Here is a 288358-nt window from a genome sequence, read left to right as displayed (position 1 = left end):
TGAGCACCCACATAATAAAAGGGTGGATATGTAGTAGGACGGGCCCATAGGATCAAGGAAATTGGCTCAGACCAGTTGCCAAGGCATGCACATAACACTTCCTTATGAGCCAACCTGGAGTCTGCCTGAGGGCCTAGCAACAGGCAACAGGTGCTGCTAGAGATCTTGATTGTGCCCAGCCAATGAGGGATGACCATGCAATGCCACCAGACCGGAACACAGTTTTAGTGCTAGGAGGAGGGTATATAAGGCCTTCCCTGTTACTAAATAAACAAGTTTGTTGTTTGCCTTCAACTGACTCCCAGTGTCTGTTTTGTTGATGCCACGCCTTCTCATCCCCTTCCCCTGAGGGAGCCATTAGGATCCAACAACACTATGAGACTTCATTTTTCAATGACTCCAAAAGGTATAACCCATTCCTGGCACTAGGATTTTTATTTTTCATCTTGTGGTGTCTAGTACAAACATTGTAGGCCAGCTGTAAGGTAACTTCCCTTATTTTTATGTGTTGTGTGCATATATTTTAGGACCTTCTACAGTAGTAGTTTCCATATGATTTTTTTGGAATGTCTTTAGTGTTATCCTTCCCCATGCCCACTCCTCCATGCCTACCCTACCATCCTGCTCTCCAGTTTACCTTTCCTGATTCCTTTATACTCTGTGTTCTATCTTCTCTCCCTTGGAATCCACTCCTCTTCATAATTACCTGACCTCTATGGGTATCCAAATGGAACATATACATATGAAGATTTAAATATAACATCCACAAATAAGAGAAAATATGTGGCATTTGTCTATCTGGGTTTGGGTTACCTCACTTAGAATGATTGTTTCCATCCATTTACCTGAGATTTTCAAATTTTTATTTTTAAACAGATGAATAATATTCCATTATTTAAATGTACTACATCTATTGTTCATTCATCACTGGTGGACATCTAGATCAAATTTCCAATGAAATTCTTCACAGAAAGTAAAAGCTAATTTTAAATTTCATATGTAAACACAAAAGACCCAGCGTAGTTAAAAATGATCCTGAACAATAAAAGAATAGCTGGAAATGTCACCACTCAAGATTTCAAGTTATACTACAGTAATAAAATCATCATGGTAGTAGAATAAAAACTATAGCTGAAGTTTTCCTGTGTCCACCAGGGTCCTGCAGCCACTCAGACCCAAGTAAACACACAGAGACTTATATTACTTATAAACTGTATGACCATGGCAGGCTTCTTGCTATCTAGTTCTTATATTTTAAATTAACCCATTTCTATTAATCTATAAGTTGCCATGTGGCTTGTGGTTTACCGGTACTTTTACATCTTACTTCTTCTGTGTCTGGCTGGTGACTCCTGACTCAGTCCTCCTGTTCCCACAGTTTTCCTCTCTCTTTGTCCTGCCTATAATTCCTGCCTGACTACTGGCCAATCAGCACTTTATTTATTAACCAGTCAGAGCAACACATTCACAGCATACAGAGCGATATCCACAGCATTTCCCCTTTTCTTTTTTTTTAAAGGGAGGTTTTAACTTTTACATAGTAAAATTACATATAACAAAACAATTATCAAGCAAGAAAAAGCAGTCATTTAGTAGTTACTATTGCTGTGATGAAATACCATGACCAACGCAAATTGGGGAGGAAAGGGTTTATTCAGAGTATTCTTCTACATCACAGTTCATCATCAAAGGAAATCAGGTCAGGAACTCAAGCAGGGAAGAAACCTGGAGGTAACCACTGAAGCAGAGGCCATAGAGGAATGCTGCTTATTGGGTTGCTCTACCATGGCTTGCTCATCCTAGTTTCTTATAGAATCCAGGGCCACCAGCCCAGGGATGGCACCATGCACAATGGGCTGGGCCTGCCCTCATCAATCACTAATTAAGAAAATGCCCTATAGGCTTGCATACAGCCTGACTTTATGGAGGCATTTTCTCAATTGAACCTCCCTCCTTTCAGATAACTCTAGATTGTGTGTCATGTTGACATAAGACTAGCCAGAGTAGAGTTCTCAAAAGACAAAACAAAAATGCCCCAAAACCACATTTTTAAATGTTCAGCAACCCTTGCTTTCAGGGAAATGCAAATTAAAATGATTGAGATTTTACCTTATCCCAATCAAAATAGCTAAACTCCGACAAATGTGGATAAATACCAGCAATGATGTGGGGAAACACACATTGGGCTGGCTAGTTTTATGTTAACTTTACACAAGCCTTGGTTATTTTTGGAAGAGAGAACCTTAAACTGAGAAATGTCCCCATCAGATTAGCCTGTGGGCAAGGATATGGTGCATTTTCTTAGTGATTGATGGGGAAGAGCCCAGCTCAGAGTTGATGGTGCCAATGTGTGTTGGTGGCGGGGGGGGGGGGGGCAGCTTGACCACACAGCTGCCATGACAGGCTTAGAGGCCCAGACACAGCTTCTGGCAGGTAACACCTGGACCCAGGAAAGCCATAAGCTGACTTTACCCAATGAGGCCTGCATCTAAGAGGAAATACCTGACATTCCAAACATTTCCCATACCCCTAGACAAATGTCAGCCAACCAGGGTCCTGAACCCTGGAAATCCCCTCACTTCAACCTCTGCTATGATAAAAACTCTACCCTGCCTGGGCTCTGGGCTCTCTGCTCTCACTACTGCATCAGACAGACAGAGACCAAGCCCTGGAGCTTGAAGATAATAAAGACTCTTTGCTTTTATATATGGGATTTGGCCTATATGGTGGTCTTTTTGGGAGTCTCAATGATAGAGTGGGTGGCAGTCAGACCAAGTAGCTGGGTGCTAAGGTGGTCCATGAGCATTGTGGGGCTGGACACAATGGGTTTGAGGTCAGGCCCCTGAGCAGAGGGAGCCTCAGGGTGGAGACTGTGGTACAGTGCAGGCAGGGGCTGGTGGAGAAGTGTCCCTCCAGGGTCACAGCTGAGGAGTGGCCTACAAGTCTGGGGGTCCAGCCGGGGCATGGAGTCACTTTCAGTCTGCTGCTCTCCTATACTTGAGAATCGGGGGTTAATAACAATCTTTGGTCCCCATGCTGCATGCTGTCCCCTTCCTGTTCCATGAGGTGGGGCTCCCACGGCCTGCCCTGAGATCGCTGATGAAACCTCAGAGATGATTGGCTCCTAGGGTGGAGTGGAACATCACTGCCTATGGTTGCTAAGCTATGGCGGTTATGTTATAATGCTACAGCCTGGGCTGTCTTGATCACTCAGATACAATAGTTTCTTCATGTTGGTAGCGCTGATGCAAATTTAGAGTTATTCTTGTTATGGTATATGCATGTATTTCTGTTCTTGTTTAAAACATTGTAACTTTACAATATATTCTAGACTGCTGAGGGGAATCACACGAAAGCCTTTGGTAAGAGTTTCTGTTTTACAAAATAAGAAAAGGAAAGGAAAAGTGGAATTTGTCTAAAGTAAATGTCTGAGAAATCAAAGGAATGGACTGAGGGTATGTAGAAGGTTGTAGAAAGTCAGAGGGGATGTGAACTATGTTTGTTGTGGTTTCTTATACCTGCAAATACTGAATTTAAAAGTTAATTCTAGTTGGTTTTCATTTTAAAATTAGCTGATGATTCTGCAAACAGTTTATGTTAGAAATGGGGATGTAATGTGTGTGAGTGTGTGTGTGTGTGTGCACGTGTGTTTGTGTGCGTGTGTGTGTGTGCGCATGCGTGCGTGTGTGTGTGTGTGTGTGTGTATGTGTGTGTGAGAGAGCCTGTGTGTGTGTATGTGTGTGTGTGAGTGTGTGTGAGTGTGTGTGAGTGTGTGTGTGCATGTGTGTGCGTGTGTGTGAGTGTGTGTGTGTGTGCGCGCGCGCGTATGTGTGTGTGTGTGTGAGAGCCTGTGTGTATGTGTGTATGTGTGTGTGTGTGAGCCTTGTGTATGTGTGTATGTGTGTGTGTGAACCTGTGTGTGTGTGAGTGTGTGTATGTATGTGTGTATGTGTGTGTGTGAGTGTGTGAGTGTGTGTGTGAGCCTGTGTGTGTGTGTGTGAGTGTGCGTGTGTGAGTGTGTGTGTGTGAGCCTGTGTGTGTGTGTGTGAGCCTGTGTGTGTGTGCCTGTGTGTGTGTGAGAGTGTGTGTGTGAGAGAGTGTGTGTGTGTGAGTGTGTGTGCGAGTGTGTGTGTGTGTGTGTGTGAGAGAGAGCCTGTGTGTGTGTGTGTGTGCGTGTGTGTGTGTGTGTGTGTGAGTGTGAGAGCCTTGTGTGTGTGCCTGTGTGTGTGTGTGACAGAGAGAGAGCCTGTGTGTGTGTGTGCGTGTATGTGCGTGTGTGTGTGTGTGTGAGAGAGAGAGAGAGAGAAAGCCTGTGTGTGTGTGAGAGAGAGCCTGTGTGTGTGTGTGTGTGTGTGTGTGTGTGTGTGTGTGTGTGCATGTGAGTGTGTGTGTGTATGTGTGTGTATGCGTGTATGTGTGTGTGTGTGTTTGTGTATGGACATATGTATAACTTGGATTTAACTATATGTATGAATGTAAGTTATCTTTAACTGTATGTGTGTATATATAACTTGGACACAACTGTGCATATGTGTGCAAGTAATTATTGTTTAGAAAAACATGTTTTAAAAAGCAACCACATGGCGTTCCTCCATCTTGACTGGTGACCTCATCATGATGTATGCAGCCACAAGGCTGGTAGCCATCTTTTACTAAGGTTATAATGATCTATTGAGATTAACAAAAGTTAGAGATTTACACCTAAGTACTTGTATCTTTACCAAGTGCGCAACAGCAAGCTTCTAGAGAATTTAAATGGATGGCTACATATGTTTATAAATAAGGTATTTGATAATATTGAAGCTGCACCTCAATGCTTTTATACACAAGAATGTACCTTGCTCTGGCAGCTATACTTTGTAATTTAAGAGCCATCCAGGTGATAGTCACCAGAAGCACCAGCCACAAAGAAATGGAGCAGGCTGAGATCTAGAAGGCAGGCTATGTATATGCTGCCAAGGGTAGGACCAAAGAAATGATCCAAGTCTCTAAGTCAAAGAACCAAAAGGATTATGAATGAATACCAGATATTGAACTTTGGGATTGTTTGCTCTTTAGAGCATGGTTTTGCTTTATACAGATTGGGGTTATGCCATGTTTTCTCCCTCTTAAAATAAAAGAAGGTTCTATATTGTTAATATTTGGACTTAAAATAAAAGGCTAAAAATTAGGGTCACAGCCATAAGCACCAAATACTAACCAGAAACTGGGATGTCCATTTTTTGTGATGCAGCAAGATAATGACCTAAGCAATCTGGCAAAGGGCTTGGAGCAGCTTCTGACTCCATGAGTCTTGATCCTTTGGGGGTTGAAAAAAACTTTTTATAGGGGTAGCCTAGGACCACCTGTATGTTAGATGTTTGCACTGAGATTCATAACAATGGCAAAACTGCAGTTATGAAACAGCATTGAGAAAGTTGAGAATCAGTGAGGCTTAAGAATGTATGCCTATTCTTGTAAGCAAACCTGCCATTGGTCATCAGGCTCCTTATGTACCCAGTACCAACCCACAGGACTGGCTTACCCCAAAACAGACCTTGGAGAATAGTCAGACTTCTGCCAGAGCCTGCAGTTTCTTCAGCAATGCCTGGGGCAATCTAAAGGGCTTAGAAAACTGGCTCCTCAACAGTCATCAAGACATTCCTGGAAAACCAAGTTCCTCAAAGTGTAACAGCCATGGTAGCACCAGCTCTTTCTCTACTGAAGTTGAAAAGGTTGAAGATGTAGAGCTCCTTGATCAAGATGACCTGGACCTGTCTGATTGGTTGGTGACTCCCCAAGAACCCTGTGAACTGGAGAAGCCTGAAAATGGTAGCTGAGAAACCAGTGAGAAGTTTAAACTCTTATTCCAGGTGTTCACAGAGCCCTACAATGTGAATGATTGGCTTGTCAAGCCTGACTCCTGTACCAACTGTCAGGGTAACCAGCCCAGAGGTGTGGAGATTGAGAACCTGGGCAATCTGAAATGCCTTGGAGGTCAAAAAACCACTGTCAGTCCCCAGCGTAATCACCGAGGCTTGGCTTGTCCAGAACCATCAGGACCCATGTAAAATAGAGGAAGTATGCAAAGCCAACGAGCCCTGCACAAGCTTTGCAGAGTGTGTGTGATAACAACTGTGAGAAGGAAGCCGTGTATAAATGGCTTCTGAAGAAAGAAGGAAAGGATAAGAATGGAATGCCTGTGGAACCCAAATCTGAGCCTGAGAAACACAAAGAGTCCCTGAATCTGTGGCTCTGTCCTTCCAGAAATGAGCTAACAGAACAAGCTAAGGCACCCAAAGCAGTGGCTCCTGCTAGAATTGCTGATTCCTTCCAAGTCATAAGGAACAGTTCCCTGTCAGAGTGGCTTATTGGGCCCACATGCAAAGGAGGGGGCCCTAAGGAAGTGCCTAGTACTGAGGAGAGAGCTGGCAAAGAAATGCTTAAAGTCCCTATGGCCACTTCCTGGTGTCCCTTTAATATTGCTGACTGGGTGTTGCCAGGAAAGAAAGTGGGAACCCTCAGCCAGTTCTCCTCTGGAGAAGATAAGTGGCTACTTCGAAAGAAGGCCCAGGAAGTGTTTCTTAATTCACCCCTACAAGAAGAATGGAACTTTCGCCCAGATTGTTCTGGCCTCCCAGCAGTTTGTGATCTCTTTGCCTGTATGCAACTTAAAGTTGATAAAGACAAATGGCTGTATAGAACTCCTCTACAGATGTGAAGCAATGGACTACTAGAATTGAACAGCTTTCCTGCAGATTACCACACATCCTTGAGCTGAGTGACTGTGACTTGCCAAACCATTGTTTATTCCAGGCCTGACTAGTCGACTTAACGCCTTTCCTGCTTAGTTTTGAATTAGTAAACAGAAATCATCAAATTATGAGCTACTGTGTGAAAGAATGCCAAGTGATTCAGTTCCTTCTTAGAGAAGCACTAACTTAACTAACTCCCATACTAGAAACAGCATCTTGGTATACTGGCCTTTAGCAGCTTCCACATCAAACACTAGTTTTAAAAGTGAAATATTTCTATATCAAGTGTGTTAGTGTATTCTAAAACCAGTAAACTTTGCTGACTTTTGATTGTCTTTTAGCTGTTTCTCTTGCTATGGGCTTCTAGTGGTCTGAAATTTTTTTGTTCAGTTGATATAATAGAATATTTCACACAAAAATAATTAACCTTGCCAATACAGTATATTTTGCCCTACCGAATGTCTTATAATGCAATTTTTGATATTAATCATCAGATATTTAGCCTACATGTCATTCCTAACATTTTTCATTTGAAAGAAATTAAGTATCAAGTGAGCTCTTTGAAAAGGACTCTATTGCTTCAAGACTACTTTTAGGGCAGTCAGAGCACCTGAAGTCCTACAAACCTTGTCTTTAAAGAGCCCCAGGCCATCAAAAACAGAAAGGCAAGATGTGTTAGGGACGTAGTACCTGACCACTCATCACCCTAAGGATTTATTGGTGCATCCTGTGTAAATGGAAGCTGAGCTTGACACCTGGTGCTCTTAACTAGGGATAAAGTCAATGTCCTGTCACTTCAAGCACAGCATCCTGAACCTCCAAAAGTATGGTGCAGTGACATCTTGATTAACAACAGGCTGTGCCCAACACTTGTGCCTTGGAGTGTTTATTGAAACTTCCTTGAGTTATGCCTACATTTTAGAGAGTTTCTCTGTAGGAGAGTAACAGGATTTCTGTTTCACAATTCTCCAAGATAACTTAGCTGCTTTCTCCGCTTTGAACTATTAAGCCTCTGAACTGCCTATGCTATTGGAAGAACTTGTGGGAAAATTGTATGGTCCCATAGTGACATTATCATACAGCTTTACTAAAGTTCTGAATGACAGCTGAAAAGAGCCGCATATTTTCTTATGTCCCCCCAGATGCCACTGAGTATTATAAAGTTGGTGGGTAAAAACAATTTAAGGAGCCTTCCCAACATCTTAGGTTGCAGGCAACTTTGTAGTTTCTCTTTTGAGGTCTAACACACTGTATTTTACATTATTAAAATGTAATTTAAGTTAATCACTATGCTAATGATAAATAAAACATTCTTTTGCATTGGTTTTATATCTCCATTAAAAGCATAATGGCCACATCACAGTTGTTTGTGTTGTCTGTAAAGTTCAAAATGTTAATGTTTGGTTAAGGATGCAATGAATAATATGTACAATGAAAAAAAAAAAGAATGTATGCCTAGCCTCCTTGCCTTTGCTAAATTTGTTAAGCTTAAGCTATTTGGATAAACTGAATCATATATGTGTTTTATATTGATATTTTGTTTTGGTTTCTTTCCTGAACCCATATTTGATACTAGAAGAGCTTCAATTTAAAATCACTGTTTTTAAGGATACTTATTGTAGACTATTAGAGAACATAAGTAAATAGTCACTCGTAAATAATCAAGTTCTTTAATTGTAGTCATACTAAGTACTGATGTAATTAATTACATGGATAAGTTTTACTCAGTCCCTTGCATATGTTTTCAGGGTTGAGTTTAAAACAAGTAACTAGAAACAAAGTTTGTCTATTTAGATATACCTGGACAACTCTCATACTTCAGAGATTTGCAGAATATGGTATTTAAAATGTTGATTTAAAAGCTTATTATATCAGACAGACTTCCAGATCCTAGCAGTGACTCAAGGTATCCAAAGAAGATTACATATGGAGCACCAAAATGTCTCTGACTGGATTATGGCAATTCTGACCACAGGGCAAGATACTCCCAATGCAACACCTGCTGCCAGGACCTGGCCCAGACTGTGGACAAGCAACAAGACATCAAGGAATTGATTGCACCCCTTTTTGCTTAGACAAAGTAAGGCCAGTCTTCCTGAATGTGTTCCTCTTATACAGGAAAAACTCTGCCTTATTGGCCTGATGGCCAAATAAGATGATGCTTTTTCAATACTTGTGCCTCCAACACGATGGAGACATGGGTGTGGACTGGTCCCTGTCATTTATAGAATTGGAAGCTGATTGGTCTGCACTCAGATATAATTTATCCTTCTCAGATCTCTGATAATACCGGTGTTTAGGCTAGCTATAACTTTGTCAGCTTGGCAGCATCAGACGACCAGATCCTTCTGCAAGCCTATGGCCAGTTTGTTAGCTCATTTTTAAGAAAGTGTTCTAAGTTATAAAAGTTTATACAAGTCATAAAGCTTTAAATAGGAGTCTAAGAAAGGTCTGAGGATATGAAAGCTTATAAGCTTTGAGTATCTCAGAGAATGATTTAAGAATTGTAAAAATATAAATAGATGATTTAGATTATGAGAAATGTTTCAGGTTTCTCTCCCATTCTATGATATAACAGTTTAAAGCTTAACATTTAATAGAGTTCTGATAAGGTAGTGAAGCAATGACTGCTTATTATTCAGTCACAAGCTCAACATTTTAGATTTCTTTTATTTGTTCTCTAAATATATATAAATTTAAACCTAGAAATGCCTCTCATCAGGCCAAAATCTCTGTCTGATTTATGCCTGGCTCTCTGGAAGAAGGCAAATGCACATCCTTTTGTTGCTAGAGTTTTCCACCTTGCCCACAGTCAGGACAAATCTTTGTCACCCGCCAGTCCCACAGCCGCTCAGACCCAACCAAGTAAACACAGAGACTTATATTGCTTACAAACCGTATGGCCGTGGCAGGCTTCTTGCTAACTGTGCTTATAGCTTAAATTAGTCCATTTCCATAAATCTATACCTTGCCACGTGGCTGGTGACATACCGGCATCTTCACATGCTGCTGGTCATGGCGGCGGCTGCAGTGTCTCTTGCCTTCCTGTTCTTTTATTTCTCCTCTCTGTTAGTCCCGCCTATACATCCTGCCTAGCCACGACCAATCAGGTTTTATTTGTTGACCAATCAGAACAACTTGACATACAGACCATCCCCCAGCACAGCCAAGTGCAGACCATCTCAGACACCTGCACTCAGGCCCATGGTCCTAATCATCCTCTATGCGGACCTGCTGGGTAACGCCACAAAGAACCCAAGAAGGGCTCCCACAAGACATACAGAACATCCCACAGCACTTCCCCTTTTCTTTTTTTTTAAAAGGAAGGTTTTAACTTTTACACATCTTTAAAGCCAGCTTGGTATATTTGGGAATTTGGGCGTAGCTTCTCTTACTACTTCCTGCTGGAGGGGGGCGCAGTTTCTTATTAACTAAAATTTGTAGTTTTTGTTGGGACTCAAAGGTATGTGTCAACTCCTGCTGTTTTACAGATACTCATCACCTGCTTTGTCTATGATATGGATTTCAGTACATATTGGTAATATTAATGTATCTAAAACATTTATGTCCTTTTGTAAGATAGTTTGTGTAGGTCTCAGAGGATTAAAAGAGTTATAAAACTTGAATCCACTTCACAGAGGTCAGAAGGACCCCCACATAAGTACAGCTTATTCGTAAGGATAGTATTTTTTTTCTCTTTCCTGGTCTGAGGACTCCTGTTCTTCCCAATTACTAAGGATATGGGCCTAAGTGTTCTAAATAAGTTCATAAATTTTAACTTCTGTTCCTAGTTTAAGTTTGTCTCAACCAATTTCCACTTGGCTGGAAGATATCTCCAAGCTTCAGTTGCTGACTACACTGCTCCAGTTGACTTGCTAAAAGCTGACATGGACCAGCCCAGCCAATGTGATTGTTCCCTATATCTACAAGGTCAGATAGCCACATGCTTCTGACAGATGCCCCATTGCCTAGCCTTTGACTAGCCTTTCAGCCTTAGACTAGCCTTTTAGTATTTTGGGGGACCTGACAACAGTGTCCCAATGACAGCTCAAAGCAGTTCCAGAAGAGAATATTTCATCCTATGTTCCCCATCCAGAAAAGGCTGAAATGCTGAGTCAAAAAGAAACTTTCTGGCATGGAGGCAAGATGGCTAATTATAATCCCCACTGTCATACCAGGAAAATAGGCTCAGAATTGTCAATTGATAAATTTATTAACTGAAATGGTTCTGCAATAAGATGAGATGCTTGGTCTTCTTTGTCCAGAACCAAAGAGGTACTGTATAAGATCATAATCTGGCTGTACCCAAAGACCAGACCTACAGGGCCATACAGATGTTACTGCCCTAGAAAAATATGTTAGCTAATGCTTCTTAGGTCCCAATACGCTTAAACCTCTGGAGAGGTAGGACTCATGATTGAGTCCTATCATTGGTACTTGTGAAGGGGGAGAATGTGCAGGGCCCCAGAACAGCTTGACCACACAGCTGCCATGACAGGCTTAGAGGCCCAGACACAGCTTCTGGCAGGCAACACCCAGACCCAGGAAGAGCCATAAGCTGACTTTACCCAATGGGGCCTGCATCTAAGAGAAAATACCTGACATTCCAAACACTCCCCAAACACCTAGACAAATGTCAGCCAACCAGGGTCCTGAACCCTGGAAATCCCCTCACCCCAACCTCTGCTATAATAATAATAAAAAAAAAAACCCACCCTGCCTGGGCTCTGGGCTCACTGCTCTCACTACTGCATCAGACAGACAGAGAGACAAAGCCCTGTAGCTTGAAGATAATAAAGACTATTTGCTTTTACATATGGGATTTGGTCTCCATGGTGGTCTTTTGGGGGTCCCTGTGATCTGGGCATAACATCATCCCTGGGGTATAAGAAAGCAGGCTGATCAAACCACAAGGAACAAGCCAGTAAGCAGCATTCCTCCATGGCTTATTCGTCATTTCCTGCCTCTAGGTTTGTGACTGGAGTTCCTATCCTGACTTCCCTTGTTGATGGACTGTTATCTGGAAGTGAAGGTGAAATAAATTCTTTCTTCCCCAAGTTGCTTTTGGCCATGGTGTTTTGACACAGCAATAAAAAATAGTAACGATGACACTGATTTACTACTGGTCGGAGTGAAAACTGGTACAGCCACTGTGGAAATCAATGTGGAGATTCCTCAGAAAACCTAGAAATAGATCTACCACCTGATCCAGCTAGAGCACTGAGCACATAGCCAAAGGGCTGTATTATATAGGGATAAATACCTAGCCAAGTTTATTTCTGCTATGTTCACAATAGCTAGGAGATGCAATGTTTGTGTCAGACACCTTCACCAGAGACTAAATGGCTCTAACTCTGTGGTTTGTTCTCCCTTGGTCTGCTTGTCTGTCTTTGTGACTATGATTCTGTGATATCTGAGATCATATACTGTTATGTCCCCTCTTGTGCCCTTTTCCAGTTAAGACTGCTCTTAGCTCCCTTTATGCTTCCATATAAATTGAAAATTTCTCCTCCCTAGTGTCTTGAGGAACATTATAGGAATTTTTAATGGAATTTTTTTAAATCCATAAATAACTTTTCATATATACACATTTTTACTATATTAATTCTGCCAATCAATGAACTTGAGATGTCATTCTGTCCTCTACTGTGGGGATCTGAGAAAGTCTTGAATTAGTGTGGAAAGAGCAGATGAAATCCTGAGTGGTTGTACATTGTTGGCATGGACACAGCCATGTAGTGCACCAATGCTTCTGATCCATTGGGAATTGGCTAGGCCCCTCCTCCCCCCCCTGAGATGGGGCTCAGAGGGATGACAAAACCTTTCTCTGGTCATAATGTGAATGTTGGCAGTATATGCAAAAATGGGCAACCACAGCTTCCCCCTCCCAGATGTTTACAGCTTGAAACTACTCATCTACAGACACCTCCTACTGGTTTTCCAACTACCACTCCATTACAGTATACAGAGGCCACCTGACCCCAGCTTTTCTGTGTATGTGTGTCTGTGTGTCTGTGTGTCTGTCCTTTCTTTATTCCCTCACTATCTCTTCTCAGGTTTCCAGGACCAAGCCATACTGAACATGGCACTTGGTCTTTTTCTATTTCTCTCTTTAGTGGTCAAATTCATATGGTCTTAACTTCAAAAATACTTGTAGTCTTTAACAATTTTTAGTGCTGCTTAAAAGTCCAAAGAAAAGGAAGAAGAGGAGAAAATCATCTAAAATCAAAGTCTCATCTGAGACTCAGCACAATCTCTTAACTGTGAACATTTATGAAATCAGAATCAAGTGACACAATTCCAACATACAGGGTACAGATTTCCATTCCAAAGAGAAAGAATAGGGGTATAGCAAAGACTGATTGGACCAAAGTAAAACTAAAATCTAATTAGTCAAGCACCAAATCTTGCAGATGTTTGTGTGGCATCTAGACCTGATGATGACAGAATCACCTGGCCTCCAAAGGGCTTGGTAGCACAGGTGGAGGGGTGTGGCTATCCAAGCCCTTTGGAGGCTTCACTCACTATGCCTGCATATTTCCTCAGTGCCCATCCCATGGTACTGGGATCTCCAACATTCTGGAGTTGTCATTAAAACTTAGGCTTTATCTTTATGACTTCATGCAGTGGCCTCTTGGAACCTCCATGCATATGACTCTGGCCCTGACACATATTGCCTAACTTTACAGGCTCTGTGAAACCATGGCTTTCAATACCGTGTCTTTCATGACTACAAAATGAGTAGTATGTAGACATTACATTGCTGCCTGGTTCTGCTATCTGGTAGAGATAGAACTTGTCCCCCTTAGACTAAACTTATACTGGCATTTGTTTGTGGGCCATGGGGAAATACTTTCCTAGGTTATTTTTGAGCAAGGAGACCATCAGTGTCATTCCAATTTAGGATCTCTTCTTTAAATTAATTTGCATTTTCACAAAATGGAGTCTTAGGCAGCTTTCCTGTTGTCCAAATGCAGTGCTTAGGTTCTCTCTTCAGTTGTGCTAATATGTCTAATAATTATGGATGCAATTTCAGCATCCCTTTCTGTATATTCCCATCAGTGAAAGACCCCCAACCCATGCTTCTAACTCCATCCACTCTCACCAAAGTTTCTTTCCCCATCTCTAGCCAGAGAACACAGACTCTCCCCAAATCAGCTCCACCCATTCCAAGTACACACACCTGGTCCCTTCTCTGAGCAAACACCAGACTGGCACAGCCAACTACACCTACCCTGCTGATCTGAGGACCTATATCCTCTTCAGCAATAGGGAGCACTAGACCCATACCAGTAACTCTACCCACTCCTATGACTTGACTTAAGAAACACATGTTTACTTGCTCTTCTGTTTCCCTTTCCACATACACCTGTCAGAAAGCCCCAACCTGAACTGATATCCCATCTACCCATGCCCTAGTCTCCTTCCCTTATCCCTAGACAGGAAGACTAGATAGACTCCCTCTTGAACTGAACTTCACACAGCCTCACCTACTCTACCCATCCAAGCTTCACAAATCCAGTCCCTTCTCTGGTAAACACTAAACTCAAAACATGTACTCAGAAAACTACATCTACTTCCTAAACATGAGGACTGCCTCTTCCCAGAGAAGAGCACTACACCCACATTAAGAACTCCATCCACCCCCACAATTCATCTGAGGACCACGCATCCCACACCTGCCTTCTGACTGCTCTTCCTGGTCCTCTTAGGTAGGGAATCTCAGAACTACCCATACCCTTTTCTGAACACCCCACACACACCACCAGACTTCTAAAGATTGACTTGTGAGAATCTACTAACTCTACAAAGGTTCTGCTCCTAGACTTAGAAACATCACTTAGTTCAAACCAAACTGGGTTTACTTCTGAAATCCCATTCACACATCAACACTGAATTGAACCCTAGGCTATAAATTTGACCAAGCAATGAGCCAGTTGAAATAACAGGAAACAAAACTTCAAACACCCATTCAACAAAAGAGAGTAGAAAACTCTAGATACCAAACAAACAAACAAACAAACAAAAAACCACTACTCATGACCTTACTTCAAATGCCAGGTTGTACCATAAATACACAAACATGAATAATAAAAACCAAGTCTCCGTCAAGAATTTGTGCTCCCATAGTAATGTTCCCTAAGAGACTTATTTGATATTAAGACAATGATTTCAAAACAGCAATAACAAACATGAGGAAAGAGCTGAAAGAGATATGGGTAAGTGCTGAAATGAAAACAATCAATTGATAAAAAGTTAAAAAACAATTCAAGATATGAAAACAAAAATATAATAAATCTATAGAATTTTTAAAATACAGCCAAAAGGAAACAAAACTTTCAGGTATTCATACAAAAAATTCAGAGGAAAGCATCTCCAATAGATTGGACATAAGTAGAAGAAAGAATACTAGGTCTTTTTTTAAATTTAATTTAATTTTATTTTTCTTTATTAAGAAATTTTCTACTCACTCCTCATGCTACCCACAGACACCCACTCCTCCCTCCTCCCTCCTCCCACCCCCAGCTCTCTTTCCCAAGCCACCCTGCATCCCTACATCCCCCAAATCGAGGTCTCCCATGGGGAATCAGCAGAGCCCAGCTCACTGAGTCTAGGCAGGTCCAAGGCCCTTCCTACAGCACCAAGGCTGTGCAAGGTGTCACACCACAGGCACCAGATTCCAGAAGCCTTCCCATGCACCAGGGACAGATCCTGATCCCCCTGCCTGGGTGCTCCCCAAACAGTTCAAGACAAACAACCATCTTCCATGTCTGGGGGCCTAGTCCAGTCCCACGGGGGCTCCACAGCCACCAGTCTACAGTTCACCGGTTTCCACTAGTGAGGCCAGTCATCTCTGCACGTCCTCCCATCATGATCTCCACATCCCTCACCTGAACTATTTCTCCTCTCTCTCATCATTTGGATTCCCGGAGCTCAGCCTGGTGCCTGGCCATGGATCTCTGCATCTGCCTCCATCTGTTACTGGACAAAGGCTCTATGATGACAGCTAGATTATTTGCTAGGCTGGTCACCAGAGTAGACTGGTCCAGGCACCCTCTCGACCACTGCAGGAGACCAAGGTGGGGTCAACCTTGTGGATACCTGAGAGCCTCCCCAGCACCCTGCCTCTTCCTATTCCCATGATGTCCTCATCTATCATGGTATCTTCCTCCCTGCCCTCCCACTCTGTCTCTGTTCCAGCTTGACCCTCCCATTTCCCTATGTTCTCATTCCCACTCCTCGCCCTCTGACACACACCCCCCACATCCAGTCCACTCATGTAGATCTCATCCACTTCTCCTTCTCTGGGTCATCCATGTGTCCCTCCTAGGGTCTTTTCCTGTTAGCTAGCCTCTCTGGAGTTGTGGGTTGCAGTCTGGCCATTCCTTCCCTCACATTTAGTATCCACTTATGAGTGAGTACATACCATGTTTGTCATTCTGAGTCTGGGTTACCTCACTCAAGATGATATTTTCTAGATCCATCCATTTGCCTGCAAATTTCATGATATTGTTTTTTACTGCTGAATAGTACTCCATTGTGTATATGTGCCACATTTTCTTTATCTGTTCTTCAGTTGAGGGACATCTAGGTTGTTTCCAGGTTCTTGCTATTATGAATAATGCTGATATGAACATAGTTGAGCATGTGCCCTTGTGGTAAGATTGAGCATTCCTTGGGTATATGCCCAAGAGTGGTATAACTGGGTCTTGAGGAAGAATTATTCCCAACTTTCTGAGAAACTGCCATACTGATTTCCAGAGTGGCTGTACAAGTTTGCATTCCCATCAACAGTGGAACAGTGTTCCCCTTGCTCCACATCCTCTCCAACATAAGCTGTCTTCAGTGTTTTTTATCTTAGCCATTCTAACATGTATAAGATGGTATCTCAGAGTTGTTTTGATTTGCATTTCCCCGATGACCAAGGATGTTGAGCAGTTCCTTAAATGTCTTTCAGCCATTTGAGATTCTTCTGTTGAGAATTCTCTGTTTAGCTCTGTAGCCCATTTTTTAATTGGATTGTTCAGTATTTTGATGTCTAGCTTTTTGAGTTCTTTATATATTTTAGAGATCAGGCCTCTGTCAGATGTGAGGTTGGTGAAGATCTTTTCCCATTCTGTAGGCTGTCATTTGGTCTTATTGACTGTGTCCTTTGCTCTAAAAGAGCTTCTCAGTTTCAGGAGGTCCCATTTATTAATTGTCGCTCTCAGTGTCTGTGCTACTGGTGTTATATTCAGGAAGCGGTCTCCTGTGCCAATGCGTTCCAGACTACTTCCTACTTTCTCTTCTATCAAGTTCAGTGTAACTGGACATATGTTGAGGTCTTTGATCCACTTGGATTTGAGTTTTGTGCATGGCGACATATATGGATCTATTTGCAATCTTCTGCATGTTGACATCCAGTTATGCCAGCACCATTTGTTGAAGATGATTTCTTTTTTCCATGGTACAGTTTTGGCTTCTTTGTCAAAAATCATATGTTTATAGGTATGTGGTTTAATGTCAGGGTCTTCAGTTCAATTCCATTGGTCCACATGTTGGTTTTTATGCCAGTACCAAGCTTTTTTTTATTACTATAGCTCTATAGTAGAGCTTGAGGTTGGGGATCATAATACCTCCAGAGGTTGCTTTATTATACAGGATTCTTTTAGCTATCCTAGGCTTTTTGTTTTTCCATATGAAGTTGAGTATTGTTCTTTCCAAGTCTGTGAAAAATTGTGTTGGGATTTTGATGGGGATTGCATTGAATCTGTATATTGCTTTTGGTAAGATTGCCATTTTTACTATATTGATTCTACCTATCCATGAGCATGGGAGATCTTTGCATTTTCTGACATCTTCTTCAATTTCTTTCTTCAGAGACTTAAAGTTCTTATCATACAGGTCTTTCACTTGCTTAGTTAGAGTTACCTTAAGGTATTTTATATTATTTGTGGCTATTGTAAAGGGTGATGTTTCTCTGATTTCTTTCGCAGCCCCTTTTTCATTTGTATATAGGAGGGCTACTGATTTTTTTCAGTTAATTTTGTATCCTGCCACTTTACTGAAGGAGTTTATCAGCTGTAGGAGTTCCCTGGTAGAATTTTGGGGGTCACTTATGTATACTATCATATCATCTGCAGATAATGAAAGTTTGACTTCTTCCTTCCCAATTTGTATCCCCTTGATCTCCTTTTGTTGTTTTATTGCTCTGGCTAGAACTTCAAGTACTATATTGAATAAGTATGGGGAGAGTGGACAGCCCTGTCTTGTTCCTGATTTTAGTGTAATTGCTTTGAGTTTCTCTCAGTTTATTTTGATGTTGGTTGTTGGCTTGCTGTAAATTCCCTTTGTTATTTTTAGGTATGTTCCTTGTATTCCTGATCTCTCCAAGACCTTTATCATGAAGGGGTGTTGGACTTTGTCAAAGGCTTTTGCAGCATCTAATGAGATGATCATGTGGTTTTTTTCTTTCAGTTTGTTTATATGGTGTATTACATCGACTGATTTTCATATGTTGACTCATCCTTGTATCCCTGGGATGAAGCCTACTTGATCATGGTAGATAATTGTTTTGATGTGTTCCTGGATTCGGTTAGCCAGCATTGTATTGAGTATTTTTGCATCAATATTCTTGAGGGAGATTGGTCTGTAGTTCTCTTTCTTTGTTGCATCTTTGTGTGGTTTTGGTATCAGGGTAACTGTAGCCTCATAAAAAAATTGGTAATGTTCCTTCTGTTTCTATGATGTGGAACAATTTGAAGAGTATTGGTATTAGCTCTTCTTTGAAAATCTGGTAGAATTCTGTGCTGAAACATCTGGTCCTGGGCTTTTTTTTTGGAGACTTTTAATGACCATTTCTATTTCCTTAGGGGTTATTGGTCTATTTAAATACTTATCTGATCTTGATTTAACTTTGGTATGGAGTACCTATCCAGAAAATCATCCATTTCTTTCAGATTTTCCAGTTTTGTGGAGTAGAGGTTTTTGAAGTGTGACCTGATGATTCTCTGGATTTCCTCATTGTCTGTTGTTATGTCCCCCTTTTCATTTCTGGTTTTGTTAATTTGGATGCTCTGTCTCTGCTTTTTGGTTAATATTGGATAAGGGCTTGTCTATCTTTTTGATTTTCTCAAAGAACCAGCTCTTTGTTTCATTGATTCTTTGTATTGTTCTCTTTGTTTCTAATTTATTGATTTCAGCCCTCAATTTGATTATTTCCTGGCATCTGTTTCTCCTGGGTGAGTTTGCTTCTTGTTCTAGAGCTTTCAGGTGTGCTGTTAAGTCACTAGTGTGAGATTTCTCCAACTTCTTTATGTGGGCATTTAGTGCTATGAATTTCCCTCTTAGCACTGCTTTCATAGCATCCCATAAGTTTGGGTATGTAATATATTCATTTTCATTGATTTCTAGGAAGTCTTTAATTTCTTTCTTTATTTCTTTCTTAACCCATTGAGACAGAGCCTGCCAGCACCCAGCTGGACTAAGAGGCCACTTGACAGGCAGACATCCTGCAGACAGGTCAGACTACCACCATCTACCACATGGTAAGACTACAGCTACTCCCTGAGAGAAAGCCCACTAGCACCAGTTGGACTAAGAGCTGATCCCTGAGACAAAAAAGTCCATCAGCATCAACTAGACCAAGAGCTCCCACTGGATCAAGAGTATCAATCAGACCAAGAGAGGTTCCCTCAGACACAGACACCGCTTGCACGAAGTAGAGAGATGGGTAGACTCCTGCTCAAATATACAGCCAACAACATAAAAACCAATATGGCTCCATCGGAACCTACATCAGCAAGACCTGAACATCCCAACACAGAAGAAATGGAAGATATCTACCATAAAAATGACTTTAAGAAGATATTAGAGATCTTAAAAGAGGAAATGTAAAATTCCCTTAAAGAAAATGAGGAAAAGTCGAACAAAAAAATGGAAAGAAATCAATAAACCCCTTGAAAGCCAAGAGAAAGCAACTAAACAAATGAGGGAAACAGTTCAAGATTTCAAAACTGAAATGGAGTCAATAAAGAAGACACAAACTGAGGTAGTCTCAGAGGGTGGGTGGAATTTGAGGGAGGTGGGGCTTGGGTTACAGAGTCTGCCTGCCAACTGGCCTGAACCTGGAGCTGCAATGGGTAGTGGTGTAGGGGCGCAGGGTTGTGCCCCTGGGCCCAAAGCCTAGGGGCTGGGGTGTTCAGGTATGAGGATAAAGACTCACTTCTTAGTCCAGTCGGGTGCTGGCAGGCTCTGTCTCAGGGAACAGTTGCAGTCTCTGAATACCAGGTCTTAATGACAAGGTAGAGTAATTTGGATCAGTCAGTCAAAGAAAAATGTCAAATTCAAAACACCCTAAGAACAGAACATGAGGAACTCTGAGACACTATAAAAACAAAAGCAACAACAATAAAAACTATAAATAATAGATAGAGAAGATAGAGAAGAAACCCAGATCAAAGGTGCAGAAAATGTTTCAACAAAATCATAGAAGAAAACTTCCCTAATCTAACAAAAGAGATGACTATTGAGATAATGAGAGACATAAAACACGAATTAGATAAGACCAGAAAGGAAACTCCCTGTGCCATATAATAGTCAAAAGAATGACTGTACATAGGGTATTGAAAACAGCAAGAGAGAATGATCAGTTACATACAAAGGAAGCCCATCAGAATCACCGTCGAAGAGACTGCCCTAGTGCTCCACGAGTTATGAAAGACTACAAGTGCCAGTCCAGACTACTATACCCAGAAAAACTATCAGTCGTACTTGAAGAAGAAAGAAAAATGTCCACAGTTAAAACAGATTTGCAAAGTTTGTGACCCCTAAGGCCAAATAGAAAAACTCTGGAGTTAAATAATGTTCATGAACCAAATGGACCTAACAGATATTTATTTACAGAACATTCCACTCAAACACTAAAGAACATACATTTTTAGAAGTGCTTGGAATTTTCTCCAAAATAAACCACATATTAGGACACAAAGCAAACCTCAATAAATATTGGAAAATTGAAATAACATCATGCATTCTATATGACCACCATTCATTAAAGATAATCAACGACATAAGATAGACAGTATGTAAACATTAGAAAATAAAGAAAATTCTCTAGATCAACAAAATTGGGTGAAGAAAACAAGTCAAGAAGGAAATTTAAATTTTCTAGAATTGAATGAAAATGAAAATACAACATACAAAATTCTATGGAACAAAATTAAAGCAGTCATAACATGAAAGTTTATAGCACTATATGCCTATGTCAAGAAATCTGAGCAATCCCAGATTAGTAATGATTTATCTGAAGTCCAAGAAAAAGTGGAATAACTAACATCCAAAAAAAAAAAAAAAAAAAAAAAAAACAGGCAGGAAGAGATGTCTAAGACCAGAGCTGAAATTAATGAAACAGAAACATAAAAAGGAAATAAAGGAAGAAAGGAAGGAAGGAAGGAAGGAAGGAAGGAAGGAAGGAAGGAAGGAAGGAAGGAAGGGAAGGAAACAATAAAAAAATCCAACAAAATAAAGAGTTGGTACTTTGAAAATATTAAAATAATTGACAAACCTTTTGCCAAACTAACCAAAAGAAATTGAGAAACTATATACACTCATTAGAGATGCAAAGGAGGACATTACAACAGAGGAAATTCAGAAAAGTATAAAAGATACTTTAAAAATCTATATTTGACTCTGGCCAGGAAAGCAGGTGGGCTAACTGCAGATCTTCACCTCTCTTATCTCCTTCAAGTCCAATGCCTCAGTCACATCCCCAGCCTAGTAGCAGGCCGCCTGCTGCAGTCCCCTTCTTCTCTACCCCCATCTCCAGTGGCTCACACAGATCTTCCTGGGCCTTTAACTTCTTTCCCTCCACACATCCCTTTATCCCAGCCCCCAACTCCAGCAGAAATTCACTGGGAACTCACAAGACACTCCCACAAGGAAAAGGGGCAACCTAACTGTGCATCTCCACCTCTGCCTCTTCTCCTCCAAACCCAAACCCCATATCTCACCCCCAACTCTGTAGCCAGTCACCTGCTATGGCCGCTCCATTCTCTCAATCCCCTCTCCAGCTAATCATGCAGATCTTCTCCAACCTTCCTGCCCACTCGTTCTATTAGGCCAGCCACAAACTCCAGCTGACACTCTGAGAAACCACCAGCCAAGACTGCCTGAGCAGCAGGCAGGCCAGTGAAACAGGCAGGCCAACTTCAGATCTTTACTCCCACTCCGTTCCTCCAAATCCAATCGCCTAGGCTCACGCTCAGCTCGGTAGCAGACCACCTGTTGTATCCTCTCCTTCCTCTCTGCCCCCATTCCCAGAGAACTAAGCAGATCCTATTGGAACATCCTGCTTTCCTCCCTCCTGTGTATCCCCTAAGTGCTCCCCAGACCATTCCCATTCTTTATTGTCAGCTCCCAATATCTAGAAACACATTTTACCCAGAACTCCCAGGGGCCACATCTAATGGAATCCCAGAATTTGCTACCAGGCAGCATACAACCAATATGATCTCCAAATAACCAGGGAGGGCAACAGAAACAAAGGAACATAACACCCACCCAATAAAGACAAGACCAAATATCAGCACCTAGAATTACAATCTTCTCAAACCCAGATGCCTAGAAACCAATGTAAAAACACAATCAATAACAGCCAGGACAATGTCTCCACTAGAGCCCAAGAACCCTATGCCGTAATAAGGCCCGAGTATTGCAACATTCCTGAAGCACAAAACAAAGACCTTAAAACACCTTTTATGAATATGACAGAGGTCCTTAAAGAAGAAATTAATAAATCCCGTAAAAAAGTATGAAAACAAAAATGGGAGAAGAAAATGAATGAAAAGGCTCAGTGTTTGAAAATGGAGATAGAATCAATAAAGACAATCAAGACTGAGGGAAAATTGGAAATAAAAAAATTAAGAACTCAAACAGGAACCACAGAAACAAGCCTCACAATCAGAATATAAGAAATGGAAGAGAATCTCAGGTATTGAAAACAAGATAGAAGAAATAGATACCTTGGTCAAAGAAAAATGTTAAATCTAAAAACATGCTGGCACAAAACATCCAGGAAATCTGGATTCTATGAAAAGACTAAATCTAAAAATAATAAGAATAGAGACAAGAGAATCAGGTCAAAGGCACAGAAAATATTTTCAACAAAATCATAGAAGAAAATTTCTGTAACCTAAAGAATGAGATGCCTCTCAAGGTACAAGTAGCATACAAAACACCAAATCAACTGGACCAGAGAAGAAATTTCCTTCAGCACATCAAAATCAAAACATTAAACATGCAGAACAAAGAAAAAATGTTAAAAGCTGCAAGGGGAAAAGAACAAGTAACATAAAAAGGCAGATATATTAGAATAACAACTGACTTCTTATTAGACTCTAAAAGCCAGAAGGACCTCGACAGATATCCTACAAACTCTAAGAGAGTACCAATGCCATCCTATAGTAAATGCCCATTAAAACTTTCAATCACAGTAGATGGAGAAAATAATGCATTCCAAAATAAAAAAACAAATTTAAGCATTATCTATCTACACATCCAGCTCTACAAAAGTTGCTATCAGGAAAACTCAAATCTAAAAAGGTTTACCATACACAACAAAAAACAAGGAAGAAATAATACCTGACCAGGAAATCAAAAGAGGAAAACACACACACACACCACACACACACATATACAACACACACACACACACACACACACACACACACACACACACACACACCACACCACACATACACACCACACAATACCACACATACAAAATGACAGGAATCAACATTGTTCATTGTTTATTGTTCTGTCAACACCAATGATTTCCATTCCCAAAGAAAAAGACACAGACTAACAAAATGGCTATAAAAACAGGATCTATCTTTCTGCTCTATCCAAGAAACATACCTTAAAATTAAGGATAAACATTATTTCAGGGTGAAAGGATGGAAGAAGATATTCCAAGCAAATGTACCCATGAAGCAAGTTGCTGTAGACATTTTACTATCTGACAAAATAGAATTCAATCCAAAATCAATCACAAGAGATGGGGAGGAGGACACTATATACTCATCAAAGGAAAAATTCACCAACATGACATGGCATTCTTAAAATCTATACACCAAACACAAGAGAACCCAAGTTCATAAGAGAAACATATAGCTTAAATCACATATTGACTCTCACACAGTGATAGTAGGGAACTTCTGTACCACACTGTTGCTAGAGTTTTCCTGCCTTGCCCACAGTCAGGACAAATCTCTCACCCGCCAATCCCACAGCCGCTCAGACCCAACCAAGTAAACACAGAGACTTATATTGCATACAAACTGTATGGCTGTGGCAGGCTTCTTGCTAACTGTGCTTATAGCTTAAATTAATCCATTTCCATACATCTATACCTTGCCATGTGGCTGGTGGCCTACCGGCATCTTCACATGCTGCTGGTCATGGCGGCATCTGGCAGTCAGTCCTTCTGCCTTCCTGTCCTTTTATTTCTCCTCTCTGTTAGTCCCGCCTATCCTTCCTGCCTAGCCACAGCCGATCAGGTTTTATTTATTGATCAATCAGAACAACTTGACATACAGACCATCCCCCAGCACAGCCAAGTGCAGACCATCTCAGACACCTGCACTCAGGCCCATGGTCCTAATCATCCTCTATGCGGACCTGCTGGGTAACGCCACAAAGAACCCAAGAAGGGCTCCCACAGGACATACAGAACATCCCACAGCACCACACTGTCTTAGTTGGGGTTTATTTTATTGCTATGAAGAGATACCATGACCATGACAACTTATAAAGGAAAATATTTAGTTGGTTCTCACTCACAGTTTCAGAGTTTTAGTCTATTATGTCATAGCAGGAAATATGGTGGCACATAGGCAGGCATGGTGCTGGGAAAGGATCTGAGAGTTGTACAACTTGCTCCACAGGAAGCAAGAAGTGAACTGACTTGAGCTTCTGAGACTTCAAACCCCACCCCCATAGTGACGCACTTCCTCCATCAAGGCCACACCTCTTAATATTGTCCCTCCCTATGAGACAAGCATTCAAACACATAAGTCTCTGGGGGCCATTCCTATTCAAACCACCATATCCACTAATGCCAATACACAGGTCATCCAGACAAAAACTAAACAGAAATGCATGAGTTAACTGACATCATAAATTAAATGGAACTAACAGATATTTACAGAATTTCTCTTATGAACATAGATGCAAAAATTCTTAATAAAATACAATAAACTGAATTCAAGAACATATCAAAAAGATTATCTACCATGATCAGATGGACTTCATCCAAAAGATGCAGGGGGGGGGGTTCAACATACATGAATAAATAAATGTAATCTACCATAAACAAGCTGAAAAACAAAAAATACAAGATCATCTCATTAGATGCAGAAAAGGCCTTTGACAAAATCCAACATCTCTTCATGATAAAAGTCCTGTAGAGATTAGGGATGCAAGAGATATAATAATAAATCATCATAGTAAAGGCAGTTTACAGCAAAGCTATAACCAACATCAAGTTAAATGGAAAGAAACTAAAAACAATTCTGCTAAAATTAGGAGCATGACAAGGTTGTCTACTCTCTCCATACTTATTCAGTTCCTTACTTGAAGTCTTAAATAGAGCAATAAGGCAACTGAAAGAGATCAAGGGGTTACAAGTTAGAAAGGAAGAAGTCAAAATATCATTATTTTCAGATGGTATGATAGTATACATAAGTGACCCTACAAATTCCACCTGCAAACTCCTACAGCTGATACACACTTTGAGTGAAGTAGCTGGATACACAACTCACAAAAATCAGTAGCCCTCATATATACAAATAACAAATGGACTGAAAATGAAATCAGGGAACAACACCTTTCACAATAGCCTCACAGAATATAAAACTCCAATGAAGCAAGTGAAAGACTTGCATCATAAAAATTTCAAGTCTTTGAAGAAAGAAATTGAAGAAGATATCAGAAGATGGAAAAATCTCGCATGCTCATTGATCCGTAGGATTAACATAGTAAAAACAGCCATCCTACCAAAAGCAATCTACAGATTCAATGCAATCCCCATCAAAATTTCAACACAATTCTTCCCATATTATGAAAGTATAATTCTCAGCTTCATATGGAAACACAAAAGCCCAGATAGCTGAAACACTTCTGAATAATAAAAGAACACTGGAGGTATCACCATCCCTGATTTCAAGTTGTACTATAAAGATATACAAATAAAAACATGGTATTGATGCAAAAACAGACACATTTGCTGTGGGATGTTCTGTATGTCAAATTGCTCTGATTGGTCAATAAATAAAACACTGATTGGCCAGTGGCTAGGCAGGAAGTATAGGGGGGACTAACAGAGAGGAGAAAACAAAGAACAGGAAGGCAGAAGGAGTCACTGCCAGCCGCCACCAGGACAAGCAGCATGTGAAGATGCCGGTAAGCCACGAGCCACATGGTAAGGTATAGATTTATGGAAATGGATTAATTTAAGCTATAAGAACAGTTAGCAAGAAGCCTGCCACGGCCATACAGTTTGTAAGCAATATAAGTCTCTGTGTTTACTTGGTTGGGTCTGAGCGGCTGTGGGACTGGAGGGTGACAAAGATTTGTCCTGACTGTGGGCCAGGCAGGAAAACTCTAGCTATACACATTGATCAGTGGGACAGAATTAAAGACCCAGTCATAATCCACAGATGCATGACCAACTGATTTTTTGGTAAAGAAGCCAGAAATACACATTGAGAAATAAATACACCATCTTCAACAAATAATGCTGGCCAAACTGAATGGTTGCCTGTAAAAGAATCCAAATAGATCCATACATACCACTCTGCTCTAAACTCAGCTCTAATGGATCAAAGACTTCAACATGGAACCTGATAAAGATAAAGATAAAGGGGGGATACCTTTGAACTCCAGGACAGTGAAAGACTTTCTGAACAGAACACCATTAGCACAGGCACTAAGATCAACAGTTAATAAATGGGACCTCATGAAACTGAGGCAAAGGACACCATCATACAGACAAAACAGCAGCCTTACAGAAAGCAAAAACAAATCATTTTTACTAGCTACACATGCAAAAAAGGCTAATATATAAAGAACTAAAAAATACCTAGGTATCAGCCAGGCGGTGGTGGCACACACCTTTAATCCCAGCACTTGGGAGGCAGAGCCAGGCAGATGTCTGTGAGTTCGAGGCCAGCTTGGTTTACAGAGTGAGATCCAGGACAGGCACCAAAACTACAAGGAGAAACCCTGTCTCAAAAAAACAAAAATAAACAAACAAAAACAAAAACAAAAAAACTATCTATCTGAAGGGCATTTTCTTTATTAGTGATTGATGGAAGAGGACCTAGCACATTGTGGGTGGTGTTATCCCTAGTCTGATAGCCCTGGGTTATATAAGAAAGCGGGCTGAACAAGGCATGTGAAGCAAGGCAGTAAGCAACACTTCTCCATGGCCTCTGCAAAGAGCTTTTCTTCTAGGCTCCATCTGACCCCAGTACACTGCAGCTGCTGTTCTTGGTGGTTGTAGTAGTTTGAATGTAATTGCCCCATAAGCTCATAGAGAGTGGCACTATTAAAAGGTTTGGCTTGGTTGTAGTATGTATGGCCTTGTTGGAGGAAGTGTGTCACTGTGGAGGTAGGCTTTGAAGTCTCATATATGCTCAAGCCACACCCAGTGAGACAGTTCACTTCCTGTTGCCTACACAAGATGTGGAACTCTCAGCTACTTCTTCAGCACCATGTCTGCCTGCATACCACCATGTTCCACCATGATGATAATCGACTGAACCTCTGAATTGTAAGCTGCCACCTCAATTAAATGTTTTTCCTTCATAAGAGTTGCCATGTTCATGGATCTCTTCACAACAATAGAAACCCTACCTAAGATGGAAGATGGTACCCGGGACTTGTGTATTGTTGTGATAGGCCTGACTATGTTTTTGTTTCAAGGAATATGGACCTTAGGCCTGTGGATTAGAAAAGCAGTTGAATGCTTTAAGTGCTGCCTAATGGGCCATACTAGTAGGAGCATGGAAGACAGTGGTGCTGAATGTGATTTGATGAATTGTGGGGGGCTGGATCAAGAAGTTTCAGCAAAAAAAAAAAAAAAAAAAAAATGTCAGTATGTGATATTTTGTGAAAAATGTGGCTGCTTTTTGCCCTTGTCTGAAGAGTCTGCCTGAGGCTAAAGTGACTGTTGGATTAATTTCATGGCAGAGGAAATCTCAAAACAGCCTGGTTCAGACTCTGTCATAGTTATTAGTGTTAACTCCAATGAAGATTTATAATGAAAAAGAGCAAAGTGAGCACAGAAAAATACAAATGTAAACTTTGAGGAGAAAAAGAACACCAGGAAGTGGAATGGTGCTAAAGCCTGTGTTCAAAGAGATAAACAGATTAGAAATGTAATAAAGGGAGTGGTGACCTCAGGGAAAGATCTCATACAGCTAAGTTTCCAACTTGTGAAAAGGAATTAAAGAAAAGCTTAAAACAGGATATGGTGGTACATGCCTTTAATCCCAGCACTTGGAAGGCAGAGGCAGGCAGATCTCTGAGTTTGAGGCCAGCCTGGTCTACAATCCAGTTTCAGGACAGCTAAGCTCCAGCAGTGAAGCAGACCATTGAAAACAGAAAGCAGTGAAGACATAATTGAATGAGGGGGCCATGTTCCAGCCTCAGTAAGCAGAACTTGGCATCTTTGGCCACATGGTTCTGGAGTTAGGGAGGGAAGAAAGGGATTGTGTAATCTTCATTTGCATCCAAGAAAAGCCACTGAGGCCAGGCATGTGTCAGAGGTGTCCCTGAATAGAGGCTAGAGAGGCCATTTTATGAAGCCACGCAGTTGAAGCCTAGATTGCCTTGGAGAAACCAAGACATTGGAGATGCAGTCAACAAAGGTGAAAGGAGTTGGAAATCTGGAGAATGTTTTGACATCAGACATGGAGATGCAGAGTTTAGAGTTTTCCAGCTGGTTTTCAGTCTTGCTCTGGTCCAGTATTTCTTCACTATGCTCCCTTTCCTATGTTTTGGAATGATAATGTATATCCTATGCAGTGTGATCTGTTTTTTATTTTGATTTTACAGGGGATTACAGTTAAGAGATTGCATGAAACTTAGAAGAGACTGTCAACTTTGGATTTTAAAACATTGTTGATACTGTGATAGACTATGGGGACTTTTGAAGTTGAACTAAATGCATTTTGCATTCTGATGTTGTTACAAGCTTATGGAGGCCAGGAAGTGAAATGGGTAGTTTGAATGTAACTGGCCCCCATAATCTTATAGGGAGTGGCATTATGAGGAAGTATGACCTTGTTAGAGTAGATAGGGCCTTGTTCAAAGAAATGTGTCACTGTGGAGGAGGACTTTGAGGTCCCATATATGCTCAAGCCACACCCAGAAAAACAGTTAACTTCCTATGTTCTTCAGGTCAAGATGTAGAATTCTCAGCTTTCTCCAGCACCATGTCTGCCTGGGTGCTGCCATGTCCCACCATGATGATAGCGGACCTCTGAACTGTAAGCTACCCAATTAAATGTTTTCTTTATGAGTTGCTGTGGTCATGTTGTCTCTTCACAGCAATAGAAACCCTAACTAAGGCAATCTACTTTCATTATTCCTCAGGTAGATAGCCAGTTTGCCTGACTCCATTTGCTGAAGAAGCTATCTTTTCTACAATGCATGTTTCAAAAACAATGGCTTTCATTGTGTGGTCCTGTATCTGGTCCCTCTACTTTATTCTATTGACCAACATATCTATTTTTGTGCCAGGATCATGCTGTTATTATTACTATGACTCCATAGTGACACAAAATCAAGTATACAAATACTTCCAGCAGTATTCTTTTGGCTCAGAATTTCTTTAGCTATATGTTTTTTTTTCTTTTGTGCTTTTATGTGAATTTAAGATTCCCCTTTGTACAACATTTTTTAAAGCATGATAATGGAATTTTGAGTGCATTAAGTCTATAGACTGTCTTTTTTAGAAGATTTTTTTTTTAATTACAATATTAATTCCTCCATTTTCTGAGTATGGGAAGTCTTTCTACTTTCTAGGTTTTTTTTTTTCTTCAAATTCTTTCTTCATTGTTTTAAAGTGTCAATTGCCGGGTGTTGGTGGCACACACCTTTAATTCCAGCACTCGGAAGGCAGAGGCAGGCGGATCTTTGTGAGTTCGAGGCCAGCCTGGTGTACAGAGCCAGATCCAGGAAAGGTGCAAAGCTATACAGAGAAACCCTATCTCAAAAAAAAAAAAAAAAGTGTTCATTATAGCAGTCTTTTCATTTTCTTTGTTAGCTTATCATAAGGTTAATCTGTGTTTCTCACTGTTATATAGGGAGGCCATATTTTTGTATGTTTGTTTTTATTACCTCCACTTTGTTGGAAGTGTTTCTCAGTTCTAGTTTCGTGTGGAGTCTGAAGATTCTCTTATGTGTACAATCATATTATCTGCAACGAACCTACTTTGCTTTCTTTTTTATTTGCATTTTTTATATACCTTTCCTTGTTTTATTGCTCTTGTGATAGTTAAAGAACTTCCATTTTATGCTAGACATCCATCTTGGTACCCACTAGCCATTTCTCCGAGTCCATTCCCTGGAATATAAGTTCCCAGTACCCTGACTCAGTGACCCCCACCCAGAAATGTAGAGCTCTTCCTCTCTCACTAGCAAACAGACACACTGAAAAAACAAAACCAAAAACAACAAAATGAAACAAAACGGAGAAAAAGTGAAGATACAGCACAAGAAACATACACATACAGACAATATATAAGCAAAAGATCAGTAAGGTTTAAATATATATATATATATATATATATATATATATATATATATATATATATATATATAAACAGAGCATTATGAGACAAAACACCTCCCAGGGTGCCACTGCACAGGTCTTAAATGCCCCACTCGTCCCATTCCCCCTCCATGGGCCTCCTGGACTGGCCCCTCGGGTCACTCTGCACAGATGGCAGTGACACCTGTCTCCTGGTGGCCGGTCAGGCATTTGCCATTCTCATCACACAGGCCAAGCTGACTTGCTGAGTTCGTCTCTGGTCACTGTGTGGGTCCATCTATCTTCAGAAACAGACGCCACTGTCCAGCCACACTAAGCGGAAAAGCGATACCGAGCTGTGCGTCATCAAGCCACGCCCCCTGCCTAGTGGGAAAAGCGCCTCCGCTAACAGAGAAAGGAGCATGCGCAAAGCAAAAGACAAGTGGCGCCTACAGTCGGTAGCGGTGGGCCAGGAAAGCGCGTGCGCAGTGATGGCGTCAGCGCCCTTTCACTCCTAAATATATGCATTCTAGAGGGGAAGGAGTGTGTGTACGCCATAAAAGCAAACGCTGTTTAGGGATCCAGGGCAGAAGAGATAATTGCGTGCAATCATGAATACCCGTCATCCAACAGGCACTTACCAAGTACCCGGGATATGCCATGGTTCTGGGTGTTGCCGCCTAAGCGAGTGGTCTCTCAGGGGTCTGGTCTCCATACAGCGGACAGCTTTCCATCACACTGTCCCCAGGCCTAACACACTGCCCTGTGCACACTAGGAGCTCAGCACGAGTCAAACCATCAACTATGTAGATTCCTCCCGACCCCCGCCCTCCTCGCTGGAGCTGCCTGGCCAGGACCTGCGGGGACCCTGCATGGAAACGGGCGGCCAGTAGGAGGCGCTCTGGAACCTCTTGGCGGCCAGGGCCCAACGCTCCCCTTTCCTGCACGAATGGCGGCAGCCGGTTGTGGGGTTGGGCTCGGGACAGCCACGGGGCTGGAGGCGGCGACGCTGCAGAAGCTGGCGCTTCGGCGGAAGAAGGTGCTGGGAACTGAGGAGATGGAGCTGTACGAGCTTGCGCAGGCTGCTGGCGCCACCATCGACCCCGATGTGTTCAAGTGAGAAGGCGAGGGTCGTACTCCCTGCAGATTGGCCTGCTTCAGGGCCCCTCTGGTCCCATCCGCGACTCTGAAAACTCCCTCGTCTCTGTACTGCCCCGGCTCACGGAGCAGGTCCGCCCCGAGGCTTCCATGTTTCACTAAGCACCGCATTTGTTTCCCCAGGATCCTGGTGGACTTGCTGAATCTGAACGTGGCCCCCCTGGCCGTCTTCCAGATACTGAAGTCCATGTGTGCTGGGCAGCGGCTGGCGAGCGATCCCCAGGACTCGGTATCCATGTCTCTGTCCACATCAGAGACCCGAGGTTAGAGGTGGGCCCGAGGGTGGAGGGGGTGGGGGAGGGGCGGAGAACCACAGGCTTGGCTCGGAACGGCTCTGTCTGTGGGTCTCCGCCCAGGGTCTGCAGACCTATTCAACTTCCAGGGACCTTAGTTGGCTCCACCTTTTGGATTGTCCTGCTGGATCAAGGACTGGTCCTAGCAGGCTAGGGTCCTTCTGTCTGACACCTTCCCACCTCTTCATCATGCCTTCATTCCACAGGTACTGGAATAAACATGGCTTTGGTCTCCATGTACCTGACAATCACAGCCTCAGGGAAGTACTTGGAGAACATGGCAGATAGCTCCTTACCTACCCTTCCCAGGCCTGGTCTTGCTCCCCTTCATCTCAGGCCAGGCCTGCACACCTCCCATCTGGGGATTAGTTGGGTTACAGGACTGGAGCCATCTGCCTGCCTGCCTTGGAACATAGAGTAGAAGTCTGACAGGAAGATTATCCCAGGGCCCAAATGTGAAGGATGTGCTCTTGTGGTCATGACTGGGATGGTGTATAAGCAGATGGTGGTGACCAGAGTGTGTGACAGAGGGGGCTCAGGTCCTTGCACCTACCCATCTACCTGGTGCATCTGTTCTCTTTGGCTGCTGGAACGCTCTTAACAACAGGTATTGGCAGGTATGGTAAGGCAGGCACCCAGAATCAGGGTGTGTGAGCTCCCAGGGGCAACTGGGTTGCCCCTCTTCCATGTCCTCCCCATGTTGCCCACCTCTGTTCCTTTAGTTTGGGGGGCTGAGGAGAAGGATTGGCGATGGGCCACAGGATGAAATGAAGGATTTCTGGAGAGCACAGGAACCACAGAATTGTTAGCTCCGGAGGGCTTCATCCTAGAAGGTCCTGAGGGACGTGGTATCAATGGGAAGCTTAGGAATACTGGCTGATGGGGAGATGTGAACAGAGGCTTACGGCAGAGGTGGGGCTGGGCCTTAAATGTACTGTAGCTCCAGGCTACCAGGTGAGACACAGAGATCTCTGACTTGTGTGTTTCTTAGTATCCATACATGCAGACCTTTCAGTCACCCTATCAATAACCAAATACGGAATGGGGAAAGTAACAGGAGTGGTCAGAGTGATCAAGCTGGAATGTGATAACCTGTAATGACAAAGTTTGTGGCCATTGAGGTTTGCCATAGCTTTCCTGTAGGAACTAGATTGGTATTGCTCCAGGCCATGAGCTAGAGTGCTGTTCAGCTTCTAGAGTCTGTAAGATGCTGCAGGCACTGCAGGGCCATCTGAATCGATGGACCCTGGCTGTCTAAGTTGCCCTTAATGGGAAACGATACCACAGAAACTGGTCACAGTGATTCTTCAGCCTTGCCGAGGGAAGTAAGTTCAGTTTAGTGCTCACTATTTAGCTTTAGGGAAACTATACATTTGAAAAGCTGTCCCTCCAGAAAGTACAAGGTGAAATTTGGTGTGTAGAAGCCAGAAATCTCACATAAGCCGCACTGTCCAGTAAGTGCCTTGAGCCATAATGGGGCAGCTGCTGTCAAGGCTGGATATTGAAGAACAGTGTGAAAATTAACACAACAGCTTCTGTGGACATGTTGAGGTGATAATACAGTTGTCTCTTGATAGCTGTAGGGATTCATTCCAAGACCACCCCTCAGCCACAAACAGCAAAATCCACATGTGCTCAAGTGCCTTGTATAAAGTATGTACCCGTATGCATGCTTACGTCTTTCTTCCTTCCTTCCATCCTTTTATCTCTCTGTGCTGGCGAGGGAACCTAGGACTTCTGTACTATGCTCTGCCCTGAAACCCTGGCACATTAGTTTTCTACATACTAGACATGAATCATGCCACTGAGCTACATCCCAAGACCTGTCTGATACCTGTCTCATAAATACTGGTAGTACAGGCGCGCGCGCGAGCACACACACACACACACACACACACACACACACACACACACACACAGGACATGAAAGTAATGTCCTTCTCTATTTCTTCTAATTGGTTTTGGCTTGAAGTCTGTTTTGTCAGATATTAAAAACAGCTACACCTACTTGCTTCTTGGGTCCACTGGCTTGTAACACCTTTTCCATCCTGTTACTGTAAGGTGATTTCTGTCCTTGATAGTGAGGTGTGATTTGTGGGTACAGCAGAAAGACAGATCCTGTTTTCTAACTCAATCTGTTAGTCTCCATATACTTTATTGAGGAAATTGAGACCTATTCAATTATTAGTGAAAAGTGTTTACTACTTCCCATTTGTTGTATTGTGGGTCCCCCCCCCCCTTTTAGCTGCTCCAGGATTATTTATTCCTTCTACCTTCTTAGGTGTAGTTAACCTTGTCTTTAGGCTGGCAATTTTTTTTCTGGTGCCTTTTGTAGAGCTTGATTGAAATTGTTTGTTTTTAATGTGAAATGTTTTTCTTTCTGTCAATTATAGTTGGTAGTTTTGCTTGGTGTAGTAGTCTGGACTGACATCTGTGGTCTTACAGAGTTTATAGGTCCTTCTGGTTCCAGATTATCCACTGAAAAGTTGGATGTTAACCTGGTGGCACTGCCTTTACGTGGTTGGGTCCTTTTTCTCTTGTAGGTTTTAGTATACTTTCTTTGTTGTGTACTTTTAGTTTTGGGACTATAATGTGTTGTGGGGAATTTCTTTTCTGATCCTGTGTATTTGGTGTTCTGTATGTTTCTTGTTCCTCAATGGCAATCTCTTTCTTTAGATTGGAGAAATTTTTTTTCATGGTTTTGTTAAAAATATTTTATGTGAGCAGTGCACATGCCTTTAATCCCAGCACTGGGGAGGCAGAGGCAGGCCAATCTCTGTGAGTTCAAGGCCAGCCTGGGCTACAGAGCAAGTCCCAGGACTGCTAGGGCTGTTATAGAAAAACCCTATCTCAAAAAAAAAAAAACAAAACCAAAAAGTACATATTTTTTCTGTGATTTTGAACTGGATTTCTTCTTCCTTTATAGCTATTGTTTGTAGGTTTGGTCTTTCCATAGTGTCCTGGATTTTTTGAGTATTTTGAGCCTGACTGTGTTTTGATCTAACATTTTCTTTGACTGCGTTATCCACTGTCTTCTGCCTTGTCTTCAAGTCCTGAAATTCTCTTTTCCATGTCTTTAATCTGTTGAGGAGGCTTACCTCTGAGGTTTTTGCTTGATACCCTGAGTTTTTTGTTTCCAGTTTTATTTCAGTTTGCGTTTTCTTTAGGGATTCTGTTTCTTTGTTGAATTCTGCTTTTATGTCATGAATTGTTTTCATTATTTCATTCAACTGTGTTTTCATGTTTTTGTTTTGTTGTTTGTTTGATTGTTTTTTGATATTTGAGACAGTGTTTCTCTGTGTAGCCTTGCCTGTCCTGGATCTCACTTTGTAGACCAGGCTGGCCTAGAATTCACAGAGATCTGCCTGTCTCTGCATCCTGAGTGCTAGGATTAAAGGTATGCGCCACCACTGCCCAGATTTTCATGGTCTTTGTTAGAGCCTTTATTCATATCCTCTTTGGGTTTTTTGAATATATTCACAATTGCTGCATTTAAATGATTTAAATTCTTGTCTTATGTTGAGTTGCTTTTCCCAGGGCCTAACACAACAGGGCAGCTGGTTTCTGGAGGAGACGTATGTTCATGTTTGTGTTTTTGAAGTAGGACAAAGGCATCTGGAGTTACAATGTTTGAGGTGCTTCTCAGTGTAGATATCGGTCTTGTCTTTATTGGGTGAGTGTTCCATTCTTCGGTTGCTGTTGTCCAATCTAGGTCCTAGCCAGGTGTGACCTATGTGGGGTCTTGAGTCGCAGCTAAGTGTGATGACTATGTGTCATTGGTGGAGAGTGATTCTGGATCCCAGCCAAGCTGGTTGGTTAAGGGGTCCCTGGCAGAAAGCTGTTTTGCAGGTCAATGGGGAGTCACAAAGGAATGGAGATAGGCTGAAAGGAAAGGCTAAGAGGGTGGTGGGGAGGAAAGAGGGTGACCTGGTGTTCATCAAGAGGTGGAGTCTGTAGGGGATGGGTCAGGCTGGAAGGAGGAGCTCCTGTGGGCTAAGAGGAAGGCAGGAATGGAGGATAGGAAGGAAGTTGAAGGTCCCCTTCCGAAGTCTCAGCCTGGTGTGTCAGCTGGTGGAGTCACAGGACCAGAGGAGCCAGAAGAAAAGGCCTTCAGGGCTGGGGAGTCACAGGACCAGAGGAGCCAGAAGAAAAGGCCTTCAGGGCTGCCAGGAAGAGCTGAGGGCACTCTGGTCTGCATTATGGAGGTGGGCCAGGAGGAACTGTTCCCTTTTGAGAAAAGATTGACCTTGAACTCTTTATATAGCTGAGGACGACCTTGAACTTGTGACCTCTTGCCTCTGTCTTTTGTCTTTTTTGGTAAGATTACAGTCCTGTGCCACCAGCCTGGTTTATACATTGTTGGGAATCAAACCCGAAGCTTTGTACATGCTAGGTATACAACTAGTGAACTTTACCACCAGCTCCCCACCCCCCTTTTAAAATGTTTCTATCATGAGATGGTCTCACTGATTTACCCAGATTAGCCTTGAACTCACAGTGGCACAGGCCTTGGCCATGTGACCCTTCCCTTAGTCCCCCTATCCCAAAAGTAGCTAAGATTACACCCCTCTGCTACCAGGCCTAGTCACAGACTAGTCATGAATTCCTAGGTCCAAGCCCTCCTCCTACCTCAGCCTCTCAAAGAAATGACATTATAAACATGTACCCCTGTACCCTGCTTTTTACAAAAATATTTTAAGTCCAAAATCTTTTGAATCTATAGATGCAAACCCCATAGCTATAAAGGATATAGAGGGCCAATTAGACTGGATAATTTGAGCTAATTAAAATTATATTAGATTCATTTCTCATTTCCTTTCTTATCCTTCTCTTCTTCCTCTGTCATCTCTTCTTTCTTTTACTTTTCCTCCTCCTTTTCCTCTTCCTTCTCTTCTTTTTTTTTTTTTTTTTCTGGACAGGGTCTCACGTGGCCCAGGCTGACCTAGAACTATGTATCCCAGGTTGGCCTTCAATTCCTAATTCTCTGTCTCCCAAATGCTGGGATTACAGGTGAATGCTACCACTCCTGTCATATTTTCTGTCTAATGTGGCTTTTAGAAAAGTGAAAATTGGGCTTGGAGAGACCGTTCAGCAGTTAGGAATATGTACTCCTCTTGCAGAGAACCCAAGTTTACTTCCCAGCATCCACATCAAGCAGTGTACTCTACTTGTAAATCTACCTCAGGGGAATCTGATGTTTCTGGCATCTGCTAGTTACTATGCAGTGCTGTTTATCATGTAAGAAAAGTCACGAGGCACAACAAAACCCACTGTAAGAGTTTATTAGGAGAGGGGTAGGGGAAAAAAGAATGTGCTTAGACCTACTGAAAGACTTGTGCAGGAGTAAGGTGGAGGGTCCGTGGGATCCACCTTTTATGGACTCCCACACACATGCGCATATGGGCTTATGTAGCTAGGCCATACATGCGCATAGATTACGTGATCATGCTGTGCACAAACTATGTGACCATACAGTGCAGGGATTACATAGGACCTAAGGCTCCTGGAAATTACTAAGGGTCTTGCCAGCACATGTATGGTCATGAAATCCTATCAGCGTCTACAGGTACTGAACTCACATGTATATACCCACACATACGTGCTAAGGAAAGGCTGGGTGCACGTGAACACACAGGCATTCGTAGAGAGGAGTCACTAGCACACTTGAAAGAACACTTTCCTAAGAAGTGTGGGCTGAGTTAAGAGTACATATGTGTGTGGCCATCCTTGTGTACGTCTTTGTCCCTTGGTTAGTATATGCTCTGGAAGCATCAACGAGGCCCAGAGGGTAGCTGCTGGTGGCAGCAGAGACCTGCGGTTACCCTAGGTGCCCACACTCTGTGACTGCCAGACCCTGTCCACCATCCTTGAGAACAGCCCTTCAGGGGAAATGAACTGGCTCCCACCCGGTCAGCTTGCAGGCATGGGATGGGGGTGTCAGGGTGGCGGAGCCTTGATGTGTCTTTGCCTGCAGCACTCCTAAATCAAGCCTGTGCAGTTTTATCCTCCGAGCAGTTTAACCTCTCCTTGTACCCCTAATGTAAAGAACACTGACATGCCCTTGTAAAGTCACCCTCCTCCCCCCCCCCCAAAAAAAAGGAGTAAGGCCTATTTGGAGGATCCACAGGAAGGAGTAGGAGCAGCAGGGTTCTTTACAAGCTGGTGGCATTCACAGGGGACAGGAAGTCAGGGCTGCAGAGGCCACTCTAATGTAAATGACAAGGTGAGTCTCAACCACCATAGCCAACCTCTGGCTCCAGGGACTCCACCTTGGGGATGGATGACTGGCCATTGCATTTGGAGGTTTCCTGCTCTCAGGAGTTACAGTGTGCTGAAGAGTTGCCCTGGCTTTCAGGGATATGGGAAGAACTGATTTCTGGAGAGAACGAGCGAGGGCATTTTGCCAATTTGGTGCTGCTTTGGGACCTTGCCACCACCCTCCCACACTTCTCTATTCCTAATATCCCTGCCCCAAGGCATGCGGGTGGGCAGAACTGGCCCTTCCGCGGTAAGGTGCTGCTCGGCCCAATGTCACTTCACTGCACTGTGTTCTTTGGGTGAAGACAACGGCCCTCCTAACAAAAGCACATGACTGCTGGGTCCCAAAGGCCCGCTCTCAGACTTCTCTGGCTGGAAATCTGTGTCAGTCTGATTGTTTCCTGTGGTGGTATTGTGTTCCCCAAAATATTGTGTACTCTAATAAATTTATCTGGGGTCAGAGACAGAGCAGCCACTAAATACAAAGGCTAGAAAATGGTGGCACTCACACCTTTAATCCTAGCATTCCAGAGATAGAAATCCCTCTGGATCTCTGTGAGTTCAAGGCCACATTGGAAATAGCCAAGCATGGTGACACACACCTTTAATTCCAGAAAGCCAGCCTTTAATCCCAGGGAGTGGTGGTAGAAAGCAGAAAGATATATAAGGTGTGAGGACCAGAAACTAGAAGCGTTTGGCTGGTTAGGCATTTGGCTGGTTAAGCATGTGGCTGGTTAAGCATTCAGGCTTTTGAGCAGTAATTCAGCTGAGACCCATTCCGGATGAGGACTCAGAGGCCTCCAGTCTGAGGAGACAAAACCAGCAGAGGATCCGGCGAGGTGAGATAGCTGTGGCTTGTTCTGTCTCTCTGATCTACCAGCATGGACCCCAATAACTCGCCTCAGGTTTGATTTTATTAATAAGAACCTTTAAGATTCATGCTACAGTTTCCTTTCCCACGGTCACTCTTACAAAAGGCTTGGGTCCTTCTGGGGAGAGAGGGGAGGAAGACTAACAGTAAAACTCTCAGGTATTTTAGCAAAGTCCTTCCTCAGAGGGACATGGCCTTCCCTTCAGATTCAAAGAGTTCTTGGTCTGTAAACTGGCTCATTTGGAAATGGGTTTAGGGTCTGAGACTCTCCTATCTTTCATTTGTTATTTTTCTGCTTATACAAGTCAAACAAAATGCAGTAGGCTTTATATCTATTTCATTCCTGGAAACACCATGATTGATTAGCCAGTACCAAAGGTGCCTAGAAGTTGCCTATCAGAAAAATAACTGAATTGTGTGGCTTGAGCTATTTGTGGGGCCCCTGGCAGTGGGACCGGGAGTTACATCAGGCACGTGAACTGACCGTTGGAGCGGGTTCCCTGTGGTGGGTGCCTTGCTCAGCCTTGACTCAGGCGGAGGGGCTTGGTTCTGCCCCAACTTGGTATCCAGGCTGTGTTGACTCCCCAAGGGAGGCCTTACCCCCTCTGAGGAGTGGATCAGGGAGGGAAGTGGGGAGAGGTGGGAGAGGGGGAGGGAGGAGGAACTGTGATTGGTAGGTAAAATGAAAAAAAAAGTTTTTAAATAAATTTAAAAAAATAGCTGTCTATGCTGCCCCCTACAGGTCAGGCCATTATGAATGTTGCTTTGTCTGTGCTGCCCATTACGATACCTACGCTCACCTTGCCTCTGCTATCAGAATCTTATTGATTAATGTTAAAGTTATAGAGTCATATAGCGAGTGAGCAAGAGAGAGAGAGACGGAGCGAGAGACAGAGAGAGAGAGAGAGATCTGCAACATGCTTTCTTTTTCCTATTATCAATTAGGCTTCCTATCTTTACCTGAGACAAACCTTAAGGTACCTGTTTCCTTTCATTATCTCGGTATCACCTCAGCATCCAGGAGACACAGGTCATTGATTGCCAAGGGCATTTAACAGTAATAAACTGTTATATTGAAGTCTGTTTTTGCGAGTACAGACCCTTTTGAGCTTGGGGTGTGAATACCTCTGGAGTGTTACTGTTTCTTACCACCTGGGTGTATTTGATGGTCCTTGAGCCTCCCGCTCTATGACTGGTGGTCCTGTAACAGTCAGCTGAGTAGTCAATTGGAAATTTGAATATGTTGTTAGGGACAGGAAGGGAAACTGATGAAGCAGAATGTGGCCCATAGAGACAGCAGAATGCAGAGGGGGAATCAGGAAGAAAATCACATGGGATTGAGTATGGGTTGTGGGATGAAACCTCATTCTTCAGGAATTGGAGAAAGGCACTGAATAATTCCTATAGCTTTGGGGAGATGGGAGGGTTTTTATCATAGCTATTATAGGGCCTGAGTTAGATATGGATTCTCCTTTTGCTATAAGAAGCCCACACCCTTTCCAGATAGCAGCATGGGACAAGAGGATGTGAAAGCATATTTGGAGTCTGTGTAAACATTTAGGGATTGTCCCTGTGCCAATTGGAAGGCACAAGTGAGAGCTATCAGCTCAGCCTATTGGTTAGTGGTGTGTGTGGGTGATGCCTGTGCTTCTATTATCTCAGTATCTGACACTATGGCATAGCCCGCTTTATGGGTCCCCTCATGTAAAAAGGAGCTGCCATCTGTGTACCAGGTATAAGTGGCCTGAGGCAATGTGCCCTCCTGTATGTGTGAGGGGTGGGGCAGTAGTTCCTCTAGGGTTTCAGTATAGGAATGAGATGGGGAATAGTCAGCATTAGGTTGAGGGAGGAGACTTGAGATATTAAGGGGTGGACAAGTCTGGAAAGTAAGTGTGGCATCTTCCACTAGTGCCACTTGAAGAGAAAGAATTGGGAGAGGAGGTAAAGTTTGTAAGCCTTTATAAGTTAAGAGATGGGACAGGTTATGGTGAGAGAAGATAGTGGTGGGTGACCCAAAGGTTCGTTTCTTTGATTCATGAGTAAGGAGCTCAGCAGCCGCTAAAGCATGTATGCAGAGTGCCCATCCCTGGGTGGTGAGGTCTAGTTTTTTGACGGGTGTGCTACAGGTGCAAAGGAGGGTCCCAGCTGGTGCCCTAGAGCCCCAAAGGTGTATCCCTCTCTCTCTGTGTTAGGTCTGGGAGATGAAGTGCTGGGGCCTGAAGAGAGCCTGTTGGATCTTCTGGAAGGTTTAGTAATGGGTGAAGGAGGGGCTCGTGTAGGGAGCCAAGAGCTGTCTCATATACGGGGCAAGCAAGGAGAGAAAAAGACGGAACCTAAGACCGTAAGAAGCCAGCTATTCCCAGGAATGATAGAATCTCCTGTTTAGTAGAGGGGACTGCAAGAAATTGGATTAGATGCTTTCTATCTACAGTGATAGCCTTGTGGGTTGGGGTAATGGTTAGACCCAAATAGGTGATCTGAGGAGTGGACAGCTGGACCTTAGAAGGCGAGACTCTATAACCCCAGCTGGAGAAGAAATTTATGAGAGCAGAGGTGTTAGTTGGCTAACTTGTAATGACAAGCTACAGAGTGGAATGTCATCTACATAGTGTGTTAGTCAGGGAGGGACAGAGAGAGCAAGTCAGAGGCGAGGACCTGATCATATAGGTGTGGGCTGTCTCTGAATCCCTGTAGCAGGACAGTCCAGGTCAGCTGCATAGACAGGGGAGTGTCAGGGTCAGTCCAGGTGAAAGCGAAGATATTTTGAGACTGAGGACTGGGAGGAATAGAGAAGAAAGCGTCTTTGAGTTCTAGAACTGAGACATGGGAGGTTCCTGAAGGGACAGTGGAAAGAAGTCTATAAGGATGGGGACCTAAGGTTCTTGAGTGAGAGAGGGTACTGAGCTTGGTTGATGTGCTGGGTAGGGTCCTGTAAATGGATAATAATAAGGGAATAGTGCCAATCTACAGAAGGGTTGTGGGTGTCCTAGACTTGGGGGTCCACCTGAGATGTTAGTAAGGGAGATGACATGTCAAAGCTAGTGGGCTGGGTGGCTAGGAGGAGGAGAGGAGCTTCTGGCAAGTCTGGGGTCAGGCAAAAGGGGGAGCAAACAAAATGGAAGCTCCTACCTTGGCTAAAAATCTCTTCGCATTAGGGGCACAGGGCAGGTTGGCATGACCAAAAATGTGTGGGTAGGAGGGATACCCCTGAAAATACAATTAAGTGGTGGGGTCTGATGAGGTATGTAAGGCTGTCCCCCTACCCTGACAATAAGGAGATGAGAAGGAGAGGTGGGTCCCCCAAACTCCCTCAGGACCAAGTAAATGGCCCCGGTGTCCACGAGGAAGGAGATGGATTGCCCCAATACTGTAATGGCTCCCTGAGGCTCCCCGTGGGAGGTGACCGTTGTCGGGCTGGAGTCTGGGCACCTTCAATCATCATGGTCAAGCCTAGAAGGTCAGCTGGAGGGTGGTCTGTGTTTGATGTCCCTCTGACACCAGGTGCACAGGGGCAGTCAGCTGACCAATGTCACTCTTGGTGGCACTTTGGACATGGCCCGGGTGGCCCATGTGGGGCAGGGCAAGAATGAGCCCAATGGCCTTCTCAACCACATTTAAAACAAGGACCCGGGGGACCTCAGGCAGCCGGTTGGATGGCCTTGGGCAGCACTTGATATTCCTGTCTACGGGCTTTCTCATCTCTCCCGTGGCACACCTTAAAAGCCAGCACTGAGACTTCTGCCTGTGGGGTCAGGGACCCTCTCTCCAGACGCTTAAGTTTGGCCCTAATGTCGGGGAAGCTCTGCAAAAAAAAATGGGTCATGAGGAGCTGTCTGCCCTCTGGGCTCTCAGGATCTAGATTAGTGTACTGTAAGAGGGACTTTGTAAGTCGTTCTAGAAATTGAGATGGATTCTCTTGTCTGTCCTGAACTATGTCTTGAAGCTTTTCATAGTTTACTGGTTTGAGGGCAGCCTTACAAAGACCTGCTAGGAGGCAGGTCATAAACTGATCCCTACCTGGAGAGCCACCCGGGGTGTTATAATCCCATCGTAGGTCCCAATCAGGAACTGCTTGGGACATGCTGAGTTAGTCTGGAGACCTCATCTGCACATATCCCAGCCTGTTCCCAACTCGTCTGTGCTCCTCGGGAAGTTGGTTGTCAGTTAGGATCATGTATATATCATGAAAGGAGAGACTATAGGATTGGATGATATATTGGAATTCTTTAATAAAGAGGTAGAGTTGGACGTATAAGAACAGTTTCTTTTCTATCTGAGAGAGTTCTGCCAGTGAGAAAGGGACATGTACTTTAACTAGTCCATCCACCCCGCTACCTCTCGCAAAGGGAGGATGGCTGCTGGGTTGGTTTGACTGGGGTGGGGTTCCTTAGCAGATCAAGGGTGAGTGACAGGAGGAGCTGAAGGAATAGTCGCTGAAGGAGAGGAAGGAGCGGGAGGCTGGAAAGGCGGGGGTCCGTTAGCAGGGTCTGGAGTAGTAGTGAGAGGTTACTGTTGTTTGAGTTGCATGGCTAGGAGCACGTGGGCAGGAGAGAGGAGTCAAGGAGAGAGGGTTTGGAGCTGAGATAGAAAAAAGCCTGGATATAAGGCAACTCTTTCCATTTGCCCGTTCATTGACAGAAGTTAGATAACTCCCATAAAATATCGGGGTCCAAGGAGCCATTAGGTGGCCATTTTTTATTGTTATCTAAGGGATATTAAGGCCATTTTTTAGTGCAGAGGTGGATAAGCTTAGCAGTCTGTAAGTGTGGCATTAAGCTAAGAGGTTTTGGGATTTCTAAAAGGCATCCCAGAGGAGATGTGGGGCTTATAAGATTGGAGGCCTTGTTTCCCATGACTGCAGCAGAGAGAAAAATAAACTAAAATAAAAAAGTAAACGAGATCCAATAGCTGTAATATCTTGGGCGTCCCAGAGATCAAACGAGGATCAATTAATGGCACAAGTTGCTCAGTGTTCTATCAAGTAAAGAGCAAGGGCCAGGGCAGGAATCCAAAGGACAAGTGTCCAAGAGATGAGAAATGAGGCCTCAGAACGCAGTGGTGGGGAATGGCCAGTGGTGATAGTGATGGGAGCTGACCATAGCCAGTAAAGACCATGGATGGGGGTACTCCCATGCCCAAGGACACCAGAAGGATGCTGGATGACCAACGGTCATTCCCACAGGTCCAGGGAAGTGTTTTAGCTGACCGGTAAAGGGAAAACTCACTGAATGAAGTAGCCAGTGTTGTGTGAAGCAATTCCTCGGCCAGGCAAATGGAAAGTGGGCAGTTGTGGATGAACCAACCTTGGTTCAGGATCCCGGTGCAGGGCACCAGGAGGGCCTGTTTGGTTATGGCACCAATGTTATTTATTTGAAGGAGTTGTTTACTGGGCAAGAGAGAACATGAGGTACAACAGAACCTACTATAAGAGTTTTTATTAAGGAAGGGAAAGTATAGTCTTGAGTAGGCCTACCAGAGGGGAAACGTGGAGAGAGAAGGGGAGTGGGTGGAGTCTGCTTTTATAGGTCACCTCAAGCTTACGAATATGGGTTTACATAGCTATGCCATGCATGTGCATTGATGACGTGACCACGCTCTATGAAGATTATGTGACTGTGCTGCACAGATTATGTGACTACACTGTGTAAGGCCCTGGAGTGACTAAGCATTTTGCCTGACTCCTGACAGCACATGAATGGTCATGTGACTCCAGAAGGGGCTGGGAGTAATAACATCCATGTAATAAACTCAGCAGGACTGAGTTTTATGTTCCTTCCACCATTCTCCCCATCCTTAAGTCCATTCCCACACACAGTCCCCAGACTTCTGCTAGAATGAATCATCAAACTTTTAAGTTCTTTAGTAGTATAACCCATCTCTTCTTCACTGATTACACTTTCCATGGCCTCTCTAGGAGCCTTCTTAGCTTTAAATCTGGTTCTAAGTATAAGACGACTATTGGACCCAGGGGACATCAGTATTGTGCTGCCTGGCATCTCCGTCAGAGAAGATTGTCACTGCTGATTCCTTTAATTCCCTTAGATAAAGGTGGCAAAGGCTGGACTGCAGGGTCGGGGTGGGGATGAATCCTCTGCTAAAGGTAGGGAGATAAACCATTCAGATTCTGAGGGACCAAAGTCCTCAGCCTCAGTAGGATCCCCCACACCTGCATCCCAAGTTCCAAGTTCCCAGTCCCTACCAGTCAGTGTCCTTTAACTGCCAAAGCCCTCTGAGGCTGGGGCTTGAATTTCCTTTGTAACCCAGCCAACCTTATGAGGCTTCAGTCTGACTTTCTGCAGCTGGAGCTCTGTGGCTGCTGGAGAGAAGATTCTCTTCCAGGGCACACTTAGAAACCTTTAGACTTCGTCGGTTTATCTAGAGATGCTAGAGGCAACCAGCCAGCATCAATATTTTCCTGACTTTTCCACAAATTTGTCAAGAGTTTTATGTATAAAGTCACTACAACTTAGTGTCCAATTACACTAGTTCCTTATAGTAGGTGAACCAGGGCAATCAGATGCATTGACATTAATAAGTTGCTTAAATAGTTCACACCATGGATTTGTAATGTTCTCCATGGCACTGAGAGAGCCTTCAGTAACTGTAGCTATTGGTGAATTGGAAAACCTGTTTCAGATACTTGAAAAGTTCATCCTTAAAATTCTATTTCTCTAGATCCACTCCAGGTGCCACAGTCTTTATTAGTCAGGGTTCTTTAAAGGAACAAAACTGATTAAATGCAAATATATGTTAAAATAATTTATTACGTATAAAATATATTTAAAATTGATTTATTGAAGTGGCTTACAGGCTGAAGTCAGTGATACAGTTCAACAGAAAGTCCAAGAATCAAGTAGTTTGCTCAGTTTACCAGATTGGCCGTCTCGGCATTTCCAATGTGGTGCTGGAGTCCCCAAGGCTTCCTACAGCACTCCTGGTCTTCAGTCTGTGTTGGAATCCCCAAGAGGTAGATCCTGACACCAGCAGAGGAGTGCCTCGGCAGTGGGACAGATGTACCGGGGAAAATGAGAACACACAGGCAAAAGGCATGAGCGTCCTTCCTACTGTCCTTTCTTGTGGGCTGCCACCAGAAGGCGGGGCCCAGATTTAGTGTTGGTCTTCGCACATCAACTAATCCAGTTAAGAAAATTCCTTACTCATGTGCCAGCATCTTAGGTTTTAGTTCTTTCTAGATGTGTTCAAGTTGACAACCAAAATTACCAATCACAGATTTGCAGCTGAAACAGGTTAATACAGCAGATAGATAAGCACATTTCCCAAGAAACCAAATGGTGAGTCTGGCCCATCTGAATTATTGGGTTCTATGTCTTTTCAGGAAGAAACAGAGGTGGCCCCACTCTTGGCAGTGTGCCCATAGTGGCAGAACGTGGAAGCCGTGAAGGACCCATCCAGAGGATGCCACGCCAGCCCAGTGCTACTAGGTTGCCCAAAGTGGCAGGACCTGGGAAAAGTAACTCCCGGAGCAGCACATAGTCCAGAACAGAGGCTGCACTTGGCATCACAGTCCAGGCAGATGCTGCCCAGTCTGCACTTCCTTCATCCTCCTGAGAAGCTGAGCATCTCTCTCTGCCACTTCTGGACACTATTAAAGCACGGAGATTTAGAGTGAATTCTGTGTGCAGTTCTGATTTTTGCTACAGCCAGACTAACCAGGAGGCATACAGTGATTTTTGGTTTTTTGGATCTTATTTTGGGACTAAGAAAATATGTATATTGCTGGGTCTTTTTATAAACAGGCCAGCATGCTTTCCAGAATGTAAAAAGTTTCCTACACAACTGACCCATCACAGAGCTAGTAGCCAGTGTGATCACTCTGTGAGCCCAAGCCAGGTATGGATGGAATGTCACCATCAAGATCAGTAACATGACTTTACCACCAAATCCTCCCCTTTCACTTTTAGCCCAACTTTTGGGATTTTGAGGACATTCCCCACACAGATCTGTTTTAGATCCTCCATTTTAAGTTGATAAAGGTGCTCACTATATAACCCATGCTGGCCTGTGACTCAATATCCAATGGCCTCTGATTCCTGAGTTCTGGGACTGAACTCTATGTACATACACTCCAGTCACCACCATGCCTGACTGGACCCTTTATTGCTAGGCTGATGCAGACTGCAGGAATATATCATAAGAACTCAGCTGGTTATGGCAAAGTCACTATCTGGAGGGATCAGGGAATTCCTCCAGAGGAAGCCAAATTTCAAGGAGTTTTTGGTATTACTTGGCTTGTTATATACCAGCTGTCTTCTGTTATGAAAATCATGTGTGCCTTCATAGTTTTCCCAATTGACTTTTCCTTAGAAGGGCTAACAATGTGGACTGATCACTCTCTGGACATACACATTCCAGGTGTTTGGAGAACAGCCTCAGGAAAGACTTTCTCTGGAATCAGATTATCTCCCTTAGCCACTTTCAAGGACTAGGAGGAGACACCGCCCAGGGGGGCGCCCAACTTCCGAGGACTAACAATGATAGCAGCCCACATGCAAGTCTCCTGACTTAGGTAAATTCCACAAGGAGACACCGCCTAGGTGAGGTGGACGTTAAGTAAATAGCTTTATACAATTTGGCTCGGACCCTCCCTTGATATACCGGGACTTCCAGGGCACATAAAGGATGGAGAAAAGAAAAGAGTATGGAAGAACTAGATGGGTAAGAACTTGCCAGGAACAAACTGAGATGGGGAAGAACTAGATTGAAGGGCTAGAAGAAAGTACTAGAGGAACAAGATGGAAGATGAGGAAGAGTCAGATGGGGAAGTGCTAGCTGGGTGAGAACGAGATGAGAAGGACCTAGATGAGGCAGAGTTAAGACGAGAGAATTAAGATAGAACTTGGAGGGAGCAATAGATAAGTATAGAGAGAAATCAGGCAAGAAAGGAGCTAGGTACGAGAACAGAACTGAAGCTGTGTATAAAAGATGTTATGCCAAAGGAATTAAAGCAAGTGAACTATAGAGCTCAGTGTGCTGAGATTCTATTTCCTGAAAATAGTCCTCGCCCTTAGTAGTTCTCTCTCCTGAGCCCTTGGGATGTATAATATTAAGGCTGATCCTTTTAAGATATAAGACTAGCCTTTGTTACTTGAGTTAGAACGCCTCCTCAGTGTGGAAGTGATCAAACGTGCTCCAGTGCACCCATTCTCTGCCATGATTGTGATGTTGAGTACTCACGCAGCTTCCTGCACCTGGCCTGGTCTCCCTAAGACCATGGTTGGGAAGGGGCTAGTGGTTACCACTCACCTGCCTGAGAAGGGAAGAAAGCACTCCACAAAGCTTGATTCAAGTGCAGAAATAGTGGCTACTTTCCCTCAAGAAGACACACTGTAGATCCCCTCCCATGCCCCCTTCTGCCCACACTCTAGAGAAAGCATTATTTCCATCACCACCCCCACAGCCCTGCCATGACTGCTGTGGTTACCATGGCACAAGGAGGCGATCTACTCTGTTGAGAGTACGCACTGTTAGTTTGAGAATCAGGACATCAGAGGTGTCAGCAGCAGTACAGAGGGTCGAATGGAGCGGAGATTAGCAAACATTCTCAGAGGGTAAGGTACTAAAATCCCAAGCCTGGCAGCTGCTTTGTCACAACTAACACTGTCCTGAAGAAACACACACAACCTCTACATGGTTGGTGTGGTTGTGTCAAGACTAAACCTTATCTGTGTGACATTAGGCAGCTGGCTCAGTGTCCAGAGGAAGATAATCCCAGAGAAAAATTGCTAGGTAAGAATGTATTGCAAAACCAGCCAGGCATGGTGGCATAGACCTGTAATTCTGGCATGTGGGAAGTAGAGATAGGAGGTAGCCACAATTTCTAAGCCAGGGCTTCACAGTGAGACCCAGTCTTAAAAACAAACAAACACAAAGAAATATATAACAAAAACAGGCATAGAGAGTCGCACCTGCAATACTCAGAAGACAGAAGCAGTTTGGTGAGGAGTTCAAGGTCATCACCAATTACATAGAGCTCAAGAGCAGGCTGATCGACATGGAACCCTGTCCTTAAAAACCTAAAATGTGGGAAGATGGCCATGGCCACTAAGTCCTGTAATCCCAGCACTTAGCTGGGTGGTTCTCAACCTTCTTAATGCTGTGATCCTTTCATACAGCTGCTCATGTGATTCCTAACAATCAAATCACTTTATTGCTACTTCATAACTGTAAGCTTGCTACTGTTATGAATTGTAATGTTAATATCTGATATACCACCCTTGTGAAGGGGTCGTTTGACCATCGAAAGGGTTGGGACCCACTAGCTGAGAACCTCTGACTTAGGTTGATGCAAGAGGATTGTGAGGGCTCAGGGGCATTTGTGCTACAGAGCCAACAGCCTATCTAAAAAAAGAACCTATTTCAGTGAAATTACCAGAAACAATGAGTACTGAACCACAGAAGGCAGGCAGGCTAAAAAGTGAAGCACAGGGCCCACACGCCTAACACACAAAGAGGCAACAGGACTTGGTCATCAACTGTTGGCAAAGGCTGAGAAGTGACGGAAAAGTTTCTAATGTGCATTAAGTAAGAATCAATTTTGTATAGAATTCCCAGAGTGACACAAAAAAAGATGTAATTTTAAGCACAATAAAATTCATTATAGTTTATTTTGGATCAAATACCCTATATGACATTTAAATACAAGTTGATACCCATATACATATAGAATGAAATGGCATCTAGGTGAAAACTGCCATTAATATGTTAACATTCTCATTTAAAAATGTATATAAACAAGGCAGGAATGGTTGCTGTGAAGCTCAAATTAGCCTTGAATTCACAGTGGTGACACTCCTGAAGATTTCTATGCAGTAACTGTTGTTGGGTGAGGGAAAGGCATTTTCTTCCATGGTAAGATGCACATACTCCTGCAGACCTGAATTACACTCAGTGGGTCACATGGTATGAAAATAGAAGGGGGTCTAGTTGGGGAGAGGAGCAGGACTGCAGGAGAGGGAGAAGGATATGAGAAGATATGGGGTAAATATGATCTAAGTGTGTCATGTATAATGTATACAGAAAAATAAACTGCCACAAAAATGGTTAAGCGAGAGGGGAAGAGAAAAATAACTAGACATACAAAATTGACAAATGACAGGAATCAACACACACCTCTCAATAATAATAACTCTGAATATAAATAGTTCCAATTCCCCAATCAAAACAGACTAGTAGATTGGATCCTCTCCAAAAAAAATAAATGGTTGCCTTCAAGGACTGTATCTTGCCATGAAACATAGACACTACCTGTATTAGTCATGGTTCTCTAATAGAATGAGTGTGTGTGTGTGTGTGTGTGTGTGTGTGTGTGTGTGTGTGTGATTTATGATTTATTAGAGTGGCTTAACAGGTTTTAGTTTGACTGTTTCACAAAGGCTGTCTCCTGATGAAAAGTCCAGTAACCCAGTAGTTGTTCAGTCTACCAGGCTGGATGGCTCAGCTGGTCATCAGTATATGCTGGAATCCTGAAGTAGGCTCTAATGATAATGAAGGAATGGACTTGCCAGGAAGAGTGAGGGTAAGCCGGTTTGCAAGAACTCCGTTCTTCCATGTCCTTCATATAGGTTGTTACCAGAAGGTGTGGCCTGGATTTAGGGTGGTTCTTCCCACTTCAAATGATTCAAGAAAACCCACTCAAAGGTATACCCAACCACTTGGGTTTTTTCCTGATGTAGTTAATTCCCGATTAGGGTGAAAGAGCAAATGGACATAGGAAACAGGCAGTTGTGGCTGTTTTAATATCTGACAAAACATTTGAAAGAAAGGCTAGTTAAAAAAGACAGGAAACAATTCATAATGGTTAAGGGAATGTCCATCAACAGAACATTATGTTTCTACACATATTTCCTTCATACAAGTACACCCAATTTCATAAAACAAATACTACTAGATTAACCTTTGGAAAGACACAGATTAATCCCAATACAATAGTAGTGACTCACAAATGAACAGGACAAATAAACATAAATATCTGAATTGAAGTACATCATATACCAAATGGGCTTAACATATCTATGAAACATTCCATTTAAATACTGCAGAATATACAATGGAACTTTTTCTAAAGTTAATTACATATTAGGGCACAAAACGTGCCTTAGTAAGTAGAAGAATATTAGAAAAAGAGAATATTTTTAAAAAATCCTTGTCTAAGTCATGTTCACAATGCTGTGAAGATACACCATGACTAAGACAACTCCTCATAAAAGAAAGCACTTAACTGGGGGCTTGCTTATAGTTCAGAGTCCATTGTCATCACGACAGGGACCATGATGGTACACAGGCAGACATGGTGAGGAGAGGTAGCTGAGAGTTCTACATCCTGATGCAAAGGCAGCAGGAAGAGCAACTGGGCCTGGACGGGCTTTTGAAACCTCAAAGCCTGAGGCCTCTCAGGCCAGGAAAGCAGGTAGGCCAATGGCAGACCTTCAGCTTTCCCTCTGCTCCTGCTAATAAAATTTCCCAGGCTCCTCCCCAGCTGGTAGCAGACCTTCTGTTGTGCCCTCTCCTCGATCCCTGAATTCCCAGGGGAGTAACTAAGCAGATCCTGGTGGGACACCCAGCTTTCCACCCTCTCGGGAAGCCCCAGACCACTCCCATTCCTAAGTCTCAGTTTCCAGTACCCAGAAATACATTTTACCTGGTGTTGGAATTCTGCTACGCTCCAGCAGCATGATCGCACATGTGCAGTTCAGGAGTTTGACAAGGGGTCTTGCATCTTACACCATCAGTGTGTGCTGGTGATTACGTATGAGCAGCATGGTTATGCAATCTGTGCATGCATGGCGTAGCTCTGTAAGTCCACCTGTGCCTTAAAGAGCTGTGACTCAGACCCCACCCTCTCTCTGTTCTGTTCTCTCTTCCCCCCACCATCTTTCTCTCTCTCTTTGTACATGCTCCTTCCCCAGGCCTGGTTCTCTTGTTCCCCCATCCCTCTTCCTCCTAATAAAGCTCTGATACTGATATTGGTTTTTGTTGTGACTGTGACCTTCCAGCACTGGTAACCAGTGCTGCATGTCATTCTTACACCTGGAACTCGCAGTGGCCACACCTATCAAACCCCAGAAAACTTTCCTACTGGCAACACACAGCCACTACACTCCTAAGAACCAGAGAGGAAACGGAAACCAAGGAACAAAATACCCATTGAACAAAGACCAGCTATCAGCCCTAGAATTACAACTTTCCCAATCCTAGAATGTTAGCATTCAAGCATTTACACCGGCCTGCTCTCAGGGACCTAGCAGGACACAGCAGCAGCAGCAGCAGCCAAGATGTGACACTGTAGCTACCACAGCCATCAAGTAGAGTGCTCTCCCTATGCTCCTGCACTTGATCCCCTATGAAAGGCAAACCCTTCCCCCCCCCCCCCCTCTTTCCTTCTGCCCTCACTCAGAGGCTGCCTCTGCACATCCCCACAACAAACCTCCCACGTGAGCTCTGTTGTATGGTGTGACTTTGTGGCGCCCCTTGGTATGGTGGTATTTTATTTGTACTGAAATGTGATTTTTATTGTATGTTAATAAATAAAGTTGCTCAGGGGTCAGAGCTATTAGAGCCATAGCAAAAGCTGGGCATTGTTGGCGCACGCCTTTAATCCCAGCACTTGGTAGGCAGAGCTAGGTAGATCTCTGTGTGTTCAAGGATACAGCCAGCATTGGAGACACACACCTTTAATCTCAATACCATAGAAGACCTGGAGGACTGTACAACAGACAGTGAAGAGGCAGTCATGTGGTTGGTTTCACAACCAATGAGAAGGCAGAACAGAAAGTCTATATAAAGACAGACAAACAGGAAGTAGCTCTCTTTCGGAGAGGTCTCTTGGCTTAAGAGGCTAGCTGCAGCAGGCGGGTAAGGCTCTTAGTTCTGATCTCTTGGCTTTCTTCTTTGCATTGGTTCTGTGTTTCTTATTTAATAAGACAGTTGGTTACATCTACACCTTGGCTGGAACTCGACAAGGTTGCCTTCCACCTCTAAACTATTACACTGATGCTGAGACTTGGCAGATTCTCCTGGTAGCTCCCCCTGCCCACTAGCAGTCTGAAGCACACCAGGACCCTGTACCCAGTCTACCTATAACAGGCTCATTTTCCAACTAACTGATTGCTGGGCACTTCACCCAACACCAGCCATGATTATTAAGTTCCCTTTTTCCAGTCGGCCTAAATGTTTCCCTGAATCCATGGGAGTGACTATTGAACATCCGGTACCCCTCTGGTATTGTTGGAGGCAGAGGAACCCCAGCACACTCTTTAAGGCTGTGGTTGACCCTTTTTGCCAAGACTTATGTCTTTCCATTTCCCATGAGTGAGACTTAATCTGTTGAGTGTGGTTTCTCCCTCTTTGGCCTCATTTTCAAGCTCTAGTACCAGGTGACCGAGTCTCACTCGGCCTTTAGCCCTTGGCACCTCTTCAGTGTGTGATGACTGGCTGGACAGCTTGTGACCACTCAATCTGATCCTCCTTGATCTTCCTCTACCTCACTCATTCAGGGCGTGTTGTGAATCTATCACTCCACCATACCTCCAAGCTCGCCTCTGGGATGCCTTTTGGAAAACCTTAGACATCCAGCACTTGACTTAAGGGCTTAACTTACCCACCTTTACAGTCAAATCTGGCCCCAGTACCCCTTAAATAATCAGTCCAAGTGGCCACTTACGGGCATCCTAGATCCCAATATTATACAGAACCTTTGCAACTTCTGCCGGCAATTGCGTAGATGGAAGGAGGTTCCCTATGTCCAAGCTTTCGCATATCTTCACTCCAAGCCCTCCCTCTGTTCTTCCAGTTCCCCTACTCAGCTCCTGCTAGCCATGAAGCCTGCTAAGGTGCATGTGCCCTTTTCACTAAGTGAACTCTCTCAAATAGAAAAGACACTGGGGTCCTAAGTGTCAAACTCTGCTTCTTTCATTAAAGAATTCCAATGCTAGTTTCTGACACTGAAGCAGCAGCCTCTGCCGCCAAGGCAGTTACGTCATCACCTGTCGCCAGGTGCCTTTCCGCTGTCAGCTGTGGGACACGTGCACCCTTTAAAACTGCCCGCCCGGTACAGGTCTCTTTACCTCTCTTGTCTCTCATCTCTCTTGCCTTTTTCTCCTCTTCATCTCTAATTTCTTCTCTTGCCTCTTCTTTCCTCTTTCCCTTCTCTTCTTCCTCTCGTCTGTCCGCTTCTCTCAAGTCCCCACTGCCCCACGGCCTTTCATTCTCTCACTCTCCCCCTCTCCCCCTCCCCCGGTAAATCTCTTCCACTAACTCCATTGCCTTTGGCATGTTTGCTGAGTGGCATACCTTGGCAGGGCCCTCCGAAAGTTATCTCTTCACACTGGGACCCTTCCCTCCTGCTCCACTAGCAACAGATCTGCTCTCTTTCACCTGAAGCAAATCTGCTTTCTTGTTTGCCGGTGGCTTTGCCTTCCATTCAGTACCAACAAGTGGGTCTCTTGCAGGGCTACCTGCCTCTGACCATTCCCCTGGATGTAAGACATGTAAGATGTAAGAGATGTAAGATCTCTTTTTTTTTTTTTTTTTTTTTTTTTTTTTTTTGGTTTTTCGAGACAGGGTTTCTCTGTGTAGCTTTGCGCTTTTCCTGGAACTCACTTTGGAGACCAGGCTGGTCTCGAACTCACAGAGATCCGCCTGGCTCTGCCTCCCGAGTGCTGGGATTAAAGGCATGCGCCACCACCGCCCGGCTGAGATGTAAGATCTTAAGCCCAGTCCTCTCCTCACCTCCTGGCTTTTCTCAAAGTCCTGGTACCAGGCAACTGTGTCTCTCTAGGACTCAGAGCCTTTGACCCTGTTCTTGTAGGGCAATGTACGGACAGCTTGTGCCCAATCAATCTGATCCTCCCTGGATGCCGAGGATGCAGAACATTCAGGCTTTGGATCCTTTTCCTCTGCCTCATCCTTGGGAACTGTGTCATACACCCCCTAGCTCCCATTGGGATATCTTTTGGAGACCCAATAACCACTCCTTTCAAATCAAATCTGGCCTCAGTATACCTTGGACCAGGTGGTTGGAGAACAGAGAAAGAATTCTCCACTTTTCCTTTGCTCCAAGACCTGCTTGTTTCTGTCTGCTCTCCCTCTCTAAATGCCCCATCTATCTTTGCTGAAATGTGGGGTCAGTGATGGAGAGACTAGCTTCATCTTGCTCAGCACATACTGTTTCTCCCTTTCTTTTAATTTATTCAACTCCTGTTTAAGATGTGTGTGTGTGTGTGTGTGTGTGTGTGTGTGTGTGTGAGAGAGAGAGAGAGAGAGAGAGAGAGAGAGAGAGAGAGAGAGAGAGAGAGAGACTTGGATTTAAATTTGTATGTGTGAATGTAAGCTAGATTTTACTCTGCGAGTATGTATATGTAACTTGAATTCAATTCTGCATATATGTGCATCTAACTATGACATTTCTTAGTCCTAATAAACAATCTGTCCATTGTATCTCCTTTTAAACTAAGAAAGCAAAAATCTCAAATATTTTGGATTGATATGGACTTTTGTATGATGAGAGAAATATAAGGTTAGATTTGTTACAACATACTGTATCTGTGATTCAACTTTGATTTAGAATATACCCTATATGGTGATAAAAATTTAAGGTTATAAAGGCCTATTCAGATTAAAAAAGCTGATTTAGAGATTTACATCTAAGTACTTATGTCTTTGTCAAGTGTTCAATGCCAAGCTTCTAGAGAATTTAGATAAGTGGCAGCATATATTTGATAAATAAGATACTTGATAAATTAGATATATATTCTATAATGAAGTTTCTGATCCCCTGAGATGGTCCTTTTCCCAGGGTTGGGCATTTGGGCAGGGGCCCCCATGGCTTGTCAAGAGCAATGCTGGCCTTCATACTCTGCTCACAGGCCACATTCCAACTCACAAGATTCTCTTCTCCTGTTCCTGTAACACAAATTCCTAAATGGTCTTATAATAAAAACCTAGGGCCAGATATCGGGGTAAATGCTGAAGGATCAGAGAAACAAAGGAACAAGCCACAGCTCACCTCGCCAACTCCATGAATCCTCTAACTGAATGTCTCTGAGTTCTCACCCAAAAGGCTCCAGCTGAAAAAGCCTCTAGCTAAAAGGGACACTTGTGAAAAAAGAAAAAAGAAAAAAGAAAAGAAAGAAAGAAAAAAAACTTTAGTTTCTGTCTCCTCATGCCTTATATACCTTGTTCTCTGCCCAGCCATGGCTTTCTGGGATTAAAGGTGTGTGCCACCACTGCCTGGCTCTGTTTTCTCTCCTAGACTGAGTCAATTTCATGCAGTCAGGGGTGGCTTTGAACTCACAGAGATCCAGAATGATCTCTACCTCTGGAGTGCTAGGATTAAAGGTGTATGCCACCACTGCCTGGCCTCTATGTTTAATCTAGTAGCTTGTTCTATTCTCTGATCTTCAGGCAAATTTTTTAGGGTAGACAATATATCACCACATTTCCCCTTTTTTGTCTAAAATAATAAAAGAAGGTTATAACTGATATAAGAAAAACTATGTACAATACGTATATACAATATATACAGTCAAGAATTACATTAACAATGTCCAGTCCATTAATATTTGGCAGATTCAGAGAAAGTACTCTATTTTTTATCCTATTCTGGTAAATCCAAAGTGTTGTACCTAATTTACTTTCTATCCTAACTTGTATTACCAACTGAAAACTATCTTTTGATGTCTTTCAAACTTATACATTTTACACCTCTTTAGTGAATTTCTTTTCTGAATTTGTTAACAAGAAAAATTACAACTATAACTATTTAATAATCTTCAACTCCCTCAGAGACCCAAGAAGGAAATGATATTAACTGAGTAAGAAAGAAGTGCAAACAAGTGACTTCTAAAAAAAATGTGAGAAATGACAGAAACAGCTGACTGCCTGGACAGTCACCTAAGGTTTCTCTGCAATGTTGGGGCATCCATCTTCAGCCTACAGGCCTAGCATGTCTGAGACACTTTTCTGTGAAGCAGGGTTTTCTGAAGAGCCTTCCTACCTCATCTTGGCAAGGATCAGCAGTCCTTCCTTCTGTGTCCTCCTTGTCCACTTTGGAGAGCATACTGTCAGCAGTTGAGGCAAGGGTATTTTTCTTGCTCAGTGACTAACATTTGCTGTAAAGAAAGTAAAATCCCTAAGGAGTTTCTTCAATGCCCACTATCTTCTCTGAAGTAGATTGGTGCTGCCAGGAGCAGACATGTTTCATTGTCATAAAAAATAACCTATGTTATTAAAACATCTTAAATGCCATATTCTATAGATCTCTGATGTGTTTGAAGATGACCTATCATTAGTTCAATGTCTGCATTTACCACATCTTCTGCATAATCCAGAAGGGAGGGACATTCTGTTGCTATTATTCCTTGAAAAAACATTTTCTAGGAACACCCTGTTTACAGTCCCTTTTCAGATGACCTTGTTTACTGCAATTGAACCATATGACATTACTATTTTTCTCCAAACTTCTGGAAATCACCTCTCCTATCCAAGTATCATCATGGTCATGAGATTCAAAATTTATTGTATCTCAGATCCATTCCTCCAAGGATGCTATCTTACATCTAATAGACTAATTATCCTTTTGCCTTGTGCATTGACATTTTCAAAAGCCAGAGATTCAATTATTATTTGTCTAGCTTCTGAATTTGGTATCATTCTATTTACTGCTGAAGTCAGTCGTAAGAAATCAGTGAAGCTTTCTTTTGGACCCTGTATAACTTAAGTAAATGACTCAATTTTCTTTCCTATTTCTTCAATTCCCAAGCATTCAAGAATGCCATGTGGCATAAAGCAAGGGTGTGGTCATCATATAAAGATTGCTTTTGTATATCAGCATTATCACCTTCTCCAAGAAGTTGATCTTGGCAAATTTCAATGTATCTAGCCCTTTTCCATTGTTCAGTGATGGACCTCAGCTTTCCATCAGGTCCTCTATTGTAATTGGGGACCATCCTCTAAGACTGCTGTACCCAAATCTCTCCAGTCTTGAGGGATAATTCTATTACAAGTTGAGTATGAGTTTAACATCTGTTTCACAAATGGAGAATTCATATCCTATGAGACTATAGCTTCTTTGAATCTCCTCAAATTTAACATTTGCACAGGAATCCAGTCAGCTCTTACACAGCCTTGAGCATTTGGCAGTTCCTGTACGGTTACTGGATAGATTAAGGTTAGCTATGTGAAAGCCTTAGGCTGTTTCTCTGTAAATGTAAAATGCAATGCTGAGACAGGTTCACCTTTAAATTCTTCTGTCTGGGTCAGAATATCTCTATGATCTGTTTTAACAAGTTTTTCTAAGACTTTTATCTTGGCACTAATTTAAACAAAATTTTTAATAATAAAACCAAAACAATCAACCAAATAATATTTATAATTGACATTACATCTATCCCATCAACATTAATTATCCTCTCATTTAATTGTTTCATTTTCAGACAGTCAATTGTATTATTAAACAGAGACCAAATTCCCTCCACTGTAAAAATGTTTCCCAATTTTTTAAATGTGGGGAAACATTCTTTTTTAACTAATTTCTCCCTTTTTAGAAACCCCAATTGTCTCACCAAATCTACCAAGAATGACAATTCAGATTTTAGGCTGACTGCTTCTGAAAAGAACAGTAGAAGCCAGAGTTGGTTTCAAGGCAGCTACCTAGTGTGGTAGCAGCCCAAGATGTGGATCTAGGGATAGCCTACAACTTACCAGGAGAGAAGAAGCCAAAGAGACAGCCATCTGAACAAAAGAATGCAAGAAAGAGGCTAACTCATATGGTTTTTAGAAACCCCCCTCCAAAACCTGTGGAGTTTGCTGCAGAGAGGCTGCAACAAAATCTTAGCTAGTGTGTTAGGGACTCTGGCCCATGTGGGTTGGAGACTCTGGGTCCGAGCAGATCAGGCCTGAGCCAGGGCCTGCAAGGCCACGGGCAAGTGACTTTTTTTTGTGAGTTTGTGCCCCACAAGTTGGATGCCAGATGTTTTTCGTATCTTAGATGGTCTTGTAATAAAAAAAAACCCCAGTATCAGATATTGGGGTAAAAGCTGAAAGATCAGAGAAGCAGAGCAAGCCACAGCCACCACCCATACCTCACAAACTCCACAAATCCTCTGACTGAAATCCTCTGAGTCCTCACACAAAAGGGTCTCAGCTGAACTGCTTTATTTCCTGTTTGCTCATGCCTTATATACCTTTCTCTACCCTGCCATCACTTTCTGGGGTTAAAGGCATGTGTGCTTCCCAGTACTGGGATTGAAGGTGTGTGCCACCACTGCCTGGCTCTGTTTCCAGTATGGCTTTGAACTTAAGGGTGTGTGCCACCATTGTCTGGCCTCTATGTCTAATATAGTGGATGGCTCTGTCCTCTGATCCTCAGGCAAGCTTTATTAGCAGACACAATATTTCACCACACTGGTTAAAGTCTGGAAATTAGTTACTGGACTGAGATTCCTTTTGCCATGATCCAATGGAGTCTTTCTTTCATTTGTTTGAGAATTTATTCAAGTCAAACAAAGATGCAGTAGGTTTCTTATCTGTTTAACACTTAGAAACCACCATGGTTGATTAGGTAGTACCAAAGTTCTATCCAAGTCATGCAAATCATAAAGTTTACTTTCCCTGTGCTGACCATTATGGGTCAGGCCATTCTGGATATTGCTTTGTCTATGCTACCCATTATGATGACTACTTTATGATAACTAGTGATCTAGTCCTTAGTGATTCAGTGCTTTCTCTTGTTCCCTGCTACTTAGGGGCCCAATTAAAACAATCATATTTAATTTATCCAACTGAGGAGCAGCATTGCCAACCCCAAGGTCTGGGAAAGGAAAGGGGTGACAATAAAGCGTTTTAAATGTGTTGGTGCCCCACTCATCATTATGTATCTGTCTTAGTTAAGGTCACTATTGCTGCAATGAAACTCCATGACCAAAAAGTCAAGTTGAGGACAAAGGGGTTTATTTGGCTTACACTTCCATATCACTGTTTATCATCAAAGGAAGCCAGGAAAGAAGCTCAAATGGGGCAGGTACTGGAGGCAGGCGCTGAAGCAGAGGCCATGGAGAGCGCTGCTTACTGTCTTGCTCCCCATGGCTTGCTCAGCCTGCTTTCTTATAGAACCCAGGACCACCAGCCCAGGGATGGTACCACCCCAATGGGCTGGGCTCTCATTCATCAATCATTGATTTTTTTATCATAATTTTTTTATTTATTTTACAATACTATTCAGTTCTACATAATAGCCTCAGATTCCCTTGTTCTCTCCCTTCCTGCTCCCCTACCCTTCCCCCCAAGCCCACTCCCCATTCCAAATCCTCCACATCAAGGTCTCCCCTGAGGACTGGGATCTACCTGATAGACTCAGTTCAGGCAGGTCCAGTCCCCTCCTCTCAGATTGAGCCAAGCGTCCCTGCATAAGTCCCAGGTTTCAAACAGCCAACTCATGCAACGAGCCCAGGACCTGGTACCACTGCCTAGATGCCTCCCAAACAGATCAAGCCAATCAACTGTCTCACCTATTCAGAGGGCCAGATCCAGTTGGGGGACCCTCAGCCTTTGGTTCAGAGTTCATATATTTCCATTCATTTGGCTATTTGTCCCTGTGCTTTATCCAACCTTGGTTTCAACAATTCTCGCTCATAAAAACCCTCCTCTTTCTCACTAATTAGACTCCCAGCGCTCCACCAGGGGCCTAACCGTGGATGTCTGCATCCAGATTCCTCAGTCCTTGGATGGGGTTTATGGCACAACTATTAGGGTGTTTGGCCATCGCATCACCAGAGTAGGTCAGTCCCTGCTGTCTCTCGACCATTGCCAGCAGTCTTTTGTGGGGGTATCTTTGTGGATTTCTGTGGGCCTCTTTAGCTCTTTGTTTCTTCCTTTTCTCATGTGGTCTTCATTTACCATGGTCTCCTATTCCTTGTTCTCCCTCTCTTTTCTTGATCCAGCTAGGATCTCCCGCTCTCTTTCCCTCGCCCCTCGCCCTTCATTGCTCCCAGTCATGTCCAGGCTGTTCATGTAGATCTCATCCATTTCTCCGTGTCTTTCTTGGGGTCCCGTTTTCCAGGTAGCCTCACTAGTGATGTGAGTAGCAGTCCAGTCATCCTTGTTCCACATCTAGCATCTTCCTATGAGTGAGTACATACCATATTTGTCTTTCTGAGTCTGGGTTACCTCACTCAGGATGATTTTTTCTAGATCTATCCATTTGTCTTCAAACCTCATGATGTCATTGTTTTTCTCTGCTGAGTAGTATTCCATTGTGTATATGTGCCACAATTTATTTATCCATTCTTCAGTTGAAGGGAATCTAGGTTGTTTCCAGGTTTTGGCTATTACAAACAATGCTGATATGAACATAGCTGAGCAAGTGCTCTTGTGGTATGATTGAGCATTTCTTGGGTATATGCCCAGGAGTGGTATAGCTGGATCTTGGGGGAGACTGATTCCCAATTTTCTAAGAAAGCGCCATATTGATTTCCAAAGTGGTTGTACAAGTTTGCATTCCCACCAGCAGTGGAGGAGAGTTCCCCTAGTTCCACATCCTCTCCAGCATAAGGTGTCTTCAGTGTTTTTGATCTTAGCCATTCTGACAGGCATAAGGTGGTATCTCAGAGTTGTTTTGATTTGCATTTCCCTGATGATTAGGGATGTTGAGCAATTCCTTAAATGTCTTTCAGCCATTTGGGTTTCCTCTGTTGAGAATTCTCTGTTTAGTTCTATAGCCCGTTTCTCAACTGGACTGTTGGTCGTTTTGATGTCTAATTTCTTGAGTTCCTTATATATTCTGGATATCAGTCCTCTGTCACATATTGGGTTGGTGAAGATCTTTTCCCATTCTGTAGGCTGTCGCTTTGCCTTGTTGACCGTATCCTTTGCTCTACAAAAGCTTCTCAGTTTCAAGAGGTCCCATTGATTGATTGTTTCTCTCAGTGCCTGTGCTACTGGTGTTATATTTAGGAAGTGATCTCCTATGCCAATGCGTTCAAGACTATTTCCTACTTTCTCTTCTAGCAGGTTCAGGGTAGCTGGATTTATGTTGAGGTCCTTGATCCACTTGGACTTAAGTTTTGTGCACGGTGACAGATATGGATCTATTTGCAGCCTTCTACAAGTTGATATCCAGTTATGCCAGCACCATTTGTTGAAGATGCTTTCTTTTTTCCACTGTACACTTTTGGCTTCTTTGTCAAAAATTATATGTTCATAGGTGTGTGGGTTAATGTCAGGGTCTTCAATTCGATTCCATTGGTCCACATGTCGGTTTTTATGCCAATACCAAGCTGTTTTTATTACTGTAGCTCTATAGTAGAGCTTGAAGTCAGGGACTGGGATGCCTCCAGAGGTTTTTTTATTGTACAGGATTCTTTTGGCTATCCTGGGTTTTTTGTTTTTCCATATGAAGTTGAGTATTATTCTTTCCAGGTCTGTGAAGAATTGTGTTGGTATTTTGATGGGGACTGCATTGAATCTGTAGATTGCTTTAGGTAAAATTGCCATTTTTACTATGTTGGTCCTGCCTATCCATGAGCATGGGAGATCTTTCCATTTTCTGACATCTTCAATTTCTTTTTTCAGGGATTTAAAATTCTTGTCGTATATGTCCTTCACTTGCTTGGTTAGTGTTACCCCAAGGTATTTTATGTCATTTGTGGCTATTGTAAAGGGTGATGTATCTCTTTCTTGTTAGGATGTAATGTTCTGTAGATATCTATTAGGTCCAATTGGGTCATGACATCAGTTAAGTCCTTTATTTCTCTGTTAAGTTTTGATTTGAGAGATCTGTCCAGTGGTGAGAGTGGGGTGTTGAGATCTCCCACTATTCATGTGTGGGGTTTTATATGTGGTTTAAGCTTTAGTAATGTTTCTTTTACATATGTGGGTGCCCTTGTGTTTGGGGCATAAATGTTCAGAATTGAAACTTCATCTTGGTGGATCTTTCCTGTGATGAGGATGTAATGCCCTTCTTGATCTCTTTTGATTGATTTTAGTTTGAAGTCTATTTTGTTGGATATCTGGATGGCTACACCCGCTTGTTTCTTAAGACCATTTGATTGGAAAGTCTTTTCCCAGCCGTTTATTCTTAGGCAGTGTCTGTCTTTGAATTTGAGGTGTGTTTCTTGTATGCAGCAGAAAGATGGGTCCTGCTTTCATATCCATTCTGTAAGTCTATGTCTTTTTATAGGTGAATTAAGTCCGTTGATATTAAGGGATATTAATAACCAGTGATTCTTCATCCCTGTTATTTTTGGTGGTAGTGTGTGTGTACTTCTCTTCTTTGGGGTTTACTGTTGTGGCTTTATCTATTGCCTGTGTTTTCGAGTGTGTATCTGACTTCCCTCGGTTGGAATTTTCCTTCTAGTGCTTTCTGTAGGGCTGGGTTTGTGGATAGGTATTGTTTAAATCTGGCTTTGTCTTCGAATGTCTTGTTCCTTCCGTCTATGATGATTGAAAGTTTTGCTGGGTATATTAGTCTGGGCTGACATCCATGGTCTCTTAGTGTCTGCATTACATCTGTCCAGGTCCATCTGGCTTTCAAAGTCTCCATTGAGAAATCAGGTGTTATTCTGATGGGTTTACCTTTATAGGTCACTTGGCCTTTTTCCTTGGCTGCTCTTAATATTCTTTCTTTATTCTGTGCATTTAGTTGTTTAATTATTATGTGTCGAGGGGACTTTTTTGGGGGGTCTAGTCTGTTTGGTGTTCTATAGGCTTCTTGTATCTTCATAGGCATTTCCTTCTTTAAGTTGGGAAAGTTTTCTTCTATAATTTTGTTGAATATATTTTCTGTGCCTTTGAGTTGGTATTCTTCACCTTCTTCTATCCCTATAATTCGTAGGTTTGGTCTTTTCATGGTGTCCCAAATTTCTTGGACATTTTGGTTCATGACTTTGTTGGCTTTAGTGTTTCCTTCAACTGATAAACTATTTCTTCTACTGTATCTTCAATGCCAGAAATCCTCTCTTCCATTTCTTGCATTCTGTTGGTTATACTTGCATCTGAAGTTCCCGATCTTTTACTCAGGTTTTCTATTTCCAGCATTCCCTCTGTTTGTGTCTTCTTTATTTTTTCAATTTCCCTTTTCAGTTCTTGGACTGTTTCCTTTATTTGTTTCATTGCTTTTTCATGATTTTCTTTCAGTACTTTATTGTTTTCTTCCAGGACTTTATTGTTTTCTTCTAATTTGTTTGCCCTTTCCTCTAGTTGTTTACAGCGTTCTTCCAATTTTTTTGTCTTTTCCTCTACACAAGCCTCTACCTTCTTCATGGTGTTACTCATAAGGCTACTTTCTTCTGCTTCTTCCAATTTTTGATGTTCAGGTCTAGATGTTGGAGGCGGGCTAGGTTCTGGTGATGCTGTATTGTTCTTCATTTTGTTGTATGTACTTCTGCCTTGACGTCTGCCCATCTCCTTGTGATTCCTTCTTGGTCTTATCAGTGTACTTGTTTCAGAAAGAGCTGACAGATTCAGGAAGTCTCTCTCTCTTGTCCATATGGGAGTTCTCTTGTTCAAATGGGAACTCCGGGGCAGGATGGAATTTCTTATCTAGACTGGAAGTCTCTGGTCCAGAAGTGAAGTCAGGGGCAGGACCAATCATTGATTTTTAAAAAGTGCTCTACAAGCTTGACTACAACCTGATCTTATGGAAGCATTTTCTTAGTTGAGGTTCCTTCCTCTCAAATGACTTTAACTTGTGTCAAGTTGACATAAAACTGTCCATCACACCATCTTATAGGATTAGTGAAGGGCATGTCATGAGGGAATGTCTTTTGTATGCTGAGAATATGTGTTGCTCTGATTGGTTGATAAATATAGGCCATTTGGCCTATGGCAAGGTAGCTTAGAGGCAGGTGGGAAACACCAGTGAGATGCCCAAGGAGCAACATGTAATGGGATGCAGGTAAAGCCACAGAACATGTGGCAACACATAGATTAATAATTATGGGCTAATTTAAGATATAAGAGCTATCTAGCAAAAGGCTTGAGCCATGACCATGCAGTTATAATTAATATAAGCCTCTGTGTGTTTACTTTGGGGGCATGAGTGGGAGAGATTTGTCCCAGCCACTGGCAGGCAGGGACACAGAAAACCTTCCGACTATAGGCATGTCTTCTGGGCCATTGTGGAGGATAGGTTTTACACAGCATATCCACTCTACACTCTAGCATTGCAACTTCCCTGAGCCCCCAAATCCCTTCATCAACACCAAGACAAGGGATATTAGGAATCTCACAATCCGTTTGACAAATGTTTCAGCCAGTCATTCAAACAGTCTTTTGACATTTTTAAAAACTGTATGAGTTTTCATGTTAAACTTAAAATCTCTACACAGTGTGCCCATGCCAGTAGACTCATCTTGATCCAGCTTTATGTTCTTTCCACCATTATCCATACCCTTAAAATTTATTCCCACACATATTCCCCAGACTCCTATTTGAATGAATTATCAATCTCATTAAACTTTTTAGTAGTATAGTGCATCTCTTTTTACATTGAACTTTCCAGAGCCTGTTTAGCTTTTAGTCTGGTTATGGTCTGGAGGAAACTGTAGGTGGGCCCTGAGAGACATCAATATTGTTTTGCCTGGCATCTCCTTCAGATAAAATCACTGCTGAAGTAGCAGACAATGAAGGATTTATTTCCTCAGTTAAAGGTACAAAAGGCAATATTTCAGGGGGTGAGAGTGTGAATACATCTTCTGCTGAGGGTGGAGAGACTACTTCCTTGGGTGAGATTAAACCCTTGAGACTGAACCCTAAGTGTTCAATTTCTCAGCTTCAATAGGATCATCTCACAGATGCCCACTGCAATGATATTCTGTTTGTAATCTAAAAATAAAGCTTGCCTGAAGATCAGAGGACAGAGCCAGACACAGAGTAGCCATAGAAATCAGGCAGTAGTGGCACACCCCTTTAATCCTAGCACTTGGGAGGCAGAGGCTAAGAACCATCTGGATCTCTGTGAGTTCAAGGCCACCCTGGGATACATGAGATCAATCCAGTCTAAAAAGAAACAGAGCCAGGCAGTGATGTCACACATTTTTAATTCCAGCACTTGGGATCACTCACCTTTAATCCCAGCACTAGGAAGATTGAGACGGGAAATGATATGGCTGGGCATAGAAAGGAATATAAGGCGGGAGGATACAGGAATTCAGCCCTGCCTTTCCTTCCTTTTCAGCAGAGGACTCAGAGGCATTCAGTCTGAGGATTTGTATAGACAGGATATTCCCTTTTCAGCCTGAGGATTCAGGAGAAGTTTCTGTAGTGGCTTGTTGCTCTGTTTCTCTGATCTTTCAGCCTTTATCCAGATATCTGGCTCCAGGTTTTTATTATAAGACCAATTAGGGTTCATGCAACACTCCACTTAAATTATATCCCCCCACTGTAGATGTAACCAACCGTCTTATTAAACAAGAAACACAGAACCAATGTAAAAGAGAAAGCCAAGAGGTCAGAGCTCAGAGCTAAAATCTTACCCTTCCTCCTGCAGTGTTCCTACCTCTCCGAAAGAGACCTACTTCCTGTGTGTATGTCTTTACACAGTCTTTCTGTTCTGCCTTCTCATTGGTTGTAAACCCAAACACGTGACTGCCTCATCACTGCCTGTAAGTACCGCCCTCCAGGTCTTAAAGGCGTGTGTCTCCAATGCTGGCTGTATCCCTGAACACACAGAGATCTACCAAGTGCGCCACCACTGCCATGCTCTTGCTATGGCTCTAATAGCTCTGACTCCCAGGCAACTTTATTTATTAACATACAATTAAAATCACATTTCAGTACAAATAAAATACCACCATACCCCACTTTTTTTTTTTTTTTTACCATCAATGTCCTTACTTTACCCACCAACACCCTCTGAGGCTAGGACTTTAATTTTGGATATAATTCAGACAACCTTATAATGAGGGCTTTTGTATGATTTTCTGCAACTTGAGTTCTGAGACTGCTAGAGAAAAGATTCTATTCCAGGGCACTCTTAGAAACCTTTAGACTATTTATGCACATCTTGAGCTGGTCAAGTTTATTACTAAGTTCATTGTTGTTTTTCATTGTTTTCTGAGGTGGCAGAAGTTGGTTAATTTTATCACAGAGTTCATTCTTTTCCTTGGCCAACTTATCCAGAGATACTAGGAACAACCAACCAGCATCATCATTTTCCTTATTTTTCACAAACTGTCAAAAGTTTTTTATATAGAGTTACCAAATACGTTGCCTCTTACAATTGGTGAATCAGGATAATCAAATGTATTTGTCTCACTAAGTTTATAAAATAGTTCACACTGTGGCTTTCAGTACTCTCTGAGCTCCCAGGAGAGGCTTCAGTAACAGGAGAGTCTTTGGTAACTGTAGGTGTCAACACATTGGAAAACCTATTCAAGATCTTAAAATATTTTTATATTTTATTCATACTTATACTTTTGTTGCTCTAGAACCATTTCTGGTGCCAAAATCTGTATTAGTCATTGTTCTTACTGTAACAGAACTTATAGAATGAGTGTGTGTGTGTGTGTGTGTGTGTGTGTGTGTGTATGAGACTCACTAAAATAACTTATAGGCTGTGTCCCAGGCAGTTCAACAATGTTGTACACCAACAGAAGGTCCAATAATTCAGTAGCTATTCATGAGGCTGGATGTCTCAGCAGGTCTTCAGTATATGCCTAAGTCCTGAAGAAGTAGGTTCTAATGCCAGTAAAGGAATAAACTTTCCAGAGAGCAAGAACAAACTGGCAAAGAGAGAACAAGTTACCTTCTTTGGAGTCCTTTAAACAGGCTTCCAGCAAAATGTGTGGCCCAGATTAAAGGTGTATCTTCCCACCTCAAAGATCTGGATTGAAAGTGTGTCTTCTCACCTCAAGTGATTCAGTTAAGAAAAATATTCCTCAAAGGTGTGCCCAGGCATTTAGATTTTAGTTAACTCTAGATGTAGTCAAGTTGACAACAAAAAATAGCCATCACAGGACCCAAATCATTGTTGTTTGAATCCACAATGACAAAAAAATGTGAACCAATTATATTGACACATTCTAAAAATAAAAAAGGCTTGTGATCAAACTGTTTCTTTTACTAATAGTATGAAAAAGATTCCTTGACAAATTTTGAGGCTTTAATTCCTTTGCTACTTTTTTAATAAAAGAAAACATTTAAATTCAGCTTACAGCTTGAGAGAGAGAGAGAGAGAGAGAGAGAGAGAGAGAGAGAGAGAGAGAGAGAGAGAGACCATGATGGTGAAACAAAGCTAAGGTGCCGGAGAGCTTACATCTTGATCCATTAAGTAGGATGCAGAAAGAGAGAGATTGAATGAACGAATGAATGAATGAATGGCAGAGTCTTCTGAAACCTCAAAGCTTGCCCCATTGATACATCTTCTTCAAGAAAGCCTTACCTCCCAATCCTTCCCAAACAGTTCCTCCAAGGTAGGGAATAAGTATTCAAATATATGAGCCTATGGGCATCATTCTCTTCAAAATTATCATAAATTGGACTAAGCCCACAAAAGATTTTACTCTTGTTACTCTCTTTCTCTAGAACTACTCCCATTACTTTAGTGTTTATTAGTCAAGCTTATCCAGAGGAACAGAATCGAACAGTGAACATATATTACCAAGGGAATGTGTTAGATTGTCTTACATAACATGAGCTGGGTGGTCCAACAATGGCTGTCTGTACGCTGGAGAGGCTCACAATCTAGTCACTATTTTATCCACTAGAGGCTTGGAAAACTTCTTTGTGGTGATGCAAGCTCACAGCTCTCACTTGGAAGGGAACTAAGAGAGTATTCTGGATCTAAATATGACTTCTACATTTATAATATCTTTATATTTTTAAGATTTTTGAGGTGAGCTTATTTTGTGGTTATAAAATTGCTAATAGACAATACATCCATTCTAAATGTTTCAGGATTGGGTATTTTAGTGACATATTTGGAGTGTAAGCACATTAAGTAATTATCAATATTTTACTTTTATTTAGATATTTGCTTATATATTCTGGTGATTTGGTCAGGCTTTTAACTACTTAGAGAATGGGATGTTAACAAAATGAATGTTTATTTTAGTATATGCTCATTAAAGTCTTTAAAGACTAACTCACAACTATTTTAAAGTGGTTTTTGTACATGTAATTAATTAATGTATCTATAAATTACAAATGTGTACAGCTATGTTTCTGAACTTTGTGTATGTATTTTAAAAGTCTATAAAGATAAAAAGATAAATACATGCAAAGTGACCAGTATGTGCTGTTGTGGGAATTTGGCAGAATTCTAATCCAAAGATGAATTAAATGGAGCAATTTGGCCTAATGGGTGTGGTCCTCTCTGAAGATATGTGACCCCTTAGAAACTGTGGGGGAAGGGATACACCCTCTCTTGGGCTGGTTGGAGCAGGCAGCAAGTAGCAGAGAAGTGTGGCTTGCAGTTTGGTTCCCACCACCCTCAGGCAGTATGGTAGGACAGCAGCAGCTGAATCAGTGGTGGTGTCTCACTTCTGTTCTGTGTTGTGAGTGTACTTTATTGATTTCACACATCAATAAACCTGATTTGGCCCTAGAATTTTGTCCTGCTTTATCTGGTACCCTCAAAAAAAAATGACTTCAATGGACTGGAAACTATTAGTCACAGTGGTACTGGAACATGGTCCTCAGCTTCAATGGAGCAGCTGGTTGACAGAAGTTAAGACCGTTGAACAACAAGGTAAGGCTAGAGGTTTTGAGATTTCCTAAGATCAAATACTTGGTGAGGGCAGCTATGCTGATATAAATAGGCTACATATGATAAATATACCTGTCCCTATGCTGTACAGCAGCCTTAAATGCTTGGGACAAGATTCAATAATCCAGAAAGAGGACTGAGCCATATACTAAAGTTATAAAGGGTCCAAAAGAATCCTTCATTGAATTTTTGCAAAGATTGACTTCAGCTATAAACAGAATGGTACCATAGAAACGGAGTCTAGATGATTACTGATTCAGTCTTTGGCTTTTGAAAATTTACTATCCTAATTTACAATACAAAAGGATAATTGGGCCATTAAAGGTCAGATCAACACACATAGAAGATTGGCTCTAATACACAGTAAATATTTAGTCTTTTAACTATGATGATGCTTGGGTAGGAGAGGTAATTTCAAAGGCATAAGGAAAAAATCAAAATGTCAAATGTTTTCATTGTGGTAAACAAGGTCATCTCAGAAGAAATTTCAGGCAGGAAATTCCTAGAAACCATGTTCCTTCTAGGGGTAACTCAAACAGGAAGCCCCAACCTTCTGGATTAGGCAGAAGATGTGGCATAAGCTGACACTGGACCAATGAATGCAGATCAACAAGGGACAAGGGAGGCAACCCTATACCATTGGGAAACGCCTTGGAGGGCCTCACATAGGCTCCAATGTTGAGCATGGTTCAGTCATTCTCTGTCACCATTGGGGGAACTCCTCCCCAGAGCAATGAAAGGACCTAGTACTTATTGCAAAAAACCATACTGCTCTGGACAATACAATAGCTTTAGAAGATGAAACACAAGTTCTAGGAGAAACCATAAAATTGATATTTTAGCAGACTTCAATAAATGACCGAAGACCAAGGCTAGGGGTACAAATAAACGATGTGGTAATTGAAGGTCTTCTGAACACAGTGGCATGCAGCTGGGGTTTTCTCTCTGAGTCCCACCAAGCCCCAGCAGTCCGACAGCCCACTTATAATAAACACACAGACAGTGGCATGCAGCTGGAGTTCTCTCTCTGAGTCCCACCAAGCCCTGGCAGTCTGACAGCCCACTTATAATAAACACACAGACGCTTATATTGTTTAAACTGTTTGGCCTAATGGCTCAGGCTTCTAGCTATCTTGTTCTTACATCTTAAATTAACCCATTTCTATAAATCTATACCTTGCCACATGGCTCGTGGCTTACTGGCATCTTCACATGCTGCTTGTCATGCGGTGGCTGGCAGTGTCTCCCTCCACCTTCCTGTTGTCTCTATCATCCTCTCTGTTAGTCTAACCTATACATCCTGCCTGGCCACTGGCCAATCAGTGTTTTATTTATTGACCAATCAGAGCAATTTGACATACAGACCATCCCACAGCACTTCCCCTTTTCTTTTTTTTTAAAAAGAGGAAGGTTTTAACTTTTACACATCTCCAAAGCCAGCTTGGTATATTTGGGAATTTAGGCGTAGCTTCTCTTACTACTTCTTGCTGGAGGGGACACTGTATCTTATGGAGACACAAAGAAAATTTAAGGATTATGGAGTAGTCCATAAGGGTGTATCATCTGAGCCAGTTGCCTTGAAACAGTTCTGGATGTTGGATCATCTGGGCCTTGGTATCATCAGAGACCTTTCAGGGGGTCTTGGCTGGTCAAACCTGATGTATATTAATCTGGAACAAATCCATAGCCTCTGTTCTGTGGCACGTGATGGTCGGGCCACCTCTGCCGCTGTCTCCACTGCAGCTTGGGGACGGGTGTGCTGGTGGGAGAAGGTGCAGGAGCCACCAGTGGTTCCCAGGAGGCTCAAGGTAGATCACGGAAGGGAAGTGGTTACTGTGTTGGCTACTGGTCCTTGGCACTGCAGCTGTTCAGGCTCATGAAGGACATGATGATGACATAATTGATATTGAAGATGATCTTGATGATGTTATTGAAGAGGTAGAAGATTCAAAATCAAAATCAGATAGCAGCACTCCTTCATCTGCAAAGATCATCTACAAAGCTCCAGTTCCAACAGGGGAAGTTTATTTTGCCAACTCCTTTGACAGAGGATCTCTGTCAGAGTGGATTTTATCTAAAGCCAAAAAAGATGACACTGATGATGAAATTGCCAAATATGATGGAAAGTGGGAGGTAGATGAAATGAAGGACACAAAGCTTCCAGGTGATAAAAGACTTATACTGATGTCTCGGGCCAAGCATCTTGACATCTCTGTTAAACTGAACAAGCCTTTCACATTTGACACCAAGCCTCTAATTGTTCAGTATGAGGTAAATTTTCAGAATGGAATAGAATGTGGTGGAGCCTACGTGAAGCTGCTTTCCAAGACCTCAGAACTCAACTTGGATCAGTTCTACGACAAGACCCCATACACTATTATGTTTGGTCCAGATAAATGTGGAGAGCACTACAAACTGCACTTCATCTTTTGCCACAAAACCCCAAGACAGGTGTATATGAAGAAAAACACACTGAGGGAAGATCTGCACCTTTGGAAGATTGGATTAGAGACACGGTTAATGTTGAGGCTCGTGAGCATGATGATATGTGGGTAGGAGAAGCAATTTCAAAAGGTTTGAGGAATGTTAGATGTTTTGGATGTGGAAAGCAAGGACATTTGAAAAGGGACTGTAAACAGGTCATTCCTAGAAACAATGTTTCTTCAAGGAAAAATGGCAACAGAATGCCCCTTCTTTCTGGAGTATGCAGAAAGTGTGGTAAGGGAAAACACTGGACCAGCGAATGTAGATCAACAAGGGACAAGCAAGGTAATCCTTTGCCTTGGTCTTTGGGAAAATCCCAGAGGGGCCTCATGCAGTCCCCCACAGCAAATCCAGTTCAAACCTTTCCTGAAGTTGTAGAGGAAACCCCTACTCAGAGCAATTAAATAACCAAGTGCCTATTGGAATAAATCATGCTGGTCAAGATGATGAAACAGAGAGAATAGAAAATTCAGGAGAAAACATAAAGAAAAAATTTTGGCAAGCTTCTTTTTTTGTGGTTTTAATTATTATTTTATTATGGTGGTATTTTATTTGTACTGAAATGTGATTTTTAATTGTATGTTAATAAATAAAGTTGCCTGGGAGTCAGAGCTATTATCAAGCCATAGGAAAGCAGGGCGGTGGTGGCCTATGCTTATAATCCCAGCACTTGGTAGGCAGAGATAGGTAAGTCTCTGTGTGTTCAGGGATACAGCCAGCATTGGAGACACATGCCTTTAAGACCTGGAGGGCTGTACATACAGGCAGTGACGAGGCAGTCATGTGTTTGGGTTTACAACCAATGAGAAGGCAGAATAGAAAGACTATGTAAAGACATACACACAGGAAGTAGGTCTCTTTCGGAGAGGTAGGACCACCGCAGGAGGAAGGGTAAGGTTTTAGCTCTGAGCTCTGACCTCTTGGCTTTCTCTTTTACATTGGTTCTGTGTTTCTTATTTAATAAGACGGTAGGTTACATCTACATCTGGCGCCTAACGTGACAACAATCCATTAAAAACTGCTTGGCTTGGTGGCAGGCCCAGTTTCCCACAAGGGCAACCGGCTCCCTAGCCCGGGCCCAGGTCAACTTGGCCTCAGGCCGGACTAACCGTGAGCTACTTGCTTAAAGCTGGTGCTACAAACAACTCAGGCCTGCCCTGCCAAATAGGGCCCCTGCCTGTAAAGCCAATGCACATGGTCAGAGCTTAAGGAAGCCAAAGCCAAGCCTTGACTCGGCTCAAGAGGGAACACGTGGCTGGATTTAAGCTTTAGCTGGCTATGCTTTCTCTCTCTCTCTCTCTCTCTCTCCCTCTGGATTCACACCTCGGACACTAGGTGGCTGTTTTGAAATTCCCTTGGATTTCTACTGTTCTATGCAGATTTGGGAAGTCACAACATATCAGATATTTTAAAGGAAACTATTTAAAAGATAATTTTTTCCACATTAAAAAAAATGGGTTTTATGTGTACATTGGAAGAAAATTGGGTTTTGTTAGAAATTTTATGCAGTCTGACAATGGAACAACTATATGAGAAGATTAATATTGATCGAATTATGCAGTTTATTAGTATGCTTTTTTTTTTGGAGACAGGGTTTCTCTGCGTAGCTTTGTGCCTTTCCTGGAGCTCACTTGGTAGCCCAGGCTGGCCTCGAACTCACAGAGATCCGCCTGGCTCTGCCTCCCAAGTGCTGGGATTAAAGCCGTGTGCCACCACCACCCGGCATACTATGCTTATTTTACTATTTTACTATTTAAAAAGATAGTCAATTTAAGTGTCAGGATGACAACTTTAGAAAAACTTGTTAAACCTGTAAAAATTCAGACAGAAGAAATTAACAGTGAAGTTGTTTCAAGTTTGGATCATAAGGTTACAGAAAGAAAGCCTGTTTTCACAGTCACTCTTAATTTATCCTGTAACCGTACAGCAGTTGCCTAATCAAATGACTACACAAAATATTTGGGCTCCAATTGAAATGTTAGATTAACAAAGGTTTAAGGAGGCAATAGTATCTTATGGCATGCATTCCCCATATGTAAAGAAAATGTTAAACTCTTGGTCAACATATAATAGGATTGTCCCACAGGACTGGCGGGAGCTGGCACAAGCTATTCTAGAACCCAGCCAGAGTTTACAGTGGCTACCTTGGTTCAAGGATGAAGCTAAAAACATAGAAAAACAATGGAGGGATAAAGGAATACAAGTTTGTCAGGATCAGCTTATTGGAGAAGGCCAATATACTTCAGTACAAACACAATGTTTATATGATGTCTAAACCCTAATTTTATGTAGAACGGCAGCCTTGAATGCATGGGACAGAGTTGAGGAACCAGGAAAAAAAACCTGAGTCATTTACAAAGGTTATGCAAGGCCCAAAAGAATCTTTCACAGATTTTTTACAAAGACTGACTTCAGCAGTAAAGAGAATGGTCCCGGATTCAGAAGCTAGGAAGATAATAATTGAATCTTTGGCCTTTGAGAATGTGAATGCAGCATGCAAAAGAATAATCAGGCCGTTAAAGGCAAGATCTGCACCTTTGGAAGATTGGACTAGGAACACGGTTAATGTTGAGGCTCATGAGCATGATGATATGTGGGTAGGAGAAGCAATTTCAAAAGGTTTGAGGAATGTTAGATGTTTTGGATGTGGAAAGCAAGGACATTTGAAAAGGGACTGTAAACAGGTCATTCCTAGAAACAATGTTTCTTCAAGGAAAAATGGCAACAGAATGCCCCTTCTTTCTGGAGTATGCAGAAAGTGTGGTAAGGGAAAACACTGGACCAGCGAATGTAGATCAACAAGGGACAAGCAAGGTTATCCTTTGCCTTGGTCTTTGGGAAAATCCCAGAGGGGCCTCATGCAGTCCCCCACAGCAAATCCAGTTCAAACCTTTCCTGAAGTTGTAAAGGAAACCCCTACTCAGAGCAATTAAATAACCAAATGCCTATTGGAATAAATCATGCTGGTCAAGATGATGAAACAGAGAGAATAGAAAATTCAGGAGAAAACATAAAGAAAAATTTTTGGCAAACTTCTATTAATGAACAAAGACCAAAATTAACAATAAAAATAAATGATGATTTGTTGTCTGGTCTGGTAGACACAGGTGTGGACGTTACCATAATTGCACCAAAGTTTTGGCATCCAACTTGGTCTCTTCAGGAGGTTAACGTTCCACTGTTAGGAATTGGGACATTATCTCAGGCGAAACAGAGTGCAAAATGGCTTGAATGTATAGGTCCAGAAGGACAGAGAGGAAAATTAAAACTATATGTGGCTAACATAGCTATGAACCTGTGGGGTCAAGACTTGTTGCAACAATGGAATACTCAGATTAACATCCCTCCATTCTCAGAAACAAATCATAAACTAGCACATATTTCTGAGAGAAATGTTAGAAGATATTATTCTAATGAGTGGTCACCAGCCATCCATATTATACAAGAACAGGGCACAATAACTGATGATCTTCCAAAGACACCAACAGCTCTACCTTTAAAATGGTTAACAGATGAGCCTGTATGGGTTGAGCAATGGCCCTTAACAACAGAGAAACTCCAGGCTTTAGAAGAGCTGGTAGAAGAACAGCTAAATTCTCAGCATATTGAAGAATCAACCAGCCCTCGGAATTCTCCTGTATTTGTTATTAAAAAGAAATCTAGTAAATGGAGAATGGTAACAAACCTTAGAGCAATTAACAAAGTAATTCAGCCAATGGGCTCTCTACAATCTGGGATGCCTTTGCCTACTCTTGTACCAAAAGGATGGCCTCTCATAGTTATTGATTTAAAAGACTGTTTCTTTTCAATACCCTTACAAGAAAAAGACAAAGAAAGATTTGCTTTCACAGTGCTTACTTATAATAATTCTCAACCGGTTAAAAGATTTCAATAGAGGGTCCTCCCACAGGGAATGTTGAATAGGCCAACTCTGTGCCAATATTTTGTACAACAGCCATTGGAAGTGATACGTAAAAAATTCCTAAATCTATAATTTATCATTATATGGTTGATATTTTACTAGCTGACTCAAATGCAAATACTTTAGAAAGAATGTTGAAGAAGCAAAGAAAATTTTGCCTTGCTTGGGATTACAGATTGCTCCTGAAAAGATACAAAGAGGAGATTTATTAATTATTTAGGATATAAAATAGAGCTACAAAAAATTAGTCCCCAAAAGGTGCAAATTAGGAGAGATAGACTACAGACTCTTAATGACTTTCAAAGATTATTTGGAGATATTTGGGGTAAAAAGTGATGAACTGAATAATTTGTTCAAAACCTTAGAAGGTGACAAGGACTTAAATGGTCCAAGAGATTTATCACCTGAAGCTGAGAAAGAATTGGCCTTGGTAGAAAAGAATGTACATGAAGAGCACGTGGATCGTATTGATCCAAAGCTGGATTGCATTTTGGTTATTTTACCTTCTAGGCATTTTCCTACAGAAATATTAATGCAGAGGGAAGATATTATATTGAAATGGATATTTTTTACCAAATAAAAAATTGAAAACTTATGTGGAAAAAGTCTCTGACCTGACTTGGAAAGGAAAATTGAGACTTCGTCAATTAGCAGGAATAGACTCAGCTGAAATTGTCATACCTTTAACTAAGGAGGACATTGAAAAATTATGGACAGAAAGTGAACCTTGGCAAAGAGCTTGCAGTAATTTTTTTGGGAGAAATTAACAGCAAATATCCCAAAAGTGATAGAATTGATCTTATAAAGAAAGCTGATTGGATCTTGCCTTGAATTGTACGGCAAAAACCCATATCTGGAGTTTGTACATTTTATACAGATGCCAACAAACAAGGAAAGGCAGGTTACAAATCAGAAAATTTAAGTAAAGTGATTCAAAGTCCTTATAATTCAGTTTAAATATCAGAATTGTATGCTATTCTGTTGGTATTAATGGATTTTTCAGGACCTCTCAACATAGTAACTGACTCTCAGTATGCTGAAAGAGTAGTATTACATATTGAGACTGCAGAATTTATCCCTGATGGTTCAGAATTAACTTCACTATTTATTCAATTACAAGATACAATCAGGAAAAGGAGTCATCCTTTATATATAACTCACATTCAATCCCATAATGGTCTGCCAGGCCCTCTAGCACAAGGCAATGATGAGATTGATAAATTATTGATAGGAAATGTGCTGGAGGCCTCAGAGTTTCCTAAAAAACATCATGTCAATAGTAAAGGTTTAAAAAAGGATTTTTCCATATCCTGCCAACAAGCCAAAGAAATAGTAAAGAAATGTCCTACTTGTTCCTTCTATAATCAAACGCCATTATCAGCAGGATGTAACCCAAAGGGTACTCAGAGGAATGAAATCTGGCAGATGGACATGTTTTACTTTGCAGAATTTAAAAAATTGAAATATATACACCATACCATTGATACTTATTCAGGATTTCAACGGGCAACTGCTTTGAGTTCTGGAAAAGCTGATTCTGTAATCACTCATTTGCTAGAAGTTATGGCCATCATGGGTATACCTGCACAAATCAAAACTGACAATGTTCCATCATATGTCTCTGTTAAAATGAAACAGTTTTTTGCTTATTATAATATAAAGCATATTACAGGTATACCACATAATCCTACAGGTCAAGCAGTTATAGAAAGATCAAACAGAGCTCTAAAGGATATGCTAAATAAACAGAAAGGGGTAAAAAAAATAACCCAAAAAATAGACTGCATAATGCTCTATGAACTTTGAGTTTTCTGAATGCCAATGAGAAAGGAACAAAAGCTACAGAGAGACATTGGATAATAGAAAAAAACTACAAAATTAAATCAGCCTATATACTTTAAGGATGTACTGACCTCAGAATAGAAACCAGGGTATGTGTTATGTTGGGGACGAGGTTTTGCTTTTGTTTCTACAGGAGAAGATAAGCTGTGGGTACCATCAAAATTGATAAAGGTTCGATTTGAACAAGAGAAACCTCTTATTTAGAGGAGGTGATAGTTCATAAACCAGCATGAACATCCAATTTAAATTAACTTATACCAGTAACACATGACTTTTCATTTAAACAGATAATAACTTGCCAAAAAGGAATATCCCCAAAATTACTCTTGGGGAAAGGTTTTTGTTTTTGTCTTTTAGGAGAACGAAGATTAAAGAATCTGAAGAACACTGGACAAATGAGACAACTGAAGAAAAAGGGACAAATCATCTATCCCAGGAAATAGAGTGAAATGGAGTATGGGTATATATTATCTAAAAATTTTATGTCTTCCTAAATGTTTGTTTCTGCTTTTCTCTAAAGATTTAGCACTATTGATCTTCTAATAGTCCCAGTTCAATTAAAATTTAAAGCTGACTTTGGAGTTGGAGAATGGCTCTCTCCTTCTTTAAACTCAAGCATGTTGTTAAAAAAAAATGCAAACTCCCTGTATCATGCCAGAATAAAAGAGCCATCTTCTGCTATGGGACAGGACAAAAGCCAAATTAATTAAGAGACTATTCTATTACTAATCTCAACTCTTTGATTCTATTCTGATTCTTTAAACTTTTCTTAAAGTATGAATTTTATATCAAAATTTACAAGATTAATATATATTGATATATAGATATATATACATTTTAAAGTTTGTTAAGATATGAATGGTCATATAGAGTACTAACTAATTCTAGGGGGAAAAAAAGCTTCAATTAGCTGCATATATATGTCTTTGTGTTCGAGTCTCTTATCAGTTTTCTGCAGGAAATCACGGCCAGGCCTAACATCAACTGAAGTCTCTCCAGGAAGAATATGGGGCCCCACAACAACAACAATTCCATATGGACAATAATAATATCATTAAGCTGACAAACATCATCTACAGATCAGCTTTGAACTACAAGGCGCTCAGAGCAATTTTGAGATGACTAGCTGAGATGATCCAGTCTCAAAGACTACTTGAATAAGGACTTGAGATAAACCCTGAACTTTGGCATTATACACAGACTGGATAATGAAGGATATAGTTACCTTTCCTAGAATTTGACAATTAACCTAAAATTTCTCTTTCAGGATAAAGATAACTTCGACCATACCCAGCAATTTTAAGAATACGATGCCCACATTCCCAAAGAGGTGGTATGGGGCAGGTGGTTTTTGTTCTTTTTAATGGGTTTTGGGTCTGAGATAATTTTCATTGTTTAGGGGGTTTGGTACAAGTTTTTGTCAAGGATTAGGAAAAAGGCTAAGCAAAGGAGATTAGATTTAAGGTTCTTGCTTTAAAAAAAAGAAGAGAAAGAAAGAAAAGAAAAGACAATTACTAGTTTTAAATACTTTACATTGGATTGAATTGTTTTATATTGTATACAAATATGAAATTGATATTGTTAGAAAATGCTATATGTATATTTCTAATTGTACTTATACTGTTCATTTAACAATGTAATGCAATTTTCTGATCCTTGAATGTTGTTATTACCAACTATTAGGATATAAAGAAATGAAAGTTAGTAGTTAGACATTACAATAGAACTTGTAGTCATATTAGATATGTTTTAAAAATTGAGCAGATATATTTTAGATAGACAGATCATCTTCAAACCCTTCAGAGATTTACAGAATATGGTATTTAAAATGTTTTAATAACTTAGAAAATTTTTCTTTTTTGAGACATGTCGGCTCCTGGAAGTACCAATCTACTTCAGAGAAAATATGGGCATTGAAGAAACTGCATATGGAGTTAACTTTCATTGTGGCAAAGGTTAACCAGTGGACAAAAAAGTATCCTCGAATCAACAGGACAAAATGGACAGACAGAATACGAAACAAAGGACTACTGATTCTTGCCAAAACAAGTGTGGTTATGGCTTTATCAAGAGGCATCTTCTGAGGCCAGGTCAATATGGCCCCATCCCTGAAGTGGCCTTCGCAGTCTGGAAAAGGTACAGTGCCCTTTTCTTTGAAGGTAACTGAACAGGCAGTGGGCCAATGTCTTCTGATGTGCAATGGAACAGCAGCTGAAACAGTTGTTCTTGAAGAGTAACTAAGCTCATGCCTCTCAATAGTAGACTGGCATTTGATAGAGGGATGTGGACAAGAAGAGGATGCTGAGATGAAGCCATATATACACAGCCAAGAAGAATGGACAGCTGAATTAAAAAACTGTCAACAATTTCCAGAATTTAAAATCCTGAATCATGACATGACACTAGTGGAATTCAGGTGTTTCTGATACATGGACTGCTCTCACCCAACGTGAGGTTGAACTGTTGACCTTGTGTTCATTCTACTTCACAAATGAGTCTGTCATATAGCTAAGCCTATAGGCTGAAGATGATGTCCCAGCACTGCGGAGAAACCTCAGGTGACTGTCCAAGCAGCTGGCTGTTTCTGTCAACTCTCAAATTTTTTGGAAGTTGCTTGCATACACTTCCTGTTTTTATTTTTGTTAGCTAATATATTTCCTTCTTGGGTCTCTGAAGGAGTTGAAGTTTAGTTAGTTATAGTTGAAGATTAATTAGGGTAGAAAGTGAATTAGATACATTTTGGACTTATCAAAATAGGATAGATAATGAAATTATTTTCTCTGAATTTGTCAAATACAAATGGACTAGACATTGTTTAGGTATTTATTACTTGTATATATTGTATGTACTTATTGTACTTTGTATATAGTTTATCTTTGTTAGTTATAACCTTTTACTTTTTTCTTTTTATTAAAATAGAAAAGGGGAAATATGGTGGTATTTTATTTGTACTGAAATGTGATTTTAATTGTATGTTAATAAATAAAGTTGCCCCAGGGCTCAGAGCTATTATCAAGCCATAGGAAAGCAGGGCAGTGGTGGCCTATGCTTATAATCCCAGCACTTGGTAGGCAGAGATAGGTAAGTCTCTGTGTGTTCAGGGATACAGCCAGCATTGGAGACACACGTCTTTAAGACCTTGAGGGCTGTACATACAGGCAGTGACGAGGCAGTCATGTGTTTGGGTTTACAACCAATGAGAAGGCAGAACAGAAAGACTATATAAAGACAAACACACAGGAAGTAGGTCTCTTTCGGAGAGGTAGGACCACCGCAGGAGGAAGGGTAAGGTTTTAGCTCTGAGCTCTGACCTCTTGGCTTTCTCTTTTACATTGGTTCTGTTTCTTATTTAATAAGATGGTTGGTTACATCTACATTTTATTTTATTTTACAATATAATTTAATTCTACATATCAGGCACGGATTCCCTTGTTCTCCCCCCTCCCGCCCCCTCCTGCCCCTCCGCCCCCTCCCTGTCTCTCCAGCTCACACCCCATTCCCATCTCCACCAGGGCAAAGACTCCCCCGAGGATTGAGATCAACTTGGTAGACTCAGACCAGGCAGGTCCAGTCCCCTCCTCCCAGGCTGAGCCAAGCATCCCTGCATAAGCCCCAGGTTTCAAACAGCCAGCTCATGCACTGAGGACAGAATGTGGTCCCACTGCCTGGATGCCTCCCAAACTGATCAAGCCAATCAACTGTCTCACTTATTCAGAGGGCCTGATCCAGTTGGGAGCTGCTCAGCTATTGGTTCATAGTTCATGTGTTTCCATTAGTTTAGCTGTTTGTCCCTGTGCTTTATCCTACCTTGGTCTCAACAATTCTTGCTCATTCAAACCCTCCTCTTTCTCGCCAATTGGGCTCCCGGAGCTCCACCTGGTTCCTGGCCATGGATCTCTGCATCTGGTTCCCTCAGTCATTGTATGGGGTTTCTAGCACAACAATTAGAGTGTTTGACCAAAGTAGGTCAGTTCAGGCTGTCTCTCAACCATTGCCAGTAGTCTATTGTGGAGGTGTCTTTGTGGATTTCTGTGGACCTCTATAGCACTTTGCTTCTTCCTATTATCATGTGGTCTTCATTTACCATGGTCTCCTATTTCTTGTTCTCCCTCTCTGTTCTTGATCCAGCTGGGATCTCCCGCTCCCCCAAGCTCTCTTTCCTTCGGCCCTTGCCCTTCATTACCCCCACTCACATCCAGGCTGTTCATGTAGATCTCATCCATTTCTCTGTCATTGGGCAACCCTTGTGTCTTTCTTGGGGTTCTGTTTTCTAGGTAGACTCCCTGGTGATGTGAGTAGCAGTCCAGTCATCCTTGTTCCACATCTAGTATCCTCCTATGAGGGACTACATACCATGTTTGTCTTTTTGAGTCTGGGTTACCTCACTCAGGATGATTTTTTTCTAGATCCATCCATTTGCTTGCAAACCTCATGATGTCATTGTTTTTCTCTGCTGAGTAGTATTCCATTGTGTATATGTACCACATTTTATTTATCCATTCTCTAGTTGAAGGGTATCTAGGTTGTTTACAGGTTCTGGCTATTACAAACAATGCTGACATGAACATAGCTGAGCAAATGCCCTTGTGGTATGATTGAGCATTCCTTGGGTATATGCCCAAGAGTGGTATAGCTGGATCTTGAGGGAGATTGATTCCCAATTTCCTAAGAAAGTGCCATATTGATTTCCAAAGTGGTTGTACAAGCTTGCATTCCCACCAACAGTGGAGGAGTGTTCGCCTTGCTCCACATCCTCTCCAGCATAAGGTGTCGTCAGTGTTTTTGATCTTAGCCATTCTGACAGGCGTAAGGTGGTATCTCAGAGTTGTTTTGATTTGCATTTCCCTGATAATTAGGGATGTTGAGCAATTCCTTAAATGTCTTTCAGCCATTTGAGTTTCCTCTGTTGAGAATTCTCTGTTTAGTTCTATAGCCCATTTCTTAATTGGACTGTGGGGCATTTTGATGTCTAATTTCTTGAGTTCCTTATATATTCTGGATATCAGCCCTCTGTCAGATGTGGGATTGGTGAAGACCTTTTCCTATTCTGTAGGCTGTTGCTTTGCCTTGTTGACCGTATCCTTTGCTCTATAAAAGCTTCTCAGTTTCAAGAGGTCTCATTGATTGATTGTTTCTCTCAGTGTCTGAGCTACTGGTGTTATATATAGGAAGTGATCTCTGTGCCAGTGCATTCAAGACTACTTCCTACTTTCTCTTCTAGCAGGTTCAGAGTAGCTGGATTTATGTTGAGGTCTTTGAACCACTTGGACTTAAGTTTTGTGCACCGTGACAGATATGGATCTATTTGTAGCCTTCTACATGTTGATATCCAGTTATGCCAGCACCATTTGTTGAAGATGCTTTCTTTTTTCCATTGTACACTTTTGGCTTCTTTGTCCAAAATTATATGTTCATAGGTGTGTGGATTAATGTCATGGTCTTCAATTCGATTCCATTGGTCCACATGTTGGTTTCTATGCCAATACCAAGCTGTTTTTATTACTGTAGCTCTATAGTAGAGCTTGAAGTAAGGGATTGTGATGCCTCCAGAGGTTGTTTTATTGTACAGGAGTCTTTTGGCTCTCCTGGGTTTTTTGTTTTTCCATATGAAGTTGAGTATTATTCTTTCCAGGTCTGTGAAGAATTGTGTTGGTATTTTGATGGGAATTGCATTGAATCTGTAAATTTCATTTGGTAAGACTGCCATTTTTACTATGTGTTAATCCTGCCTATCCATGAGCATGGGAGATCTTTCCATTTTCTGATATCTTCTTTAATTTCTTTTTTTCAGGGACTTATAGTTCCCGTCATACAGGTCCTTCACTTGCTTGGTTAGTGTTACCCAAATGTACTTTATATCGTTTGTGGCTATTGTAAAGGGTGATGTATCTCTGATTTCTTTCTCAACCTTTTTGTCAATTGTATATAGGAGGGCTATTGATTTTTTTGAGTTGATCTTGTATCCTGCTATGTTGCTGAAGGTGTTTATAAGCTGTATCAGTTCCTTGGTTGAATCTTTGGGGTCACTCAAATATACTATCATGTCATCTGCAAATAGGGAAAGCTTGACTTCTTCCTTTCCAAATTGTATCCCCTTAATCTCCTTATGTTTTCTTATTGCTCTGGCTAAAACCTCAAGTACTATACAAGTACTATATGGAATAAGTATGGGGAGAGCAGACAGCCTTGCTTTGTTCCTGATTTTAGTGGAATCACTTTGAGTTTCTCTCCATATAATTTGATGTTGGCTGTAGGCTTGCTGTAAATTGCCTTTAGTATGTTTAGGTATGTTCCCTGTATTCCTGACCTCTCCAAGACCTGTCTCATGAATGGGTGTTGGATATTGTCAAATGCCTTTTCTGCATCTAGTGAGATGATCATGTGGTTTTTTTCTTTCAGTTTGTTTATATGATGTATTACATTGACAGACTTTCATATGTTGAACCACCCTTGCATCCCTGGGATGAAGCCTAGTTGATCATGGTGGATAATTGCTTTGATGTGTTCTTGGAGTCTGTTTACCAGTATTTTATTGAGCATTTTTGCCTCAGTCTTCATGAGGGAGATCAGTCTGTAGTTCTCTTTCTTTGTTGCATCCTTGTTTGGTTTAGGAATCAGGGTAATTATAGCCTCATAGAAGGAATTTGGTAATGTTCCTTCTGTTTCTATTGTGTGGAACAATTTAAAGAGTATTGGTATTAACTCTTCTTTGAAGATCTGGTAGAATTCTGCACTGAAACCATCTGGTCCTGGGCTTTTTTTGGTTGGGAGACTTTCAATGACTGTTTCTATTTCCTTAGGGGTTATTGAACTGTTTAAATAGTTTATATGGTCTTGATTTAACTTAGGTATGTGGAACCTACCCAGAAAATTATCCATTTCTTTTAGACTTTCAAGTTTTGTGGAGTAGAGGTTTTTGAAGTATGACCTGATGATTCTCTGGATTTCCTCAATGTCTGTTGTTATGTTCCCTGTTTTCATTTCTGATTTTGTTAATTTGGATGCTCTCTCTTTGTCTTTTGGTTAGTTTGAATAATGGCTTGTCTATCTTGTTGATTTTCTCAAAGAACCAACTCTTTGTTTCATTAATTTTTTGTATTGTTCTCTTTGTTTCTATTTTATTGATTTTAGCTCTCAAGTTGATAATTTCCTGGCATCTTTTCTTCCTGGGAGACATTGCTTCTTCTTATTCTAGAGCTTTCAGGTGTGCTGTAAGTGTGAGATTTCTCCAGCTTCTTTATGTGGACATTTAGTGCTATGAATTTCCCTCTTAGCACTGCTTTCATAGTGTCCCATACCTTTGGGTATGTGGTGTCTTCATTTTCGTTGATCTCTAGGAAGTCTTTAATTTCTTTCTTAGTTCCACCTTAACCTATTGGTGATTCAGTTGAGCATTATTCAGTTTCCATGAGATTGTAAATTTTCTGTAGTTTTTGTTGTTGTTGAAATCTAACTTTAAACCATGGTGGTTTAAAGGTTATTCCAATTGTTTTGTGTGTGTTGATATTTGCTTTGTGGCTAAGTATGTGGTCGATTTTAGAGAAGGTTCCATGGGGTGCTGAGAAGACGGTATGTTATTTTTTGTTAGGATGGAATGTTCTGTAGATATCGATTAAGTATATTTGAGTCATAACATCAGTTAAGTCCTTTATTTCTCTGTTAAGTTTCGATTTGGGAGATCTGTCCAGTGGTGAAAGTGGGGTGTTGAGACCTCCCACTATTAATATGTGGGGTTTTATATGTGGTTTAAGCTTTAGTAATGTTCCTTTTACATATGTGGGTGCCCTTGTGTTTGGGGCATAAATGTTCAGAATTGAAACTTCATCTTGGTGGATCTTTCCTGTGATGAGGATGTAATGTCCTTCTTGATCTGTTTTGATTGATTTTAGTTTGAAGTCTATTTTGTTGGATATCAGGATGGCTACCCCCGCTTGTTTCTTAAGACCGTTTGATTGGAAACTCTTTTCCCAGCCTTTTATTCTTAGGTAGTGCCTGTCTTTGAATTTGAGATGTGTTTCTTGTATGCAGCAGAAAGATGGTTCCTGCTTTCGTATCCTTCTGTAAGCCTAAGTCTTTTTATAGGTGAATTAAGTCCATTGATATTATGGGATATTAATGACCAGTGATTGTTCATTCCTGTTATTTTTTTGGTGGTAGTGTGTGTTTACTTCTCTTCTTTGGGGTTTACTGTTGTGGCTTTATCTATTGCCTGTGTTTTCTTCCAGGGTTTTATTGTTTTCTTCTGCTTTATTTGTCCTTTCCTCTAGTTTTTATAGCATTCTTCCCATTTTTTTGTTTGTCTTTTCCTCTATATAAGCCTCTACCTTCCTCATGAGACTGCAGAATTTATCCCTGATGGTTCAGAATTAACTTCACTATTTATTCAGTTACAAGATACAATCAGGAAAAGGAGTCATCCTTTATATATAACTCGCATTCAATCCCATAATGGTCTGCCAGGCCCTCTAGCACAAGGCAATGATGAGATTGATGAATTATTGATAGGAAATGTACTGGAGGTGTCAGAATTTCATAAAAAACATCATGTCAATAGTAAAGTTAAAAAAAGGATTTTTCCATAACCTGCCAACAAGCCAAAGAAATAGTAAAGAAATGTCCTACTTGTTCCTTCTACAATCAAATGCCATTACCAGCAGGATGTAACCCAAAGGGTACTCAGAGCAATTTGACATACAGACCATCCCACATCAGTGGCAGGTAATTCCACCAGAGTCATGATATCTAAATTGACCTCTTCAGGTGGTAGATCTTCAGTTATTAGAGATTGGAACCTTATCTCAATTAAAAACAAATTGCAAGATGGGTTGAATGCATAGGGTCAGAAGGGCAGAGAGGAAAATTGAAGCCACATGTAGCTAAAATAGCAATGAATTTATGGGGTCATGACTTGTTACAGAAATGGAATACCCAGATTAACATTCTTCCATTCTTAGAAACAAATCATAAAGCAACATATGTTTCTGGAAAAAGTATTAAAAGGTACTATAAATAACAGTCACCAACCATTCAGATTATACAAGAACAGGACACAACAGCTGTTGATCTTTCAGAAGTACCAACAGCCCTACCTTTAAAAAGACAAACCTGTCTGGGTAGAACAATGGCCTTTGACATGAGAATAATTACAGGCCTTAGAACAGCTGGTACAAGAGCAGCTAAATACTCGACATATTGAAGAATCAACTAGCTCTTGGAATTATCCTGTATTTTTTATTAAAAAGAAATTGAAAAAAGGAGAATTCTGATAGATTTGAGATCCATAATTAAAGTAATTCAGTCAATTCACTCTTTAAAGTGTGTAATTCCCTTGCCCTCTCTGTTACCTAAAGGATGGCCTCTTATAGTTATTGATTTAAAAGACTGTTTCTTCACTATACCTCTACAAGAAAAGAATAAAGAAAAATTTGCTTTTACAGTGCCTGCTTATAATTCTCAGCCTGTTAAAGATATCAATGGAAAGTTTTCCCACAAGGGATGCTAAACAGTCCCAGTCTGTGCCAATATTTTATATAAAAGCCATTGGAAATAATTCATGCACAGTTTTCTCAATCTATAATTTACCATTATATGGATGATATCTTTTTTAAATTTTTTAATTTTATTTTTTAAAGATGTATTTATTTATTATGTATACAGTATTCTGCCTGCATGTTTCCCTGCAGGCCAGAAGAGGGCACCAGATCTCATTACAAGAAGCTGTGAGCCACCATGTGGTTCCTGGGAATTGAACGCAGGACCTCTGGAAGAGCAGTTGGTGCTCTTAACCACTGAGCCATCTCTCCAGCCCTATGGATGATATCTTAATAGTTGATTAAATGTAGATACTTTAGAAAAATATTTGAAGAAATAAAGAAAGTTTTGCCTTGCTGGAGATTACAAATTGCTCCTGAAAAATACAAAGAGGAGATTCTATTAATTACTCAGGATATAAAATAGGTCTACAAAAAATTCAACCCCAAAAGGTAAAAATCAGGAGAGATAAATTACAGACTCTTTATGACTTTCAAAAATTGCTGGGAGACATTGCCCATCTACGTCCCACTATTGGAGTAACAACTCAAGAACTGAGTAATTTGTTTCAAACTTTAATATGTGATGAGGACTTAAATAGGTCCAGAGAATTATCAGCAGAAACTGAAAGAGAATTGGCTTTGGTGGAAAAGAAATTACAGGATGCACATGTGGATCATTTGGATCCAGATCTTGATTGCATACTGGCCATTTTATACCCCCACACAATCCCCTACAGGAATTTTAATGCAGAAAGAAGATATTAGCTTGGAATGGATATTTTTACCACACAGAATATAAAATTAAAGACATATCTTGAAAAGTTTTCTGAGTTGATTCTAAAAGAAAAATTAAGACTTCATCACTTGACAGAATGGACCCAGCAGAAATTGTAGTACCTTTTACTAATGCTGAAATTTCCTCTTTATGGGCAGAAAATGAACATTAGTAAATAGCTTGCAGTATTTTTTTGGAGAGATTAACAACAAATATCCCAAAATCAAGAGATGTTAATTCATAAAGAGAACCAATTGAGTCCTTTCTCACAATGTATGAAGAACACCAATAATTGGAGCGCCTAAATCAGGAAAGGCAAATTACAAATCAGGAAATTTAAGTAAAGTGGCTCAAAGTCCTTATGATTCTGTCCAAAAGTCAGAATTATATGGTACTCTCAGGGTACTAATGGATTTGATAGAATCTCTTAATATAGTTACTGACTCTCAATATGCAAAAAAGAATTCTTATACACATTGAAACCACTGAACTTATTCTTGATGAATCAGAATTCACTATTTATACAATTATAGGAAACAGGAATAGGAATCATCCCATATATATAACACATATCAGATCCCATACAGGTCTTCCAAGATTTCAAGCACAAGGTAATGATGAAATTGATCAGTTATTAGTAGGAAATATGCTGGAGGCCTCAGAATTTCATAAAAAATACATGTCAGTAGCAAGGGTTTAAAAAAGGATTTTTCCATCACTTGGCAACAAACTAAGGAAATTATAAGAAAATGTCCTACTTGGTCCTTGTTTAATCCACTACCTTCAAGAAATAACCCAATGAGTACACAAAGAAGTGGGATTTGGCAAATGGATGTGTTTCATTTTTCAGAGTTTAGAAAATTAAAATATGTACATCATACCATAGATATGTATTCAGTGTTTCAGTGGCCAACTGCTTCAAGTTATGAAAAGACCGATTCTGTAATTACACATCTATTAGAAGTCATGGCCTTCATGGGAATACCTGTACAAATTAAGACTGACAATGCTCCAGCATATGTCTCTAGTAAAATGAAACAGTTTTTTGTATGTTACATTATGATGCATATTACAGGTATACCACATAATCCAACAAGACAAGTGCTTATAGAAAGATCAAATTGTACTTTAAAAGAAATGTTAAATAAGCAGAAGAGGATAATAAAGACCCACAGAGATAGATTAATTAATGCTTTATTAACTCTACATTTTCTAAATGCTATTAAGAAAGGGACAACATCTGCAGAGAGACACTGTACAATAGAAAAAACTATTGAATTAATCAGCCTGCATACTTTAAAGATGTGTTGACCTCAGAATGGAAACTAGGATATCTGTTATATTAGGCAAGGGGTTTTGCTTTTGTTTCCACAAGAGAAGAAAAGCTATGGATACCATCAAAATTAATAAACATTTGATTCTAACAGGAGAGACCTCTAGATTAGGAGAAGTGATTGATAAACAATAAATGTGGCAATTTAAAATGTCAAAAGGAAAAACTCACCAAATTAGGTCTGGGCAGGGCTCTGGCGTTGTATTTACAGAATAAAAATATCCATCTTAAGGACATCAAGAACCTTTGGACAGATAGACATCTAAGGAAGAAGGTAGAACTACCTGATAAAATTAACAAGAAAAGAAACAATCTGGCATGATTATATAATTACTCCTACAGGGAAAAATCTCTTTACCTCTAGAAGTATTTGTTGTCCTGACTCAATTAACAACTAAAGCTGGCTTTGGAGTTGGAGTGTGGCTCTCTCCTTATCTAAATCCAACCTTGCTGTTAAAAACATTCAGTCTCTGCCTTATATTAGAAGAGCCACCTGGTTTGGGACAGAAGAAAACCAAAATCTAGGGACTATTGTTGTCACAAATCCCTTTCCCTCAAATTTAATGTGACTCTTTAAAACTTTTATTTAGGTAATTACTATCTTATAATTTAAACTTTTCATTTTGATATTAATGATGTTCAAATTTTTCACAGTGAACAATAAATTTTCCTAACAACGATCTCTAAAGTCTCCAAAAAGATGATAGGGCCACACAACAATTCTACCTGGATCACTATAATGCCATTAAGCCAATAAGCACCACACAAAGATTGGTTTTGGACTGCAAACTGTTCAGGACAATTCTAAGGTGGTTATCTGAGATAGTCCACCCTCATGCACCACTCTAGTCAGAACTTTAGATAAGCTTTACCCATTACTCAAAGACTGGTTACGAATATTACAGCTAGTTCTCATAAGACTTAACTATGTTTTCAGTCCTTACAGGGTCCCATAGAGACACTGTTGCTGCCTAGATAGCAGGAAGTCATTCTAAGAATATGATGCCCCTTTTCCTAGTAGGTGGAGTGAATGGTTTTTGTTTTTTGTTTTTCCCCAGAGTTATAGATAATTGTCATCTGTAGGGGATTGATAATAAGTTGTTAGGGTTGCAGGGAATAATAGAGAGTACACTCAGGGATCTCATTTGGAATAGAAAAAAGGGAGATAGGTGTGATACAATTAAAAGGTAGACTATCAGTTTTAAGTAATTTATATTGGTGTGGATTTTTGTATATTGATACAAATTCAAAGTTATTTTTATTATACTGTATAAATGTTTCTATTTCTGTCTAAAATATTTTTATATTGATACAAATTCAAACTTAATTTTGTTATACTGTATAAATATTCCTACTCCTATTTAATATATTTTTGTATATTGATACAAATGTAAAATTATTTTTGTTATACTGTATATGTGATTCTTGTAGATGGAAGTTTCTGTTCCACCAACAGCTCCCAAATACCCAGCAGCCATTACCCAAATTACCACATAGAAGCTTATATTAATTATAACTGTTTAGCCATTAGCTCAGGCTTATTACTGACTTGCTCTTATACTTAAATTAACCCATAATTCTTATCTATGTTTAGCCACGTGGCTTGGTACCTTTTTTCAGTTCAACATTCTTATCTTGCTTCCTCTGTGTCTGGCTTATGACTCCTGATTCTGCCTTTCCTTTTCCCAGCATTCTTAATTTGCTTGCCTCACCTGTACTTCCTGCCTGGCTACTGGCCAATTAGTGTTTTATTAAACAATTTGAATGACAAATCTTTACAGTGTACAAGAGCATTATCACACGGCAGATTCTATTCCTGTTTAGAATATTTTTTGTATATTGATGTAAATTAAGGTTATTTTTGTTATACATTTCTACCTCTGGTTAAGATATTTTTGTATATTGTCACAATTTCAAGGTTACTGTTCTTACACTGTATATCTGCTTTTATTTTTGCATAAGGTGTTACCTCTACAGCTTGTTTATTTTTATAATGTGAAGCTTTAGACCTTAAGCTATTTAGGTTAATAATAATTACAGGTTAATAGTCACCCATGTTTGTCAAACTTATAGTCATGTTAGTTAGATTTTTCTAGGCATGCAGAGATATGTCCCCAGATAGATGGATGATCTTCAAACACTTCAAAGACCTACAGAATATGGCATTTAAAATGTTTTAATAACTTAGAATTCTTTTGATGTGAAACATGTCTGTTCTTGGCAGTACCAATCTACTCCCAAGAGGATGATGGGCACTGAAGACACTCCATATGAAATTTGTTTGTTTGTTTGTTGTTGTTGTTTGGCAAAACTGTCCTATTGGGCAAGAAACTGCCTTTGCCTCAACTGCTGACAGTAAGCACACTGTCCAATCTAGACCAGTAGAACACAAAGAAAAGTGACTGTGAACTTTGCCAAGCCAGGGTACAGTCTTTAAATTTTTCCTGCTTCTGAAAATGTTCTGTCAGATATTCTAGGCCATTAGCCAAAGTAGGATGCCCCAACATTGCAGAGAAACACTGGGTGACTTTCCAGGCAGTCAGCTGTCTCTGTCATTTCTTACATTTTTGGAAGTCACTTGTTTGCACTTCCTGCTTACTCATGTAATATTTTCCTTTTCAGGTCTTTGATGAGATTGAAGAATAGATAGTCACAGTTACAGTCCTCTCAAATCTTAACCAAGGACATATTAGGTGTAAAACTTAGATTCTTCAGGAAAGGACAACTATTGGAGTAATCTGAAAGTCTAGAATGTATTGAAAATTGTTCTTGTATATAGTTTCAATTTTTGTTAAGATTATTACTTTTTCCTTCCTTCTGGGAAGTACATGTTAGTAGTTTTTATTATATACAGTTTTTATTAGGTTAGGATTAGAATCTTCCTTTTTATTTTAGACAAAAAAGGGGAAATGTGGGAATTCTGCAATTCAGTCCATTGACTAATTGAATGGAGTATTTTGGCCTTATGGGTATGGTCTTTCTCTGAAGATATGTGACCCCTAAAAAACTGTGGGGGAAGGGTCATGCCCTCTCTTGGGCTGATTAGAGTACACAGTCAGTGTCAATGAAGCATGGCTTGCAGTTTGGTTCCCATCACCCTCGGGTGGAATGGCAGGACAGCATCAGCTGAATCAGCAGTGGTGTCTCAGCTTTGTTTTGTGTCATGAGTATACCTCACATTTCACCTATTAATAAACCTGATTTGACCCCAGAATTCTGTCCTGCTTTAATGTGCTGTGTTTTATACAATGTGCATTGTATTTCGTCTATCAACAGATAAAAAGAACAGTAAATTCTTTTGAAACTTCTTCTATTTGTAATCAGTATGATTAAAATAAAACATCTACCTTTGGGTAATCCTGCTATTTTAAATTTTGTTTTATATCTATTGTACTTGAGTAAATATACATTTTCTTTAAAAAGTTTTTCCTTTGAGAAATTATAACGTCATTGCATTTCCTTGTTCCCTTTCTTCCCCACAAATGGTTCTGTTAATCCCACCAATGAGGGTAAAGACCATCACCCAAACTCACTGGTCAAATTAAGCAAGCTTTATTTTCTGTCAGATAGGGCTATTCCCTAAAGTAGAGTTTGATAATACAGCATTTGAATATAGGAAAGAGTGGGACTTATATAGTCCCCCTATAAAAACAAGACTAGGGGTTTTTCAAGGGTTGGGGGATTTTAGTTATGTAGGAACTTAGTTGAGCATTTTAAAACTATTTGGCAGAACATCTTATTTTATCAGGGTATGTTCAAAATGTGAGTCAAACTCCATAGGGTGGGAGCATGTCAAATTCATAAACAGGTTAAAACAAGGTCAACTTGAATCTTTCAGCAAACAGAAATGAACGTGTTCTGAACTTATAACAAAAGTTTCCATTCTTAAGATGGAGTCAGATTGGTCCATCACTCTCATTTACTTTGCTCTCATCTGAATTCATGGTCTCTTTTTTCATTAATTGTTATTTGCCTACATATATACATATTATTAATTATAAGCAGATCCATATGTATAGTGTCATGAGTGTGTTTGTTTTCAGGGATGAGCTTTTGGTTCCTCTTTTCTAGAGATGACTATTTCTCCCACTCTCAGGGTTTGTTACTTGTGTATAGTTTGTATAGGGTTGAGGCCTCTTGGGCTTCCCTCCAGCACTGCCACTTTGGATGTTTATTGTTGTCATCCTTGTTCAGCCCATATTTAGGCAGTCATGTTGATGGGACTTCAATGGCTGTAGTTTCTCACATTTCTAGGAGACATTCTCACAGCAAACACCCAGATTCTCAGGCTCTTACAATCTTTCTGCCCTATGTACCTTAATGTTTCCTGACCCTTGGGTGCAGGAGTATTTTATAGATGTATCCATTGAGACTGGGCTCCAAAACTCTGCATTTTGATTGGTTGTGGGTTCTGTAATGGCTTCTTGTAGGATGCAGGGAGACATGAACTAGGGAAACCTGTAATGTTAATCACACATGGCTGTTCCTTAAAGTAAGAAAATGCAAACCCTTTTTTCTGCCTGCTCAGAAGGCTGCAGCAGACATGCTGCTCAGCTTGGTGAACTTTGCACAATTTGTGTGACTGAAGACTTTCTGGCACCAGAACCTTCTCCTGACACATTCTCATAAACTTGTTTTTCTCAGTCAATCTACAAAACTTATCTTTCTGGAAGGTGTCACATATACTTTACAAAGAGTTTTGATGTAACACATCTGATCTGTATTTAGCTTGCTGTATTTCTTAAGAGATTTAGGTATGCCTTGGTGTGCTTGTGAGATTGAGTTAATCATCATAAGAATCATTTCACCAGATTGTGCTGTGTTTAAATACACCTACTATAAACATCTTGAGGTCAGACTTCTGGAACTGGAATCAACAGCAGTTTCTGAGTCCTGTTGTGTTGAACTGTTTTGTAGGCTCCCATAGAAGGTACATTTTAAGATTTAAAGCATCCTGGTGCCATAGTATCTTGTAAAGTGCCAACTGAGCCAATACTAAAAGATTTACGGTAGCTCAGTAATGTTGACCTGAGTCTGAACTAGAGGATTTATGATATACCAAGCATCTCCATGCCCAGAGACCTGGCACTCTCCAGTGGCAAGCTACTTAGATATATTGCATGTGAATTGTTGGGATGACTCTGTTTTTAATCATGTCTTTACCTATACTCATTTACTTAAGAAATGGAATGTAACTTCTTTGTGACTCCTGTATTGCCTGAAAGATCTTGTTGGGATATATAAGCATTGGAGAGAGAGAGAGAGAGAGAGAGAGAGAGAGAGAGAGAGAGAGAGAGAGAGAGAGAGAGACAGAGAGAGAGAGAGACAGAAAAGATAAAAGAAGAAAACCATCAGGAGAGTGTCTTCTTTCCCTAAATCCCTCAGATAGAAAAGTCTTAGTGTGCTGATGCTGTGGATTTCTTTTGAACCCTGTGTTGTCTTGGGGCTGGTTCTCATAGACAGCAACACATAACTATCTGGGAAGAGTGATTTTAATCATAAGACTCTTGGAGAGATGCTAATAAATTGATGATATCAGGAGTTACTGAGAACAGCATAGAGACAGGGAATGGAGCAGAACCAGAAACCCACAGTTCTTTCATTGCCAAACCCCAGAACTTAAGGGAGAAGGACATAAACACAAAGGAAAAACAGTGCCAACTATTTTTTTTTTATTTTACAACACCATTCAGTTCCACATAATAGCCACCGATTCCCCTGTTCTCCCCCTCTCGTCCCCTCTCCCTCCCCCCAGCCCACCCCCCGATTCCCACCTCCTCCAGATCAAGGTCTCCCCGAGGACCGGGATCGACCTGGTAGACTCAGTCCAGGCAGGTCCAGTCCCCCCCTCCCAGACCAAGCCAAGCGTCCCTGCATAAGTCCCAGGTTTCAAACAGCCAACTCATGCAACAAGCCCAGGACCCGGCACCAACGCACAGCTGCCTCCCAAACAGATCAAGCCAAATGACTGTCTCACCCATTCAGAGGGCCTGATCCAGTTGGGGGACCCTCAGCCTTTGGTTCATAGATCCTGTGCTTCCATTCATTTGGTTATTTGTCCCTGTGCTTTATCCAACCTTGGCTTCAACAATTCTCGCTCATATAAACCCTCCTCTTTCTCACTAATTAGACTCCCAGTGCTACACGAGGGGCCCAGCTGTGGATGACTGCATCCAGATTCCTCAGTCCTTGGATGGGGTTTATGGCACAACTATCAGGGTGTCTGGCCATCCCATCACCAGAGTAGGTCAGTTCCTGCCGTCTCTCGACCATTGCCAGCACTCTTTTGCGGGGGTATCTTTGTGGATCTCCATGGGCCTCCCTAGCTCTCTGCTTCCTCCCCTTCTCATGTGGTCTTCATTTACCATGGTCTCCTATTCCTTGTTCTCCCTCTCTTTTCTTGATCCAGCTAGGATCTCCCACTCTCTTTCCCTCGACCGTCGCCCTTCATTGTTCCCACTCATGACCAGGCTGTTCATGTAGATCTCATCCATTTCTCCGTGTCTTTCTTGGGGTCCCGTTTTCCAGGTAGCCTCACTGGTGATGTGAGTAGCAGTCCAGTCATCCTTGTTCCACATCTAGCATCTTCCTATGAGTGAGTACATACCATATTTGTCGTTCTGAGTCTGGGTTACCTCACTCAGGATGATTTTTTCTAGATCCATCCATTTGCCTGCAAACCGTATGATGTCATTGTTTTTCTCTGCTGAGTAGTATTCCATTGTGTATATGTGCCACAATTTATTTATCCATTCTTCAGTTGAAGGACATCTAGGTTTCTTCCAGGTTTTGGCTATTACAAACAATGCTGATATGAACATAGTTGAGCAAGTGCTCTTGTGGTATGATTGAGCATTTCTTGGGTATATGCCCAGGAGTGGTATAGCTGGATCTTGGGGGAGATTGATTCCCAATTTTCTAGGAAAGCGCCGTATTGATTTCCAAAGTGGTTGTACAAGTTTGCATTCCCACCAGCAGTGGAGGAGAGTTCCCCTAGTTCCACATCCTCTCCAGCATAAAGTGTCTTCAGTGTTTTTGATCTTAGCCACTCTGACAGGTGTAAGGTGGTATCTCAGAGTTGTTTTGATTTGCATTTCCCTGATGATTAGGGATGTTGAGCAATTCCTTAAATGTCTTTCAGCCATTTGGGTTTCCTCTGTTGAGAATTCTCTGTTTAGTTCTAAAGCCCATTTCTCAACTGGACTGTAGGTCGTTTTGATGTCTAATTTCTTGAGTTCCTTATATATTCTAGATATCAGTCCTCTGTCACATGTGGGGTTGGTGAAGATCTTTTCCCATTCTGTAGGGTGTAGCTTTGCCTTGTTGACCGTGTCCTTTGCTCTACAAAAGCTTCTCAGTTTCAAGAGGTCCCATTGATTGATTGTTTGTCTCAGTATCTGAGCTACTGGTGTTATATTTAGGAAGTGATCTCCTATGCCAATGCGTTCAAGACTACTTCCTACTTTCTCTTCTAGCAGGTTCAGAGTAGCTGGATTTATGTTGAGGTCTTTGATCCACTTGGACTTAAGTTTTGTGCACGGTGACAGATATGGATCTATTTGCAGCCTTCTACATGTTGATATCCAGTTATGCCAGCACCATTTGTTGAAGATGCTTTCTTTTTTCCACTGTACACTTTTGGCTTCTTTGTCAAAAATTATATATCCATAGGTGTGTGGGTTAATGTCAGGGTCTTCAATTCGATTCCATTGGTCCACATGTAGGTTTTTAGGCCAATACCAAGCTGTTTTTATTACTGTAGCTCTATAGTAGAGCTTGAAGTAAGGGATTGTGATGCCTCCAGAAGTTGTTTTATTGTACAGGTTTCTTTTAGTTATCCTGGGTTTTTTGTTTTTCCATATGAAGTTGAGTATTATTCTTTCCAGGTCTGTGAAGAATTGTGTTGGTATTTTGATGGGGATTGCATTGAATCTGTAATTTGCTTTTGGTAAGATTGCCATTTTTACTATGTTAACCCTGCCTATCCATGAGCATGGGAGATCTTTCCATTTTCTGACATCTTCTTCAATTTCTTTTTTCCAGGGACTTAAAGTTCTTGTCATATAGGTCCTTCACTTGCTTGGTTAGTGTTACCCCAAGGTATTTTATGTCATTTTTGGCTATTGTAAAGGGTGATGTATCTCTAATTGCCTTCTCAGCTTCTTTGTCCATTGTATATAGGAGGGCTACTGATTTTTTTGAGTTGATCTTGTATCCTGCTATGTTGCTGAAGGTGTTTATAAGCTTTATCAATTCCTGGGTGGAATCTTTGGGGTCACTCAAGTATACTATCATGTCATCTGCAAATAGGGAAAGCTTGACTTCTTCCTTTCCAATTTGTATCCCCTTAATCTCCTTATGTTGTCTTATTGTTCTGGCTAGAACTTCAAGTACTATATTGAATAAGTATGGGGAGAGTGGACAGCCTTGCCTCATTCCTGATTTTAGTGGAATTGCTTTGAGTTTCTCTCCATTTAATTTTATGTTGGCTGTTGGCTTGCTATATATTGCCTTTATTATGTTTAGGTATGTTCCCTGTATTCCTGATCGCTCCAAGAATTTTATCATGAAAGGGTGTTGGATTTTGTCAAATGCCTTTTCTGCATCTAGTGAGATGATCATGTGGTTTTTTCTTTGAGTTTGTTTATATGGTGTATTACATTGATGGACTTTCGTATGTTGAACCACCCTTGCATCCCTGGGATGAAGTCTACTTGATCATGGTGGATAATTGTTCTGATGTGTTCTTGGAGTCTGTTTGCCAGTATTTTATTGAGTATTTTTGCATCAATGTTCATGAGGGAGATCGGTCTGTAGTTCTCTTTCTTTGTTGCATCCTTGTTTGGTTTAGGAATCAGGGTAATTGTAGCCTCATAGAAGGAGTTTGGTAATGTTCCTTCTGTTTCTATTATGTGGAACAATTTAGAGAGTATTGGTATTAACTCTTCTTTGAAGATCTGGCAGAATTCTGCACTGAAACCATCTGGTCCTGGGCTTTTTTTGGTTAGGAGACTTTCAATGACTGTTTCTATTTCCTTAGGGGTTATTGGACTATTTAAATAGTTTATATGGTCTTGATTTAACTTAGGTATGTGGTACCTATCCAGAAAAATGTCCATTTCTTTTAGGTTTTCCAGTTTTGTGGAGTAGAGGTTTTTGAAATATGACCTTATAATTCTCTGGATTTCCTCAATGTCTGTTGTTATGTCCCCCTTTTCATTTCTGATTTTGTTGATTTGGATTCTCTCTGTGTGTCTTTTGGTTAGTTTGGATAATGGCTTGTCTATCTTGTTGATTTTCTCAAAGAACCAACTCTTTGTTTCATTAATTTTTTGTGTTATTCTCTTAGTTTCTAATTTATTAATTTCACCTCTCACTTTGATAATTTCCTGGCGTCTATTTTTCTGGGAGACTTTGCTTCTTCTTGTTCTAGAGCTTTCAGGTGTGTTGTTAAGTCACTAGTGTGGGATTTCTCCAACTTCTTTATGTGGGCATTTAGTGCTATGAATTTCCCTCTTAACACTGCTTTCATAGTGTCCCATAAGTTTGGGTATGTGGTGTCTTCATTTTCATTGATCTCTAGGAAGTCTTTAATTTCTTTCTTTATTTCTTCCTTAACCCATTGGTGATTCAGTTGAGCATTATTCAGTTTCCATGAGATTGTAGGTTTTCTGTAGTTTTTGTTGTTGTTGAAATCTAACTTTAAACCATGGTGGTCTGATAGAACACAGGAGGTTATTCTAATTGCTTTGCATCTATTGAGATTTGCTTTGTGGCCAAGTATGTGGTCGATTTTAGAGAAAGTTCCATGGGGTGCTGAGAAGAAGGTATATTCTTTCTTGTTAGGATGGAATGTTCTGTAGATATCTATTAGGTCCAATTGGGTCATGACATCAGTTAAGTCCTTTATTTCTCTGTTAAGTTTCAATTTGGGAGATCTGTCCAGTGGTGAAAGTGGGGTGTTGAGATCTCCCACTATTAATGTGTGGGGTTTTATATGTGGTTTAAGCTTTAGTAATGTTCCTTTTACATATGTGGGTGCCCTTGTGTTTGGGGCATAAATGTTCAGAATTGAAACTTCATCTTGGTGGATCTTTCCTGTGATGAGTATGTAATGTCCTTCTTGATCTGTTTTGATTGATTTTAGTTTGAAGTCTATTTTGTTGGATATCAGGATGGCTACACCCGCTTGTTTCTTAAGACCGTTTGATTGGAAAGTCTTTTCCCAGCCTTTTATTCTTAGGTAGTGTCTGTCTTTGAATTTGAGGTGTGTTTCTTGTGTGCAGCAGAAAGATGGGTCCTGCTTTCGTATCCATTCTCTAAGTCTATGTCTTTTTATAGGTTAATTAAATCCGTTGATATTAAGGGATATTAATGACCAGTGATTCTTCATCCCTGTTATTTTTGGTGGTAGTGTGTGTGTACTTCTCTTCTTTGGGGTTTACTGTTGTGGCTTTATATATTGCCTGTGTTTTCGAGTGTGTATCTGACTTCCCTCGGTTGGAATTTTCCTTCTAGTGCTTTCTGTAGGGCTGGGTTTGTGGATAGGTATTGTTTAAATCTGGCTTTGTCTTCGAATGTCTTGTTCCTTCTGTCTATGATGATTGAAAGTTTTGCTGGGTATATTAGTCTGGGCTGACATCCATGGTCTCTTAGTGTCTGCATTACATCTGTCCAGGTCCTTCTCACTTTCAAAGTCTCCATTGAGAAATCGGGTGTTATTCTGATGGGTTTACCTTTATAGGTCACTTTGCCTTTTTCCTTGGCTGCTCTTAATATTCTTTCTTTATTCTGTACATTTAGTTGTTTAATTATTATGTGGCGAGGGGACTTTTTTGGGGGGTCTAGTCTGTTTGGTGTTCTATAGGCTTCTTGTATCTTCATAGGCATTTCCTTCTTTAAGTTGGGAAAGTTTTCTTCTATAATTTTGTTGAATATATTTTCTGTGCCTTTGAGTTGGTATTCTTCACCTTCTTCTATCCCTATAATTCGTAGGTTTGGTCTTTTCATGGTGTCCCAAATTTCTTGGACATTTTGGTTCATGACTTTGTTGGCTTTAGTGTTTCCTTCAACTGATGAAACTATTTATTCTACTGTATCTTCAATGCCAGAAATCCTCTCTTCCATCTCTTGCATTCTGTTGGTTATACTTGCATCTGAAGTTCCCGATCTTTTACTCAGGTTTTCTATTTCCAGCATTCCCTCTGTTTGTGTCTTCTTTATTTTTTCAATTTCCCTTTTCAGTTCTTGGACTGTTTCCTTTGTTTGTTTCATTGCTTTTTCATGATTTTCTTTCAGTGCTTTATTGTTTTCTTCCAGTACTTTATTGTTTTCTTCCAGTACTTTATTGTTTTCTTCCAGGACTTTATTGTTTTCTTCCAGGACTTTATTGTTTTCTTCTAATTTGTTTGCCCTTTCCTCTAGTTGTTTACAGTGTTCTTCCAATTTTCTTGTCTTTTCTTCTACACAAGCCTCTACCTTCTTCATGATGTTACTCATAAGGCTACTTTCTTCTGCTTCTTCCAATTTTTGATGTTCAGGTCTAGATGTTGGAGGCGGGCTAGGTTCTGGTGATGCTGTATTGCTCTTCTTTTTGTTGTATGTACTTCTGCCTTGACATCTGCCCATCTCCTTGGGTTCCTTCTCTGTCTTATCAGTGTACTTGTTTCAGAAAGAGCTGACAGATTCAGGAAGTCTCTCTCTCTCTCTTGTCCAAAAGGGAGTTCTCTTGTCCAAATGGGAACTCCCGAGCAGGATGGAAGCTCTTATCTGGACCAGAAGTCTCTGGTCCAGAAGGGAAGTCAGGAGCAGGATGGGAGCTGGGGGCCGGTCTCTAAGTCTCAGGAGGTGGCTGGGGTCTCGGGCAGGTGGGCGTGGGGGTCGGGCGTGGAGATTACAGGGGCTGCTGGGGGGCTTGGAGAACGGGATCCCTCCCGGTGGGGCTAGAAGGGGACCTGTCCGGTGGCCAGAACCTGGGGCCTAGTTGGGCAGGTCTTCCCAGAGTGGCTGGTGCCCAGGGATGGGGTCTGGGTTGGGCCCGGATACTCACCTCTGGTCCAGAAGGGAAGTCAGGGGTAGGATGGGAGCTGGGGGCCAGTCTCTAAGTCTCAGGAAGTGGCTGGGGTCTCGGGCAGGTAGGCGTGGGGGCAGGGCACGGAGATTTCAGGGGCTGCTGGGGGGCTTGGAAAAGGTGATCCCTCCCAGTGGGGCTAGAAGGGAACCTGCCCGGTGGCCAGAACCTGGGGCCAAGTTGGGCAGGTCTTCCCGGAGTGGCTGGTGCCCAGGGATGTGGTCCGGGTTGGGTCCGGATACTCACCTCTGGTCCCGAAGGGAAGTCGGGGGCCCAGTGCCAACTATTAAGAGTAAGTTTTCAAGTTATGTTGCTTATAGAATAAAAGGAAAAACCTGGTATATCCCCATAGGAGATGGAGTAGTACAGAATGTAGAATGAATTGAGCCAGCTTTCGTTGGTGTATTGATTGCGAGAATCCAGACCCTACCAGATGTAAATATTAACCACCAGAGACAAAAATGTTTCTCACTCTGCATGATGCTGTAACTGCAAATGTTGCCAACTGGGCACACTGTTCTCCTTGTTGGCGTGCCTAGTTAGAAAAATTCCTTTGTGGCTTGCCACAGTGCTTATGCTTCTAACATTAAAGCCATAGCTCAAATAGGAAATGGTTACCAATGGAAAGTTGGGGGATCTTAGGGGAAAGAAGCAAAGGATCAAACTGGCAATTACTGTAACCATTTTTAGAAACTTAAGGAAGCAAAAGTGATTGTAAAACTGTTCAAGCAAACCACTAAAGTTGTATAAATAAAAACATACCAGGCTATCTGGGTCCATTTGTTTAAACAACAGGTGTTCACAGTCCCTTTGTGTCAACTTAACACATCCGTCCCAGGTCATTGAACCCACCTAGAGCCAGGCTTCCTGCAACTGTATTTCCTCTTCATTGGGATTTTCTTTAGTTGTGCAAAAGCTTTTTAGTTTTATGAAGTTTCAATTGTCCATTTTTGACTTTAATTCTTGAACAAATCGAGTCCATTCAGAAAGTCCTTTCCTATACCCACAGCATGCAGGGTTTGCCTCTGTTTTCTAGCAGTTTCAGTGTTTCAGCTCTAACTCTTTAATCCATTTGTATTTAGGGTGTGTGTGTGTGTGTGTGTGTGTGTGTGTGTGTGTGTGTGTGTGCGCGCGCACGAGATGATAAATAATGGGTCTAATTTATTCTTACACATGTGGACATCCAATTTCTCAGTGCCATTTGTTGAAGATTTTTTTCCTCCAGCTTATGATTTTGGCATCACTATCAAATGTTAATTGACTGAACTTACATGTGCTGAGTCTTGGGTCTGATTTTTTTTTTTTTTTTTTTTTTTTTGGTTTTTCGAGACAGGGTTTCTCTGTGTAGCTTTGCGCCTTTCCTGGAACTCACTTGGTAGCCCAGGCTGGCCTCGAACTCACAAAGATCCGCCTGCCTCTGCCTCCTGAGTGCTGGGATTAAAGGCGTGCGCCACCACCGCCCGGCCTGATTTTTGTTTATTGATCTACATTCGGTTGTTTGCCAGTACCATGTTGTTTTTATTACTATGTTTCTGCAATATATCTTAAGATATGGAATGGTAATCCCTCCAGCATTGTTTATTTTGCTCAGGATTGTTTTGGCTATCTGGGGTTTTTGTTGTTCTATATGAATTTTAAGATAGTATTTTTTTTTTAATTTGTGAAGCATGAGATGGAGATTTTGGTTGGGATTGATTGATTTGTAAATAGCTTTTTGTAATTTGATCATTTTCACAATATTAATTCTACCAGTCCATGAGATGTGAGGCCTTTCCATTGTCTCTTTCTTCAGAGGTCTAAAATTTTTATTGTAGAGGTCCTTGACTTCCTTGGCTAGGTTTATTCCTAGATGTTTAACTTCCTTTGAGGCTGTTGTGAATGAGAGTGTGATCTCTTTCTAGGTATGCTTGCTCAATAGAAAAGTTATTGACTTGTGGATGTGGATTGTGTATCCTGCAGTGTTACTGAATTTTATTTATCCCTTCTAGAAGTTTTCTGGAAGAATTTTGGGCATCTCTAATGTGTAGTGCCATGCCATCTGAAAACAGGGAGTTTAACTTGTTTGTTTGTTGTTTGTATCCTTTAATTTCCTTCTTTTTTCTTACTGCCCCCGCAAGTACTTTGAGCGTAATATTGAAAGGGAGTGAGGAGAGTGGATGTCCCTGTCTGGTTGCTCACTGCAGTGGGATTTCTTCAAGCTTTTCTCTTTTCAGAATGATATTGTTTGTCATACATAGCTTTTATTATGTTAAGGTACATTTCCTCCAGCCCTACATTTTCTAGGACTTTTATGATAAAAGCATGTTTTAATTTGGGACAGCCTTTCCTCACCTCTATTGATATGGCATGTAACTTTTGTCTTTAAGTCTATGTAATTGGCTCATTACATTAGTTGACTTTTGTATGTTGAACTATCCATGCATTTTAGGGGTAAAGCCAATTGGACCATGGTATATAATCTTTTCTATGTATGTCTGCATTCTGTTAACAAGTATTTTATTGAGTATTTTGACAGAAATATGGGCCTGCAGTTGTCTTTTCTGTTGTATCTTTACCTGGGTTAGATATTAGAGTGACAGTGGCTTCATAGAGTTTGAGAGTGCTCCTTCTGTTTCTAACTTTTCAAATGAATTAAGAAGGATTGGCTGTAGATTGTCTTTGAATGTCTGCTATAATTCTGCTGTGACTCCATCTGGCCCAGGACTTCTTTTTATCTACAAGCATTTTATTGTAAATTTAGTCTCCTTGTTTAGTATGGAAGGGGCTGTTGAGGTTGTTGACTTCCCCTTGTTTAATTTTGGTAGTTTGGCTGAATCTAGAAATTCACCCATTTCTTTCAGGCTTTTCTGTTTAATAAAGTACAGGTTTCTAAAATATTCCCTTATAATATTCTAATTTTTTTGTTGTCTGTTACAGTGTTTCCCAATTGATTTCTAATTTTTTTTTTGATTTTTCGATACAGGGTTTCTCTGTGTAGCTTTGCGCCTTTCCTGGGACTCACTTGGTAGCCCAGGCTGGCCTCGAACTCACAGAGATCCGCCTGCCTCTGACTCCCGAGTGCTGGGATTAAAGGCGTGCACCACTACCGCCCGGCAATTTCTAATTTTTTAAATTTGGGCCCTCACTTTCTTTCTTTTGGCTAGTTGGGCTAAGGGTCTTCTTTGTTTTCCCAAAGAACCAACTCTTAGATCCATTGATTTTTAAATATTGTTTCCTTTGTTGCTATGTCATTAGTTTCTACTCTGATTTTGATTATTTCTTGCCATAATCTGACTTTGGATTTGGTTTGCTCTTGTCTCTACCAAGCCATGCATTTGTGCTTGTTCTGTTTTTAATATAAGCTCTTAGAGCTATAAATGTCCCTCTTAGGGTTGCTTCCAATGTGTCCCTGAGGTTTGGCATTGTTAGTTTCAGGAAGATTTTGATTGATTGATAGTCTCCCAATCTGAGGGTTTCTTCTTCACTCAGTTGATTTTAGTTAGCTGTCAATTGTTAGTTTTAATTCCTGGCAAATAGAGTCCAGCAAAGAAAGTCTTTTCCTACACAAATACCCTGTAGGGTACTGCCTATGTTTTCTTCTAGAAGTTTTAGTATTTCAGGATTCAAATTGAGGACTTTGCTGCACTTGGATATAATTTTTGTGCAGGGTGGTAGATAGGGATCTGATTTATTTCTTCTGTATTTCCCACAGAATCACTGTGGAAGATACTCTCCAGTGTGTGGCTGTTTTGTTTATTTGTTTTGATTCTTTTTCCCTTTTGTTACATAGAAGGTGACTGTAGTTATAAGTACTCATGTTTGAGTCTTGTATTTTATTCTTGTGATCTGTGTAGGTTTGGGGGCCAGTAGTATATTTGTTTTTATTATTCTGGCTCTATAATATATCTTGAGGTCTGGAATGGTGAGTCCTCCAGTATTATTCTTTTTGATTCAACTTATTTTGGCTATATGGGGTATTTTCTGGTTCTGTGTGAATTTTAGGTGCTTTGTCTATTTCTGTGAGAATGTTGTGGGTATTAAAATTTATATTAATTGGTTTTGGTGGAATGGTCATTTTCACAATATTAACTTTACCAATCCATAAACTGTGGGGAACTGTGGGAGTCCAACTTTTACCTTTCCCACCTTTTCTAGGGTTCTTAGGAGGGGGATAGAAGGATAAGAAATATTAGATAGAAAGAGAGACCTAGTTGATCAGAAGAAAGACAGAAACACAGGATAGCTTCAGGAGGGTCTGAATTACTACCCAACAACCTTTTCTGCTCATTCAAAAATGCTTTTTGTAACAATGCCAAGGGGAACGGCAAAAGACTTCCCCTTGCAAGATCAAATCACATTGCACAGCCAAGTGTAGACCCTTCCAAATACCTGGTAACTACGCCTGTAGTCAAACCATCTCCTTATGCAGTCCTGCTGGGTAAAGCAAGCTCACATTCTCTGACCCTGAGTAATATGGACCTCCACAAATTCCCCCTTCTTAATAATATAAATCTCAAATGAGGGTAGAGAGCTTAACTCCATGCAGCTCTGAATCAGCTTTCCGCTAAGTACTTTCAAGTAGCTAGAATAATCATAGTAATATTCCTGTTCCCTACGGCTGCCATACCTCCTAGTAAAGGAGTAGAGGATGACCAAGATAAATGACCTTTTTGAATGGTTCTAAGATGTCCATAGCAGTCTTAGCTGCACCAAGCCCTTTTTTTAATCAATAAACTCCTGATGCAACCTCATCAAATAAATCAGTCAACTGCTGGAGCAACCACATCACACCTAAGAACTCCTTGGCATCACCATTAACATTAAAAGGTTAACATCATAATTCTAACATAAATATTACTATACACAATTATTATTCTTACAAACTTATATCCAAAAGCAAACTCTACATTTCATAAACTTTGGCAAACATCCAAAAGCAATCTCTTAATAGAACTATCAAAACATAGAACACATCAACACAAGTTAACATTAATTCACTCAAGGGACAAGAAAACATTTTTTAATTAAAGAGACTGAGGAGTACTAACTTCCTTTTTTCTTTATAATTTTCTAAGCTACATCTTGAGCCTGGTTAGAAAAATCCCAAATTTCTCTATTTCTACACAAAGTTTGTGAGTCACCACAGCCAACAAAACAAATATGCACACACAAAACAATTCCATTACCATTGAACCACTCCTGCCCATCTCATTTCTTAAGCCTGAAAAGTTCAAAAAGACAGTTCTGATACAAGTCTTAAAGTTCCTCTGAGTGCTCAAAATTAGGGCCTGGCTCATCAGCTGCCCTAAAGTCTTTGTATAGCTGTCAGTCATAATGACTCTGAAGCAAACAGCTCCAAATATGAGGAGTCCCATAACCAAAACTTTTTGCAGTTCCCCTGAATTCAATAATTCAGTTCAAACCAGAGTCTGAACTTTCACTTTCAGCTGCAGCTGCACTTTGCAATCCATAGTCTTCCCTTAGGCAATTTTGTTCAGGGAAAGATCTATTAGCTCCACATTTAGCATCTCAAAAGGTGGCTGGTGCAGAATCCTCTTCAAAAGAGACCTTCTTATAGCCAGCAAACAGAAACTTCATGGCACTGGCTGCTGACTTTCATGGTCCCAGTCATTGGATACCAAATAGCAGCAAAGCCTTTGTCCCAGTCTGGTTTTTCTTTATAGTCTGTTCCTGGGGCCAAGGGCACTCAACTGCCTCTCACCTCAGGGCCTCAAGGTTCCTCCTGCAACTATGAGCCCCTGCTTTCTAACAGCAATGCTGGCTCCAGGAGGAAACCCAGGCACAGCCAGTCACAGCCACTGCATCCCTGGCTCCATTATCTGCTCTGCTGGTTGTCTTTGTGTCCCCTGTGCACTACCTCATTTGCACAACCAAACACTGCCTTAGGGCCTCCAGTGTCTCTGGAACACACTCAGACTCAGTGCCTGTTCCGTGACCTGCCACAAGCCTGCTGCTGGGAGCTTGGGCTCTCCTGGGTTCCAGCATGCCTCTACCATTCATCCTGGAGCTCTGCTCTGCCTCACCTCAGCAGTTCCCTGGCTCCAGAGTGTCTCAGCTGCTCATCTGGCTGCTTCTGCTTGTGCTGCTGATGCCACTTCTCTGTCTGGGGCATCAGTCTCTACACAGCACTTCTACTGCTCACTGCTGCTTGCTGTCAGCCTCTCCCACAGCGTCTCTGCTGGGCTCTGGCTTCCAGGAACTCTGGCTTCAGGCAACAGACCTGCTCCGGCCATTGGTATCTGAAGTCTCTGCTTCACTCCAAGTGGGCGCAGATCACCTCTCCCACAGGTCTCAGCCACTGATACTCAGCTGCTGCTGCTTTCAGTGGGGGCTTCTGAAGCTGGCAGTCTCTGAAGTGGCTTTTTGTTCTTGGACTGCCTGGTTTGCAATGTCTGCTCAGTCCTGGATTCCACTTTCTGTGTCCCAGGTCCTGTCCATGCTCAGGGGATGGGAGAACTATGCTACCCTAAATTATTTTATATTAAACCTTCACCATATTCCTAGACCTAAAGTCCATTCTACCATAATATACCTAAGCCTACATTTCTCAAACTAAATTTATGGCTTACTTTAAGAGAGAGAGAGAGAGAGAGAGAGAGGGAGAGAGAGAGAGAGAGAGAGAGAGAGAGAGAGAGAGATACTTGTTGCAGCCTAACATTAACTACTTGCTGCAACTTAACTTGAACTACTCTGCTTTATATTTCAAATTTTACTCCTTAAGAATAGAATACCACCATCTCAACTTAATTCATTAATTCATGATTGGGCATGCCCTGCCCCTGCTTTCTGCAGTACCCCCAGCTCTTATCCTTTGTATGTAAGTCCCATGTTCTGGCACCATCTGTGGGAGGCCTTGAGAGTCCAGTTCCTACCTTTCCCACCTTTTCTAGGGTTCTTAGGAAGAGGAGAGAAGAATAAGAAATATTAGGTAGAGAGACCTAGTCAATGAAAAGAAATACAGAAACACAGAATAGCTTCAGGAGGGCCTGGATTACTATCCAAAGCCCTTTTCGGTTTATTTAAAAGGGCTTTTTGTAACAATGCCAAGGGGCAGAGCAAAAGACCTCCCCCTTGCAAGATCAAAGCACACTGCAAAGCCAAGTGTAGACCCTTCCAAACACCTGGTAACCATACCCAAGGTCAAATCATCTCCTTATGCAGCTCTGCTAGGTAAAGCAAGCTCAAATTCTCTGAAACTGAGTAATTTGGGCTTCCACAATAAACATTGGATGTCTTCCCCTTTTTAGTGTCTTTCTCAATCTCTTTATATATTTGAAGTTATCATTATGGAAGTCTTTCACATCATTTGTTAGGTCTATTCCAAAGTATTTCATTGTCTTTGATGCTATTCTAAATAAGAGTGTGTCTATGATTTCTTCCTCAGTATTTATTGGTGGTGTATAGAAAACCTATTTATTTTTGCAAGTTGATATTTTATGCTGCTATTTTGTTGAAATTGTTGATTTTCTCTATTTTTTTCTGGTGGAATTTTTGTTGTCTCTTATTTATAATATCATATCATCTGCAAATTGGGATAATTTGACTTATTTGACTCCTATCTGTATGCTTCTAATGTCCTTTTTTGTTTGTTTGTTTTGTTGTTTTTTTCTTGTGGGTTTTTTTTTTTTTGTTTTTTGGGGTTTTTTTTTGTTTTGTTTTGTTTTGTCTTGTTGCTACACTATATTTAAAATGAGTGAAACTAGTATGTGTCTCTGTGTCAGGAAGTCAACTGACAATCCTACCCAGCTCTGAATCCTATGAATGACAACAATGAACAACATGGCTAAATATTCATAAAACGCAATTAGTGACACTCACATGTTGGTGGCAACCAACTGTCTAATTAAACGTGAGGACCACTCAGCAGGAGGCAAATTGTGCTTGGAACTAGATAACTAGCCATGTTTCCAGAGCAAGCGAGGTCATAGATCTTAGAAAAGAATCTACTAGTGTCATTTTGGTAGACCAGCACAATTCTAAATCTTATCCTTAGACCCCTAGATAAGTGTATCCATCACCCCTCATCAAAGAAGCTTCTGTTTACAGCAAATGGAGACCATCACAGAGAACCATAACTCCACACAATGTAGACATCAATGGATTGCAGAAATTCCAGTCCCAATGGATAGTTCCTACATCTCTGGCTCAGGGAACATCATGGAAGAGTGTGTGGAAAGGTTCTAGTAGCCAGAATACCAGGAAGTCTGCTGTGAAATAGTCTTTCTAGAAATGGCTGTATAAACAAAACTAGAACAATGACAGTATGAAGAAAAATAGGCTATCAAATTGAGAATGAGAGGTATGGCAGATATTGAAGGGAAGGTCCCTGGGAGAAGCTGGTGGAGAAATGGGAAAAGGGAAAGTGTTGTAATTCTATTGTAGTTAAATATGATTCTAAATGATAACAAATACAGAAAAATTGAAGTGATTCTGTGTGTCTTTTCTGACTGCATTACAATAAACTTACATCAATGACAAAGGGATATCTAATAATTAAACCAACTCATGGAGACTCAATAACAATGATGAATGAGTCATAAAAGAAGTATGAAGATTCCTATAATGAAACTAAAATGAAGACAGCACAAGAAAACCTCTGGGGCACAAAAACAGACCTGAGAGGGAAACATAACATTATGAATCCTTATTAAAAATGATAAGGGCACAAATAAATAACTTACTGATGCAACATAAGAATTTGTAAAAAGAAAGACAAACCCAATCAAAATATAGTAGGCATGAAGAAAATGCAAAAATAATAGGAAAAATTAAGGAAACACAAAGATAATACAAAGAATCAACAAACCTAAAATCTGGTTCTTTGAAATGGTAAATTGAATCAGTAGGCCTTTGACATATGTGGTTTCATTTAATTCCATGAATCTGATGTTAGTCCTCATAGTTGTGTAAGGTTTCTTTATTTTCAGTAGTGCTGATTTAAGGGTGACAAATTTCTTGTGTTTCTGAATATCATGAATGTCTTCATTGATTTGCAAGATAATACTTTCCATCCTACTAATTTCCATGCCACACTCTTCACCTGTTTTGGATTTGTGACTATAATGAAAAGTTCTGAGTGTTTCCTCTTTACGCTATTATAATATTATAATTATTTTGCAAAGGGACAATGAAGCCAAGGATTGTAGTGATCATAATTTGGTCAAAAAAAAAAAAAAACCCACAAGTCACCCCCTTGTTTTAGGCAGGAACAATAGCATTCCTCAAGATATTTATAGTTGTATACTCAAATGAAGTCAAGGCTTTGGAGGACTCATGAGGCATATTCATTACAGGACCTACTCATTAGAAAAGATACAAAACAAATGTGAAGCAAGCATTAGGCCAGAGTGATGTAATGGTTTTAGTAGGTTATATTTTTGGAAGGTAGACAAGTATATAGAGATGAATAAATCAAGTCTGATTCACCTGACATTTAATCAGGTGTCTTGGGAACAGACACCACAAGAAAAGTTCTTTTCTATGAAGAGCCAAGTCCCATAGGAAAATTGTGTAATCAGGGCTGGAGATGACAGGAGGGGAATAATGTACACAATATGCAGGTCTGTGGAGCTTTAAATACCTCCCTGCCTTTGCCTCTGCATTGCAACCTTGCTATGCACAGGACTTATCTGTTTTCTTTAGCATGTTCACCAACCTTGGAAGCTGATGCATGACCCATTCCTAGTGTCTTAAAACTATCTTCAGTCCTTATTTTCAACCATCCAGGGAGAAAATTAGATTTCTAAGCTGGGTCTTTTCATCCAGAAGCCCTATCCAGGTGAGTCTGAAGGCTCAGCAGGTGTGACAGAAAGGAGACTGAGAGATCAAAAACAAAAACACATATGTAAGGCCACCTGGCCAGGAGGCTACAGTTGTCAGCAGCCACCTACATACTTCTCTGATTAATGCATTGATACAGTCATCTAAAGAGAAGTGAGTTTTGTCCTATCTAAGGGTGGAAGCTCTATCTAAGGGTCTTTGTAATTAATTTGTTAGTATAGGGAGACATTCCATTAACTGTGGAGGAACATGCAGTGAGGTGAGGCTGTTCCCTATTTCTGAGGTGAGACAATAGCTTGATTATCTTATACTTAACCTATGCTATGAGTCTTTACACATAGTTTTTACTTTAGGCTTTTTCTGTTTTGTTAAATATATCTCTCTTCTTACTACTGAGTTTTTGCAGCATTGCAGATAATTTTGTTCATGAAATCTATATATAGGGTTTTAAAAAATGTTCTTTCAAAATGTATGGCTTGATTTCACACCATTTTTTTACTTTGACATTTTGTAATATGCTAGCTAGAGCACTGGTGTCATCTTACTCTGGACTGATAGCCATATTTTCAAGTTTTTATTTAAATATTTAAGTTTTTATAACAAGCAGTCCCTACTGAAATCATATACATACAAGCAACACTAAATAGCCTCATCAGGTTGTATTTATATATTCAAGTATATATGGATATCTATTACATATGTGTGTGTGCGTGTGTGTGTGTGTGTGTGTGTGTGTGTGTGTGTGTGTGTGTGTAATAATAACAAAGAAAGAGGCCATGAATCTTGGAAGGAATGAGGAGGGGAGGACATGGGGAGGGTAAGGAGTAAAAAGAAGGGATAAAGTTATATAATTATAATTTTTTAAAATTAAAAAGATAGACTATATAGCTGATTTAAATAACACATTAGTATGTGTTACAATTCTAAATACACTGAGACTCAATTCCCAATTAATTTAATAAATAGTTACTGAGCATCTACTTTGTACCACAATGTTTAAGAAACATTATGGTATTCATTTGTTTGTAGGTCACTTCCAATTCACTTATGAATTCCTCTTGGAAACATTAGGTGATGTTCCACTTAATTTGTTTAATCCACGTTTTAGGGTGAATTAGTTAAATCTGACCTCATTCCTCTGCCACTATTTTTGTTACATAATATCTCCTTTTAAAAACCTTATTCCAAATAATGCAAATATATTTGCCCAACTGTGAAAATAGAAATGAGAATAAAACAGAATACTTCTCATTTGGATCTTCAACTACAATTTCAATATAAAATTGCTGTAATAAATGTTCATATGCCCTCAGGGATCAGGCACATCCAGCACTTTATTTAGTGTAGAAGTATAACTGTCCTGGTGGGTACAGGACTTTATAATATAATATAACATCTGTTTGTAGAGTTTGATGATATCAGGCACAATTATAGTGACCCAGTGTTATTCATCCAAAGAGATAAATTCTGAAATCCCAGAGTAAGACAAAAAATATACTCAGTGGGAAAATGGAGGTCCAACCTGCCATTGTCCACATGATAAATTATTGGTATTTGCCTTTCTGTATCGGGCACATGCCACAGAACTAGTCACATTAATGTTTCACTGTGGAACCTAACACATTTTTATTACAGAAATTGAGTAGATTAGTACTTTCCAAGGCTAAGGAGTGGAAATTGAGGGATAGGGAAGCTTGAGTAGTAAGACAGGGAGTCACAACAAGACATGAAGAAGATGGATCCCTACTTTGCACACTGCGGTGACTGAAGCCAATGTACCATAAACTTCACAGTATCGAGAGGGGAATCTTTCGAATGCTTGAACCACCAGGATTCCTGGTGGTAAATATGTGAATTATCTAGACTTGGTTATTAGGTCATATATACATGTACATACAATCTGAATTTATTACATACTATAATATATTCAATTATTATGTGTAAGTTAAAATTCAAATTAATCTTCAATGGTGCAGGATAATGAATCTTAGATTTTGTATGTGTTCTTCTATTCTCTTTGTATTTTTTCACCAAATGGAAGCTCAACCTATAAGTATGTGAACACCAAATTGATAAAATATTTTGTCTTCTGAGTAGTTTGCTTTGATGTTGTATTGTTTTTGTGACCCCTCAAGGGATTGACTGGATTTGAAGTGCAGTCAGAATCAAGGAAATTTTTGTTCCTTTCAGGCTCTCAGGGACCACTTGAGCTAATTAGACAATATTATCCCTGGAGACTTTTTTTTAAAAAAATAAACTATGTGTCTATCTTTAATTATGGAACTAATGCATTATATGTATTTAATCACTGGGTAGAAAATGATCATGATAAAATACAATCTCAGGAGTATATATGGAACATGACCAATATTGTATTTCCCAACTATAACAAAGAATTCATTAAAAACATTTGTCTTCGACTCTTTTTGGGTAAAGGCTTCAAGTAGTAGTCCCAAGTGAGTCATACAAGAGAATTCTCTAAAAAAATGATGCACTCATACACAAAATAGGGATTAATGTCTTGACAGTATAATATAAAATATAGCTTTTCTGTCTGGCCAATGTTACATATTGTTGTATATAATAATGTAATTGTGTCAGGTTACTTTTTCCTTTTTTGTTACATTAGCTATATGGAGATGAAAAATGACACACAAATTTCAAAATTTATTCTCCTGGGAATTTCAGAGGATCCTCGATGGCAACCCTTTCTTTTTGGACTGTTTTTGTTCATGTACCTGGTCACTTTGCTTGGGAACCTGCTCATTATCATTGCCACAGTTACAGATTCCCATCTTCACACACCCATGTACTTCTTCCTTTCCAACCTGTCCTTTGCTGACATCTGTTTTACCTCTGCTAGCATCCCAAAGATGCTAGTGAATATACAGACACAGAACAAGGAGATAACATATGAAGGCTGTATTGCCCAAGTGTACTTTTTCATACTATTTGGAGTTTTGGACAACTTTCTTCTAGCGGTGATGGCCTATGACCGATATGTGGCAATCTGTCACCCTCTGCACTATACGGTCATCATGAATCGCCACCTCTGTGGACTGCTGGTTCTTGGGTCCTGGGTCACAACAGCATTGAATTCCTTGCTGCAGAGTTCAATGGCATTGCGGCTGTCCTTCTGTACTGACTTGAAAATTCCCCACTTTGTTTGTGAGCTTAATCAACTGGTACTACTTGCCTGTAATGACACCTTTCCTAATGACATGGTGATGTACTTTGCAGCTGTACTGCTGGGTGGTGGTCCTCTTGCTGGCATCCTTTACTCTTATTCTAAGATAGTTTCCTCCATACGTGCAATCTCATCATCACAGGGGAAGTACAAAGCATTCTCCACCTGTGCATCTCATCTCTCAGTTGTCTCATTATTCTATTCTACACTCTTGGGTGTGTACCTTAGTTCTTCTGTTACCCAAAACTCACACTCAACTGCACGAGCATCTGTGATGTACAGTGTGGTCACCCCCATGCTGAACCCATTCATCTACAGTCTAAGGAATAAGGACCTGATGGGAGCTCTCAGAAGACTCTTCAGAAAGAAACCATGAGAGAGACATCCATCAAGAAGTGCTTGTGGTCTGGGCAGCAAATCCAGGCACTGCAACTTTTTAATCAAATGATTCAAGAGAATTTCCTCTTTCCATTTATCTCCTAGAGTTTTGAAGTCTTTCAGTGGCTTTACTGATTCTCTGTAGCATTGTTAGTAAGCCTTTCCTTCTCTGATATATGATGTTTTCCAGTTTTCTTCCAAGTATATCAGAGGCAATCTGTAGATTCTCATTTATTTTACATAGCTGTGACTTTGTGCTGGTACTATGGGATAAACTGCACTTAATGAGGTTTTAATATAGAAGAAATTCTGTGACTGAATTTTACCAACGTTCTGTTCACCTTTCTATATTGCTCCTTTAACTTCTTACAGTAGACTTCAACGTTAGTACTTTTATATTTGTGCAAGTTCATAATTCTGATCAGGACACTATCTCTATATTCAATTTCATGTTCATAAAGCTTATTCTGCTCCTTGGTACAGAATGTTAGTGAAATATTAATATAAAATATACGTTGGTGTATACTGGTACCGTTCGTCTGCCACGAAACCTGTTCTAAGGACATGTTGATGTACTTCCCAGCCGGCTGATGAGTAAACGTCCCTCTGCTGGCACCCTTTACTCTTATTGTCAGGTAGTGTCATTGTTCCTAAAACCTTTTGTACAGGAAAATAGATTTGCAAACATTGTCTTAATGTGGTTTCCAAGTCAGATAAGATCTTTTATATGTAAATATTTAAACATACATTAAAATCCCAGTAACATACTTTCCATGAAATGTCCAATTTATGATGTATGTCTGTTTGTTCAGATGTTAAACCTCAGTGTCCAAACATAAAGCATTTACTAAATGGCCTGAAATATCAGATACATATGAAACAGCCTCATTTGTTTTTCTTCTTCAAAATTTCAAGTGCTGGGCTTCAGTGATTAAGAGCACTGGCCATTCTTCCAGAGGGCCTGGTTTAATTCCCAGCCCACAAACAGTGGCTAATAACCAACTATAACTCCAGTTTTGGGGGCTGTGACACCCTGTTCTGGTCTACATGGGCAATATGCTCACATGGTGCATACACATAGAAGCAGGAAGGCACCCCTACACATAAAATAAAAACTTGCAAATCTTTAAAAACAATCCAGAACTTCCCACAAATTTCTTTCCTTGTCCTAAACCAATAATACTACCTTTTAAATATCTCCTCATTAACATTAATGTGCTGTGAGTAAAAACATACTTAAATATTATTTTCATATTGTCTCTTATGTTCTGAAATCTCTTCAATGTACACAGGCAAAGAATGGCTTGTATAAGAACTGTAGTCTTAAGTATATTCACCTCTAAGAATGAGGTGGGACAAAAGACATCCATGCATAGACAATCCGTCCTTTTCACTTCTCCAGTATAGCTAGAATAGAAATCAAACAACGGTCAACTGAAAAATAATTAAGTGAAAGTCAGTTGTAGGGGCACATGCCTTTAATCCCAGCACTTGGGAGGCAGACAGGCAGATCTCTGTGAGTTTGAGGCCAGCCTGGTTTACAGAGTAAGTTCCAGGACAGCCAGAGCTACACACAGAAATCCTGTCTCAAAAAACAAAAAACAAACAAAAACAAAAAAATAGTTACTTGAAATAAATGTGAATAATTTTATAATTATTAATACTGCCTTCAAATATCAGAACAAGTGTCAAATACAACGAGTTATTCTGAAGTTTTCACTGCTGTTTGATTTGTCATTATTGTATTGAGTCATCTCCAAATAAACGGCTCACAATAATGTGTTTCTATTGTGTTACACAGATAGGCCTGTTGGGAAGTCTTCTTGTCTTTTCTGGTTTTGACTTGACTATAGTCAGCTGGGTTTGCTCTGTTATGATTTCTTACCTGAAATCATTCAGAATTGAGGGTTTTCCTGGAACGAGGCTGGCTGAGGATGATCTAGGTTGGGTCATCTGAGACCTGACCCACATAGTTTTATCCTATGGCAGATAGCCTGCCGGTACAGCCCACATTACAATAGAGAACAGTAGATCCACACAGAGGTCCCTTGAATCACATCGTTACTGTTAACACATATTTGAAAGATCAAGGATGAATAAATGTACATGGATTGAGGACGTCTTCAGCAATGGCTCATTTTAAATTCAGAACTTCTTACTGGGATATTTTAGGCTAAATTCTGAGGAATTATTCCCTTCACCTTCCCCTGCAGTGACTGAATTAATTCTTGGATAATACAGTGATATTCAACCTCTGTGTTTAGTGGGATGCTAACGAAGCCGCACTGCAGAAAGTCACTTGTGAGATCCAAACATTCCCTTTCTACTCAATTCTCACTCGGTGTTCTGTGACAAAGCATCACGTTTTTATGGCATGCTAAGCACTGGGGCCCCAGACACTTCTCACATATTAATTAGCAGAGCCATTGAAATTTAGTCACTAATCTCATTTTTACTCCATCTGTATTAATGCATATTAATTACATAAAAAGGATGATTTTATTATAACATCTTCATACCTGTGTACAATGCACTTTGTCATTAATCCTACCCTAATGACCCAGGAGAGTCAACATGTGATGGAGAGAAGTAGGAGGGGAAGGATGGATTTTATTTGCAGGAATTCTCGGGATAATGAGAATCTGTGAGAAGCAAGGTCTCTAAGCGTAAAACCGTAGTTTCACTATTGTGTAGGCATGGTTCCCCTCACAGGTTCTTTCTCTCCCAGCTTAACTTTCACCCTCTTCTGTCTTCAAGTCTTTTTTATTTTATTTTTAATATATATTTTTATTTTATAATTAACTTAATTTCACATATCAGGCACAGATTCCCCCGTCCTCCCTCCTCCCACCGCTCAGCCCTCCCCCCCACCCCATTGCCACCTCTTCCAAGGCAAGGTCTCCCCTGGGGAGTCAGCCCAGCCTAGTAGACTCAGCCCAGGCAGGTCCAGTCCCCTCCTCCCTGCACCAAGGCTGAGCAAAGTGTCTCTGCATAGGCCCCAGGCTCCAAAAAGCCAGCCCATGCACCAAGGACAGGTCCCAGCTCCACTGCCTGGGGGCCTCCTAAACAGTTCAAGCTAATCAACTGTCCCACTTATCCAGAGGGCCCGATCAAGTTCCATGGGAGCTCCTCAGCCATTGGTTCACAGTTCATGTGTTTCCACTAGTTTTGCTATTTGTCCCTGTGCTTTTTTCAATCATTGTCTCAATATTTCTTGCCCATATAATCCCTTCTCTCTCTCACTGACTGGACTCCCGGAGCTCTACCTGGGGCTCGACTGTGGATCTCTGCATCTGCTTCCATCAGACACTGGATGAGAGTTCTATCATGACAGCCAGGGTGTTTGGCCATCCAATCACCAGAGCAGGTCAGCTCAGGCACTCTCTCGACCACTGGCAATAGTCTACAGTGGAGGTATCTGTGGATTTTTGGGGACCTCTCTAGCACTCTGGTTCTTCCTATTCCCCTGAGGTCTTCGTTTATCATGGTATCTCCCTCCCCATTCTCCCACTCTGCTCCTGATCCAGCTGGGACCTCCTGCTCCCCTTAGCTCTCTTTCCCCCGACCCTTACCCTCCATTACCCCCCCCCCCCACACACACACACACTGCCAGTTTGCTCAGGTAGATCTCATCCATTTCTCTGTCGTTGGGGAATCCCTGTGTCTTTCTCAGGGTCTTCTTTACTTGGTAGCCTCCCTGGAGTTGTGAGTTGAAGTCTGGTTATTGTTTGCTTTATATCTAGTATCCTCCTATGAGTAAGTACTTACCATGTTTATCTTTCTGAGTCTGGGTTACCAAACTCAGGATGATTTTTTCTAGTTCCATCTATTGACTGCAAACCTCATGATGTCATTGTTTTTCTCTGCTGAGTAGTACTCCATTGTGTATATGTACCACATTTTATTTATCTATTCTTCAGTTGAAGGGCATCTAGGTTGTTTCCAGGTTCTGGCAATTACAAATAGTGCTGATGTGTACATAGTTGAGCATGTGCTTCTTGTGGTATGATTGAGCATTCCTTGGGTGTATGCCCAAGAGTGGTATAGCTGGGTCTTGAGGGAGGTTGATTCCCAATTTTCTAAGAAAACACCATATTGATTTGCAAAGTGTCTGTGCAAGTTTGCATTCACACCAACAGTGTAGAAGTGTTCCCCTTGTTCCACATCCTCTCCAACATAAGCTGTCTTCAGTGTTTTTGATCTTAGCCATTCTGACAGGTGTAAGATGGTATCTCAGAGTCGTTTTGATTTGCATTTCCCTGATGATTAAGGATGTTGAGCAATTTCTTAGATGTCTTTCAGCCATTTGAGATTCTTCTGTTGAGAATTCTCTGTTTAGCTATATAGCCTATTTCTTAATTGGACTGTTGGGTATTTTGATGTCTAATTTCTTGAGTTCTTTATACATTCTGGATATCAGCCCTCTGTCAGATGTGGGGTTGGTAAAAATCTTTTCTCATTCTGCAGGCTGTCATTTTGTCTTATTTACTGGGTCCTTTGCCCTACAAAAGCTTCTCAGTTTCAAGAGGTCCCATTTATTAATTGTTTCTCTCAGTGCCTGTGCTACTGGTGTTATATATAGGAAGTGATCTCGGTGCCAATGTGTTCAAGACTACTTCCTACTTTTTCTTCTAGCAGGTTCAGAGTAACTGGATCTATGTTGAGATCTTTGATCCACTTGGACTTAAGTTTTGTGCACAGTGACAGATAGGGATCTATTTGCAATCTTCTACATATTGACATCCAGTTATGCCATCACCATTTGTTGAAGATGCTTTCTTTTTTCCACTGTACAGTTTTGGATTCTTTGTTGAAAATCATATGTTCATAGGTGTATGGATTAATTTTGAGGTCTTCAGTTCTGCTCCATTGGTCCACATGTCGGTTTTTATGGTACCAAGCTGTTTTTATTAGTACAGCTCTATAGTAGAGCTTGAGGTCAGGGATCACGATGCCTCCAGAGGTTGTTTTATTGTACAGGATTCTTTTGGCAATCCTGGGTATTTTGTTTTTCCATATGAAGTTGAGTATTATTCTTTCCAGGTCTGTGAATAATTGTGTTGGTATTTTGATGGAGATTGCATTGAATCTGTAGATTGCTTTTGGTAAGATTTCCATTTTTATTATGTTAATCCTGCCTATCCATGAGCTTGGGAGATCTTTCCCTTTTCAGACATCTTCAATTTCTTTCTTCAGGGACTAAAGTTCTTGTCATATAGGTCCTTCGCTTGTTTAGTTAGAGTTAGTATTTTATATTATTTGTGGCTATTGTAAAGGGTGATGTATCTCTGATCTCTTTCTCAGCCAGTTTGTCATTTGTATATAGGAGGGCTACTGATTTTTTTTTTTTAGTTAATCTTGTATCCAGGTACATTGCTGAAGGTGTTTATAAGCTGTATCAGTTCCTTCATCAAATTTTTGGGGTCACTTATGTATACTATCATGTCATCCACAAATAGTGAAAGTTTGACTTCTTCCTTTCCAATTTGTATGCCCTTGATCTCCTTATGTTGTCTTATTGCCTTTGTTATGTTTAGGTATGTTCCCTGTATTCCTGATCTCTCCAAGACCTTTATCATGAAGGGGTATTGGATTTTGTCAAATGCCTTTTCTGCATCTAGTGAGACGATCATGTGGTTTTTTCTTTGAGTTTATTTATATGGTGTGTTACATTGATGGACTTTCTGTATGTTGAACCACCCTTGCATCCCTGGGATGAAGCCTACTTGATCATGGTGGATAATTGTTTTGATGTGTTCTTGGAGTCTGTTTGCCAATATTTTGTTGAGTATTTTTGCATCAATGTTCATGAGGGAGATTGGTCTGTAGTTCTCTTTCTTTGTTGTATCTTTGGCTTGGCAATCATGGTAATTTTAGCCTCATACGAGGAATTTGGTAATGTTCCTTCTGTTTCTATTGTGTGGGACAATTTAAAGAGTTTGGTATTACCTCTTCTTTGAAGATCTGGTAGAATTTTAACTGAAACCATCTGGTCCTGGACTTTTGTTGTTGTTGGGAGACTTTCAATGACTGTTTCTATTTCCTTAGGGGTTATAGGTCAATTTAAATTGTTTATCTGGACTTGATTTAACTTAGGTATGTGGTACCTATCCAGAAAATATCCATTTCTTTTAGATTTTCCGGTTTTGGGGAGCACAGGTTTTTGAAGAATGACCTGATGATTCTCTGGATTTCCTCAATGTTAGTTGTTATGTCTCCCTTTTTATTTCTGATTTTGCTAGTTTGGATGCTCTCTCTCTCTGCCTTTTGGTTAGTTTGGATAAGGGCTTGTCTATATTGTTGATTTTCTCAAAGAACCAACTCTTTGTTTCATTGATTCTTTGTATTGTTCTCTTTGTTTCTATTTTATTGGTTTCAGCCTTCAATTTGATTATTTCCTGGTGTCTTTTCCTCCTGGGTGACTTTGCTTCTTCTTGTTCTAGGGCTTTTAAGTGTGCTGTTAAGTCACTAGTGTGAGATTTCTCCAATTTCTTTATGTGGGCATTTAGTGCTATGAATTTCCCTCTTAGCACTGCTTTCATAGCATACCATACGTTTGGGTATGTGGTATATTCATTTTCATTGATTTCTAGGAAGTCTTTAATTTCTTTCTTATTTTTTCCTTGATCCATTGGTGATTCAGTTGAGCATTATTAAGTTTCCATGAGATTGTAGGCTTTCTGTAATTTTTGTTGTTGTTTAAACCTAACTTTGTACTATGGTGGTCTGATGGAACATAGGAGGTTATTCCGATTTTTTTGTATCTGTTGAGATTTTCTTTGTGGCCAAGTATGTGGTCAATTTTAGAGACGGTTCCATGGGGTGCTGAGAAGAAGGTATATTATTTTTTGTTAGGATCGAATGTTCGGTAGATATCAATTAAGTCCATTTGAGTCATAACATCAGTTAAGTCCTTTATTTCTCTATTAACTTTCAATTTTATAGATCTGTCCAGTGGTGAGAGTGGAGTGTTGAAGTCTCCCACTATTAATGTGTGGGGTTTTGTGTGTGATTTAAGCTTTAGTAATGTTTCTTTTACATATGTGGGTGCCCTTGTGTTTGGGGCATAAATGTTCAGAATTGAAACTTCTATGATGAGTATGTAATGTCCTTCTTGATCTCTTTTGATTGATTTTAGTTTGAAGTCTATTTTGTTGGATATTAGGACAGCTACACCAGGTTGCTTCTTAAGATCATTTGATTGGAAAGACTTTTCCCAGCCTTTTATTCTTAGGTAGTGTCTGTCTTTGAATTTGAGGTGTGTTTCTTGTATGCAGCAGAAAGATGAGTCTTGCTTTCATAGCCATTCTGTTAGCCTGTCTCTTTTTATAGGTGAATTAAGTCCATTGATATTAAGGGATATTAGTGACCAGTGATTGTTAGTTCCTGTTATCTTTTGTTGGTAGTGTGTGTACAACTCTTCTTTGGGGTTTACTGCTGTAGCATTATCTATTGCCTGTGTTTTCGAGGGTGTATCTAACTTCCTTAGGTTGGAATTTTCCTTCCAGTGCTTTCTGTAGGGCTGGATTGTGGATAGGTATTGTTTAAATCTGGTTTTGTCTTAAATGTCTTGTTCACCCCGTCTATGATGATTGAAAGTTTTGCTGGATATATTAGTCTAGGCTGGCATCCATGGTCTCTTAGTGTCTGTATTACATCTGTCCAGGTCCTTCTGGCTTTCAATGTCTCCAGTGAGAAATTGGGTGTTATTCTGATGGGTTTGCCTTTATAGGTCACTTGGCCTTTTTCCTTTGCTGCTCTTAATATTCTTTCTTTATTCTGTACATTTAGTTGTTTAATTATATGGCGAGGGAACTTTTTTGGGGGGGGTCTAGTCTATTTGGTGTTCTATAGGCTTCTTGTATCTTCATAGGTATTTCCTTCTTTAAGTTGGGAAAATTTTCTTCTATGATCTTATTGAATATATTTTTTTTGCCTTTGAGTTGGTATTCTTCTCCTTCCTCTATCCCTATTATTCTTAGGTTTGGTCTTTTCATGGTGTCCCAGATTTCTCAGACATTTTGTGTTGACTTTTTTGGCTTTAGTGTTTTCTTTTACTAAGGAATCCATTTCCTGTATTGTATCCTCTACACCAGAGATCCTCTCTTCCATCTCTTGTATTCTGTTGGTTATGCTTGCATCTGTGTTTCCTGTTTGTTTACTCAGATTTTCTATTTCCAGCATTCCCTCTGTTTGTGTCTTCTTCATTGCTTCTATTTCCCTTTTCAGGTCTTGAACTGTTTCCCTCACCTGTTTAATTTCTTTTTCATGGGTTTCTTTAAGGGATTTATTTCTTTCTTCCAATTTATTTGTCTTTTCCTCTTTTTCTTCCAATTTTTGTTTGTCTTTTTCTCAATTTCTTTATTGATTTCTTCCACTTTTTTTTTATCTTTTCCTCCACTTCATTTTTCATTTTTTATTGAAAGGCCTCTAGCATCTTTATGATGCTATTCTTAAGGTTGCTTTCTTCTGCTTCTACTACCTTGTGATGTTCAGGTCTTGTTGTTGGAGGAGGGCTAGGTTCTGGTGATGCTGTATTGCTCTTTATGTTGTTGTATGTACTTCTGCCTTGATATCTGCCCATCTCCTCCTCTAATGGGTGTAAGAGGAACCTGTGTCTGAGTGAGTTGCTGTTGGCCCACTCTGTGCTCATTGTGTCTTTGTCTCAGGGGCCCTTCTGAGTCTCATCTTAGCTATTGGTCTAATTGGAGCAGGTAGTTTCTGTGTCTCAGGGAGCTGCTCTAGGGTCAACACAAGCTAGTTGATTCTGTGAGTCACAGATGCTTTCTTGGTCTTCTCAGGACTCTTGGGTCAGTCAGAGCTGAACTGGTTCTGTGTTTCAGGAAGCCTCTCTTGGTCTAATGAGAGGTGGCAGATTCTACTGCTCTGAAAGCCACTCTTGGTCTAATGAGGGCTGGCAGATTCCCTGTCTGCTGAGGTTATTCTTGGTCCAATGACAGCCCTTTATCCAACGAGAGCTCTCTCTCTAGGCCTGATGAGAGCTCTCCAGGTCGGAATAGTGCTGAGGGTTGGTTTCCAAGCCTCAGGAAGTGGCTGGGGTCTTGGGCAGATGGGAATGGGGCCAGGGCATGTAGACTGCAGGTTCTGCTGCTGAGGGGTCTTGGTGAACAGGGAGCCTCCCCACAGGAGCCCTGCTTGCTGGCCGCAACTGCGGCTGAGTTGGGTAGATGTCGGGGCAAGGACCAAGTCTCATTTTTTTTTTTTTTTGCTTCCCTGTACCTGGTATGTATCCAACAAACCTGCTCCTGTGCAACTTCTTACTATTTCACTGGAGTTCACAACATCTTATTATTCTCATATTTGTTCAGATATAATATTCAATAGATGTGAATAATATCCTAAAAATTCCAAAAGTCTGAAGAGAGTTTTAAAACTTTTCATACAGAAACACTAAAGCAATAAACACAACAACCCACAGACACACTGAAATGCACAAGGCAGTGCATACAAGAAACATGCAGACACATAAAACTACACAAGATGGCAAACAAATTAACCCTAAATGGGAAGGCTGGAGATGTTCAAGGAAGATGATGCTTGTAAAAGGTGATGTTTCTCTGATTTCTTTCTCAGCCTATTTACCATGTGTATAAAGGAGGGCTACTGATTTTTTTTGAGTTAATCTTGTATCCTATCACATTCCTGAAGAAGTTTATCAGTTGTAGGAGTTCCCTGGTAGAATTTTTGGGGTCAGTTATGTATACTATATCATCTGCAAATAGTGAAAGTTTGGCTTCTTCCTTTCCAATTTGTATCCCCTTGATCTCCTTTTGTTGTCTTATTGCTCTAGCTAGAACTTCAAGTACTATATTGAACAGATATGGGGAGAGTGGACAGCCTTGTCTTGTTCCTGATTTTAGTAGAATCTCCTTGAGTTTTTCTCAATTTAATGTGATGCTGGCTGTTGGCTTGCTGTACATTGCCTTTATTATGTTTAGGAATGTTCTTTGTATTCCTGATCTCTCTAAGACCTTCATCATAAAGGGGTGTTGGATTTTGTCAAAAGCTTTTTCAGCATCCAATGAGATGATCATGTGGTTTTTTTCTTTCAATTTGTTTATATTATGGATTTTATTGACATCTTTTGATATGTTGAACCATCCCTGCATCTCTAGGATGGTCATGGTGGATGATTTTTTTTTAATGTGTTCTTGGATTGGTTTGTGCTGTGGGATGGTCTGTATGTCAAATATGTTGCTCTGATTGGTCAATAAATAAAACACTGATTGGCCAGTGGCCAGGCAGGAAGTATAGGCGGGACTAACAGAGAGGAGAATTGAGAAAACAGGAAGGTGGAGGAAGACACTGCCAGCCACTGCCATGACAAGCAACATATGAAGATGCCGCTAAGTCATAAGCCACGTGGCAAGGTATAGATTTATAGAAATGGATTAATTTAAGATGTAAGAACTAGATAGCTAGAAGCCTGAGCCATTAGGCCAAATATAAGCATCTGTGTGTTTATTTTATAAGTGGGTTGTCGGACTGCCGGGTCTTGGCGGGACCCAGAGAGAAAACTCTCCAGCTACAGGTTTGCCAGTATTTTATTGAATATTTTTACATCAATGTTCATGAGGGAGACTGGTCTGTAATTCTCTTTCTTTGTTATATCTTTGTGTGGTTTGGGTCTCGGGATAACTGTAGCATCATAGAAAGCATTTGTCAATGTTCCTTCTGTTTCTGTTGTATGGAACAATTTGAGGAATGTTGATATTGACTCTTCTTCGAAATTCTGGTAGAATTCTGCACTGAAACTATCTGGTCCTGGGCTTTTTTTAGTTGGGAGACTTTTAATGACTGTTACTATTTACTTAGGAGTTATAGGTCAATTTAGATTGTTTATCTGGTCTTGATTTAATTTTGGTATGTGGTACCTATTCAGAAAATTGTCCATTTCTTTTAGGTATTCCAATTTTGTGGAGTAAAAGTTTTTGAAGTATGACCTGATAATTCTCTGGATTTCCTCAATGTCTGTTATGTCCCCCTTTTCATTTCTGATTTTGCTAATTTGGATGCTCTCTCTCTGCTCTTTGGTTAGTTTGGATAAGGGCTTGTCTGTTTTGTTGATTTTCTCAAAGAACTAAATCTTTGTTTCATTCATTATCCATATTGTTCTTTGTTTCTATTTTATTGGTTTTATCCAGCAAGTTGATTATTTCCTGCCATCTACTCCTGCTGAGTGAATTTTCCTCTTTTTGTTCTAGAGCTTGCAGATGTGCTGTTAAGTTGCTTGTGTAAGATTTCTTCAACTTCTTTATGTAGGCAGTTAGTGCTACAAACTTTCCTCTTAGTACTGTTTTCATTGTGTCTCATAAGTTTGGGTATGTTGTACATCCATTTTTTCATTGAATTCTAGAAAGTCTTTAATTTCTTTTTTTAGTTCTTCTTCGGTCCATTGGTCATTCAGTTGAACATTACTCAATTTCTCTGAGTTTGTAGGCTTTCTATAATTTGTGTTGTTGTTGAATTCTAACTTTAAGCCATGGTGATCTGATAAAAAGAGGAGGTGATTCAATTTTTTTCTATCTGTTGAGATTTGCTTTATGACTGAGTATGTCATCAGTTTTAGAGAGGTTCCATGGGGTGCTAAAGAAGGCATATTCTTTTGTGTTGGTTCCACAGATGCCTATTAAGTCATTTGAGTCATAACATCGTTTACTTCTCTTATTTCTCTGTTAAGTTTCTGTCTGGCAGATATGTCCATTGCTGAGAGTAGGGTGTTAAAATCTCCCCCTATCAGTGTGTGAGATTTGATGTGCAATTTCAGCTTTAGTAATGTTTCTTTTACATATGTGGGTACCCTTGTACTTGGGGCATAAATGTTCAGAATTGAGACTTTATTTTGATGAATTTTTTCCTGTGATGTAATGTTTGGGTTACCTCACTCAGGATGATTTTTTCTAGTTCCATCCATTTGCCTGCAAATTTCATGCTTTCATTGTTTTTCTCTGCTGAGTAGTACTCCGTTGTGTATATGTACCACATTTTTTTCATCCATCCTTCCATTGACAGGCATCTAGGTTGTTTCCAGGTTCTGGCTATTACAAATAGTGTTGCTATGAACATAGCTGAGCATGTATCTTTATGGTATGAATCAGCATTCCTTGGGTATATGCCCAAGAGTGGGATGGCTGGGTCTTGAGGTAGTTTGATTCCTAATTTTCTGAGAAACTGCCATACTGATTTCCACAGTGGTTGTACAAGTTTACATTACCACCAACAGTGGAGGAGTGTTCCCTTTGCTCCACATCCTCTCCAACATTGACTGTCATTGGTGTTTTTGATCATAGCCATTCTGACAGGTGTAAGGTGGTATCTCAGAGTCGTTTTGATTTGCATTTCTCTGATGATTAAGGATGTTGAGCATTTCTTTAAATGTCTTTCAGCCATTTGTAGTTCTTGTTTTATGAATTCTCTGTTTAGCTCTTTAACCCATTTTTTAATTGGACTGTTCAGTATTTTGATGTCTAGTTTCTTGAGTTCTTTATATACTGAGGAGATCAATCCTCTGTCAGATGTGGGGTTGGTGAAGATCTTTTCCCATTCTGTTGGCTGTCTTTTTGTCTTATTGACTCTGTGTTTTGCCCTGCAAAAGCTTCTCAATTTCGAGAGGTCCCATTTATTAATTGTTGTGCTCAGGGTCTGTGCTGTTGGTGTTTTATTTAGGAAATGGTCTCCGGTGCCAATGCGTTCAAGAGTGCTTCCTATTTTCTTTTCTATTAAGTTTAGTGTAACTGGATTTATGTTCAGGTCTTTGATTCCCTTGGACTTGAGTTTTGTGCATGGTGACAGATATGGATCTATTTGTAATCTTTTACATATTGAGATCCAGTTATGCCAGCACCATTTGTTGAAGATACTTTCTTTTTTCCATTGTATAGTTTTGGCTCCTTTGTCAAAAACCAGATGTTCATATGTGCATGGATTAATGTCAGGGTCTTCAATTCGATTCCATTGGTTCGTATGTCAGTTTTTATACCAGTATCAAGCTGTTTTTATTACTATAGCTCTATAGTAGAGTTTGAGGTCAGGAATGGTGATGCCTCCAAAGGTTGCTTTATCATATAGGATTCTTTTAGCTATCCTGGGACTTTTGTTTTTCTATATGAAGTTGAGTATTTTTCTTTCCAAGTCTGTGAAGAATTGTGTTGGGATTTTGATGGGGATTGCATTGAATCTCTAGATTGCTTTTGGTAAGATTGCCATTTTTACTATGTTAATCCTGCCTATCCATGAGCATGGGAGATCCTTCCATTTTCTGATATCTTCTTCAATTTCTTTCTTTAGAGATTTTTGTTTGTTTGTTTTTTTCGAGACAGGGTTTCTCTGTGTAGCTTTGCGCCTTTCCTGGAACTCACTTGGTAGCCCAGGCAAGCCTTGAACTCACAGAGATCAGCCTGGCTCTGCCTCCCGAGTGCTGGGATTAAAGGTGTGCGCCACCAACACCCGGCTAGAGATCTAAAGTTCTTATCAAAAAGGTCCTTCACTTGTTTAGTAGTGTTATCCCAAGGTATTTTATATTATTTGTGGCTATTGTAAAGGGTGATGTTTCTCCGATTACTTTCTCAGCCCTTTTATCATTTGTGTATAGGAGGGCTACTGATTTTTTTGAGTTGATCTTGTATCCTGCCACTTTACTGAAGGAGTTTATCAGCTGTAGCAGTTCCCTGGTAGAGTTTTTGGGGTCACTTATGTATACTATCATATCACCTGCAAATAGTGAAAGTTTGACTTCTTCCTTGCCAATTTGTATTTCTTTGATCTCCTTTTGTTGTCTGATTGCTCTAGCTAGAACTTCTAGTACTATATTGAATAAATATGGGGAGAGTGGACAGCCTTTTCTTGTTCTTGAATTTAGTGGTATCGCTTTGAGTTTCTCTCCATTTAATTTGATGTTTGCTGTTGGCTTGCTATAAATTGCTTTTATTATGTTTAGAAATGTTCCTTGTATTCCTGATCTTTCTAAGACCTGTATCATGAAGGGGTGTTGGATTTTGTCAAAGGCTTTTTCAGCATCTAAGGAGATGATCATGTGGTTTTTTTCTTTCAGTTTGTTTATATGGTGTATTACATTGACTGATTTTCATATGTTGAACCATCCTTGCATCCCTGGGATGAATCCTACTTGGTCATGATGGATGATTGTTTTGATGTATTCTTGGATTCAGTTTGCCAATATTTTGTTGAGTATTTTTGCATCAATGTTCATGAGGGAGATTGGTCTATAGTTCTCTTTCTTTGTTGCATCTTTGTGTGGTTTGGGTATCAGGGTAATTGTAGCCTCATGAAAAGAGTTTGGTAGTGTTCCTTCTATTTCTATTGTGTGGAACACTTTGAAGAGTATTGGTATTAGTTCTTCTTTGAAAGTCTGGTAGAATTCTGCACTGAAACCATCTGGTCCTGGGCTTTTTTTGGTTGGGAGACTTTTGATGACTGTTTCTATTTCTTTAGGGGTTATTGGTCTATTTAAATGGTTTATCTGGTCTTGATTTAATTTTGGTATGTGGTATTTATCCAGAAAATTGTCCATTTCTTCCTGGTTTTCCATTTTTGTAGAGTACAGGTTTTTGAAGTATGATCTGATGATTCTCTGGATTTCCTCATTGTCTGTTGTTACGTCTCCCTTTTCATTTCTGATTTTGTTAATTTGGGTACTCTCTCTTTGCCTTTTGGTTAATTTGGCTAGGGGTTTGTCTATCTTGTTGATTTTTTCAAAGAACCAACTCTTTGTTTCATTGATTTTTTGTATTGTTCTCTTGTTTTCTATTTCGTTGATTTCAGCCCTCAATTTGATTATTTCATGGCGTCTATTTCTCCTGGGTGAGTTTGTTTCTTTTTGTTCTAGAGCTTTCAGTTGTGCTGTTAATTCATTGGTATGGGATTGCTCCATCTTCTTTATGTGTGCATTTAGAGCTATGAAACTCTTAGCACTGCTTTCATAGTGTCCCATAAGTTTGGGTATGTGGTACTTTCATTTTCATTGAATTCTAGGAAATCTTTAATTTCTTTCTTTATTTCTTCCTTGACCCATTGATGTTTCAGGTAGGCATTATTCAGTTTCCATGAGTTTGCAGGTTTTCTATAATTTTTGTTGTTGTTGAGGTCTAACTTTAAGGCATGGTGGTCTGATAAGATACAGGAGGTTATTCCAATTTTTTTGTATCTGTTGAGATTTGTTTTGTGACCAAGCATGTGGTCAATTTTTGAGAAGGTTCCATGGGGTGCTGAGAAGAAGGTATATTCTTTTGTGTTAGGATGGAATATTCTGTAGATATCTATTAGGTCCATTTGAGTCATAACATCTGTTAGGTCCTTTATTTCTTTGTTAAGTTTCAGTCTGGTAGATCTATCTTTTGGTGAGAGTGGTGTGTTAAAATCTCCCACTACTAATGTGTGGGGTTTGATGTGCGTTTTAAACTTTAGTAGTGTTTCTTTTATGAATGTGGGTGCTTTTGTATTTGGAGCGTAAGTGTTTACAATCGAGACTTCATCTTGGTGGATTTTTCCCGTGATAAATATGTAATGTCCATCCTGATCTCTTTTGATTGATTTTAGTTTGAAGTCTATTTTATTAGATATTAGGATAGCTACACCAGCTTGTTTCTTAGGTCTATTTGCTTGGAAAGCCTTTTCCCAGCCCTTTACTCGGAGGTAGTGTCTGTCTTTGAAGTTAAGGTGTTTCTTATATGCAGCAGATGGATGGGTCCTGTTTTCTTACCCATTCTGTTAGCCTGTGTTTTTTTATAGGTGAGTTGAGACCATTGATATTGATGGATATTAATGACCAGTGAATGTTAATTTCTGTTATTTTTTTGTGGTTGTGTTTTATTGTCCTTCTGTGGTGTATGTTGGTGTGGGATTATCTATCGCTTGATTTTTCATGGATGTGTTTAGCTTCTTTGGGTTGTATTTTCCCTTCTAGTGCTTTCTGTAGGGTTGAGTTTGTGGACAAGTATTGATTAAATCTGGTTTTATCCTTGAATATTTTGTTTACTCAGCCTATGGTGATTGAGAGTTTTGCTGGGTATAATAGTCTGGGTTGGCATCTGTTGTCTCTTAGTATCTGCATGAGATTTGTCCATGATCTTCTAGCTTTCATAGTCTCTATTGAGTAGTCTGGTGTTATTCTGATGGGTTTGCCTTTATATGTTACTTGGTCTTTTTCCTTTGTGGCTCTTAATATTTTTTTTTTTTTGTTCTGTGTGTTTAGTGTTTTGATTATTATGTGGCGAGGGGACTTTTTTTTTTTTTTTTTTTTTTTTTGGATCCAGCCTATTTGGTGTTCTGTATGCTTCTTGTATCTTCATAGGTATTTCTTTCTTTAGCTTAGGAAAGTTTTCTTCTATGATTTTGTTGAATATATTTTCTGTGCCTTTGAGTTGGTATTCTTCTCCTTCTTCCATCCCTATTATTCTTAGGTTTGGTCTTTTCATGGTGTCCCAAATTTCCTGGACGTTTTGTGTTATGACTTTTTTGTCTTTAGTGTTTTCTTTGACTGACGAATCTATTTTCTCTATCGTGTCTTCAGTGTCAGAGATTCTCTGTTCCATCTCTTGCAATCAGTTGTTTATGCTTGTTTCTGTAGTTCCTGTTCGTTTAGTCAGGATTTCTATTTCCAGCATTCCCTCAGCATGTGTTTTCTTTATTGTCTCAAATTCATTTTTCAGATCTTGGAATGTTTCTTTCATCTGTTTAATTGCTTTTTCTAGGCTTGATTTGATTTCTTCCCATTTTTTGTTCGTTTTTTCTTCCATTTCTTTAAGGGAGTTTTTTTATTTCCTCTTTAATGGAGTTTTTCATTTCCTCTTTAAGGGAAGTTTTTACTTCCTCTTTAAGGAAAGTTTTTATTTCCTCTTTAAGGTAGTTTTTCATTTCCTCTTTAAGGAACGTTTTTATTTCCTCATTGAGGGAATGTTTTATTTCTTCTTTAAGGGCCTCTGTCATCTTCTTAAATTCATTTTTACGGTTGATTTCTTCTGTTTCTTCTGTCTTGGTATGTTCAGGTCTTGCAGATGTAGAATCACTAAGTTCTGATGTTGCCATATAGGTCTTTATTTTGTTGCCTGTATTTTTGCACTGGCGTCTACTCATCTCTTCCTCTGTGCAGTGCAGGTGGTGTCTGTGTCTGAGAGTGCCTCTCTTGTTCTAATTTTTAGTCTTGGTTTAGTAGGAGTTCTTGGTTAAATTGGTGCTACTGGGCTATTTCTTCAGGGGCAGCTGATCTCAGTTGATTAAGTATATACTTATGATTCTGGTGATCTGGTTTGGTGGCTGGGCAGCGCCTTCTTCTGTGTTCCCAGGTCACGTTTTGTTCATTCATCAAGTCCTCAGCTGATCTTGTTTCTTCAGACTTCAACTGTAGGCATCTGAATCCTCTCCCAGATGGGTTTCATTTGAGCGGGGTAGTCTCACCAACACCTCCAAGTTGTTCGGTTTCACAGGATCAGCAGCTGGGCCCTGGGTTGTCCTCAGACGGAGTGTTCAGATTCGTTCTGGTTCCGTTCCACGGAGATAGCTTCTTCCCCGGGTGTTGTGGTTAGAGGCGTCCCTGTTCCAAGCTGTGTCTGCTTGTTTCCATTGCCGGGCCTGTCTACCTCTGCGGGCCGCGCTGGGCCTGTGTGTCTCTGCCAGCTGCCGCCGGGCCTGAATGTCCCTGTTGGCCACCGATGCTGGGCCTGTCTACCTCTGCGGGCCACCGCTGGGCCCATCTACTTCTGCGGGCCGCCTCCATGGGCCTACCTGCATCTGCTTGTCTCCGCCGCCGGGCCTGTCTACCCCTGAGTGATTATTTTATACGTGGATTGTGGGACTGCGGGGCTTAGTGGAACCTGGAGAGAAGCTCTCCAGCAACAGAGTTGTGAGTAGCAGTCTAGTCATCTTTGTTTTACATCTAGTATTCTCCTATTAGTGAGCACATACCATGTTTGTCTTTCTGAGTCTGGTTCACCTTACTCAGGATGATTTTTTTCTAGATCCATCCATTTGCCTGCAAACCTCATGATGTCATTGTTTTTCTCTGCTGAGTAGTATTCCATTGTATATATGTACCACATTTTATTTATCCATTCTTCAGTTGAAGGGCATCTAGACTGTTTTCAGGTTCTGGCTGTTACAAATATTGCTGCTAGCTGAGCACATGCCCTTGTGGTATGATTGAGCATTTCTTGGGAATATGCCAAGGAGTGGTATAGCTGGGTCTTGAAGAATATTGATTCCCAGTTTTCTAAGAAAGTGCCATATTGATTTCCAAAGTGGTTGTACAAGCTTGTATTCCCTCCAGCAGTGGAGGAGAGTTCCCCTAGCTCCACATCCTCTCCAGTATAAGCTGTCTTCAGTGTTTTTTTTATCTTAGCCATTCTGACAGGTGTAAGGTGGTATCTCAGAGTCGTTTTGATTTGCATTTCCCTGATGATTAGGGATGTTGAGGTATTTCTTAAATTTCTTTCAGCCATTTGAGCTTCCTCTGTTGAGAATTCTCTGTTTAGTTCTAAAGCCCATTTCTCAATTAGACTGTTGGTCGTTTTGATGTCTAATTTCTTGAATCCTTTATACATTCTGGATATCAGCCCTCTGTCAGATGTGGGATTGGTGAAGACCTTTTCCCATTCTGTAGGCTGTCGCTTTGCCTTGTTGACCATGTCCTTTGCTCTACAAAAGCTTCTCGGTTGCAAGAGGTCCCATTGATTGATTGTTTCTCTCAGTGTCTGGGCTACTGGTGTTATATTTAGGAAGTGATCTCCTATGCCAATGCATTTAAGACTACTTCCTACTTTCTCTTCTATCAGGTTCAGAGTAACTGGATCTATGTTGAGGTCTTTGATCCACTTGGACTTAAGTTTTGTGCATGGTGACAGATGTGGATCTATTTGCAGCCTTCTACATGTTGATATCCAGTTATGCCAGCACTCTTTGTTGAAGATGCTTTCTTTTTTCCAATGTATAGTTTTGGCTTCTTTGTCAAAAATTATATGTTCATAGGTGTGCGGATTAATGTCAGGGTCTTCAATTCAATTCCATTGGTTCACATGTTAGTTTTTATGCCAGGACCAAGCTGTTTTTATTACTGTAGCTCTATAGTAGAGCTCTAGGTCAGGGATCCTGATGCCTCCAGAGGTTGTTTTATTGTACAGGATTTTTTTGGCTATCCTGGGTTTTTTGTTTTTCCATATGAAGTTGAGTATTATTCCTTCCAGGTCTGTGAAGAATTGTGTTGGTATTTTGATGGGGACTGCATTGAATCTATAAATTTCTTTTGGTAAGACTGCCATTTTTACTATGTGTTAATCCTGCCTATCCATGAGCATGGGAGATCTTTCCATTTTCTGACATCTTCTTCAATTTCTTTTTTTCAGGGACTTAAAGTTCCTGTCATACAGGTCCTTCACTTGCTTGGTTAGTGTTACCCAAATGTATTTTATATCATTTGTGGCTATTGTAAAGGGTGATGTATCTCTGATTTCTTTCTCAACCTTTTTGTCAATTGTATATAGGAGGGCTATTGATTTTTTTGAGTTGATCTTGTATTGTGCTATGTTGCTGAAGGTGTTTATAAACTGTATCAGTTCCTTGGTTGAATCTTTGGGGTCACTCAAGTATACTATCATGTCATCTGCAAATAGTGAAAGCTTGACTTCTTCCTTTCCAATTTGTATCCCCTTAATCTCCTTATGTTCTCTTATTGCTCTGGCTAGAACTTCAAGTACTATATTGAATAAGTATGGGGAGAGTGGACAGCCTTGCCTTGTTCCTGATTTTAGTGGAATCACTTTGATTTTCTCTCCATATAATTTGATGTTGGCTATTGGCTTGGTGTAAATTGCCTTTATTATGTTTAGGTATGTTCCCTATATTCCTGATCTCTATAGAACCTTTATCATTAAGGGGTGTTGGATTTTGTCAAATGCCTTTTCTGCATCTAATGAGATGATCATGTGTTTTTTTTTCTTTGAGTTTATTTATATGATGTATTACATTGATGTACTTTCATATGTTGAACCACCCTTGCATCCCTGGGATGAAGCCTACTTGACCATGGTAGATAATTGTTTTGATGTGTTTGGAGTCTGTTTGCCAGTATTTTATTGAGTATTTTTGCCTCAATGTTCATGAGGGAGATCAGTCTGTAGTTCTCTTTGTTGCATCTTTGTTTGGTTTGGGAATCAGGGTAACTGTAGCCTCAGAGAAGGAGTTCTGTTTCTATTGTGTGGAACACTTTAAAGAGTATTGGTATTAACTCTTCTTTGGAGAGATGGTAGAATTCTGCACTGAAACCATCTGGTCCTGGGCTTTTTTTGTTGTTGTTGTTGGCAGACTTTCAATGACTGTTTCTATTTCCTTAGGGGTTATTGGACTATTTAAATACTTTATCTGGTCTTGATTTAACTTAGGTATGTGGTACCTATCCTGAAAATTATCCATTTCTTTTAGATTTTCCAGTTTTGTGGAGTAGAGGTTTTGAAGTATGATCTGATGATTCTCTGGATTTCCTCATTGTCTGTTGTTATGTCTCCCTTTTCACTTCTGATTTTGTTAATTTGGATGCTCTCTCTCTGTCTTTTGGTTAGTTTGGATAAGGGCTTGTCTATCTTATTGATTTTCTCAAAGAACCAACTCTTTGTTTCATTAATTTTTTGTATTGTTCTCTTTGTTTCTATTTTATTGATTTCAGCTCTCACTTTGATAATTTCCTGGCATATATTCTTCCTGGGAGACATTGCTTCTTCTTGTTCTAGAGCTTTCAGGTGTGCTGTTAAGTCACTAGTATGAGATTTCTCCAACTTCTTTATGTGGGCATTTAGTGCTATGAATTTCCCTCTTAACACTGCTTTCATAGTGTCCCATAAGTTTGGGTATGTTGTGTCTTCATTTTCATTTATTTCTAGGAAGTCTTTAATTTCTTTCTTTATTTCTTCCTTAACCCATTGGTGATTTAGTTGAGCATTATTCAGTTTCCATGAGGTTGTAGGTTTTCTGTAGTTTTTGTTGTTGTTGTTGAAATATACCTTTAAACCATGGTGGTCTGATAGAACACAGGAGGTTATTCCAATTGTTTTGTATCTGTTGAGATTTTCTTTGTGGCCAAGTATGTGGTCAATTTTAGAGAAGATTCCATGGGGTGCTGAGAAGAAGGTATATTTTTTGTTAGGATGGAATGTCCTGTAGATATCGATTAAGTAAATTTGAGTCATAACATCAGTTAAGTCCTTTGTTTCTCTGTTAAGTTTCGATTTGGCTGATCTGTCCAGTGGTGAAAGTGGGGTGTTGAAGTCTCCCACTATTAATGTGTGGGGTTTTGTGTGTGATTTAAGCTTTAGTAATGTTTCTTTTATATATGTAGGTGTCCTTGTGTTTGGGGCATTAATGTTCAGAATTGAAACTTCATCTTGGTAGATCTTTTCCTGTGATGAGTATTGAATGCCCTTCTTGATCTCTTTTGATTGATTTTAGTTTGAAGTCTATTTTGCTGGATATCAGGATGGCGACCCCCACTTGTTTCTTAAGACCATTTGCTTGGAAACTCTTTCTCAGCCTTTTATTCTTAGGTAGTGTCCTATCTTTGAATTTGAGGTGTGTTTCTTGCATGCAGCAGAAAGATGGGCCCTGCTTTCATATCCATTCTGTAAGCCTGTGTCTTTTTATAGGTGAATTAAGTCCATTGATTAAGGGATAATAATGACCAGTGATTTTTCATTCCTGTTATTTTTTGGTGGTAGTGTGTGTGTTTGTGTACTTCTCTTCTTTGAGGTTTACTGCTGTGGCGTTATCTATTGCCTGTGTTTTCAAGGGTGTATTTGACCTCCTTATGTTGGAATTATCCTTCTAGTGCTTTCTGTAGGGCTGGGTTTGTTGATAAATATTGTTTAAATCTGGCTTTGTCTTGGAATGTCTTGTTCACTCCATCTATGATGATTTAAAGTTTTTCTGGGTATATTAGTCTAGGCTGGGATCCATGGTCTCTTAGTGTCTGCATTACATCTGTCCATGTCCTTCTGGCTTTCAAGGTCTCCACTGAGAAATCGGGTGTTATTCTGATGAAAAACTCTCTCCTTTCCCCCTTGACTCTCACGAGGTGTGCACCCCTTGAGCTATCTCTCTCTTTCTCTCTCTCTCTTTCTTCTCTCCCTCTTTCCTAACTTCTCTCCATCTCTCTATTATAATAAACCATTTCTGCATGGATGTAGCTTCTGGGTTGTGAATGTCCACTCACTGCCCCACTGCCATGCCTGCATGAAGCAGGTCTCCTAGCTTCCTGCCACTGCATCTGCCCAGCATGCCAGCATGTTTCCCTACATGCATGAGATTTCCTTGGGGTCCCGACATAATATATCATAACACGTACCACATTTTATTTATCCGTTTTTCAGTTCAGTGGCATCTAGTTTGTTTCCAGGTTCTGGCTATTATGAATAATGCTGCTATGATCATAGTTGAGCATGTGTCCTTGTGGTATGATTGAGCGTCACTTGGGTATACACCAAACAGTGGTATCATTGGGTATTGAGGTAGATTGATTCCCAGTTTTCTAAGAAACCACCATACTGATTTCCAAAGTAGCTGTACAAGTTTGCACTGCCACCAACAGTGAAGGAGTGTTCCCCTTGATCCACATCCTCTCCAACATAAGCTGTTGTCATCAGTGCTTTTGATCTTAGCCATTCTGACAGGTATAAGAGGGTATCTCAGAGTCGTTTTGATTTTCATTTCCCTGATGATTAAGGATGCTGAGCAATTCCTTTAATGTCTTCGACCATTTGAGATTCTTCTGTTGATAATTCTGTTTAGATCTGTAGCCCATTTTTAATGGGATTGTTCAGTACTTTAATGTCTAGTTTCTTGAGTTCTTTATATATTTTGGAGATCAACCCTCTGTCAGGTGTGGGAGTGGTGATCTTTTCCCATTCTGTAGGCTGTCATTTTGTCTTATTTACTGTGTCCTTTGTTTTACAGAAGCTTCTCAGTTTCAGGAGGTCCCATTTATTAATTGTTTCTCTCAGTGTCTGTGCTACTGGTATTATATTTACGAAATGGTCTCCTATGAAAATGCTTTCAAAGCTACTTCCTCCTTTTTCTTCTATCAGGTTCAGTGTACCTGGATTTATGTTGAGGTCTTTGATCTATGCAGACTTGAGTTTTGAGCATGGTGATAGATATGGATCTATTTGCAATCTTCTACATGTTGACATTCAGTTATGCCAGCACTTACGTTGAAGATGCTTTCTTTTTTCCATTGTACAGTTTTGGCCTCTTTGTTAAAAATCATGTGTTTATTGGTGTGTGGATTAATGTCAGGGTTTTCAGTTCCATTCCATTGGTCCATATGTAGGTTTTTAATGCCAATATCAAGTTCTATAATAGAGCTTGAGGTCAAGGATGATGATGTCTCCAAAAGTTGCTTTATTGTACAAGAATCTTTTAGCTATTGTGGATTTTTTTGTTTTTCCATATGAAGTTGAGTATTGTTCTTTTGAGATATGTGATGAATTGTGTTGGTATTTTGATGGGGATTACATTGAATCTGCAGATTGCTTTTGGCAAGATTGCCATTTTTACTATGTTAATCCTATCTATCCATGAGCATCAGAGATCTTTCCATTTTCTGATATCTTCAGTTTCTTTCTTCAGAGACTTAAATTTCTTGTCATATAGGTCTTTCACTTGCTTAGTTAGAATTACCCTGAGGTATTTTATATCATTTGTGGCTATTGTAAAGGGTGATATTTTTCTGATTTCTCTCTCATCCTGTATATCACTTGAATATAGGAAAGCTCCTGATTTTTTTAGTTGTATCCTACCACATTACTGAAGGTGTCTATCAGCTGTAAGGAGTTCCCCGGTAGAATTTTTGGGGTCACTTATGTATACTATCATAGCATCTGCAAATAGTGAAAGTTTGTCTTCTTCCTTTCCAATTTGTATCTCCTTGATCTCCTTTTGTTATTACTCTAGCTAGAACTTGGAGTACAATATTGAATAGATATTGAGAGAGTGGACTGCCTTGTCTTGTTACTAATTTTAGTGGAAATGCTTTGAGTTTCTCTCCCTTTGATGTGATGTTGGCTGTTGGCTTGCTGTAAATTGCCTTTATTATGTTTAGGTATGTTCCTTATATTCCTGATCTCTCCAAGACCTTTATCATGAAAGGGTGTTGGATTTTGTCAAAGACATTTTCAGAATCTAATGAGATGATCATGTGGTTCTTTTCTTTCAGGTTGTTTATATGGTCAATGACATTGACATATTTTGATATGTTGAACCATCCCTGCATCTCTGGGATGAAGCCAACTTGATCATGTTGGATGATTTTTTTTGATGTGTTCTTGGATTTTATTTGCCAGTATTTTATTGAATATTTTTGCATCAATGTTTATGATGGAGATTGGTCTGTAATTCTCTTTGTTGCATCTTTGTGAGGTTTGGGTATCAGGGTAATTGTGGACTCATAAAAGAAATTTGGCAATGTTCCTTCTGTTTATATTGTTTGGAGAATTTGAAGAATATTGGTATTAGATCATATTTAAAATTCTGGTTAAATTCTGCACTGGACCGATCTGCTTCTAGGCCTTTTTTGGTTGGGAGACTTTTAATGACTGTTTATACTTCCTTGGGGGTTATAGGTCTAGTTAAATAGTTTATCTGGTCTTGATTTAATTTTGGTATGTGGTACCTATCCAGGAAATTGTCCATTTCTTTCAGATTTTCCAATTTTGTGAAGTACAGGTTTTTGAAGTATGACCTGATGATTCCCTATATTTCTTCATTGTATGTTGTTATGTCTCCCCTTTCTTTTCTGATTTTGTTAATTTGGATGCTCTCTTTCTGCCTTTTAGTTAATTTGGATAAGGGCTTGTCTATCTTGTTGATTTTCTCAAAGAACCAACTCTTTGTTTCATTGATTCTTTGTATTGTTCTCTTTGTTTCTATTTTATTGATTTCAGCCTTCAATTTGATTATTTCCTGGTGTCTATTCTTCCTGGGAGACTTTGCTTCTTCCTGTTCTAGAGCTTTTAGGTGTGCTGTTAAGTCACTAGTGTGAGATTTCTCCAACTTCTTTATGTGGACATTTTATGGTTTTAATTTTCCTCTTAGCACTGCTTTCATAGTGTCCCATAAATTTGAGTGTGTTGTACATGCATTTTCATTGACTTTAATTTCTTTCTTTATTTCTTCCTTGACCCATTGGTGATTCAGTTGAGCATTATTTAGTTTCCATAAGATTGTAGCCTTTCTGTAATTTTTGTTGTTGAAATCTAATTTTAAACCATGGTGGTCCAATAAAATGATCTTTGTTTGTTGAGTTTTCCTTACAACTTGTAGAATCGTCACATCAGTGGATGAGCTACCACTTCTCATCAAGGGTTTTCTCCTGTTCAAATCAAATTTTTATTAACTTTGTTGGTATCCACAACTTTTCTTCTCCTGCGGAAACAAAAGCAAAACCCCTTCCCCAATGAAGGACATATCCTGATTTCCATTCTGAGGTCAACACATCTTTGAAGTAAACAGGTTGGTTTAACTCAGAAATTTTTTCTGTTGTCCAATGTCTCTCTGCAGCTGTTGTCCCTTTCTTATCAGCATTGAGAAAATTCAAGGTTAATAAAGCATTATGAAATCATTTCTAGGGGTCAGTGTTACTGCTTTCTGTTTACTTAGCATATTCTTTAAATTTTGATAAGATCTTCCTATGACTGTTTGGCCTATGAGATTGTGTGGCATACCTGTAACATGCTTTATATTGTAATAAGCAAAAACTGTTTCATTTTATTTGAGACATATGCTGGAGTATTGTCAGTCTTAATTTGTACAGGTATTTCTGTGATGGCCATAACTTCTAATATGTATATAATTATAGAATCAGCCTTTTGAGAACTCATAAGAGTTACCTATTGTCAATGGCATGGTGTACATATTTTAATATCCCAAATTCTGTGAATGAAACACACTTATCTGCCAAATTTCATTTCTTTGTGCACATTTAGGATTACTTCCTCCAAATAATGGACCTTGGTTATAGAAAGAACAAGTAGGATTTTTTTTATGATTTCCTTGGCTTGTTGCCAAGTGATGGAAAAGCCCCTTTTTAAACCTTTGCTATTTACATGGTGTTTCTTATGAAATTCTGAGGCTTCTTGTAGCTGAAGTTTTTCTGTGTCCCACCTGGCCCATGGTCAGGACAAATCTCTCTCACCTGCTGGTTCTGCAGCTACTTGGACCCAAGTAAACACACGGAGGCTTATATTAATTAAAACTGCTTGGCCATGAGCTCAGGCTAACTATTGACTAGCTCTTACACTTAAATTAACCCATAAACCTTATCTATATTTAGCCACATGGCTTGGTACCTTTTCTTAATTCTGCCTTCGCATCTTGCTTCCTCTGTATCTGGCTTGTGACTCCTGACTCCACCTTCCTGTTCCCAGAATTCTTTGCTTATCCTGCCTATTCTATACTTTCTGCCTGGCTACTGGCAAATCAGCATTTTATTTATCAATCAATCAGAGCAACACAGTCACAGCATACAGACATTCCCAGCACTTTCCCTTTTCTTTTTTTCAAAAAGGAAGGTTTCAAATTTAACATAGTAAAATTACATATAACAAAACAATTATTGAGAAAGAATTATAGTTATAATATCTAGTCTATTTGTATTTGGCAAAATTAAAGAAGGCATCCTATCTATCCTATATTTGTGAGTCTATGGTTTCATATCTAACTTTTCTTTAATCATAACTAAGGAAATTATAACTATCTAGTCTTAACTACATTAAAGACCTCAGAAGGATATAGTGTTACCTAAGTAAACAGGAAGTGCATTATAAGCAACTTTCAAAAATCTAGAATGACAGAGACAGCTGGCTGCCTGGACAGCTATCTAAAGTTCTTCTGTAAAGTTGGGGCATCGTCTTCAGCCCACAGGCCTAGAGTCTCTCAGTGTCCTGTAGAATGTCTGTCAGTTTCCTCCGTGAAACAGGAACCTGAGGGACCATTTCTCCAAGCAAAGTTCAGTAGTCACCTTCCTATGGGTCTTGCATGTCCATTTGATCAAGCAGTCCAGGCAAGAACAGTTTCTTGCCCAAATGGCTATTTTTGCCAAGAAGAAGATAAACTCCATATAGAGTGTCTTCGATGCCCATCTTCCTCTCTGAAGTAAATTGGTGCTGCCAAAAGCACACATGTCTCACTGTACAGAAAGTCCAAATTTTTAAAACATTTTAAATGCCATATTCTGTAGGTCTTTGAAGTGTTTGAAGATTACCTACCTAATTGAATTATATCTATGTATACCTAGAAAACTTAACATGACCATAAGTTTGATTATTATAGAAGACTAATTATTAATGTTTTTAATTATTCATTACAATCTAAAGGAGTTATATAAACATAATATCTCAAATGAGAGTAGAATTATATATACAGTATAACAAAATACAAGTTTAAACTTGTATCAATAAACTAAAATCCATAGCAATGTAAAACATTTCTAAACAAGTTGTTGCTCTTTAAAAGTAGGTCCATTAGTCTACCCTTTCCTCCTATTATATCTATACTATCCACTTTTCTTTCTTAGAAAGAGATTGTATTTATAATCAACCTGCTTTAAATTAAAATATTGGTTTTCCTCTGTCCCACATCAGAGGGCTCTTCTGATATGGGACAGAAGAATCTCTCAACCTTTTCTTTTAGCAATATGCTTGGGTTTAGAGAAGGAGTGAGCCAATTCTATCTCCAAAGCCAGCTTTGTATATTTGGGAATTTGGGTGTAGTTTCTCATACTACTTCCTGCTAGTTGAGGGTGATGTATTCTTATGGGGACACAAAGAAAACTGAAGGATTATGGAGTAGTCTCTGAGGTTGTATTCTTTGAGCCAGTTGCCTTGAAACTATCTTGGATGTTGGATCATCTGGGCCATGGTGTCATTAGAGACCTTTCAGGTGGTCTTGGCTGGTCAAACCTGATGTATCTTAATCTGGAACAAACCCATGGCCACTTGCTTTCTGTGGAAACAAAAGCAGAGCCTCCTTTCCAAAGCAATATATCCTTATATCCAAATGTGGAAGTCAAGGTACCTTTAAAATATACATATTGGTTTAACTGAGCATCCTTTATAGTCAAATGTCTTTCTGTAGTTAAAAATCCCAAAGACAATAGAATTCAGACTCTCTGTTTAATATCCATCTTTATGTGGCTTATTTTTTATATTACCTTTATTGTCTCTTTAAAGACATTATTTTTTAAAAACTATTTCTCTATATAACTGCATACATTCATTTTTGTCTCTATTCCAAGCTTACATACATTTTTACACACATTGTAAACTATTCCATCTGAATCTGTCTTATTGTGTAACTATTGCTTTAAACTGCAGTGGCTAGTACTGAAGCAGAAGCTTTGGCTGCTGGCTCTACCCAATTCAGCTTCTGAACATGGTGGAACTATGTTTACCGCCAGCTTCAGAGGAAGCATGCTCACTACTGGACTCTGGGAGACAGTGGTTCTGTGCCTCTATCAAGGCAGCATGTAGCCCAGAAACCTTTTTTTCCTTTCTTTTTTTTTTTAACTAGCAAGAACTATATCCACCACACAGCATAGAGAACAGCTTGGAGACACCTCTGTGTAACATGGCATAGGTCAAACCCACACACCACGATCCCACTATACCGTAGCTCAAGCCCTCATGTTGCAGTCTTGCTGCCTGCATGAAACATGAAGCAGGAACATGTTTTTGGCTCCGTTTAGAATTGATTATTAAGTATTCTCAGGTTTCAAGTGGAAACTCAAGCTGTTGGGCACCATTTGTAGGTGAAGTTTTCCTGTGTCCACCCAGCTCCTGCAGCCACTCAGACCCAAGTAAACATACAGAGACTTATATTACTTATAAACTGTATGGTTGTGGCAGGCTTCTTGCTATTCTAGTTCTTATATCTTAAATTAACCCGTTTCTATTGATCTATAAGTTGCCACATGGCTTGTGGTTTACCAGTACTTTTACATCTTGCTTCCTCTGTGTCTGTCTGGCAGCTCCTGACTCTACCTTCCTGTTTCCAGAATTCTCTGCTTATCCTGCCTATACTATACTTCCTGCGTGGCTACTGGCCAATCAGCATTTTATTTATTAACCAATTGTAGCAGGAATCTTAAAAGTTCTTATTAATAAAATCAAACCCGAGGCCTGTTATTGGAGTCAATGCTGGAAGATTGAAGAAGCAGAACAAGCCACAGCTACCTCACCTTGCCAGTTCCTCAGCTGATCCTGTTTCCTCAGGCTGGAAGCCTCTGAGTCCTCTTCCAGAATGAATCTCAGCTGAACTGCTGCTCAAAAGCCTGAAAGCTTAACCAGCCAAATGCTTCTAGTTTCTGGTCTCCACGCCTTATATATCTTTCTGTTTTTGCCACCACTCTCTGGGATTAAAGGTTCACTTCTTGGGATTAAAAGGTGTGTGTCACCATGCCTGGCTGTTTCCAATGTGGCCTTGAACTCATAGAGATCCAGAGGGATTTCTGCCTCTGTAATGCTGGGATTAAAGGTGTGTGCTACCACTGCCTATCCTCTATGTTTAATATTGTGGCTGTCCTGTTCTTTGACCCCAGATAAGTTTGTTAGCGTGCACAATATTTTGGGGAACACAATACCACCACATTTCCCCTTTTTGTCTAAAATTTCAAAAAGCTTATAACTAATACAAGAAAAATTATGTCCAATAAGTATATACAATATACACAGTCAAGATTACATTAACGATGTCTAGTCTATTAACATTTGACAGATTCAGACAAAAAAACCCATTAATATATAACAATGTCCAGTCCAGTAACATTTGATAAACTCAAAAAAATTCCATTACTTATCCTAATTAAAACAAGTAGTTCCTTTTTAAAAGTAGATTCTATAATCTCCCTTTTTATCTTACCATATCCATATTCTCTCTTTTTTCTTTTCATAATAGATTCAATAATCTACCTTTTGCCATTTTTATATCTTCCCCTTTTTCTTTTTAGAGTAGACTCAATTATCTACCCATTTATCTTATTATTTCTTTATCTTTTTTCTCAGAGTAGACTCAGTGATCTACCTCATATCTATCTTCTTTTTCCTTTTTCTTTTCCTTTTTTTAAACAAAAACTCAGAATCTAATCTCCTTATTCAGCTTTTTTCCTAACCATTAACAATTAACAACTTGTAACCAACCATTGTAAACAATGACAATATCCAAAACTCATTAAACAACCAAAAACTACCCACCCCACTTCTTGGGAATGTGGGCGTCTTTTTCTTAAAATTACTTCTTGCTTTCTAGGGGCAAAGACATCTTTAGGGAATCTTGAAAAGGAAATTTTGGGGTTAATTGTCAAGTCCTGTATCATTTGTCCAGTCACTGCATAATGAGAAAGTGTAGGGCTTTTTTCAGGTCCTTGTTCAAGTAGTCTGTCAGGCTGGATTATCTCAGCTAGCCATCTCAAAATTGTCCTAAGCAGTTTGTAGTCCAAGGTCAATCTTTCCATGGTGTTAATCAGCTTAATGGCTTTACCATAGTCCATGTGGAATCATCTTTGTGGGGTCTTTTCATCCTTTTGAAGATTTCAAAGTTGCTGTTAAGCGTAGTCATGGTTCCCTGCAGATTGTGTGTGTGTGTGTGTGTGTGTGTGTGTGTGTGTGTGTGTGTGTATGTGTGTAGCAATCACAGTCTGATAAATGTCTGTCTCTTGGAACCACAAATGTTCTTCCCTAGAAGAGAAAATCTTCACAGCAATTTCTCCCCACCATTTGTCTTGCCAAACTTTTCCAAACTGACCTTTGTGGATGCTTTCTGGTAACACAATGGTCCTGGTAATTCTTCTCTGAACAAGCAGCAGTAAACCCTTTGTCCCAGGTAGCAGCATCACCAACATGATGAGAAGCAGCCAGCAACTTGGAACAGCAGTCACTGCCTCAATGGTCCCACCACCATTTGTCACTGGGTCCCAGCTGCAGCTTCTCCTTAGTAAGCTTCCTAGGCCAGCTTCAAACTTGGGATCCTCCTGCCTCTGTCTCCTTCAGTAAATCCTACCAGTGTGCTCCTCCACAACCAGCTGAGAGTAACTAGGGCCTGAGCTGGGGCCCATAAGGCCACAGGCACGCAGCTTTTTCATGAATTCCTACCATGAACGTTGGGCGCCAGATGTAGCATGAGTCTTAAAAGTTCTTATTAATAAAATCAAACCTGGAGCCAGGTATTGGGGTGAATGCTGGAAGATCGGAGAAGCAGAACAAGCCACAGCTTCCTCAACCAATCAGAGCAACACTTTCACAGCATACAGAAAGACATCCCAGCAGCTTCAAGCATATTACCTATTAATAAATGATCAGTCTCATTGTTACCTTGTGTTATATATATAATTTCCCTATTTCTAATGATTTCCTATAATTGTATAAATAGTGAATTTATTCTGTATTACCAGGAATAAATTAAGCAGTTTCAATATGTGAAACAACTCTCCCTGCATATTGAGAGTCAATAACTATATTGAGAGGTTCCATGAAGTCCATTAGTACCATAAGAATGGCATAGTTATGGCTTTTGTAAAGAACTGTAAGGGCTTTGAGCCACTGTACTCAAATCTCCTGATTTATTTCCTGCCATTCTTGATTTATTTGCATCAGTATAGAATGTGGGGACTCCAGAGATTAGTTTCTGATGTGCAATGTGAGAAAGGACCCATTCAGTTTTTTTTAGGAATACTACTCTCTTGCTTTTGGGATAACAGTTGTTAATCTCTCCAAAAAAATAAATAATTGCTACAGGTTCTTTGCCGGTATTCATTATCTTTCCATAGTGATGAAATTTCCTCATCAGTTAAAGGTACTACAATTTCTGCTGGGTCTATTCCTGTCAATTGATGAAGTCTTAATTTTCCTTTTAGAATCAAATCAGAGATCTTTTCCATATAGGTCTTTAATTTCTTATTTGGTTTACATGGTAGAAACAGTCATTCCAGTATATCTTCCCAATGCACCAACATTCCTGTGGGGGAGTATCTGGAGGAGATTATGACCAGAATTCACATGATCCACATGTGCCTCTCATATTTTTATTTCTACTACAACCAATTTCTTCTCAGCTTCAGCTGATAATTCTCTTGGACTATTTAAGTCCTTGTCTCCTTTTAGGGTATTGCCAAATTTATTATTAGTCCATCTTTAGATATTTTGATGATAGTCTGTAAGTTGGAAATGCTTCCTAACAGTTTTTGAAAAAAATTAAGAGTCAACATTGGATCTCTCCTTAGTTGTACCTTTTGGGATCTAATTTTTTGTAGATCTATCTTACATCCTAAGTAGTTAATAGAATCTCCTCTTTGTACCTATTTGGGAGCAATTTGTAATCCCCAGAGAGGCAAAACTTTCTTTGCTTTTTCAAACATGCGTTCTAACCTATCTGACTTCAGATCAGCTAATAAGATTTCATCCATATAATTGTAAGTTATAGATTGTGGAAATTGTACATGGTTTTTGTATGAAATATTGGCTCAGGGTGGAGATATTTAACATTCCCTGTGGGAGAACCTTCCATTGATAACTTTTGACTGGCTGGGGATTATTATAAGTAGGTACTGTGAAGGCAAATTTTTCTCTATCCTTTTGTTATAGAGGTATGGTTAAAATGGAATCTTTTAAATCAATAACTATAATAGGCCAATCTTTATGTAACAAGGAGGGTAGGAGCACCCCATTCTGTATGAAGTCCATAGGCTGAATTACTTTAGTAATGGCTCTCATATCTGTCAGCATTCTCTGTTTATAATATTTCTTTTAAATAACAAATACAGGTGAACTCCAAGGGCTGGTAGATTCTTCAATATGTTGAACACTTACTGCTCCTGAACCTGCTGTTCTAAGGCTTGTAGTTAATCTTGTGTCAAAGGCCATTGTCCAACCCAGACAGGTTTATCTGTCAGCCATTTTAAAGGTAGGGCCATTGGTACCTCTGAGAGTTCAATGGTGGTTGTACTTAGTTTATGTATAGCTTGGATGGTTGGTGGCTGCTTTTTATAGTGTCTTATACTATTGTTTGCAGATACATGACTTGGTCTATATTCAACTTCTGAGATTGGAGGAATTTGAATCTGGGTATTCCACTGCTGTAACAGATCACAGACCCAAAGTTTTGCTGCTACATTTGCCACATATGGCTTCAGCCTTCCTCTCTGTCCTTCTGACCCTATGCATTCAACTCACCTTGTACTTTGTTTTACTGGAGATAGGGTTCCAATCCCTAGAAACTGGACATCTACCTCTTGAAGAGGCCAATTCTAATGCCATGATTTTGGCGTAATGATAGTCACATCTACACCTGTGTCCACTAAGCCTTCTAAAATAATGTTATTAATTCATACTCTAAGCTTTGGTCTTTGTTCATTTATGGAAGTCTGCCAAAATATTCATTTTATGGTGTTTTTTGGAGTTTTGATCCACCTATCAAGGCTATTCTATCATCCAGTGCAGTATTGTACTTTACATTAGGCACTGGGTTATTTTATTGTCCTGGGGAGGAAATTCCTTCACAGTAACTGGAAATAACTAAACTACATTCAATTTGGGGGCCTATGAGAGGCCCCCTGAGGTGTTTCCTGCTGGTAAAGGGTTGCTTCATATGTCTTTTGTTGTTCTGCATTCATTGGTCCAATGTTGGCCTTTGCCACATCTTCTACATAATCCAGAAGTTTGAGGTCTCCTGTTTAGGTTATTTCTAGAAGAAGCATTGTTTCTAGAAGGACCCTGTGTACAATTTCTTCTTGTATGGCCTTGTGTACCACAGTCAAAACATTTAGTACTTTGATGCCTTCTTCCACCTTTGGAAATTGCCTCTCCTATCCAAACCTCATCACAATAGTTAAAAGACTCAATATTGTTTATGTTTTGGATCCGTTCTTCTATGGGTTCTGACCTGATCTTTAAAGGTGCAAGTATCCTTTTGCATTCTATATTAGCATTATCAAAAGTCAAAGATTGAGTTAATACTTGTCTTAATTCTTGGTATTATTTATAGTCTTGATCAGTCTTTGTAAAAAATCAACAAATGATTCTTTTGATCCCTGGAAGACCTTCATATATAACTCAGTTGGTTTCCCTGGTTCTGCGATCTATTCCCAAGCATTAGAGGCTGCTGTATGGCCTATGGATAATGTATGCTCATCAAAGGTAGATTATGCATTTATATCAGTGAAATAGTCCTCACCAAGAATTTGATCTTGGGACATCTCAAAACCTCTGATCTTACCTTGCTGCTCAAGGGCCTTAGCTTCTTCTTTCAACCAGCTATTCCATTGTAACTGCTGAACTATATTCTAACACAATGGATATTAACTGATTCCAATCATTTTATTTTATTTTAATTGTATGTTAATAAATAAAGTTGCCCAGGGGTCAGAGCTATTAGAGCCATAGAAAGAGTGTGGTGGTGGCAGCGGCGGCGGCGGCGGCGGCGGCGGCGGCGCACACCTTTAATCTCATAGATCTCTGTGTGTTCAGGGATACAGCCAGCATTGGAGACATATGCCTTTAAGACCTAGAGGGCTGTACTTACAGGCAGTGACGAGGCAGTCATGTGTTTGGGTTTACAACCAATGAAAAAGCAGAACAGAAGATTATTTAAAGACAGACACACAGGAAATAGCTCTCTTTCGGAGAGCTAGAACCACTGCAGGAGGAAGAGTGAGATTTTAGCTCTGAGCTCTGAGCTCTTGGCTTTCTCTTTTACACTGGTTCTGTGTTTCTTATTTAATAAGACAGTTGGTTACATCTACAATTAGGTGTGATCCTGTTTCTAGAAGACCACATATTTAACATCTGTTTCACATATGTTGAATGTATACTGGAGATAAGTACAGCTTCCTTGATATGCTTTAAAAAATCTCTTGTATGAATAGGTTGCCAGATATATTCTACATATCCTTCAGTATGTTTATCATTTACTGGCTTTTCACAAACGGTGCTATTTTCTGCCATTGTATAAGAACCACCTATTACCTTTGGTAAGTCATCTTTAACTCTGCAAGGTACTGGCGATGTTATGACTTCTATAGCCTTGCCCTTCTGCTTGTTATCATCCTTATTCTCAGTTCTAGCAAACTCCTCCAAAGCCTGAAATTGATTAATCACAGCCTTTTCAAGAGTCTGTACCTCTTGTACTGTAAATGATTCCAGTGACTTCATGGAGTCAAACAATTTTTTGTGTTCATCAGAAACATGACTTTATTCTATCAATTAATGGTAATCATTCTTTCTTAGAAATTATCTCTATGGTATTAAGACTGCTCTGAAGATTTACTGTTCTGTCCATTAGGTATTCACATTTATTATCAACAGAATTAGATCTGGCTGTCCAGTTATTATTAGTGGACTGAAGTTCTTGTGGTAAATTAGTAGATTCCAAAGAAATCTTATTATTATTAAATTCTTAAAGTTATTAAATTATTAAAGTTCTTAAATTATTCAAGATATTAAATTATTCAACTTATCAAATTATTCAAGTTCTCATTACTATTTTGCAAAGTCTGTATCAGTCCCATTAATGTCTCATTTTTGGTGTTGTTATTAAACCAGTCTTTCAATTATGTGATATGAATTACCATACTAATTGCCAATATGATGAAAATTGTATACATCCTAGGAAGGTTGTATAAATCTTGCAAAATTTCATCCATAGTATAAACAAAGAAGTTTTTAAATTCCTCAATAGTTATATTATTTGCCATTGTGTGAGAGAGACTTAAAATTTGTATAGAAGCACCACCTCCTTCAGGCCATATAGCTCAGTGTCATGGGCAGAGTAAGTACCACAACAGTATGTATGATGAGAAATCAGGTTTGTATGACAGTCCAGCTATTTGGATCACAAACCCACAACATACCTATATATATTCTTACAAGAAGAAAAATTTGAAGGAAAAGGGAGGTGTGGAGGAATGGGATTGGTCCTCAAAGGCTTTGGAAGCCAGTCATAATCTTGCATGCTTGTAATCCCAGCATTCAGGAAGTTGAGGCAGAAAGATTATAAATCCAGGACCAACTTGAATTACTCAGAAAGGTCATATCTTAAAACCAAAATAAGCAAAACCAATCAAAATAAATATCCCAAATCAACTAATCAAATAAAATTATCCTTGAAACTTGTTTGTTAATGAATATATCTTGGTTTCTCATCCCATGAGAATTCATTGGGTCTTTGTTAAAAGTAATGTTTAAAATGATAAAATTACATAACGCAAAATATACATATAGTAACAATATGTGTAACTTTTAATATGGATATACATTATAAAGAATTAAATGTTGTATTACACTTCGTAGAATCTGAATGCTTTTTCAAAACTTCCAGATTTTCTTCATTGTGTTTTTGTATAAAATAGCAGCTATTGTGTTCTGAGTAGTTATAAGCCTGATTCTGTGCCTTGCATTTCAGATACCTTTGTCTCCTTTTCATTGCAGCTACCTTATTTAGGTGCTTATGTCCCTACTAAACAGTGTAACTTAGAGAGAATGCCTGAAGTTATGTAAATGGTAGCACCAGAATTTGGGTTTAAATCTGGCTGCCAAGTCCATGTTACCTATCTACTTCCTGACAATACTGACAACAACCCATAAAACTAGTGGCACCATTATAGACATAAAAGAAACAGAACAAAAGAAAATTAAGTTAAGAAAAAAATATTATTGTCATGCTTAAAAGGGTTCAAAATGAATGTATTAAAATTCATTTCATAGTATCCAGAGTTTGGTTTCCTAAGTAGGTTCATGTAAGCCTTGTTTAGTACCATTGAGACATTAGGCAATGCTTTTCTTTTTTTTAAACTAGCATAATATGCTAATGATATGCAACAATAGGCATATATATATGTGTATGTATGTATATATACTGTATTTTGAGCTTACTTATCCTCCTTCCCTACCCCCAGGCACAATTACTCTCTCTGTTTTGCCTTCCACTAATTCTTTCCCTTTTCCCAACTAGTCCTCTGTCATCATTAGTGTTTCTATTACTGTGATCAAACACCAGGGCTTATTTATCTTATGTGTTAACATCACAGTTCATAATCAAAAGAAATTAGGACAGGAAATCAAGCATGGCAGGCACCTGGAGCCAGGAGCTGATGCAGAAGCTACAGAAGAGTGCTGCTTACTGGCTTGCTCCCCATGTCCTGCTCAGTCTGCTTTCTTATAGAACTCAGCACCACCAGCCCAGATGACATCACCTACAATGAGCTGGTCCTTCCCCCAACAACAACTAATTTAAAAAAATGCCTTACAGGCCTGCCTACAGCCTGATCTTATTAAGGCATTCTCTTAATTGGGATTCCTTCTCCTCAGATGACTTTAGCTTGTGTCAAGCTGACATAAAACTGTCTAGTACATCTTCCTTTTACCTTTGTCTTTGTTTACCCAGTGGTTTATTGGAGTTGAGAATTTGATATATGACTACCCAGTATTGAATTGTTTCTATTCCTCTCCCTTCTCCAAGTCCTCTTATGTCCCCACTCTTACTTCCTCTCAAATTCATGGTCCCTTTTGTAATAATTGTTTGTGTGTGTGTGTGTGTTGTGTGTAATTAGTGTTGCATGCATAAGCATTTATTTAGGATTGACTACTTAGGATTGGGAGCTTTTTGCTGAAGAAAATTTGTTCTCCTTTCATATGCATTTTATTTTTCATCTAGGGGTGGGCCTTGTGAAATTTAATTCATCCATGTTGGCATGCTAACTGTGTAGCCAGAAGTTTCTCTGATCCTGCCTGGTCCCATGAGTGAGGATGAATCTTTCCACCCAGGTCTCACAGCTGTTTGGTACCAAGTAAACACACAGAGGCTTATATTATTTATAAACTGTATGGCCTATGGGTCAGGCTTCTGGCTGGCTAACCCTTTTAACTTAACTCAACCCATTTCTATTAATCTATATGGTGTCATGTGGCTGTGATGTTCCTGGTCTGCTGGCCTCCTGTTGCTCCTTGGGTGGTGGGCTGGTGTCTCCTGGACTCCACCCTCCTTTCTCTCATCTTTAGTTTGAATGTACTGCCTAACCTTATGCTTCCTTGCCACAGGCCAGTGCAGCTTTATTTATCAACCAATAAGAACAACACATATTCACAGTATACAGAAAGACATCCCATAGCAAACTAGTGTGGCCTTTGCAGGTCTTGTTGAGACTTCATGGGCACAGCATCCCTATTCTGCCTGGAAGACACTGTCTTACAGTAGTCATCTCATCCTCAAGCTCTTAAAATCTGTTTTCCTGCTCATCTGTCATATTCTCTGAGCCTCGGGTGTGAGAGGGTCCTGAAGGAAGCCTGGAGAGTGTTTGCAGCACAGGACCTAGACTAGGCTATGGGACCCAGACCAGATCTGGTGGGTGGGGAAGCAGGCAGGAATGGTCAGGGAGACTCACAAGGGGAGATAGGAGGTCTGACTGGGGAGATAAGTTGGATTGCATACAGAAGGGACCTGTAGGTGGTGGCAGGTAGGGTGGATCCTGATAGGAACCTAGAGATTAGTCTTAGTTCAGGAGTGAATGGTTGGACTAGGCCAAGGCTTTGGATGGGATCTGGGCTAGATACAACAGGTTGGGGATCAGTCATCAGTGGGATGCTCAGAAAGACTCACAGGCCTAGATGTTGTAGAAGGAAATGTTTTGATTTTTGTTAAATAAGTTTCATATGACTTGCTTACATTATTGTGAGACAAAGCCTCTGACTGAAAGAATATTTCTAGTCCAGAATTCAGAAGGAAAACCTATTGAATAAATATAACCTTCAAACTACCCAATTCTTAATGGAGATCTCTGATTGGTCCAACTTCTGGCATCTAAGATATGTATAGATACAAAGACATCTTCAAATTAGAACAAATCTGAAAGTAAGACCAATAAGAGTAAAAGAAAAAGAAGGGGGAGGTATAAGAAGTAGATTGTTTCAGTCCATTTTCAATATAAGGTGTACTTAGAGTTCATGAGAGTTACAGACAAGCAGGAGGTGCCAGTTAGTGGAAGAAGGGGCCTAGAACCTTGTGCTTATCTAAATAAGGGAGAACAGGTGGCATCATGAGTCAGAAGAGCTGTCACCAGGGCCAAGCCAGTCCTGGATTTCTATCTCACTGACAGAGAAGCAATTATGTTAGATGTGACCTGGTTAGACTCCCCTACTATGGAGTACATGGCCTTGGTTGGCAGAAAAGCTGAACAGTAACATGCTTCAAATTAATGATCCAAACTTTCCCTTTTCTCCTCCTTCAACATCTATTTGTTGTAGTTTTTCTTAAAGCCATATCTCTCTTCACTTTCCTTCCATAGCTTTTCCTTCTAGCAGTGGCCTGTAAACTCATTTAACAGATAGATTGAGGTAAAAAGGCAAGAAGTATCTCCAAGATTCTCACAATAGGATAATTTGGGAAACAGGAGAAAAGTGCAAGGATTAAATCACTATTTGAGTTCCTTCCTTGGACACAATACAAAGGGAAGACTCTGGCTTTGGTTTACACCTTTGAAGGCTAAATTAGGAGACATAAAACAACAGAGTTCATGTGGTTGGAGGAGTAACAACTACAAAAAACTTCCCTAATCAGAAAAAAAATGTTGTCTGATATTTTGTTTGTGTTCTGACAAATAAAGCTTGCCTGGAGATCAGAAGGTAGAGCTAGCCACTAGTTAACCATGGAAGCCAGGCAGTGGTTGCCAGAGGCCATAAGACTATACAGAAGATGACAACTGATATTCATAAAGTCAACCCACCAGATGAATAACTCTTTGATGGAGGAACCTTGTCAAGCAAAGCTTATGGGGCTACTGACTATGAATGCTGTTTTGCTTCTGTCTTTAATATTCTTACATGCTGCTACAATTCTTCCCTAAAGAGAACAGCTTTGAGGTTTTTCCCACAGTCTATTGGTAGTGTGTATTACACTTTTTGGGCACAATTATGACTGTGATTTAACAGAAGGGTGACTTCTTACCCTGTGTTAATTTTGATGAATGAAATATACTTTCATAGCCAGACCTTTATTCTATGGTTTCAAGACAATTACATACAATTAGTTGATTTAAGACCTCAGAGCAAATTCAAAGTAGACTAGTTGCCCCTGCAAATGAATTCATAAGATAAACCTTCATAGAAAATGCACAAGGACAGATTCCCAGTTGTGTGTTGAACCAAGATCAGGCATAAAGCAACTTTAGTGCCAGTTCTTTGCTTGCAAAAGTCTGGCTGGTAACATTAAAGACATAATTCCCTACACAAATTCTAACTCTCTGCCTGAACTCCTAATTTCAATTTTATGATATGAGATTCAAGGTTCAGTGAGCTAACTGTTTATATTTAGGTCCTGGGATGCTTTTAAGGTCACTGTCCCTCAAGAAAGTCTGAAGCACTCAAGTACTACATGCCTCCCATCTGCTCACCAGAGAGCCAAGCATTGGTATGATCAGTGTAACATTCCAAGTCTGAGAGAAACAATATGATTTCACATGTGTTATCAGAATGACTCTGCTTCTTTTTTGTTTGTTTGTTTGTTTGTTTTTGATTTTCCGAGACAGGGTTTCTCTGCGTAGTTTTGGTGCCTGTCCTAGATCTTGCTCTGTAGACCAGGCTGGTCTCAAACTCACAGAGATCCACCTGGCTCTGCTTCCTCCGTACTGGGATTAAAAGTTATGTGCCACCACCACCTGGCTTGACTCTGCTTCTTATTGTTTATTCAAGAAAGTAATGTGGCCCTCAAAATGAAACTCATATATATTGTCCAGAACTGTCTGTTGGGAAGATAGAACTGTGTAAAGACAAAAGAGAAGAGATTTCAAGATGCAGTAAAAAAGAAAGTTACCACTAGAATGCTTGTGTTCCTTCCTTACCCCTCAGATAGAAAAGGTTTAGTTTTTACTGACATTGTGGATTTTTTTTTGAATACCCTGGGTGTGGTCTTGGAGCAGGCTTTTCAAAGACCATAATAGGTGGTGGTGTACACCTTTAATCTCAGCATTTGGGAGGTTTACACCTTTAATCCCAGCACTTGGGAGGCTCATGCCTTTAATCTCAGAACTCAGGAGGCAGGAGAAAGGAAGTGATGGAGAGAGGATCTCTGCCCCTTTGGGTCTGAGAACCTGGAGAGGGAAGAAGTCTCTGGTCACTGCTCCTCTGCTTCTCTGATCTTTCAGGTTATTATCCCAATATTTGACTCCTGGTTTTCATTGATAAGACTAATTAGGTTCATGATTCAAAAAAAATACCAAATTGCTCATTAAAATGGACATTTTAAATGAAGACCCCTTAGTGTGCTCTGCCCATCACTGTCTTCTGGGCTCTCCCTCAGCTCTCCCTCCTCTGTCCCACCACCTCCCTCAGCAGCACCACAGTTCCAGAACCCAACCCAGATCTACCCCATCTCTGCCAAAACGCCTATCTTCTGTTTGGAAACAGAAGACAGCTGAGAAGAAATTAAGTGGCACTATACATTTAAAAAGTTATACTAGAGGTTCTAATGGAATCCAAAGAAAAAAACCAAATCACTTGGTAAACAAGTACTGGGCAATGGCCAGTCCATCAGAGAAGGGAGTCCACTGACTTCTCCAATGGACTGCCATCTGCCATTTCAAAACCAAGTCACTGCCTCACTGTGTAAGTCCAAAATTCCTGGGAACAACTGATTAATTAGTTCTATCCCAGCCAGGTCACATTAGTCTGAAAGGACTTCTTTCTGAATATTTGTTTTCTGCAGGTGTCACTGATCTTGCTCCAAGATCCCAGGAGTCTGCTGTGACTCTTCTACTGAGAAGTTCTATAACCTTCCCTGGCTTCCTTTCCACTGCAGGTCTCTCTGATGCCATAGTTATGCTAAGTGGTACACAGGGCTTCTGGCACTAGTGCCTAGGTCTGCTGCAGAGCTCTACTGTCTGATGAAATGTTTGGAACAATATTCCAATGTACTTGGGAAAACACTACAGAGTACATATTGAGAAATGACTCTACCCTGCAACCTGGACTAGTGAGTGATTTTTCTGTTAGGGCAGGTACCATTCATTCTTGAGTTATTTCAAGTTATATTCTTGTAGACTGGCCTTATTTGCCTGTAAAAGTATTGTGCTCTGTTAATTGTCTTCTTATGTTTATGTGGATTAATCCATTGAACACACGCCAGCTTTGTCACTTCATTGCAGCAATTTCACCCACCTTTCTTCCAGTAGTTAAGTACTAGGCCTCTTACTTTGGGACCCTGTAATCTTTTTGTCTGACAAGGAACTCTCTTATGTTCCCTCAACTTACAGCATTAGTGACTACTATCTTCTTAATGTATCAATTATCACCATGTTCTCATGGGGATCCTCAGATGACAGCTAGCTGACAGGTTTTCCATCCCTACAGTATACACACATCAACACATCCACCTCATCAACCTTTTGATGCCTCCTGTGTCCCCTTTGGTAACTGTGATAATTCTGCTTTTGTCACTGTATGGTGCTGTTTCTTACATGTTTCAAGAAACCATCTGTCTTGGTTAGGGTTTCTATTGTTGTGAAGACACACCATGACCAGGGCAACTCTTATAAAGGAAAAAAATTTATTGTGTGGCTTACAGTTTCAGAGGTTTAGTTCATTATACTCATGGTGGGACATGGTAGCATGCAGGCATACATGGTTCAGGAGAAAGCTGAGAGTGAAGAAAGAGCTACATCTTGACCCAACAGGCAACAGGAAGTGGTCTGAAACACTGAGCAGTATCTTGAACATAGGAGAACTCAGAGACCACCTCCACAGTGACACACTTCCTCCAACAAGGCCACACCTATTTCAACAAGGCCACAGCTTGTAAAAGTGCCACTCCTTATGAATTTATGGGAACCAATTACATTCAATTTACCATACATACCATCATAGAGCCTAAGGTCCTTGCCTAAGTGGTAAAGCCTATGTCCTGAAAGAGTTTCCATTGTCAATAAACTGCCTTATAGTGCAAGGTATGAAAATGAGCCAAAATTTTCTTTTTGTTTGTAAAAGGTTACTACAATCACCATTACAATAAAATGACTTGGTTAGAATGGAGCGTCAACTAACTGTTACATCTCAATCCATGTTCTGAGATACAGGTAAATAGAACAGCAGAGTTGCTCTCTTGTAGAGACCTGTCATCTTGCAATAATTATGCATTATCAGTGTATTATTTGGGCCCAATTTTTAAAATCATAATGAAAAGACTATATATGTTCTTATAAATCATGTTTTTGTTTTCAATACATAAAATGTGCCCCCTAGGAGGGGCTTGGTCTTACCCCAACTTGGTATGCCAGACTGTGTTGACTCCCCAAGGGAAGCCTTACCCCCTCTGAGGAGTAGATGGTCAGGGGGAAGTGGGGCAAGTGGGAGAAGGAAGGGAGGGGGAACTGTGGTTGGTATGTAAAATGAAAAAAAATTTAAATAAAAAATGTGCCCCCTAATTTGGCCTTATATTGACTGTTTATGAATCGAAAATACTGGTTTAATTTATTTTTCTGCAAATTTAACTTGCATGTTTATTATAAAATATACTTTTTTGGTGGAAAAGTGAGGGAAAGGGTGAGCACAAATGTTTCAAAAGCTTTGGAAGAAAATGCTGGCTCTTTTCTATAGAGATTAACTCTGATTTTTGAAAATGAATTTCTCCATACAATAGCATAATCTGGAATGCTTATCCAAATACCATTTACAAAAGTGAAGAGGAGAATAGCATGTGTGTGTGTGTGTGTGTGTGTGTGTGTGTGTGTGTGTGTGAAATCCATGCACAAGGTCACAAACACTTCTCTAGTGACATGGTGTATATATTAGACATAATTTGTTTGCATATTTACAAAGGTAATTTTTCAGTAGATGGCAGCAAAGTGTCCTGACATAACAAAATAAGACTATTATAATAATTTCTTAAGAAATAAACGAAGTGTCTTGGTAGTCCCCAGCAGCCAGCAAGCAGGTAAGAGACATGACTCCAGACTGCACCACCATTGCCACAACCCAATGGACTCTGTTCCCCCAAGACCCACTCTGCCACCCAACACCATGTACCTGGTCATCCCCCCCATGGCCAGCCCTCCCCCAAAAGCCCAGCAGACTACAGAGGTACAGGCATAACCCACACCAGTTGGAAGAACAGGTGAGTAACTGGCTCCCAGCTGAATTGCCCCAATGACCAGACTCTAAACCCCACGGCATATCCTGTACCCATCTCCTTCCCATCTCAACACCGCCAAGGCAGTTGGGACTTCTGGAGGAACTCCTCTGCTCTGGGTGCAGTCTGCAGAGGCTGGCAAGCAGGTGAGAGACCTATCTTGAAGCTGTACCACCACTGGATTCTGTTCCCCCAAGACCTACTCTGCTGCCCACAAACCTTGTCATCCTCCCCATGGCCAGACCTCCCCCACAACCCCAGCAGACTACATTGGCACAGGTACAATGCACACCAGTTGGAAAAACAAAAGAGTAAATGACAATGGAAGAATACATTCAACAACAGAAAGGGCAATATGGCACCACAAGAATCCAGTGATCCTACAACAACAAGACCTGAACATTCCAATGCAACTGAAGCATAAGAAAATGACCTTAAAAATAACTTTATGAAGATAATAGAGGCCTTTAAAGAGGAAATGAAAAATTCCCTTAAAGAAATTGAGGAAAAGACAAATAAAAAATTCTAAGAAATCAATAAATCCCTTTTTTTAAATTTTATAATACAATTCAGTTCTACATATCAACCACGGATTCCCTTGTTCTCCCCCCTCCCGCCTCCCTCCCCTTCCTCCCAGCTCACCCCCCATTCCCACCTCCTCCAGGGCAAAGCCTCACCCAAGGACTGAGATCAACCTGGTAGATTCAGTCCAGGCAGGTCCAGTCCCCTCCTCCCAGGCCAAGCCTAGCGACCCTGCATAAGCCCCAGGTTTCAAACAGCCAACTCATGCAATGAGCACAGGACCTGGTACCACTGCCTGGATGCCTCCCAAACAGATCAAGTTAATCAACTGTCTCACCTATTCAGAGGGCCTGATCCAGTTGGGGGCCCCTCAGCCTTTGGTTCATAGTTCATGTGTTATTCGTTTGGCTATTTGTCCCTGTGCTTTATCCAACCTTGGTTTCAACAATTCTCGCTCATATGAACCCTCTTCTTTCTCACTAATTAGACTCCCAGAGCTCCACCCAGGGGCCTAGCCATGGATCTCTGCATCCAGATCCCTCAGTTGTTGGATGGGGTTTCTAGCATGATAATTACAGTGTTTGGCCATCCCATCACCAGAGTAGGTCAGTTCAGGCTGTCTCTCGACCATTGCCAGCAGTCTATTGTCTGTGATACCACCTTAAGCCTTTCAGAATGGCTAAGATCAAAAACAATGAAGACACCTTATGCTGGAGAGGATGTGGAGCTAGGGGAACTCTCCTCCACTGCTCGTGGGAATGCAAGCTTGTACAACCACTTTGGAAATCAATATGGCGCTTTCTTAGAAAACTGGGAATCAATCTCCCCCAAGATCCAGCTATACCACTCTTGGGCATATACCCAAGGAATGCTCAGTCATACCACAAGAGCACTTGCTTGGCTATGTTCATAGCAGCATTGTTTGTAATAGCCAAAACCTGGAAGAAACCTAGATGCCCTTCAACTGAAGAATGGATAAATAAAATGTGGTACATATACAGGATAAATAAAATGTGGTACATATACACAACAGAATACTACTCAGCAGAGAAAAACAATGACATCATGAGGTTTGCAGTCAAATGGATGGATCTAGAAAAAATCATCCTGAGTGAGGTAACCCAGACTCAGAAAGACAAACATGGTATGTACTGACTCATAGGAGGATACTAGATGTGGAACAAGGATGACTGGACTGCTACTCACATCACCAGGGAGGCTACCTGGAAAACAGGACCCCAAGAAAGACAAGGTGATCGCCTAATGACAGAGAAATGGATGAGGTCTACATGAACAGCCTGGACATGAGTGGGGGTAATGAAGGGCGAGGGGCGAGGGAAAGAGAAATTGGGGGAGCAGGATATCCCAGCTGGATCAAGAACAGAGAGGGAGAACAAGGAATAGGAGACCATGGTAAATGAAGACCACATGAGAATAGGAAGAAGCAAAGTGCTAGAGAGGCCCACAGAAATCAATAAATCCCTTAAAGAAAGCCAAGAAAGTAAAGAAAAACACAGACAGGTAAAAGAAATCATTCAATACTTGGAAATTGAAATTGAAGCAATAAAGAAAACACAAACTGAGGGAATTCAGCAAATGGAAAAGCTGGGTAAGTGAACAAGAACTATAGATGTAAGCATCAGCAACAGAGTACAAAAGATGGAAGAGAGAATCTCAGGCATTGAAGATACAATAGAGAAAATAGATTAATTGTTCAAAGAAAATGATAAATCCAATAAAATCCTAACACAAAACATCCATGAAATCTGAGAAACCAGGAAAATAATAATAAGAATAAGATTAATAGGGACAGAAGAAGGAGAAGAATTTCAGCTTAAAGACACAGAAAACATATTCAACAAAATCATAGAAGAAAACTTTCCCAATCTACAGAAGGACATGTCTATGAAGGTACAATAAGCTTACAGAACACCAAAAAGACTGAACCAAAAAAAAAAGTTCCCTCATCACATAATAATCAAACCACTAAACATACAGAATAAAGAAAGAATAGACAGGGTTTCTCTGTGTAGATTTGGTGCCTGTCCTGGGTCTCACTCTATAGACCAGGCTGGCCTAGAACTCACAGATATTTGCCTGTCTCTGCCTCCCGAGTGCTAGGATTAAAGGCATGTGCCACCACCACCCAGCTCTGGACAGATGTTTTGCAGAGGCTAATAGGAGACCACAGATGCCAGCCCAGACTATGATATCCAGCAAAAATTTCAATCACCATAGATAGAGAAAACAAGATATTCTATGACAACCAGATATAAACAATATCTTTCCACAAATCCAGCCTTACAGAAAGCACTAGAAGGAAAAATCCAACCTAAGGAAATTAGATACACCCATGAAAACACAGGCAAAAGTTACTCCCACACCAATAAATATCAAAGAAGGAAAACATAAAACACTACCACCAAAAAATAACAGGAATTAACAATCATTAATATCAGTGATTCACCTATAAACAGCACAGGCTAACAGAATGAATACGAAAACAAGATCCATCCTTCTGCTGCATACAGGAAACACATCTCAACTTCAAAGACAGACACTATCTCAGAATAAAAGGCTGGGAAAAGACTTTCCAATCAAATGGATTTAAGAAGCAAGCTGGTATAACTATTCTAATATGTAATAAAATAGACTTCAAACTAAAATCAATCAAAAGAAAATGGGAGGGATATTACATATTTATCAAAGGAAAAAATGCACCAAGATGAAGTCTCAATTCTGAACATTTATGCCTAAGTACAAGGGCACCCACATTTGTAAAAGAAACATTACTAAAGCTTAAATCACACATCAAACCCCATACACTAGTAGTGGAAGACTTCAACACCCAACTCTCACCAATAGACAGGTCTGCCAGACAGAAACTTAACAAAGAAATAAGGGAACTAACAGACATTATGACTCAAATGGATTTAATAGATGTCTACAGAATATTCCACCCTAACACAAAAGAATATACCTTCTTCGTAGCACCCCATGGAACCTTCTCCAAAATCAACCACATGGTTGGTCACAAAACAAATCTCAGAAGAAAAAAAAATTGAAATAACCTCCTATATTTTATTGGACCCCCATGGCTTAAAGTTAGATTTCAACAACAACAAAAATTACAGAAAGTCTATAATCTCATGGACTTAATAATGCTCAACTGAATCACCAAGGAAGAAATAAAGAAATTAAAGATTCCTAGAATTCAATGAAAACAAATGTACAACATACCCAAATTTATATGGGTATAAAAGCACTATGAAAGCAGTGCTAAGAAAAAACTCGTGGCACTAAATATCCACATAAAGAAGTTGGAAAAATCTCACACTAGTGACTTAACAGCACAACTGAAAGCTCTAGAACAAGAAGAAGCAAACTCACTCAGGAGGAATAGACACCAGGAAATAATCAAATTGAGGGTTGAAATCAATAAAAATAGAAACAAAGATAACAATACAAAGAACCAATGAAAAAAGAGTTGGTTCTTTGAGAAAATCAACAATAAAAACAAACCCTTATCCAAATTAACCAAAAAGCAGAGAGAGAGAACATCCAAATTAACAAAATCAGAAGTGAAAAGGGAGACATAACAACAGACAATGAGGAAATCCAGAGAATCATCATGTCATACTTCAAATACCTGTACTCCACAAAGTTGGAAAATCTGAAAGAAATGCACAATTTTCTGGATAGGTACCACATAGCAAAGTTTAATCAAGACCAGATAAACTATTTAAATAGACCAATAACCCCTAAGGAAATAGAAATGGTCATTTAAAGTCTCCCAACCAAAAAAAGCCCAGGACCAGATGGTTTCACTGCAGAATTCTACCAGATTTTCAAAGAAGAGCTAATTCCAATACTCTACAAATTGTTCCATACAATAGAAACATTGCCAAACTCTTTCTATGAGGCTACAGTTACCCTGATACCCAAACCACACAAAGATGCAACAAAGAGCCGGGCAGTGGTGGCACACGCCTTTAATCCCAGCACTCGGGAGGCAGAGGCAGGCGAATCTCTATGAGTTCGAGGCCAGTCTGGTCTCCAAAGTGAGTTCCAGGAAAGGTGCAAAGCTAAACAGAGAAACCCTGTCTCGAAAAACCAAAAAAAAAAAAAAAAAAAAAAAAAAAGATGCAACAAAGAAAGAGAATTACAGACCAAAGTCCCTCATGAACATTGATGCAAAAATACTCAATAAAATACTGGCTAACTGAATCCAGGAACATATCTAAAAAAATTATCTACCATGACCAAGTAGGCTTCATCCCAGGGATACAAGGATGGTTCAACATATGAAAATCTGTTAATGTAATACGCCATATAAGCAAACTGAAAGAAAAAAAACCACATGATCATCAAATGAGATCCTGAAAAAGCCTTTGACAAAATCCAACACACCTACTTGATAAAGGTTATAGAGAGATCAGGAATACAAGGAACATACCTAAACATAATAAAGGCAATTTACAGTAAGCTGACAGCCAACATCAAATTAAATGGAGAGAAATTCAAAGCGATTCCACTAAAATCAGGAACAAAACAAGGCTGTCTACTCTCCCCATACTTATTCAACATAGTACTTGAAGTTCTAGCCAGAGCAATAAGACAACAAAAGGAGATCAGGGGATACAAATTGAAAAGGAAGAAGTCAAACTTTCACTATTTGCAGACAATACGACAGTGTACATAAATGACCCCAAAAATTCTACCAGGGAACTGCTACAGCTGATAAACTCCTTCAGTAAGGTGGCAGGAAACAAGATTAACTCAAAAAAATCAGTAGCCCTCCTATATACAAATGATAAATGAGCTGAGAAAGAAATCAGAGAAACATCACCCTTTACAATAGCCACAAATAATACAAAACAAAACACCCTAACTAAGCAAGTGAAAGACCTGTATAAGAACTTTAAGTCTTTGAAGAAAGAAATTAAAGAAGATATCAGAAAATGGAAAGTTCTTCCATGCTCATGGATAGGTAGGATTAACATAGTAAAAATGGCAATCTTACCAAAAGCAATATACAGATTGAATGCAATCTCCATCAAAATCCCAACACAATTCTTCACAAACTTGGAAAGAACAATACTTAACTTTATATGGAAAAACAAAAAAACCTAGAATAGCTAAATGAATCTTGAATAATAAAGCAACCTCTGGAGGCATCATGATCCCTGACCTGAAGCTCCACTATAGAGCTATAGTAATGTAAACAGCTTGGTACTGGCATAAAAACTGACATGTGGACCAATGCAACCAACTTGAAGACCCTGACATTAATCCACACACCTATGAACATATGATTTTTGACACAGAATCCAAAACTGTACCATGGAAAAAAGAAAGCATCTTCAACAAATGGTGCAGGCATAACTGGGTATCAACATGTAGAAGACTACAAATAGAGTCATGCACAAAACTCAAGTCCAAGTGGATCAAAGACCTCAGCATAAATTCAGTTACACTGAACTTGATAGAAGAGAAAGTAGGAAGTAGTCTTGAAGGCATTGACACAGGAGACCACTTCCTAAATATAACACCAGTAGCACAGACACTGAAAGCAACAATTAATAAATGGGAGCTCCTGAAATTGAGAAGCTTTTGTAGAGCAAAGGACATGGTCAACAAGACAAAAACGACAGCCTACAGAATGGGAAAAGACCTTCACCAACCCCACATCTGACAGAGGGCTGATCTCCAAAATATATAAAGAACTCAAAAAGCTAGACTTCAAAATACTGAACAATCTAATTTAAAAATGGGCTACAGAGCTTAACAGAGAATTCTCAATAGAAAAATTTCAAATGACTGAAAGACATTTAAGGAATTGCTCAACATCCTTAATCATCAGGGAAATACAAATCAAAATGACTCTGAGATACCATCTTATACCTGTCAGAATGGCTAAGATAAAAAACACTGAAGACAGCTTATTCTGGAGAGGATGTGGAGCAAGGGGAACACTTCTCCACTGTTGGTGGGAATGCAAACTTGTACAGCCACTTTGGAAATCAATATGGGGTTTCTCAGAAAATTGAGAATATGTCTTCCTCAAGACCCAACTATACCACTTTTGGGCATATACTCAAGGAATGCTCAATCTTACCACAAGGACACATGCTCAATTATGTACATATCAGCATTATTCATAATAGCCAGAACCTGGAAACAACCTAGATGCCCCTCAACTGAAGAATGGTTAAAGAAAATGTGGCACATATATACAATGGAGTACTACTCAGCAGTAAAAACAATGATATCGTGAAATTTGCAGGTAAATAGATGGAACTAGAGAATATCACCCTGAGTGAGGTAACCCAGACTCAGAAGGACAAACATAGTATGTACTCACTCATAAGTAGATACTAAATGTGAGGGGAGGGATGGCCAGACTGTAACCCACAGCTTCAGAGAGGCTAGCTAACGGGGAAAGACCCTAGGAGGTACACATGGATGACCCAGCAAAGGAGAAGTGGATGAGATCTACATGAGTGGACTGGGAGTGGGGGTGGTGGAGGGCAAAGGGGGGATGAGAATATAGGGAAATGGGAGGATCGAGCCAGAACAGGGACAGAGTGAGAGGGCAGGGGGGCTATATCCCATGATAGATGAGGACATCATGGGAATAGGAAGAGGCAGTGTGCCAGGGAGGCTCTCAGGAATCCACAAGGATGACCCCACCTGGGTATGCTGGCAGTGGTCCAGAGGGTGCCTGGACTGGTCTACTCTGGTGACCAGTGTAATACGCTAACCATCATCATAAAGCCTTTGTCCAGTGACTGATGGAGACAGATGCAGAGATCCATGGCCAGGGACCAGGCTGAGCTCCAGGGAATCCAATCGATGAGAGAGAGGAGGGGGAAACATCGAGATTATGATGGGAAGATGTGCAGAGATGACTGGCCACACTGGTGGAAGCCCATGAATTGTAGACTAGTGGCTATGGAGTCCCCATGGGACTGGACTAGGCCCTCTGGATATGGAAGATGATTGTTTGGCTCAAACTGTTTGGGGAGCACCCAGACTGGGGGATCAGGACCCATCCCTGGTGCATGGGCAGGCTTTTGGGAGCCCAGTGCCTGTGGTGTGACACCTTGCACCTCCTTGGTGCAGTGGGAAGTGGCTTGGACCTGCCTAGGCTCAGGGTGCCAGGCTCTGCTGACTCCCCATGGGAGACCTTGATTTGGGGGATGTGGAGATGTGGGGTGTCTTGGGAGGGAGGTCTGGGCTGACAAGAGGGAGGAGATGGGATCTGTAAGTAGAGTGAGTAGTAAAATTCTTAATAAAGAAAAATGAAAAATTCCAGTTACACTGTAGCTGGTAGAAGAGTTGGTGGGAAGGGGCCTTGAACACACTGTCACAGGAGACCACTTCCTGAATTTAACACCTATACTAGAGACATTGAGATGGACTGTTAATAAATGGGACCTCCTGAAACTGAAAAGCTTCTGTAAGGCAAAGGATATGATAAATAAGATAAAACAACAGCTTACAGAATGAGTAAAGATCTTCAGCAACTCATCTGACAGAGGGCTGATCTCCAAAATATATAAAGAACTCAAGAAACTAGACAGCAAATACCAAATAATCCATTTTAAAAATGGGGTACATATCTAAACAGAATTCTTAACAGAAGAAACTCAAATGGCTGAAAGACATTTAAGGACTTGCTCAACATCCTTAGTCTTCAGGGAAATGAAAATCAAAATGACTCTAAGACACCATCTTACACTTGTCAGAATGAATGGCTAAGATCAAAAACACTAATGATAACCTATGTTGGAGAGAATGTGGATCAAGGGAACACTCCTCCACTGTTGGTGGGGGCAAAATTTTGTACAGCCACTTTGGAAATCATTATGGCAGTTTCTCAGAAAGTTGGGAATCAATCTACCTCAACACCCAGCTATGCCAATATTGGGCATATACCCAAATGATGCTCAACAAAGACACTTACTTGCTCAACTATGTTCATAGCAGTGTTATTCATAATACCCAGAACCTGGAAACAACCTAAGTGCTCTTCTATTGAAGAATGGATAAAGAAAAAGTGGTACATTTACACAATGGAGTATTACTCAGCAGTAAAAAAAAAAAAAAAGCCAATGACCTCATGAAATTTGCAGGCAAATGAATGGAACTAGAAAAGAATCATCTTGAGTGAGGTAATTCAGACCCAGAAAAACAAACGTGGCATGTACTCACTCATAAGTGGATATTAGCTATAAAGTAAAGAATAAGAGGGCTACAATCCACAACCCCAGAGAAGCTAGGTAACAAGGAAGGCCCAAAGAGATGTATTCCCTGGGAAGGGGAAATAGAAGAGATCTCCTGGGTAAACTAGGGGTTGGGGGAGGGAAATGGATGTATGGAAACATGAGTGATTGGTTTAGGTGGGTTAGGGATGGGACAGATGGGTGAATAATGAAAGAGATATCTATATGGGGGGCATTTGAGGGTTAGGGTGAAACCTGGTGCCAGAGAAACTCCCAGGAGTCCCCAAGGATGACCCCAGCTAAGATTCCTAGCAATAGTGGAGAGGGTGAACTGGCCTTCTCCTGTAATCAGATTTGTGACTATCCTAATTGTCATCAGAGAACATTCATCCAGTATCTGATGTAAGCAGATGCAGAGATCCACAGCCAGACACCGGGCCCAGGTCCAAGAGTACTGTTTAAGAGAGAGAGGAAGGATTGTACAAGACAAGGTGGTCAAGGTCATGACAGGGGAACCCACAGAGACAGCTGGCCTAAGCTCTTGGGAGCTCACCAATGCTGGACCAACAGCTAGGGAGCCTGCATGGACTGACCTAAGCTTCAGAATGTGTGTTACAGTTGTGTAGTTTGCTCTGTTTGTGGGGCTCCTAGCAGTGGGATCAGAACCTGTCCCTGGTGCTTGAGCTAGGGGGAACCCATTCCCCATGCAAGGTTGCCTCATCAAACCTTGATGCAGGAGGAGGAGCTTGATCTTGCCTCAACTTGATGTGCCATGCTTTGTTGACTCCTGTGGGAGGCCTGCCCCTTTCTGAATGGAGATGGAGGAAGAGCAAATGGGGAGGGGGTATAACAGTGGTGGAGGGAGGGAATGGGAGGAGAAGAGGGAGGGAAAACTGTGGTCGATATGTAAAATGAATGAAAATTTTAATAAATAAATAAATAGATAGATAAATAAATAAAAATAAAGTGTCTTGAGGAATGGAGATCTTTTCAATATATATATATATATATATATTTATATTTGTGGGGGCACCACTTAATTACCTACCAAACCCTGGACTCTTTAAACCCCATTTAATTAATCTTTAGGATCTAATTAGAGAGGGTTTTAGTAACTCACCTGATATACTGACTCAGTGGAGTAATTTTGAGATCCTCATGTGTTTTTGAGTCTCTTGAATTCTAGTCTGTTTCCTTCTACATTACACTGTGATATTTCAGAAAAGTAATGAGGAGATTTGACCATGATCTGAAAGTTGAATCAGTCTAATTCATCCAGGTGCCCAGAAGTGCTGTCTTTCAGACCAACCTGCTACTACTTCTAACTAAAATGTGCTTGCTGCAGTCTTGGTTAGCACTAGGAGCACATGGAATAGATCAATGCCATTTGAATTATTTAAATTATACTGTGCATCACACAGAAGTTTGGAAAATTGGGAACTCAATGTAAGTTACAAACACTTGAACTTCTTTATATTCAAAACATTTGGAATGAACACTTATAATTAGTAATATATACTTTTCATATTTTAGTAGAGTTGTTCTCAACCTTCCTAATGCTGCCACCCTTTAATAGTTCCTCATGCTCTGGTGACCCCCCAACCATAAAATTATTTCATTGCTACTTTGTAACTGTAATTTTGCTACTGTTAATTGTAATGTAAATATCTGATAAGCCAGAGATCTAATCACATGACCCACAGGTTGAGAGCATCTGTTTTAGTATAAATTTTACTCAAGAATGGGTTACTATAAATTGTATGCATGGAAAAATTAGAGGCTTTCTTATTGGGTAGATATCATGTAAAACCCCCTTTTGCTCTTAATGTTCTCAATCTGACATTCGTCTGAAAATCTACTACAGAAAGTACACCAGTCATGAATGGAAGGAACACAGCAACATTTTATTGTGGTGAGACACAAGAATATGTTAGAAGGAGTCCAGCTGTATATCAAAGCTATACCTTGACCAAGCCAAGGGTCAGTCAAGCAGCAAGCCATCTAGCATGAACTATTTGGTGTTACACAGCTTAATATTCAGCTGTGCCTTGTTATGAATTTCTTGTGCTCACAATTCCCATAGAATGTGTGTGTGAACTTCCCTGTTCCAGCCAGTACTTGGATAAAGTCACATTGGCAAAGACAAGCTGGCAGAGACCCATAGCTTTGTTTCTTGTGCTAAGGAAGCTTGGACCATCCCCTTACCTTGAGGCCTAGTGGCTCTCCAGAGCAATTGACTGAGAACAAAAGAGGTAGGGTGGAGCAACATTCCTGAGGAGGCAGAGTACCCTGTGATCAGGAGAAGGAGGAACAGGCATTTTCTGTAGAGGTGGATGGACAGAACGGCATGACCAGGGAGAAGGGAAGAACACAGAGGTTTTGTAGACGGTAAGGCAGAACTCTTGTAGAATTCATCAGAGCCAGGAGTAGAGAGTAAGTAGAGATGGAGGGAGAAGAAACAGAGGACAAGGATGAGGCTGGAAGCATAAGAGCTTATTTGTCAGCAGGACTATAAGAAATTTGAGTTTCAGGACAGAACTGAAGCTATATAGACAGGATTTCATCCCAGAGAAATAAAGGAGATGGATAAAGACCTTGGTGTATCTAGATTTATTCCTGCCCTGAATGCCTGACAAAGTTACAGCCATAAAGATAGAATTTTGTCTTAGAGGAATAAAGTTAACAGACATAATAGCATAGTGTATGTAGTTTTTTTTCCCCTCAGATATCCCATGCCAAACATAGCATTATCCCTGGACTCTGGGTAATCCATATTTTACACTGAATTTTAAATTATCCACTGAGAAAATACTTTTTCCTAAGTCCACTGAGATAAACAAAAGGAAAAGTGAAAACTCTGTGTTCTACAAAACAACAAGACCCCTGTGACTAGGGATTTTAAATGAAATTACATATGCCACGAGCACACCTTTATGGTGTTTTCTAGCTGTAGAATATGTCAGCTTGTTAAAGACAATTCTTTTCTGTGTTGTGATATCTGAAGTGATGATTTAAAGTTTTTCTTCTCCATTCACATGAAAGCTTTTAAAAATTACATACTAAAGTTTACAAAATCAGTTAAACTAACTCTCTTAGTTAAGGTTTCTATTGCTGTGAAGAGACACCATGATCTTGACAGTTCTGATCCAATGACACACCTCTCCTAGAAACTTGATTTCATTTCCCAAGGCTGGTCACCCTGCCTTGGTCCATGCATGGCCATGGTCTCTTTAGTGTCAGAGGCTGAAAAAATGATTTGGGGATAAGAACTAGAAGTCCATATGTCACACGGATTATTGACACTAGTGGATTAAGGGGAAGCACTGGCTGACTAATGCCCAGATGGTCAGATATCAGGGAATGAGTGCTATGTAAGAAACCTACAGTCATCTAAAGTAGCATGGACACAAACCCTAGAGACCCTACTACCTGTTGGACCAGGTAAGCCATATCATTACTACACTGAAGTTATGCATAAGGTATTTATTTTCCTGATGACCAGATTTAACAGACCAGCCCCTTGAAGACTCTGATATGAGTATTTTACCCATGATAGTAGCTTTGTGAAGGAGAATGCCTTTTGAGAGTACTTCATGATGAATTGAATCACTGAGTTGAAATCTCTGCCAAAGTGAAGCTCAGCACAAAAGGCAGAACTCATTGTGCTGACCACACCTTCCAACCAACAGCAGGGACAGAGGTCAATATAGAAGTAGACTCTAAACAGCCTTCGCCACTATCCATAGACATGAAGCCTTATAAAAATAAAAGTGCCTAGTCAACTCAGGAGTAAGAGTCTCAAAATAGGGCAAAGAAATCCTTGAAAGCTTAGGTGCTGCTTGGGTCCCTAAAGAGATCGTTCATTGTTGGGCAAATCAAAGAGATGTTACATTTACTGAGCAATGACTAGCAATTCTAGTTTGACATAAATAAAAAATAGGTTGGAGAATGTTGGTCATAAAGAAGTTTTAAACGTTTCAACAAAGATGTGTGTTGTTGAAAAATAATGAAGGCAGAGATGGGTCCAGAAAAATGTCCAAACTAAGTTTCCTTTTGATGAAAAATCGAAGGCTAGGGGAGTCCAAGAAGGAAATCTGAAACTAGGTTTTTAGGACAGGCCCCACTGTCCTAAAGGCTGTCTAGGCTTGCCTGTACCTCCTCTCCAGGTCCTCCGATGAAACCTCCTTAGGCCCAAAGATACAAATCAACATCAACAATCAAACATTCCTAACTCCAAATACAGACTCCCAATGTCAGAATATCAGATATAAAAACAAGGACAATTCTAAGGCTGTTTTTAACATTTTATTGAAATCTTCTTTGACCCCATTACTGAATCTAACATAAAATGTCTATAAAGTCTGAGTCTGATGTATTCTGCTCAAATTACTTAAATCCCTGAAAACATGACTTCTGAAGTTGGGTGAAGTGAACCCAGGCAAGGGAGTAATGGAGGCAAATCTTCCATGTCTTATCCTTGAGTATGGATCATGAATAAGAAACTTTTCAAGAGGAATGGAGAGCACAGATACCAGAATGTAATGCTGGGAACCCTTCAGTGGGGAACCCCAGAGTGAAGGAAAAGAGCTTCAAAACTGGTGGGAATGAGAAGAATGTGCCTAAGTTCTTGTGAAACCTAACAGGCTCTCCAGCTTCTGCGTTAGTCCCGTGTGTTCGAGTGACCAGCGTCGGAGCCTCTTTCCAGGTTATTGGCCTCTGTCATCAGGTTCGCCTTTCGGGTCTTTTCCCTCTAGATGCTTCTGTGTAACTTGAAGGGCAAGTTTTCCTTAGCTGCGGGTATTAGAAAATGCTGAAATCGCCTAAACATTGCTGAACAGCATTCCTCAGCTCGTCGGAGTGTGTGTTTGTGTGTGGTTTCCAGCAGAACAATAACAAATGTTTTAAACCTTTTAATAATGTCTTTTTAAGTCTATCGTTAGAGAAATTCATATGCATGCAAATGACTATGACTAGTTCTTCATATATTCCAGTTACTTATTCTTAAACTATTACACACACACTTAGAAAACATTATCTAAAGGTATCTCACATTGAATAAAGCTAGAATGTACTTTCAAAGAATTTTAACAATCATTATTCATACTCTCCTGGGACACTGAGGAGTACAAAAATATGCTTTCTTCAGTTGGTAAGTGGCTGGTAGCTGTCCACCCTCTGCAGAAGTGTATCTGAGTATCCAGGTGAATAGTATCTGAAAAATAAATTTGCTATTAGATAGGGAGATTTTTCAAAGGTGGACTCAAAAGATCCTACATAAAAACTTACTAAAATAATATGTGAAATCTCATATATGTTCTTAATAATTACATTCTTCTAATAATGCTTTATGCATATGGCTAGAGACTATGAATAATACCAGCTCACAACACTGTACTTGAGAAAGAATGAAACAATAAGAAATATACATAATGATAACTGAGATGTTATCTTCAATCCATGGGCAAAATTTCATTTCAGACACTGTTTTTATCAAATGAGTAATGTTACTTTTTTCTTCTGACCATATGTGTATGTGTGTTTTATCTGTATATATGTATGTATGCACACTGTGTTTTATCTGTATATACGTATGTATGCACACCGTGTTTTATCTGTATATGTGTATGTATGCACACCGTGTTTTATCTGTATATGTGTATGTATGCACACCGTGTTTTATCTGTATATATGTATGTATGCATACCACTTTTGTGTCTCATGCCTGGAGGCCTGAAGAGGATGTCAAATTTCCTGGCCCTGGAGTGACAAACGGTTGTGAGCCACCGTTGTCGGTGTTGAGAATTGAACCTGGATCCTCTTGAAGAGCAGTCAGTACTCTCAACTGGTGAGCCATCTCTGCATCTCCATAATTTTACTTTAAAAGGACCATAGCTAACAGATTTTTTCATGTTAGACTATATAATTTTTCATTACTAATCAACTTCTATATTCCAGTTGTCTTATATATTTTAATTATATCTCTTCATAATTCACATTGAATAACTATTAACAAATTACTTATAAAAATTATTATAAAATGAATTAGAATATTGGTTGCCTTCATTGATTCTTGGGTATACATATATATCCATATATATACCCATACATAGATGCATACACACACACATATATATATACATAGTAATGTGAATGTATATTTTTAAATTGAACATTTCATAAAAGATTAGTATAAAATATTAAAAATACATTGTAGGATCATTTGATATATCATGGAAATAAACATAAAACCATATCAAATAATATTTGGCAGGTATTATAGTATATAATAAATGGAGTTTTAAAAATCTGAAAAATATAATTTAAAATTTTCTAAACATTCATTCAAAATAATTAAATTTTCAAAAGTGTGGTGATATTTTGTTTGTGCTCTGACAAATAAAGCTTGCCTGGAGATCAGAGTACACAGCTTGCAACTAGTTAACCGTAGAGGCCAGGCAGTGGTGGCACAGACCTTTGATCCCAGCACTGGGGAGGCCTACTCCTTCCAGCACTATGGAGGTGGAGACAGGAAGTGATATGGCTTGGCAGAGACAGGAATAAAAAGCAGGAGGCAGGAGCTCAGCCCCTTTCAGGTGATTCTGAGAATTTGGTAGAGGTAAAAATCTTTCTAGTGGCTGACTGCTCTGCTTCTCTGATCTTTCAGCTTTCAATCTGATATTTGACTCTGGGTTTTTAATTATTAAGACCAATTAGAATTCATGCTACATCTGGCATCTAACTTTTGGGCACAAAAAAAATGCCCCCACTCCCAAAAAGCTGCATGCCTGTGGCTTTGCAGCTACCAGCACAGGATGGAGCTGCATGCAGCCAGAGTTGCTACCCCACTGGCTAAGTTTTTGCTGCAGCCTCTCTGTAACAAACTGCACAGGTGCATGGGCTCAATATGCTGCCAGAGTGGCTCCTCACCACCGGCCAGCTCTGCTTTAGTCAGTTCCTGCTACATGTGTTTCTTCTCCATGATCCTGTGTGAATTTTTCAGTAGCAGGTTCCCTCTCCCAGTGGGTTGTGGGATTTCCCTGGACTCCCTCCTCAAGCTGCTGCCAGACTAGCTGGCTGTCTTGACACCAGCTCAGGCTTCTACTGTTCTATGCAGCAGCAGTCAGCCTCACACTTCACCATCAACTGAATCATCATCGTGGGCAGATTTGGTGAGACAATTGGGAATTCCTAAAGGAATTAGTTTAAAAAGAGAGTTTTTTCCCGTGTTAAAAATGGGAAACACTGTCAAAATGGAGGGAGTTAAGTCTCTGTATGATAATACGCTGGATAGTTTGAAAATGGGACAATTAAATGAGAGGATAATTAATTTAGATGGAATTTATGTAATGTCAATTATAAACATTGTTCATTTTATCATTTTTGTTTCATCACTAAAAAGTTGGTTAATGTGAGTGCTAAGATACAAGTTTTAGAAAAAAATTTATTAAAATAGATCATAAAGATATTCAGACCCAGACAGAGAAATTTAAAGAAGAGCCAGTCTTAGCATTGCATTATAAAGTTAGAGAGGAGCAGCCTAAGGTTTTCAGACAACCAACTTTAATTTATCCAGTAACCTTTCAGAAATTGCTAAATGATAGATATCCCCAAGGCTGTGTAAGAACTGAACGGACTCCTGTGGAAATGTTACATTGAAGAAGATTCAAGGAAGTGATAGTCTCATATAGCATGCATTCACCTTTTGTGAAACAGATGTTAAATTCATGGTCAAATTGTAATTGAATTATCCCTCAAAATGGAGAAACTGGTTACAGTAGTCTTGGAGCCTGGGCCTCAGTTACAGTGAGGGACCTGGTCAAAAGATGAGGCTAAGACTACTGACCAATGATGTAGGACCAAGGATATGGAAATCTCCCAAGATCAATGTTTTGGAGAAGTGCTGTGGATATCGCTCTGTATAAATAAACACTGATTGGCCAGTAGCCAGACAGGAAGTATAGGCGGGACTAACAGAGAGGAGAATTGAGGGAACAGGAAGGCAGAGGGGGAGACTGCTTGAGCCGCCGCCAGGACAAGGAAGATGTAAGGTACCAGTAAGCCACGAGCCATGTAGCAAAGTATAGGTTAGTAAAAATGGGCTAAATATAAGAGTAAGAGCTAGACAATGATAGGCCTGAGATAATGGCCAAGCAGTTTAAATAATATAAGCGTCTGTATGTTTATTTTATAAGTGGGCTAAGGGACTGCTGGGGTTTGGCGGGACCTGGAGAGAAAACTCCAGCTACAGAGAAGATTATGCTAATATACAAAGGCAATCTCTATATAATGACCATACCCTGTCTCTGGCTCATTTACTAAAGTTATACAGGGCCCAAAAGAAACCTTCACTGATTTCTTACCAAGCTTCACTTCAGCAGTAAATAGATCGATACCAAATTCAGAAGCTAGACAGATAATAATTGAATCTCTAGTTTTTGAAAATGCTAATGCACAATGCATAAAGATAATTAGGCTGTTAAAGGCAAGATCAGAATCTTTGAGGGAATGGACCCAAGATACAGTCAATATTAAATCTTATAACCATGATGATGCTTGGATAGTAGAGGTCATTTCCAGAGGTTTGAAGATAAACTGAAATGTCAGGAGTTTCAGTTGTGGCAAACAAGGTGACCTAAAAAGGGATTGTAAACAGGGTGTTCCTAGAAACAATGTTTTTTTTCTAAGAATAATTCCAACAGAGTGCCCCTCCCCCTTCTGGAGTATGCAAAGGTGTGGCAAAGGCTGACATTGGACCAATAAATGTTTATCAACAAGGGACAGTCAAGGAAGCCCTTTGCCATTGGGAAATGTCTTGCAGGGCTTCTTGCAGGCCTCCATATCAAATTTGGTTCAGTCATTTCCTGTGACCAGGGGGCAAACTCCTTCCCAAAGCAATGAAAGAACCTAATGCTTATAGTAAAAAATCATACTGCTCTGGATGATAGAAAGTTTTAGAAGATAAAACAAAAATGTCAGGAGAAACCATAAATCAAAATTGATAAAGATAGATTTGAACAAGAGAGACCTCTTGATTAGAAGAGGTGATAGTTCATCAACCAGCATGGCCATTCAACCTAAACCAACCTGTAAAACTAACAAATGAAGCCGGGCGGTGGTGGCGTATGCCTTTAATCCCAGCACTTGGGAGGCAGAGGCAGGTGGATCTTTGTGAGTTCAAGGCCAGCCTGGTCTACAGGGCGAGATCCAGGAAAGGCGCAAAGCTACACAGAGAAACCCTGTCTCGGGGGGGAAAAAAAAAAAAAAAAAAAACCTAACAAATGCTTTTCATTTGATCAGATATAACTTCCCAGAAAGAAACCTCCCCAAGTTTAGGGTTGGGGCAGGGTTTTGTTTTTGTCTTTACAGGAGAATGAAGGCATCCAGCTAAGGAATCTGAAGACCACTGAACAAATGAGCCATGTGAAGAAAAGGACAAATCATCCAAAAAATGTCCCAAGAAAACAAGTAAATTGGCCTGTTAGTATATCACATCTTCAACAGGATAAAATTTCATAATCTTCCCAAATGTTTGTTTATACTGTTCTCTACAGGCATATAATGCAAATGGTCTTTTTGCAGTCCCAGGTCAATTGAAAATTAAAGTTGGCTTTGGAGTTGGAGTGTGGCTTTCTCCTTGTCTAAACCCAAGCATGCTTGTTAAAGTAAAATCCAAAATCTCTGTCTCATGTCAGAATAGCCAACTGATATGGGACAGAAGAAAAGCCAAAATTTAAGGACTATTTTATTGCCACTAACCTCATAATCCTTTGGATTTGACTCTTCAAAACTTTTTCATAAGGTGTGACTATTATTTCAAAATTTATAAGATCAATATACATATATATGTATATATTTTTTAAACTTTCTGTCATGATATTAATGGTCATTAGAATACTAACTAATTCTAGAAAGAGGCTTCATCTAACTTCCTGCATATGATTTCACATTGAGTCTCTATCAGGTACCTAGGAATGAAGTTTTGTACTCTGGATGTACATAACAAATATTGATCCTTTAACCTCTTTGAGATCTGCTGCATATGATACTTAAAATGTTTAAGTAGCCCAGTAGCCAGCCATCAGGCAAGGCTCTCATAGGCAAGCCTTTCCACCACCACCCCTCATCAGACCCGTAATCTACAAGTCTCACTCTGCCCCCCAGGATCACCTATCCCCCATGACCTCAGCGGCTCCCTGAGACACAGACACCTCCAGCATCGATCGGACCAAGAGGTGAGTGACTGCTCTCCCAGCTGTACAGCTCAGTTTCTAGGCCCTAGGCCAAACCCTGTGTCCCCAAACCCCACCCCTTACAGCCCAACTGGCCAGCCAGAAGGGAAGGCTCCTGCAAGCAGGTCTTCCAACCACCTCCACCGCCATGGACCCTGTGATCTACAAATCACAATCAGCCTCCCAAACCAACCCATCCCCCACAACCTCAGCAATAAAAAATAAATAAAAACTGAAGGAATTATGGAACTGGAAAATCTGGGTAAAAGAAGAGGAATTACAAGCATAACAAACAGAATGAAAGAGATGGAAGGGAGAATCTCTGGCATTGAAGATTAATAGAGGAAATAGATTCATCAGTGAAATAAAATATTAAAGCCAACAAAGGCATAACACAAAATGTCCAGGAAATCTGGGACACCATGAAAAGACCAAACCTAAAAATAATAGAGATAAAAGAAGGAGAAGAATACCAACTCAAAGGCAGAAAAAAACATATTCAACAAAATCATAGAAGAAAACTTTCCCAGCCTAAAGAAGAAAATGCCTATGAAGATACAAGAAGCTTACAGAACACCAAATAGACTGGACTTCCCCCCCCCCAAAAAAAAGTCCCTTGTGACATAATAAACTACTAAACATGCAGAATAAGGAAAGAATATTAAGAGCTGCAAAGGAAAAAGGCCAAGGAATATATAAAGGCAAACCCATCAGAATAGCATCTGACTTCTCAATGGAGACTCTAAAAGCCAGAAGGTTCTGACAGACATTACATAGACACTTAGAGACCATGTATGCCAGCCTAGACTACTATACCCAGCAAAACTCTCAATCACCATAGATGGAGTAAACAAGATATCCCATGATAAAACCAGATTTAAACAACACCTATCCACAAATTCAGCCCTACAGAAAGCACTAGAAGGAAAAATCCAACCTAAGGAAGTTAGCTGCACCCACAAAAATACAGGCAACAGATAATCCCACTTCAGCAAATCCCAAAGAAAGTAAACAAACACACACTAACATCATCACCACCAAAATAAAAAAATAGGAGGAATTAACAATCACTGGTCATTAATATCCATCAATATCAATGGTCTCAACTCACCTATAAAAAAGACACAGGCTAAAAGGATGGATATGAAAATAGGATCCATCCATCTGCTGCATACAAGAAACACACCTCAACTTCAAAGACAGACACTACCTCAGAATAAAGGGTTGGGAAAAGACTTTCCAATCAAATGGACTTAAGAAGCAAGCTGGTATAGCTATTCTAATGTCTAACAAAATAGACTTCAAACTAAAATTAATCAAAAGAGATTGTGAAGGACATTTCATATTGATCACAAGAAAAAATCATCAAGATGAAGTCTCAATTCTGAATATTTATGCCCCAAATACAATGGAATCCACACATGTAAAAGAAACATTACTAAAACTTAAATTGTACATCAAACCCCACACATTAATAGTGGGAGACTTCAACACCCCACTCTCACCAGTGGATTTGTCTGGGAGAAAGAAACTTAACAGAGAAATAAGGGAACTAAGAAATGTTATGACTCAAGTGGACTTAACAGAAATAGATAGAACATTCCACCCAAACACAAAAGAATATAACTTCTTCTCAGCATCTCATGGAACCTTCTCTAAAATTGACCACATACTCAGTCACAAAATAAATTCAACAGACACAAAGATATTGAAATAACCTCCTGTATCTTATCGGATCACCAGGGCTTAAGGTTAGAATTCAGCAACAATACAAGGTACAGAAAGTCTACAAGCTCATGGAAACTAAATAATGCTCAGGTGAACCACCACTGGGTTAAGGAAGAAATAAAAAAATTAAAGAGTTCCTAAAATTCAATGAAAATGAATTTACAACATATTCAAACTCATGGGACACTACCAAAGCAGTACTAAGAGGAAAGTTCATAACACTAAATGCCTACATAAAGAAGTAGGAGAAATCTCACACTAGCAACTTAACAGCACACCTGAAAGCTCTAGAACAAAAAAAAAGGAACCTCACCCAGGAGGAATAGACAATAGGAAATAATCAACTTGAGGGCTGAAATCAATAAAATAGAAACAAAGAGAATGATACAAAGAATCAATGAATATTTGATAAAAGCAACCAGATAGACAAAGCCTTATCCAAACTAACCAAAAGGCAGAGAGAGAATATCCAAATTAGCAAAATAAGAAACAAAAAGGATGACATAACAACAGACACTGAGGAAATCCAGAGAATCATCAGGTCATACTTCAAAAACCTGAACTTCACAAAATTGGAAAATATTAAAGAAATGGGCAATTTTATTGATAGTATCACATACCAAAATTAAATCAAGACCAGATAAACAATTTAGCTAGACCTTTAACCCCCAAGAAAACATAAGCAGTCATTAAAAGTCTCCCAAACAAAAAATGGGCCAGATGCACAGTATTCTTCCAAAACTTCAAGGAAGAGCTAATAGCAACACTTCTCAAATTGTTCCACAAAATAGAAACAGAAGGGATATTGACAAATTCCTTTTATGAGGTTACAGTTACTCTGAATCCCAAACCACACAAGGATGCAACAAAGAAAGAATTACAGACCAATCTCCCTCAGGAACATTTATGCAAAAATACTCAATAAATACTGGCAAATCGAAACCAAGAACACATACAAAAAATCATCCACCATGATCAAGTAGGCTTCATCCCAGAGATGCAGGGATGGCTCAACATAGGTAAATCTGTCAATGTAATCCAGCATATAAACAAACTGAAAGAAAAAAATCACATGATCACCCCATTGGATGCGAAAAAGCCTTTGACAAAATCCAACACTCCTTCATGATAAAGGTCTTGAAGAGATTAGGAATACAAGGAACATAATTTAAAATAATAAAGGAAATTTACAGCAGGCCAACCACCAACATCAAATTGAATGGAGAGACACTCAAATCAATTCCACTAAAGCCAGGAACAAGACAAGGCTGTCCACTACCCCCATATCTATTCAATATAGTACTCAAAGTTCTAGCTAGAGCAGTAAGACAACAAAATGAGATCAAGGGGATACAAATTGGAAAGGAAGAAGTCAAACTTTCACTATTTGCAGATGATATGATAGTATATATAAGTGACCAAAAAAAAAAAAACTCTACCAAGGAATTCCTACAGCTGATAAACACCTTCAGTAATGTGGTAGGATACAAGGTTAACTCAAGAAAATCAGTAGCCCTCCTATATACAAATGATAAATGGGCCAAGAACGAAAACAAAGAAACATCACCCATTACAGTAACCACAAATAACATAAAATACCTTGGGGTAACTCTAACCAAACAAGTGAAAGTCCTGGATGACAAGAACTTTAAGTCCTTGAAGAAAGAAATTGAAGAAGATATAAGAAAATGGAAAGATCTCCCATGCTCATGGATAGGTAAGATCAACATAGTAAACATGGCAAACAAACCAAAAGCAATCTACAGATTCAATGCAATCCCAATCAAATCCCAACACAATTCTTCACAGACCATGAAAGAACAATACTCAACTTTATATAGAAAAACAAAAAAGTCAATGCTGTGGAATGTTGTTCTGTATGCTGTGGATGTGGGTTGCTCTGATAGGTTGATAAATAAAATGCTGATTGGCCAGTAGCCAGGCAGGAAGTATAGGTGGGATAAGCAGACAAGGAAAATTCTGGGAAAAGGGAGGCTGAGTCAGGAGTCACCAGCCAGACACAGAGGGAGCAAGATGACAAGGCAGAACTGAGAAAAGCTACCAAACCATGTGGATAAATACAGATAAGAATTATGGATTAATTTAAGTGCAAGAGCTAGTCAGTAATAAGCCTGAGCGAATGGCCAAGCAGTTATAATTAATATAAGCCTCTGTGTGTTTACTTGGGGGGATGTGAGTGGGAGAGATTTGTCCTGACCGCCCGCCAGCTGGCCAGAACACAGGAAAACTTCCAGCTACAATCCAGGGTAGCCAAAACAATCCTGTACAATAAAGGAACCTCTGGAGACATTACCATCCCTGATTTTAAGCTCTACTATAGAGCCATGGTAATATAAACAGCTTGGTATTGGCATAAAAACAGACACATGGACCAATGGAATCAAATTGAACACCCTGACATTAATCCACACCTATGAACACCTGATTTTTGACAAAGAAGCCAAAACTATACAATGGAAAAAAGAAAGCATTTTCACCAAATGGTGCTGGCATAACTGGATGTCAACATGTAGAAGACTGAAAATAGATCCATATATATCACCATGCACAAAATTCAAGTCCAAGTGGATCAAAGACCTCAACATAAATTTAGCAACAGTGAACATGATAGAAGAGAAAGCAGAAAGTAGCCTTAAACTCATTGTCACAGGAGACCGTTTCATAAATATAACACCATTAGCACAGACTCTAAGAGCAACAATCAATAAATTGAACCTCCTGAAACTGAAAATCTTCTCTGAAGCAAACAGCATTGAAGCATGAATCCTAAAGGGTCTTATTAATAAAAAACAAACCTGAAGCCAGTTATTGGGGTGAACGCTGGAAGATCAGAGAAGCAGAACAAACCACAGCTTCCTCACCTTGCCAATTCCTCAGCTGATCCCGTTTCCTCAGACTGGAAGCCTCTGAGTCCCCATCCAGATAGATCTCAGCTGTACTGTGCTGCTCAAAAGCCTAAAAGCTTAACCAGCTAAAAGCTTCTAGTTTCTGGTCCTCACACCTGATATACCTTTCTGCTTCCTGCCATCACTTCCTGGGATTAAAGGTGTGAGTCACCATGCTTGGCTGTTTCCAGTGTGGCTTTGAACTCACAGAGATCCATGCCTCCAGAAGGCTAGGATTAAAGGTGTGAGTGCCACCATTTTCTACCCTCTGTATCTAGTGGCTGTTTTGTTCTCTGACCCCAGATAAATTTATTAGAGTGCACAATATTTTGGGGAAAATATACTATTACACAACATGGTAAATAAGACAAAATGACAGCCTACAGAATGGGAAAAGATCTTTACCAACCCCACATCTGACAGAGGGCTGATCTCCAAATATATATAAATAACTCAAGAAACTAAACATCAAAATACCAAATGATCCAATTAAAATGGGGTACAGATCCAAACACAGAATTCTCAACAGAAGAATCTCAAAAAGCTGAAAGATATTTAAGGAACTGCTCAACATCCTCAGTCATCAGGGAAATGCAAATTGAAATGACTCTGAGATACTATCTTACACCTGTCAGAATGGCTATGATCAAAAACACTGAGGATAGCCTATGTTGGTGAGGATGTGGAGCTTGGGGAATACTCCTCCACTGTTGGTGGGAGTGCAAACTTGTACAGCCACTTTGGAAATCAGTATGGTGACTTCTCAGAAAATTGGGAATCAATCTACCTCAATACCCAGCTATACCAGTCTTGGGCATACACCCAAGAGATGCTCAATCATATTACAAGGACATTTGCTCAACTATGTTCATGGCAGCATTATTCATAATAATCAGACCCTGGGGAAAACCTAGATGCCTCTAAATGGAAGAATAGATTTTAAAAATGTGGTACATATATACAATGGAGTATTACTCAGCTGTAAAAAACAATGACATTATGAAATTTGCAGAAAAATGGATGGAACTAGAAAATATTATCCTTAATGAGGTAACCCAGACTCAGAAAATACAATCATGGCATGTACTCACTCATAAGTGGATACTAGATATAAAACAAAGATAACCAGACTACAACCTACAGCTCCAGAGAAGCTAGATAACAAGGAGGACCCTAAGAGGGACACATGGATCACCCTGAGAAGGGGAAATATATGCGATCTCCTGGATAAACTGGGGGCAGGGGACAGTAGAGGTTAGAGGGTAGGGGATGAGAACATGAGAGAATGGGATGGTCAAGCTGGGGGAGGGATGGAGTGGGAGAGCAATGAAAGAGATATCTTGATAAAGGAAGAGATTATGGGGTAGGGGAGAAACCCAATGCTAGGGAAAGTCTCAGGAATCCACAAGGATGACCCCAGCTAAGACTCCTAGCAACAGTAGTGAGGGTGCCTGAACTGGCCTTCCCCTGTAATCAGATTGGTGAATACCCTAACTGTCATCATAGAGCCTTCATCCAGTAACTGATGGAAGCACATACAGACATCCACAGCCAAGCACTAGGCTGAGCTCCATGAGTCCAGTCAAAGAGAGGGAAGAGGGATTATATGAGCACATGGGGGGGGGGTTCAAGATCATGATGGGGAAATCGACAGAGACAAGCTCTGTACAATCTACTGAACTAAGCTCATGGGAACTCAGACTGACAGCTGTGGAGCTTGGTCCTGCTTCAACTGAATGTATCAATGCTTTGTTGACTCTCCATTGAAACCTTACCCTTTTGGAGGAATGGTTGAGGGGGTGGCCTGTGAGGGGGGAGATGAGGGAGGAGCCTAAAGAGGAATGAGATGGGGAACTGTGGTTGGTATATAAATGAAAGTTTTTTTTAAATAAATAAAAAAGAGATTATCAATTGGCAAAATAAAATAAAATGTTCGTTTTCAGCAATGAGCCATGACCATGTGTAGCTGGAGAGCTTTTCTCTCTGGGTCCCACCAAGTCTCGCCAGTCCTGGAGCCCACTTATAAAATAAACACACAGACGCTTATATTATTTAAACTGCTTGGCCATTAGCTCAGGCCTGTCATTGTTTAGCTCTTACTCTTATATTTAGCCCATTTCTATTAATCTATACTTTGCCACATGGCTCGTGGCTTACTGGTACCTTACATCTTGCTTGTCCTGGCAGTGGTTCCAGGCAGTCTCTCTCCTCTCTCTCTCTCTCTCTCTCTCTCTCTCTCTCTCTCTCTCTCTCTCTCTCTCTCTCTCTCCTCTCTCTGTCTTCCTGTTCCCTCAATTCTCCTTTCTGTTAGTCCCGCCTATACTTCCTGTCTGGCCAATCAGTGTTTATTTATACAGAGTGATATCCACAGCAATCATGCCTAACAGTGACCTTTGAAGTTTCCAAAAGGATGATGGGTCCCACAACAACAATTCCACCAGGAGTATGATAACACTACTAAGCTGAAAAACACCACTAAATATCAGCTTTGGACTAAAAACTGCTCAGGGCAATCTTGAAGTGGCTAGTTGAGATGATCCAGCCTCACACACTACTCTAGCCAGGACTTGAGAAAAGCCCTGCACTTTACTATCATACAGAAACTGGACAACAAATGATATAGTTACTTCTCCTAGGACTTGACAATTAACCCAAATATTTCTTTTCAGGATCCCCTAAAAATGCTGTTACCCCCAGACATCAGGAAGTAAATTTAAGAACATGAGGCCCACAGTCCCAATAGGTGGGGTGGATGGTTTTTGGTCATTCAATGCTCTATGGATATTGTCATCATTTAGGGGAGTTGGTTGCAAGTTGTTATTGGTAATGGTCAGGAAAAAAGTTGAACAAAGCAGATTAGATTCAGAGTTCTTGATTTGAAAAGAAAAAAGGGGGATATAAATATTATAGGATAAGGGTAGATTATTGAATCTATTTTTAAACCAAAAAAGCAACTAATAGTCTTAAATATTTTACATTGATATGGATTTTTGTATATTGATACAAATTTAAAGTTATTTTTGTTAGAACATACTGTACATACATTTCTAATCTTGTTCAAGGTATTGTACCAATACAGCTCATTTAACAATGTAATGCAAATTTCTAGTCCTTGAAAGCTACTATTACCAATTATTTAGAATAATAAAGAAATGCAAGTTAGTAATTAGTCACCTATTACAATTAAACTTGTAGTCATATTAGGCACATTTTCAAGGTCAAACAGAGATATATTTTAGATAGACAGGTCATCTTCAAACACTTCAGAGATCTGCAGAATTTTAAGATGCTTTAATAACATAGGTTCTTTTTTTATGACAATGAGACATGTTTGCTCCTGGCAGCATCAATCTACTCAAGAGAAGATGATGGGCATCAATGAAACTGCCCTTCAGAATACTCTACTTCATAGAAAAGTCTGTCAGATGTACTAGGCCTGGAGGCCAAAGATGGATGCCCCAACATTGCAGAGGAACTTTGGGTGACTGTCCAGGTAGCCGACTGTTTCTGTCATTTCTCACATTTTTCGGATGTCACTTGCTTGCACTTCCTGCTTACTCAGGTAATATTATTTCTTTCTCAGGTCTCTGATGAAATTGAAGACTTTATAGTTGTAGTTATAGTTTTCCTTGTTACCAGATTCAGAAAAGAGGTGTAGAGTGTATACGGTTGAGAGACATTAAAAGATATTTTGGGGTTGGTAATGCAAGTTAGGATAGAAGGTGAACTAGGTATAACACTTTGGACTCACCAAGATAGGATAGATGATGGAGTATTTTCTCTGAATTTGTCAAATGCTTATGGACTAGATATTGTTGATGTATTTATTGCCTGTATATATTGTATATAGTTATTGTACTTATTGTACATAGTTTTTTATTATACTAGTTAAAACTTTTTTATTTTAGACAAAAAGAGGGAATTGTGATATTTCATTTGTGCTCTAACAAATAAAGCTTGCCTGGATCAGAATACAGAGCTAGCCACTAGTTAAACACAGTGGCCAGGCAGTGGTGGCACACACCTTTGATCCCAGAACTAGGGATCTCATGCCTTTGATGCCAGTACTTGGGAGGCACACACCTTTAATCCCAGTACTAAGGAAGTAGAGACAGGAAGTGATATGGCTGGGCAGAGAGAGGAATATAAGGCAGGAGGAATCAGGAGCTCCTTTTAGTCTGAGAATTTGTTAGAGGTAAGAAGTCTCTCTGGTAGCTGGCTCCTTTACTTCTCTGATCTTTCAGCATTTATCCCAATATCTGACTCTAGATTTCATTATTAAGATCAATTAGAACTTGTGCTACACAAAAAATTTGTAGCTAGATAAAATCTAATGTTAGAGACTTGGCTTCTTTTAGCTAACTACTTAAAAATTCATGAATTAGCCGGGTGATGGTGGTGCATGCCTTTAATCCCAGCACTCAGAAGGCAGAGCCAGACAGATCTCTGTTCAAGGCCAGCCTGGTCTACAGAGTGAGATCCAGGACAGGCACCAAAACTACATAGAGAAACCCTGTCTCGAAAAAAATTTTAAAAAAATCATGAATTATATTATATCAATTTCCTCCATAATTTGTTAAATTAAAATGTGAAAAATCAACAGCTATATTTTTTTCTATAATATCCTTATACCCAGTCAGAGTTAAACAGAACATACACACATATCTAAAGCTCTCTTAGAGAATATTTCCTGCTGGGCAGTGATGGTGCACGCCTTTAATTCCAGCACTCCAGATGGGAGGCAGAGGGAGGTGGATCTCTGTGAGTTTGAGGACAGCTTGGTCTACAGAGCAAGTTACAGGACAGCCAAGGCTGTTATGTGAAGAAAAAAAGAGAGAGAGAGAATGTTTCCCACAAAGCCTTCTACTTTGAAAAATGGCTTCAGTCATGGGTTTCTTTTTTTTTAATTATTATTTTATTTTATAATTAATTTAATTTTACATATCAGCCACAGATTCCCCTGTTCTTCCTTCTCCCACCTCCCAGCCTTCTCACCCAATCCACCCCCCATTCCCACCTCTTCCAAGGCAAGGTCTCTCCTGGGGATTCAGCTCAGCCTGGTGGATTCAGTTGAGGCAGTTCCAGTCCACTCCTCCCTACACCATGGCTGAGAAAAATGTCTCAGCATAGGCCCTAGGTTCCAAGAAGTCAGCTCATGCACTAAGGACAGGTCCTGGCTCCACTGCCTGGGAGGGAGCCTCCTACAGAGTTCAAGCTAATCAACTGCCTCACTTATCCAGAGGGCCTGGTCCAGTTCCATGGGGGCTCCTCGGCTATTGGTTCACAGTTCATGTGTTTCCACTAGTTTGGCTATTTGTCCCTGTGCTTTTCCCAATCATGGTCTCAATATTTTTTGCTCATATAATCCCTTCTCTCTCTTGCTGATTGGACTCCTGGAGCTCCACCTGGGGCTTGGCCGATCTCTGCATCTGTTTCCATCAGTTACTGGATAAGAGTTCTATCATGACAGGGTATTCAGCCATCCGATCACCAGAGTAGGTCACCTCAGGCTTTCTCTACTATTGTGAGTAGTCTATTGTGGAGTTACATTTGTGGAATTCTGGGGACCTCTCTAGTACTCTGCTTCTCCCTATTCCCATGGGGTTTTCATTTATCATGGTATTTCTTTCCTTGTTCTTCCACCCTGTTCCTGATCCAGCTAGTACCTCCCACTCCCCTAAGCTCTCTTTCCCCCAACCCTTGCCCTCCATTACCACCCCCATCACATCCAGTTTGCTCATGTAGATCTCACTCATTTCTCTGTCATTGGGGGAATCCCTGTGTCTTTCTTAGGGTCCTCTTTACTAGGTAGCCTCCCTGGAGTTGTAAATTGCAGTCTGATTATCCTTTGCTTTATATCTAGTATCCACTTATGAGTGAGTACATACCATGCTTGTCTTTCTGAGTCTGGGTTGCCTCACTCAGGATGATTTTTTTCTAGTTCCATCCATTTACCTGCAAACCTCATGATGTCATTGTTTTTCTCTGCTGAGTAGTACTCCATTGTGTATATGTACCACATTTTCTTTATCCATTCTTCAGTTGAAGGGCATATAGGTTGTTTCCAGGTTCTGGCTATTACAAATAATGCTGAGCTTTCACTATTTGCAGATGATATGATAGTATACATAAGTGACCCCAAAAATTCAATCAAGGAACTCATACAGCTTATAAACACCTTCAGCAATGCAGCAGGATACAAGATTAACTCAAAAAAAATCAGTAGCCTTCCTATATACAAATGACAAACAGAGTGAGAAGGAAATCAGAGATACATCACCCTTTACAATAGTCACAAATGATATAAAATACCTTGGGGTAACTCTAACTAAGCAAGCAAAGGACCTGTATGACAAGAACCTTAAGTCCCTGAAAAAAGAAATTGAAGAAGATGTCATAAAATGGAAAGATCTCCCATGCTCATGGACAGGTAGGTCAACATACTAAAAATGGCAATCTTACCAAAAGCAATCTACAGATTCAATGCAATCTCCCAACATAATTCTTCACAGATCTGAAAAAAAAACAATACTCAACTTCATATGGAAAAACAAAAGATCCGGGATAGCCAAAAGAATCCTGTACAATAAAACAACGTCTGGAGGCATCATGATCCCTGACCTTGAGCTCTTCTATAGAGCTACAGTAATAAAAACAGCTTGGTACTGGCATAAAAACCAACATGTGGACCAATGGAACCAAACTGAAGACCCTGACATTAATCTGCACACCTATGAACATATAATTTTTGACAAAGATGCCAAAACTGTATAATGGAAAAAAGAAAGCATCTTCAACAAGTGGTGCTGGCATAACTGGATGTCAACATGTAGAAGACAGCAAATAGATCCATATCTGCCACCGTGCACAAAACTTAAGTCCATGTGAATCAAAGACCTCAACATAAATCCAGTTACTCTGAACCTAATAGAAGAGAAAGTAGGAAGTAGTCTTGAATGCATTGGCACCAGAGATCACTTCCTAAATATAATACCAGTAGCACAGACACTGAGAGCAACAATTAATCAATGGGACCTCTTGAAACTGAGAAGCTTTTGTAGGGCAAAGGATACAGTCAACAAGACAAAAACGACAGCCTACAGAATGGGAAAAGATCTTCACCAACCCCACATCTGACAGAGGGCTGATATTCAGAATATATAAAGAACTCAAGAAATTAGACATCAAAATACCCAACAGTCCAATTAAGAAATGGGCTATAGAGCTAAACAGAAAGTTATCAACAGAAGAAGCTCAAATGGCTGAAAGACATTTAAGGAATTGCTCAACATCCTTAATTATCAGGGAAATGCAAATCAAAACAACTCTGAGATACCATCTTACACCTGTCAGAATGGCTAAGATCAAAAACACTGAAGACAGCTTATTCTGGAGAGGATGTGGAGCAAGGGGAACACTCCTCCACTGCTGGTGGGAATGCAAACTTGTCCAACCACTTTGTAAATCAATATGGCAATTTCTTAGAATCAATCTCCCTCAAGACCCAGCTATACCACTCTTGGGCATATACCCAAGGAATGCTCAGTCATACCACAAGGACACATGCTCATCTATGTTCATAGTAGTGGGTTTCTTCCAGCAGTCTTGCACTTAAGGATTCACAATTATTTCTCTATTAGTCTGAGTTTGTACAAATTTTAAATCTTGCCTCAATCTCCTATATCTCCTATAAATGCTTCTGATGTAAACAGACACTTTTTATATAACAGCAAAAAGACAAAAGCCCCCAAACTCAAGGTAACAACTATGCAGATCAAGTCACCAAGCAAGCTGCTCTTGGGAGCCCAAACCCGACTGTCCTGGAACTATCTGCTGTCCCTGAGCCCCACTCTGCCTTGATGATGAGGTTCCTGAGTAAGATCCAGAAGAGATCAAGTCATATTCTGACTTGGAGGCTCAGGAGAGCCACATACATTGTGGATCTTGCCTGGTGGAAAAATCTGCATGCCATAAATACTGTACCAAAACTGGCTAATTGCCTCATGCTCCTCCATGCACTTATCACCTAAGAAGATCTCAGAACTCATCTCCCCTCATTTCTGGCTACCTGAACATTGAGAAAAAAAAAAAAAACTTCAGAGCATTTCATACCACTGCCTGACCTGTGTCCAGGTAAATGCAAAGAAGGACATGCTTCCTTTAGGTCAACAGAGTCAAGGTGCTATACCCAGTGAATTTTGGGAACTGGACTTCACTGAAGTCAAGTCAAGACTGCATGGCTACAGTAGATATACAAATATCCACCGGTCTTTGTCGATACCATTGAGAGCTGGGTATAGGCCTTTCCATCCTCAGCAGAAATGACCCAAGTGGTAGCTAAAAATTAATAATGGAAATTATTCCCAGGTTTGGCCTCTCCATATCTCTGGGGTCTGACAATGGCCCAGCCTTCATAGCCAAGTTACCTCAATTGTTCTCTAAGGATCTTAACATAAACTGAAAACTTCATGGTCAGAACTCAGGAAAATAGAGAGGATAAACAGAACTTTAAAGGAGACTTTAACTGAATATACTCTTGAAACTGGCGGTAACTGGATTGATCTTTTGCCTTATGACCTTCTTATTCCTAATTATTATGTAGATACTTGAGATCTGGACATAAGCAGAAATACTAGCATTTTCTTTATGATATATTTACAGAAATAAGCATTGAATCCCTATATTTATTTATTTTTCACCACTTATACACCAATGGACAAAATTAAGCATTGTCATGCTGACAAATGTGTCTAATTGATTTGTTAGTGACCAACTACACATCAAAGAGACATTTATATAGAAATCTTCAATAGCAATGACTTCTTGATAGCCTTGTACTGCCCTTATTGAGGTTTATAATAATTCTAAATTCTTCAAGATATTATGAAATTACTGCCCTGACCTCTTAACCCTATTGATCACTCTGTCACCTACTTACGTTTGTAGCCAATGGATACATTTGCTGTGTGGTGTGTAATTTAGTAATTAAACTGAGAAAAAGAGCCCACTTTGGCTTTGGTTGGGACTGTTAAAGAAAGTAGAAGTATCTGGTAAATTGCTGCCATTGAAACCACTGTAGCTTCTGAATTCACTGTTATTCAACAAATTCTGACATGGTGAGTTATCCAATCCCAAGAGGTCAGTCCAAAAAATGTGCAAGTACTAAATGTACTCAGTAGGGTGTGTGTGTGTGTGTGTGTGTGTGTGTGTGTGTGTGTGTGTGTGTGTGTGTGTGTTTAAAGAAGAGATCATGAATTTGAGAGGGAGTGGAAGAAGCAGGGGAGGAGTTGGAGGAGGTAAAAAATGATATAAAAGCAGTACTCACATATAAAATTCTCAAAAGGTAAAGTTTAGTTTGTTGAGGAAAAAGATTTTTGAAAAAATTAGTCTGCTGAAAATTAGTTTGACAAAGCACTAAATTAAATTCTAATGTCACAGTTTTTTATTTCTCCTTGTACTCAATAAAAAATATGCCTAAGAGGGGTAAAACACAGACCCTCAGGAAAGTGCCTTACCATTGGTTGATTCTTATAGGCCATTCCATTTGAGGTACCTTTAGCATACATTTATTTTTTTTCATTTTTCTTTAATTTTGATTTTATTTTTCAAAAAATTGAATTGAAAGTTATTTTAAATTTCCATAACATGGTATCCATCTTAAAAGACATTCCATATAAAGATTAATTTTAGTGATATTTCCACAGTTCCTTCACTTAGTGGTTTCACGTAGAGTTCATGTCAGTCATACATACACAGGAGACACTGGCTCAGAGCAGACACACGGTCCTCTGGCCTTTACAGCCTTTCTGCCCCCGCTCCTCTGATGCTCCCTGAGTCTCACATGAAGGGGTTGCATTGTGGATCACCTAGTATTTGTTGTATTTTATACATAGCAGTTATGCATGTTATAACATTAGCTTCTTTGATACTTTTCAAGTGATTTATGTTTTAGTCAGGAGTTCTTATAAACATCTTAAATGTGTATAAACTTGGAGCTGGAGAGATGGCTCAGTGGTTAAGATCACTTGCTGCTTTTTCAGAGGACCCGGGTTCATTTTGCACATTGTGGCTCACAACTCCAGTGCTAAGCAGTCTCACTTCCTCTTCTGGCCTTTGTGGGCATGAGGCACACAGGTGGTATATTTACACTCATACACATAAAATCAGAACATAAACTTGTAACTTTAGAGTTTATTATCTGAATAAAAATAAATTTTAATTTTAAACCTTTGTGCTTTTAAAGTCAAGGTTACTACATGTTTAAAAAAGAAAAACAGTAATTATTAAATAGTAAGACATAGATAACAGCTATAATTTATATATAACATGTAAGTTTTGAAATCTGGAATTTGTTTTTTCTAATAATTTCTAGAAGATACAAACACACGGTCAAGACTCGGTTGTTTAAGTTACTCTATTTTTTCTTGGCATTTTTTCTTTTATTTAAGAGTCAATTAATGTATAATTTTCCTTTTGGTTTATAAGATCCAAGGCTTAGGCTTACTGCTCTGCAAATGAAATTTATTTTTTAACTATTTATCTGGGTTGCAGGTGGAGCTCAGAAATGGTCTTGTCTGGCAAGCATGGGGCCTTGGGTTCAGTTCCCTGAATCACAAAAAAGCATAGATGGTATCAATCTTGCAATAACTCCCTGTTCAAGGGCATGGTGACTCACAGCTGTAATCTCAACACTTGGGAGGCTGAAACAGAAGGGGTTCAAGTCAACCCTAGCCTATTTAGTGAGACCCTGTCTCAAACAATAAAAAATAGCCTTTTATTCTGAGTTATTGCATGTTACAAACATTATTTATAAAATTTTTCATGTTTAGTTAGTAACTTTCTTTTTGTTACTCAACATACCTTTCTAATTATTATATTTCCATTAACATAGATATAAACCTAATAAATGTAATGTGCAGGGAACTACGCAAGTCATAATCTATAGACCCATATAGCAGATATTCTCAATTTCAAAGCAATTAATTTGAACTCTTCATTTGGGTATTTAGTAAAGTATGCATTAAAGCAGTATAGGTATGCTATAAATGACATTCCAGATTGATTGGATGTGTCAATAAGAACATAATCTAATTATTTAATTTGCATGAGGTAAAAGAGCCTTGTGTAGAATTTCAAAGTCCACATATTTACACACTCGGTATAAAGACTGCATTTGAAAACTGAAAGCATTGTAATATTTCCCAGTCCATCTACTCACCGTACTATTTCCTCTGGATAACAGTTGTTAATGCTGTTGATGTATTCCTGCAAGAGAGAGCCGGGCTCCGCTTTTATCTCTTGGACCTTTTTAAGTCCTCCGCTAGTTACAAAAAGCCGCCGAGCTTTGCTGTCATGCGGCAGCACCTTGAAGGGAAAATACACAAAACATCATCTCTTCCTTCCCAAGCTAGAGTTCTACTACTAAAAATAACTTAGTAGAGAATGTATGCTCAATGTATCCATACCAGGGTAATCCAAATCTGTGGGTAATTGGAAATAAAATACACTCCTTTGAAAAGTATATCAGCTTTGTATGCTGTAGAAATGGAATAAGGCAATGAACATGGGCAAAGTCAATGTGATCTACTCATACGTGAAGCTTACACTCTGAACTCTCTCACCTCTACCTAAAAGAAGGCAGGCTCCTAGACAGGGACCCATCTCCTAACACTTATCCAGGATCCTCACCAGCCAGCCTTCAACTGCAGCTGTTACAGTCACTGAAAGGGGGAGGCGCTGTGGCGCTGCTTGACTTTGCCTGTGCCCTTCCTTCTCTCCAGAATGGCTTCCCACCACACAGAATCCTCCCCATCTGCCTGTAACTTTAAGAAAATACTGGCTGGGTGTCGTTGCACACGTGTAGCCTCAGCACACAGGCCAGAGGAGCACAGGATGATGGGAACAGAAGCCAATTAAGGTTCAACAGTGACTCAAAAGCCCAAGGTCTAGGAGACAGAGGTCGGTGGCAGAGCAAGTCCCTCGGTTTGATCCCCAGTCTGGGAGAGAGGATGAAAAAAGGCACAGGGAAGAGCCTTTAAGGAGCTATACCATCTGCTGGCAGCAAACATTCTCAAAGATACATTTATAAGAGATTTAATCCTATAAAGAGAGTTTCTTCAGTTCACTTGACTTTCATGGACTAACTCCCACATACTCTACTGATTTTTCTCTTTTCTTTTTAATTTTATCATATAATATATTTTGATCATGTTTCCTCTCCCTTCCTCCTAAGAGATCCTCCCCACCTCCCTACCCATCCAACTTGTTCTCTCTCTCCTCGCCCTCTCTCTCTCTCTCTCTCTCTCTCTCTCTCTCTCTCTCTCTCTCTCTCTCTCTCTCTCACACACACACACACACACACACACACACACACACACACACATACACACACACACACACACACACACACACCACAACAATGACTTTTATTGCTTAGTATGAACCTTCAACATAGAAGGCTGGTGTTCATTTTTATGGCCAGTTCAGTAAGACCAGCATATCTTTCTCATTGGCCTAAAGATTAAACTATAAGAGGCATACTGTTCCAGAGCTGTTGTCTGTGGGTGACCCACTCCTTTCTTACTGCTCATTCTCAATGGCTAAATTAGCCAGTCAGTTTTTATTTAGCACCCAAAAGACACAAAAAATAAAAAAAAAAATGGATCAGCTTTCTCCATGTAAAAACGTAGTGTTTCATCTGTATTATGTGGTTAGTTGGATTGTCATATAACCAAGAGGAAAAGAACGTTTCATTGTTTTCTTGAAAAGGTGAAGGCAACACAGATTGTATACTGAACCTTACTCAGAGGTAGTTTCATCTCTGGGAAGCCTTGTTTCCAGTAACAATGATGCTTAATGATCAGCTAAGCCAAGAACTGGAAGCTGTTGGTAATCTGGCTTTCAGACGAATACCTTGAAGGAAGTCTACTAACTATATCGTCCACTTTAAGGCTTAATATGATAAGCTGCACACAGTGGCACACACTGGCAATCTCAGCACTTAGGAGGCTGCGGCAGAAGGACCATGAGTGAGCTCCAGTCCAGCTGGGGCTACACAGTGAGACCTTGTCTTTGTTCATTATTTGCAGAAATATAGCATGCAAACAGAAGAGTCTCATTTGTGTGGTTCTATAAGACTATTCATACGAGTACGTCCTTTCCTATTAATTAATCAAAAATGGCAATTGCCTTAGCCACTTGAATGATTTGTTTCTTTTTATTTTTACTTTTTAATGTTTTGTTTGTTTGAGACAGGATTTCAACTATGTAGCCCTGGCTGGCCTGGAACTTGTTATGTAGACCAGACTGGGCCTAAACTCACAGAGATCATCCTGGCTCTGCCTCCCAAGTGCTGGGATTAAAGGTGTGTGCCGCCATGATAAATCTGAATATTTTATTACTTTTAAAACAATATTTGGATTTTTTGTTTTCGTTTTTAGTTATTAATATGTGTCTTGAACTAAAACAATTTCTTAGTATACACTGTCTCATTTAATATTTATAATAAAAAAAAATCACTTACTATTCCCACCTTACACCTAAGCAAACTAAGGCTTTGGAGGGTCCAACTTTGCCAAAGAGCTGGAAAACAGTCGAGGTACAATTCAGTGGTAGAGCATATGTCTACATATGTAAAACCTTAGGTACCATGGCAAGTGCAAAACAATAACGTCTAATCACACACAGAGCCAATGTGGTGATTGACATGGGCTCTTTTTCTGTGTCGGATGTGTAGAGCACAGTCTCAGCAGTTCTCAGGAGCCAAACACCTTATCTGACAACTATGTCCATCATGTGGTCCTTCTTTATCAGCTGGCGTCCAGCTTGACATTTCTATCTTACTGTCGTTAACTTACACTGAACATGCAATCGTCCAAGAAATATGACAGTCACATTAAATTTTTCATAAATTTTTGATATGCAGGGCTAAAGAGACATCCCAGGAATTAAGAACACCAGGTCATGAAGAGAACCTGGGTTCGATTCCCAGAGCCCACACGATGGTTCACTCCAGGTCCATGGAAGCTGTGCCCTCTTCTGACCTCAGGCAGGAGGCGAGTACATGGTGCACAGATGTATGTGTGAGCAAACACTCACATACAGAAAATAAACAGAAACATTTTACAACAAGTGAATATGACCAAATGACTGACTGAATCTGCAGTAAAGTGCATAGAGTTTCTGAAAAGTATTCAGGGGCTTAAATTTTTCTTTTTCTTTTCTTTTTTTTTTTTTTTTTATAAAAGTCTTTGCTGTGCTCCTAGATGTCTGAGCTTTAAAGACACTGGGAAAGATGAAAAGATACTTATCAATGCAAAATAGCAATGGGGGGAGGTTGCCTCATATCATCACCATCACCACCACCACCATTATCATCATCATCATCATCATTACTGTGTGTGAATATGAACATGTACAGGCCATGGCACATGTGGAGGTCAGAGAACAATTTTTTCAAGTTCTATCCTTCTACCATGGGTTCAGGAGTCCAATTCAGGCTGTCAGACTTGTATGCCAAGTACTTCGGTTTACGGAGCCATCTTGCTAGCCCATCATGATGTTTTATGTGCTGATATACTAGGTACTTCCTGAGTATAATTTTAAACAACAGTGTGGAGGCTATACAGGAAATATGGAGGAGGAAGTGTCACAGTTCTCTGTGGGTTTTAACCTATGTGTCTGTGTAAATACACAGTGGTAGGAGCTGAGGAATAGATAGTGAAGCCCACCCTCCATCTTACAGAAGAAAACGCAAAGCAACAAGTCAGCAGACGGCTGTTTTCTCCCTTCCTTGCAGGTGCATTTCTTACCTTACTGAACTGCCCGACAACGTGTTTCAGGATATTGGGAGGTGCGTCATACAGGAACGGCTCGAGGGCTGGGAGGTAGGTGCATTTTTGAAGGATATTCTTTATGGCTTTTTTACTCTATTGAAATACAAAGCAAAATGCATATAAAATCTTAACAATTCATAGCCTATACTCCTACTGAAAACGAAACCAGTTTACTGATCTAACCTACAGTTGTTACATTTTTTAAAATAGTTGTTTAAAAAAACTATTTTGACTGGTTTTATAATAGAATACCCTGACAGTTATCTTCATGCTAAACCTTAAAACATTAAGTGAATCATTAAGTTCTTAAAATATCTATGAGGAAATTAAAATTATAAAGTACAACATTATATGCTATAATTTATCATACATTACATAATTATATAGACAATGCATTATGGTCTATAAAGTTTGTAGATATGAAACAGGTAACTAAAATATCCTATTTTTTCAAATCAATAAATATGATCATTATACATTATACACATACATGTATACACTATAGTGTATATCTATTACACAGTGTCATTTCAGATGTATATGCATTCAGAAGTATCTATTGTGAGCATTTACAGAGGTACAGTCACGTCACAGGTAGACATTTCCTCCCCCTCGAGTAGAAGCGAAACACAATCTATTGACCTCCCGACACAGGGACTGCATCCCCCACCGCAAAAGCACAGGTACTGCATGTGCCCATGCTGCCCTCTCTTCAGCACGGTTCCTTCTTTCTGGACCGTGTGGTGCTGCCCCTGACGAGCATGTGACTGAAGAGCCTGCTGTGACTGTAGCATGCCACCGCTCATTCTGAGCTTCTGGCTTGGTCTCTTGTTTCTCTTCCATTCTGGAAGGCTTCAGCTTCCCAGCTGTCGTCGCCGTTCTCCTGAGAACCGCACACCTTGTACTGCTGTGCAGCTGTGTGCTCTGCTGCTCACACGCCCTTCCTCTGAGGCCTTCTAATTTTTTATTGGATGTTTAGTAAATGCCCCTAAAATGAAGGACCATTTCACACTGCAACTTTTGTAAGTGGATTCTGAAAAACTTTTATCATATGTGTGGTAGCTGTAAATGATCTCTTGAATTTTAGACATTCCTTTAGACACCCAAGCTAAGCAGGCATATATAGCCTTTTATCTTTTGACACATTTTGGCCTCAAATATTATTTCATATATTAAATAAGATGTAAGGAATTCAATCCAACCTTTCCCCCACAAGTTTTGTAACCTTAAAATACTTAAAAATAAACTTTCATTTTTCAACAATATTACTATTTATTATAGTGGTTTGGATGAGAAATGTTCCCCAAAGGCTCCAGCATTTGAATATGTTTCCTATAAATGATAATAATAGTGGTGTTATTTGGGGAGGCTTAGAAGGTGTGGCCCTTGCTGGAGCAATGGTGGCTCAGAGCTTGTGGAAGTGATCAAGCAATGACTAGTGAAGCCCACACCCAAGACTGCCTGGATGGCCAGGACCTGGAAGCTGGATGATTCTACCTTGGGTAGAACATGACTGTCAAAAAAGCCAATGAAATGATTCCTAATCTATTCTGTTATACTCATAGATCAGTGCCTAGCCCAGCTGTCACCAGAGAGGCTTCCTCCAGCAGCTGATATGAGCCGATGAAGAGACCCACAGCCAAACATTCCACAGAGTTTAGGGAAACCCACAGAGAGGGGGAAGAAGGACTGTAGGAGCCAGCAAGGTTGAGGACCCCAGGAGAACAGGGCCCAGAGAATCAACTAAGCAGGGCTCATAGGGGCTCACAGAGACTGAAGCAGCCATCACATGGGTCTGCACTAAGTCCTTTGCAAATAGGTAGTTGCTGTTTAGCTTGGGGTGTTCCTAACAGTGGGAGAAGGGATGTCTCTGACTCTTTTGCCTGGTCATGGGACACTTTTCCTCATACTTGAAAAACAATACTCAACTTTATATGGAAAAACAAAAAGCCCAAGATAGCTAAAACAATCCTTTACAATAAAGCAACTTCTGGAGGCATCATCATCCCTGACTTCAAGCTCTACTATAGAGCTGTAGTAAAAATAGCTTGGTATTGGCATAAAAACTGACATGTGGACCAATGGAATTGACTTGAAGACCCTGACATTAACCTACAGACCTATCAACACCTAATTGTTGACAAAGAAGCCAAAACTGTACAATGGAAAAAAGAAAGCATTTGAACAAATGGCACTGGCATAACTGGGTGTCAACATATGGAAGATTGCAAACAGAACCATACCTATTGCCATGCATGAAATTCAACTCCAAGTGAATCAAAGATCTCAACATAAATCTAGCTACACTGAACCTGATAGAAAGGAAAATAGGAAATAGCCTTGAATGCATTGGCACCAGACACCACTTCCTAAATATAACACAAGGAGCATACACACTGAGAACAATTAATAAATGGGACCTCTTGAAACTGAGAAGTTTCAGTAAGGCAAAGGACATGGTAAATAAGACAAAATGACAGTCTACAGAATGGGAAAAGATCTTTACCAACCCCACATCTGACAGAGGGCTGATTTCCAAATAAGAACTCAAAGAACTAGACATCAAAATACCAAACAATCCAATTAAAAATGGGCTACAGATCTAAATAAAGAATTCTCAACAGAAGAATCTTAAATGCCTGAAAGATATTTAAGGAACTGCTCAACATCTTTAGTCATCAGGGAAATACAAATCAAAATGACTCTGAGATACCATCTTACACATGTCAGAATGGCTATGATCAAAAACACTGAGGACAGCTTATATTGGTGAGGATGTGAAGCAAGAGGAACACTCCTCCCACCTGGGAGTGCAAACTTGTACAGCCACTTTGGAAATCAGTATGGTGACTTCTCCGAAAATTGGGAATCAATCTATCTCAAGACCCAATGATTCCACTCTTGGGTATATACCCAAGGGATGTTCAACCATACCACAAGGACACTTGCTCATTTGTTTTCATAGCAGCATTATTTGTAATAGCCAGAACCTGGAAACAACCTAGAAGCCCCTCAACCAAAGAATGTATAAAGAAAATGTGGTACATATACACAATGGAGTATTATTCAGCTGTAAGAAACAATGACATCATGAAATTTGCAGGCAAATGGATGAAACTAGAAAATATCATCTTTAGTGAGGTAACAGAGACTCAGAAAGACAAACATATATATACTCACTCATAAGTGGATACTAGATGTAAAGCAAAGGATACCCAGACTACAACCCAAGCTCCAGAGAAGCTAGGTAACAAGGAGTATCCTAAGAGGGACTCATAGATCACCTTGGAAAGGGAAAATAGATGATATCTCCATGATTAGACTGGGGATGAGGGAGGAAAGAGAGGAGAGGGTGTGGGGCATGAGAACATGAGGGAATGGGATGATCAAGCTGGAGGAAGGACAGTATGGAAGAGCAATGAAAGAGATATCTTGATAGAGGGAGAGATTATGGGGTTAGGGAGAAACCTGGTTCTAGGGAAATTCCCAGGAATCCCCAAGGATGACCCCAGAATAGACTACAACAATAGTGGAGAGGGTGCCTAAACTGGCCTACCCTGGTAATCAGAATGGTGAATACCATAACTGTCATCATAGAGCCTTCATCCAGTAACTGATGGAAGCAGGTGCAGAGATCCATAGCAAAGCACCAGGCTGAGCTCCAAGAATCCAGTGGAAGAGAGGGAAGAGGGATTATATGAGCAAGTGGGGGTCAAGATCATTATTGGGAAATCTACAGCGATAACTAAGCCAAGCTTGTAGGAACTCATGGACTTTAGACTGACAACTGTGGAACCTGTATGTGACCAGACTAGGCCCTCTGCATACAGGAGACAGTTGTGTAGCTTGGTCTGTTTGAGAGGCCCCTGGCAGGGTAATCAGGATCTATCCCTGGTGCATGAGCTGGCTTTCTGGAACCCACTACCTATGGTGGGACACCTTGCTCAGCCTTGATGCAGAGAGGAGGGGCTTGGTCCTGCCTCAACTGAATGGATCAGGCTTTACTGACTCCCCATGGGAGTCCTTACCCTTTTGAAAGAGGGGATAGAGATGGGGAATGCTGGGGTTTCAGGAAGAGGGATGAGAAGAGGATCTGTGGTTGGTTTGTAAAATGAAAAAAACCATGTATGAAAAAACCCACTGTCAACATCATCCTAAATGGAGAAAAGCTAGAAGCTATATCTGAAGTCAGGAACAAGACAGAGATGTCCACTATCCCTGCTTCATTTCAATGCTGTTCTTGAAGTATTAGTGAGTATATTAAGGCAAGAGAATGAAATAGAATGGATTCAAATAGCAAAAGGAGTAAAATTATCCATATTTTCAGATGATATGATGCTATAGCAACCTCACAAACTCAATCAGAAAATTCCTTGAAATTATAAACAATTCCAGCAATGGGATAGGATACAGAATCAACTTGTATAAATCAATAGCTCTTCTACATACCAACAACAAACATGCGAAGGACAAAAATGGACACACTCCCATTCACAATAACCTTAAAGAAAATTAAAGACCTAGAAACAAACCTAATCAAGGAACTGAAGAACCTTGTTTTAGTTGGGGTTTCTATTGCTGTGAAGAGACACCATGGCCATGGGAACTCTTACAAAGGAAAACATTTAATTGAGGTTGCTTAGAGTTCAAATGTTTAATCCATTAACATCATGGTGGGACATGGCAGCATGCAGGCAAACATGGTGCTGGTGAAGGAGCTGAGAGTTCTATATCTTGATCCAAAGGCAACCAGAAGTGAACTGAACTAGGTGTAGCTTGAGCATAGGAGAACTCAAAACCTGCCCCTACAGTGACACACTTCTCCCAACAAGGCCATGCCTACTTAAACAAGTCCACACCTCCTAATAGTGCCACTCCCTATGAGCTTATGGGGGGGGCATTACATTCAAACTACCACATTCCACACCCTGGACCCCATGAGCTTGTAACCATATCATACTGGGAAATTAATTTCATCATCAAAAGTCTCCATAATCTGTAACAGTCTCAACAATGTTTTAAAATCCAAAGTTCAAAGTCTCTTCTGAGATTGATGCTCTCTTAACTATAATTCCTGTAAAATCAAAATCAAAAAGCAGATCACATGCTTCCAACATATAATGGCACAAGATGTACATTACCATTCCAAAACATAGGGAAGGGAGCATAGTGAGGAAATACTGGACTAAATCAACACTGAAAATAAGCTGGGAAAACTCCAAACTCTGTATCTCCATATCTGATGTCAAAATGCTCTTCAGACCTCTAACTCTCTTCAGCTTTGTTGACTGCAACACACTTCTCTCTCTCTTGGGCTTGTTCCACTCCCTAGTAGCAGCTTTTCTTGGCAGGTATCCCATGGTTCTGGCTGTTAGGACCTGCCCAGTGTCCTCACGTCATCTTACGTAAAGTTTCCTTTAAGAGAAAACTCATCCTCCCTCTCCCTCTCTTTCTCACTATTCCCATATAGGGTGCACCTCCACTTTCTCTTCCTCTCTTTCTTTTTTTCTCTTCTCTCCCCTCTCCCTTTAATAATAAACTTTCCACGTGGATGCTGTGTCTGCATGGTGTGAGTAATTTTCCATCATTCCATGCTGCAGATCAAGGTCTTTCATTCTTCCACTGTCAAACCTCTTGCACTAACTCTGTTGCTCATGGCATGTTTGTTTAGTCCATTGGAGTTGTCCACTTCACACCAGGATCTCACTCGCCTGTGGCAGATCTGCCCCCTCCCACACATACCAGGTCTGCTTTCCAATTTTTCCTCTTATAACAAATTTGCTTTCTTGCTCACCAACAGCATTGCATTTTGCTACAACAAAGATAGCTTCTTCCTGCTCAGCACACACTAGTTCTCCATTTAAGATTTTAAAATTTCAGATTTTAACATTAATAGAGTTCTCATGCTATTTGTGTCACAAGCTCAGGATTTTGAAATTTCTTTTGTTGTCTTTCAAATATAAACTTATAGGTATGAGTCTACTGCTACTTACAGATAACCATTACTTGCTTTTTATGTCCTTTTATAAAATACAAATTCATACAAGCTTCAAAGTATCAAAAGAAATCATAAAAGTTAGATCCAAGAGCCCACCAGTGCCAACTGGACTAAGAGGTGAGTCTTTGTTCTCATATCCAAACACCCCAGCCTCTGATTTGGGTCCAGGACTATCACCATCCCCCACCAGACCCTGTAAACTACAATCCCCACCCCTCCCAAATCCACCAAACCTCCAAGACTACAGCTGCTCCAAGAGACAGAACCCACCAGTGCAGATTGGACTAAGAGCTGTTCCTTGAGACACAGAGTCCATCAGCACCAATTGAACCAAGAACCCCGATTAGAGCTTCAATTGGACCAAGAGTATCAATCAGACCAAGAGAGGCTCCCTCAGACACAAACACCACTTACACAGAGTGGAAGAAGAGATGAGTAGATGCCAGTTCAAAAATGCAGTCAACAACATAAAGACCAACACAGCACCATCAGAACCTAGTGGTTCTACATCAGCAAGACCTGAACATCCCAACACAGAAGAAGCAGGAGAAATTGACCTTAAAAATGACTTTAAGAATATGATAGGGGCCTTTAAAGAGGAAATGAAAATTTCTCTTAAAGAAATCTAGGAAAAGACAAACAAAAAATTGAAAGAAATCAATAAATCCCTTAAAGAAAGCCAAGAAAAAGCAATTGAACAGGTGAATGAAAAAGTCCAAGATTTGAAAACTGAAATAGAGACAATAAAGAAGACACAAACTGAGGGAATGCTGGAAATAGAAAATCTGAGGAAATGAACAGGAACTACAGATGCAAGCATAACCAACAATGCAAGAGATGGAAGAGAGGATCTCTGGCATTGAAGATACAATAAGGGAAATAGATTCATCAGTCAAAGAAAAGACTAAAGCCAACAAAGTCATAACATAAAAGGTCCAGGAAAATTGGGACACTGTGAAAAGACAAAATGTAAGAATAATAGAGGTAGAAGAAGGAGAAGAAGGCACAGAAAATATATTCAACAAAATCATAGAAGAAAACTTTTCCAACCTAAAGAAGGAAATGCCTATGAAGATACAAGAAGCTTACAGAACACCAAATAGATTGGATCCAAAAAAAACACCACATAATAATCAAACCACTAAACATACAGAATAAAGAAAAGGTATTAAGAGCTGCAAAGGAAAAAGGCCAAGTAACACATAAAGGCAGACCCATCAGAATAATGCCTAACTTCTCAATGGAGACTCTAAAAGCCAGAAGGTCCTGGACAGACATTATGCAGACACTAAGAGACCATGAATGCCAACCCAGGCTATTATACCCAGCAAAACTCTCAATCATCAAAGACTGAGTAAACAAAATATTCCATGATCAAACCAGATTTAAACAACACCTATCCACAAATCTAGCCTTATAGAAAGCACTAGAAGAAAAATCCAACCTAAGGAAGTTAGATATACCCATGAGAACACAGTTAATAGGTAATCCCACACCAACAAATAATGAAGAAGGAAATTACACAACACTACCACCAAAAAAATAGGAATTAATAATCACTGGTCATTACTATCTCTTAATATCAATGGTCTCAATTTGTCTATAAAAAGACACAGGCTAACAGAATGGATATGAAAACAGGATCCATCCTTCTGCTGCATACAAGAAACACACCTTAACTTCAAAGACAGACATTACCTCAGAGTAAAGGGCTGGGAAAAGGCTTTCCAATCAAATGGACATAAGAAGCAAGCTGCTGTAGCTATCCTAATGTCTAATAAAATAGACTTCAAATTAACATTAATCAAAAGAAAATGGGAGGGATATTACATATTTATCAAAGGGAAAATCTACCAAGATGAAGTCTCAATTCTGAATTTTATGCCCAAGTACAAGGGCACCCACATTTGTAAAAGAAACACTACTAAAGCTTAAATCACACATCAAACCCCATATACTAGTAGTAGTGGGATACTTGAACACCCCACTCTCACCAATGGACAGGTCTGCCAGACAGAAACAAAATAGAGAAATAAAGGAACTAACAGAAGTTATGACTCAAATGGACTTAAAGATAGCTACAGAACATTCCACCCTAACACAAAAGAATATACCTTCTTCTCAGCACCCCATACTCCAAAATCAACCACATGCTCGGTCACAAAGCAAATCTTAACAGATACAAAAAAATTGGAAGAGCATCCTATATTTTATCGGACCCCCGTGGCTTAAAGTTAGATTTCAACAGCAACAAAAATTACAAAAAGCCTACAATCACATGGAAACTGAATAATGCCCAACTGAATCACACATGGTTCAAGGAAGAAATTTAAGATTTCCTAGAATTCAATGAAAATGAATGTACAACATACCCAAACTTATGGGACATAATGAAAGCAGCGCTAAAAGGAAAATCCATAGCACTAAATGTCCACATAAAAAAGATGGAGAAATCTCACAAGAGTGACTTAACAGCACACCTGAAAGCTCTAGAACAAAAGGAATCAAACTCGCCCAGGAGGAATAGAAACCATGAAATAATCAAAATGAGGGCTGAAATCAATGGAATAGAAACAAAGAGAACAATACAAAAAAATCAATAAAACAAAGAATTGTTTCTTTAAAAAAAAATCCATGATTGGAAAAAGCACAGGGACAAATAGTCAAACTAGTGGAAACACATGAACTACAATCACACTCAGCACCACTGTCTTCCATGTTCCTACTAGGATGGCCCATTAAGCAGCACTTAAAACATTTCAGCTGCTTTTCTAATCCAAAGTCCATTTCCTTCAAACAGAAGCATGGTCAGGCCTATCATAGCAATACCCCATTCCTGGTACCAATTTCTATCTTAGTTAGTGTTTCCATTGCTATGAGGAGACACCATGACCACAGCAACTCTTATAAAGGAAAACATTTAATTGGGCTGGCTTACAGTTCATAGATTTGGTCCATTAACATCATGGTGGGACATGGCAGCATTCAGGCAGACATGGTGCTGGAGAAGGAGCTGAGAGTTCTTGATCCAAAGGCAACAGGAAGTGAACTAAACTAAGTATGGCTTAAGCATAGGAGAACTCAAAGCCTGCTCCCATAGTGACATATTTTCTCCAACAGGGCCACATCTATCAAACAAGGCCAAACCTCCTAACAGTGCCACTTGCTATGAGCTTTAGGGGCAAATTACATTCAAACTATCACAGATCTCTACAATGAAAACATTAAACCTCTAAAAAAAAAAAAAAAAAAAGATAGAAAGGCACTAGAAAATGGAAAGGCATTCCATGCATATGGATTGGTAGAATTATTTTATTTATTTATTTGTTTGTTTGTTGAGACAGGGTTTCTCTGTATAGCTTTGTGCCTTTCCTGGATCTCACTGTGTAGACCAGGCTGGCCTCAAACTCACAAAGATCTGCCTGCCTTTTCCTCCGGAGTGCTGGGATTAAAAGTGTGCGCTACCACCGCCTGGTGGGATTGGTAGAATTAATGTGAAAATGACCATTCTAGCAAGATCTATTTACATATTCAATGCAATCCCAATCAAAACTATCCTATAATTCATAAAGAACAACAAAGACCCCACGTAGCCCAAGCAATCCTGAGGCAGGGTGGGAATCAATCCTGGAGGGATTGCTGCTCCAGAACTTAAGATATCTTACAGAGACATAGCAATAAAAACATAAGGTTTGGGCACAAAAACAGACATGTAGACTGATGGAAGAAAATAGAAGAACCAAACATGAGCACACATGTGACATGTGATAAAGATGCCAGAAATAAGCTTTAGCTTATTTAGCTTATTTCTTCTTTAGAAGAAAAAAATCTTCAGCAAAGGGTCATGGGAACTGGATGTCTACACAAAGAATAAAATTAGAGCCATATCTATCACCTTGCCAAAAAAAAAAAAAAAACTATCTCCAAACTGATTTTAGACCTAAATGTGAAACCTGAAACTGCTAGAAGAAAACAGGCAGCACTCTACATGTTATGGCTGTAGGAAAGCACTCTCTGAATAGGTCTCCATTTGCTCACAGGCCAGGGTCAGCAGTTGACAAGTGGGACTTCGTAAAAGTAAAAAGCTTCTGCACAGACAGAGAAATAATCAGCTTAATGTAGAGAAAGTCCACAGAATGCGAGAGAAGCTTTGATATCTCTGCACCTGACATCCAGAATCTCTAAAGAACTCAAAAATAATCAGAAAAAACAAATGTCCCCTTTGAAAGATAGGTCTGAAATGTGAACAAAGGATTCTCAAAAGAAAAAATTTTAAAGGCTAAGAAATATCTCACGAAATATTCATTGCCCATAGCAATTAAAGAAATGCAAATTAAAACAACATTAATTTTATCCCAGTCATAACAGCAAAGATCAATAAAACAACCAACAACAAATCCTGGAGTGGGTGTGGGGAATGGGACACCCTCATTATTTGTTGGTGGAATTGCACACTGGTACAGCAGTCTGGTAATCAGTGTAGACAATTCTCAAAGGCTAAAAAGAAATCTATAATATGACCCAGCTAGGCCACTCCTTGGCATATACCCAAAGAACTCAAAATCCTATTGCATGAATAAGTTCAGCTATGTTCATTGCTGCTCTATTCATAATAGTTAGAAAATGGAAAGCACCTAAATGCCCTTCCTTTGATGAATGGATGGTGGAAATGTGATAACTATACACTGTGGAATGTTATTCAGCTGTAAAGAAAAATGAAATCATGAACTTTCCGGGTAAATGGATGGAACTAGAAAAGATCATATTGAATGAGGTAACTCAGACCCAGAAAGACAAACACTCTCTCATCAGCAGCTCCTAGCTTCAAATTTTCAGATGTAAGTGTTGTCCTCTCTGCTCATCATGATCTTCTCTATGTAACAGAGACCATTACAGAAAACCACAACCAATCAAACTGCAGAATTTTTTAGCCCAGCTCCAAAGGATACCTCTACTCCTTCACCTAACACATGGAAAATATTATGGAATGGGGGGGGGCAGGTAGAAAGGTTGTAAGAGTCAGAGGACCAGGGAGTTTTCTGTGAGATTGTGTCTTGTAGGAATGTCAGAAGCTACACCCATGAAGTCTCACCATGAGCCAAACAAGGACAACAATAGGCATGTTAAAGTGGGTCAGGGAAAGCCCAGGAAGCCTCAGCCCTATGTAGAGAACTATAAGCAACTAAGAATGCTGAGAGCAGGAGAAAGAGTCTTCCCCAAGTAAGAACATACCAATTGGCTATCCCATACCAAATGGCCAGCTCTGAAGACATACATGGGAGTAACATTATAAAGAATATACTGAGCAGGTTATATTCAGGAATATAAGTGTATAGACATATATATATATGTATATATATACATGTAACAATATCAAATGAAAAAAAGAGGTGATGAATTGAAAAGGAGTGAAGAAGGGTATATGGGAAGGTTTATGGGGAGGAAAGGGAAGGAGGAAATTACATTATATTATAATCTCAAAAATAAAAGAAATAATAAAAATACAAAAATGACCCAGTTTTTCAGATGCCAGGACTTTTAACATAGCAGAAGGCTTACCTAGCATGAGCAAGACCCTGAATTATATTCCCATCACTACAAAGTATTAATAATAATAATGACAAAAGATCTGAATGGACATTTCTCCAAGAATACATATCAATGGCAGTAAGTATAGAAAGATATTCTAAGCATTAATGACCACTAAGCAAAACCACAAAATGGCAACAATCAAAATAAACAAGCAAATACTGATGGTGGGAGAGTGAACAAAACTAGGACAAAATTCGCTAGTGGGAACGTAAAATGGTGCAGTTACGATTGAAAAATATTTCCACTTTTGATAATATAAGCTGCCAGAGGAAGCCTCTCTGATGATGACTGGATAAGACACTGATCATATTTGTCTCTCTGGGTCTGAGTTACCTCACTCGGGATGATTTTTTCTAGTTCTATCCATTGGATGCAAATTTCATTATGTCATTTTTAATAGCTGATACTCAATTGTGGATATTATTCTGTTGAGGGATATCTAGGTTACTTCCAGTTTCTGGCTATTACAAATAAAGCCACAATGAACATGGTTGAGCAAGTGTCTTTGTGGTAGGATGGAGCATCCTTTGGGTATATGCCAAGAATGGCATAGCTAAATCTTGAGCAAATCAATTCCCAACTTTCTGAGGAACCACCATATTGATTTCCATAGTGACTGTACAAGTTTGCACTCCCATCAGCAATGGAGGAATGTTCCCCTGGCTCCACATCCTCACCAGCATAAGCTGTCATTTGTGTTGTTGATCTTAGCCATTCTGACAGGTATAAGATAGAATCTCAGAGTAGCTTTGATTTGTATTTCCATCATGGCTAAAATGTTGATCATTTCTCTAAGTGTTTCTCAGCCAGCTGAGTTTCTTCTATTGAGAATTCTTTGTTTAGACCTGTATCCCATTTTTAAATTTGGATATTTGGTTTTTTGACATCTGGTTTCTTGTGTTCTTTTTGTTTGTTTGTTTGTTTTCAATATTCTTTTTGTTTGTGTGTGTGTGTGTGTTGTTTTGTTTTCAACGAGATTTTTTATTTTAAAAAAAATTATTCATTTTACATACCAACCCCAGATCCTCCTCTCATCCCTTCTCTTGCTTCCCTCAGCCCCTATCTTCCCCCATCCTGACCCACCCCACATCCCCTCCTCCAAAAGGATAAGTCCTCCCATGGAGGGACAGCAAAGTCCAGCTCATGCACCAGGAATAGATCCTGATCACAGTGCCAGGGGCCCCTTAAACAGACCCAGCTACACAACTGTCTCCCATACAGAGAGGGTCTAGTCTGGTCCCATGCAGGTTCCACAGCTATCAGTCGAAAGTTAGTGAGTTCCTACGAGCTTGGTTCAGTTGTCTCTGTAGATTTCCCCCATCATGATCTTGACCCTCCTTTGCTCATATAATCCCTCTTCCCTCTCTTCGACTGGACTGCTGGAGCTCATTGATATTAGTCCTTTATCAGATGTGGAGTTGGTAAAAATCTTTTCCTATTCTGTAGGCTGCTGTTTTGTTCTAATGATGGTGTCCTGTGCCTTACAGAAGTTTTTCAGTTCCATGAAGTCCATTATTAATCTTTGATCTTAGTACCTGCACTATTGGTATTCTAATCAAAAAGTCATCTCCTGTGCTGATGCATTCAAGGCTATTCCCGAGTTTCTCTTCTACAAATTCAGAGTGTATGGCTTTATGTTAAGGTCTTTGATCCACCAAAGATACTAGAACTTAGGGGTGAGGGTTCCATGTAGGCACCAGCTCAACTTCAGTGAATTATGTGGGTGTTGTCCTCAGCAATGAGGCCCTGACATCAGTTTGTGGGGAGCAACCTTTTGTCTGGGAAGCAACCTAGGTTGTTTGGGGACTTCCATGGGCCGCCTTTGGCTAACAACCCAATTGAATGTAACCTAGCCTTACCACTGGAAGCCTCCTCTGGCTACAAGAGTTGGCCAGTTGAGACTCTGTATCCCCCATTACTATGAGTCCTCATAGTAATTCTAGGAAGTTTCCATTGTATTAGGTTTCCACATCACCCCCAAGTGCCCGCCAACTCCAACTGTCTCTCCCCTGTGTTCTCTCCTTCTGTCCCATCCCCCCCACCACCTGATTCCCCCACTCTCATCCCCACTTATCCCCAGTCCACTCATAAAATCCACTCTATTCCCCACCAGGGAGATCCCTATGTCTCCCCAACATCCCTACTCTTAACATAACCTATCTGGGTCTACAGATTGAAATACAGAGGTTCTTAAATTAATCTTTGGTGATGGTTGCAATTCTGTAAGTATATTGAATACTCTTTTAATTACATACTTTAAATGGGTAAAATGGATGGTATATGAATTACACTCAATAAAGCTTCTAAAAATGAAATAACAATTGTGAACACAATAGATACTAATTAATATTAAATATTCTAGAAATAGTATACAATAGGTACTAAATAATAACAAATATTCTAGAAATAGTTTTGAAATTAACTGATCCAAATGTCAGACTAAGATAAAACATTTAATAGCGATGCTTCTAAATCAAAATAAATGAAAACAGACAAATATTTTATAATATACATAGATAAGCTTACCAGACAAAATACTTCAGTTTTTATTGAAGTGCTTGGAATAAGACAGGTGCAGACAGAAAGTAATATCATGTGACAGCATGGGGGAAATGCTAACAAGCTGCTCTGATTCTCCCAGGTTGGACCCAGTTATGGACTAAGGAGTGTTTGCAGAAGGCAATTGTATTGGTTATTTTATGTCACTTGACGCAAGCCAAAGTCACCTGGGGAGAGGGATCGTGGCTGAGAAGAGTGCCTCCATACAATGGGTCTGCAGGCAAGTCCATCCAGAATTTTCTTGATTAATGATTGATGTGGGAGGGCGCAGCCTATTGTGGGTGGTGCCAACCTTGGGCAGGTGGTCCTAAGTTGTAAAAAAATCAGGCTGAGCAAGCCATGAGGAGCAAGCCAGTAATCAGGGATCCATCATGTCTTCTGCTTCATTTCCTGCCTCCAGGTTTACACCTTGAACTCTCTCCCTCAATAAGCTATGACCCAAACTAGATAAGCCAAATAAATCCTTTCTTCCCTAAATGGCTTTTGATCACATTGTTTTATCACAGCAATAGAAACCATAACTAAAATATGGCATGCCTTTTGGACAAAATGAACTTCAGCATGGTCTTCTAGTTTGAGAACTGCCAGAATAACAAATGAAAATACCACAAAACAGTTCTTGATGTTTTCAGATACACTTTTCCCCAGCAAGGTAGTGTCAAATCAAACAGAGTTGACCAAACTCAATTCTAAATCTATAAAACAGCAGTTGATATAATCCAAGAGACTTTGGAGACGAGGGGAAGAATGGAGGACCCCCTTCAACAAGATGCTCAGAGGAACTGAAGTCTCAGGAAGATTTTGCACTGTTAATATCAGGACTGACAACAGTTCATTTTTCAGTTTAATATAAAGAGAAGCTGCTGAAAGCAAATACTTAATTTCTATTAAATAAGCCACATTCAATAAACTCAAACACATGAGGAAGGAAATCGGTGGCTGATGAGATGGCTCAGTGAGTCAAGGTACTTGCTGCCAAGTCTGAAAACCTGGGTTCAATCTGCAAGGAACATTGAACTTTGAACACAACAGAGGGAGAGAACCGATTCCCACATATTGTTCTCTGGCCTCCCCATATACACCATGGTGTGCATGTGCACACAAATACACACATGCACAAATAAGACAAACATAATAAAAATTTTAAGATTGCATGAAAATAATTCTTCATAGAAAACATCAACAGAAATATAGACTAAAAAACATTGATTTTATAAACAACTTGATATCTATAGAGAATGTTTTTTAAAACACATGATTAATCCATTTTTAAAGGAAAGTGATCTCAATTATTTTGATTTTTAAGACAGGGTCTCATGTAGCCCAGGTTGGCCTTGGAGTTTCTATACAGCCAGAGATGACTGAACTCTTCCCCTCCTGTTCTATCTTTGGAGTACTGGGACTCTAAGTGTACCACCATACTTGACTTTAAATTTATTTCTTGATTTAGAAAAACAACATTGTCCATCAGAAAATTAAAAGATTTTAAAACACACATCAAAAGAGAACTAGTTCTATCTAAGCCATCTTCCCAAACCACAAAGAGTAAATACTCACTTTCACCTGCAAGTCCTCGGAGCTCTCCGGTGACATGTACAAAGAGAGCAGAACTGGCAGCGTGTTTGTGACCGCCACAGCCCTGGCGTGCTCCGGCGTGTGTCTTCCCAGCTGTCCTAAGGCCCAGGCGGCAGCAGCCTTAATGTGATCTTCTGGTTCTTCTGAGAGACAGATTGACAACTGGGGTACACCCTGCCAGGGACCCGAAGAGCAAGTGTTATATACAAATCTGGGGCAGACTTGTAGAATCTACCCTGTCTCTCAGACATCGAAAGAAGTCATTTTGGCTTCATCCCTTTCTCCTGAGTGATCAAGTAACAGCACATCAGGCCTGCCGTTTAAGTCGGCTATGTGGCTAGAACCAAGCTGTGTTAATTATCTGTAACGAGCCAACTTAACTATCCTTGTATCTCTAATAGTTTTTACTCCCAATGGCGGGACATTCAACGGAACAACACATGCCACACACCAGGCAAACACCAACGCTACTGTGACCAACTAAACTGTTTAGGATCGTAAAGCCCTTATTTTCCCTTGTTTAAAAAGTTAACAATGCAGAGCTGGAGAGATGGTTCAGCAGTGAAGAGCACTGGCTGTTCTTCCAGAGGTCCTAAATTCAATTCCCAGCAACCATATGGTGGCTCATGGCCATCTATAGTGGGATCTGATGTCCTCTTCTGGTGTGCAGGCATACATGCAGACATACATACTCATGTACATAAAATACATAAATAAATCTTTTTTTAAAAAGTTAACCAAGGACTGAGGATATAGCCAAGAGCCCTGGTTTAGCATATGTGCAATCTTGAGTTCAGTCTTCATCAACACACACACACAACACATTAATTTAATTTTCACCAATTACAGTAAATCTGAGAACAACATTATTATGATAGAATAAAATTTTAACAATATGGGCAAGTGGAATATATCCCACTAATATCTTTCTTGAAGTAGCACTTATTTATTATTTATCTATTTATCTATTTATGTCAACTTAATTATAGTTTTGCTCATCCTAACATGATTGAATGCCTCAGCAGGATGAATCCTTTTGTTATACTAGTAGAACATGCTTACATTTTATATCTTAAGCATTAATGTTAACTAATAATAAAAACATAACTACCTAGAATACCCCAAACACATCACAGTTCATGTATCAAAGGAAAATAAATCAAATTCTAATTCCAGACTCTTGGTGAGCATATTTTTCTAATTTGAGACTTTACCCCAAATTCAGTACCAAAAAAAAAAGAGAAAAGAAAAAGAAAATCAGTATCAGAAGGCCATGACACCAGGTAAAGGTTAAAATTATTAGGTTAGAGTTCAGTTTCCTGAAGAGACCTACCGTATTTTTCCATCTGTTCTTTCCTACAGCTACACTCTGCGTCCACCAATACAAAAGCTCAGACCTCCTTCAGAGAGAAGTGATGCTCTAAAGAGCACAGACTTGTAGATTTAACCAGACGGAGGCAGAAGAGGAAGGGAAACAGCTCATGGACCCCGTGCCCAGCTCTGCTTACAGGCTCACTGGCTGTGAATGTGCCATGACACAGAGTTACAGACTGCCACTGAACACTGGGCATCGTTTCCCCTCCCCTTCCCTCCCTCCAAACTTTCCCATACAACCCTCCTTGCTCTCCTTCAAATTCATGGTCTCTTTTTTTTATCATTATTATTAAGATATTTTCTATTCATTTTACATACCAACCACAGATTCCCATTCCTGCCCCCAGTCTTCACCCCCAACCCTTCCCCCATTCCACCTCCTCCAAGGCAAGGTCTCCCATGGGAGTCAGCAGATCCTGGTACATTCAGCTGAGGCAGGTCCAAGCCCCTCCTCCCTGCACCAAGGCTGTGCAAGGTGTGACACCTCAGGCACTAGGCTCCAAAAGGCCAGCTCAAGCACCAAGGACGAATCCTGATCCCCCTGCCTGGGGGCCTCCCAAACAGTTCAAGCTAAACAACTGTCTCAAGTATCCAGAGGGCCTAGTCCAGTCCCATGAGGGCCATGGTCTCTTTTTTCATTAATTGCTATTAGTGTGTGTGTGTGTGTGTGTGTGTGTGTGTGTGTGTGTGTGTGTTCCTAAATACATAAATACAATCTACCCCATTGGTGTAATTTTGCTTGTATGTGTATGTTTTCAGGGCTGACTATTTGGGATTAGAAAAATGGTCTGCAAAAGAGGGAAATGATGTAATTACATTATAATCTCAAACATTTTTTTAAAATGGTTTTGTTTGTTTGTTTTTTGAGACAGGGTTTCTCTGTGTAGCCCAGGCTTTCCTGGAACTCACTATGTAGATCAGGCTGGCCTTGAACTCACAGCGATCTGCCTGATGCAGCCTTCCAAGTGCTGGGATTAAAGGTATGCCCCACTACTGCTTGGCAAAACAAAACAAAACAAAGGTTTTAAAAAACTAAGCATTATCACTAGGACAAGGAGAGAGTGCTACTCGGCTTTGTGCTTTGTCTCAAACTACTGCCCCACTTTGATCTCTGAGAAACTGAAAAACTGAAGGAAAAGCTGGTGGCTGAGGGGACGCCCCCTGGAGTTGAGCTGGAGCCCAGGAGTTAGCAAATGCTGCCCTTTCATCACTGTCCCCACGTGGTAAGCAGGGAGCAAAGACCCTTGTCAAAAGCTCACAGCATCTCTGCTAGTCACTGCCAACACCTGAGATAACATAAGAACAGCAACAGAAGAGCAGGATGGAACGGCAGAGGCGGCTCATATTCTGGTTAGTGGAATGGTAAAGCACTCACGTTCCTATTTAACACACAGCAGCAAGCCCTGTATGCTGCCGAGACCACACACCTCAGAGGCTCACCACACACTGTGACTACACAGCCTCTGAAGCATTCCTCAGGAGATCGATATTTCTGCACCAACACATTTTATGAGCATCTACTATGGCCCCAGGCTGCACTACATTGTGAGTTTGTACAAAGTCTTAGATTGATATAAGTCAAAAATAAAAATAAAAAAATCCCCCAGAGCAAAGAAACAAGAGCAGAACACTGCTGTCTGCTGTGTGCTCTGCCAACCTGTACCTGAGGAAGGAAACCTGTCCTGAGAGGGCTGTGTTCTCCACAGCCAAGCAATGGAAAGGAAGGAATGCAGAGACCACTGAGAAGAGAGAAAATGATTAATGGTCAAATCGTTTATGATGGGTTTTGTTTATTTGGTTTTGTTCCATTTGGTTTGTTAAGACAGGGTCTCACTATGAAGACCCAACTGACTTGGAACTCATGAGATCCAAGTGCTAGGATTAAAGGCATGTACCACAATCCAGCTATGATGTTTTTAACCACAGTGCTTTGCGTGTTTGTAAATAGGCAAATTAATATCTATATATGTAGATATACATATATATATATATACACTTAACATAATTTTCACATAACTGTAATACTCAAAGGTGGTAATAATTATTGATCCCAGACACTGAGTAAGGCAACATTTTCTATTACCTCAACCTTTCTTCAAGGCTCACTCTAGGAGACAAGCACTAAATTCAACAGTAAAACAACTGGGAAAATGGGTGAGTTTTGCTCTGTTCAGTTATATTTTCTCTTCTGATGGAGAACATCCATTTATGGTTCCACCATAGAACAGCCCACTACATCACCACCAGTGAAAGCACACACCTTGGAGATGATCACCGCCATGGCCAGGTTCTCAGAGTGAGCGGCCACGTAACCCAGCATCATGATGCCAGGCAGCCGTATATTCCCTTTGCAGGACCCGATGCAGTCAATCACGGCAGCCACACCTCCTGCGTTAACAATCAGCTGAGAAAGCTGAGGAAAAAAGAAAAGCCCAGATAATGTAAGATGATCTTTATTGCCCACACTTTATTTAGGACTTAAAATAAAACTGATAAATATGACTTAGAGAAACTATTTTACTTTCTAAAGAGATACGTAAGTATAACACTCTTGCTGTTTACAGGTACACTCACCGAGAGGAACCTTATTCTGTAATTCAGTTTTCTTCACATCAATGGGACAAGCTTTATCCCTGTTATAGTGGATGTTTAAATCCTTCACCTAGACACTAATAAAGCTAGTTCATAACTAGCTAATTACTCAGCTAATATTAATGACTGAAAGCTCAGACACTTGGAACGGTCTAACCCACTTGCCCCTTTGCTGGCAATGACTAGTAAGCTGAGTGTACTTCAATTATGGAAAATCTCCTGCAAATAAAGATCAGTGAAGCACAATGTGTAATAAATTTACATGTAATAAAATTAAAAGTGGTTAAGCAACGCTTGCACAGAAAAGGTAAAACTTCAGAATGAACACAGGTTTTCTTTGTGTTTGTTTTTCCCATGTAAATCTACAGTACTGATACAGGCCAGGGGGTCTTGAACCAACCTAGAAATGTAACATATCATTTCATTGCTCCTAGCTGACATAAAATGCTAGGGATGGCAGAGGTCCAGTGTCCCTACACCTAGAAATGGAAAAGTGATTAGAAGCTAGATTTTAAACTCCAACTACGTTATACAATCCAGTGATCCTCCACCGGGGGGCATTCACAGCCTGCAGGACATTCAGCAATGTACAAGCTGCCTTTTGAGTGTCACCACCCGAGAGGGGACTGCAGTCACCTTGTGGGCAGGGGCCAGGAACACTGGTGCTCACTAAAATTAAGTATAATTGCAACCTGAAGTTCACTTTCCGCTGTTGGTTTGTTTTTACCTCGGGCGTATGTTTTGCAATCTCTCTAATTAAAGTACAAGCATTTTTCTTCACATATTCATCTTTGTCCTTCAGACAGGTGAGCACAACCGGGAAAATCTCTGCTTCGACAACCATCTCTGCCAAGTCCACAGAATGCTTTGCAATTTGACTGAGAGCTGAAAGGACTTGACGCTGTTGAGGAAAAAAAGAAAGAAACATTATACAGAATCCAATAGTCCATCTTATAATTCAGATGTAGTTTTAAAAGACTTATAATATTCCCATGCAGTGCTTCCTAGGCATGAAGAAATTACAGAGAGCAGTTGAAGTGTGGCATTGTGTGGCAGGGTTGGAGCCTCCCTGAGGGGAGGCCAGGAAGCTATTGGTGAAGGCGCAGCTTTCATTGCAGTGGAAGCCTTAGGCCTGAAGGGGTCATCGGGCAAAGCTGAGGCTGGGCACCATGGGGCAGGGTCAGAATTACTGAAGAGGCTGGGAAGATACAGCCTCAGTTACAGCAGAGACTCCAGCATATTGGAGCTACAAAGGACAGGGCAGGTGTGGAGTGAAGCTGGCCTGCGCCTACCAGACAAGCTGTATGTGCTGTGGACGGCAGAGCTGGAGAAGAACCTTTGGAGACCAGAAGACCAGGAGTCAATCAAAGATATCAGGCACTGAGCTATATTGTTGGAGTTTGGTTTTGCTTTGCTCCGATGTGCCCTGGTTTTTCCATCTTGGAATAAGAAAAGTAAGTGACATTTTTTTACAGGAGCCCACAGTTAGGAGACTCTGGATTTTTAAAGAGACAGTGAAGTTTTAAAGTGTTGGAATTTCTGAAGGTTATGGGGCTTTAGAAGTTGTTCTGTATTTATAATATATTAATATATTAATGTTAAATCTGGGGGACAAACAAGAAAGAAAAGGTTACGGTTTAACATGATGTGCTTATATGTCATAGTTGACAAGAATGGAATGTCATTGTTAGCTTCAGCTGTCAACTTGACACAAACCTACAGTCACCTGGGAAGAGGGAACATTAAATGAAGAACTGAACAGATTGGATTGGCCTATGGACATGTCTGTGAGGCAGTTTCTTAGTTGCTAATTGACGTAGGAGGCTTCAACTCACTGTGGGCAATGCCATCCCCAGGCAGGTAGATCTGGGCTATAAGAAAGGAGCAAGCAGGAAAGCATATCAGCTTTCCTCCGTGGTCTCCAGGCCAGTTCCTGCCCCCAGTTTCCAGCCATGAGCTCCTGCCCTGGCTCCCCTCAGTGATGGACTCTAACCTGTAGACTAAAGAAACCCTTCTTCCCCCATGTTGCTTTGGTTGTGGTGTTTTTTAATCAAAACAGCAGAACAAATGAAACACAGTTTCCCCAATCTTATCTTTACTGTATAATCCTTATAGTATTATTTTCATATATTAAAAGACCAACTACATAACATATTTGTATGTTTTCAAACATATTTACTGATTCTTTTTACTATATAACATCAATATGTACATATTTTCATTTTCTTAGACTATGAAAGCACTGGCTTGTCTGTCTTTTGACCCCGTTTTATTACCTTCAATTTTGCATCAGGGTTGAGGATCATCTGGGCTAAGTGAGCAATAGCTCCAGCATCCACCACTGTCTGTGCTAACTCTGGAGAATGCTTGGAAATATCACTGAGGGCAGAGGCAGCAATCCTTTTCAAAGCAATTTCTGGCTCCTGGATACAGAGAACCAAAAGAGGAATTGCTCCTGCATCCACCACAGCTTGAGATAATTCTGTGGGTCCAAGAAAAATTAGTAAGTGACTTTGGGTGACTGACTCTTGGGAAAGCCATTTTTCATACTGACAGGTACAGCAAATAAAAAGGATGACAGTATATTTGACTCTCTAGACAGCTGCATTTTAAGTCAGTAGATGGAGTAGGTGATTGCCATTTCTCTCACACACTTGAGAGAAACAAAAAAGAACTCCAAGCATTATTTATATAATTCACTAATATAATATTCATATTCTATGTTAATTATTGACCACTGGGCATGGTGGCATATGCCTCTTAAAAAGATAAGGCAAAGCCGGGCAGTGGTGGCTCACACCTTTAATCCCAGCACTCAGGAGGCTGAGGCAGGTGGATCTCTGTGAGTTCGAAGGCAGCCCGGTCTACAGAGCAAGTTCCAGCACAGGCTCCAAAGCTACACAGAGAAATCCTGTCTTGAAAAAACAAACTAAAACAAAACAAAAAGGTAAAGCAAGAAGTTTAGGAGTTCAAGGCCAGCCTCAGATACATAGTCAGTTTGAGGTTAGCTTATGCTATAAGAGGCCCTGACTCAAAGAGAAACTCACACCACACAGTTCAAACATTGACCTTAGAAGAAGCAAGCCAGAACTGACCTTGAAGCCTTGTACCTGAGGACTAGCTCTCACAATGTCAGAAGGTGCTATGCAAGTGGCCAAAAGAGAAAGCAACCAACAGTGCTGTAAAGCTTGTGAATCACAATGACGTCCAACACGACAAGATATCCTTGATAGTGCAACAGCGGTGCTTTTATCTTGTGGGTAGCCAACAGCTAGCTGTCTAATTAGATTTAAGGTCTGATCAACAGGAGGGAATTCATGGCAGGTACTGTAACCCTAAACAACTACTACTGGCTAGAGAGGTTATAGAGACCCGAGACCCCACCATTTTCCCAAACCAATACAATCTATAACTGTATTCTAAGTACTTGTCCTTGTACTTGGCAAAGGAAATTTTTATAGAGATCATGATTGGTTACATGTAGAGAATAACTGACCAACCATGGGAAACCCAGCCCCAAATGATATATCCACATTGCAACTCCTATACCTGAAGATCAGGGGGGAAAAAATCACAGAAGAGGTGGCAGAAAGATTGTAAGAGCCAGAAGTCCAGCACATCTGCTGCAAGATTGTGTCTTCTAGGCAAACTGTACCTATAAAACCTCAACAATATAGGTCTTGCCAAAACAAGACCTCCATAATAATGATACAAGCTGACATACCAAAATGGATACGGGAAATTTCATAAGACTCCACCCTAGATGAAGAGCTACAGGCAAACACTGGTTGCTGAGAGAGGTAGAATCAGTTTTCTCCAGGGACAAGCTCCCTGATTGGTTATCTAATATCAAGTGTTCAGCCTTAAGTATACATACAGAAGAGCAACACTAGATAGATTCAATATGGTGTGTGTGTGTGTGTGTATGTGTGTGTGTGTGTGTGTGTGTGTGTGTGTGAAATAATAATAATTAAAGAATTTGAGAGGAAGTATAAGTGTGTGGTAGGAGATGTATGGGGAAAGGGGGTAGAAATGATAAAAATGCAATCTCATGTATGAAATTATCAGAAAAACTAAAAAGTTCAAGTTCAACAAAAAAAAGTCCATTTGACTTAAATTATATCTTCTTAATATGTGTCTACTGGAATGTAACAGGCCTAACATTTCTCTCATGAAAATGATACTAATTCACCAACTCATGTGTTTCCAGTCTCATATATGGTTTCTAAAAGTAAACTACAACTCTTTAAAAATACAATTAGGGCTGGAGATGGAGTTTAGTGCAGGGCACTTGCCAAGCATGACTGAGGCCCTGGGTTCCACCCCCAGCATAAATAAATAAATAAACCATTAACAAGAACATAAACATCTTTTGTAAAACAAATTATTTCTCTTTATACTCCAACACATTTTATCCTTTTTTTTTTCAGAGCTGAGGACCGAACCCAGGGCCTTGCACTTGCTAGGCAAGTGCTCTACCACTGAACTAAATCTCCAACCCCCACATTTTATCCTTTACTGGACATAAGAGGGGCAGCTGCACATTTGAACTCACAGCAGTCATGACAGTCTATATAGACAAGACCTGTGCAAGCTTAGCCAGACAAATCCCAACATGCAGAGGGGAGGTAAACAAGAAGTCCCATCCCTAGCTGCTAGGAGAGGTAGAGTTGGTTTTCTTGTAGAGTATATCTCCTAGTAAGTTGAGCATTTTCCAGCTAAAGGCCACACATCAGGAATATATGAGCAGCAGAAATTGAACTTCATGGATATATATTTTTTAAAAGTTGACATAAATTTGGGTAGATATGGAAGGAAGGGTTGGTGTATCTGGAGGAGCTGAAGGAGGAGTGAATATGATCAAAACACATTGAACGAAATTTTCAAGACTGATTAAAAAACTAAGCATGACAGGTTATTTGATCATTCTTTTTTGGGGGGGTCTTGGGGTTTTGTTTTATTCGTTTTTGAAAATAGCTCATTAAAATATGCAAAGAACCCACCAAAGTTCACAGAGTGGAAGAGTAAGTAGAACATTCCTTTGCCCTGAGACGTGAGTTGATCATTCTTTTTAAGGATGATTTAAAGAACTTTTAATTTAAAGAATTACTGATATTAGGGCTAAAAAAATAGTTCAGCGGTTAAAATGACCCAGGTTTGATTCCCAGCAGCAACATGGCAGCTCACACCATCTGTAACTCCAGTCCCAGGGAATCTAGCACTCTCTTCTGGCCACCACAGTACAGCACACATGTAGTACACAGACATACATGCAAGAAATTACATAAAATAAAAATGAAGGTGTTGTGGAATAGAATATTTGTTTAACTATGTAAAGATGTGTTGCATTTGTTTAACTATGTAAGGATGTGTTGCTGTTTTACCATACCTGCCTAAGGTACCTGATTGGTCTAATAAAAAGCTGAATGGCCAATAGCTAGGCAGAGAAGGGATAGGCGGGGCTGGCAGGCAAAGAGAAAAAGGATGCCAGCCAGTCAGGGAGGAAGCAGAAAAACAGGATGGAAAGTATGTTGATGAGGTAAACCAGCCTCCAGGCAGCACAGAAATTAATAGAAATGGGTTGATTTAAGTTGTTTTTTTTTTTTTTTAAAAAAAAGCTAGATAAAAACAAGACTAAGATAAGGCTGAGCATTCATAATTAATAATAAGTCTCTGTGTCATGATTTGGTGGCTGGCAGTCCAAAAAAAAGCCTGCTACATGAAGGTTTTTGGTTTGTTTGTTTGTTTGTTTGTTTTTTAATTACTAGGGCTGGAAAGATGACTCAGTGGTTAAGAGTGCTAACTGCTCTTTTAGAGGACCTGAGTTTGCTTTGCAGAACCCACAGCACACAGCTCACGGCTCCAGATTCAGGGAGTCTTACACTCTTTCAGGCTTCTGTGGGCACCTACATATATGACATATACTCAAACAGACAGATACATGTACATAAGATTTTTAAGAATTAGTATTATATACTAGAAACATCCATTTATTCGTACTTTAGTTGCTGCTTTTATTTATGCCCTTATTTAAAAGGTTATCTTTTTACATTTATTAATTTATTTTGTGTGTGTATGTGAATGTGTTTGTGTGTGCGCATGACACACATGTGGAAGTCAGCAGAAAGCTTGTAGAATCAGTTGTCTGCTTTGACTACGTGGGTTCTGTTAATCAAGCTTAGGTTGTCAGGCTCAGAAATATTACATTTTTAAATGTTAAAAGTTACTTCATTGTTAGCATTTTTAGATGTAATAGAGAATGAACTTGCATGACTATTAAGCCATTTATTACATACAGCTAGAGAACTTAATGTAGTCTCTGACAGCCAAGTGTTTTCAGTACAGGAATATTTGCCCCTGATGACCTCATCACTGTGGGTAGGCTACTCCCCCTTGAGCCGCAGGAGGCACACGAGATGCCATCCCGTAACACTCCTCCATCTCCTGGAGCTTTCTGTAATTGTTTCTAACAGAACTATAAGGCTGATACACATACCATTTTTAGATAATAGCAATATGTGAGACTGGGATAAACAAGCATTTTCTTCATAACTCTTCGAATGCCTGTGCTTCCTTAGGACCTGCCTGGAGTTTTTGGCTTATTTGGTTCTTTTCCTAACACACTGGGGCTGGACTGACTTGTACCGATTTTGAACCAACAGCTGTAAAGTGAAGTGGATCAAAATCTTTACCTTTAATAATCAAAATTCTCAGTACAAGCTTAAGGTTTACAGAAGAGAACACAGGTAAAAGGGAGGACTTTGAAGATCTACAACATTCATAAAGTTAGCACCAACACTGGATGAGCGGGATTAGAATTGACTCAGATCAGTGTCTCACTCAGACATCACCAGAGGAGCTTCCTCTTACACTAGATGAGAACTAACAAAGAGACCCCCAACTGGACAATGTGCAGAGACTGAGAGACTTTGGGACACACGGTCCCAAATGGTGTGTCTAGTCAAACCCCTCCATTCAGGGCTCAGGGAGTTACGAGGAAGAGGAGACAGAAAGATTGCAAGAGCCAGAGGGGATGGATGACTCCAAGGAAACAGAGTCTTGCAGACACAGCAGACGGACACACATAAGATCTCAGAGACTGTGGCAGCATGCACAGTGCCTGCACAGGTTCAAGCCCATGGAGTTCAAGCACTGAGACAGGGAAGTAAACAAGAGCTCCCATCCTTAACCAAAAAGCTATCTCCAATTGTCATCTGTTTGCAAATGGAAAATGGGTTTTCTTCAGCGGAGTCTCACTGGGTATATAAACCACACTTAAAAGCAGGCCTCATGCTCAGCAGCAGAGGGCTAACACAAAATGAACTCTTTATTTTTGTAGACTTTTGTCTCATACGGCTTTGTTTGGGCATTTTTAATCTTACTTGATTTCTGCTTGAACATTATGGTTTCCAATTTAGTGTTTTTATGGCTTCTGTGTGAGTGTCTTGTGCCCTTCCTTTCTTTCCTTCTCTCCTTTCTTTCTTTTTGTTGGTTCTGGTTTGTTTGTTTGCTTGTTCTCTAAAGAGAGAGAAAGAAGGTATGGAGTAGGTGGATGAGGATATGGGGAGGATCTCGGAGGATCACGGAGAGGGAAACTATGATCAGAATATATTGTATGAAAATTTTTTTTTTTTTTTTTTTTTTTTGTTTTTCAAGACAGGGTTTCCCTGTGTAGCTTTGCGCCTTTCCCTGGAACTAACTCGGTAACCCAGGCTGGCCTCGAACTCACAGAGATCCGCCTGCCTCTGCCTCCCGAGTGCTGGGATTACAGGTGTGCGCCACCACCGCCCGGTGAAAAATGTTTTTAATAAAAAGTATATATAAAGAACTAACTCACGTTGGCTGAAAAGGAGGACAAAGCAGAGAAGAATGCCTCTATTATACAACCTCAGATTAAATTTTATGCTTTCTTAAATCACCTATGGAAGGATTTCTGGACAGGAAAAAACGACAGTCTTTCCACTTTAAAGTCTTGAAGCCATATGTTGTTGTTGCTGCTGCTGCTGCTGTTGTTTGGTTTGGTTTGGTTGTTTTTGAGTGTTTGTGTATGTGTGTGTATGTGCACGCGCGCGCATGCGGGCATGAGAGAGAGGGGGTATGTACATGATTACAGGTGCCAGGTCAATGTGCACACATGTGGGTCAGAGAACATCTTTCAAGACTTAGTTCTACCTGAAATCAGGTCATCAGAGTTGGTGCAGAGTCCTTTACCCGCTGAGCTGTTCCTCCAGCTCACACTTTACTTCAACGGCTGAAACTAGGCTGAGTAAAGAAGCTCCAGAGCAAGTACTTCACAGCCCGCATCCTGCTCTTCCCCTCTCAAGCCCCTGACTTCTGCGGTCATTCCAGGTCATACACTAACTTCTGAAGATCTAGAACTAGGAACTGCAGATGAGCGAGAACATGAAGTACTTGTCTTTCTTGGTCTGGGCTACCTCACTTAATATAATCTTTTCTAGTTCCATCCTTTTACTTGCAATTTGCATGATTTCATTTTTCCTTATAGCTGAATAGTATTTCATAGTGCATATGTACTATATTTTCTTTATCCATGCATTGGTTGAAGGACATTTAGGTTGTTTCCATTTCCTAACTACTATGAAAAAGGCATCAATGAATGTGGCTAAGCAACAATCTGTAGATTTTAGGATGTGGAGTCCTTTGATCATATGCCAAGAAGTGACATAGCTGGGTCATACGGTAGATTTATTTTTTACTATTGTTGGGATTCTCCATAATGACTTCTAGAATAGCCGCACCAGTTTGCTTTCCCATTAAAGGTGAATGAGGATTCCCTTTTCCCCACGTCCCCTCTAGCATTTGCTGTTCATTGTTTTGTTGATCTTTGCCATTCTGACTGGAGTAAGAAGAAATCTCACACTTGTTTTAATTTCTCTAATTGCTGAGGATGATGAACACTTTTTGAGGTACTACTTAGCCATCTCATTTCTTCCTAGATTGTGGGAAGCCCGGCCCCAGTGGATACATCTGCATTACAGCTCCTGCATCCATGGCTCAGAGAACACATGGAAGCGGGAGTAAAATGATGATAAAAGCCAGAATATCAGGAAGTCTGCTGTGAGAGCTGCCTCTTCTAGAATGCCGCACAGACAATGCCTGAACAATGACAGTATCGATAGACATGCTGGTTCAGTAGGGGGAAATCTCCTGGGGTCTTACTCCTAGACAAAGAACTACAGGCAATGAATGACTGCTGAAACAAGGAGACTTAGCTACTCCCAGGGACGAGTCTCCCAGTTGGTTATCCAGTACAAACTGGTCAGCCCTGAAACCACATACACACAAACAACAAAACCACACTGGGGAGGTTGTGTGTATACATATGTGTGTGTGTGATGATAAAAATCAAAGAAAAAGAGGCTAATCTAAATATTTAAGTTGAGAATCAGTTTTTAGTTGAATTAAAGGTGAAAAAATTCACTAGTCACAGCTGATGTGAACAAAGTCAAATGTGACTAATGGTCACCATGTTGACAAAAGAGACATAGCATTATACCATAAATCACTACATTTGGACCATCAGATATTCTATCATAAGTAAAATGCTTTAAGACAATTAGCTTACTTGTAAAGTAACCTGGGTCATTTATCTAAAGCCACCTATAAGATCAAAATGGGGCCAGGCAGTGGTGGCACACGCCTTTAATCCCAGCACTTGGGAGGCAGAGCCAGGCGGATCTCTGTGAGTTTGAAGCCAGCCTGGTCTCCAAAGCGAGTTCCAGGAAAGGCACAAAGCTACACAGAGAAACCCTGTCTTGAAAAAAAAAAGGTCAAAATGGGTATATGTACCACATTTTATTTATCCATTCTTCAGTTGAAGGGCATCTAGGTTGTTTCCAGGTTCTGGTTATTACAAACAATACTGCTATGAACATAGCTGAGCAAGTGCTCTTGTGGTATGATTGAGCATTTCTTGGGTATATGCCCAGGAGTGGTATAGCTGGGTCTTGAGGGAGGTTGATTCCCAATTTTCTAAGAAAACACCATATTGATTTGCAAAGTGGCCATGCAACTTTGCATTCCCAACAGCAGTGGAGGAGAGTTCCCCTTGCTCCACATCCTCTCCAACATAAGCTGTCTTCAGTGTTTTTGATCTTAGCCATTCTGATGGAGTACTACTCAGCAAAGAAAAACAATGATATTATGAAGTTTACAGGCAAATGGATGGATCTAGGAAAAAAAATCACCCTGAGTGAGGTAATCCAGACTCAGAAAGACAAACATGGAATCCAAACTCAGAAAGACAAAGTTACTCATAGGTGGATACTAGATGTAAAGCAAAGGATGACCAGACTGCTACTCACAACTCCAGGGAGGCTACCTAGTAAAGAGGACCCTAAGAAACACACAAGGATTGCCCAATGACAGAGAAATGGATGAGATCTACATGAGCAAACTGGATGTGGGGGGGGGGTGGATAAAGGGCAAGGGTTGGGGGAAAGAGAGCTTAGGGGAGTGGGAGATCCCAGCTGGATCAAGAACAGAGAGGGAGAACAAGGAAAGAGATACCATGATAAATGAAGACCCCATGGGAATAGGAAGAAGCAGAGTGCTAAAGAGGTCCCCAGAAATCCACAAAGATACTTCCACAATAGACTGCTGGCAATGGTCGAGAGAAAGTCTGAACTGACCTACTCTGGTGATCAGATAGCTAAACACCCTAACTGTTGTGATAGAACTCTCATCCAGTGACTGATGGAAGGCAGATGCAGAGATCCACGGCCAAGCCCCAGGTAGAGCTCCAGGAGTCCAATCAGCAAGAGAGAGGAGGGATTATATGAGCAAGAGATATTGAGAGCATGATTAGAAAAAGCACAGGGACAAATAGCCAAACTAGTGGAAACACATGAACTGTGAACCAATAGCTGAGGAGCCCCCATGGAACTGGACCAGGCCCTCTGGATAAGTGGGACAGTTGATTAGCTTGAACTGTTTGGGAGGCCCCCCAGGCATTGGAGCCAGGACCTGTCTTTAGTGCATGAGTTGGCTTTTTGGAACCTAGGGCCTATGCTGGGACACTTTGTTCAGCCTAGGTGAAGGGAGGAGGGAACTGCACCTGCCTCAGCTGAATCTACCAGGCTGAGCTGAATCCCCAGGGGAGACCTTGCCTTGGAGGAGGCGGAAATGGGGGGGTGGATTGGGGGGAGGAAGGAGGACAGAGGAATCTGTGGCTGATATGTAAAATTAAATTAATTATAAAATAAAATAAAAAGATCAAAATGGGCACCCAAAATATGTCAGCTAGCATAATACAGTATAGTTCCTATTTTCCTGTGGACTGTTGTTCTAACTTCATTTCTGATCAAAAACAATTAAGGGAAGGAAAAGGTTTATTTAAGCTTACAGGTTACAGTTTTTCATTGAGGTAAGTCATGGCAGGAACTTTAAGTAAAAACTGTGTAGGAGCACTGCTTTCTACCTCACACACTGGCTCATGCTTAGTTAGCTATCTTATACTTCCCAGGGAGCGGTGCCTGTGGTGGTTCCAATGAGAGTGCCCACCCCCATATGCTCATATGTTTGCATACTTGGTTCCCAACTGGTGGAACTCTTTCGGGAAGATTAGGAGGTGTGACCTTGTTGGAAGAGGTGTGTATGTTGGGCTGGGCTTTGAGGTTTCAAAAGCCCATGTCATTCCACAGTTAGCTTTCTCTCTGCCTTGTGGTTGTGGGTTCTATGTGAACTCTCAGCTACTGATCCAGCACTACGCCTGCCTGCCTGCCTGCCTGCCGCCATGCTCCCTGACACGATGATCATGGACTCACCTTCAGAAACTGTCAGCCACCAGGAAACTCTTTCTTCTGTAAGTTGTTTTGGTCATGGTGGTTTTTTCATGACAACAGAATAGTAATTAAGACAAAAATTGGTACTAGGAGTGGGGTATTTCTGTGGCAGTCTTGACTGTGTTGTTACTTTGAGGGAAATGGAAGACTTTAGGACTTTGAACTAGGAAAGCAGTTGGACAATGTAAGTAGGGCTTAATGAACCATCCTGTTAGGACATGGAAGACAACAGAGCTGAGAACTATGCAAACTGTGGGGGCCCAGCTCAAGGTTTCACAAGGGAACAATACCAGCAACTGGGGTAGAGACCATTCTTGTGATATTTTGGCAAAGCATGTGGCTGCTCTCTGCTCTTGTCCTAAGAATCTGCCTGAAGCTAAATAGAAGAGTTTTGAATTAATTTTGTTGGCAGAGGAGATTTCGAGGTAGCCTAACATTGACGCTACCATATGGTTATTAGTAAACACTCTTATGCAGATTTACAATGAAAAAGAACAAGTGGAGCAAAAGAAATACAAAATGCCCCGTTTGAGGAGAAAAGAGCATCAGGAACGTTGATGTTAGAGTGAAGTCTGTACTGAAAGAGATAAGGAGAGAGGAAATAAAGGGAGTGGTGCCCTCGGGGCAAGACCCCACCGGCTGAAAGAACTGCTCTAAGGAATTACCTGTTGCTAAAGAGCAACAACAAATCAAGGCTTATGCAAATGTAATTCAAGAAGGGGGCCAGGATCCATCCCAGGCAAGCAGCAGAAGGTGCAGCATCTGCCACCTGGTTCCTGCTTTAGAGTCGTGGCAGATACAGGAGTAAAGAGTTTGTAGAATTTTCCCACAGGGAAAGTTGCTGAGGCCAGGCATGTGGCAGGAGAGTTCCCACATTGAGCCTTGGAGAAGCCATTGTGTGAAGCTGTGAAGGTGAAGCCTGGATTATGTTGGAGACCACAGGATGTTGGAGATGCCAGAGTCATGGGATACTAATGTCTAGAAAATAAAACAAGTTCAAACAATATTGTTCATCTAAAGAAAATGTCATGATGTACACACAGTGACATAAAACCAAGCTGAAGCCTTAGACTAAGGGATTTCAGGTGCTCTCAGCAGACCTCTGCATCTGCCTCACTGGACAAACTTGCGTAGCTTTGGTGCAGTGTGAAGGGGCTTGGATCTGCCTAAGCTCAGTGTGCCGGGCTCTGCTGTCTCCCCATAGGAGATCTTGATTTGGGGGATGTGGGGATGCAGGGTGGCTTGGGAGAGAGGGCTAGGAGGTGGGAGGAGGGAGGAGGGGGAATCTGTGGGTGGTATGTGGAGTGAGTAGAAATTTTCTTAATAAAGAAAAATGAAAAAGTTAACTTTGATTTCAGTTGTGAGTGGTTGGGGTTATCAAGTGGTGGTGGGGTTATCAAGAATAGCTAACCCCAGGACTACAGAGAGCAATCACAGAAAACTAACATTTGGGCTGCTGACAGAGCTGCCCATCTAAAACAAAGAAAGGCCTAGTTAAAAGTTCATCTCTATTTACTGGCAGAGCTGATGGCTGTCAGCATCCATCTTTTAAGCTCATAACCTTTTATTTCTATATTCCCATCTTATTCCTATGTTCTCTGCTGAGAGCACCTGAAATCTCTTAGTCTAAGGCTTCAGCTTGGTTTTATGTCACTGTGTGTACATCATGACATTTTCTTTAGATGAACAATATTGTTTGAACTTGTTTTTGCTGTAATTGACCGCTATCCCCAAAAAGTGACAGCTGCCATGGGCATGAAGAAAATCACCAAGAGGTCAAAGTCCTTTGTGAAAGTTTATAACTACAATCACCTAATGCCCACAAGGTACTCTGTGGACATCCCCTTGGACAAAACAGCTGTCAACAAGGATGTCTTTAGAGACCCAGCCCTGAAACGCAAGGCCAGGTAGGAGGCCAAGGTCAAGTTTGGGAAAAGACACAAGACAGGGAGGAACAAATGGTTTTTCCAGAAGCTTCACTTTTAGGTATATTTTTGTTCCCATCATTAAAAAACAAAAAACAAAGAACAACAACAAAAAACCCAAAAATAACAGCAACAAAAGAACCAATCTCAAAGATCTCAGTGTTTTTGACAAACAATCATCATAAAGAATGAGGTAGAATTTTAGAATGTTGATGGAAGAAACAACATGTCAGCAGAGCATGATATGGGAGCTCATAGAGAGGAACCAGCAGCCTAAAAGTGAGCTTCAGCTAGAACAGAACTGAGCGACACCAGGAACATCGAGCCAATGACCTGGAGCAGATTATGGACAGCATGAAATGCAAAATTGATGAATTATAAGATGAGTCCCTAAACAGGGTTTGCCAGCAACAAAATAGAATAAAATACCTTCAAAAGGAGCATAAACTGTTACAGATGAAATGCCAGCACTATAAGAAAAAAACGAATGGAGCAAGAAGAGACCATTGCTTCTTTGCAGAAGCATATCTACAGATTAACCAAAGAGGAAAAAGAGCATGTTGTCACTCAAAACAGAGTGTTTGCCCATCTCTGCAAGAGAGTTCCTCACACAGTCTTGGATAAACAATTGCTTTGTCTAATTGATTACTATGAATCTAAACTTCGAAAATTCCATACACAAAGACAATGTAAGAAAGATGACAGTCAGTCAGAAGAAAAAGACCACAGAAACCTGTATGCCTCACCAAGTTATAAAAGCCTTCTGATGTTACAGAATCAACTTAAGGAATCAAAATCCAAGATTGACACACTTTTAGGTGAAAATCTGAGCCTCCAAAAGGATCTGGAAAACAGGCCCACAGAACATGAATTAAAACTTTATAAACAACAGGTGAAGAAACTGGAAAAGGCCCTTAAGAAAAGCATCAAATTACAAGAGATTATTGGTCAAAAAAAGGTTGATGACATGGAGAAAAAAGATGAGCCCCCAAAAGACAGCAGAAGCATATCTAATTGACCAGAGATACTTTCAGGTGCTGAAATTCAATTAGGCACAATCCTTGAGCTCCAGTAATTATTTATAAAAGGAGCACGGGAGGAGCCCAAAACTTCAATAAAGATATTGTTCAAGATTGTGGATTTGAACATCTTGTTCCTATAATAGAAATGTGGGCAGATGAACTTACATCCTTAAAGGGTTTGCATAAATCTTTAAAAACACTGTCTGCAGAACTGGTACCTTGGCATAATTTAAAGAAACCAGATGAAAATGAAGGTGTCAAAGTAGAAGATCTGTTGTTTATGGTAGATACCATGTTGGAAGAGATTGGAAATGAGAAGGAGAGCAGCAACATGCCAAACTTTCAAACTTTGCAAGCTATTGTTTCTCACTTCCAAAAGCTTTTTGATGTGCAGTCTTTAAATGGAGTCTACCCCCAAATGAATGAAGTGTGAGAAACACTGTGAGAAACCTCCAGGAGCTCTTAGAATTAGACAGTACATCCTCATTGTGTGTAGTGGTCAGCACAGTTGGAAAACTGTGTAAGATAATTAATGAGGATGTGAATAAGGAGGTTAAACAAGTATTAGGACTGGAAGACCTACAAAGCATTATCAACAAATTAGAAGAACATGAGGCATTTTTTCCAGCATTTCAAGAGTTTGATCTTAAAATTGATGACTTGGATGCCATTGTGCCTGCAGCAAAGAAATTAAAAGTATTTTCATACTGAAAACAAATCAAATCCTTTTTACTGTGAAAATTGTATTCTTAACATTTTAAGTATTTGAAAGGACTCAGGCAAGATTCTAAAATGTATCAGTTCTCAGAATTCATCCTCTTACCATTAGTTCATTCTCAATCCATATAATTTTTATTTTTTGATTATTAATAGAAAGTAACTGTTAAGTTATTAAAATAGTAAACTAATTTTAGATTCCTTAATCATTTCCTAAGTAATGCTTGAATGTTTTAAAATGTAATAGTTATTTTAAGAAAGAGATTGTATATAATAAAAGAGACTCGGGGAGAGATTGCAAATTATAGTAAGTTGTATTTAAGTTCAAGGTTTAATGACCTTTTGGTAAGAGAAAAAAGAATTCCAATTGCTTTCTAAACCCAACCAATAGGAAGCCACTACTTTCCAGGCAAAGATTAATGGACATATTCTATTAAGATACCTTTCAAAGCAGAAAGAAAAGATTTTGTCTTTGTATTAACATAGGAAGTTAATCATGAGGTAAAATAGATGATTAGGTAGACATCTTTTAGAGAAAATGTGTCTTTATTTGCAATACTAATGTAATGTACTTTTATAAATAAATAAAATCACAAATAAAATTTTTGTAAAGAATCCTCTCCCCTCCCACCCCCCCGCCGCCGCCACCGCAAAAAAAAAAAAAAAGACTAATATGTATGAGCATGTTGTGGGTATGTGATCCAAATAAACTATCATTCAACCCTGATTTCTCATCATGTACACAATCACCCTAAACTCAATCTACTGTTTATTGAAACTGGATTCATGTAATAAATCTGGAGTTACCCTGTTTTCAAATATGCTCCATTACCTGTATTATGTCTTGCAATATATCCAAGTGCCCAGGCTGCAGCCTCCTTGACTCCAGGGTCAAAATCCTCCAAGCATATCACCAGTGTGTCCAGAGCTCCACAGTCAACTATGGCCTGGGCTAGCTGCGGAGAATGTTTACCAACTGCTCTCAGCACAAAGGCAGCTGCTTTCTTGTAGAAACGCTATCAGGAAAAAAAAAAAAGAACAGACCAAAATGGCTTAAAAATTAACATTAAGGAAGCTCAAGAGATCTGGAATACAAAAGGTAAATCTTAACCTGAAAAATCACTTTGATGCTTTGAAAGTCCTCCATTGCTCCTCTTTGGTAAACTGAAAATAAGGTATGTTTAAAATGACATTTTCAATTGTCTTACACTTGAGTATGCATTTGAAAACTGTAAAAATTAAATGTAAACATAATTATTTCCATAATTTCACAAAGTAATGAGATTTCATGATAGTGAAGGCATTATTTAACTCACGGGAACACAGATTGTTCAATATTTCACTGTACTCTCTGCCAACTAATTCATGTCCCTTACTTGTCTTCAGTCTCTAGACATGGCAGTACTTTGGTGACCTCAACTAGTTTTTCTGGAATCCCAAGTTACCCTGAAATAACAATCATGTTTCAGGATGTTCTTAGCAGACACCACATAAACATAAAGGTAAAATAGTCACATTTTAATTTTCTCCTGATAAGGAAATAGGCTAAACAATAGAATATAAATCATTTGATCCTCTTAGAAATGTGTTTCTGGACACAGCAATGCAGTTGCATATATGAACCAGTGCGCATGAAGGTCCTTGTGCCCAGAGATCTCCGGGGAAACCAGGAACATTAGACACACATGATTGTCCTCTCAAAGGAAAGGGCATATAACTTTTTATCCAATATAAAAGGCTGGGAATTGGAGGGGATTACCAGCCTAGTGATCTGTGTTATCCAAAGGGCCAGGCAATGTCCAGTTCCCACAACCAGGACTGTAGGTGGCTAATAGCCTAAGTGACCTCTATGCTGTCTATCCTATGGCTGATATTCTTCCCATGCCATACATATCCTTACCTAGGCCCTTAAGCTAAATACATGTAGTCTATCTCTAGAACCCATCTTCTTAGAAGAAATGACACATACTTAGAGTTTCAATGTAAGTATGTCTCCTTGCACAACAGGGATTATATTGCACCAGGAAATTTTTTTTTTCCATTTTGTGCTGTGTTTAAATATTCCAGCAATATAGCCCTTGGCATCAGACTCTCTATGTGACCTAATCTGACTAGGTAGTGCTGAACAGAGTTTTCATTTTCACTCTTCAAGGTTCATTTCCCTGCCAGCTGTGGTGCCTAGAGGGACCCCTGTAACTGGCACCAGATGTGGGAGTACAACCTCAGGAAAAGACAAGATTTCTTTGAAAAAATTAGGGGTGCAGAAAACTTGAGTCTCTCACTGTAAAGGATCTGAGACCTTAAGTGAAAAAGTGCGATGAACCTGGGTTCCTCTCAGTCCTTTTCAACAAATCATTTTTGTACAATTATTGAAATGTTTGTTAATATCCACAAAAAAAAAATAATTCCGAGCTAGAGCTCTGCAACTTTATATGCATAGGAACTAATGAATGAGCACCCATGAAAGGGAACATAAAATCTTTGTCAGATATTTTTACTAAATGAAGAGGAACAGAATTTTTTTTCTGGACACATCTTGGCAGGGTGGGCAGAATGGACTCTGTAGTCATTAGACTTCCAGGCCAATCACACACTTTGGGGGCCTGAGTCCTGCAGGATCATTTTGGAATTCAAAGCTCTGTGGTTGCTTGTGTCTATCAGCCCTTTCCATACAGGGCCCACCAGGCAGAGTGGCAACACCTGAGTTCCTAGGGATGGTGGGCAGAGCTCCATCACCTGCAGCATGAGCTAGCTAGGATCCCCAGAGCTTAGATTTGTTTGTTTATTTTTTGTTTATTTTCCCTCACATTGGCAGTTACTCGACATAGATTGATCAATGATCTCTTCATGGGAGAAAACACATTAAAACAAGCCCAATGTCTAGTACAGAAACAATTGCAGCTAGTCTGTAAAGCACTTTTGCCAATGCTGGTTACATTTCCTGGGGTATTGGTCATTCAGTATAAGGAAGACATTCTCCTCTTCTGCTTATCAAATCAATGCTTAAGTGAGTACTTTACTTTCATGGTAAATAAACTAAAAGATCAAACTTTTAGCTTTCAGGCCAAAAATTCTACCAGCCACAAATAATATAAAATACCTTGGGGTAACTCTAAGCAAGTGAAAGACCTGGATGGCAAGAACATTAAGGCCTTGAAGAAAGAAATTGAAGAAGATATCAGAAAATGGAAAGATCTACCATGCTCATGGATAGGTAGAACCAACATAATAAAAAATGGGAATCTTACCAAAAGCAATCTACAGATTCAATGCAATCCTCATCAAAATCCCAATACAATTCTTCACAAACCTTGAAAGAACAATATTCAACTTCATATGGAAAAACAAAAACCCTGGGTAGCTAAAAGAATCTTGTACAATAACCTGTGGAGGTATCACCATCCCTGACAGCAAGCTCTACTATAGAGCTATAGTAATATAAATAGCTTGATATTGGCATAAAAACTGACATGTGGACCAATGGAATCAAATTGAAGACCCTGACATTAACCCTCATAACTATGAATACCTGATTTTTGACAAAGAAGCCAAAACTCTACAATGGAAAGAGAAAGCTTCAACAAATGGTGCTGGCATAACTGGGTATCAACATGTAGAAGACTGCAAATAGATCCATATCTGTCACCATGCATAAAATTCAAGTCTAAGTTGATCAAATAACTTAACATAAATCAAGCTACACTGAACCTGATAGAGTAGGAAATAGCCTAGAATGCATTGGCAAAGGAGAACACTTCCTAAACAACACAAATAGCACAGACACTGGGCAACAATTAATAAATGGGACCTCCTGAAACTGAGAAGCTTCTGTAAGGCAAAGGCCATGGTCAATAAGACAAAATGACAGCCTACAGAATGGGAAAAGATCTTCACCAACCCTACATCTGACAAGAGGCTGATATCCAAAATATATAAAGAACTCAAAAAACTAGACATCAAAATATCAATCAATCCAATTAAAAAATGGGCTACAGATCTAAACAGAATTCTCAACAGAAGAATGTCAAATGGCTGAAAGACTTTTAAGGAATCGCTCAAAATCCTTAGTCATCAGGGAAATGCAAATCAAAACAACTCTGAGATACCATCTTACACCAGTCAAAATGGCTAAGATAAAAAACATTGAAGACAGCTTATGCTGGAGAGGATGTGGAGCAAGGGGAACATTCCTCCACTGTGGTGGAAGTGCAAAAAAAAGAGACAGTACAGTCTCTTTGGAAATCAGTATGGTGACTTCCCAGAAAATTGGGAATAAATCTATCTCAAGACCTAATGATTTCACTCTTGGCATATACCCAATGGATGCTCAATCACACCACAAGGACACTTGCTCAACTATGTTCATAGCAGCATTATTCATAATAGTCAGAACCTGGAAACAACCTAGATGCCGCTCAACTGAAGAATGGATAAAGAAAATGTGGTACATATACACAATGGAATTGTACTCAGCTGTAAAAACAAAAACAATGACATCATAAAATTTGCATGCAAATGGATGGAAATAGAAAAAAATCATCCTGAGTGAGGTAACCCAGACCCAGGAAGACAAACATGGTATGTACTCACTCATAAGTGGATATTAGATGTAAAGCAAAGGATAACTAGACTACAACACAGCCCCAGAGAAGTTAGAAAACAAGGATGACCCTAAGAGGGACACATAGACCACCTTGGGAAGATGAGATTTCCATGAGTAAATTCAGAAAGAGGGGGTCAACCATAGAGGGGAGGGGATGGGGGATGAGAACATGAGGGAATGGGATGGTCGAGCTGGGAGAGGGAAAACCTGGTGTGTGGAGGCCCAAATTACTCAGGGTCTGAGAATCCGAGCTTGCTTTACCGAGCAAGGCTGCATAAGGGGATGATTTGACCACAGGCGTGGTCACCAGGTGTTTGGAAGGGTCTACAGTTGTCTGTGTGGTGTTCTTTGATCTAGCAAGGGGGAGGTCTTTTGCCCTGCCCCTTGACAGTGTTATAAAAAGCTCTTTTAAATAAACAGAAAGAGCAATTGGGTATTGACCCAGATCCTCCCAAAGCTATCCTGTGCTTCTGTCTTTCTCCTCTCCATGATCTTTCTACCTAATATTTCTTTACTCCTCTCTCCTCTCATAGGAACCCTAGAAAAGGTTGGAGCTGGCCTCCCACAGACGGTGCCTAAACAGGGACTTGGGTGCAGAGGAAATAAGTGAGAGTAGGGAGCACCGTGGAAGCAGCTGAGCGTGTCTGGTTATGAAGTTTAAGGTGGTGGTAGTTTATTCTTCGGGAGCAAAAACTGTATATAGGTAAAGCAAAGTAAACTTAGGCTGCAGCAAGTATCTCTATCTGTCTCTGTCTATGTCTGTTTTTCTGTTTCTCTATCTATTTAATAAGTTAGGTTTAAAGTTTTAATAAAGTTTTGGTGAAGGTTGAGAAATATAAGCTCTAGGGATATGGTGAAGGTTTAATATAAAGTAATTTAGGGTAGAGTACTTTTTCCCCAAGCACAGATGGGACCTGGGATGCATAAAGCAGCATCCAGGACCTCACAGCCACTGCAAACTTGGCAGTCTGGGCAGCTTCAGCAGCTTCAGAAAGCCAAGGTAGCAGAGTGTGAGTGACTGCCCCAGCCAGTCGTCAGGAACTGAGACCCTTGGGGCATCATTGCAGAGGTGGCAGACACTGAGAAAGGCATTCAAGCATCAGGGGTCTGCATAATTTCTGCCATGAAAAAGCCACAGTGAGAAGCGGCAGTGGCTTGGAGAGTGCAGCAGACTTTGGACCCCCAGCAACCAGAGCAGGTCTGTCACCAGGAGCCAGACTGGAGCTGAGTGAAGGACACCCAGGAGAGCGTGGGTAGAGAGGAGAGAGCAGCTGGAGGTGAGTGCAGGGTGCTGTGGTGGCTGTGCAAGACACAAAGCCTCCAGACAGAGGAATGCCTGAGGGGAGCACACCAGGGGGCCAGAGAATAGGACTCTAAGTTTGAGTGCATTCCAGGGACACTAGGGTACCTGCAGAGGTCAGCATCCCCAAGGGCAGAACTGCAGCAGAGGTGATACAGGACCCAAGGGAAGCTGCTGGCTGACAGGACACTAGGGTAGGATGAACCCCAGCATGGAGAGAGCAGCAGAGGATTTGGAATCCTCCCTGCAATGAAAAGAGTAGGATCTGAGTCCCTAGCAGCAGCTGCAGCATCAGAACTCCAGGCTGAATGGCTGGTATGTGCTGAATAACATGTGGCCATCTCTTGTCACCAAAGCTTCCAGTACTAGGACTGGGTTATATCTAATTAAGTTGTTGGCCAAAGGGGTCCCATGGGAATCTCCAAACAACCCAGGTGGTTGCCAAAATAATAGATTGCTCTCTGAAAATGAACATCATCCCCTGTTGCTAAAGACAACACACACACACACACACACACACACACACACACCCTCATTCAACATAGAGAGGTGGAGCTGGTGCCTGCATAAAGCCTTCCACCCATCTTCTAGTGTCTTTGGAACAGGAAGATAATCTGCAGGCTATCAAAAAAGAAACAAACACCAACCCAGTCACAAAACCTTTGATATACAATCTGTCCTGCCTGCAAAATATGCAAGGGCAATGGTGGCACAAAGCTTGTGGTAGCAACCAACCAATGTCTTGTTTGTCTTAAAGTCCACTTCATGAGATTGAACCCATATCTGATGCTGCTTGGGTGACCAAGAACCAGAGACCAGATTGTAGCTGGAGTTTTCCTGCCTTGCCCACAGTCAGGACAAATCTTTGTCACCCGCCAGTCCCACAGCCGCTCAGACCCAACCAAGTAAACACAGAGACTTATATTGCTTACAAACTGTATGGCCGTGGCAGGCTTCTTGCTAACTGTTCTTATAGCTTAAATTGACCATTTCCATAAATCTATACCTTGCCACGTGGCTGGTGGCTTACCAGTGTCTTCACATGCTGCTGGTCATGGCAGCGGCTGCAGTGTCTCTCCGAGTCGGCCTTCCACTTCCCAGAATTCTCCTCTCTCCTTGTCCCACCTACTTCCTGCCTGGCCACTGGCCAACCAGTGTTTTATTTATTGACCAATCAGAGCAATTTGACATACAGACCGTCCCACAGCACCAGATAGCCCAGAGACCTGGGGTAAAAACGAATATTAATGGTCTAAAATTTTTTAAATAAAAAAAAATTACTCTTAATGACATTCTGCTATACTCATAGATCCATTCCTTGCTCATCCATCACCAGAGAAGCTTGCTCCTGCAGTAGATGGGAACAAATACAGAGACCCACAGCCAGACAGTACACAGAGAAAGACTTTGAAACACACAGCTCTAAATTAGATGTCTCCATCAAATCCTTTCCCTCAGAGCTCAGAGAACCCCACAGAAGAGGAAGTAGAAAGCACGTAAGAGCTAGAGGGGATGGAGGACACCAGGATAACAAAGCCTCCTAAATTAATTGAGCAAAGCTCATATGAACTCACAGCGACTGAGGCAGCAATCAACAGGCAGACATGGGTCTGCATACATAGTCTAGCTTTCAGTTTAGTATTTTGATGGGACTTCTGGGTGGGTCTCTTACTCTAGTGCCTACTCCTGGGCTCTTTCCCTTAGCATGGTTTGTCTTGTCCAACTTCAATGTGATGGTTTATGTTTTATCTTATAATATTTTATTTTGTTATGTTTTATTGTTATCTTTTAAAAGTCTGTTGTTTTCTTTTTTTTTTTTTTTTTTTTTTTGGTTTTCCGAGACAGGGTTTCTCTGTGTAGCTTTGCGCCTTTCCTGGGACTCACTTGGTAGCCCAGGCTGGCCTCGAACTCACAGAGATCCGCCTGCCTCTGCCTCCCGAGTGCTGGGATTAAAGGCGTGCGCCACCAACGCCCGGCCAGTCTGTTGTTTTCTAATGAGAAACAAAAAGGGAGTGGACCTGGAGGGTAGGGGCAGAAGGGAAAAACTAGGAGGAGCAGAGAAAGAGGAAACCATAATCAGGATATAGCATATGAGAAAAGAATTTTTTAAAAAGAGGAGAGAAAATATCCCAGTTTAACAGAGGAGGGAAAGAAATATTTTCAGACTACCATCTATATGTATCTGCCTCATTTTGGTTAGTGAATTTTATAAAATGTTTTGTGAAATTTTAATTTCTCATGAAAATATCTGTACATTTACAAATTACAAAAAGTGCAATAAACATTAACATGGGGGCGTGCAAAGTTCAAAGTCTCTCCTGAGATTCACAGTAATCTCTTAACTATAACCCTCTGCAAAAAAATCAAAAAGCAGATCACATACTTCCAACATACACTCGCACAGAATATACATTACCATTCCAAAAAGGAGGAAAGGGAGCATAGTGAGGAAATACTGAACCAAAGCAAGACCAAAACTAGCTGAGCAAACTCCAAATTCTGTACCTCCATGTCTGATGTCGAAAGTACTCTTCAAGACTACTGGAAAGGGGGTCATTTCAGGGTCAGGTAGAAACTGGTGCATGGAAAACTCACAGAAATCTACAAGATGACCCCAGCTAAGACACCTAGCAATAGAAAATATGTAGCTTCAACTGGCCATCTCCTGTGGACTTCCAGTGGAGGGATTGAGACACCAACCCAGCCACATAACCCTCAAAGTACAATCCGTCCTGCCCTATGGGATGTGCTGGGGTAAGGGTGATTATGTGAATGGCCAACCAATTAATAGTCTAGCCTGAGGTACAGCCCATGAGAGTGATCCCACCCCTGACACTGCCTGGAGCATCAGGATCCAGAGGATGGATAGCCCAGAGACTTAGGATAAAACCAAACATGGCTAGAGAAAAAAAATGTCAATGTAATGGTGCCTAATGATATCCTGCTATACTCAGAGAGGTTTCATCCAGCAACCGATGGAAACAGATGTAGACCCACAGCCAAACGTTGGGACAGCTCAGGGAATTCTGCTGAAGAGAGAGAGGAGGAACTGTAGGAGCCAGAGGGTTCAAGGACACCACTAGAAAACCCACAGAATCAACTAATTAGGCTCATAGGAGCTCACAGAGTCTGAACTGACAACCAGGGAGCCCACTTGGGACTGACCTAAGCCTTCTGCATATATGGGACAGTTGTATAGATTGGTCTTCTTGTGGGACTCCTAACAGTGGGAGCAGGGGCTGTCTCTGACTCTTTTGAGACACTATTGCTCATATTGGGTTACCTTGCCCAGCCGTAATACAGTAGAGGTGTTTAGTCTTACTGCAACTTGATATGCCATGTTTTGTTGATTGATATCCATGGTTTTGCTACATGACTGCACATGCGCTGTCCAGTAGCTAAGCAAGAGGCTTAGTCATCCCTTACATCCTACATAATTTGTGCACTGTGTGATCACATAATCCGTGTGCTGTGTGATCACATAATTTGTGTGCAGCATGATCACACAATCTACGTGCATGTGGGGCACAGCTATGTGAGCCCATATGCGCATATGTGGGGGAATCCATAAAAATCAGGTAACAGACTCCTCCCCCTGCATCTCTTCCTGCTTCCTCTCTCCATGCACAACCTTCCATAGGCCTAAAGCACATTCCCCTCTGTTCCTTCTCCTAACAAACTCTTATAGAGGGTTTTATTGTACCTCGTGGCTTTTCTCTCATGGTAAACAGTGCTGCTTAATGAATAACATTGCACCACCTCATAAAACCAATGCATGGGAGCCATGCATTTTTCTGATAGAAATGGAGGAGGAGTGGATGGGGGTGGGAACAGATTGGAGGAGGGGAGATACTTGGAGGAGGGGGAAACTGGTCAGGATGTAAAATAAATAAAGAGAGAGCGAGGAGAGAGAGGAGAGAGAGAGAGAGAGAGAGAGAGAGAGAGAGAGAGAGAGAGAGAGAGAGAGAGATCTCCAACTCCTTTCAGCTTTGTTGACTACAACACACCTTTCTTCCTTGGACTGGTTCCACACCCTATTAGCCGCTCTCCTTGGCAGGACTGTGCAACTTCAGCATCTCCAACATCTTGGGGTGTCCAACATAATCAGACTTCACCTTCAAAGCTTCACATAAATGGCTTCTCTGGGCCTTCATGCAAGGACAGCCCTGACACACACCTGATATCAGTGGCTTTCCTTAGCCATGGGGAGATATTCCACAACCCTTCTTATAGTCTCAACTCTAAAGACAGCACCACATGGTGGAAGCTGCCAAGTTCTGCTGCTTGATGGAGCTAGAACTTGGCCCCCTTCTTTAATTACATTTACATCAGCTTTCTGTTGTTGATGGTATCCTTCACTGCTTAAGCTTTTCTTTATTTCCTTTCACAGTGGTAGAGTCTTGTCCTGAGGTCACTGCTTAATTCCATTTAGCATCAGGCTTTTTATCTCCTTGAGTACAGGACTTGGCTCCAATGCTACCTTTGTTGATGCTCCTTTTCTCCTCAAACTGTGCATTTTCTATTTCTCTTTGTCCAGCTTGCTCCTTTTCACTATAGGTCTGTATATGAGTGACCACTAATAATCACATGACACCATCCATAGTAGCCTGTCTTGAAATCTCCTCTGCCAGTGCCCTTAATCTAAAAATCCTCAATTTATCCCCAGGAAGATCTTTAGGACAAGGGTAAAAAGCAGCCACATTCTTTGCCAAAATATCACAAGAATGGTTTCTAGGCCACATACTAATAATATTCTTACCTTCTGAAACCTCTTGAGTTGGGCTGTTACAACTTACATCACTCTTAGAACTGTCTTCCATGCTCCTACTAGAATAGCCTATTAAACACTCTCAAAATGTTCAACTGCTTTTCTAGTCCAAAGTCCCAAAGTCTCCCACATTCTTCCAAATGACAAAAGCATGGTCAGACCTTTCACATCAGTACCTCACCCATGGTGCCAACTTCTGTCTGAGTCACTGTTCTGTGCTGTGAAGATGCACCACATACAGCAACTCTTAGAAAAGAAAGTATTTAATTGAGGATTGCTTATAGTTTTAGAATTCTAGTCCATAATCATCATGGTGGGGAACATGGTGGCATGCGGGTAGGCAATGGAGTAATAGCTGAGGGCTACATTCAATCATAGGCAGAGAGAAGGAGAGTCTAGCATGGGCTTTTGAAACCTCAAAATCTACCCCCAGTGACACACTTCCTCCAACAAGGCCATACCTTGTAATCCTTTAAAATAGTGCCACTTCCTGGTGACCAAGCATTCAGATATATGAGCCAACGGGGGTTGTTCTTATTCAAACCACCATATCAGCATTTCATCTGACAGAGGTTAATAACCAGAATATACAGAGAATTTTTTAAATGTTTGTGAACCATGTGTTAAATGTTCAACACCTTTAGAAATTGGGGAAATTAAACTACTCTGAGATTTCATCTCACCCCATCACAATGTCCAAGATTAATAAAACATGACAGCAGATGCTGGCATGGATCTTCAGAAAGGAAAACAGGCCTTCACTGATGGTGGGAGTGAAAAGGGGTATAACAACTATGGAAATCAGGGTGGAGTTCTCCCAAAACAGTAAAATGAATCTACCACTGATCCAGCTATACTACTTTTGGACATAAAGCTCTACACACTACTACAAAGACACTTGCTCATCCATATTTGTTACTGTTCTATTCACAATAGCCAGAAAATACAAAGGACCTAGATGTCCATCAACTGAGGAATGAACAAAAACAGTGTTCATTTATACACAGTGGAATTATTACTTAGCTTTTAAGAAAAATGAAATTCAAATATAAAAGTATGAAGCTAGAAACAATATTTCTGAGTGAGGCAATCCAGTCTCAGAAAGACAAATATCACACACTTCCTCATTCAAGGATATTAGAATTGGATCTTCAAATATATGAGCTTCATTTGGAACACCATTGTAATCAGGTGGCAGAGGTGACAGAATGCACTAGTGTGAAGGGGTTAAAGGGAATTAGGAAACAGAAAGGTGTAAGTTGGGGTGTGGGTGGCAGGTCAGAGTAGAGAAGATAATACAGAGAAGGATAACTAACACTAAAGGCCTTTTGAAAACCCATATGGAAATTCATTGCTACTGAAGCTTCCCAAATATATACATAAATGCTGTTTTTATCTGTGGCACAGCGCTGCACCTGACTCCATCACTACCTCAGCTGCTGACTGTGCCTCTGCAGCCACTGCTGCCTTGCTGCTGAGGTCACAGCCTGGGGAGCCTTCACATCCCACACCGCTGCCTCAGCTATGTAGGGAGGCAAATGTCATTTTAACTAAGTATCTTTTAATTTGACCAATAAAGACTCAGAGCCAGATGCTGAGGTGAAAACCTGCAAGCTCAGAGGAGCAGAGTAAGCAGCCAGCTGGCCTTCCTCCTCTGTCACCATATCAGAAAGAAGGCTCTCTCCTAAGCCATCTGAAACAAAATTCCTCCAACCAGATGACCCTCCCCTCTACTTCCTGTGTGTGTCTCTCTCTCCACCCTTCCAGTTTCCCTCATTCTCTATGGCTACTTACAGTCAACTGGTTGCTTGCTCCACCTCTTGACCTATGGTTGATTTTATTTAAATAATGCAATCTCGAAGATCACGGTGTGATCAAATATCCCACAACACATATTATATATATTTTTAAGGAGTTTTCATGGAGATGTGCTACAGCAGGGGGACAATACCCTAACTAGACACTTCATGCCAGCAAATTAAGACCCAGTACCAGGAACTGGTTACCTCTTTTAGAGTTGTTGGCCTGTGGGCCAGCATAGATCTACAGGCATTGCAAGGTATTGCAATACTCTTAGCTACCCTCCAGAAATTGATGAAAAAACCCTATTGCTTTCAGCATAGTTAAGTTATAGAACATAGGGAAATCAGTCTGGTTCTCACTTGGAATCTTCATCCCTCCTGGCTAGTTCTCATAGTGTTTGAAGGTGATATGGGAGTTCCTATATGAGAAAAGTAATCATTCTTATAGAATACAAAGTGACTGACCTAACAAAATATGCTGGTGTTGATACACTGACATGAATGTTGTGGAAGTAATCAACCACTTTCTGATTGGATTTAAACCTGTTCCATGAGATAGAACCCACACCTGAAAGGAGACAAAAACCTATGGCTAAATAGGTCATAGGCCCTAGGGGAGAATCCAAAAGTATTATTCTGATAAATAGACATATTATTTGAATGACCCCTAAGGACTTATTGCTTACACATAGATCAGTGCATCTCTAAACTCTCATCAGAGAAACTTCTCCTCACAGTAAATGACAACACAGAGTCCCTTAGCTGGTCAATGAAGAGAATAGGAGAGTATAGAATGTTCAACCCTAAATGGGATGCACATATCATACCCCACCCCCAATACTGTGGGGTCTTCATGGAAGAAGTGTAAGAAAAGGTGCAAGAGCCAGAGGTTGTAGATAACATCAAGGACACCGTTTTCCAGACACAACAAGGCAGTTTCACTAATGAACTCAAGGGGCTGTGAAACATGCACAATGTCTATGCAAGCTCAAGCTGGACAATAACTCCAGCATAGAGGGAGGAAAGTGAACACAAAATCCCAGCGGAAGACTAGCTAAGGAGCTACTGATCTGATAGCTCGGAGAAAGAGAATCAGTTTTCTTTAATGATGGCCCCCTGGATGGGCCAATCGTGTTCCAGAGCAGGGCCTCACTCCCAGGAGTGCTTGGGTCACACAACCTGGACTGGATGGAGTTAGGAAGGTGAGGTGCAGTGTTTGAATTGGAGGAGTCAGGGGACGGACTGAATATGATCAAAATACATTGTATGATATTCTCAAATAATTAATGAGAGTTTTTTAAAGATGCCGACAAAAACCACACATCTTGTCTCACGTGCAGATCCTGGCTTACAGTGTTTATATGTACACGTACATGGGAGAAACTGTGGTTACAGATACGAAAAAAGGAAAGAGAGCGAGACCAATCAGGCAGAAGTAACATGAAAAAGTAGTTCAGGTCACGGAGTCAGAGGGAAAGGACTTCCCACGGCGAGAAGATGAGAATCAACAAAACTGAAAATGTCATAGTGAAAGTAAAATAGTTTTAAGTGAAACTATTTTTGTTTTGTTTTGTTTTGTTTTGTTTTGTTTTGTTTTGTTTTGTTTTTCAAGACAGGGTTTCTCTGTGTAGCTTTGTGCCTTTCCTGGAACTCACTCTGTAGACCAGGCTGGCCTCGAACTTACAGAGATCTGCCTGGCTCTGCCTCCTGAGTGCTGGGATTAAAGGCACGGGAAAGGCAAGAGGAGAGCAAGAATCCTGGACACAGAAAGCAGAAGAGTAGCTACTGAAGGGACAGGCATAGGAAAGTGAAAGCTTGTGATTCTGAGCAGAGACATTAGTAAATGACTCTCAAATCTAAACAGTAAATCAGTTATTTGCACAATTTTGATGTTTTTCTCTCATAAAATAGATGATAAAAATTTCCTTTTTCATGCTAAAGCGTATAAATCAGTGCTCATAGTCACATCACCACAATCTCCTTTATCTGGATCAGAGACGCAAGCAGTCCTCTCCTGCTCCCCTCTTCTCCTGGGCCCCTGGAAACCACTGGTCTGCTTCTCTCTCCACAAATTTGCACGTTTGGGGCATTTTGTACAAATGGGATTGGATAACGTATAGCTTTTCAGGTCTGGCATCTCTCACTTGGTGTTTTGTTTGTTTGTTTGTTTTTTCTTTTTTATTTCTGCTTTCTCATTTTTAAAGATTTGGGGATTTTTAGAGGACTTTTTATACGTATGTGTGTACATGTTTGTGGGTACATGTAGGTGCCTGTGAGGACAGAATTATTAGATTTGCTGGAGCTGGCATTACAGGGGGTTGTGAACCACATGACATGGGTGCTAAGGACCAAACTTAGGTCCTCTATAAGAGGAGAATGCGGTCTTAACCCCTGAGCCATCTCTTCAGCCCCCAACAAAATGTTTCGACAGTCATAAATCAGATTTATCAGTGCTTCATCCTGTTGTATAGATACAGCACTTTGTGTAGCTATTCATGTGTTGATGGCTTTGGGCTGTTTCCACACAATGCTGAGTAGTGCTGTCTGAACATGTGCCACAACAGTTTAGTGCTTTCGGATGTACAATGGGAAGGAGAGCTGCACATCAGATGGTAAATACATTGATCGTATTGTGTGTTGCCAAATGGTTTGTCAAAGAAACTGTGACATTTTATATGCCTACCAGCACATGAGGGTTTCAATTTTTCCTCATCGTTACTAATACTTATTACTTTTTTTAATTATTTTTTGTTATGTTCATCTTAGTAGATATGGGGTGTCATCTCATTGTGGTTTTTGATTTATAGCTTTTAATTGCTAGTACCATTGAGCTCCTTTTCACATGCTTACTGACTACTTAAAGATTTTCTTTAAGAAAATATTCAAGTCCTTTGCCCAATTTTCAGTTGAGCTATGTTTCATTATGCAAGTAGAAATTTAGTCTTAAAGATGTCAAGAAAAGATGATGTCATACTTAGGTTATGATAAACTAACAGAGTATAATGAATAGTCTAAAAATACTTAAATTCTTAACTATTGTATAAACTAAATTGGCAACACTGTAGAGAAAAAATGCTGCATCCTATGGGGTGGGGGTGGAACACTTTCAGAGGATACATTTAATGGCTCGAAATGTTTGTCTACCTAGTAAAAAATGCTTATCAAACCTTTCACTAAAGGTGTTTTCTCCCTCAGGGCTCACTCTCACCACTAACCACCTACATATAAGGATGGCAGAAAGCTTATTTGCCCAGGGACTTTACACTCTCCCCTCAGACAGCTCCTATAGCTCTGTGCAAAGCTCCCATGTGCACACATACTACTTAATGCATGCTTTCGAAAATCCTTTACATAGTCCCCATAAACTAACAATATGGAAAGAAGCTGCCCACCACACCCAAATCAAAATAATATACAATGCCTTCAAACCCACAATAGTACCCAAACTGACAGATTTTTATCTAAAACCAAAACTACATGAATTCTTTTGAAACATCCTTACATTCTGCTCCGCCAACGAGTAGACAAGCTGCGGGAGAATGTCGCCCTTCACGACTGCTTCCGCTAAGTCATCGTTATAATTGGCCAGCCTCCCCAGGGCCAAGGCAGCAGTCTGTTGAATTGTTGGGACCACATCCAGGAGAAGCGGCCTCAGCAAAGACATTACACCTGAGTTAAATTAGGAAAAGAAGAAACAGTAAAATTGGTATTAGAAAGCAAAACATGGGCGCTGGAGAGGTAGCTTAATGCTAAGAGCACTTACTGCTCTTTTTTTTTTTATATTTTTTTATTTATTTTATAATTAATTTAATTTTACATATCAGCCACAGATTCCCCTGTCCTCCCTCCTCCTACCCCTCAGCCTTCCCCCCCCCCAACCCACCCACCATTGCCACCTCCTCCAAGGCAAGGTCTCCCCTGGGGAATCAGCACAGCCTGGTAGATTCAGTTGAGGCAGGCCCAGTCCCCTCCTCCCTGCACCAAGGCTGAGCAAAGTTTCCCAGCATAGGCCCTAGGTTCCAAAAAGCCAGCTCATGCATCAAGGAGAGGTCCTGGTCCCACTGCCTGGGGGCCTCCTAAACAGTTCAAGCTAATCAACTGTCTCACTTATCCAGGGGGCCTAGTCCAGTACCATGGGGGCTCCTCAGCTACTGGTTCACAGGTCATGTGTTTCCGCTAGTTTGGCTATTTGTCCCTGTGCTTTTTCCAATCATGGTCTCGATATCTCTTGCTCATATAATCCCTCCTCTCTCATGCCTGTTGGACTCCTGGAGCTCCACCTGGGGTTTGGCCGTGGATTTCTGCATCTGCTTCCACTTGCTGCTCTTGCAGCGGACCTGCATTCAGTTCCCAGTAACCACACAGCAGCTTACAACTCTCTGTAACTTCAGTTCCCTGGGATCTGACATCATCTTCTGGCCTCCTCAGAAACTAGGCATACACATGATATACATACATACCTGCAGGCAAAACACTTACATACATAAAACATTTTAAAACATGTGATTTAGCATATACACACACAAAATAAGAGTAAGAAATTCAGCAAAAACAATTAAAAGCCAGTCATCATAGTGCATGCCTGTAGTCTCAGCATTTGGGAGGCTGCTGCAGAGTAATCACAAGTTCAAAGCTAGCCTAGTTTGCAAAGGGAAACCCTAAAAATATATAGATATGTAACATACCAAATTGGACAAGAAACAAATCATGCAAATTCTTTAAAAATATATTAATGAACTCATGATCCTCCTGCCAGCACATCTTCAGCATCTCCTACTATCATGTACCACAGTGGGAGTTTGCATGAGAATGTCCCCAGAGACTCCTGTCCTTGAACACGTAGTTCCTAGTTGATGGCTCTGTTTGAAGTGGGTTAGGAGGTGTGGCCTTGTGGAGGAAATATATCACTGGAGACAGGTTTTGAGAGTAAAAAAATAACTCTTCACCACTTCCAGTTGACTCTCTTTGCTTCTTGCTTGTAGTTCAAGATGGGAACTGCAGTTACAGTCATCATGCCTGCAGTTTCCAGTCCTATCTCACATCATGATAGACTCTTATTCCTCTGGAACCACAAATCCAAAGAAATTCTTTCTCCTGTAAGTTGACTTATGGTGTTTTATTACAGCAATAGAAAATTAATACAGCCACCATAGCTGGATGGCTGACTCTTGCCTTCCAGCACTCCTTCCAGAACTCCTAAAGATAGGACGGACCCCTGGCTTCATGCCACTAACCCCATCTATCTCTGCCAAGTGCCCTTTCCCTCATCAATAGGCAGGAAGCCGAGGTTCCTGTCACCAACTCTGCCCATTCCTTCCAACACACTTATTCCTGCTGTGCACACCTGGCTTCTTCTCCACATAGAAACAGTAGACTTGCTCCACAAACCTCACTCATTCCTTTGTCTAAAAGACGACCCCTCTGAAGCAAGGGGCACCAAACAACCCAGGCTACTCCAACCACTGCACCACTGCCTGAGGACCATGTGTCCCACACCTGACTTCCTGCACCCCTTCCATATACCTCTGCTTCAAGAGGGTCCCTAGAATCACTCTGCTAAACCCTTCCACCCCAGCTGAGCTCCAGTGCCCTCCCATCAATGGGCAGAAAGCCTAGACTCCTATCACCAACCTCTCCAATACCCATGCCTTTCAAGGACCTCTGCAGGAAGGGACACTAAATCCACACTAATACCTCCAACCATTTCCCCATTCCTACAGTCTATCTGCGGACCACTATCCCCCGTCTGCCTTATGGCTCCATCCTACGACTCCTTTTCTGGTGGAATCCTAGGCTCACATCAACTCCGCAAGCACCAGTTGACCTGACCACCTCCTTCCAGATTCCATAAGACTGGCTGTGAAAATCATCTAACTTTATAGAAGGAATGCTCTTGAGCTTAGAAACCTTACTTGGTTCAAGATGAGCAGAGAATACTTCTGATAATCCATTCATACATCAACACTGAATTGATGAAAGACTGAATCCTAAGACCCATGCAGTTGGTCACCCACCTTAAAAGTTGGAAACAGAGACTCAAATACCTACTCAACAACCTACCTCCAAATGCCTAGGTCCCATAACTAATACACAAATATGAATGACCAAATAATGTCTTTACCAAAAAATGAGTACTCCCATAGTAATGTCCCCACACACACAATAATGATTTATATGACATACAAGACAATGAATTCAAAATAGCATTAATAAACATGATCAAGGCACTCAGAGAGTACATGAATAAATGCTGCAATAAAGACTGCCATAGGCACAGGTACAACCCACATCAATCAGAAGATGAGCAGACTCCATAGGCCCAGACGTCAGCTTTACAGGAGGCCAGGCTGGTTCTAGGCACCCAAGGCCCAACAAACAGCAGAGACACCCTACTGAACCTGAAGGTTTGCCAATCACCAGAACCCTTGGCCACTTAAGTCTGAAGACAAGAAAGGAAGCAGAAAACAAAGAAACAAAACAAATTTTTTTCTAATCTAAAGAAGGAGATGCCTATTACAATACAAAAAGGAATTCAGAACAATAAAGACAGGACAAGAAAAGAAAGTCCCCACAACACAAAATTATAAAACACTAAACAAGCAAAAGAAAGAAAGAATATTAAAAGTTGCAAGGGAAAAAGACCAAGTAACATATAAAGGCAGTCCCATTAAAATAACACTTAACTAATCAATGTAAACTATAAAAGCCAAAAGGGCCTGGACAGATATCCTAGAAATTCTAAGAGACCCCAGTGAAAGTGTCAATCACAATCAGTGGAGGAAGAAAAGTACTCCATGATAAAATAAATTTAAGCAATCTATAAATCCAGCTCTACAGAAAGCAATAGAAAAGAATTCAATCTGAAGAGGTTAACCACACCCAAGAAAACAAAGAATAAATAATTGCAGACCAGTAAATCAAAATGGGAAGAACCATAGCACAACAACAAAATAACAGGAATCAATAAACACTGCTCATTGATAATCTTCAATATCAATGGTCTCAGTTCCCCAGTAAAAAGACACAGATTTGATTAGAAAATGGATCAGTCTTCCTGCTACATCCAAGAAACATACCTTACCATCAAGGATAGACATCACATCAGGGTAAAAGGATAGAAAAAGATATCCCAAGTAAATAAGGCTAAAAAGAAAGCTAGTGTGGCCATTTTAATATATGACACAAATAGACTTCAAGCCAAAACTAATTATGACAGATAGGGAAGGATACTATACACTCATAAAAAGAAAAATCCACTCAGAGGATATTGCAATTTTAAACATTTATGCACCAAACACAAGGGCATTCAAGTTCATAAAAGAAACTGTACTAAAGCTAAAAATCACATAATGACCCTCACACAGTGATACTGGGTAACTTTAATACCCTATTTCTGCCCATATACAGGTCATCCAGATATAAACTAAACAGAGAAGAAATTCCAGAGTTAAATAATGTCATAAATCAAATGGACCTAGCAGATATCTATAGAACATTTCACCCAAACACAAAAAAATATGCCTTTTTCTCAGCAGCTCATGGAACTTTATCCAAAAGTGACCACATACTTGGACACAAAGCAAGTCTCAATAGATACAAGAAAATTGAAATAACTCCTGTGTCCTATCAGACCACCATGGATTAAAGCTAAATATTAACAACAGAAATGACAGACAGTATACAAACTCATGGAAACTGAATAACTCACTAGTGAATGAAAAAATGGGGTGAGACAGAAATGTGAAAATAAAGACACAATATACCCAAACTTCTTCAACACAATGAGAGCTAAGAGGTAAGTTCACAGCAATAAGTGTCTATGTTAAAAAAAAATGGACATATCTTGTATTAACAACTTAATAGAACACCAGAAAACTCTAGAACAGAACAAAGTAGCAGAATGCAAAATTAACAAACAAAAATAAGTAGCCTTCCTATATACAAATGGCAAATGAACTGAGGAAGAAATCAGGGAAGCATTACTTTTTCCATTAGCCTCAAAAAACAGTATTTTGGGGTAACTCTAACCAAGCAACTAAAAGACTTATATGATTTTTTTAAAAAAAAAAAACTTTAAGACACTGAAGAAGATATCAGAAGATTGAAAGATCTCCCATGTTCATATGTCGATAAGTTTTATATAGTGAAAGTGGTCATCCTATCAAAAGCAATATACAGATTCAACACAATCCCTATCAATATTCCAACACAATTCTTCACAGAAATTGAAAGGAAAAAATTCAGTTTCTTATGGAAACATAAAATCCCAGGACAGCTAAAATAATCCTAAATAATAAAAGAACTTCTGGAGGTATCACCATCCTTCATCCCATCTTCTACTACAGAGCTATAGTAATAAATCAGCATGGTCTTGGCATAAAAATGCACATGTTGATCTACTGGATTGAACTGAAGACCCAGAAATAATTTAACAGACCTCCAGACACCTCATCTGTGACAAATAAGCCAAAAATACACACTGGGGGAAAAGAGAGCCTCTTCAACAAATGGCTAGCATTTCGTCATGTAAAGGAATGTAAATAGATCCATATTTAATACCCTGCACAAAACTCAATTTCAACCTGATCAATGACCTCAACAGAAAACCAGATACCCTGAATCTGATAGAAGAGACCTTCTGAATAGGACACCAATAGCATAGGCACAGACCAACAATTAATAAATGGGACCTCATGAAACTGAAAAGCTTCTTTCTGTATGGCAAAGGACACCATTATTCAGACAAAGAAGCAGGCTACAGAATGGGAAAAGATCTTTGCCAATTACACATCCAATAGATGGTTAATATCTACAATATACAAAGAACTCAAAAATGAGTCATCAAGACTGATATGTAAAATTAATTATAAAATAAAATAATTTTAAAAAACAAAAAGAAAACAACCTAATTAAAATGGGGTACAGAAATAAACAAAGAGGCCTCAAAAGATGAAACACAAATTACTAAGGAACACTTTTTAAAATGTCCAACAACCTTTGTCATCAGGGAAATACAAATCAAAACTACTTCATATTACACCAGTCAGAATGGCCAAGATCAATAAAACAAATGAAAGCTCATGTGACAAGGATGTGAGGAATGGGGGAAACTTATCCATTGCTGTGCAAACTTGTACAGCCACCATAGAAATCAGAATGCTGGTTCCTTGGGATCCTGGGAATAAATCTACCTCAAGATCCAGCTTAACTGCTCCTGGGCATATACCCAAAGGACTCTGCACCCTACTATAGAGACACTTCCTCATCCATGTTCACTGCTGTTGTGCTCACAGTAGCCCTCCCTAGAAGATCCATTTCTCCTCACCCACAGCTACCTAAACTCTGTGATTATTCAAGTTGAACAAATACAATACTTAAAAGCTAACATCTATATCAGAGAAAACATGCAATATTTGTCTTTGGGGGTCTAAGTAACTTCATTCAGGATGGTTTTGTCCTAGCTCCATCCATTTACCTGGGAATTTCATGATTTCATCTTTTTAAACAGCTGGGTAATATTCCATTATGTAAATGTACCACATTCCCATTATCAATTGATGAATATCTTGGCTTTTTCCAATTTCTGGCTATTATGAATATATCAACATTGAACATGAATGACCAAGTATCTCTGTAATAAGATTTTTGTGGTAAATCTATTTTCAGCTTTTTGAGGACCCTCCACACTGGTTTCCACAGGGATTGTGTCAGTTTGCACTCCCAGCAGCAAGGAATAGGCATTCTCCTTAACCGCATGTGCTGTACCCTTTTACCTTGCCATTCTGACCAGGATAAGAGTGAAATCTCAAAGTAATTTTAGTTTGCATTTTCCTGGTTGCTAGGGATGCTGAAAATGTTTTAAGTGTTTTTAGTCGTTTGTATTTCATTTTTTGAGAACTCTATGTTTAATTCTATACCTCATTTTTTAATTCAATTGTTTTTTCTTGATCTTCGGGGTTTTTAGTTCTTATATATCCTAGATACTAACTCAGTATCAGATGTAAATTGGTAAAGCTTTTTGTTCCATTCTATATGCAAATGCCTTGCTCAAATAATGATGTCCTTTGCTTTACAAAGATTTCAGCTTCATGTGGTTGCATGTATTAATTGTTGTTTTTAGTGCCTGTGCTATTGTCCTGTTCAGAAAGACTTTTCTAAAACAGTGCTGTTGAGTTCAAGGCTTTTCCCTACTTTTTTCTTATCAGGTTCAGTGTATCTGGTCTTACCTTAAGGTCTTTGATCCATTTGTAGTTGGAGTCTTGTGCAGGGTTATAAGAACGGATCTATTTGCATTCTTCTACATGCAACCATTCAGTTTGACTAGCACCATTTGTTGAAGATGTCTTTTCTCCAATGTGTATTTCTGGCTTATCAAACATCAGATTGCATAGACCTATGCCTGGGTCTTCAATTCAATTCCGTTGATAAACATGCCTGTTTTTATGCCAGTACCATTCTGGTTTGATTACTACAACTTTGTGAAATTGGAAATAGTAAAATTGGAGATAGTGATACCTCTAGCAGCTCTTTTATTAATTAGAATTGTTTTAGCCATCCTGGGCTTTTCGTTTCCATATAAAGTAGAAGATTATTTTTTCAATTTCTGCAAAGAATTGTGTTGGAATTTTGATGGGGATTGCATTGAATCTGTAGATTGTTTTTGATAGGATCATTAATTCTACTAATTCATGAATATGGGAAATCTTCCCATATTTTCATGCCTTCTTCAGTGTCTTAGAGTTTTTATTATGCAAGTCTTTCATTTGCTTGGTTGGGTCTCCTAGCATATTCTTGAGGATATTGTGGAAGGCATTGTTTCTGTAATTTCTTTGTCTTTTACTTTCTTTTCTTCTTTTTTTTTTTTTTGGTTGTTACTATTTAAATTTTCCACTCTCAGCCTCCTAATTTTCTCAAAGTATTTCTGCAATAAGATTTTTAGTAAGAGGGAGAATAAAACAAAATTTCACAGCAGTTAAAATCTAATTCAGAGTAAAATTAATTTCAAATTATTTCAGAAATATGTTACCAATTTTTAAATTTTAATTAGGTTTTTCTTTTATTTTTGAGATTATAATTGCAATATTTTGCCCTCGCTTTTCCTCACTCAGAACCTTCCCATGTGCCCCCCTTGTTCTCTTTCAAGCTCATAGTCTCTGTTTTTATTGTTACTGTATGCATATATGCATATATAGAGGTATATAAACCTACTCCTCTGTTTTCATTGGTACTATGTGCACATACATATATATACATACATGCATATATGCTTTCCACCAATCCTTTGTCATTTCTATTGCTCTCATCCGCGTTCAGCTCATGTTGAGACAGTCATGCATATATGTGTGTGTGTGTGTGTGTGTGTGTGTGTGTATACATACATATTACTAATATAACCACAGTATTTATAATGTTACTTATAATCTTATGTTTTCAGAACTAACCATTTGGTATTAGATAACCAAACTGGTGTGCTCTTTCCTGGGAAAGACTGTTTCTCCTGCTCTCGGCATTCTTTAGTTACCACAATTCTCTGTATAAGGTTGAGGCCCTCTGTACTCTCCACCAACCGTTTGTCATCTGTGGCTCACATCCTCGTTCAGCTCAGGTTTAGGCAGTCATGCATATGTGTATACATACACATATATGTACATTTGCATATATATGTCATATCTACTGCTCGCATCCTCATTCAGCTCAGGTTTAGGCAGTCGTGTTGGCATGACTTTATGGGTGTAGCTTCTGACACTCCTAGGAGACACAGTTTCACAGCAAACTCCATGACCCTTTGGCTCTTTCGGTCTTTTAATTCCCTCTTCTACAATGTTTCCTGAACCTTAGGTGTGGGAATGTCTGGTAGATGTATCAGTTGGGAAGGAGCTCCACAACTCTGCATTTTGATTGGTTGTAGGTTTTGGTGCTGTGGTTTTCTGACTGTCGTAAAGAGAAGTTTCCTTAACAAGGGGTGGGGACTACACTTACCAGTTGTCGTTAGGGGTTGTGCTGGGTCAGCAGGGGTGAGAGGTTCTCCAGTATCCATGACTTCACTAGCACTGAGTAGCTGGCTAGATTTCTAGTACCGTGGTTTCTCTCTTGTTGAACAGGATTTAAGACCAATTCGAGAGCTGTTGGTTACTGCCAAGGTGTATGTGTGACTATGGCATGTTTGGGGTTATCTTGCCATGGTAGTAGTTGATGTGGTTCATAGGCATCACAGATGGATAATACTGTTGGCAGCCTCTCTCCTTTGGAAGCTTACATGGCACCTTCGGGTACCATAAAAGTTAGTCCTGAGTAATGAGTCACTCGGGTCAGTTCCAGCACAGAGGCCTCCAGACCCTGTATCTGAAGCACATGGTGTCATCATCAGTAAGAACTTACCTTCTAGGGGGCAACCAAGGACAACAGCAATAGGCTGTATGCTTTGGGAGTCTCTTAGACAGCCCTTACCAAGTCAAAATAGGGCTTCTTATGCCTGGTATTGGGGGTTTTATTAGGTGGTATTCAGCTCTAGGAGGGAGCATTGTCAGCCTAAAAGAGGAAAGTTCATTTAAACTATATATGTGTATTTATATACAGAATTATATGTACTACAGAAGTTTTTGATAAAAAGTTAATAGCATGTTTGACTTATTCAGACAGCCTTGTTATTTTACCCTCCTCCCTCTTTCTGTATTTACCTCCCTCTCCATCCTTAGTGTGTCCCCCACTTTCCCATCTCCAGGGTCAGATCACTTCTACTCTGCCACTCCCCTCTCTATTGCCTCTCAGCCCCTCTGTGCTGGCAATGACCCCATCTTACTTCCCTGTACAAATAAATAGTATTCTGTAGTGTGCCTGTACTCTATCTTCTTTATCTACTCATAGGTTGAAGGACATCTAGGATGTTTCCATTTCTCAGCTATTATGAATAAAGCGGCAATGAACATAACTGAGTAAGTGTCTGTGAAGTAGGATGTCAAGTCCTTGGGCATATGTGAGTGGTATAGCTGGGTCATACAGATTTTTAGATTTTGGGGAATTCTTCACACTGATTACCAAAGGGCTGCACCAGCGTGCAATCCTAACAGTAGTGAATGAGGGTGGTAGGTTGCTTTGTTTATCGTTGTCATTCTGACAGGGATAAAATGAAATAACAGTGTTGTTTTCATTTTAATTTCTAGGAATGGTGAATACTTTTAAAGATATTTCTTAGCCATTTTTTTTCTTCTTTTGAGAACTCTCTGTTCAGGTCCAGGTCCATTTTTCAAAGGGTCATTCATTTTATGATTCTTTATTTTTTGAGTTTTTTACATATTCTGGATGTTAATCCTCTGTCAGATATGTACCTGGCAAGGATTCTGTCCTATTCTGTGTTTCCCCTTCTGTTGGTTTATTGTTTTTTTACCTGTGCCAAAGCTTTTTAGTTTTATGAAGTTCCACTTGTCAGTTGTTGGCCTTAATCCTTGGGCAAATGGAGACCTATTCAGGAAGTCCTTTCCTGTACCCATAGCATGTAGAAAACTGCCTATGGTTTCTTCTGGCAAGTTTCAGTGTTTTGTGTTTCACTTTTGTCTCTTTGATCCATTTGGAGAAAATTTTGTGCAAGTGATAAATAAGGGTCTAATTTCATTCTTCTGCATGTGGACATTCAGTTTTCCCAGCACCATTTGTTGAAGATGCTTTCTTTTCTGAGCTGCAGTTTTTAGCATATTTCTCAAATGTTACATGTACTATTGTTCAGGACTTCAGTTTTGTTTCATTGGTCTACACGTCTATGTTTGTAGCGATACACTATTGCTTTTATTACTATGGGTCTATAATGTATCTGAAATCAGGAATGGTAACCCTCCAGCACTGTTCTTTTTGCTCTGGATTGTTTTGGCTATCAGGGGTTTTTGTGGTTCCATGTGAATTTTAGGACAGATTTTTTTTTTCAATTTCTGTGAAGAATGAGATGGGAATTTTAATTGGGATTCCAGTTAATCTGTAAATAGTTTTGACAAAATGGCCATTTTCACAATGTTAATTATGCAACTCCATAAACATGGAATTTCTTTTCATTTTCTAGTGTCCTTTTCTATGTCTTTCTTCAGAGATTTAAAGTTTTCTTTGTAGAGGTCCTTCACTTCCTTGATTAGGTTTATTCCTGGACATTAGATTTCCTTTGAGGCTACTGTGAATGGGAGTGTGTCCATGACATGCTTCTTTGCATGTCTGTTGCTGGTTATAGAAAACTCTACTAAAAAAACATCTGATTTGAGCAAGTTGATTCTGTGTCCGCCAACATTGCTGAATTTGTGTACTGTTTCTAGAATTTTTCCTGATAGAATTTTGGAATTTCTGACGAATAATAATATGCCATTTGCAAATAGTAATAGCTTTGCTTCTTCTTTATTTGTATCCCTTTAGGTTTGCTTCTATTGCTTTTATGCTCCAGCTAGCACTTCAAGCACAACTGGAAAGGGGTGGGGACAGAGGACATCCCTGTCTTGTTCCTGACTTCAGTAGGATAGCTTCAATGTTTCTCTATGTAGGATGTTGGCTGTGGGTTTCTCATATGTTGCTTTTACTGTGTTGAGGTATATTCCCTTTAGCCCTACATTCTATAGGGCTTTTATAACGAAGATACATTGGATTTTGTCAAAGGCTTTCTTTTACATCTACTGAGATGATCATGTGATTTTTGTCTTTATGCAATTTGTTATGTTTATTGACCTGCATTATATTGACCCATATCTGCATTTCAGGGATAAAGTTGATTTGGTCATTGTGGATAATCTCTTGATGTATCTCTTTATTATGTTTGCAGGTATTTGATTAAGCATATTTGAGTATATGTTCATCTTGGATATTGGTCTGTGGTTTTATTTTGTGTGGGTTATATCTTTACATGGTATCACGGTGATACTGGATTCACAGAAAGAGTCTGGGAGTGCTCCTTCTATTTCAATTTCTAAAAAACCATTTAAGAAGGACTAGATGTAAATTGCGGGCTAGAATTCTGCTGTGAGTCAATCTGGACCTGGAAGTTTTTTTAGCTGGAAGGCTTTTTATTACTGTTTCAATCTCATTTGTTATAGGTCTCTTGAAGTTATTCACTTCTCCTTGGTTTAATTTTGTGGTTTAGCTGAATTTAGAAATTCAAAACAGAAATTCAGCCATTTATTATTGGGTTTCCAATACAATATTCTGAATTTCTTTGGTGTTTTCTTTAGGTCTAGTTTGTTGGATATAAACCTTTCAGGCTGTTTATGTCACAGAGAGTTTTTTTTCTTTTTCTTTATCCTTCAGTCATGACAGATAGATTTTGGGAGTATATTAGTCTAGATTGGCCCTCATAGTCTTTTAGAACTTAAGATGCATTGCTCCAGGCTCTTCTGACTTTCAAAGTTTCGACTGAGAAATCAGCTATTATTCTCATGCATTTTCCTTTATATGTGACTTATGGGTTTTTTTTCCTCTTGCAGCTTTCAAAACACTTTATTATGTGTACTTGGTGTTTTAGCCATGATATGCCACAGGGATTTTCTTTTCTGGTTTTGTCTATTTTGTGTTCTCTGTTCTTGTATCTGTATGGGTGTGTCTTTCTTTAGTTTGGGGTATGTTTTCTTCTGTGATCGTTAAAGATTTGATCTATGCCATTATCTTGGGATGCTTTTCCCAAGTGTCTATGCCTATAATTCAAAGGTTTTGGGGTTTTCTTGTGGTGTCCCACGTTTCCTGTATGCTTCTTTCTGGTGTTTTTAATTTTTTTCATATTCTGTACTTATTTTGTTTGAATCTTCTACTTTATCTTTAAGTCCTGATATTCTTTTTTTTTTACTTTATTTCCTATCTCTTTCCTTGCTCTTCCTCATTGTCCCTCCCCCAACTCTACCAAACCACTCCCTCATGTTCTCTTGTCACCTCCCCTTACTTCCTCCCCCTCCCACCAGACTCCCACTTTACTCAGGAGATCTTATCATTTTCCTCTTCCTAGGGGGATCCATGCATGTCTCTCTTAGAGTCCTCCTTGTTACCTAGCTTCTCTGGGGTCATGGATTGTAGCCTGGTTATCCTTTGCTTTACATCTAATATCCACTTATGAGTGAGTACATGCCATGTTTGTCTTTCTGGGTCTTGGTTACCTCACTCAGGATAGTTTTTTTTTTTCTAGTTCCATCCATTTGCCTGAAAATTATATCATTGTTTTTTACAGCTGAGTAATACTCCATTGTGTAAATGTACCATTTTCTTTATCCATTCTTTGGTTGAGGGACATCTAGGTTGTGGTTCTATTAAAAATAATGCTGCTATGAACATATCTGAGCAAATGTCCTTGTGGTATGAATGTATATAATTTGGGTTTATGCCCAAGAGTGGTATGGATAGATCATTAGGTAGATTCATTCCCAGTTTTCTGAGAAATCACCATACTGATTTCCAAAGCAGCTGTACAAGTGTGCACTCCCATCAGCAATGGAGGAGTGTTCCCCTTGCTCTACATCCTCTCCAGCACAGGTTGTCATCAGTGTTTTTGATCTTAGCCATTCTGACAAAGTAAGATAGATTCTCAGAGTTGTTTTGATTTGCATTTCCCTGATGGCTAAGGATGTTGAGCAATTTTTTAATTGTCTTTTGGCCATTTGAGATTCTTCTGTTGAGAATTCTCTGTTTAGATCTATACTCTATTTTTAATTGGATTATTTGGTACTTTGATGTCTAGTTTCTTGAGTTTTTATATATTTTAGAGATCAGTCGTCTGTCAGATATAGGATTGGTAAAGACCTTTTTCTATTCTGTAGGCTGCCATTTTGTCTTATTTGCTGTATCCTGTGTCTTACAGAAGCTTCTCAGTTTCAGGAGGTCTCATTTATTAATTGTTGCCCTAAGTGTCTGTGCTACTGGTGGTACATTTAGGAGGAGGTCTCTTGTATGAATTCAAGGCTACTTTCCACTTTCTCTTCTGTCAGGTTCAGTGTAACTTGGTTTATGTTTAGGTCCTTGATCCATTTGAACTTGAGTTTTGTGCAGAGCAAAAGATATGAATCTATTTGCATTCTTCTACATGCCACGATCCAGTTAAGATGCTTTCTTTTTCCATTATATATTTTTGGCTTCTTTGTCAAAAATCAAGTGTGTGGATTAATGTCAGGGACTTTGATTCAATTACATTAATCCATGTGTCTGCTTTTATGCTACTACCAAGCTGTTTTTATTAATATTGCTCTGTAGTAGAGCTTGAATTCAGAGATGGTAATGAGGTTCCTTCATTGCACAAGATTATTTTGGCTAGCCTGGATTTTTTTGTTTTTCCATATGAAGTTGAGCATTGTTCTTTCCAGGTCTGTGAAGAATTGTGTTGGGATTTTGATGGGGATTGCATTGAATCTGTAGATTGCTTTTGGCAAGATTGCCATTTTTACTATGTTGATCCTACCTATCCAAGAGCATGGGAGATCTTTCCATTTTCTGATATCTTCTTCAACTACTTTCCTCAAAGACTTAAAGTTCTTGTCATACAGTTTGTCCATTTGTTTGGTAAGAATTACCCCCAAGGTATTTTATGTTATTTATGGCTATAGTAAAGGGTGTTGCTTCCTTGATTTCTTTTTCAGGTTTCTTTTTCTTTATCATTAGTATATAGGAGGGTTATTGATTTTTTTTAGTTAATCTTGTATCTTGCCACATGGCTGAGGTATTTGTCAGCTGTAGGAGTTTTATGGCAGAATTTTGGGGGTTATTTATGTATATTATCATATCATCTGCAAACAGCAAAAGTTTGACTTCTTCCTTTCCAATTTGTATCCCCTTGATCTCATTTTGTCATCTTATTGCTCTAGTTAGAACTTCAAGTACTATGTTGAATAAGTATGGGGAGAGTGGACAGCCTTGTCTTGTTCCTGATTTTAATCAAATCGCTTTGAGTTTCTCTCCACTTAATTTGATGTTGGCTGTCAGCTTGCTGTATATTGCCTTTATTATGTATATGTATATATACATATATATGTATGTATGTATGTATATATATCTTGTATCTTTGATCTCTCCAGGACTTTTATCATGAAGGGGTGTTGGATTCTGTCAAGGGCTTTTTCAGTATCTAATAAGATAATCATGTAGTTTCTTTCCTTTCAGTTTGTTAATATGGTGGATTACACTGATAGATTTCCATATGTTGAACCATCCCTGCATCTCTGGGATGAAGCCTACTTGATCATGGTGGATGATTTTTTTGATGTATTCTTGGATTCGGTTTGCCAGTATTTTTTGAGTGTTTTTGCATCAATGTTCATGAGGGAAATTGGTCTATAATTCTCTTTCTTAGTTGCATCTTTGTGTGGTTTGGGTATCAGGGTTACTGTAGCCTCATAAAAAGAGTTTGGTAATGTCCCCTCTGTTTCTATTGTGTGGAAGAATTTGAGGAGTATTGGTATTAGCTCTTCTTTGAAAATCTGGTAGAATTCTGGGCTGAAACCATCTGGCCCTGGGCTTTTTTTTTTTTTTTTATTGAGAGACTCTTAATAACTGCTTCTATATCTTTAGGGGTTATATATATGTTTATTTAAATTGTTTATATGGTCTTGATTTAATTTTGGCCAAGGTACCTATCCAGAAAATTGTCCATTTCTTTTAGGTTTCCAATTTTGTGGAGTACAGGTTTTTGAAGTATGGCCTAATGATTCTCTGGATTTCCTCAGTGTCTGTTGTTATGCCCCCCCCCTTTTCATTTCATGTTACTTTTCATTTCTGTTACTTTGGTTAGTTTGGATAAGGGTTTGTCTATCTTGTTGATTTTCTCAAAGAACCAACTCCTCATTTCATTGATTTTTTGTATTGTTCTCTATGTTTCTATTTTATTGATTTCAGCCTTCAATTTGATTTTTTTCCCTGGTGTCTACTTCTCCTGGGTGAGTTTACTTTTTTTGTTCTAGAGCTTTTGGGTGTACTATTAAGTTACTTGTGATAGATTCCTCCAAATTCTTTATGAAGTGCTATGAACTTTCCTCCTAGCACTGCTTTCAATGTGTTCCATAAGTTTAGGTATGTTGTACATTAATTTTTATTGAATTCTAGGATGTCTTTAACTTCTTTATTTCTTCCTTGACGCAGAGGTGGTTCGGTTGAGAGCTATTCAGTTTTCATGAATTTGCAGGCTTTCTGTTGTTGTTGAACTATAACTTTAGTCCATAGTTGTCTGATAAGATGCAAGGGGTTATTCTAATTTTTTGTATCTATTGATATTTGCTTTATGACTGAATATGTGGTCAATTTTGAAGAAGGTTCCATGAGGTGCTGAGAAAAATGTATATTCTTTTATGTTTGGGTGAAATGTTCTGTAGATGTCTATTAAGTCCATTTGAGTCATAGCATATGTTAGTTCCCTTGTTTCTCTGTTTATAAAGCTATCCATTGGTGAGATTGGGGTGTTGAAGTATCCCACTATTAATGTGTGGGGTTTAATGTGTGCTTTAAGCTTTAGTAATGTTTCTTTTATATATGTGGGTGCCCTTGTATTTGGGGCATAGATGTTCAGAATTCAAGTTTCATCTTCATGGATTTTTCCTTTGATGAATATGAAATGTCCTCCATCTCTTTTGATTAATTTTAGTTTGAAGTCTATTTTATTAGATATTAGGATAGCTACACCAGCTTGCTTCTTAGGTCCATTTGAGTGTAAAGTCTTTTCCCAACCCTTTACTCTGAGGTAATGTCTGTCTTTGAAGTAGTGGTATGTTTCTTGTATGCAGCAGTAGGGCGGATCCTGTTTTCATATCTATTCTGTTAGCCTGTCTTTTTATTGGTAAATTGAATCCATTGATATTAAGAGATGATATTGACCAGTGATTATTAATTCCTATTACTTTTTGGTTTTGGTGGTGGTCATGGTGGTGTGCGTGTGTTTACCTTCTTTGGGTTTGCTGTGAGATTATCTATTGCCTGTGTTTTTGTGGATGTAACTGAGTTCTTTGGGTTGGAGTTTACCTTCTAGTACTTTCTGTAGTGCTGGTTTTGTGGATAGGTATTGATAAAATCTCTGATTTCATTGTGAAATATCTTGTTTTCTCCATCTATGTTACTGAAAGTTTTGCTGGGTATAGTAATCTGGGCTGACATCCATGGTCCCTTAGTGTCTATACAACATCTGCCCAGGACCTTCTGGCTTTTAGAGTCTCCATTGATAAGTCAGGTATAATTCTGATAGATCTGCCTTTATGCATTACTTGGACTTTTTCCTTTGCAGCTCTTAATATTCTTTATTATGTATGTTTAGTGTTTTGATTATTATGTGATGAGGGAACTTTTTTTTGGTCCGGTCTTTTTGGTGTTCTGTAAGCTTCTTATACCTTTGTAGGCATGTCCTTCTATAGGTTGGGAAAGTTTTCTTCTGTGATTTTTCTTGAATATGTTTTCTGTGCCTTTGAGCTGGAATTCTCCTTCTTCTATCCCTATTATTCTTAGCTTCTATCCCTATTATTCTTCATAGTGTCCCAGATTTCCTGGATGTTTTGTGTTAAGAATCTTTTGGATTTAACATTTTCTTTGACTGGTGAATCTATTTCCTCCATTGTATCTTCAATGCCTGAGATTCTGTCTTCCATTTCTTGTATTCTGTTGGTAATGCTTGCATCTCTAGTTCCTGTTCTCTTCCCCAGTTTTTCCATTTCCAGCATTCCCCTCGGTTTGTGTTTTCTTTATTGTTTCTATTTCAGTTTTCATTCTTGAATTGTTTCCTTCACCTGTTTAATTGTCCCCCCCCTTGGCTTTTGCTTTCTTTGAGGGATGTATTGATTTCTTCCAATTTTTTTTCTCTTTTCCTTGACTTCTTTAAGGGAATTTTTCATTTCCTCTTTAAGAGCCTCTATCATCTTCATAAACTAATTTTTAAGTTCATTTTTTTGTGTTTCAGCTGCATTGGATGTTCAGGCTTTGCTGTTGTAGGATCATTGGGTTCTGGCAGTTGGTGGTGCCATATTGCTCTTTCCGTTGTTGAATGTTTTCTTGCAGCAGTGTTTACTCATCTTGTCTTCCACTGGTGTGACTTGTGCCTGTTGTGCCAGCTGGTGTTTTGAACCTGTGCCTCTGTAGTCTGCTGGGTTTGTGGGAGAGGGATGGCGACAGGGAGGGTGTTTTGGTGCTTAGGGTTGGGTGTTGGAGTGGGCCTTAGCAGGATCACATTGAGTGGTTGGGAGTGGGTGTGTGGTGGTATTCTAATTGTACTGAAATGTGATTTTGATTGTATGTTAATAAATAAAGTTGCCCGGGGGTCAGAGCTATTAGAGCCATAGACAGAGTGTGGCGGTGGTGGCACATGCCTTTAATCCCATAGATCTCTGTGTGTTCAGGGATACAGCCAGCATTGGAGACATATGCCTTTAAGACCTAGGGGGCTATACATTCAGACAGTGACGAGGCAGTCACGTGTTTGGGTTTACAACCAATGAGAAGGCAGAATGACTGGAAAAGCGACTTACAGACAGGAAATAGCTCTCTTTTGGGAAGCTGGGACACCGCAGGCGGAAGGGTGAGATTTTTAGCTCTGAGCTCTGACCTCTCGGCTTTCTCTTTTACATTGTTTCTGTGTTTCTTATTTAATAAGATGGTTGGTTACATCTACATGGGTGTGCAGCCTGGAGGCAGATATCTTACCTACTTGCAGGCTGGCGAAGACTGCACCACAGCAGTAGAGTTCCACCATAGGTGGAGGCAGGTCCAGCTGCCTTGCTAGTGCTAGGATGGGAGGGGGTGTCATGGAATGTGGCCTGGAGTTTAGTTAGGGTCTGGACTTTGGGGCAGTCCAGATGAGAGGCCAGTCACTCACCTGTTTTTCCACCTGGTGTGGTTTGTGCCTGTGCCTCTGTGGTCTTCTGGGGTTGTAGTGATATTCTTTCTTATATTTGATTCATTCTACTTGCAAGGCTTTCCTTTGCATTTTCCAGTTGAGTTGTAGTGTTTTCTAATTCCATCTGCATTTCATCTTGAGTGCTCACCAATGTTCCTATGTCTTTATTGAATTCAGTTCTAAAATTCCGGTTTATCTTTGTCATTTCTATCAGCCTTATGCTTGTAATTTTTTTAGCAGCACTCAGGCATTTTTTTCTCCTTAATTTTCCTCTGTGGTTCCACTGGGCTGTCTCTTTGTGTCTTCTTTAAATTCTTTGAATTTTTTGATGAAACTTATGATTGTTCTTTTAGATTCTGTGTTCTGGGATTCATCTAGGTAATTCTCATGGGCAAACAATTCTACAGGACTGGTAGATTTTTGAGAGAAGATACTAGCCTAATCTTTCATACTGTTATTATTTTTGCAATGAGATCTGGGAATGTGGGCTACTTTTATTAGTTCAGATTCTGTTATAGACTGAGAAGGTTGGAGCAGAAGAGAGGATGTGGGAGAATGTTGGGCCTAGACATTGGAAATGACTTAAGTGAAATAAAGTCAGTTTGGCAGAGGGTACTGGGCTGGAATACAGTATATGCCCCCTGGTCCTAGCCCAGAGTGTAGGGGTAGATATGGATGGATGGAAAGTTGTGATATTGTGTGGAAGGGTCCTGTGTGGTGGAGAATAAGGTAGAGAGGTTTCTGATGAAAGCCTATAGATCATGTGTGGTGCAGCAGGGGAGGCCACACTAGACTTGGACCTTCTTAGATTTAATATTCTCTTGACTGAGCTTTCCATTTCTAGCTTGTCTTCAAGACCTGACATTCTCTCTTTCAGGTCTTATTATCTCTTAGTAAGGCTCACTTTTCACATTTTTGTTTGACAACATGAGTTTTTCACTTCCAGTTTTATTTCAGTTTGCTGTGGATATCGCTCTGTGTAAATAAAATGCTGATTGGCCAGTAGCCAGGCAGGAAGTATAGGTGGGACAAGAAGAGAAGAGAATTCTGGGAAGTAGAAGGCTGAGGCAGGGAGACGCCAGCCGCCATCCAGAGAGCACCATGTAAAGGCAGCAGGTAAAGCCACGGAACACATGGCAGGCGACATATAGATTAACAGAAATGGGCTGAGTACAAGAGTAAGAGCTAGACAATGGTAGGCCTGAGCTAATGGCCGAGCAGTTTAAATAATAAATATAAGCGTCTGTATGTTTATTTTATAAGTGGGCTACGGGACTGCCGGGGCTTGGTGGACCCAGAGAGAAAAACTCTAGCTACATCAGTTTAAGTTTTCTTTAGTGAGTCTATTTCTTTGTTAAATTCTGCTTTCAGGTCTTGAATTATTTTCATAATTTCATTCAACTGTTTGTGTCTTCATCTTTATTAAGGCATTTATTCACATCCTCTTTAAGTCTTTAACATATTCATAATTGCTGTTCTGAAGTCCTTGTCTTGCTCTTCAGCTAAATTTCTTTTCTTAGGGCCTACCACAATTGGGTTCCTGGCTTTTAGAGGAGGTACATCATCTTCGTTGTTCATGGTTTGCGTTTTTATGCTGGGACGTAAGCAACTGGAGTTCTGGTGATTGGGGTGTTTCTTGGTGTAGATGCCTGAGTTCATCTTTGTTGGATTGGTATTCTGTTCTTTGACCGCTGTTGGCCAATCTGAGTCCTAGCCAAGTGTGGTAGCTGTGGGATTCCTGCATCCCAGTCAAGTGTGGTAGCTGTGGGATACCTAGTTGACAATTGCTTTGTGGTTGGAAAGGACTCATAAAAGAATAGAGATGAGCTAGAAAGAAAGGTTGAAAGAGGAAGTGAGAAAGAACTAGGGAGACAGACCCTCAGTCTCCACCAAGAGGCAAAGTTCCCAGGGGACTGTGATGGAATGGAAGGAGGGGCCCCTGTGAAAAGGCTGCAGCAAGATGAAGGGTAAGGTAGAGAGACAGAAACAGGGGACAGGAAGGAGGATGAAAATCCCCTAGTGAGGTAGCTTTGGGTCCATGGTAGAGAGAGGTTCTGCAGGTTGGTTCAGTTACAAAGGACTGGAAATGGGCTAGAGGAAAATGCTAAAAGTGATCTCTAAGAAGGACTAGAGGAATCTTCAAGACAGCATCTTTAACAAGTGCTGCAGGTAAAAACTAGTTAACTTCATGTGAAAGAATAAAACTATCCTAATCTCTCACTCTGAAAATAATAACAAATGGATCAAGAATCTCAACATAAGACTGAATACCTTAAATCTGCTAGAGGAGAAAGCAGGGAATACACTTGAACTCACTAACACAGGAAAGGACTTTCTGAACAGGACACTGATGGCATGGGCATTAATATCAACAATAAATGGGACCTCATGAAACTAAAATATTTCTGTACATAAAAAGACATTATCACTTAAGTGAAAATGAAACCTACGGAGGGAAAAATCTTCACCAGCTATACATTGGACAGGGGGTTAGCATCTAGAATATATAATGAACTCAAAGAGTTAAACATCAAGAAAACAATCCAATTAAAATGTGGGTCATGGAAGTAAACAGAGTTCTCAGAAGATAAAATACAACTGTCTAACATTTTTTAAATATTCAACATCCTAAGCCATCAGGGAAATACAAATTTAAACTAAGTTGAGAGTTCCTCTTACCTCAATCAGAATAGCTAGATTCTAAAACAAACAATGACAAATGCTGACATTGATACAGGGAAAGAGAAACTCTTGCTCACTGCTAATAGGAGTGAAAACTGGTACAGCCACTATGAAAATCAATACAGAGTTTCCACCTAAAGCTGAGAATAGAGCTACCCACATGAGCAGACCAAACTACTTTGGGGTATATACCAAAAGGACTCTATATCTTACTACAAAGATATTTGTGCAGACAAGTTCATTATTCCTCTAATCACAATAGCCAGAAAATGGAAACAGCCTCTACATCTATCAATTGATGAATAGATGATGAAAATGTGGTATATTTATATAATGGAATATTAACTATTAAAAACTGAAATTACGAAATGTGCAGGTAAATGGAGTTGGAAACAATCATTCTTAGACCCAAAAAACAAATATTGAATGTTTTCACTCATTTGTGAACATTAGCTTTGAAGGTTTAGATATGTGTATTTTTTCCAGAATACCAATAGAGGTCAGGAATTACTAAGGGCCCTTAGGGAAGGGCTTTCAAGAGACAGAATATAGAATGCAATAAAGAACTAAAGGAGAATTGTATAACAGAAAGGATAAATTGGAGTGAGAGATGGAGAAGCAGGGTGGAAGAGGGAAAGTGAGAAGTATACATAACACTAAAAACTTCAAAAACATCGTATGGAAACCTACTACTGTAGAACCTTCTTAAAACATCTCTCTATATACACATACAAATAATTTAAATGGAGTTACCTCATAATGGGGTAATAGTGCCCCTACTAACAGACACCAGAGGCTAAGAAAAAAGCCCAATCCCAGGAATGGGATCTTTTTCATGGAGTTGTTGACCAGTTCAGTCCCAATGACACCCCAGACATTACAGAATATTGTCAATGCTGTTTATTACCCTTCAAAGCTTTGTAATAAAACTTTACTGATGAAGACTACACATACTTGAGTCATAGAACATGGAGAAATCAAGCTCGTTCTCACCTGGAAGCTCCATCCCTATTGGCTAGCTGTCATAGTACTGAAGGGCTAGAGGGCACTATATACACCAATGCAGGGGGAAAGTAATCATCAAGTCTTATCCAGATGATAACCTTGTGAACTAAATGATGATTTGTCTGATAAGACATACCTACTGGTGCAATAGTATGAACATCATCAGAATAATCAGTGACTTTCCTATTGCATTTAAGACCCACTCCACAAGATCAAACCCATACCTGGCACCATTACTGGGCCAAGACGCTGTGGTGAGACAGATTATAGAGAAGAAATTTACTTGGAGAAATTTACTACTACTATTCTGCTAAATGGGCATAATACTAAATTAATTCCTAATGGCTTACCATTATATCCATAAACTAAGGCAACTCTCAATTCTCATCAGAGAAGCTTCTAGTCAAAGTAGATTGTGACCAAAATAGACCAACACTGGCCAAGGTGGAGAAAATTAAGGAGTAAGAATGTTTACACCTAAATGGAAAATGCATACTGCACTCCATCCTCCAAAGGCTAAAGGATCATTGAAGAAGAGGAAGCAGAAAGGTCATAAAAGCCAGAGGTAGGCAACTACAAGGAAACAGTCTCTTCTTGACACAAAAGAGCTGCTACCCATATGAACTTAAAGTGGTTGTGGCGACACACACAAGACACACACATACCAAATTCCGGTATGGAAAGGGGTATTGGGCATGCAGTTCCACCCATGGCCAAGGACTAGTCACAATTCTTAGCTTCTGGGGGAGTAAGGGTAAGTTTTCTCTAAGAGTGTAGACCCTGATAAGTATACCACACTCCAGTGAAAGACTACATATCCAAAAATATTTGGGCAACACAAATTAGTCTTTATAGGGGAAAAAGACAGAGTTTGGAGAGAAGGGAAGTGGAATAAATCTAGGAAAAGTTGGGGGAGGAAGGGTGAATATGATCAAAATATGTAGAAAATTCCCAAAAAAATAAAATGTAGAAATTAACATAAAATTTTTAAATGCTATGAAGTTAGATAAGAATTTATATTTCTTATTCAGAAAGTAAACAACTATGTTGGGTAATGGCATGCACCATCATGGAGAATACAAAAAAGATTGAAGTGTGTAGAGTGTAATTTCCAGCTCTTAGTGATCAGGAGGGGAACAGCGGCCACCTACTCCAGTCTTTGTAACTTGTATATTCCCAGGCTCATTTGAGGTCCCTCCTATTCAGTGAAATCTTCCATTTGTTTTTGTCCCCTAGTCCAATTGAATTAACAGTTTATTACACATTTTATCAAGATCAATCTCAGAGTTGAGGGAAGCTAGAGGGTCATTTTGCAAAAGTCTCATATTCTTGAATGGCATTATCTACAAATAAACTCACTGAGATAAAGAAGTATGATGTATAATAGGATTTCATAATGCTCATCATAGAATTGAAAACATAATAGGTCTATCACCATAATCACTGTTATAATATATAAAATCATTGTTCTGAAGGAAAAGATGGAGAAAGACACTAGAAAATGGAAAGGCAGCTGGGCGGTGGTGGTGCACACCTTTAATCCCAGCACTTGGGAGGCAGAGCCAGGTGAATCTCTGTGAGTTCGAGGCCAGCCTGGTCTACAGAGAGAGTTCCAAGACAGGCACCAAGACAACACAGAGAAACCCTGTCAAAAAAAAGAGAAAGAAAGAAAGAAAGAAAGAAAGAAAGAAAGAAAGAAGGAAGGAAGGAAGGAAGGAAGGAAGGAAGGAAGGAAGGAAGGAAGGAAGGAAGGAAAGAAAGAAAGAAAGAAAGAAAGAAAGAAAGAAAGAAAGAAAGAAAGAAAGAAAGAAAGAGAGAAAAATGAGAAGAAAAGAAAATGGAAAGGCATCTCACACTCATGAACTAACAGAATTCAAGTTGTAAAAAGGTCCATTCTACCAAAAAACACTAAAATTCAATGCAATCTCAATCAAAATACATTACTTACAAAAAGAGAAGAAAAACTATTGTAAAATTCATATGAAAACAGAAAAGACCCTGGATAGCCAAAGCAATCCTAAGTAAGAATACTAGAGAGATTGCTATTGAAAACTTCCAGATATATTACAGAGCTAGAGTAATAAAAACAGTATGGTACTGGCACAAAAACAGACATGAAGACCAATGGAACAAAATAGAAGACCTAAATATAAGTGATATTTTGGTGAAGAATGTGGCTGCTTTTTGCCCTCATCTGAAAAGTCTGCTGGAGGCTAAACTGGAGAATTTGGATTTCTTCCATTGGCAGAAGGAATCTCAAAACAGCCTAGTATAGACTCTGTTATGCGGTTATTAGTGGTAACTCTAATGAAGATTTATAATGAAAAGGAGCAAACTGAGCAGGGAAAATCACAAAATGTAAATTTTGAGGAGAAAAGGGACACCAGGAAGTAGAATGGAGTAAAATCCTGTATTCAAGGAAGTAAACACAGTAAGAAATGGAATAAAGGGAGTGGTGATCTCAGGGCAAGATCCCACCCAGCTAAGTTTCCACCCTGTGAAAAGGAATTAACGAAAAGCTTAGAGCCAGGTGTTTTGGTGCACACTTTATCCCAGCATGCAGAAGGCAAAGGCTGATGAATCCAAGTCTGAGGCCATCCTAGTCAAAGAGCAAGTTCAAGGACAGCCACACTTAGGCAGTGAAGGTAACAATCAAAAACAGAAAGCTGGTGAAGGTGTAACTGAATGAAGGGGCCATGTTACAGCCCCAGCAAGCAGAAGAATTTGGCAGCCTTGGCCACATGGTTCTGGATAGAAGAAACAGATGATGGAATTTGCCTCTGTACCTAAGAAAAGTTGCTGAGGCTGGACATGTGTCAGGGGTGTCTCTGAATGGAGGCCTAGAGAGGCCATTGCATGAAACTGTGAAGGTGAAGCCCAAGGTGTTGGAGATGCCAGAGCCATGGGACACCTGCCAAGGAGAGCTGCTAACAGGGAATGGAACCCGCCCAACAGAAAGAAATAAGTTGCAGTCAACAAAGCTGAAAGGAACTGGAGATCTGAAGAGCATTTTGACATCAGACATGGAGATGCAGAGTTTGGAGTTTTGCCCAGCTGGTTTTCATTCTTTCTTTTGTCCAGTATTTCCTCACTATGCTCCCTTTCCTATGTTTTAGAAGGGTAATGTATATCCTGTGCCATTGTATGTTAGAAATGCATGATCTGCTTTTTATTATGATTTTACAGGTGATTACAGTTAAGCGATTGCATGTATCTCAGAAGAGACTTTGAAAACATCTATTACTGTGAGATGCTTTTAACAACTGATCACCTGTCTCCTGGATGCCGAACTAGTAAAGGAAACGGATGCCTTAAAATAATGTCTCTGATAAAGCTTAACATGTTTCAAAATTCTTCCCAAGCTCCAGAAACCGGCTTAAATCCATCTGGACAGGCCAGATCTACCTCAGACAAGTGCCAACATAAAATAATAATGATTCTTTTCTCTCTAAGCTTTGTTTCTGTGTCAGCATCTTGTCAGACAGACGGTTCCCAGCCACAGCCAAGAAGGATATATGTCTCCAGAACAACAGATGGCAGACATCATCCCACAACGCCTGTCTACCTCGGAAGACTCCCCTTCCCCATTCCCGCAAGAGCCAACCAACGTCCAATAGTCAGCTGGAAGCAGTTTTTGAGAGAAATGACGCCTCTATTCCCATCTACCTGCTTTTTTTTTATAATAAGCGGAAGTCTGGGGTGTAAGGATTATGTCCTTAATTACGTCACCAGCCTGTGACTGCATCCCAGTCTAAAAAGAAGGCATGCTCTGTGTCCTCTCTTTCCGCACTCTCTCCTTCCATATTCTCCCCCCTCCATTCTCTCTCTCTCTCTCTCTCTCTCTCTCTCTCTCTCTCTCTCTCTCTCTCCCTCCCTCCCTCCCTCTCTCCCAATAAAGCTCTAGAAAGGTAACCATGGCTCGTGATTCTTCCGACGCTGCAGGCGGTGGCCGGCCACAAGCGCTGCCGCATAACCAGCACTTTGAACCACATTGTTGAAGCTGTGACAGACTATGAGGACTTCTGAAGTGGGACTAAATGCATTTTCGCATTATGATCTGGCTACAAGCCTTTGGGTCCAGGGAGTGGAATGTGGTGGTTTGAAAGAAAATGACCCCAAAAGGGAGTGGCACTATTAGGAGGTGTGGCCTTGTTGAAGTAGGTATGGCCTTGTTGGAGGAAGTGTGTCCCTGTGGAGGTGGGCTTTGAGGGCTTTTGCTCAAGCTTTGCTCATTGACACTCAGACCACTTAGCAATTAAGGAAATGCAAATTAAAGCAACTTTCAGATTTCATCGCACCCCACTCAGAAGGGCTAATCTCCTGAAAACAATGCCAGTGTGGTTGTGGGGAAAGGAGAAACTTTGTTCATTGTTGGAGGGAATGCAAACTGGTGCAGTCACTCTGCAAATCAAAATGGAGGAGCCTCAAAAAGATAAAATAAATCTATCGTATGACCCCGCTATACTATATCTTGGCAGGTGCCCAAAGCACTCAACATCCTGTTCCACAGATGCTTGCTCAGCCATGTTCACAGTAGCAAGGAAATGGAAACAAGCTAACTGTCCGTCAACAGATGAATGGGTAATGAAAATGTGGTATTTATACACACTGGAATAGTATTCAACAGTAAAGGAAATGAAATCGTGAAATTTTTAGGTAAATAATTGGACCTAAAAATATATTAAGTAGGTAACCCAGACCCAGGAAGACAAAGACTGCATATTTTTGCTCATCAGTGGTTCCTAACTACAAATCCTCAGATGTGAGTATACAACATGGAGTAGCCACAGAAACCAGAAAAATATGAAGGGATCATACATGGACGGTGGGAGAGGTTTGATATGAGACTAGCAGGATATAGGTGATATGAAGTGGAAAATGGGAAAATGGAGAGATCTCCAATTAGGTCGGAGGAAGGAGGTGTCAATAAAGATGGAGGAGGAACAAGGAAAAAATGACACCAAGGTTGTTTGATAAAGACTCGGGGAATCATATTATTTTATATTTACCTAAATTTATACACAATGTGTATGTGTGTGTGTGTGTGTGTGAGAGAGAGAGAGAGAGAGAGAGAGAGAGAGAGAGAGAGAGAGAGAGAGAGAGAGAGAGAGAGAGAGAGAACTAAGACAGCTGGACTGACAATGCTTCTCACAAGAACCATAGATCAAAAAAGTCTCAGTACCAAGCACAAGAAACATGCTTCCAAATGGTTGGTCAGAATAATCCTAGTGACTCCAAAAGCAGGAGAGACTACTTATGCAGCCCTTGGTTGCCTCTCAGGGGTTGAGGGTGGGTCCCTATTACTATAGACACTGAACACTTGGGATATAGGACTCTGATAATTCAAGCTGGATCTGATTTGAAAGCATCTTTCCTCAGGTCTAGCTTCCATGATACTTTGCAATTCCAGAAATTATACTATTCCAGAAAATACTATGCAAGCTGCTAAGGTAGGAAGCAATTAAACAGTCCTACTCAGCTGCAGCACCTATGGACCATAAAGGTGTAATGAGTGGCACTCACACGAGAGTGGTGACCAACAGCTGTCTGATTGGACTTAAGGGCCATTCAACTGGAGGGAAGTCATGCCTGGTACTGGAAACCCAGCCAACTTCCCCAAGCTAGTGAGGTCATGGCTCTTAGAAGAGCATCCACAGCCTCCACTTTGCAAGACCAGCATAATTCCCACTACATTCTAAATCGTATCCTTATGCTCACAGGTAAAGGTACCTACCACCTCTCATCAAAGAAGCCTTTCTGACAGGAATTCCAACCATGCCCCATGGTCGCGCATGCCCGGGGGACACTTAGTCATCTCCACCTAGTCATTTCCGGGTCATACATCCCGCGTGACCCACACCCCATTGTTACACAGTCACATATTTGTGCAGATGTGACCGTGATCTCTGTGTATGGGCCTGTGTGCACAGATACATCCTGGCCTTTATAAGGTGGCACCATGGTCCCCCCCAATCTCTCTCTGCCAGGCCTGGCTTCTCCTGTCCTATGCCTTCTTCTCTCTAATAAAGCCCATTCTAACTCTGGTAACCATGGCTCATGACTCTTCTGCCAACAACCAGCACCATTATCCTTTCACTTTCTATCTTAGGGTTTCTATTGCTCTGAAGGGACACCGTGACCAAGGCAACTCTTATTAAAGAAAGCATTTAATTGGGACTGGTTTACAGTTCAGAGGTTCGGTCTATTATCATCATGCAAGTGTGCAGGCAGACATGATGCTGCAGAGTAGCTGAGTTCCACATCTTGATCTGCAGGCAGCAGAAGTGAATGCCACACTAGGCCCAGCTGAAGCATCTGAGACCTCAAAGCCCACCTCCACAGTGACACACTTCCTCCAACAAGGCCACACCTACTCCAACAAGGCCACACCTCCTAATAGTGCCACTCTCTACGGCCAAGCAAACACATGAGCCTCTGGGGGCCACTCCTAATCAAACCACCATACTCTGTTTACAACAAATGGAGATCATCAGAAAATCTCAATTAGACACAATGCCAAGACCAACAGATCATGGGGAGCATAAACTCAACCGATACGTGTACATTATGGCTCCTGTATGGCTTGGGAATGTTGTAGAAAAGGGGATGGAGAGACTGCAAGAACCTAAATACCAGGAAATCTGCTGTGCAACAGTCTCTCTTAGAAATGGATGCTTAAACAAGATCATAAAAATTATAATATCAATAGACATGTAAATACGGAAGAGGGAAATTTTGAAGGGTCCCACTCCTAGACAAGACAACTAATGACTGCTGAGAGAAGAATTAGCCTCTTCTCTTATTTGTTGTCCCATGCAGAGTTGTCATCCCTGAAACCACATACACACAAACAACAAAAACAGACTCAGCAGGGTGTGTTTATATATTTTTGAGAAACACATACATAGATACACGTAGTAATAATAACCAAAGAAAAAGAGGCTACTTGGGAAGAACATGGGAGGGTTCAAGGAAGGGCTGCTGGGAGGGGCTGTAGCGATGAAAGAGAGAGAGGAAAGTGATGTAATTCTGCTTCATTTAAAAATAAAAATAATAAAAAAGAACACTTAACAATGGGACCTCACAAAATTAAAAAGTTTCGTTATATCATCTAGAATATACAAAAAAAAAACCTACAAAAGCCCAATAAAAGTTGGCTATGGAACTGAACAGAGATTTCTCAAAATAAAATAATACCTCAGCAGCTTTCCTTAACCATGAAGGAAGATTCACAAACACTTTATTCCTATATCCTCTTTTAATCAGGTAGCTGATGAGGCCAAGTCCTTTGCCTGCGTGGATGGAGCCTGGCCAATCCTTTAACTACATCTGCCATCAGTTTTCCTTTGCTGTTGCTCTTTAGGAATAGATTGTTTTGTGGGCCTGTTCTTTTCACAAATTGCAGGATTAGCTGGGTGGGGTCTCACCCTGAGGGCCTCACTCCCTTTACTCTATTTTCCTTTATTCCATTTCTCCTTGTCTCTTTCAGCACAAACCAGGACTCCTGGTTTAATTTTCCTGGTGTTCCTTTTCTCCTCAGACTGCACATTTTTCATTTCTTTTTGCCCCGCTTGCTCTTTTTCATTGTAGATCTGCCTAAGAGTGATTACTGACAACCACATGACAGAGTCAATATTAGGCTGTCTTGAAACTCCTCTGCCAAACAACTAGTCCAAAATGCTTCAATTTAGCCTCAGGCAGACTCTTAGGAAAGGACAAAAAGCAGCCACATTCTTTGCCAAGATATCACAAAAAATAGTCTCTAGCCCACTTGCTAATATTGTTCCCCTCTGAAACCTCTTGATTTGGGCCTACATATTCCACACTGTTCTCAGTACTGCTGTCTTCCAAGATCCTAAGAGGATGGCCCATTAAGTCCCACTTAACAGAATTCAACTGCTTTTTTAGTCCAAAGTCTCCCATATTTCTAAAAAAATAAATAAATTAATTTAAAAAAAAACCTGATCAAGCCTGCCACAGCAATTGCCAACTCTTAAAATGATCCTCTGATTTCCACATGTATGCTGTGGCACACTCACACTGTGGCATATGCACACACAACACATAAACACCACCACATCCCCACAAAATAACCATAAGTTAAATTTTTTATTTAAGTAAAGAGAATCAACCCCATGTCAACACTTTGGGCCAACACACACAAGCACACACCTGTGTAGAATATTATTTTAAGGTGTGTTACTTTTGTTTATGTTGCATTTTTAAACTCTATGAAGCTGTGTTACTGTGCCTGTGTAAAACACCTGATGGTCTAATAAAGAACTGAATGGCCAATAGCAAGGCAGGAGAAAGGATAGGCAGGACTGACAGGAAGAGAGAATATATAGGGAGAGATATCTGGGAGGAGAAGAGGAAGGAATGAGAGAGGAAGGAGGAGGACTCTAGAGGGCAGCCACCCAGCCACCCAGCCACCCAGCCACCAAGCCACACAGCCACCAAGCTACACAGCCAGACATGGAGTAAGAAACAAAGAAAGGTATATAGGATAAAGATAAAAGCCTAGAGGCAAAAGGTAGACAGGATAATTTAAAGTTAAGAAAAGCTGGCAAGCAACAAGCCAAGCTAAGGCCAGACATTCATAATTAAGAATAAGCCTCTATGTATGATTTATTTGGGAGCTGGGTGGTGGTCCCCCCAAAAAGAGTAAAAAAAAAAAAAAAAAACAATAACACACCTGTGCATATACACACACATCTCCTGGAGCTAGAGTAATGGGTGGTTGTGAGCCCTTTGATCTGGTGCTGGGAATCAAACTCCAGTCCTCAGAAAAAGCAGTACAAGCTTTTCATGGCTGAGCCATCTCTCAAGCCCCAAACAATCAATTTTTTTAATGACAACATCTTATAGATTGGTACTAGTTCAGTGGCTACCAGAGTCGGGGGCAAGAGGAGGTAGCAGATGTGACTGCAAAGAACAATGCAAGAGTTCCTCATGCTGATTGAGTGTAACATATCCTGAGTGTAATGACGGTGAACACATGAGATAAAACTTCTTAGAATGAAACACGTGGAAGAGAGTGTGACTGGGGAAATGTGGATGAAATTAATAAATTTCTGTCAATATCAGCATCATAATTGTAATAATAAAATTTTTACATATGTCACTAGAGGAAGTTAAATGGACAGTAAAGGGCACATAAATCTATACTTCTCTCAAAATTTTAAAAATTAAAGGTAAAAATCCTTTCTCAATTCTCAATGCTTCCCTTACCTCCTCTACCAATGAAAATATCCGAGAAAGAAAACACCAAAATCCCAGGGACAAAAGAAGGACCAGAAAGGTACAGGGGTGTGTAAGTTAGTTTTGAAGATATCTTATAAGGAAGCTGGAGAGATGGCTCAGCACTGGCTGCTCTTCCAGAGGACCAGGGTTCGAGTCCCAGCACCCACATGGCAGTTCACAACTGTCTATAACTCCAGTTCCAGGGGATCCAACATCCACATACAGATACACATGCAGGCAAAACACCAATGCACATGAAATAAAATTAAATCATTGAGAATGGTTGAGTTGGGGTAGGGTCGGAGAGGGAAAGCAATGAAAGAGATATCTTGATAGGGGGAGCCATCACGAGGTTAGGGAGAAACTTGGTACTAGGGAAAATCCCAGGAACCCACAAAGATGACCCCAGCTAAGACTCCTAGCAATAGTGGAGAGGGTGCCTGAACTGGCTTTGTCCTGTAATCAGATTGGTGATTACACTAATTGTCATCATAGGCCCCTCATCCAGTAACTGATGGAAGCAGATGCAGAGATCCACAGCTAAGCACTGGGCAGAGGTCTGGGAGTTCCGTGGAAGAGAGGGAGGAGGGGTTATATGAGCAAGGGGGTCAAGATCATGATGGGGGAAACCCACAGAGACATCTGAACCAAGCTCGTGGAAGCTCACCAACTCTAGACTAACAGCTAGGGAGCCTACATGGGACCGAAGTAGGCCCTCTGAATGTGGGTGACAGTTGTGCATCGTGGTCTGTGTGTGGGGCCCCACAATGGGACCAGGATTTATCCCTGATGCATGACCTGGGTTTTTGGAGCCCATTCCCTGTGTTGAGACACCTTGCTCAGCCTCGGTGCAGTGGGGAGGGGCTTGGTCCTGCCTTGATATGCCAGGCTTTGTTGACTCCCCATGGGAGGCCTTACCCTTTCTGAGGAGTGGGGGGGGGGGGTGAGGGGAGGGGCAAGAGGAGGGGAGGGAGAGGGAACTGTGGTTGGTATGTAAAATGGGGAAAAAAAGAGAATAAATCATTGAAAAAAAAGATATCCTTATAAACAGAAGGGGTTTTTAGGACAAAACAGTGACAGCAATCTCAGGGTTCAGAGAGTGGCTCCTGTTTGATCTGGCAAGTGACACTCCCGCCCTCTCCCCCTTCACCCCTGCCTCCTCTTCTCCCTCTCCTTTCTCCAGGTCCCCTCTTTCTCTCTCCCTCTACTTACCTCCCCTCCCCCTGCCTCACTTCTCCCACGCTTTCTCAATCTAAGGAGTAGAACTAGAGCTTCATAAGGATTTTACAAAACCAGGTCTTTACCTACTTCAGATCTAGGAACATAACATTCCTTTTTCCCTAAATAAGACCAAAAGCACTACTGAATCTGTCTGGAATTTCTCTATTGTAAGGAAGCCTAAGAAGGTCAAAAGATGGTAAGAGGGAGCAAGGAAATGGCTTACTGAGTTACTTGCTGAGCTAACTTAAAGACCTGGTTTGGGTCCCCAGCACCCACAAAAAGACAGGGCGTGGTGGCAGGTGCCTGTGACCCCCATGCTATGGGGTTGCTAACAGTCAGTCTTGCAGAAATGGCAGGGTTCAGATTCCTGTGTGAGGAAGACGTACCCCTATCAACCAACCACAGGAGTGCCTGGCAGGGACATCGGTATGCACAGGGCTCATGGGTAAAGTGGGTCTGATTAGGGTAGATTAACATCTATGCAAAATGACTTCCAGGCGGTTCATACTGCTTTGAATCAACCTGATAACCTGCCTGGTTTCAGTGAAAAGGGGAATAAAGACACCCAGCCCTTTCACCCTCTTGGCCTCAATCACTAAGACCCCCTAAGGGGACTGAGATTGTACAGGAGGAACTTGGAGATGTCTCCTCTGGTTGCCCAGGCACAAAATAAAACAAAAAACACCTCATCAGGCAAGGGACCCAGAAGGACAACAGCTGAGGGGCAGAGGTATAGCAGATAGGAGTCCGGGACTGACTGGGAGGGCCAGGGCTCAGGGCATAAGAGATCGAGGGTGAATTAAGGGTGAGGTGGCAGGTCGGAGGGCGTGAGAAATTAGGGACAGCTCGAGTTAGGGGGCCAGTGTGGCCATAAGAGCCAGCAGGGCAGGAGCTGGGGAAGGCGGGAAACACCTGGGGTGCAGGCTCACCTGCATTCTGCAGCGTCTCGATGTTTTGGGGTCTGGTCGCCAGCTCCGCCACCATCTGCACGAACTGCGTCCGGGCTTTCTGGTACTGTTCGAACACTGAGGAGAGAGACCCGGTGGAGCCGTCCGGAGGCCCGCGGCGCCAACCCTCCCGAGTGCCCGCCCGCCCGCCCTGACCATACCTTGCAGCACCTGCCGCTGGCTCATGGTGTAGCTAGTCCGCCAGGTGCAGCTGGTCCGCAGATAAAAGGACCTCCGCCACCTCCAGGCCTGCACTAGGATCCGTTCCTCTGTGTATCGGTCTCCAGGACAACCGACCCAAACCGGATGCAACCGCCATCGAAGGTCGTGACGTCACGGCCAGTGTGAAGGAGGCAGGCACACAGTATGGATACCTCGCTTACAGCGTAGCACCCACCTAGCTTGGTTTTTTGGTTTGTTTTGGTTTGGGTTGGGTTTGGGTTTTTTTCCACGCCGACAACTGTCAGGAGGACGTGGTCCTCTACACACCGACCCAGAGGGGTTGCTATGGCACCCATAGGTGCCAGCGCTGGAGTGTTGGGAGCAAACTGTAGCGGGGCTGTCAAGAACAACCAAGCATGTAAACCACATATAATATGATCGATGCGGTATTGTCAAAGCACCCTTAACTCAATGTTTTCTTTTTAGTGTATCCCTAGTACATATGACATTTTTTTTTTATTTCCTCTGAAGGTTCACAACAACCGAATACTTAATTACCCTCCAGACAGCAAGCAAGCAAGCCGTCCGAGAGAGTCATTGGTGAACGCAGAAAAGCAAATAATGTAATAATATCCCACGGTCCAGGGCTACTCTTAATTAATAACAATTTTGTTATCTGCATTTCTTTGGACATTTTATTTTAAAGTTGAGCTTTATTTTGTGGCTGAGTGGCGTGGGGGGAGGGTATATCTTGAGTTCAAAGAAACCCAGTTTCTTTCCTTATTAAAAAAAGTATTCTTTGAAAGGTTTACACACATATAAAATATAGTGATTTTTAAAACATATACAGTCATGCCTCACACGGTGTCTTAAACTGACCCTGCAGGAATGAAATCAATTTTAGAGATATTTCAGGTATGTCCTTTTAAGCAAAAGACTTGTTTGCATTCTCACACAGAACAACTTTGTGTGTGTGTGTGTGTGTGTGCATGTGCGTGCGCGCACTTGTTTGTTTGTTTGAGACAGGGTCTCTCTCTCTCTCCCTACATAGCCCTGATTGCTCTGGAATTCACTGTGTAGGCCAGGCTGGCCTTGAACTCACAGAGATCTGCCTGTCTCTGCCTCCTGAGTGCTACTATGGCCAGCTAAGCAGAACAACTCTTAACTGAGAAAGTCTCCAGTTTCTTTTAACAGTGTGTCTATCTACCACTGGTTTCTAGCTTCTCTTTGAAAACTGTGTATCGGATATTTCAGTGATGTGTGTCTGATATCTCTCCACCTGAAACCCCAGCCTCCCCAGATGTCGGAGCAGGCAGAACCAGTGCTGCGGAGGGGTGGCGGGGCAGGAACCCCGCCATCCTGTCCAGTGCGGGAGCATGCCTGTTTGTCTGGTTCTCATCTTTGGAGTCCTCTACAATAATTGAGATCTCACCCTTATATGAGCTTTCTTGATGAAGTGCTAGTATTTGACGGTGCTCTCGAGGTAGTTGAGGACTAGTGTAAGCTCTGAGGGGAAAGGCTTTACCAAGGGAGTGTTACAGCTCTGGGGGGCAGGTGTTGTAACACTGAAGGGAAAGGTATCCTGGCAGTGGGGAGCCAAGGAATGCCACAAAGTCACACAGCACAACAAACTCAAACAAAAAATTTGTTGGGAGGAAAAAACCCAGGAGGGTGGCTGCCTGTGCTCAGGTGAAACAGCAGAGAACTGAGGAGAACACAGGGGTTCATGTAGCATTTCTTGGAGGTGGAGCTTTTCAGGGTGGGGATTGGTGGGATTTCAAATCCTGAGCTTGGGGCAAGGCCAGGGATTGGTGGGTTTTCACTCTTTTTTTTTACTCTGTAGGATGTAGCTTGGTCACCTGCTTCTGAAGGGGCTGGGTCCAGCCCTTATGACAGTTAGAATGTTCTGTGGGTGGAGCCTGGCAGTTGGAGGTCCTCGGGAGCAGAGCCTGGCCACTCACACGCCTCCAGGGGCTTACATTCACCCCCCCCCTTTTTTTTGGTTTGTTTGTTTGCTGTTGATAAATAATCAGGGATTGGGAAAGGAGGCAATGTTATCTCTAGATTACTCCCTGTTGGTTGGTGATATCGAAGTCCTTGGGGTGAACTTGACCTTCACCATCAGGTTATAATCTGGCCTCTGGCTCCATAGCTGGGGGCCAGTAACCCTGTAATGGCAACTGATTAAAAGTCTGGTTAGACATCTTTTGGATCTGTTGTTTGCTGTGGATATTGCTCTATATAAATAAAACACTGATGGCCAGTGACCAGGCAGGAAGTAGGTTGCCAGGCAGGAAGTAGATGGGACAAGGAGAGAGGAGAATTCTGGGAAGCGGAAGGCTGAGGGGAGACACACTGCAGCCACCGCCAAGACAAGCAGCATGTAGAGACGCCGGTAAGCCACCAGCCACGTGGCAAGGTATAGATTTATAAAAATGGGTTAAGATAAAAGAACAGCAAGAAGCCTGCCACGGCCATACAATTTATAAGTGATATAAGCATCTGAGTGATTATTTTATAAGTAGATTGTGGGACTGCGGGGCTTGGGGAACCTGGAGAGAAGCCCTCCAGCAACAGTTGTTGAAGAAATCTAGACAAATTTATAAGGCAGTGTAAGCATTGCAGCTCAGATGGAAAGATATCCTGGCAGTCAGGAGCCAAGGAATATCACAAAGTCACTGTAAGCATGGCAGCTTACAGCCCTGCTCCAGGGAAAGGTTTCCCCAATGTAACAACTCTGCCCTGGCCAGCGGGGGATGGGGTGGGGGTGGGGGGTTCCCCAGTGAAGTTGTTACAGCTCTGTTCAGGTCCCTTAGAGTGTAACAACTCTGCTCACTAAGGGAAGGTTTCCCCAGCAAAAGTATTACAGTTCCGCTCCACTCTGCTGTGGCTCCAGCAAAAGTTGTTATATATAGCTGGGCTTCACTCTGGTGAAAATGTCACACCACACAATAAACTTCACTCAAGAGATTTATTGGGAAGGAAGACTCCTGAAGGGTGGCTGCCTCAGGTGAGAAACAGCAGCAAATAGAACAGGGTACAGACCTTATATAGGTTTCTTGGGGGGAAATGGAGAAGAGCTTTCCAGGGTGGCCTGGGATTAGCTGATTCTGGTGGTCTGACTCTGGAGCAAGCTCAGATATTGGTGATATTTCATACTCAGGGATTGGTGGGATTCTGTGCTCAGGGACATCAAGGATTGGTGGGATTCTGTGCTCAGGGACATCAGGGATTGATGGAATTTCAATCCTGTTTCCAAGTCAGGGTCAGGTTGTTTTTCCTTGACCTTTTTCACCCTACAGGCAGGGCATGACTAGTAGGATTAAGAGAAGGATGCGAAGGTGGAGGGAAGGGGTAGATAAAAAAGCAGAATCTAGAATTTGGAACCAAGTAAGATTGATGGCAGAAGCCAGCAGAAACAAAAATGAACCAAACATGCCTTAAGAGAGTCAAACCAGCAACTTTAGTCAATTTGAAATATTGAGACTTGAGCATGGCTAATACATAAGTGTGGCATCCTCTGCCAATTCTACCTGAAGAGAGAGAACTCAGGAAGGGAGGGGTGTCTGGAGACCCTTGTATATTAGAAGGTGGGATGATGGGTGGTGAGGAGAGAAGACAGTAGTAGGTGACCCGAAAGTTAACTTCTTGATTTGTGTGTAAGACGTTTGGTGCAGCCAGAAGTACATTCTCGTATACGAATGCATGGAGGTATAGCTTTAATACCTTACTAAACAAGCATTATTTTTAAATCCTTTCTTTCGTAAACTGAATCCAGTGACCAGAAGGCACAGAGATGAATTTTGATCTCTGGCCATCAAAGCAGCCTTAGCAAGCAGTCTTTGTAAGAATCCTTAATTACGTCACCAGCCTGCAGCGGCGTCCCAGCCTAAAAAGCAAGCAGGCCTCTGTGCGCTCCTTTTCCCCTTCTCTTTTCTCTCTCTTCCTCCCTCTCTCCCCCCCTCCTAATAAAGCTCTAAAAAGGTAACCATGGCTTGTGATTCTTCTGATCATCACTGTCCTCCACCAGCCACAAGTAGCGCTGCTTAACCCTTAGCAGTGGTGACTGGCGGTTGGCAGCAGCAGAGAAAGCAAAAACAAAAAAATAAATAAATAAATAAATAAATAAATAAATAAATAAATAAATAAATAAATAAACACAGAACACAGAAAGCTCACACACTCAAAGAAGACCAGTCAGAAATAAAACATGAGGTGGCCACCATCATTCATACATCCACCTGAGCCTGACCGATTTCTGTCTTGGCTTCATGTTTACAACAAAACTTATGGATACACCAGAAAACATAGACCCATCTGCACATAGAAAACAGACAGACAAAACTTCCCAAACGACCAGAATCAGGCAGGTGCGCTATGTCTTGTGTTTTCCCTGGATGAGAGTAAACTGGTTTTATAATTGAATGAGAGGGGGGTGATGTTTGTCTGTCGGGCGTTGGGTGTCCCATACCCATGGACACACCTGGGAAGCTGGTAAGGGAAGAGGCGTGTGGTTCAGAAGACAAGGAGAAGGGGGATGGCTGACGACCCTGGGGTCAAGCAGATGGGGGGAGCAAAAGAAATAGGGGGTCCTACTTTATCAAGAGATCCCTTCCACGAGAGGGAATGGGACAAGTTGGTACCACTAGGATGGGATGGATGAGGGGAATACTCCTAAAAATACAGCTTAGTGATGGGGTTTGGTGAGGTTGGAAAGGCTGTCTCCCTTCTCCAACAATAGAGGAATGAGGAGAGGTGGGTACCCAAAAACCAGGTGGGTACCTGGTCCAAAAAGGTGGCCCCAGAGTCAAGAAGAAGAGAATGGATCATCGTGGTACTGTGTGACCGCACTACAGGGTCCCTGTCTGAGACGGTGGTGGTCAGGCCAAGGCAGCCCGGGCCCCTCAGTGGTCAGCAGCCAGACCTAGGGGGTTGACTGGAAGGTGATCTGGGCTTGATGTCCTCATGCCACAAAGGACATGAGGACAGTCAGAGGTCCAATGTCCCTCTTGATGGCACTGTGGGCATGGTCAGAATAGTTCTCAAGAGTTTGGACAGACCCAGGCCCCGTGGCCCCCCTGACCACATCTGAAACAGGGACCTGCAGGTTCTTGGGCTTTGGGAGCCTGGGTAGATGCTATCTTATTCCTGTATTCCTATTTTATTCCTGTATTCCTATCTTATTCCTGTATTCCTATCTTATTCCCATATTCCTATCTTATTCCTGTATTCCTATCTTATTCCCATATTCCTATCTTATTCCTGTATTCCTATCTTATTCCTGTATTCCTATCTTATTCCTATATTCCTATCTTATTCCTGTATTTCTGGACCCTACAACTCTTACACAGATCTATAATGAAAAGGAGCAAGCTAGACAAAGAGAAATAGAAACTGTATTGTTTAAGGCTAAAAAGAACCAGGAAGTGTAATGGAGCTAAATCCACTGCTTAAAGGAAATTTAAAAGTTTAAAGAAATGCCTGAAGATAAATGGAGTAAAGCGAATGAACTTGGGGCAAGACACAACCCAGATAAACTTCCAACTTGTAAAAAGGAATTAAAAGGAAAGCTTAAACAATGAAGGAAACCATCAACAACAGAAAGCTGATGTAAATCTAATTGAAAAAAGAGGGAAGGGCAAGTTCCAGCCCCACCAAACAGCAGAACTTAGCAGCTTCATCTACAGGGTTCTGGCTTCAGAGTCAAGAAAAGGGTTGTGGAATCTCTTTTCATGGCTAAGGAAAGCTGCTAAGGCCAGGCATGTGTCAGAAGTGTCTCTGCATGGAGCCCCAGGGGGACCATTGTGGGAAGCAGTGAATTTGAAGCCTGGATTTCATTGGAGACTCCAAGATGTTGGAGAAGCCAATCCAGTGGTATACCTGCTGAGGAGGGTTGAAGACCAAGTGTGG

At 40.4% G+C, this 288358-nt stretch overlaps 4 protein-coding genes and 1 pseudogene across 4 annotated transcripts; 4 read left to right on the top strand and 1 right to left on the bottom strand.

The window, feature by feature from the left end:
- Nucleotides 1-5429: 5429 nt before the first annotated feature.
- LOC114710539 lies at nt 5430-6822 on the top strand (annotated as a pseudogene).
- A 24459-nt stretch (nt 6823-31281) lies between these two features.
- On the top strand, nt 31282-46745 carry LOC114710540 (mitotic-spindle organizing protein 2-like). Its single transcript, XM_028894706.2, has 3 exons — nt 31282-31650; nt 31816-31955; nt 46451-46745. The coding sequence occupies exons 1-3, from the start codon at nt 31484-31486 to the stop codon at nt 46606-46608; spliced, it is 465 nt and encodes a 154-aa protein (XP_028750539.1). The 5' UTR covers nt 31282-31483; the 3' UTR covers nt 46609-46745.
- A 67152-nt stretch (nt 46746-113897) lies between these two features.
- LOC114710557 (olfactory receptor 19) lies at nt 113898-115477 on the top strand. Its single transcript, XM_028894717.2, has one exon. It carries the CDS (start codon nt 114136-114138, stop codon nt 115135-115137), a length of 1002 nt encoding a protein of 333 aa, XP_028750550.1. The 5' UTR covers nt 113898-114135; the 3' UTR covers nt 115138-115477.
- Nucleotides 115478-172344: 56867 nt separating this feature from the next.
- LOC114710546 (sperm-associated antigen 6) lies at nt 172345-282853 on the bottom strand. The gene is made up of 11 exons (XM_028894711.2): nt 282448-282853; nt 282269-282364; nt 248889-249055; nt 233746-233929; nt 219722-219927; nt 218173-218346; nt 217114-217266; nt 213462-213653; nt 197732-197848; nt 194140-194285; nt 172345-173270 (listed from the first exon to the last, which is right to left on the bottom strand). The coding sequence occupies exons 1-11, from the start codon at nt 282470-282472 to the stop codon at nt 173201-173203; spliced, it is 1530 nt and encodes a 509-aa protein (XP_028750544.1). The 5' UTR covers nt 282473-282853; the 3' UTR covers nt 172345-173200.
- LOC114710547 (centrosomal protein of 70 kDa-like) lies at nt 231482-232388 on the top strand. Its single transcript, XM_037209957.1, has one exon. The coding sequence runs from the start codon at nt 231662-231664 to the stop codon at nt 232190-232192; it is 531 nt and encodes a 176-aa protein (XP_037065852.1). The 5' UTR covers nt 231482-231661; the 3' UTR covers nt 232193-232388.
- Nucleotides 282854-288358: the final 5505 nt, after the last annotated feature.

This window comes from Peromyscus leucopus, chromosome 12 (assembly GCF_004664715.2).
Source record: "Peromyscus leucopus breed LL Stock chromosome 12, UCI_PerLeu_2.1, whole genome shotgun sequence".
Lineage (NCBI taxonomy): Eukaryota > Metazoa > Chordata > Mammalia > Rodentia > Cricetidae > Peromyscus > Peromyscus leucopus.
Note: the sequence above shows the minus strand (reverse complement) of the source record. Positions and strands in the feature narration are given on the sequence as shown.

Coding starts and splice junctions, on each gene's coding strand:
- LOC114710546 (XM_028894711.2), bottom strand. CDS start 282,472: ATGAGCCAGCGGCAGGTGCTGCAAG. Junction 233,930..248,888: donor ACTCGTTGGCGGAGCAGAAT/GTAAGGATGTTT, acceptor TTTTCCTGATAG/CGTTTCTACAAGAAAGCAGC. Junction 217,267..218,172: donor TTGCAAAACATACGCCCGAG/GTAAAAACAAAC, acceptor TTTTTTCCTCAG/CTTTCTCAGCTGATTGTTAA.
- LOC114710557 (XM_028894717.2), top strand. CDS start 114,136: ATGTTACATATTGTTGTATATAATAATGTAATTGTGTCAGGTTACTTT.
- LOC114710540 (XM_028894706.2), top strand. CDS start 31,484: ATGGCGGCAGCCGGTTGTGGGGTTGGGCTCGGGACAGCCACGGGGCTG. Junction 31,651..31,815: donor ATCGACCCCGATGTGTTCAA/GTGAGAAGGCGA, acceptor TTGTTTCCCCAG/GATCCTGGTGGACTTGCTGA. Junction 31,956..46,450: donor GTCCACATCAGAGACCCGAG/GTTAGAGGTGGG, acceptor ATGTCTTTTCAG/GAAGAAACAGAGGTGGCCCC.
- LOC114710547 (XM_037209957.1), top strand. CDS start 231,662: ATGGAGCAAGAAGAGACCATTGCTTCTTTGCAGAAGCATATCTACAGA.